Source organism: Taudactylus pleione, unplaced genomic scaffold (assembly GCF_031769625.1).
Source record: "Taudactylus pleione unplaced genomic scaffold, aTauple2 ptg000052l, whole genome shotgun sequence".
NCBI lineage: Eukaryota > Metazoa > Chordata > Amphibia > Anura > Myobatrachidae > Taudactylus > Taudactylus pleione.
Window position 1 is genome coordinate 44213 of NW_028284454.1, and position 288358 is coordinate 332570.

Sequence of the window (288358 nt, forward strand, 5' to 3'; positions counted from 1 at the left end):
TACTGAGGTTACACGTTGCTGGACGGCATCTAACTTCCACCTCAGGACAGAGGCCCTGATTCATAGGATGCTCTTTCAGAGCACTCGCTCTGAATCAGGGCGGCATTTTTTTTATTGAGTAGGCCCCTTGCTAAGCACCCACAGCTTTTGCGAATGGCCAGGTGATGGTCACAACCATCGCGACCATCGGGCTTGCAACGAGACCCTTTTGGTAGGGTCTTGTCCATCGCAAGCCCCAGTGGACTTCCTGCTCTAATAAACATCGACCCGCTTGTGAGTGCATAGCGCTTGCGAGCGGGTCAGAATCAGCCCCAGAGATCACATAGGGAGATTACTCTGCTCATACGCTATTACTCATCGTCCCTCTGGTACGCGTATATAATCTTATTATTACCAAATGGGGCTGTAGTAACTACTACATTATTAGGCACTTGCTTACCCCCCCCCCCAATCTGCTTATAATTTCCAGTCATTTAATTATTATATGTACAACACACACAGACACACACACATACATTATATATATATATATATATATATATATATATATATATATATATAATCTCACACATACATAGATATATGTAACACACACACACACACACACACACATACATTATATATATATATATATATATATAATCTCACACATACATAGATATATGTAACACACACACACACACACATATATAATCTCACACATACATAGATATATGTAACACACACACACACACACACACATACATTATATATATATATATATATATATATATATATATATATATATATATAATCTCACACATACATAGATATATGTAACACACACACACACACACACACATATATATATAATCTCACACATACATAGATATATGTAACACACACACACACACACACACACATATATAATCTCACACATACATAGATATATGTATCACACATACACACACATATCTCACACATACATAGATATATGTATCACACACACACACACACACATATATAATCTCACACATACATAGATATATGTATCACACACACACACACACACACACACATATATAATCTCACACATACATAGATATATGTATCACACACACACACACACACACATACATATATAGTCTCACATACATAGATATATGTATCACACACACACACACACACACACATGACACTGCTGCACTAGTAGTCACATAAAGCAGCACTTTAAGAAAAAAATATTTTTTATCTTTAAAAAAAAAACCCCTAAGAAGTAAAAGATGGGAGTAAGATGCTTATCTTTCAGGAGAGGTGCAGTCTCGGAAGTTCCAACGCATTTCGTCAGATAAACTTTATTAAGGGTGTGCATACACTTGATAAAGTCTATCTGACGAAACGCGTAGGACCTTCCCAGATTGCACCTCTCCTGAAAGATAAGCATCTTACTCCCATCTTTTACTACTTATTTTTTATCTTTAAGGAAACATTTTATTTATTTTTTTAAAGTGCTGCTTTATGTGACTACCAGCGCAGATGTGTCTGATTTTCCTGCTGTTTTATTATTACACCTATTTCTAGTCACTTTACATTGATAGTTTTTTTTATATATTTTATGCCTGATTTGCTTTTACTAAATAAAACTGATGTTATTTTTTTTAACACACTCCTCAGTCATTATTTTACGTGTTTGGGACACCAGAGGTCGCTGTCAAAAGAAATATATATACAGTCAGGTGCATAAATATTGGGACATTGACAGAATTTTCAGATTTTGGCCTCTATTCACCACCACAATGGTTTTGAATTGAAACAAACAAGATGTGCTTTACCTGCAGACTTTCAGATTTAATTTGAGGGTAATTACATCCAAATCAGGTGAATGGTGTAGGTATTACAACGGTTTCTATATGTGCCTCCCACTTTTTAAGGGGCCAAAAGTAATGGGACAAACTAAACAATCCTAAATCTAACTTTCACTTTTTAATACTTTGTTGCAAATCCTTTGCAGGCAATTACAGCCTGAAGTCTGGAACGCATAGACATCACCAGACGCTGGGTTTCATCCCTGGTGATGCTCTGCCAGGCCTCTACTGCAAATGTCTTCAGTTCCTGCTTGTTCTTGGGGCATTATCCCTTCAGTTTTGTCTTCATCAAGTGAAATGCATGCTCAATCTGATTCAGGTCAGGGGATTGACTTGGCCATTGCATAACATTCCACTTTTTAGCCTTAAAAACCTCTTTGGTTGCTTTTGCAGTATGCTTCGGGTCATTGTCCATCTGCACTGTGAAGCGCCGTCCAATGAGTTCTGAAGCATTTGACTGAATATGAGCATATAATATTGCCCGATACACTTCAGAATTCATTCTGCTGCTTTTGTCAGCAGTCACATCATCAATAAATACAAGGGAACCAGTTCCATTGGCAGCCATACATGCCCACGCCATGACACTACCACCACCATGCTTCACTGATGAGGTGGTATATTTTGGATCATGAACAGTTCCTTTCCTTCTCTTCTCTTCCCATCACTCTGGTACAAGTTGATCTTTGTCTCATCTGTCAATAGGATGTTGATCCAGAACTGTAATGGCTTTTTTAGATCTGGTCTTCCTGTTTTTGTGGCTCACCAATGGTTTGCATCTTGTGGTGAACCCTCTATATTAACTCTTGTGAAGTCTTCTCTTGATTGTTGACTTTGACACATATACATCTACCTCCTGGAGAGTGTTCTTGATTTGGCCAACTGTTGTGAAGGGGTTTTTCTTCACCAGGGAAATAATTCTTCTGTCATCCACCACAGTTGTTTTCAGTGGTCTTCGGGGTCTTTTGGTGTTGCTGAGCTCTCCGGTGCGTTCTTTCTTTTTAAGAATGTTCCAAACAGTTGATTTGGCCACACCTAATGTTTTTGTATCTCTCTGATGGGTTTGTTTTGATTTCTCAGCCTAATGATGGCTTCACTGATAGTGACAGCTCTTTGGATCTCATATTGAGAGTTGACAGCAACTGATTCCAAATGCAAATGTCACACCTAGAATCAACTCCAGACCTTTTACCTGCTTAATTGATAATGAAATAACGAGGGAATAGCCCACACCTGTCCATGAAATAGCTTTTGAGTTGATAGTCCACAGACGGTGTAATGGTTAGCGTTACTGCCTCACAGCACTGAGGTCATGGGTTCGATTCCCACCACGGCCCTACCTGTGCTTGCGTGGGTTTCCTCCGGGTACTCCGGTTTCCTCCCACACTCCAAAAATATACTGGTAGGTTAATTGGCCCCCAACACAAATTAACCCCAGTGTGTATGTGTGTGCGCATGTGATAGGGAATATAGATTGTAAGCTCCACTGGAGCAGGGACTGATGTAAATGGCCAGATATTCTCTGTAAAGCGCTGCGGAATATGTGTGCGCTATATAAATAACTGGTAATAAATAATTAAATAGTCCCATTACTTTTGGCCTCTTAAAAAGTGGGAAGCACATATAGAAACCGTTGTAATTCCTACACCGATCTCCTGATTTGGATGTAATTACCCTCAAATGAAATCTGAAAGTCTGCAGGTAAATCACATCTTGTTTGTTTCATTTCAAAGCCATTGTGGTGGTGACTAGAGGCCAAAATATGACAATTCTGTCAATGTCCCAATATTTATGGACCTGACTGTATATAATATTGTACTACATACAATTTAATGGAATGAAGTCATTGTCCAGACTTTGAGATTACAGCTAAAACATCACAGGATATTGATTCCAGGCAAAACATACCAGTTGTGTTGTACCAACATTTCAGTAACATCAGCAGAATAGAACAGCAAACAGGCAGCATAGGCTGGGGAACAGGAGTATGTGTGTATATATACATAGATATATTAAACCTTCTATCGGATGAGGTGTTGTCATGTGTGCAAACCACTTGTCATACTAACATAAAATAAAGACACTGAGACGTGGATTTGGCAGATAACTTGATGGCGATTTATTGGAGCAATAATAATTATTATTTATTTAAGGATGTATGGTGGCAAAGAAAGGACGGCCAGAAATCAGCCAGATCTGCTATGCCCACACACAAACAACAAAAGACATAGCAGGCGTAGATCGCCCAGAGTGCATACACATAACCATGTAAACCATGTCAAACACAAAAGGTAACGCTCACCCTCTAACTTGACTACCCACCCGTTTAGGTGATGATACTGCCCCCCGTTAGGTTGGTACAGCCAACTACCAGTCAACGAAGGGAACGCCCTTAACTCATAATTGCACCTGGACTGGTGAACTGCCGTTCTTTCCCGCCACAGCAAGGTTCTGCTTAGAAGAACCGCCGCACCGCCACCATACCAAGGACTACCCCAATAACGCCAACACCCTGAAAAGATCCACAAGAAATAATGACACCCCTTCTGTCAAATGAACTCCATCAGCCCTATATAAATGACTAAAACGAAATTGAATGCCCTTATGGTAAATGACACGGCCATCATTGGCCATCACAAATTTGGCTACTGCAAAGTTAAGCTTCTTCCTAGCCTCATCTATAGCGCGAAAACTCCTAACCCCACGCCAGACCTGTCGAGGCACAATGCAAGACCAAAGTAATGTACACGAGGGCCAGGCCGATAGCACCCTCGCCAAATCGTTAATTATATCAAGTCGCAATGCTAAAGAGGACTTCTGTCCTAAGTCGTTGCCTCCTAAATGGGTCACCAAAATACGTGGCCTGCCAAAATTTTTTGCGTACTCTAACAGTCTAGGACAAAAGGAATGCCATCTCATACCCCTGAAACCTATCCAACGGATCCTAGCAGAATGTTCACAAAGTGGAGCATGATCTGAACTCATAAACCTAGCGGCCCAGAAAATATAAGAATGGCCTATAACCCAAATGTCCTGCGTGTCAAAGAGCAATCCTAAAGGTGGAGGAAAGCAGTAAATACCAAATTAGTAGTTGTAATAAAACAATACAATTTTATGGTGTATTAGTGGGATCTGATAGAACAATAAGTGAGTATCTGCCAAAAGAAAAAGTTTCTATTGGTCGCCGACTTTACTATTTAAAGTGGCTAGGACAAACAAAAAGACACAAAGGGGAAGAATGGGTGGGGGGAAATTGGGAAAAAACATGTGAACTCGGCAAGAGGTAAAATAAAAACCTGCTGAGGGATGGACTATGGCCTAATTAAATGTTTTGAAATTAGCCGAATTGAATCCGTCAGATCAGGCAAAAATTGTAAAATCCCTCAAGACTCCCATTGCCAGCAATGGCGAGTAGCTAATCCCGAGTAGGACGGACAGGGGTAACAGACGAGACAAGACGAGACGGCACTTGAGACAAAAACAAGAAAACCAGGCAAGCAATAAAACATAACATTGAAAATATTACATTGCCCTATGGTTCCAAACAATCTTAATGAGTAGGTCGGATGTAACTTTTATAACTATCCGATTTCCAACGTCCCAGTGACTTAATTTCCGACGGTGAGAAACCCGCAGCAGCTGCCGAAGTTGCGGCGCCGATCCTAAATGAGTGCGTACCAAAATCCTGAGGTGAGAGGCCTAAACCCGATACACACCGCTTCAGAAACCAACCAAACTGGTATTTGGTAAGCGGAGTCCTGTTCAAGTGCATAAGCTATGAACCAGGTACATCCGGGCGTAACAATGCGTAACGCATCGCTAACGCCACAGGGCAGATCCGTTCGTCCTTAGACGGACTCAATGAGAACCACCTACCCCTACCAGTCTGGTCGGTCTTTGACCGCCGTATCCTACAAAGCAAAGCTCGATGAGTGACCGAGATATCCGAGCAGAGCATGGTGGCATCAACCCGTTTGGAAGATGCCACCAACTCCGATACGCGCAATGCGCCATGAAAAGCCACCGAAAACGCCAGTTGGATCAGGATCGACTCGTACTCGGTAAACGCCACTTCGGGGACTGCCCCCAGCACTGCCGGAAGCAAATGGGTGTCCACAGGTTTCCTACGGTCAGCAACTGGCCGAGAGACCCGCGCCCAACCCCTTAAAGCCTTCGCAATCAGAAAGCTTTTAGTAAAGTCAGGTTGTCCCTTTAATTTAACATAAAATGCAATGCCTGCCAAGGAGCGCGCCACAGAAGCCCTGGATCTACCCCCCAAACGGAGACTCCAAATAAAAGAAAGCATCGCACGATGCTGACCCTTACCTGCCTGCCTGCTGCTACGGGAATAGTCTTCCCATTCATGCCAAGCCTGACGATATGCTCGCAACGTGGAGGGGGCTAGAGACTGCTCTGCTAAGCCCTCCATGCCGGCTCGATCACCTGCCAAACATAAGAGGGGCAAAGCACAGCATCAACGTCAGCACCAGGGGCCAAAGATCGGAATCTAGCCCACTGAAAACGTGATAACGCATCAGCTATCCCATTCTCTACCCCCGGCACGTGTCTTGCTTTAAACATGATGTTAAAACGCAAACATGTCAGCACCAGCTGCGCAAGCAAACGCAAAACCAGCAGGGAAGACGCGCGTTGACGATTAATCGCGTGCACCACGCCCAGGTTGTCACACCTGATCACGATGCTGCGATTGCGCAAGCGTTCACTCCAGATTTCTAAGGAAACCATTATGGGAAAGAGTTCGAGAAGGAGCAAGTCCCTGGTCAAACCCCTTCCTTCCCATTCCTCTGGCCAATGACCAACGCACCAGGAACCATCAAGGTAGCAACCGAATCCCGTGGCGCCTGCCGCATCGGTGAACAGCTGCAGCTGCAAATTGTCCGCGGGTGGAGGCAACCACAGCCGGACACCATTAAAATCCTGCAGAAACGAGACCCAGACAGAGAGGTCCCGCTTAATCTCTGAGGACAAACGGAGTAAATGTCTCGGCTTAGTGACTCCAGCCGTGGCCCTTTCTAGCTTGCGCGAAAAAACTCTGCCCATAGGAATGACCCTACAGGCAAAGTTCAACAGGCCCAGGAGAGATTGCGCCTGCCGCAGGGTAATTTTATTGGAAGCCGTGCACTCCTCTATGGCATTACGCAATTTGTGAACCTTATCGAGGGGAAGGCGACAGGCGCCCGCCGAGGTATCGATCTCGATACCCAGGAATGACAAGCAAGAGGCAGGGTCCTCAGTTTTGTCCGCAGCAACTGGGACTCCAAAATGAAAAAACAGCGCTTGCAAAGAAAACAACAAATAACTACATCTATCTGAACCAGAAGGGCCGACACACAAGAAGTCATCGAGATAGTGGGCTATCCCATGACCTCAGCAAGAAAATTCCACGCACCAGTGCAAGAAGGTGCTAAATCGCTCAAAATATGCGCATGACACCGAACATCCCATAGGCAAGCACTTGTCTATGTAATATTCGCCGTCCAAGCGAAAGCCCATAAACCGGAATGACTCTGGGTGTAAGGGAAGCAGACGAAAAGCCGATTCAACATCTATCTTAGCCATCAGCGCGCCTGGACCATAAAACCTAACTACGTTCAAAGCATCGTCAAACGACTGGTACACCACCGAGGAAACCTCAACTGGTATGGCATCATTTACTGATGAGCCTGGCGGATAAGACAGATGTTGAATAAGCCTGTACTTTCCTGGAATCCTCTTGGGGACCACTCCCACCGGGGAAATCACAAGATCCCTTATGGGAGGTTCTGCAAAAGGCCCTGCCATGCGTCCTAAGGTAACCTCGCTAGCCACTTTCTCCCTAAGAATGTGAGGCAACTCGAACGCAGATTTCAAATTCCTAGGCGAACCTGTGTCAACCTCTCTGCAAATAGGTAACTGGAAACCAAAGCTGAAACCTTTTAACAAAAATTCCGCGTCCCGGAGAACAGGGTACCAACGCAACCATTTTGCCATTGCGGCGACGCAGACGGGGGATGAAGCTTTACTTAGAACCAGCGCCTTTTGGCGGCTGAGCAGGCTGTTGCTGAGCACCCGCCTTGAAGCACTTGGCAACTGGGTGGCTGCCACTACATCGCAAGCAGAGGTGACGAAAACGACATTTTCGACCCTGCGTACAAGTGGAATTATTAAAAGCGAAACATTTTCCACTGGTCGTCTGCTGCTGGCCCTGACGACCTGAACTAGCTGATTTATTCACGTTGAACGCTTCAAACGCAGGACGCAAAGGCTGCGTGACCTCGAGCCAAACCTCTACATCCTTCCAGCCTAGATCCATCACCCGTCTGCCATCCTGCTTGCGACGGAATTCTTCGTCGTACGCTCGCCAAGCCATGCCCCTGGAGGACAACTGCATGCTATGAACTAAATGGAGGTACCTAATGACGTTCAGGTGCTCCTCTGGGCGCGTCTCCAAATAACAAGCCGAAAAAATGCAAAAACCGGCCAACCAATTATTGTAAGATTTGAAAGCTTCCAAACCTATACCACCCTTTGCCCTAGCCGCCTTAAACGCCTTCTTAGCTTTTTCCGTAAGTGCAAAAATATCCACATAGTCACCTTTGCGGATCTTACTGCGGCAAGTCGTTCTTAAACCTCGCAATACAGCGGTGTTGTCACAATGTACCCCTGCAGAACCTTCTAAACCCTTCTCTATTGGCTTGCGCTTATGGGTGCTATGCTTACGCCTTGAGCGACGCTTTGCCTCCAATTTTGCATATTTAGCTGCTCTCTTGCGCGCTCTGCCCGCGCTGTCCGCGTTAGATATAGAGGAAGCAAAAGAAGACGTCAAGGAACTAGAGTCTGAGAGACCCAGCTGAACCCTCCGATGTCATGGTATCAGAGGAAAATCCAGACGGCCCCTCCCCGACATCCTCGTCAACCAGCTCTCCTTCTTCGACCACGTCATCTGAAAAAGGAAAAACACCGGCCGCCACCTCTGCGGCAGGCAACCTAGCATCCATATTGCCACGCCTCGAGTCTTGAGTGAACGGAACTGAGGGCGCACTAGTGCCCACGCTATGCTGGGCCAAGCTAGGGGCAATGGCTCTCAATGCTTGCGCCAGCTGCTCTACCTCTGACCCCCCCTGCGCCCCTACAGGATTGACGTTAGCAGGCGCGACGGTTTGAGTAGGCAACGAGCCTGCCGGCGGAGCTGCCAAAAATGGGGCAAGCACAGCCGCCAGGGTTGACAAAGCAGATGCGATGGCTGAGGGATCTGGCTGCGCAGCAAAAGGGGGAGGGGTGGCAACACTCACAGATGCAGGGGATTGCACCCTATTACTGGTACTAGAATTCTGAGCCCCAGCCCTGGGAACATGAGCAGGGGACAGACTGGATGTGGAATGGCTGTAATGGCTAAGCCCCGCCCCCCGCTCACTAACATGGCGGGCGCCCCGCCGTGAGCGGGGAACGGGAAGGACCATGGGGACACTAGCATGGCCTTGGCTGCTCCTAGATGGGGCTCTATGGCCCCGCCGGGACCTCCGCCTTTTAGCGGAGGCTGTGACCTGGCCGCCGGATGGGAGAGCGCGCCCGCGTGTAGGTGTCGCGGCGCGCTCCCGCCCGCTACCAGCCGCAGTGATCGCGGGAGCTCCGGCCGCGCCCGGAGTCAGCAGAGCCGAGCGCCGGCCTGAACCCCGCGCCTGCATAGCAGCGTCGCCGGAGGCACCACCCGCCGCACACACGGCAGGGGCCACCCCGCGACGCCCAGCATGATTGGCGCCGGAGACAGGATCCGCCGCATCCGCGACGGAGGCTGCTCCTCCACGCCTGCGCAGGCCCCGCTCCGTAGCGGCGCCTGGAGAAGAACCCGCCGCGTCCTCAGCAGGGGCCGCCCCACGCCGCTGGCGTGAGCCAGTATTCAGGTTAGTCTGGAGGAAGCGGGCAGGGGGGGGCGCAGAGCGGCGGGGACCGGGCATGGCTAATGACAAAAGCGAGGGTGGACAGGGCCAGGTAAAGAAACAATAATGTGCTGCAATTTATTTATCTAGAGCCAGGAAAGTGAGGGAAAGCAAAGTGTTAAATGTAGAAAATAGGGGCAGGGATAAGAAGGGAAGAGAATCTAGTGATGAAAATAAAAAAGAAAAGAATTAACAGACCAATGTAAGGTACAGACTATCACTGACCAACTCTGACACTGACCACAATCTGGAACAAAGAGGCTTTGGCCACACTTCTAGCCCCTTATATAATGTCTCTATTGAAAACCCGCCCCTGCTAACGATAGGCTAACTCTAAACAGTAATTTGCATACATGCCGGCCCCCATCCTAGAGGTTTAACACACCTCTTTTCTTATGCAATCTTTCGGTTTCACTTCCAGCTATTTTATACATTCCTCCAGTTATTATATATACTGTATACTTCTGGCTATTTTATTGTTATATACACTTCCTGTGTATGTATGTGTGTGTATGTATATATATATATATATATATATATATATATATATAACAGGGAGTGTATATAAAGTAGCCGGAAGTATATGTATGATAACTAGAAGCATATATAAAATAACTGAAAGTATATATTAAATTAAAATAGTGTCGAAATGATTTTATGTTGGGAGGGGGCAACATAAAATTGTTCTGGCGCCCGCCCCTCCCGGCTCCCTTTCCTCCCTCTTACCTGCGCACATGCCACATAGCCAGCCCGGGGACTCACTGTAGCGGCAGCTGCAGACGGTCAGGCGCTGTGCTTTACAATAGGCTGCACATCCCCTGCACCGCACGGTAGGGATGGCCATTGACCATCGATGATTCATAATCATCGATGGTTTATGGCTGATGTTGAATGTTTTTACCATTGATGAGGTAGAACCAGATGGTTTCCCTCCATGATGGCACAGCATAACTGAATGATTTTGTTTTTACAAGGTGCTGGGACACGAAGCATAACTCCGCCCACGGCGCCTACGAAGACCCTCCCCCAGGTTCTGATTGGCCCATCGGGATGACCATCGGTTGGTGAAACCATCAATGGTCATCCATTGCATAGTCTGTGACCATCGATGGCCACTTAAAACATCACCGTCGATGGTAACCATCAATGGTAACACCACCGATGACCATCCCTACCGCACGGAAGAGGAGGTGTAATGTGTGGCAGTGCTTTTACTTTATAACCGCACATTACACCTCCCCCACCGCCCGCGCCTTTTAAATCTTTGGGGGGCCGAGCCACCCCCTTGCCGATGACCATACTTGAAGTGTATATATAAAATACTGGAAGTGTGTATATATAATAACTTGAAATGTATATGTAAAATCTGGAAGTACAGTTTATATAAAATAACTAAACGTATACAATATATATATATATATATATATATATATATATATAACAGGAAGTCTATAAAATAACTCAATATAGATCTATATAAAACAACTTTAAATATATACGGAAATGGCAGGAAGCGTATACAAAATAAATGGAAGTATATATATATATATGTGTGTAATAACTGGAAATATGTATGTGCCTACAGATGAATGCCACCTTACAGTCTAGTTCCACCTCTCTGGTCATAGACATAAACGCGGTGTCTCTGGATCAGCGTGTTCCTGTGCGCCATAAGTTCCTATTCGTGCACAGTGCGAATATGTAACTCTCCATCAGCCCGTGTGCGTGTACTGGGATCGCTGCAGATATTATCGCTGGAGAGGTTATAGTCTGTACAATACTAAGATTATTGCGCTTAATTTCCCTTCCCTGTAATTATCACCTATATCAAGTCAGCAGCAGACTGTGAGCCTGATTCAGAACAGATCGCAATTACATCAGCGTACGCAGAACGGCCGATTGTTGTGTACTGAGCATGCGTATGTACCGCTCTGTGCGTGCGCAGCGATGATGGACAGATGCACTGTGGAATCCATTGCAGAGTGAGTGACAGGCTGTGAGCGTTAGGAAAGGTGACGCAGTGGTTGCAGAAACGCAGGCCTGCCTGTCCGTTTCAACGTCGTTGCATGTGCGTGCATAAATTAGCCACGGCGATTGCCTGCGCAGCCTGAGTGCTCAGTACGCGTGACGAGACTTGCAAATTCTGAGACAGGACAGAGCTGCTGTAATTGTGTCTGACGGGCCGATGTTCTCTGATGTCACCGATGTATAAACATCACTGCGAGGTGCTACAGGTGTATACACATCACTGCGAGGTGCTATAGATGTATACACATCACTGCGAGGTGCTACAGGTGTATACACATCACTGCGAGGTGCTACAGGTGTATACACATCACTGCGAGGTACTACAGATGTATACACATCACTGCAAGGTGCTACAGGTGTATACACATCACTGCGAGGTACTACAGATGTATACACATCACTGCAAGGTGCTACAGGTGTATAAACATCACTGCGAGGTACTACAGATGTATACACATCACTGCGAGGTACTACAGATGTATACACATCACTGCGAGGTGCTACAGGTGTATACACATCACTGCGAGGTGCTACAGGTGTATACACATCACTGCGAGGTGCTACAGGTGTATACACATCACTGCGAGGTGCTACAGGTGTATACACATCACTGCGAGGTGCTACAGGTGTATACACATCACTGCGAGGTGCTACAGGTGTATACACATCACTGCGAGGTGCTACAGGTGTATACACATCACTGCGAGGTGCTACAGGTGTATACACATCACTGCGAGGTGCTACAGGTGTATACACATCACTGCGAGGTGCCACAGGTGTATACACATCACTGCGAGGTGCCACAGGTGTATACACATCACTGCGAGGTGCCACAGGTGTATACACATCACTGCGAGGTACTACAGAGGTATACACATCACTGCGAGGTACTACTCATGTGAGAAGGCAGCAGTGGGTATCTCTATGCTGGCTGAGCTTTGCAATCATTAGCATATATTCGCCCATGCAACGACGTTCAAACGGACAGGCACGCCTGCGTTTCTGCAACCACCCCCAACCCGTCACGACCTGTCACTCATTATGCGATGGATTCCACAGTGCGTCCGTGTTAGCAGTGCAATCACCACGGACATGCAGTGAGGTGCATGCGCAGTATGCAACAATCGGCCAGTCTGCGTATTAGGTTGCGATCCATGCTGAATTAGGCCCTTTATAACACACCCTCCTGGTGTGAGGGATGTTTGGCCCATCCTGTCTCTGGAGCTGCAGGCTGTACAATATATTCTGAGTGTGAGCTGCAGGCTGTACAATATATTCTGAGTATGAGCTGCAGGCTGTGCAATATATTCTGAGTATGAGCTGCAGGCTGTACAATATATTCTGAGTGTGAGCTGCAGGCTGTGCAATATATTCTTGGTGTGAGCTGCGGGCTGTACAGTATAATCTGGGTGTGAGCCGCGGGCTGTACAGTATAATCTGGGTGTGAGCTGCGGGCTGTACAGTATAATCTGGGCGTGAGCCGCGGGCTGTACAGTATAATCTGGGCGTGAGCCGCGGGCTGTACAGTATAATCTGGGTGTGAGCCGCAGACTGTACAGTATAATTCGGGTCAGACAAGCCCCCCCTCTGTTACCTCCCAGAAAGGTGTCTGTATTCATTCTGTGACTTTTGGAGGTGACTATCAGGACACGTGCGCATCCACATAGTGGGCACCCCTGAATCAGGCCCCAATGGCTGGCACCATTGTCCCCTCCAATAACCCGTTCCTGGGGGGTTGTACAAATTCACCCTTTGTACCCGCTATAGAGCAAACATTTTGTATAGCGTAATATACGAGGAAACGCCCTGCACATGCTGAGATTACCATCCATATATATATATATATATATATATCTATACCACAGCAGGGCAGGGGGATATTACGCATGTATCTCTGCTTGTCATTGGTGTTACTGACTGTATCGGGTTCCCATGTTGTGTGTGTATGACACTGTGAGCCTGACTCAGAGGTACACGCTAAGCACACGCAATGCCGGTGTGCCCGCAGATTTAATTTACCGTTACAGTATAGGTGCCCAGTGCTCCCCGTAACCATATAGGTGCCCAGCGCTCCCCGTTACAGTTTAGGTTCCCAGTGCTCCCCGTTACAGTATAGGTGCCCAGCGCTCCCCATAACCATATAGGTGCCCAGTGCTCCCCATAACCATATAGGTTCCCAGCGCTTCCCATTACCATATAGGTGCCCAGTGCTCCCCATAACCATATAGGTTCCCAGCGCTTCCCATTACAGTATAGGTGCCCAGCGCTCCCCGTTACAGTATAGGTGCCCAGCGCTCCCCGTTACAGTATAGGTGCCCAGCGCTCCCCGTTACAGTATAGGTGCCCAGCGCTCCCCGTTACAGTATAGGTGCCCAGTGCTCCCCATAACCATATAGGTGCCCAGTGCTCCCCGTTACAGTATAGGTGCCCAGCGCTCCCCATAACCATATAGGTGCCCAGTGCTCCCCGTTACAGTATAGGTGCCCAGTGCTCCCCATAACCATATAGGTTCCCAGCGCTCCCCGTTACAGTATAGGTTCCCAGCGCTCCCCGTTACAGTATAGGTGCCCAGCGCTCCCCATAACCATATAGGTGCCCAGTGCTCCCCGTTACAGTATAGGTGCCCAGTGCTCCCCATAACCATATAGGTGCCCAGTGCTCCCCATAACCATATAGGTGCCCAGTGCTCCCCGTTACAGTATAGGTGCCCAGTGCTCCCCATAACCATATAGGTTCCCAGTGCTCCCCATAACCATATAGGTTCCTAGTGCTCCCCGTTACAGTATAGGTTCCCAGTGCTCCCCGTTACAGTATAGGTGCCCAGCGCTCCCCGTTACAGTATAGGTGCCCAGCGCTCCCCGTTACAGTATAGGTGCCCAGCGCTCCCCGTTACAGTATAGGTTCCCAGTGCTTCCTGGCCATGATGACGCAATTGCACCATCAGTCCCCCCCTTCGCCCACCTATGACATGTCAACCCCCCATCCCCCCCCCCCCCTGAAGACTCTGACTTTCTCGATGAGCGGCTACAGGTGAACATAGAGAGAATTCGGCTGATACCAATGAAAGCTGAACACAGCCGGAGACACTTTCTAGCAGATTGTGCGATTCCTGCCTGCTCTGCGCCATTCCCTGCGCACGTTATTATAAGGTGTATAATGATGAGCACTGTTCCAACGCCTCTGTGTGGAGTTAGAGAGGGGTGAGGACATTAATCGCATTAGCTGACAGAGGGGAATGTAATGGCGGCCTACATGCGACTACAGGCCAAGTCAGCAGAAACCTTCCGGAATCAATGTGGCCGTGACGGAAGTCGCTGTCCCGATTTCTTTCATGTTAAATAAAGACGCCGCCAGATGTAATAGCCATCGTGTTTTCTGCTCACCAGAAATGCGCCAGTAAAGCGCAGAATAAAATAAGCCCCTCCAGTCGGAGTGGGAGCTGCTGAAGCACCATATGTTATACTGTATAATGTAAGAAAAAAATTAAAACAAAAATTCTTGTCACAGTAAGTCGCCAAAAGTCTATTCCGTCCTTTGGGTGTGACTAAGGTGCGCGCAGTGCCGCTGCCGAATGCTTGCGGCTGATGTCATCAATCCGCGTATGCGTCCCTTAGGTAGGGCTGGCGAACTTTAATGCGGACAGTGGCGGATTAGCGGCGCAGCAGGTAGGCGCCCCTCTACGACTCCCATTGGCTGCGCAATTATCAGAAAGATGCATTTGCGCTACTACAAAAGACACACCTCCGTACCAAGCCCTGTATCTCTTCTATCTGTCCCGCGAGCTAGTCACCGCCGTCCACCATGACAGTGTTACGCTGTGTTAGCGGCTGCGATGTTTATTTCAGCCGTTATCCCTGTTTTCTCGCCATCTTCGGCCCTTGCGGAGACATCTGCAGATCAGGCCGACATCCCTCTTTGGAACAAACGGTCGGAATAAATCAGCTCCACTCACATCCACGTTACTTGGGACGTGTATTTCAAGCTGTCGTGCGTTGTAGTTATACACGCCATGTCCCCTCCGAGGCGGCACTGATATTCCCGTCTGTTTATGTCGCTCACTGCGAAACGGCCGCAATGAGGCAACTTTCTGCCTATAGAGCGTTTTCCTTCGTTTCGTGAGAGAGACGCCAGAGCTGTAGCGCTTGTTATAGTTACTTGTTATATCACTATCAGCCGCCCATGTTCTGCGCACCGCTCGGGTCTCTGGCCTTAGTGCGACCTCCAGGATTATTAGCAGGAAGGATTAGAAAGCATCGGCAGACACCTGGATTAGGAAGAAGCCCCCCCCCCCCCCCTGATATTCATTTACAATGACCAAAAAGATATTTTGCTGGCCGTAAGGCGGAGGCGCTGTTATCGCTTGGTGCGCTCGCACGTGGTGTCTCTGGGTAGTGAGGAGAGTAATAGTCTGCATTAGGGCCTGTGTTGAGCTAATATTGCTCCTGCCGGCTGAGAGCTCTGTTACCTGATCTCTCATTGATAATATTGGGCAGCTTCCCCTTGTGTCAATATGATCCGTAGGGAGCGGTAGCAGGAATGAAACGTCTGCAGAATTAATACCTAAATGTTTCCAGCTCCTGGCGCCAGAGTCTCCTCGCTGAGTGTTAGTGCAGGTGGCCGCTTTCTGCTGCCCCCGGGGGCTTCCGGAATAGGGGGTGGGGGGGGGTGTGACTTCATCACAGAGCCAAAAGCAGAACTTCTTCCATGCACTGGAGGGGCTAAACGTTACCTGTAATTTATATACAGCCAGTTTATGTGACATGTGACCCCCGACTATCATTACTGCACCATAGTCAGGAGAGAATATCCATCTGTTCCACACTCACTGCCATATTTCTCAGGAGAGTCTGTCTCCCATTTCACATCACTGGTGCGGATGCAGAAACAACAGTGTGATACTGTATATTACAGCACAGGTCTCTATCACTATTCCTAATAGACAGGGCTGCATGTGACAGGGGCAGTGACATGATGTGAGGAGGGGAATGGGGGCAGCAGGAAGTCACAGACTGAGAGTTATATAGTGGGAGGAGCAGGGTCCCCAGCAGCACAGAGTATATCAGGAGATGAGTGATGCGTTAGTGAGGACAGGGCTGCATGTGATAGGGGCAGTGACATGATGTGAGGAGGGGAATGGAGGCAGCAGGAAGCCACAGACTGAGAGTTATATAGTGGGAGGAGCAGGGTCCCCAGCAGCACAGAGTATATCAGGAGATGAGTGATGTGTTAGTGAGGACAGGGCTGCATGTGATGGGGGCAGTGACATGATGTGAGGAGGGGAATGGAGGCAGCAGGAAGCCACAGACTGAGAGTTATATAGTGGGAGGAGCAGGGTCCCCAGCAGCACAGAGTATATCAGGAGATGAGTGATGTGTTAGTGAGGACAGGGCTGCATGTGACAGGGGCAGTGACATGATGTGAGGAGGGGAATGGGGGCAGCAGGAAGCCACAGGCTGAGAGTTATATAGTGGGAGGAGCATGGTCCCCAGCAGCACAGAGTATATCAGGAGATGAGTGATGTGTAAGGACAGGGCTGCTTGTGACAGGGGCAATGGAGACAAAAGGGGAATTTTGTATAGAGATTGTTAAGACAAACATTGAAAAGGGGCAAATGCAGAACCAATGCATACGTCCCAACCATTTTGTTTTTGGCTGGACAGTCCCACCATCTCACGATCATTCTTCACGATTTGCGGAAGGTATTTCCCCTCATGCAGGCATGCCCCCACTGTGTGTGCCAATAACACTGGTGAATTTTTCTCTCAGAGCACCTACGGGGAGCATGGCCACACCAACTAGGGCGCAGCCACAACCCTTTCACGCAAATATACATATGTCAGTAAGCATTGAAATAGGCGGTGTTTGGTGTTAGTCTGTAGGAAGGTAAAGGCCACCTAACACTCATACTGTATAGATTACCCTGCACTGGAGGATGAGCCCCAAAAATGAAGTGGTTTTGCTTTCTGATCACTTAACCAGGTTCTCTCCAATGTGTTTCTGGTTCCACCCTGATACCCGCTGGGCGGTTTCCGTGCCTGGCCCAGGAGCCGATTGTCGTATTGTTCACCGTCGGCTGTTTATTGAACCCGTGGCAGCTGCATCCATGATCAACCGCAGCTTACAGGAGCCATCTTTACAGGCACTGCGTCCATAGTGCCAGCCGTGTTACCAGACATGGCAGCCAGAACATTCCTACATATGGTTTATGCCTCCGGAGAATGGCTGCTCCCAGAGGAGTCCGCTCAGGACATCTGACATTTTCTCTGCTCGATGGAAATTTCCATTCTCCGAAGGCTGAAACATGAGATTCTACATCAGGGATTTTCATTACTGTTTATGTTATTACTAATAATTAGATAAGTGGGTCTAATAAAATCTGTCATTTCCTGGTTCTTTAATACAAGATCTGCTAAACAGAAAGGAATGTACATAGTAAGCTAATGATACATAAAGAACAAAAATACTTATAATAGTGCCGATAATACAACAGAAGATGATGGCTATAGGTGGTTATGTGTAGTTTATAGGCCTGATGATACTTACCTTCTCTCCCGGAGTGGCCAAGAGGCATCCAAAAATCGTGTGTCACTCTCGGACGCCCGGAAGAGGGGGCAAGTCTCCTGATATCTCTGCGCGGTTACACCATTTACCATTGCACATCATTAATAATGAATTGTGAGCAGTCCTTGCACTTAGCCAGGGTCGTGGGTTCGGGAAGTTACTCCCGGTAGACACCGATAAGCAGGTCTCCGGCCTTAGACACCGGTGATAAAGGATATCCGAGTCAGGTCAGCCTACGGCCAGAGCTGTATACGTCTCCTAATTCCTGGATGTTCAGATTATTGTTATCCTTCTATGCGGTTATTTCAGTGTTTCTAAGCAGGGGAGGAAAAACATACATAAGACAAAGGGGTGGAGTTAGAACAGTTTCTAGCCAATCAGAGCAATACAGGGAGCTGTAAGAGGACCAAAGGATGAAGTTACCCATAGCAACCAATCACTTTATAGAATGTACAAGATAAAGGGTAATTTCTGCACTCATAGGGGGAGATGTACTAAGCTCTGGTAAGTGATAAATTGGAGAGTGATAAACTACCAGCCACTCAGCTCCCAACTATCATGTTACAAGCTGTGTTTGAAAAATGACAGTTAGGAGCTGATTGGTTGGTAGTTTATCACTCTCCAATGTATCACTTTCCAGAGCTTAGTACATCTCCCCCTAATAAGAATGTTATCAGTATGAAGCATAATTTCCACTCTGCCAACTACTGTGCTTTACCGCAAATGACTATAGCCAGTCCGGGGGGCAGGATGTCATCTCCCCCCTAGCCGGAACAATGTTAATGAATCAGGGCCGCGGCTGCCTGCTCCTTGGGCCCGCTCTGTGCTGTAACCCCCTGACTGCCAGCCAGGTGCAGCAGAGGCTAACAGAAGATGGCTGCCCTCATAGAAGGCTACCGAAAGATGGCCACGGCTGACAAATGGGGAGCCAGGTTTATTTTCCCAGGAGCCCAAGGGGAGAGGAAAAAAGGGGACGGGGCTTATCGGAGTAAAGAAAATGAATAGGTGAGTAAGGGACTCTATACTGTGGCTGGCATAATGTGAATATGGGACATTACTGTGTCATAATGTGGATGAGGCACTACTATGTGATAAAATGAATAAGGGGATCTTATGTATGGCATAATGTGAATATGGGACATTACTGTGCGGCATAATGTGTACAACGGGTACTCTGTGTGGCATAATGTGTATAAGGGGCCCTACTGTGTGGCATAATGTGTATAAGGGGCCCTACTGTGTGGCATAATGTGAATAAGGGGCACTACTGTGTGGCATAATGTGTACAACGGGTACTCTGTGTGGCATAATGTGTATAAGGGGCCCTACTGTGGGGCATAATGTGTATAAGGGGAATTACTGTGCGGCATAATGTGCAATAAGGATACTACTGTGAGGCATAATGTGAATAAGGGGCACTACTGTGAGGCATAATGTGAATAAGGGGCACTACTGTGTGGCATAATGTGAATAAGGGGCACTACTGTGTGGCATAATGTGTATAAAGGAAACTGTGTGGCATAATGTGAATAAGGGGGCTTACTGTGTGGCATAATGTGAATAAGGGGCACTACTGTGCGGCATAATGTTTACAACGGGTACTCTGTGTGGCATAATGTGTATAAGGGGCCCTACTGTGTGGCATAATGTGAATAAGGGGCACTACTATGTGGCATAATGTGTACAACGGGTACTCTGTGTGGCATAATGTGTATAAGGGGCCCTACTGTGGGGCATAATGTGTATAAGGGGCCCTACTGTGGGGCATAATGTGTATAAGGGGAATTACTGTGCGGCATAATGTGCAATAAGGATACTACTGTGTGGCATAATGTGAATAAGGGGCACTACTGTGTGGCATAATGTGAATAAGGGGCACTACTGTGTGGCATAATGTGTACAATGGGTACTCTGTGTGGCATAATGTGTATAAGGGGCCTTACTGTGTGGCATAATGTGTATAAGGGGCCCTACTGTGGGGCATAATGTGTATAAGGGGAATTACTGTGCGGCATAATGTGCAATAAGGATACTACTGTGAGGCATAATGTGAATAAGGGGCACTACTGTGAGGCATAATGTGAATAAGGGGCACTACTGTGTGGCATAATGTGAATAAGGGGCACTACTGTGAGGCATAATGTGAATAAGGGGCACTACTGTGTGGCATAATGTGAATAAGGGGCACTACTGTGTGGCATAATGTGTATAAAGGAAACTGTGTGTGGCATAATGTGAATAAGGGGGGTTACTGTGTGGCTAATGTGTACAACGGGTACTCTGTGTGGCATAATGTGTACAAGGGGCCCTACTGTGGGGCATAATGTGTATAAGGGGCACCACTGTGGGGCATAATGTGTATAAGGGGCACTACTGTGTGGCATAATGTGAATAAGGGGCACTACTGTGTGGCATAATATGTTTAAAGGAAACTGTGTGTGGCATAATGTGAATAAGGGGGTTACTGTGTGGCTAATGTGTACAACGGGTACTCTGTGTGGCATAATGTGTACAAGGGGCCCTACTGTGGGGCATAATGTGTATAAGGGGCACCACTGTGGGGCATAATGTGTATAAGGGGCACTACTGTGTGGCATAATGTGAATAAGGGGCACTACTGTGTGGCATAATATGTTTAAAGGAAACTGTGTGTGGCATAATGTGAATAAGGGGGGTTACTGTGTGGCTAATGTGTACAATGGGTACTGTGTGTGGCATAATGTGTACAAGGGGCCCTACTGTGGGGCATAATGTGTATAATGGGCACTACTGTGAGGCATAATGTGAATAAGGGGCACTACTGTGAGGCATAATGTGATTAAGGGGCAGTACTGTGGGGCATAATGTGTATAAGGGGCACTACTGTGTGTCATAATGTGTATAAAGGACACTGTGTGGCATAATGTGAATAAGGGGCACTACTGTGTGGTATAATGTGTATAAGGGGCACTACTGTGTGCCATAAAGTGAATAAAGGGCACTACTGTGTGGCATTATGTGTATAAATCTCATTCCTGTGTGCCATAAAGTGAATAAGGGGCTCTACTGTGTTGTGCAATGTGTATAAGGGACACTACTGTGTGACATAATGTGTATAAGGGACACTACTGTGTGGCATAATGTGTATAAGGGACACTACTGTGTGGTATAATGTGTATAAGGGACATTACTTTGTGGCATAATGTGCATAAGGGACCCTACTGTGTGCCATAAAGTGAATAAAGGGAACTACTGTGTGGCATAATGTGTATAATGGGCATTACTGTGTGGCATAATGTGTATACAGGGCATTACTGTGTGGCACAATGTGAATAAGGGGCATTACTGTGTGGTGTAATGGGAATAAGGGGCCCTACTGTGTGGCATAACCTGAAGTGTTGGCACTGCTGTGCGGAGTTACGTGAATAAGGGGCTCTACTGTTTGGCATAACGCATGCGCCCGGCATATATTCACCTGTGGTGACCGTTACACTGCAGTTTTCCCCACCCGCGGGACACTGTGACCTGCAAGTGGGGAGGGCACCCACAGGCTATTTTAGTGGGGTGCCGCGCCGGGTGATTTTTGCCTTTTAGAAATAAGGCAGGGCGTGGCGCCCTGCTAAAACAGCCTAGCGGTAACGCTAGCATATTATAAGTTGCGGACACTATTGTGCGGCATGTGAATTTTGGGCACTATTTGTGGCATAATCTGAATTGATGGCATTATATTACAGTACATATAATGTAACATTGATTAGATTGAACACTGTGGGCTAAACGTAATAGACTGTGAGCCGGCACCGCTGCTGGAATACATGAGAGTATGCCCGTATTTTTAAAGCCGCAAGCATGTAAAATGTTACACCAAACTGATAACAGGCGTGCTGCTTACAAAATCCAGACTTACTCTCATGTATTCCCGCAGCCGCGGTGCCGGCTGGCAGAGAGTAGTGTTGTTACCAATGGCAGAGTGACCTGATTTTCCTGTCACACAATAACTGAGCTGCCATGCACCTGTATATAAGGCCCAGCCCATACATTCATCTTCTTATACTTCGCAACTAGACTGTCACTTTTCTGTTAATTGTATTTGCCGCATTTATTGTTGCAGATGTAGTAATTTTATGTCTGATCTGATGTACCACAGTCTGGGGGCAGTAACCGGGGTACCTCTGATAGTATTTATGGCCGTGTCCCAATCTCAATGCTGGCTCTCCGACGTGGCCAAGATGGCAACCGCGGCACTGCGGGGGTTAATCCCCATGTTGTGTCTCTATTTTAAAATATAGCAATTGGTGTTAGGCGCCATATTAAAATGTGTTAGAAACGCCAGGCGCCGTATGTTACCTCTCTCTGCGTCCAAATTAGCTCAGTGTTTCCCAGCAGTAACCGCCAGGATCCGCAGTGCTGAAAACATCGGCCGCTAGAGTGCGGTATCGACACTGCGCCCATTATGTGGTCATAGCGGAGGCTCCAAGGAGACCATCTTCCATCTGCTATGCCGAGGAGCCTTTTCCTCATTACTTTAATTACATATAAAGCTCTCAAAAAATTCACTAATCTTGTATGTATCATTTACTAACACTAATCATTTATGAATCATTTACTGTACTCACACTAATCATTTATATATCATTTACTATACTCACACTAATCATTTATGTATCATTTACTGTACTCACACTAATCATTTATGTATCATTTACTATACTCACACTAATCATTTATGTATCATTTACTCACACTAATCATTTATGTATCATTTAGTCACACTAATCATTTATATATCATTTACTCACACTAATCATTTATGTATCATTTAGTCACACTAATCATTTATATATCATTTACTGTACTCACACTAATCATTTATGTATCATTTAGTCACACTAATCATTTATATATCATTTACTGTACTCACACTAATCATTTATGTATCATTTACTCACTAAACATTTATGTATAATTTACTCACACTAATCATTATGTATCATTACTTATACTAATCATTTATGTTTCATGTACTGTACTCACACTTCATTTATGTATCATTTACTCACTAATCATTTATGTATTATTTACTCACTAATCATTTATGTATAATTTACTCACACTAATAATGTATGTATCATTTACTCACACTAATCATTTATGTATCATTTACTCACACTAATCATTTATGTATAATTTACTCACACTAATTATTCATGTATTATTTACTCACTAATCATGTATGTATCATTTACTCACACCAATCATTTATGTATAATTTACTCACTAATCATTTATGTATAATTTACTCACACTAATCATTTATGTATAATTTACTCACACTAATCATTTATGTATAATTTACTCACACTAATTATTCATGTATAATTTACTCACTAATCATGTATGTATCATTTACTCACACCAATCATTTATGTATAATTTACTCACTAATCATTTATGTATAATTTACTCACTAATCATTTATGTATCATTTACTCACACTAATAATTTATGTATCATTTATTCACACCAATCATTTATGTATAATTTACTCACTAATCATTTATGTATAATTTACTCACTAATCATTTATGTATCATTTACTCACACTAATAATTTATGTATCATTTACTAACACCAATCATTTATGTATAATTTACTCACTAATCATTTATGTATCATTTACTCACACTAATAATTTATGTATCATTTATTCACACCAATCATTTATGTATAATTTACTCACTAATCATTTATGTATCATTTACTCACACTAATAATTTATGTATCATTTACTAACACCAATCATTTATGTATCATTTACTCACTAATTATTTATGTATCATTTACTCACACTAATCATTTATATATCAATTTCTCACTAATCATTTATGTATTATTTATACCCCTTTTACACCAGAGCAAAAACCTGGGTTTTTGCTGGGTCTACCCAGGTCGCAGCTCGGTGTAAAAGGGTCCCTGAAAAATAACCCAGGTCAAGTGACCCAGCAATCCAACCCAGGTAGCTACCAGGGTTGGACCCAGGTAATGGTGCAGTGTAAACAGTGCAACCCGGGTTATCTGACCTGGATCATGCCTAAAATGAGCGGATTGGTGGTTGTGGAGCATTCACCTCCCACTTTTTATGACCTCACAGGTTTAGCAGGGCAGATCTGAGTTCAGTGTGAACAGGGCTGACCTGGGAGTAACCCAGATCAAAGGTGCAGTGTAAATGGGTCTGACCTGGGTCTGACCAGGGTTGGAACCATGTCCAAAAACTCAGGTCGGACCTGGGTTTTTGGTGGAAAAGAGGAATTACTCACACTAATCATTTATGTATCATTTCCTCACACTAATTATTTATGTATCATTTACTCTCTAATCAGTTATGTATCATTACTTACTAATCATTTACATATCATTTACTCACACTAATCATTTATGTATTATTTACTCACTAATCATTTGTATCATTTACTCACACTAATCATTTATGTATCATTTACTCACACTAATCTTTTATGTATCATTTACTCACACTAATCATTTATGTATCCTTTACTCACTAATCATTTGTATCATTTACTCACACTAATCATTTATGTATCATTTACTTACACTAATCATTTATGTATCATTTACTCACACTAATTATTTATGTATCATTTACTTGCAGTAATTTATGTATCATTTACTCACTAATCATTTATGTATTATTTACTCACTAATCATTTATGAATAATTTACTCACTAATCATTTATGTATTATTTACTCACTAATCATTTATGTATCATTTACTCACTAATCATTTATGTATCATTTACTCACACTAATCATTTATGTATTATTTACTTACTAATCATTTATGTATCATTTACTCACTAATCATTTATGTATCATTTACTCACACTAATCATTTATGTATCATTTACTCACTAATCATTTATGTATCATTTACTCACACTAATCATTTATGTATCATTTACTCACTAATCATTTATGTATCATTTACTCACACTAATTATTTATGTACAATTTACTCGCAGTAATTTAGGTACCATTTACTCACTAATCATTTGTGTATCAGTTACTCAAACTATTAATTTATATATCATTTATTCACTAATCATTTGTGTATCATTTACTCACACTAATCATTTATGTATCATTTACTCACACTAATCATTTATGTATCATTTACTCACACTAATCTTTTATGTATCATTTACTCACACTAATCATTTATGTATCATTTACTCACTAATCATTTGTATCATTTACTCACGCTTATCATTTATGTATCATTTACTCACACTAATCTTTTATGTATCATTTACTCACACTAATCATTTATGTATCCTTTACTCACTAATCATTTGTATCATTTACTCACACTAATCATTTATGTATCATTTACTCACACTAATTATTTATGTATCATTTACTTGCAGTAATTTATGTATCATTTATGCACTAATCATTTATGTATCATTTACTCACTAATCATTTATGTATCATTTACTCACTAATCATTTATGTATTATTTACTCACTAATCATTTATGAATAATTTACTCACTAATCATTTATGTATTATTTACTCACTAATCATTTATGTATCATTTACTCACTAATCATTTATGTATCATTTACTCACACTAATCATTTATGTATTATTTACTTACTAATCATTTATGTATCATTTACTCACTAATCATTTATGTATCATTTACTCACACTAATCATTTATGTATCATTTACTCACTAATCATTTATGTATCATTTACTCACACTAATCATTTATGTATCATTTACTCACTAATCATTTATGTATCATTTACTCACACTAATTATTTATGTACAATTTACTCGCAGTAATTTAGGTACCATTTACTCACTAATCATTTGTGTATCAGTTACTCAAACTATTAATTTATATATCATTTATTCACTAATCATTTGTGTATCATTTACTCACACTAATCATTTATGTATCATTTACTCACACTAATCATTTATGTATCATTTAATCACTAATCAATTATATTTCATTTACTCACTAATCATTTATGTATCATTTACTCACTAATCATTTATGTATCATTTACTCACTAATCATTTATGAATCATTTACTCACTAATCATTTATATATTATTTACTCACTAATCATTTATGTATTATTTACTCACTAATCATTTATGTATCATTTACTCACACTAATCATTTATGTATCATTTACTCACACTAATTATTTATGTATCATTTACTCACACTAATCATTTACTCGCAGTAATTTATGTAACATTTACTCACTAATCATTTGTGTATCATTTACTCACACTAATCATTTATGTATCATTTACTCACACTAATCATTTATGTATCATTTACTCACACTAATCATTTATGTATCATTTACTCACACTAATCATTTATGTATCATTTACTCACACTAATCATTTATGTATCATTTACTCACACTAATCATTTATGTATCATTTACTCACACTAATCATTTATGTATCATTTACTCACACTAATCATTTATGTATCATTTACTCACACTAATCATTTATGTATCATTTACTCACACTAATCATTTATGTATCATTTACTCACACTAATCTTTTATGTATCATTTACTCACACTAATCATTTATGTATCCTTTACTCACTAATCATTTGTATCATTTACTCACACTAATCATTTATGTATTATTTACTCACACTAATCATTTATGTATCATTTACTCACACTAATTATTTATGTATCCTTTACTCACTAATCATTTGTATCATTTACTCACACTAATCATTTATGTATTATTTACTCACTAATCATTTATGTATCATTTACTCACTAATTATTTATGTATCATTTACTCACACTAATTATTTATGTATCATTTACTCACACTAATCATTTGTGTCATTTACTCACACTAATTATTTCTGTATCATTTACTGTACTCACAATGATCATTTATGTATCATTTACTCGCAGTAATTTATGAAGTATTTACTGACACTTATCTGTAACATTTACTCACTTTCACAATCCAGAATCTCAGTTTTGATAAACGAAAACAACTTTTTATTTCCGTGAAATGTTTTGTTGCTGAAGAAGCGATAGTTGGAAGCGCTGGAGTGATAAGTGTGACAATGAGGCCGCATTTCCTGCGGTCGGTACTGAGTACATGATATCTGGGTCTGTTTATATCTCGCAGCGGCGGTAAATGGCAGTTTTATAAACAAGCGAATCCTAAACAAACTTTGTAGAGTTTACTTTGGCCATCTTTAGTAAATTCTCTCTAATCTAAACATCAGCCACACTGCCCATAAATCAGTCCAGTGACGTCATATTCTCAATTAGCCGCTCAGTACGTGCAAGAATGGCTCTTCCAAAGATAGTGCTGAGTATTTTCTGTGGGGCACTTTAGTACATCAGGTAGTGAAGGCTGCGCTTATTATTAGCCATACTCCTTGTTTGTTTTACTAAAGCAAGAACGCTGCTTCTATTTATTTATTGTGTCACAGAGTTACACTATACTGATCTTCTGCAAGATATAATATCACAGCCATAGGGAAAGGTTGAATAATGCTTTGCAATGGTTTTCACAGCTCTTCCTCCAGTAAGATACATTTTTTGTATCCCAGGCAGCAATAATCTATTTTTTTTTATAAAAATATATATATATACATATTTATATATATATATATATATATATATATATATATATATTTTTTAATTAGTGTTCTGAACTTTACTTTAGCTTCCAAACCCAATATTAAGATCCAGTTATATGATCTCTGGTTCCAAATCCTAGGATCAGGTCGCATGTAGTGATCTCTGGCCTAAATTCTCAGGATCCGGTCACATCATACTTACCTACTCTCCCTGAACCTGCGGGGGGCACACAATTTTTTTGTTAGGCCCCCATCACCCCGTAAGAGTAGGCACTTCTCCCGCTTCCCGCCCACTTCCTAGTTCCTAGATGGGGAGAATCCTACCTGGAATCCACGGTGCACTAGGAGGGGACCGGGCCTAAATGACGCAATTTCATTATAAAAGCATCATTTGGCCCCTCCCCTATTCAAATGTTGGTTTTGCTGTGTAGTGCGGAGACGCTGACCCCGCCCCACCACCATTCACCTGCATCTTCTTTCTGAGGTTACAACAAAAGTAGGTAAGATATTTATAGCGATCCCCAGGCTAAATTACTAGGATCAGGTCACATATAGCGATCTCCAGGCTAAATTCCCTGTATCAGATCACATGTAGGGATCTCCAGGCTAAATTACCCGTATCAGGTCACATATAGCGATCTCCAGGCTAAATTCCCCGTATCAGGTTACATATAGCGATCTCCAGGCTAAATTACTAGGATCAGGTCACATACAGCGATCTCCAGACTAAATTCCCTGTATCAGGTCACATATAGGGATCTCCAGGCTAAATTCCCCGTATCAGGTCACATATAACGATCTCCAGGCTAAATTCCCCGCATCAGGTCATATATAGCGATTTCCAGGCTAAATTACCCGTATCAGGTCCCATATAGGGATCTCCAGGCTAAATTACTAGGATCAGGTCACATACAGCGATCTCCAGACTAAATTCCCTGTATCAGGTCACATATAGGGATCTCCAGGCTAAATTCCCCGTATCAGGTCCCACACAGCGATCTCCATTCTAAATTCCCCGTATCAGGTCACATATAGCGATCTCCAGGCTAAATTCCCCGTATCAGGTTACATATAGCGATCTCCAGGCTAAACTCCCCGTATCAGGTCACATATAGCGATCTCCAGGCTAAATTACCCGTATCAGGTCACATATAGGGATCTCCAGGCTAAATTACTAGGATCAGGTCACATACAGCGATCTCCAGACTAAATTCCCCGTATCAGGTCACACACAGCGATCTCCAGGCTAAACTCCCGTATCAGGTCACATATAGCGATCTCCAGACTAAATTCCCCGTATCAGGTCACACACAGCGATCTCCATTCTAAATTCCCCGTATCAGGTCACATATAGCGATCTCCAGGCTAAATTCCCCGTATCAGGTTACATATAGCGATCTCCAGGCTAAACTCCCCGTATCAGGTCACATATAGCGATCTCCAGGCTAAATTACCCGTATCAGGTCACATATAGGGATCTCCAGGCTAAATTACTAGGATCAGGTCACATACAGCGATCTCCAGACTAAATTCCCCGCATCAGGTCATATATAGCGATCTCCAGGCTAAATTACCCGTATCAGGTCACATATAGGGATCTCCAGGCTAAATTACTAGGATCAGGTCACATACAGCGATCTCCAGACTAAATTCCCTGTATCAGGTCACATATAGGGATCTCCAGGCTAAATTCCCCGTATCAGATCACACACAGCGATCTCCATTCTAAATTCCCCGTATCAGGTCACATATAGCGATCTCCAGGCTAGACTCCCGTATCAGGTCACATATAGCTTTCTCCAGGCTAAACTCCCCGTATCAGGTCACATATAGCGATCTCCAGACTAAATTCCCCGTATCAGGTCACACACAGCGATCTCCAGGCTAAATTCCCCGTATCAGGTCACATATAGCGATCTCCAGGCTAAATTACCCGTATCAGGTCACATATAGGGATCTCCAGGCTAAATTACTAGGATCAGGTCACATACAGCGATCTCCAGACTAAATTCCCCGCATCAGGTCATATATAGCGATCTCCAGGCTAAATTACCCGTATCAGGTCACATATAGGGATCTCCAGGCTAAATTACTAGGATCAGGTCACATACAGCGATCTCCAGACTAAATTCCCTGTATCAGGTCACATATAGGGATCTCCAGGCTAAATTCCCCGTATCAGATCACACACAGCGATCTCCATTCTAAATTCCCCGTATCAGGTCACATATAGCGATCTCCAGGCTAGACTCCCGTATCAGGTCACATATAGCGTTCTCCAGGCTAAACTCCCCGTATCAGGTCACATATAGCGATCTCCAGACTAAATTCCCCGTATCAGGTCACACACAGCGATCTCCAGGCTAAATTCCCCGTATCAGGTCACATATAGCGATCTCCAGGCTAAATTACCCGTATCAGGTCACATATAGGGATCTCCAGGCTAAATTACTAGGATCAGGTCACATACAGCGATCTCCAGACTAAATTCCCCGCATCAGGTCATATATAGCGATCTCCAGGCTAAATTACCCGTATCAGGTCACATATAGGGATCTCCAGGCTAAATTACTAGGATCAGGTCACATACAGCGATCTCCAGACTAAATTCCCTGTATCAGGTCACATATAGGGATCTCCAGGCTAAATTCCCCGTATCAGATCACACACAGCGATCTCCATTCTAAATTCCCCGTATCAGGTCACATATAGCGATCTCCAGGCTAGACTCCCGTATCAGGTCACATATAGCGATCTCCAGACTAAATTCCCCGTATCAGGTCACACACAGCGATCTCCAGGCTAAATTCCCCGTATCAGGTCACATATAGCGATCTCCAGGCTAAATTACCCGTATCAGGTCACATATAGGGATCTCCAGGCTAAATTACTAGGATCAGGTCACATACAGCGATCTCCAGACTAAATTCCCCGCATCAGGTCATATATAGCGATCTCCAGGCTAAATTACCCGTATCAGGTCACATATAGGGATCTCCAGGCTAAATTACTAGGATCAGGTCACATACAGCGATCTCCAGACTAAATTCCCTGTATCAGGTCACATATAGGGATCTCCAGGCTAAATTCCCCGTATCAGATCACACACAGCGATCTCCATTCTAAATTCCCCGTATCAGGTCACATATAGCGATCTCCAGGCTAGACTCCCGTATCAGGTCACATATAGCGTTCTCCAGGCTAAACTCCCCGTATCAGGTCACATATAGCGATCTCCAGACTAAATTCCCCGTATCAGGTCACACACAGCGATCTCCAGGCTAAATTCCCCGTATCAGGTCACATATAGCGATCTCCAGGCTAAATTACCCGTATCAGGTCACATATAGGGATCTCCAGGCTAAATTACTAGGATCAGGTCACATACAGCGATCTCCAGACTAAATTCCCCGCATCAGGTCATATATAGCGATCTCCAGGCTAAATTACCCGTATCAGGTCACATATAGGGATCTCCAGGCTAAATTACTAGGATCAGGTCACATACAGCGATCTCCAGACTAAATTCCCTGTATCAGGTCACATATAGGGATCTCCAGGCTAAATTCCCCGTATCAGATCACACACAGCGATCTCCATTCTAAATTCCCCGTATCAGGTCACATATAGCGATCTCCAGGCTAGACTCCCGTATCAGGTCACATATAGCGATCTCCAGACTAAATTCCCCGTATCAGGTCACACACAGCGATCTCCAGGCTAAATTCCCCGTATCAGGGTCACATATAGCGATCTCCAGGCTAAATTACTAAGATCAGTTCAGGGCCATTCCTTGTCAAATCAACACACTTTTTGTTAAAATTTTACCTCACCAGCTCAGATTTTGTTCAAATTTGGTATATGGAGAGTATATATGTAGTCTAAGAAAAATACAACATTTTATTTAAATATCTCATGCCGTTTCCAAAATATGGCTATATAAAGTTTTCAATAAACTGTCAATAACGCACAACAAGCATATATTCTAATTGCCATATCAGCTCTACTAAGTAAGCTAAAGAGGTGTCATGTGACTGTGGTTTTTTTATGCCCTTTCTTATGATATACAACGCAAAGTGAAATTTTTGATCATGATTATCTCAAAAAGTGCTTTGACAAAAAAATTCCAAAAAATTCTGGAAATAGTCTATACAAATGTTAAATGTTTTTCAAAATTTAAAAGTGGGAGGATAATGGGTTCATAGTTAAAAAAAATTTTTTAAACAGGAGTAGGCACTACGTTTGAAAAAAATCAGGGCCTAATTTTAAAGTCAACTATATGAGGTGACAACTAAAATTAGCCCAACGCTCAATATTTGAATTAAATGTGAATTCTCTTATTCACTTTTTGTCAAATATTGTAGGCCTAATTATAAAAGTTCCTATATGACTTTATTAACTAAAAACAATGAATAATGCTTGCAAAAAAATAAATAATGATCTTCAATAATGTTAATGCATTGTTTATGAAACATGTTGTTGTGTCAATGGTCAGGAATCATGTTCCGTATTGCAGGCCGCAGTGTATGGGAAAGGCCCCTATGATGGCGACTGGCAGCTAGAGCCAGCCTACATCGTCCCTGTGAGAACCAAATCCTCACTCCTGTCCAACTTTATGAATGGGCAGTAAAAATATATCTGGAATTAATTTGACGTTCACAACGCAGGAAGACTATATTGAGTCTGAAACATTTTTGAAAGATCGTTTCAGCCAGTCAGTAACTATTCAGGGAACACAACATTATCATGCTTTTATACCAGTTGATTCAAGTACATCAAAAACATCTATGAAAACCTTTTCTAAGGCTACAACATCATTTACAGTAATCGTTACAAAATCTCTAGACAAACTCCAGTTGACAGAAATAAATGGCTGTATATACTTTGTGTATAACAAGAAATGGTGGCTTGCTTATGTGATGGACAAGAAAGAAGATGAGGATGAATTAAAAGTGACCTTCCTTCATGCAGCTGGACCTTCACCATCATTCTTCTATCCAAGGAAGCCTGATGTACTATGGATACCTCTAATAGATGTCTTATGCAGAGTCCACCCTCTAACTCCAACTGGAAGTATTTGTCATGTCTCCTGATGACACTTTAAAAATCACTGAGGCATTGTCAAGCTATCTTCAGCTAACATTGGGCCTGATTCAGAGCCGGTCGCTATTTGCGCTCGCTCGTCCAGAAAATAGGGGTGGCTATTCAAATGAACCGTTCGCTGTTTGCGGTCTGTTCACGCCTCTAGGTCTGAACGAGCGAACAAAACTTGCGGTCGTTTTTTGGAAAAATACGCCCCCTGGCCGCTCGCATCCTACGTCATGTCCGCTATTTATTAGATTAATCGAGTACATCGACCAGGGTATGAACTGCTCGCTATTCTTGTGGTTGGTTTTTAGCTACCACAATTTTGCGAGCAGTTCTGGCTATAAAAGAACCCAGTGACGTGGTCAATGATGCTGCTGTTTTAAATATGCACACCCATAAAACGCCCATTTTGACCTTTAAGCACGCCTGCGATCGGATCTCCACTCCCCATTTTCAAGCACCTTCCCCTGTTACCACCCACATACGCCTCATCCTGTCACTCAAATTAGCAGGCATTCGCTATTTTGCAAGCACATGAATTTCGGCCGCACTGACTGGTTCGCGCATGCGTATAACGATCCGTACGCATGCGCAGTTGGGCAAACATCGCTCGGAGCGAACGAGCTGCCACTTACGAGTGGCTCTGAATCAGGCCCATTGTTGACTGACTAATACAATGTCAAGTATTTCTATTCAACTTGATTTATATAATTAAACTAATGAAGCCATCAAATCTATTACTGTACCTATTACTACTTGTAATACACCCGGCTTTTTTTAATAAACTACGTTGCTTTAAAATAAATTTTTAACTATGAACACATTATCGTCCCACTTTTACGTTTTGACAAACATTTAACATTAGTATAGACTATTTCCAGAAATGTTTTGAACTTTTTTGTCGATGCACTTTTTTGAGATAATCATGATCAAAAATGTCAGTTTGAAGTTGGAAAAAGTTTTTCCTCACAAAGCCTATTATGTTGTATATCATAGGAAAGGACAATAAAACACAGTAAAAGGACACCACTCCCACCTCCCTAGCTTAATTAGGAGACCTACTATGACGAGTTGAAAATATGCTGGTTGAGCTTTTTTTTTGCCAGATATTTGAAAACTTTATTTTGGAAATGGCATGATATATTTAAAGTGTTGTTTTTTTTCTTAGACTACATATATACTCTTCATATACCAAATTTTATCAAAATCTGAACTGGTGATGTAAAATCGGTTTGTTTATTTGACACGGAATGACCTGCCGTATGTAGTGATCTCCAGGCTAAATTTCTAAATCAGGTCACATATAGTGATCTCCAGGCTAAATGCCCAGGATAACTTCATATGACCATTTGCATGCCGACCATGTGTCGACATTTCACGACCATCTGCATGTCGAATGTGTCGGCCATTCACATGGCGACTGTGTTGACATGTGTCGACCATTTGCATTTTGACTGTCGACCATTCGCATGTCAACTATATGAGTGTCAACCATTTACATGGTGACTATATGTTTGTCGACCTAATGACCATGTCGACCTTCTGTCTGTTAACCTTCATACCTGTCGACCTTCTTACAAGTCGACCTTTAGTATGTCGACCTTCAGACCCTGTCGACCTATTGCCTGTCTATCTTCCATTGTCTACCTAAACACTGTCTGTCTAGACAATGTAGACCTAAAGACCGGATACCAGGAAAAAGGGAGCCAGTAATGAGATTGGCAGCAGTCTGAGGCAGAAGCAAAGCAGAGTGAAAGCAGGATCGGCCTAGCCGTTCTGTTAAGGAGTGATTGAAGAGGAGAAAGGCCAGAGAGAACGAAACTAGAAAGGAGATTGTTGCAATAGTCATGGTGGGAGATGATAAGAGAGTGGACATGTGCTTTGGTAGCATTGATGATGTGGAAGAGTCTAGTTTTATCAGTGCTCTGAGCATGGAAACATTAATGGGTGAGGGACTGGATGTGGGAGTGAATGAAAGAGGAGTCGAGGGTGACGCCTTGAGGAACTGATGAGAGGATGGTGACGTCAGAGTTATAAGCACACAGGAAGTGTAGAGCTATAAGCGTAGGGGGTGATAATGGAGCTCTGAGTGACCACACAGGAAGTGTAGAGTTATAAGCGTAGGGGGTGATAATGGAGCTCTGAGTGAAGCACACAGGAAGTGTAGATTTATAAGAGTAGGGGGTGATATTGGAGCTCTCAGTGGCCACACAGGAAGTGTAGAGATACAAGTGTAGGGGGTGATAATGGAGCTCTGAGTGACCACACAGGAAGTGTAGAGTTATAAGCGTAGGGGGTGATAATGGAGACCTGAGTGACCACACAGGAAGTGTAGAGTTATAAGCGTAGGGGGTGATAATGGAGCTCTGAGTGAAGCACACAGGAAGTGTAGAGTTATAAGCGTAGGGGTGATAATGGAGCTCTGAGCGACCACACAGGAAGTGTAGAGTTATAAGCGTAGGGGGTGATAATGGAGATCTGAGTGACCACACAGGTAGTGTAGATTTATAAGAGTAGGGGGTGATATTGGAGCTCTCAGTGGCCACACAGGAAGTGTAGAGATACAAGTGTAGGGGGTGATAATGGAGCTCTGAGTGACCACACAGGAAGTGTAGAGTTATAAGCGTAGGGGGTGATAATGGAGACCTGAGTGACCACACAGGAAGTGTAGAGTTATAAGCGTAGGGGTGATAATGGAGATCTGAGTGACCACACAGGAAGTGTAGAGTTATAAGCGTAGGGGGTGATAATGGAGATCTGAGTGACCACACAGGAAGTGTAGAGTTATAAGCGTAGGGGGTGATAATGGAGATCTGAGTGACCACACAGGAAGTGTAGAGTTATAAGCGTAGGGGGTGATAATGGAGCTCTGAGTGAAGCACACAGGAAGTGTAGAGTTATAAGCGTAGGGGGTGATAATGGAGATCTGAGTGACCACACAGGAAGTGTAGAGTTATAAGCGTAGGGGGTGATAATGGAGATCTGAGTGAAGCACACAGGAAGTGTAGAGTTAGAAGTGCGGGGAGGGTGATAATGGAGCTCTGAGCGACCACACAGGAAGTGGGAGAGGAGGAGATGGTGGAACTGGAGAAGGATAGTTGGAGAGATACTGGAGGAGTAGAACCAATGATTGTGGAGTGTTCTGAGTTATCAGTATCAGGTCACATTCAGTCAGCTCGGGGATAGTAATCTAGTAACACAAACAAATGAAGTGAACTCTAGGCATAACCACTAGTTGAAGGACACACATGGGAGTTTCCAGGAAGACCCCCAGGGGCCTCGGGTTGAATTCTTGGTAATGGACATGTTTAGCAACCACCAGACTGAATCCAATGTAAGAGATTGTAGGTTATATATTCTGCGCGTTTCCACCTATCTGACCAAGTGCACAACTTTATACTCCCACTTTACACAATTGTGGAAACTCTTTGCACCTCAATTTGTGGGGTTTTGGGAATGTGTTGTAATAAGTAGAAACTGCCCACAAAGTCCCAGTAACTCCCACCCCCTTATTACAGCTTTTATTATATATATTACTGCTCATTGGAGCCTCTCTCCTGCAGTATACTGATAGACGTTGGTGTTATTACAGGTATCAGGCATTGGCGTTTGTGCTCTTGTGCATATATTGCTCCTGGGTGGTGCAGAATTCCTCCCATTGGGAGTGTACCTAGGTCCACACACCTGAGTATTTCTAAGTTGTTTTGGGATGGACATGGTCTGTGACCGCGCTGAACTGAGACCGGCTCACAGCCACATCCTCACACATACAATAGGTAGATACAACTGTACACGGAAGTGCCAGAAGTCATGGGATGCCTAATATCGTGTAGGACAGAGAAGTGCCGCAACTCCTCGTGGCATTGATCCCACCAGTGGATGGAAGACCGTCTGGAAAGCTTCCTACAGCTCCATTCCAACTCTGATAATTCCTGTCGCCTTGTTATACGCAGCCTAGCCGGTGTCCAAACTGTGTCACGAGATGTCCGATTACAACTGATGCAGGTCTGGGCATTTGCAAGATGGCACCACACACTGCTAACCCATGGCTTTTGGCACTTCGATGTAAACAGATAGGTGTAGCAGAAATTAGCGCGGTATTTGCCCATAGCTTCGCAGCTTCGTAAATAATCTTTGGTTATTCCAGTTGAGGGAACATCATGAAATAATGATATTTGGGAGCCGCCCAAAGGAAAACTCAACCGGATGACAAAGGTTTTTTTTTTTTCAGTTGCCAGTCCAGCTAAATATAATAGTGGGTGCGGAACCCACCGCGCACAGGATGTACCGCGGATTTGGCGAGTCCATTGATGGAAATTTTTTAAAAATAAAATGTAATATTTATAAAAGTTTTGAGGGAAACAAGTTGTTAAGGGTTCAGTTACTAAATAATTGTTAATGTTTTTGTCCAAATGTTCTGTGGTTCAGCCCAGGAAACATCTCCCGCTGTGTAATTTAGCTTCCAAGTATCGCCAGCTGCGATCACGTTACCTCTCGTTAACTCTTCAAGGAAATCTCATCAAGGTATTGCAGTTCCGTATAATGTCACCCACAGCGGACATGGCTGAGCTCAAAGATGATTACTGGTGACCTCTTTGGAGGGTTGTGATATCACTAAGTGATTTTTGTAAGCACTACAGAATATTATTATCATTATTATTAATAATAATAATAATAAACTTAAATGTACATAGGGCCTGATTCATTATGGATCGCAGACGGCCGATTGTTACGTACTGCGCTTGTGTAAGCATCACAATGTGCGCGCGCGAAAGCACCACTACAATCATGGAGACCGCGCAGAGTGATTGACAGACAGTGAGTGTTTGAGGGTGATGGAGGGAGGGGGGGTGGTCGAAGAAACGCAGGCGTGCCTGACCGTTTCAACGCCGTTGCATAGTCGTGCATAAATTTGCCAGTGCGATTGCCTACGCAGCCTGAGTACTCACTGCGTGCGACGAGGTTAGCGATTTCTGAGTAAGGTCAGGGCTGCTGTCATTCTGCGTGTGGGGTCGATGTTACCGATGTTACCGATGTGTACGGAGGACTACATTATATTACAGGTGTGAGATAGCGGTAGTGGGAGGCAGTGGGCGTCTCTATATTGGCAGTGCGATGGCAATCATTAGCGTATTGTCACAGCCGGCCTGCGAGCGATTACAGAGCTGCGATTGAATAGCGATCCTTACTGAATCATGCCCATAGTTTTTCGGAGATGTCACTCCTTTTTAGGAGGACAGACTTATGGGGAAAACCATTTATATATAAACAATTGAGGCAGACTTGGAATTATTATATTATTATCAATATGTATTATATATTATATATTATTTATTATATATTCTGCTGCTCTTTACCACTGGGAACAACAGCTCGCAGGCTTACACTCTACCAGGGACGCGATGCAGAAGGATAGGTGCTACATATTGCACATAGGTCCTTCTATATTGCAGAGGCTCTTGGCGGGCTACAAGATCCAGTCACACAGCAATGCTGGCCTGGGGTTGGTGGGTGCATAGGTAGGTCTGTATAATCTGTGGTAGGTCTGTATAATCTGTGGTAGGTCTGTATAATCTGTGGTAGGTCTGTATAATCTGTGGTAGGTCTGTATAATCTGTGGTAGGTCTGTGTAATCTGTGGTAGGTCTGTATAATCTATGGTAGGTCTGTATAATCTGTGGTAGGTCTGTATAATCTGTGGTAGGTCTGTGTAATCTGTGGTAGGTCTGTATAATCTATGGTAGGTCTGTATAATCTATGGTAGGTCTGTATAATCTGTGGTAGGTCTGTATAATCTGTGGTAGGTCTGTGTAATCTGTGGTAGGTCTGTGTAATCTGTGGTAGGTCTGTGTAATCTGTGGTAGGTCTGTATAATCTGTGGTAGGTCTGTGTAATCTGTGGTAGGTCTGTGTAATCTGTGGTAGGTCTGTGTAATCTGTGGTAGGTCTGTGTAATCTGTGGTAGGTCTGTATAATCTGTGGTAGGTCTGTATAATCTGTGGTAGGTCTGTGGTAGGTCTGTATAATCTGTGGTAGGTCTGTATAATCTGTGGTAGGTCTGTATAATCTGTGGTAGGTCTGTATAATCTGTGGTAGGTTTGTGTAATCTGTGGTAGGTCTGTATAATCTATGGTAGGTCTGTATAATCTGTGGTAGGTCTGTGTAATCTGTGGTAGGTCTGTGTAATCTGTGGTAGGTCTGTATAATCTATGTAGAGGGGAGTAGATTTGGGAGGATAGTTTATGGAGGCTACATGGCTGGTTCTGCAGTATTATAAGATGCCTGATGAAGTGAGATCTCAGGGAACGCTGTAGGGTTTGGAAACTAGAGGAAAGTCTTGTTATGCGTGGGAGGACGTCCACAGAGTGGGTGCAGCCCGGATACAGTCCTGGGTCAGGGACTGATGTGAATGCGCTGTGGACAGAGGTGTATCTATAATGGGTGCATCCATATTTTTTTAAACTTACCTGTCTGTGGTCCCACGTCGGGTGTCAGCGCTGCTCAGAACACCGGAAAATGGCTGCCGTGGCCATTTTCCCGGCGTTCTGCGCATGCGCAGTAGACTCCGGGCACACTCTAGTGCCCGGAGTCTACTAATGCTCCGGTGGCTGGCCAGCCGCGTCAGTCGGCTGCCGGCCACCGGGGAGAGAGGAGGGGGCCCCGCACGGGGAGTGCACACAGGCCCCCTCCAATCTGAAGACGCCCCTGGCTGTGGAATATGTGTGCTATATAAATAGCTGATAATAATAGAATAATAACTGTGACGGGAAGTAAAGCGTATGAGTGAGAGACACAGGTCCTGCGTAGAGCGGAGGGGGTGAGCGGGGAGATATAGGAGATAAGTGAAAAGATACATGTGGCTTAAGCATACCTCCCAACTGTCCCGTTTTTTCTGGGACTGTCCCACCTGTGGGCCGCAGTGTCCCACGGTGGGGGGGAAGTTGGGGGAAGCATACACCACTGCTCTGCATAGCATCTATTCACAGAACGGGGGGAAGCCCGGGGGCAGCCCAGCATTTCAGCGTTGCTGGGCACGCCCCTTAGTGATGTAAACAGGGGCGTGCCATCAGACCTCGCCCCCTTTTCAGACGTACACGTCTGAGGCGCGTGGTAATCCCGAATCCTCCTCAAGAAATGTTGTGAGGTATGGTTTAAGTGATAGGGGCCTATTCATCATCACTTATTTTTCACAAAAGCATGTGATAACCATGTAATAATCATGTGATAAGCATGTAATAACCATGTAATAACCATGTGATAATTAACATTTTCACATACTTTTAAAAAAAATAAGGGTTAGGGCTATTTATCATGTTCTGAAAAAGCATTTTTTTCCTAACTTGATGATGTTACCTTCGCCACTCTGAGATGGCGTCGAGCCCCCGATAACCTTCACAGGCTGCTGTTTACATGGCAGCCTGTGAAGATTTACATGCCATCTATTCAGATCCCTCCCTGCTGTGTCTGCACGTTTTATTATCAACTCCTTCGGATCTGAGTGTTTCCGGATCGGCGGCACCTGTCGGGTAGTGTGTTCCTGACTAGACCCAGCCAACATGAATGATGAGAGATCTGGGGAGGATAGCTATATTTGGGTATCATTCACATACAGAGTACAAACTCCATCTTTATTTGTGGAAGAGAAGCTGTGAGAGGACGCAGGAAAGGAAGTGAGCAGGTCGCCATTTTGTGTGTGATCTCATCAATCTTGCCCATGAATTAGTTGGCAGGATCTGGGGCACTGATAGTAGCCCGTAGGTTGGGTGTGGAAGGATGAGGTGCCTGGTGCTAGAAGTCTGAGCAGAGATGAGAGACTGGAAGTATGTTGGCAGTGCCCAGAGCCGTGCGCACCTAGGCGCTGACGCACATGTTATTCGGAGCCTGAGATTCACGCCAATCACTTTGCACTTTGGGAGAAAGTTTTTGAAGACGTTGTGTTACGTTAGAATCCTGTGGTGATCATTGAATTCAGGACCTCATTCAGAACCGGACGCTATTTGTGGCCGTTCGTTCAGAAAATAGGGGTGGCTATTCAAATGAACCGTTCGCTCTTTGCGGTCTGTTCACGCCTCTAGGTCTGAACGAGCGAACAAAACTTGCGGTCGTTTTTTGGATAACTACGCCCCCTGGCCGCTCGCATCCTACGTCATGTCCGCTATTTATTAGATTAATCGAGTACAGCGTATGAACTGCTCGCTATTCTTGTGGTTGGTTTTTGCTACCACAATCTTGCGAGCAGTTCTGACTATAAAATTACCCAGTGACGTGGTCAATGACGCTGCTGTATTAATTATGCACACCCATAAAACGCCCGTTTTGACCTTTAAGCACGCCTGCGTTCTGATCTCCACTCCCCGTTTTCAAGCACCTTCCCCTGTTACCACCCACAAACGCCTCATCCTGTCACTCAAATTAGCAGGCATTCGCTATATAACGAACAAACGATTTTCGGCCGCACTGACTGGTTCGCGCATGCGTATTACGATCCGTACGCATGCGCAGTTGGGCAAACATCGCTCGGGACGAACGAACGGCCGCTTACGAGCGGCTCTGAATCAGGCCCTCAGCATGGAGTGAGAGGTATAGCTGGTGCCCCTACATCCAGGGCTGCCCCCAGGGTGCAGCCATCTCACTGAGACTGTATTACCCTTATTGAGGATCCTCAGTGTAGTATAGGGTTCTAATGCTTCATTTGTAAAGTGTCCCGTTGTCACTGAGGCCTGGTCCATGTGATTATTGCACTGTAAGGTGAGTATTATGTCGGCAGTGCGCAGCGATGTTCAGTTGATGTTTAGTTTTGTAGATCGATCCACGTTACGGTCATTATGGTGTTTAATTCGGATCTGCAAACGATGGTGAAACCGTCTGTTAAACGCGGCGAATGTGGAGATGTGGGATCACAGGGCTGTGTGATTTGTTGTTACATGTGTAGGAGTCGTTTCCTGCCGGGATCACAGGCCGCCGACTGACACATTAACGGTCTGCTCGTAAAACCAACATTCTAGTAAAAGCTAATCCGGCTCAGGCTGCAAAGGGGTTAAATTGCTATAAATATGAATTGTTTGATGAAGTTCAGTTCAGTTCCGTTAATTAACTTTCCTGGTTAATTCTCCCATTGGAGCATATTTACTAAAGATACTTTGTGGGAAATTCCTGGAAAACGTCCGTCTCTTCTGAATGTGACAAGGAAGGACCACGGCAGACCGTTCTCACCTACTGTAATGAAGCTAGCAGCTTCGGGGGTGGGTTCTCCACGTCAGTAGACCCCACCCTTTTAATGACAAAATGTCGCTATTCGCAGGTCCGCAAGTAGGGGGCCGTACTACATGACACGATTCGCATCAGTTTAACCCCACTCCTCCGTACTGACCCGCAAATTCCCCGTATAATCTCTGGGCGGGAAGTGGGAGAACCGCCTACTATTCCGGAAGGTGCGGGGGCTTCCCAAAAGATTGTGAGCCTCCCACAAATTCCAGGAGAGTAGTCAGGTACAGTATGTAACAGAGATCTGCACGTTCCTTCCGCAAAGCAGGGGCAGATACCACTGTGCTTCTAGCCCTTCATTGGGGCAGATACCACTGTGCTTCTAGCCCTTCATTGGGGCAGATACCACTGTGCTTCTAGCCCTTCATTGGGGCAGATACCACTGTGCTTCTAGCCTTCATTGGGGCAGATACCACTGTGCTTCTAGCCCTTCATTGGGGCAGATACCACTGTGCTTCTAGCCCTTCATTGGGGCAGATACCACCGTGCTTCTAGCCCTTCATTGGGGCAGATACCACCGTGCTTCTAGCCCTTCATTGGGGCAGATACCACCGTGCTTCTAGCCCTTCATTGGGGCAGATACCACCGTGCTTCTAGCCCTTCATTGGGGCAGATACCACCGTGCTTCTAGCCCTTCATTGGGGCAGATACCACCGTGCTTCTAGCCCTTCATTGGGGCAGATACCACCGTGCTTCTAGCCCTTCATTGGGGCAGATACCACCGTGCTTCTAGCCCTTCATTGGGGCAGATACCACTGTGCTTCTAGCCCTTCATTGGGGCAGATACCACTGTGCTTCTAGCCCTTCATTGGGGCAGATACCACTGTGCTTCTAGCCCTTCATTGGGGCAGATACCACTGTGCTTCTAGCCCTTCATTGGGGCAGATACCACTGTGCTTCTAGCCCTTCATTGGGGCAGATACCACTCTGCTTCTAGCCCTTCATTGGGGCAGATACCACTCTGCTTCTAGCCCTTCATTGGGGCAGATACCACTCTGCTTCTAGCCCTTCATTGGGGCAGATACCACTGTGCTTCTAGCCCTTCATTGGGGCAGATATCACCGTGCTTCTAGTCCTTCATTGGGGCAGAGATTTTTTGGATGCGCTCTCCTGGCACCCAACATTGCTAAATGCAAGTGGTAATTTTCATTTAATTTCATTGCAGACACAACAGAGTCATCGCTGCAATGGCCGCACTTTACGGCAGCCGGGATTAGCGGAACTTTGTTCGCAGCCCCATGGGGCTGTGCGCAAAATTCCACAAATTTAGGCTCAGAGCGGGCTGCAAAGGGTGCGAGATGACGGTCCGTTGCCAGCGTTTTAACACCGTTGCAACGGCAACTCGCACCCTTCGCGGGTAATTGGATTGACCCCACTGTGTGCAGAATGCCAGACCATCGCTGACAGTAGCACTGTAGAAATAGTGGACAGGTTGCATTCCGCCGGTCTTCGCATGCATGCCGGCGTTGGTAATGCCGGTATGCATGACGATCACCGTAAAGGACCACTCTCTCGGTAAGAGCGGCCCTTTGTGATGGCGGGACTTCCAGGTCTATGACCGAGAAACCCCTCTGGAGTCCTTCCGCGCATGCGCAGAAGGATGCACGTGCCGCGGAGGGGTCCTGGGAGGGATCTGATTGGATCCCTCTCACAGCACTCTCCCGATAGAAGCCCGTAGGCCTAAGTGGGCAACGCCATCAAAAAGATGGCATTACCCACCGCAACCAGGTCCTGGAGTGCGTGGCATTCTGGGGCTTTATGCATATGAAAAATGCGGTCAAACATTTTGGGGTTTAGGCGCCTTTCTCCCTTTCCTGCATCCCGCCCCGTGTATTTACCTCAGGTATAAATCCATACTTGCCTACTGCTAAAAACTAGTTTCAGGGAGATTATACTTGGTAATAGCATTGGCAGCGCGAAGCACCGTTGAGGGGGCGTGCCATGCTCCGCCCAAAGGGGCGTGTCTAGCTCCACCCATGGGCGTATCTGTGCTGAAATGCTTGTTGCGAGATATTTCTATATAACATTAGTAACAATATATTTTGGGAAATTACTGATACTAACGCTGCTGCCGGCAATACTGTATATTTCTCCTCTCTCAGCACAATACACAGGATAAATATGAGGTCCTACTGAGAAGATGTTACTTAGAGGAATTGTGTTTGGGATCCTGATTAGTATTTAAACAGGCTACTTACAGTCCACCACAATCACATCGAGGTAGCCATTATTTTGTTGTTCTAATTTAGATATATATTCAACTACTTTTGAACCAATATTTAGCCTAAATAACATTGGTTTACCACATTTTTATTATTATTTATTAATTAGTGGTTACTTATATAGCACAGCATATTCTGCTCACTTTACAATTGGGAACATGATAAGAAATTACAGACTTAATTGAATGATCATCTCCTGGTAAATAAAAAAAATGATATAAAAATCTTACTACCAGCCACAGCTCACACACACTAGCAATAGCAGCAGCCGTTGATCACAGGGGTCTGGAGAGCATATTCTCTACAGTCGGGGGTCCAACAAGGAGTTGCTGAGAGTCGGTAGCAGAGGCTGCAGAGTCTGGACAGCAGTCATAGTCACTGTGACAAATCACTGTCCTTGCCCGGAAACTCCTTGGTGGCCCCCCGGCTGCAATGAAGAATCGAAATTATCCAAGGGATTTGATTTACAATTTAAGGTAGCGGGAGATTAGATCTTGAAACTGGACTCTCCCGCAGGATGCTGGAGGTAAGGCAATTATGCATAAATCACAGGCATTTATACCCCACTTGCACCCATGTTTTAACTATTTCTTTTATTGACACAAATGTATTCGCTATAAAGCATCAATATAACTCTGGAAACCTCTGTATGCAGCAGAAGCAATTCCCTGTTATTTTGCTGAAACACACTTATAACTGCAAAATCTATGACCAAACGGCAAAGAACTCACTAATCGGCACCAGTGGAACACTCCCAAACAGCCAATTAAAAGTTGTTCTCTACTTGCGGTACCTGACCTTGACCAATCTTAAATAATATGGCTTCCTCAGGCGTGTATGCTTCTCTGTCCCAGACCTGCAAGTGTTTGCAACTGAGCGTGCATATCCTTAGCTTATATGAACGCCCCATCCATCCCCGCCACATCTCTCCCAGTACAGGCATAAGTGGTAGAATCACACCTCTGTCCTGAGCAGCTACAGCGCTCACATGGTATCAGCCCCAAAGTCTTTCCCTCTAAATACAACTGCACCAGAGATGCAGGAGGCTGTGGTGAGATGCAGGGGGCTGGAGTGAGTTGCTGGAGGCTGGGGTGAGATGCAGGAGGCTGGGGTGAGATGCAGGGGGCTGGGGTGGGATGCAGGGGGCTGGAGTGAGTTGCTAGAGGCTGGGGTGGGATGCAGGAGGCTGGGGTGAGATGCAGGGGGCTGGGGTGAGATGCAGGGGGCTGGGGTGAGATGCAGGGGGCTGGGGTGGGATGCAGGGGGCTGGAGTGAGTTGCTAGAGGCTGGGGTGGGATGCAGGAGGCTGGGGTGAGATGCAGGGGGCTGGGGTGAGATGCAGGAGGCTGGGGTGAGATGCAGGGGGCTGGGGTGGGATGCAGGAGGCTGGGGTGGGATGCAGGAGGCTGGGGTGGGATGCAGGAGGCTGGGGTGGGATGCAGGAGGCTTGGGGTGAGATGCAGGGGGCTGGGGTGAGATGCAGGGGGCTGGGGTGAGATGCAGGGGGCTGGGGTGGGATGCAGGGGGCTGGAGTGAGTTGCTAGAGGCTGGGGTGGGATGCAGGAGGCTGGGGTGGGATGCAGGAGGCTGGGGTGGGATGCAGGAGGCTGGGGTGGGATGCAGGGGGCTGGGGTGAGATGCAGGAGGCTGGGGTGGGATGCAGGAGGCTGGGGTGGGATGCAGGAGGCTGGGGTGAGATGCAGGAGGCTGGGGTGGGTCACTAGTAAATCTTTAATTTCATGTTTTCTCAGAAGCTTGGTGTTGCTGTCACTTATTAGCATATTAATGTATTTCCCCAGAGAGTAGATGAAAATGGGGATAACTATATGTTATTATATATAAATATTACCTGGATTAGTGGTTTTATTCTCTGAATAAGTAAGAAAAAGGGTCCTGGGTAAATGTTATCCCCCCATAAGGGACCAGGCAAATGAATATATAATTAGAGACGTGATCCGGAGTATTGAAGCTTTGAATAAAAGGATGTAAATAATGAATAAATAACAGAAAAGCGCCGCTAATATATCTATAATAGGAGCGTTGTGATGTCATTACGTGTAATCGCTCATCAGTACAGTGGGGCTGATTCCGTGTGCCTGCTAATCGCAGATTCCCGATAGCCCGGAATCTGCCCGTGCGCTGGACTCTTACTACACATGTAGCGCGGCAGCTGGGTGGTCGCACGTAGTTCGGCAGCAGACTGTCAGTGATTGCCGCGGTTTGGAGACGTGTCGCTGCTGTTGGAGGCGAAGGAAGAGGCCAGGATCTCTGTCGGCTGAGGACGATTTCTTGGCCTCTTTTCCTGAGCTGCGATGGCCGGCCTGCGTCATACCATGGTCACTCAGCCGGCCGAGGATCGCGCAGATAATCTCATGAATGCGTCCATGGACGAATTACGGATCATTAATGCATGCATGAAGCGTAACGCCTCCTGCTGTTTTACCGTATTAGCAAGGACGGAATTGCGGAGCTGCTTGCGTGCCGCTCTGTATTCTGTCTTGTGCTGAATCAGCCCCAGTGGTTATTAGGAGTCCTGGGTATTGCAATGCAGAACGCGCCTTACGCTGTACATTGCCCAGGATGTCGGAAGTCCCACGAAGAAGCGCGCCCACGAGAAGCGATATTTCCTATAGTTAATGAGGAATAACCCGGTGGATGTTGACATTGGCCTACGAGTGATAACGTGACGCGATCCGATAAGTCGATGGATTTGGCGGCATTAACTCTCTAAGCTGATTGCGGTGGATGTTTTATTGGCAGAAGCTGAAGCGGTTTTATTTCTGTCAGATCCCCGGCACAGGGGCGATATTGTTCTGGATTCCATTCAGACCGGAGCTTCGGGTTGTGAAAGGAGCCTCCAGAGATGTTTTCCTCATAATCCCGGGACCTCTCTGTTCATGTTACTGGTTCAGCCGGGCGGTCAGACGCGACTACGCTGTAAGAAATCAGGCTCATCCGTTAGCACTCCTGGGTGGCCTGACATTACCTCCACAGCTAGGAATGTATGGAAACCCTGTGTAATATATGTAGGATACACCAGCACCTTCCTACAACCTTCCTACAACACCCCAGGAGCATCCAGGTTCTTTATACAGTAAGTGAGGAGCAGAGTTGTTGTCTCATCTGGCTTAGGGCCTGATTCATGTTTGTACGCAAATTCCATCGCTGCTGCCATCTCTCACCGATCGCAGTTGCGAAAATATACTAATAACTCACTCGCCGCCCAGTGCTTAGAGACGCTCACTGACAGCATCTCACACCCGCCGCTCGCTCACTAAACCGGAAACATTGAACGCAGATCATGCGGCCATCAGCCTTGTGAGTAAAGCTGGGTACACACGGTACGATCTGCACAACCAACGATATCGCTGAACGCTTTCCCTTGAACTTTTCTGTAGTGCGGGACAAACGATATTGGGCGTACACACTGGGAGGTATTCAGTTGTTTTCGCGGTCCGAAACTCCCGTCTAAATTGACAGGAAATCGCGAGGCGCTATTCAATTGATGCTCATTTTCACGCTGATTGCGCCCATAGTGGTCGGGTTTAGCCTCGTAAAACGGCTATCTCAAACCAAAGTGCTTGGCGTGATCACGAAAAGTGCTGTTTGGGCGCCCAAACAGGCCACTTTTTGCCCATTTCAGCTCGCTCCCTCCTGGGGCTGCGAGCTGAAACAATGCGTCAGCAGCTGATCGCGCCCGACAGGAGCAACAATTGAATACCGCCCACTGATAGATCTCTATGATAGACATTGGTTGTACACACTGATAGATATATATGATAGACATTGGGTGTACACACTGATAGATATATATGATAGACATTGGGTGTACACACTGATAGATAGATAGATAGATAGATAGATAGATAGATAGATAGATAGATAGATATGATAGACATTGGGTGTACACACTGATAGATATGATAGACATTGGGTGTACACACTGATAGATAGATATGATAGACATTGGGTGTACACACTGATAGATAGATAGATATGATAGACATTGGGTGTACACACTGATAGATATATATGATAGACACTGGGTGTACACACTGATAGATATATATGATAGACACTGGGTGTACACACTGATAGATAGATAGGATAGACATTGGGTGTACACACTGATAGATATGATAGACATTGGGTGTACACACTGATAGATATATATGATAGACACTGGGTGTACACACTGATATATATGATAGACATTGGGTGTACACACTGATAGATATATATGATAGACATTGGGTGTACACACTGATAGATATGATAGACATTGGGTGTACACACTGATAGATATATATGATAGACATTGAGTGTACACACTGATAGATATATATGATAGACATTGGGTGTACACACTGATAGATATGATAGACATTGGGTGTACACACTGATAGATATATATGATAGACATTGGGTGTACACACTGATAGATAGATAGGATAGACATTGGGTGTACACACTGATAGATATATATGATAGACATTGGGTGTACACACTGATAGATATGATAGACATTGGGTGTACACACTGATAGATATGATAGACATTGGGTGTACACACTGATAGATATATATGATAGACACTGGGTGTACACACTGATAGATATATATGATAGACACTGGGTGTACACACTGATAGATAGATAGGATAGACATTGGGTGTACACACTGATATATATGATAGACATTGGGTGTACACACTGATAGATAGATAGATAGATAGATAGATAGATAGATAGATAGATAGATAGATATGATAGACATTGGGTGTACACACTGATAGATATGATAGACATTGGGTGTACACACTGATATATATGATAGACATTGGGTGTACACACTGATAGATATATATGATGGACATTGGGTGTACACACTGATAGATCTCTATGATAGACATTGGGTGTACACACTGATAGATATATATGATAGACATTGGGTGTACACACTGATAGATATATATGATAGACATTGGGTGTACACACTGATAGATAGATAGATATGATAGACATTGGGAGTACACACTGATAGATATATATAATAGACATTGGGCGTACACACTGATAGATATATATGATAGACATTGGGTGTACACACTGATAGATATATATGATAGACACTGGGTGTACACACTGATAGATATATATGATAGACACTGGGTGTACACACTGATAGATAGATAGGATAGACACTGGGTGTACACACTGATAGATATGATAGACATTGGGTGTACACACTGATAGATATATATGATAGACATTGGGTGTACACACTGATAGATAGATAGGATAGACATTGGGTGTACACACTGATAGATATATAGGATAGACATTGGGTGTACACACTGATAGATATGATAGACATTGGGTGTACACACTGATAGATATGATAGACATTGGGTGTACACACTGATAGATATATATGATAGACACTGGGTGTACACACTGATAGATAGATAGATAGGATAGACATTGGGTGTACACACTGATAGATATATAGGATAGACATTGGGTGTACACACTGATAGATAGATAGATATGATAGACATTGGGTGTACACACTGATAGATAGATAGATATATATGATAGACATTGGGTGTACACACAGATAGATAGGATAGACATTGGGTGTACACACTGATAGATAGATAGGATAGACATTGGGTGTACACACTGATAGATATATAGGATAGACATTGGGCGTACACACTGATAGATATATAGGATAGACACTGGGCGTACACACTGATAGATATATATGATAGACATTGGGTGTACACACTGATAGATCTCTATGTACACACTGACAGATATGTTTTGCCTTGTTCTTGGTATATACAGCAGTGTTTTCCCTGTTCTCGGTATATACAGCAGTGTTTTCCTTGTTCTCGGTATATACAGCAGTGTTTTGCCTTGTTCTTGGTACATACAGCACAGTGTATTGCCTTGATCTCGGTATATACAGCACAGACCTTGCTCTTGATATATACAGCACAGTGTTTTGCCTTGTTCTCGGTATATACAGCACAGTCCCTGCTCTCGGTATATACAGCAGTGTTTTCCTTGTTCTCGGTATATACAGCACAGACCCTGCTCTCGGTATATACAGCATTGTTTTCCTTGTTCTCGGTATATACTGCAGTGTTTTCCTTGTTCTCGGTATATACTGCAGTGTTTTGCCTTGTTCTTGGTACATACAGCACAGTGTATTGCCTTGATCTCGGTATATACAGCACAGACCTTGCTCTCGATATATACAGCCCAGTGTTTTGCCTTGTTCTTGGTACATACAGCACAGTGTATTGCCTTGATCTCGGTATATACAGCACAGACCTTGCTCTCGGTATATACTGCAGTGTTTTGCCTTGTTCTCGGTATATACAGCACAGTGTATTGCCTTGATCTCGGTATATACAGCACAGACCTTGCTCTCGATATATACAGCCCAGTGTTTTGCCTTGTTCTCTGTATATACAGCATAGACCTTGCTCTCTGTATATACAGCACAGACCTTGCTCTCGGTATATACAGCACAGTGTACTGCCATGTTCTCTGTATATACAGCACAGTGTATTGCCTTGTTCTCGGTATATACAGCTCAGTGTATTGCCTTGTTCTCGGTATATACAGCACAGTGTATTGCCTTGTTCTCGGTATATACAGCACAGTGTATTGCCTTGTTCTCGGTATATACAGCACAGTGTATTGCCTTGTTCTCGGTATATACAGCACAGTGTATTGCCTTGTTCTCGGTATATACAGCACAGTGTATTGCCTTGTTCTCGGTATATACAGCACAGTGTATTGCCTTGTTCTCTGTATATACAGCACAGTGTATTGCCTTGTTCTCTGTATATACAGCACAGTGTATTGCCTTGTTCTCTGTATATACAGCACAGTGTATTGCCTTGTTCTCTGGATATACAGCACAGTGTATTGCCTTGATCTCGGTATATACAGCACAGACCTTGCTCTCGATATATACAGCCCAGTGTTTTGCCTTGTTCTCTGTATATACAGCATAGACCTTGCTCTCTGTATATACAGCACAGACCTTGCTCTCGGTATATACAGCACAGTGTACTGCCATGTTCTCTGTATATACAGCACAGTGTATTGCCTTGTTCTCGGTATATACAGCTCAGTGTATTGCCTTGTTCTCGGTATATACAGCACAGTGTATTGCCTTGTTCTCGGTATATACAGCACAGTGTATTGCCTTGTTCTCGGTATATACAGCACAGTGTATTGCCTTGTTCTCGGTATATACAGCACAGTGTATTGCCTTGTTCTCGGTATATACAGCACAGTGTATTGCCTTGTTCTCGGTATATACAGCACAGTGTATTGCCTTGTTCTCTGTATATACAGCACAGTGTATTGCCTTGTTCTCTGTATATACAGCACAGTGTATTGCCTTGTTCTCTGTATATACAGCACAGTGTATTGCCTTGTTCTCTGGATATACAGCACAGTGTATTGCCTTGTTCTCTGTATATACAGCACAGTGTATTGCCTTGTTCTCTGTATATACAGCACTGTGTATTGCCTTGTTCTCTGTATACACAGCACAGTGTATTGCCTTGTTCTCGGTATACACAGCACAGTGTATTGCCTTGTTCTCGGTATATACAGCACAGTGTATTTCCTTGTTCTCGGTATATACAGCACAGTGTATTCCCTTGTTCTCGTTATATACAGCACAGTGTATTCCCTTGTTCTCTGTATATACAGCACAGTGTATTGCCTTGTTCTCGCTATATACAGCACAGTGTAATGCCTTGTTCTCGTTGTATACAGCACAGTGTATTCCCTTGTTCTCTGTATATACAGCACAGTGTATTGCCTTGTTCTCTGTATATACAGCACAGTGTATTGCCTTGTTCTCTGTATATACAGCACAGTGTATTGCCTTGTTCTCGGTATATACAGCACAGTGTATTGCCTTGTTCTCTGTATATACAGCACAGTGTATTGCCTTGTTCTCTGTATATACAGCACAGTGTATTGCCTTGTTCTCGGTGTATACAGCACAGTGTATTGCCTTGTTCTCTGTATATACAGCACAGTGTATTGCCTTGTTCTCGGTGTATACAGCACAGTGTATTGCCTTGTTCAATGTATATACAGCACAGTGTTTTGCCTTGTTCTCTGTATATACAGCACAGTGTATTGCCTTGTTCTCGGTATATACAGCACAGTGTATTGCCTTGTTCTCTGTATATACAGCACAGTGTATTGCCTTGTTCTCTGTATATACAGCACAGTGTATTGCCTTGTTCTCTGTATATACAGCACAGTGTATTGCCTTGTTCTCGGTATATACAGCACAGTGTATTGCCTTGTTCTCGGTATATACAGCACAGTGTATTGCCTTGTTCTCGGTATATACAGCACAGTGTATTGCCTTGTTCTCGGTATATACAGCACAGTGTATTGCCTTGTTCTCTGTATATACAGCACAGTGTACTGCCTTGTTCTCGGTATATACAGCACAGTGTACTGCATTGTTCTCGGTATATACAGCACAGTGTATTGCCTTGTTCTCTGTATATACAGCACAGTGTATTGCCTTGTTCTCTGTATATACAGCACAGTGTATTGCCTTGTTCTCGGTATATACAGCACAGTGTATTGCCTTGTTCTCGGTATACACAGCACAGTGTATTGCCTTGTTGTCTGTATACACAGCACAGTGTATTGCCTTGTTCTCGGTATATACGGCACAGTATTTTGCCTTGTTCTCTGTATATACAGCACGGTGTTTTGCCTTGTTCTTGGTACATACAGCACAGTGTATTGCCTTGATCTCGGTATATACAGCACAGACCTTGCTCTCGGTATATACTGCAGTGTTTTGCCTTGTTCTCGGTATATACAGCACAGTGTATTGCCTTGATCTCGGTATATACAGCACAGACCTTGCTCTCGATATATACAGCCCAGTGTTTTGCCTTGTTCTCTGTATATACAGCATAGACCTTGCTCTCTGTATATACAGCACAGACCTTGCTCTCGGTATATACAGCACAGTGTACTGCCTTGTTCTCTGTATATACAGCACAGTGTATTGCCTTGTTCTCGGTATATACAGCTCAGTGTATTGCCTTGTTCTCGGTATATACAGCACAGTGTATTGCCTTGTTCTCGGTATATTCAGCACAGTGTATTGCCTTGTTCTCTGTATATACAGCACAGTGTATTGCCTTGTTCTCTGTATATACAGCACAGTGTATTGCCTTGTTCTCTGTATATACCGCACAGTGTATTGCCTTGTTCTCGGTATATACAGCACAGTGTATTGCCTTGTTCTCTGTATATACAGCACAGTGTATTGCCTTGTTCTCGGTATATACAGCACAGTGTATTGCCTTGTTCTCGGTATATACAGCACAGTGTATTGCCTTGTTCTCGGTATATACAGCACAGTGTATTGCCTTGTTCTCGGTATATACAGCACAGTGTATTGCCTTGTTCTCGGTATATACAGCACAGTGTATTGCCTTGTTCTCGGTATATACAGCACAGTGTATTGCCTTGTTCTCGGTATATACAGCACAGTGTATTGCCTTGTTCTCTGTATATACAGCACAGTGTTTTGCCTTGTTCTCTGTATATACAGCACAGTGTATTGCCTTGTTCTCTGTATATACAGCACAGTGTATTGCCTTGTTCTCTGTATATACAGCACAGTGTATTGCCTTGTTCTCTGTATATACAGCACAGTGTATTGCCTTGTTCTCTGTATATACAGCACAGTGTATTGCCTTGTTCTCTGTATATACAGCACAGTGTAATGCCTTGTTCTCTGTATATACAGCACAGTGTATTGCCTTGTTCTCTGTATATACAGCACAGTGTATTGCCTTGTTTTCGGTATATACAGCACAGTGTATTGCCTTGTTCTCTGGATATACAGCACAGTGTATTGCCTTGTTCTCTGTATATACAGCACTGTGTATTGCCTTGTTCTCTGTATACACAGCACAGTGTATTGCCTTGTTCTCGGTATACACAGCACAGTGTATTGCCTTGTTCTCTGTATATACAGCACAGTGTAATGCCTTGTTCTCGGTATATACAGCACAGTGTATTTCCTTGTTCTCGGTATATACAGCACAGTGTATTGCCTTGTTCTCGTTGTATACAGCACAGTGTATTCCCTTGTTCTCTGTATATACAGCACAGTGTATTGCCTTGTTCTCTGTATATACAGCACAGTGTATTGCCTTGTTCTCTGTATATACAGCACAGTGTATTGCCTTGTTCTCGGTATATACAGCACAGTGTATTGCCTTGTTCTCTGTATATACAGCACAGTGTATTGCCTTGTTCTCTGTATATACAGCACAGTGTATTGCCTTGTTCTCGGTATATACAGCACAGTGTATTGCCTTGTTCAATGTATATACAGCATAGTGTTTTGCCTTGTTCTCTGTATATACAGCACAGTGTATTGCCTTGTTCTCGGTATATACAGCACAGTGTATTGCCTTGTTCTCGGTATACACAGCACAGTGTTTTGCCTTGTTCTCTGTATACACAGCACAGTGTATTGCCTTGTTCTCGGTATATACAGCACAGTGTATTGCCTTGTTCTCTGTATATACAGCACAGTGTATTGCCTTGTTCTCTGTATATACAGCACAGTGTATTGCCTTGTTCTCTGTATATACAGCACAGTGTATTGCCTTGTTCTCGGTATATACAGCACAGTGTATTGCCTTGTTCTCGGTATATACAGCACAGTGTATTGCCTTGTTCTCGGTATTTACAGCACAGTGTATTGCCTTGTTCTCTGTATATACAGCACAGTGTATTGCCTTGTTCTCTGTATATACAGCACAGTGTACTGCCTTGTTCTCGGTATATACAGCACAGTGTACTGCCTTGTTCTCGGTATATACAGCACAGTGTACTGCCTTGTTCTCGGTATATACAGCACAGTGTATTGCCTTGTTCTCTGTATATACAGCACAGTGTATTGCCTTGTTCTCTGTATATATAGCACAGTGTATTGCCTTGTTCTCGGTATATACAGCACAGTGTATTGCCTTGTTCTCGGTATACACAGCACAGTGTATTGCCTTGTTGTCTGTATACACAGCACAGTGTATTGCCTTGTTCTCGGTATATACAGCACAGTGTACTGCCTTGTTCTCTGTATATACAGCACAGTGTTTTGCCTTGTTCTCGGTATATACAGCACAGTGTACTGCCTTGTCCTCTGTATATACAGCACAGTGTATTGCCTTGTTCTCGGTATGTACAGCACAGTGTACTGCCTTGTTCTCTGTATGTACAGCACAGTGTATTGCCTTGTTCTCTGTATATACAGCACAGTGTATTGCCTTGTTTTCGGTATATACAGCACAGTGTATTGCCTTGTTCTCTGTATATACAGCACAGTGTATTGCCTTGTTCTCTGTATATATAGCACAGTGTATTGCCTTGTTCTCTGTATATACAGCACAGTGTATTGCCTTGTTCCCATTGTATACAGCACAGTGTATTGTTCTTGGTTTATACAGCACAGTGTATTGCCTTGTTCTCTGTATATACATCAGTGTATTGCCTTGTTCTCGGTATATACAGCACAGTGTATTGCCTTGTTCTCGGTATATACAGCACAGTGTATTGCCTTGTTCTCTGTATATACAGCACAGTGTATTGCCTTGTTCCCGTTGTATACAGCACAGTGTATTGTTCTCGGTATATACAGCACAGTGTATTGCCTTGTTCTCGGTATATACAGCACAGTGTACAGCCTTGTTCTCGGTATAAACAGCACAGTGTATTGCCTTGTTCTCGGTATATACAGCACAGTGTACAGCCTTGTTCTCTGTATAAACAGCACAGTGTATTGCCTTGTTCTCGGTATATACAGCACAGTGTATTGCCTTGTTCTCGGTATATACAGCACAGTGTATTGCCTTGTTCTCGGTGTATATACAGCACAGTGTATTGCCTTGTTCTCGTTATATACAGCACAGTGTATTCCCTTGTTCTCGGTATATACAGCACAGTGTATTGCCTTGTTTTCGGTATATACAGCACAGTGTACTGCCTTGTTCTCTGTATATACAGCACAGTGTATTGCCTTGTTCTCTGTATACACAGCACAGTGTATTGCCTTGTTCTCTGTATATACAGCACAGTGTTTTGCCTTGTTCTCGGTATACACAGCACAGTGTATTGCCTTGTTCTCTGTATATACAGCACAGTGTATTGCCTTGTTCTCTGTATATACAGCACAGTGTATTGCCTTGTTCTCTGTATATCCAGCTCAGTGTATTCCCTTGTTCTCGGTATATACAGCACAGTGTATTCCCTTGTTCTCGGTATATACAGCACAGTGTATTCCCTTGTTCTCGGTATATACAGCACAGTGTATTCCCTTGTTCTCTGTATATACAGCACAGTGTATTGCCTTGTTCTCGCTATATACAGCACAGTGTATTGCCTTGTTCTCGCTATATACAGCACAGTGTATTCCCTTGTTCTCGCTATATACAGCACAGTGTATTCCCTTGTTCTCGCTATATACAGCACAGTGTATTCCCTCGTTCTCGGTATATACAGCACAGTGTATTGCCTCGTTCTCGGTATACACAGCACAGTGTATTGCCTCGTTTTCGGTATACACAGCACAGTGTATTGCCTCGTTCTCTGTATACACAGCACAGTGTATTGCCTTGTTCTCTGTATATACAGCACAGTGTATTGCTTTGTTCTCTGTATATACAGCACAGTGTATTGCCTTGTTCTCTGTATATACAGCACAGTGTATTGCCTTGTTCTCTGTATATACAGCACAGTGTATTGCCTTGTTCTCGGTATATACAGCACAGTGTATTGCCTTGTTCTCGGTATATACAGCACAGTGTACTGCCTTGTTCTCTGTATATACAGCACAGTGTACTGCCTTGTTCTCTGTATATACAGCACAGTGTACTGCCTTGTTCTCGGTATATACAGCACAGTGTATTGCCTTGTTCTCGGTATATACAGCACAGTGTATTGCCTTGTTCTCGGTATATACAGCACAGTGTATTGCCTTGTTTTCGGTATATACAGCACAGTGTATTGCCTTGTTCTCGGTATATACAGCACAGTGTATTGCCTTGTTCTCGGTATATACAGCACAGTGTATTGCCTTGTTCTCTGTATATACAGCTCAGTGTATTGCCTTGTTCTCGGTATATACAGCACAGTGTATTGCCTTGTTCTCGGTATATACAGCACAGTGTACTGCCTTGTTCTCGGTATATACAGCACAGTGTACTGCCTTGTTCTCGGTATATACAGCACAGTGTACTGCCTTGTTCTCGGTATATACAGCTCAGTGTATTGCCTTGTTCTCTGTATATACAGCACAGTGTATTGCCTTGTTCTCTGTATATACAGCACAGTGTATTGCCTTGTTCTCTGTATATACAGCACAGTGTATTGCCTTGTTCTCGGTTTATACAGCACAGTGTATTGCCTTGTTCTCGGTATACACAGCACAGTGTATTGCCTTGTTCTCGGTATATAAAGCACAGTGTATTGCCATGTTCTCGGTATATACAGCACAGTGTATTGCCTTTGTATATACAGCACAGTGTATTCCCTTGTTCTCTGTATATACAGCACAGTGTATTCCCTTGTTCTCTGTATATACAGCACAGTGTATTCCCTTGTTCTCTGTATATACAGCACAGTGTATTCCCTTGTTCTCTGTATATACAGCACAGTGTATTGCCTTGTTCTCTGTATATACAGCACAGTGTATTGACTTGTTCTCTGTATATACAGCACAGTGTATTGACTTGTTCTCTGTATATACAGCACAGTGTATTGACTTGTTCTCTTTATATACAGCACAGTGTAATGCCTTGTTCTCGGTATATACAGCACAGTGTATTGCCTTGTTCTCGGTATACACAGCACAGTGTATTCCCTTGTTCTCTGTATATACAGCACAGTGTATTGCCTTGTTCTCTGTATATACAGCACAGTGTATTCCCTTGTTCTCTGTATATACAGCACAGTGTATTCCCTTGTTCTCTGTATATACAGCACAGTGTATTCCTTTGTTCTCTGTATATACAGCACAGTGTATTGACTTGTTCTCTGTATATACAGCACAGTGTATTGCCTTGTTCTCTGTATATACAGCACAGTGTATTGACTTGTTCTCTGTATATACAGCACAGTGTATTGAGTTGTTCTCTGTATATACAGCACAGTGTATTGACTTGTTCTCTGTATATACAGCACAGTGTATTGCCTTGTTCTCGGTATATACAGCACAGTGTATTGCCTTGTTCTCGCTATATACAGCACAGTGTAATGCCTTGTTCTCGGTATATACAGCACAGTGTATTCCCTTGTTCTCGCTGTATACAGCACAGTGTATTCCCTTGTTCTCGGTATATACAGCACAGTGTATTGCCTTGTTCTCTGTATACACAGCACAGTGTATTGCCTTGTTCTCGGTATATACAGCACAGTGTATTGCCTTGTTCTCTGTATATACAGCACAGTGTATTCCCTTGTTCTCTGTATATACAGCACAGTGTATTGCCTTGTTCTCGGTATATACAGCACAGTGTATTGCCTTGTTCTCGGTATATACAGCACAGTGTATTGCCTTGTTCTCGGTATATACAGCACAGTGTATTGCCTTGTTCTCTGTATATACAGCACAGTGTATTGCCTTGTTCTCGGTATATACAGCACAGTGTATTCCCTTGTTCTCTGTATATACAGCACAGTGTATTCCCTTGTTCTCTGTATATACAGCACAGTGTATTCCCTTGTTCTCTGTATATACAGCACAGTGTATTCCCTTGTTCTCTGTATATACAGCACAGTGTATTGCCTTGTTCTCTGTATATACAGCACAGTGTATTGACTTGTTCTCTGTATATACAGCACAGTGTATTGACTTGTTCTCTGTATATACAGCACAGTGTATTGACTTGTTCTCTTTATATACAGCACAGTGTATTGCCTTGTTCTCGGTATATACAGCACAGTGTATTGCCTTGTTCTCGGTATACACAGCACAGTGTATTCCCTTGTTCTCTGTATATACAGCACAGTGTATTGCCTTGTTCTCTGTATATACAGCACAGTGTATTCCCTTGTTCTCTGTATATACAGCACAGTGTATTCCCTTGTTCTCTGTATATACAGCACAGTGTATTCCTTTGTTCTCTGTATATACAGCACAGTGTATTGACTTGTTCTCTGTATATACAGCACAGTGTATTGCCTTGTTCTCTGTATATACAGCACAGTGTATTGACTTGTTCTCTGTATATACAGCACAGTGTATTGAGTTGTTCTCTGTATATACAGCACAGTGTATTGACTTGTTCTCTGTATATACAGCACAGTGTATTGCCTTGTTCTCGGTATATACAGCACAGTGTATTGCCTTGTTCTCGCTATATACAGCACAGTGTAATGCCTTGTTCTCGGTATATACAGCACAGTGTATTCCCTTGTTCTCGCTGTATACAGCACAGTGTATTCCCTTGTTCTCGGTATATACAGCACAGTGTATTGCCTTGTTCTCTGTATACACAGCACAGTGTATTGCCTTGTTCTCGGTATATACAGCACAGTGTATTGCCTTGTTCTCTGTATATACAGCACAGTGTATTCCCTTGTTCTCTGTATATACAGCACAGTGTATTGCCTTGTTCTCGGTATATACAGCACAGTGTATTGCCTTGTTCTCGGTATATACAGCACAGTGTATTGCCTTGTTCTCGGTATATACAGCACAGTGTATTGCCTTGTTCTCGGTATATACAGCACAGTGTATTGCCTTGTTCTCGGTATATACAGCACAGTGTATTCCCTTGTTCTCGGTATATACAGCACAGTGTATTGCCTTGTTCTCTGTATACACAGCACAGTGTATTGCCTTGTTCTCGGTATATACAGCACAGTGTATTGCCTTGTTCTCTGTATATACAGCACAGTGTATTCCCTTGTTCTCTGTATATACAGCACAGTGTATTGCCTTGTTCTCGGTATATACAGCACAGTGTATTGCCTTGTTCTCGGTATATACAGCACAGTGTATTGCCTTGTTCTCGGTATATACAGCACAGTGTATTGCCTTGTTCTCGGTATATACAGCACAGTGTATTGCCTTGTTCTCTGTATATACAGCACAGTGTATTCCCTTGTTCTCTGTATATACAGCACAGTGTATTGCCTTGTTCTCGGTATATACAGCACAGTGTATTGCCTTGTTCTCGGTATATACAGCACAGTGTATTGCCTTGTTCTCTGTATATACAGCACAGTGTATTGCCTTGTTCTCGGTATATACAGCACAGTGTATTGCCTTGTTCTCGGTATATACAGCACAGTGTATTGCCTTGTTCTCGGTATATACAGCACAGTGTATTGCCTTGTTCTCGGTATATACAGCACAGTGTATTGCCTTGTTCTCGGTATATACAGCACAGTGTAGAAGATGATTAGATGTGAGAATCATTTCCAGGCCTCTTGTAGTGACAGTTCTCCGGGAAAGGGGAACTAAAAGTTCAGTAAGGCAGCTGGTGTGCTTACATGTTTTATTACTTTGCTCTTGTATGTGACACGTTGGTGTGTGTGTGTGTGTGTGTGTGTGTGTGTGATAATCATTGACGTCACGGTTGCTAGACATGAGAGAAATGTGACGCCAGGGAGGCAGAAAAAACAGCATCTCTGGCCTCTCACTGTTCCTGACCATTAGTCCCACTAGTTACTCATTTATGGTCCTGACCCAGCAATGCTTACTAACATTTGTCTGGTTTACAGTTTGTTATTATTTGTGAGCTTCCACAGGCAGCTTTTACAGAAAGGGGCCTCCTAGTGTGGCTATGCAATGGAGGAGGCTGTCTTGTGAGGCTATGCAATGGAGGAGGCTGCCTAGTGTGGCTATGCAATGCAGGGGGCTGTCTTGTGAGGCTATGCAATGGAGGAGGCTGCCTAGTGTGGCTATGCAATGGAGGAGGCTGTCTTGTGAGGCTATGCAATGGAGGAGGCTGCCTAGTGTGGCTATGCAATGCAGGGGGCTGTCTTGTGAGGCTATGCAATGGAGGAGGCTGCCTAGTGTGGCTATGCAATGGAGGAGGCTGTCTTGTGAGGCTATGCAATGCAGGGGGCTGTCTTGTGAGGCTATGCAATGCAGGGGGCTGTCTTGTGAGGCTAGGCAATGAAGAAGGCTGTCTTGTGTAGCTAGGCATAAGAGGAGGCTGTCTTGTGAGGCTATGCAATAGAGGAGGCTGTGTTGTGAGGCTAGACAATGGAGAAGGTTGTCTTGTGAGGCTAGGCAATGGAGGAGGCTGTCTTGTGAGGCTAGACAATGGAGAAGGTTGTCTTGTGAGGCTAGGCAATGCAGGAGGCTGTCTTTTGAGGCTATGCAATGGAGAAGGCTGTCTTGTGTAGCTAGGTAGAAGAGGAGGCTGTGTTGTGAGGCTAGGCAGAAGAAGAGGCTTTGGTGTGTTTGTTTGTATGTTCGTTTATGCAATTCGGACACCCCTGCACCGATTGGATAAAACCAATGCGAGGTGGTCTAGTTGGAACCTTGCCATGATCTTGAACATTAGGTACCGGTCGGACCTCCCGTTGGTGTACGCTGGGCAGAACTTTGACACATGGAGCCTGTTCTGGGCCTCCACTGGATGGATTTGGAGTCTTTAAAGGTTGATGAGAAAATAAGCTGTGAGGGACCTTTGTGACTCAGGTCAGGAGGTAAAGCCGATGATAATAAGGAACATGCACTGAATGATGATAATATACACAGGACCAGGTCCCAGTCTGTGCACAAATGTGTAATAGCTACAGTATATAGTCAGGTCCATAAATATTGGGACATTGACAGAATTTTCATATTTTGGCCTCTATTCACCACCACAATGGCTTTGAAATGAAACAAACAAGATGTGCTTTACCTGCAGACTTTCAGATTTCATTTGAGGGTAATTACATCCAAATCAGGTGAACGGTGTAGGAATTACAACGGTTTCTATATGTGCCTCCCACTTTTTAAGGGGCCAAAAGTAATGGGACAAACTAAACAATCCTAAATCTAACTTTCACTTTTTAATACTTTGTTGCAAATCCTTTGCAGGCAATTACAGCCTGAAGTCTGGAACGCATAGACATCATCAGACGCTGGGTTTCATCCCTGGTGATGCTCTGCCAGGCCTCTACTGCAAATGTCTTCAGTTCCTGCTTGTTCTTGGGGCATTTTCCCTTCAGTTTTGTCTTCATCAAGTGAAATGCTGCTCAATCGGATTCAGGTCAGGGGATTGACTTGGCCATTGCATAACATTCCACTTTTTAGCCTTAAAAAACTCTTTGGTTGCTTTTGCAGTATGCTTCGGGTCATTGTCCATCTGCACTGTGAAGCGCCGTCCAATGAGTTCTGAAGCATTTGACTGAATATGAGCATATAATATTGCCCGAAACACTTCAGAATTCATTCTGCTGCTTTTGTCAACAGTCACATCATCAATAAATACAAGGGAACCAGTTCCATTGGCAGCCATACATGCCCACGCCATGACACTACCACCACCATACTTCACTGATGAGGTGGTATGTTTTGGATCATGAGCAGTTCCTTTCCTTCTCCATACTCTTCTCTTCCCATCACTCTGGTACAAGTTGATCTTTGTATCATCTGTCCATAGGATGTTGTTCCAGAACTGTAATGGCTTTTTTAGATGTTTTTTGGCAAACTCTAATCTGGTCTTCCTGTTTTTGAGGCTCACCAATGGTTTACATCTTGTGGTGAACCCTCTATATTCACTCTTGTGAAGTCTTCTCTTGATTGTTGACTTTGACACATATACACCTACCTCCTGGAGAGTGTTCTTGATTTGGCCAACTGTTGTGAAGGGGTTTTTCTTCACCAGGGAAATAATTATTTTGTCATCCACCACAGTTGTTTTCCGTGGTCTTCCGGGTCTTTTGGTGTTGCTGAGCTCTCCGATGCGTTCTTTCTTTTTAAGAATGTTCCAAACAGTTGATTTGGCCACACCTAATGTTTTTTCTATCTCTCTGATGAGTTTGTTTTGATTTCTCAGCCTAATGATGGCTTGATTCACTGATAGTGACAGCTCTTTGGATCTCATATTGAGAGTCGACAGCGACTGATTCCAAATGCAAATGTCACACCTAGAATCAACTCCAGACCTTTTACCTGCTTAATTGATAATGAAATAACGAGGGAATAGCCCACACCTGTCCATGAAATAGCTTTTGAGTTGATAGTCCCATTACTTTAGGCCCCTTAAAAAGTGGGAGGCACATATAGAAACCGTTGTAATTCCTACACCGTTCACCTGATTTGGATGTAATTACCCTCAAATTAAATCTGAAAGTCTGCAGGTAAATCACATCTTGTTTGTTTCATTTCAAAGCCATTGTGGTGGTGACTAGGGGCCAAAATATGAAAATTCTGTCAATGTCCCAATATTTATGCACCTGACTGTATTGTCTATGGTAGAGACATACAGCAGCTGTAACAGGGGAGGGTGGGAGCTCCTGGATATACTGTACATGTACAACAGTACAGACAGAATGTACAGCGCTGATACCGTCTAATTAATGTGCAATATAGTTTGTTAAAATAACCATTAAACCAAAATAAATCAAATGAACCAGTTCATATGGAACATATATCAATTCTTACTGATTAAACAATTTCTAAATAAAAACACTATATAAAATATATCAACTCAAAAATTATATATATATATATATATATATATATATATATAGTAAGTCAAACCATACACAATGTATACATTGTATGCTCATACTAAAAACGAATAATCTGTATTATCATAACTATATAATATCTGCTAAAATGATACACTTAGAAGGAGACATATAAGAGCCTATGTACTAACAATTGTGGCAATGCATTCTGCATGGGATGAAGCTGTGATTTGTTTGCTTCTTCTCTGCACCCCCCAGTCCTGGTGGCACAATGCACATTGGCTGTTCTTCTACGCCTCTTCTTAGTTCAAACAAAACTTACATGTGTTCTCTTTCTTTACTCAATCATCCCTCTCCCGGCAAACCTATATTGCTGTGTGACTGGTTCATACAGCCGACTAAGCACTTATTACGCCTCCAATCTATCTGGACCGATATCTAATACTCGTATTTATTACCCTCGTTTACCAAACTCCTACTACCCTATAGATTGTCAGCGTTCTTATCGTGATCAGACCACAATTAATGATAAATATGGCCCTTTGAGAGAGGAACAAATGGAGGGAGGAGAAATGAATATAAGAGGAAGATGGAGACGGACCTGTAATGTGTAGGAATGAGCATTAGCCGAGCACTGCTGATACCTGTATACACTGACATCATTTGTCTGTTCTGAGGAGCGAGGGAGACGGACCTGTAATATGTAGGAATGAGCATTAGCCAGGCACCGCTGATACCTGTATACACTGACATCATTTGTGTGTTCTGAGGAGCAAGGGAGACGGACCTGTAATGTGTAGGAATGAGCATTAGCCGAGCACCGTTGATACCTGTATACACTGACATAATTTGTCTGTTCTGAGGAGCGAGGGAGACGGACCTGTAATGTGTAGGAATGAGCATTAGCCAGGCACCGCTGATACCTGTATACACTGACATCATTTGTCTGTTCTGAGGAGCGAGGGAGATGGAAGTGACAGAGTTTTGGCTGCGCTAGTGATTGAGGAAATGACAGCAGATGGTGAGGAAGTTATTGCTTTAATGGATTAAAAAGTCAGGAGTGCAATTGGCTTTTTTCAGGTAGAAAACAAAAGGGTTATTATGTTTAAACAAAAAAATAAAAAAATTCTAGGTAATGGGTAACAAAAAGAATAGAGAGTGCTTACGGAAGCTCCCTCTAGTGATCAGGCCTAGGCGCAGTTTGCTTCCTATCCGTTACTATGAGAGCAGCTATTGTACAGTAGGACCAGTGGAGGGAGCTGCAGTAAGCTGGAGCAGATGTACAACATATCCCTCCAACCACAACTGTGAGAGCCAGCATCAACACAGCTTAGCCAGCGACCAGGAGGCCGCACTAGAAAAGTCAGAGCGAGCGCTCGCTTCTTGCGACACCTAGTTATAGCTGCAGACAGTGCACAGTAGTCACATCTGGGTTTTGCCAGCCCTGAGTGTGCAGCTGCCTCTGCCAGATGTTACTGACATAGGTTATAGGGGCCGATTCATTACGGATCACAACAGCATACGCAGATCAGCCGATAGTGCGTACTGCGCATGTACAGCATCATACCTCCCAACTGTCCTGCATCCAGCGGGACAGTCCCGGTTTTCTGGGACGTTCCCACTGTCCCGCGGTGGGGGGGGGGAGTTGGGGAGAGCACATACCGCTGCAGTGGGGGGGCAGGAGGAGAACAGATGCCGTGCGCACGGCATCTGTTCTCATGTGCACGGGCTGCCCAGCATCTCGGAGAGTGATGGGCACGCCCCCAAAGGGACGAAAACGGGGGAAGCCGTGAGGCTCCGCCCAGTTTTCTATAGGCTCCTTCTCCTTTAAGCCACACCCCTTTTCAGCCGCGCACGCGACCAGTCCGTCCTTGAGGTGATGAAATGTTGGTAGGTATGCAGTATATGCTCAGCTGTGCACGTGCGTGAGTTGGTATTGCGATCACACTGCGATCACCTACACAGAAACAAAGCCATCGCAGATCGAGGGATGGGACGTTAGCATTTTGGGGGTGGTATCGGGGGAGTGGTTGTATAACTGTAGGTGTGCCTGTCTGTTTTAACGCCGTTTCCTTGGCGTGCATTAATTAGCCACTGTGATGACATACGCAGCTTGAGTACTCACTACGTGCGACGAGCAGTGACGTCACAAGGGGGATGCAGGCCGCACCCAGGTGTCACCCACCGAAGGATGACCCCAAGGTGCCCACCACCCCCGAGTGATAAAAACGGCGTATGGGGGTTCGGGTTCAAAACCACGCCCCCTACTGGTGAGGCCACACCCCCTTTTTGTCAGCACACGGCTTCGCTGCTTGCCCTCCCCGCACCAGGTGTCAGTGCAGGGAGGGACGCCACTGGCGACGAGACTTGCAATTTCTGAGTAAGGTCAGACCAGTTGTAATTGTGCGTGACGGGCCGATGGTACTTGATGGTACCGATGTATACGCAGGTCTGCGTTACGGATGTGAGATAGCGGTAGTGGGTGTCTCTATGCTGGCTTTGATATTGCAAACATTAGCATATTTTCGCAGTAGATCTGCGTGCGTAATCGCAGCTGCCATCACAATAGCGATCCATAGTGAATCAGGCCCATATTGCGGCAATAACAGATTTTTCCGTTGTAGCCGCTTATTTATAAATAGGCCTCAGTGATCTAAAACCTTCTGCCAAACCTCTGACACTACAGCTCGCGAACAACCGCAGATTCTGTCCGGAATTATAACGCCACAAGGGCAGGATAATTGTGTCTCAGTTTATCACGGCGCGGATTGTACGGATCATCCGGCGGTAACTGTATGCGCCTTTCTCATGTCTGTCACCGGAGGCTTCTTTCTCTGTCATGGAAGGAATGTTTCCTCTGCGTATTACTGTTTACTTATCGCGCTTGTCATACGGTGAAGTCGGAGGCGCTCGCTGACTTTACTCACCTATAAATATTTTCCACTCGCGCTGAGGTTTCTCTCAATGGCAATGGGCTCCCGCTCGCTGCCACAAAGTGAGCCCTAACCTCTCCGGCGTTGGAAGCGCGCTTCGGTTTACATACCTCGCTGTGTTTACCTCAGCTTACATTAACTGTGCACTGACATTCGCTGGAACTTGGCGCTGTCAAACTTTTCACTAATTGAGCTATTAACCCTTCCTGTTACTGTACGTCCAGGATTTTCTTGCCTGTGTTATTTTTCCATAGTACATAGGGTGAGCTCAGTGCTCTCTGTAATCCCTAAATAAAGTTTATTTAAAAAAAAAAAAGAAGTAATTATTAATTAGGCCATTTAACAAAACAAAACAAAAACAAATGAGAATAATCAATACAACCGCCGACTTATTACTGCGCTGTCATCATCACGGAAGAGGTTAGGTATCGCTGACATTCGCTAGAGGGGCGTATTTATCACGTATTGATTGATACACCCCCCCCCCCCCATTCCCTTCTCGCAGATAGAAAAACGGGTCCAAGACAGATATTCTCAGTCGGTGTTTTTTCATTAAGTGTCTGAATCTTAGACAGAGACTGGGGCAGATATTGAACCTCTTGTTTTCTTTGGGTAATTCCCAAATTACTCTGTCTGCAAGATAAGAATAAGACATTGTGGATGTGGTAAGTACCCCCCACCCCTAATATTGTGCAATGCCTCCTTCCCGCCATCCCCCACTACCATAGATAGTGACAGCACCACAGCACACAAGAGGTTAAGTGTTGGTGCAGTCAGACGGATCATTGCTGAGCATTACAGAGGTAATTCAGTTCCCTTTAACTCATGTTTACAAAGTCATTTGTGCAGCTGTTACAGTAACCAGAGAGTGACGGAGGCCATGCCCGCTAAGCAGCGTACAGTAACCAGAGAGTGACGGAGGCCATGCCCGCTAAGCAGCGTACAGTAACCAGAGAGTGACGGAGGCCATGCCCGCTAAGCAGCGTACAGTAACCAGAGAGTGACGGAGGCCATGCCCGCTAAGCAGCGTACAGTAACCAGAGAGTGACGGAGGCCATGCCCGCTAAGCAGCGTACAGTAACCAGAGAGTGACGGAGGCCATGCCCGCTAAGCAGCGTACAGTAACCAGAGAGTGACGGAGGCCATGCCCGCTAAGCAGCGTACAGTAACCAGAGAGTGACGGAGGCCATGCCCGCTAAGCAGCGTACAGTAACCAGAGAGTGACGGAGGCCATGCCCGCTAAGCAGCGTACAGTAACCAGAGAGTGACGGAGGCCATGCCCGCTAAGCAGCGTACAGTAACCAGAGTGACGGAGGCCATGCCCGCTAAGGAGCGTACAGTAACCAGAGTGACGGAGGCCATGCCCGCTGAGCAGCGTACAGTAACCAGAGTGACGGAGGCCATGCCCGCTAAGGAGCGTACAGTAACCAGAGTGACGGAGGCCATGCCCGCTGAGCAGCGTACAGTAACCAGAGTGACGGAGGCCATGCCCGCTGAGCAGCGTACAGTAACCAGAGTGACGGAGGCCATGCCCGCTGAGCAGCGTACAGTAACCAGAGTGACGGAGGCCATGCCCGCTAAGGAGCGTACAGTAACCAGAGTGACGGAGGCCATGCCCGCTGAGCAGCGTACAGTAACCAGAGTGACGGAGGCCATGCCCGCTGAGCAGCGTACAGTAACCAGAGTGACGGAGGCCATGCCCGCTGAGCAGCGTACAGTAACCAGAGTGACGGAGGCCATGCCCGCTAAGCAGCGTACAGTAACCAGAGAGTGACGGAGGCCATGCACGCTAAGGAGCGTACAGTAACCAGAGTGATGGAGGCCATGCCCGCTGAGCAGCGTACAGTAACCAGAGTGACGGAGGCCATGCCCGCTAAGGAGCGTACAGTAACCAGAGTGACGGAGGCCATGCCCGCTAAGCAGCGTACAATAACCAGAGTGACGGAGGCCATGCCCGCTAAGCAGCGTACAGTAACCAGAGAGTGACGGAGGCCATGCCCGCTAAGCAGCGTACAGTAACCAGAGAGTGACGGAGGCCATGCCCGCTAAGCAGTGTACAGTAACCAGAGAGTGACGGAGGCCATGCCCGCTAAGCAGCGTACAGTAACCAGAGTGACGGAGGCCAAGCCCGCTAGGGAGCGTACAGTAACCAGAGTGACGGAGGCCATGCCCGCTGAGCAGCGTACAGTAACCAGAGTGACGGAGGCCATGCCCGCTAAGCAGCGTACAGTAACCAGAGTGACGGAGGCCATGCCCGCTAAGCAGCGTACAGTAACCAGAGAGTGACGGAGGCCATGCACGCTAAGGAGCGTACAGTAACCAGAGTGATGGAGGCCATGCCCGCTGAGCAGCGTACAGTAACCAGAGTGACGGAGGCCATGCCCGCTAAGGAGCGTACAGTAACCAGAGTGACGGAGGCCATGCCCGCTGAGCAGCGTACAATAACCAGAGTGACGGAGGCCATGCCCGCTAAGCAGCGTACAGTAACCAGAGAGTGACGGAGGCCATGCCCGCTAAGCAGCGTACAGTAACCAGAGAGTGACGGAGGCCATGCCCGCTAAGCAGCGTACAGTAACCAGAGAGTGACGGAGGCCATGCCCGCTAAGCAGCGTACAGTAACCAGAGAGTGACGGAGGCCATGCCCGCTAAGCAGCGTACAGTAACCAGAGAGTGACGGAGGCCATGCCCGCTAAGCAGCGTACAGTAACCAGAGAGTGACGGAGGCCATGCCCGCTAAGCAGCGTACAGTAACCAGAGAGTGACGGAGGCCATGCCCGCTAAGCAGCGTACAGTAACCAGAGAGTGACGGAGGCCATGCCCGCTAAGCAGCATACAGTAACCAGAGAGTGACGGAGGCCATGCCCGCTAAGCAGCATACAGTAACCAGAGAGTGACGGAGGCCATGCCCGCTAAGCAGCGTACAGTAACCAGAGAGTGACGGAGGCCATGCCCGCTAAGCAGCGTACAGTAACCAGAGAGTGACGGAGGCCATGCCCGCTAAGCAGCGTACAGTAACCAGAGAGTGACGGAGGCCATGCCCGCTAAGCAGCGTACAGTAACCAGAGTGACGGAGGCCATGCCCGCTAAGGAGCGTACAGTAACCAGAGTGAGGGAGGCCATGCCCGCTGAGCAGCGTACATTAACCAGAGTGAGGGAGGCCATGCCCGCTGAGCAGCGTACAGTAACCAGAGTGAGGGAGGCCATGCCCGCTGAGCAGCGTACAGTAACCAGAGTGAGGGAGGCCATGCCCGCTGAGCAGCGTACAGTAACCAGAGTGACTGAGGCCATGCCCGCTAAGCAGCGTACAGTAACCAGAGTGACGGAGGCCATGCCCGCTAAGCAGCGTACAGTAACCAGAGAGTGACGGAGGCCATGCCCGCTAAGCAGCGTACAGTAACCAGAGTGACGGAGGCCATGCCCGCTAAGCAGCGTACAGTAACCAGAGTGACGGAGGCCATGCCGCTAAGCAGCGTACAGTAACCAGAGTGACGGAGGCCATGCCCGCTAAGCAGCGTACAATAACCAGAGTGACGGAGGCCATGCCCGCTAAGCAGCGTACAATAACCAGAGTGACGGAGGCCATGCCCGCTGAGCAGCGTACAGTAACCAGAGTGACGGAGGCCATGCCCGCTGAGCAGCGTACAGTAACCAGAGTGACGGAGGCCATGCCCGCTGAGCAGCGTACAGTAACCAGAGTGACGGAGGCCATGCCCGCTGAGCAGCGTACAGTAACCAGAGTGACGGAGGCCATGCCCGCTGAGCAGCGTACAGTAACCAGAGTGACGGAGGCCATGCCCGCTGAGCAGCGTACAGTAACCAGAGTGACGGAGGCCATGCCCGCTGAGCAGCGTACAGTAACCAGAGTGACGGAGGCCATGCCCGCTGAGCAGCGTACAGTAACCAGAGTGACGGAGGCCATGCCCGCTAAGCAGCGTACAGTAACCAGAGTGACGGAGGCCATGCCCGCTGAGCAGCGTACAGTAACCAGAGTGACGGAGGCCATGCCCGCTGAGCAGCGTACAGTAACCAGAGTGACGGAGGCCATGCCCGCTAAGCCATTGGACGCACTTTCGAAACTATGTCAGGGGCAGTTTCTCCATCTGACTGCGGTGTCCTGACTGAGTGGTTGTGAGTCTTCTGATGCAGCCTCTGTCAGCGACATGCCCGCGTCTTCCTAGCTACCCCCCTGCTACCTCCCAGTTACACCCACTCAAAATCACACTCTCTGCCTTCAAATCTACCCTGCGTCTTGGTATAGTAACTATCAGGACGCATGCTCAGTGCGATAACAACTGGACGCCTGCGCAGTACTTAAATCATCGGCCAAATATGTACATAGCGTCTGACTCAGGATCATAAACCCTTATTGTTACAGCCCCAATATTAGTAATAGGAGCTTTCTACGCCCATCGCCCCAAACTTATATTATGCCATCCAGAATCGCATAATTACTTCTGACATCACATCATTACTTATGACAATATACCATTACTCCTGACCAGGGTCGGATTAAGGCTTGTAAGGGCCCTGGGGCAACTAAGTTGTGGGGGCGCCCTTCAATAAAATTAGCAACCTGTCCCACAGTCCCCCCCAATATGCCACACAGTGCCCCCCAATATGCCTCATAGTGCCCCCCAATATGCCACATGGTGACCCCCAACATGGTGCCGCTGACATCACCTTGTCACTCCTGACATCACCTCATCACTTCTGACATCACATCCTGACATCACCTCATCACTTCTGACATCATATTGTTACTCCTGACATCACCTCATCACTTCTGACATCATATTGTTACTCCTGACATCACCTCATCACTTCTGACATCATATTGTTACTCCTGACATCACCTCATCACTTCTGACATCATATTGTTACTCCTGACATCACCTCATCACTTCTGACATCATATTGTTACTCCTGACATCACCTCATCACTTCTGACATCATATTGTTACTCCTGACATCACCTCATCACTTCTGACATCACATTGTTACTCCTGACATCACTTCTGACATCACATTGTTACTCCTGACATCACTTCTGACATCACATTGTTACTCCTGACATCACTTCTGACATCACATTGTTACTCCTGACATCACCTCATCACTTCTTACATCATATTGTTACTCCTGACATCACCTCATCATCACTTCTGACATCACATTGTTACTCCTAACATCACTTCTTACATCACATTCTGACTCCTGACATCACCTCATCACTTCTGATATCACATTGTTACACCTGACATCACCTCATCACTTCTGACATCACATTGTTACTCCTGACATCACTTCTGACATCACATTGTTACTCCTGACATCACTTCTGACATCACATTGTTACTCCTGACATCACCTCATCACTTCTGACATCACATTGTTACTCCTGACATCACTTCTGACATCACATTGTTACTCCTGACATCACTTCTGACATCACATTGTTACTCCTGACATCACCTCATCACTTCTTACATCATATTGTTACTCCTGACATCACCTCATCATCACTTCTGACATCACATTGTTACTCCTAACATCACTTCTGACATCACATTGTTACTCCTGACATCACTTCTGACATCACATTGTTACTCCTGACATCACCTCATCACTTCTTACATCATATTGTTACTCCTGACATCACCTCATCATCACTTCTGACATCACATTGTTACTCCTAACACCACTTCTTACATCACATTCTGACTCCTGACATCACCTCATCACTTCTGACATCACATTGTTACTCCTAACATCACTTCTTACATCACATTCTGACTCCTGACATCACCTCATCCCTTCTGACATCATATTGTTACTCCTGACATCACCTCATCACTCCTGACATCACATAAAAACCTGACTCAGAGGTGAGCGCAGTTAATGCATGGCTGCGATTTCTCACGGAGTAACAAGTGTGAAAATACGCCAATGCTGGTGTAAGCGTTCCCTGATGTGTTTCCATGCACGCACTGAGCAAACACTGCGATGTCCACTGTGCATATGTGGGCAATTCCCAAGTTTGCCGGTGGATCCGATCTTTCTGCTATGAACGCAGCTTCCGTTGCAACATCCGGTCTCCGAGCAGCCCCTGCCTGGCGCACAGCCTCCCTTGTAATTGTCTTATGGCCACTGATAGAAAACACAGCCGGCATGCAGAAACACGGTACTCGCATAATGAGGCCCCGATTCCCCGCTCTGACCATGCCGGGGGGATCCAATCCTCTACTCACCCATCCCAACCAGACAATTATGGGGATCAGTGGGTCGGGATATTGAATATGTTCTTTTCCCTGATCTGCTAACGGATGGCCGATCCTCGATGTCCGCCAATAGCATTTTCAAGCGAAACGCCCACGATCGCAGATCACGTAATAACGATATCATACGCAATTGAGTCGCTACAGCAATTTACGCCCTCAGTTTTTACACAAGACGGCGCGCCGATTCTCGTAATAGCTCCAACATGTCTGACCTTGTTCATGCCACAATGACCGCACTGTACAGCGTGAACTCCGACCTGGAACACGTTATCGTTTGCTGTACAAACCAAATAACATGAATATATACTTTAGACTATAGATTATGGAAAGCCGCCTCCATATAAGCTCAAACCGGCAACATCATTTATTTTAACTAACTGGAATTTGGAAGCGCCAGTCACACCGAATCGCGTCAGCGCAGGAACCACGACCCTACTACGAGCCTATCCGTCTCTCAGCACTGTATCTGGCTGATAAGTTCAGCACCAGTTCAGTTTGGTAGAAGTGAAAATACTCATGTCGTTTAGTTAATTATTTCCTTAGGATATGTAATAGCGGTTCTTGGCTCCTGTCTCTTTCTAGGAAGTTAATTACATGGCAATTGATTAAATGTGTACTGAGCTGTGCTGCACGTTAACCGCCCGCTTGCTGGAGCGCACACAGGACCCGATTCAGACCTGCTCGCTAGCAAGATCGCTTGTTGCTGGCGATGTTTGCAAATGTGAGCATGCGTACAGTTGTATAGTTCGCAGTGCACATGCGCAAACTAGTACGAGCAATCGGGAAGCGCTCGCTCGCCCAGCAAAGACAGCCCGGTGAAATGAGTGACAGGAGAGGCCGTTTGTGGGTGGTAACAGGGGCAGGGCAGTAGTAACGGGGGAGTGGAGTTGCGGACGCATGCGTGCCAGAGTGTTTAAACGCCATTTCAGTGGCGTGCATAATTAACAAGCAGCGTCATAGTACGCGTCACCTGGTTGAATTATACACTGAAGGAATCGCAGTACTTTCGGCCAGGTATAGTCAACCTCAAGCGCTGCGATCGCATCCGATGGTGCTCGATGTACCAGTGTTTTCATGCACTTCCAGGAGATGACGTACAAAATTGGGCGTCTTATGAATGGCTGGTGGGCGTCTGCATACACTAAGTGATCGCACGCCAAGACCTAGTGGGCATGCTAATGCCTTGCTGAGCGATCGCCTGCCTTGCTGGGCGTGCGCTGGATTTGCATACGCTGGGAGCGAGCGATCTCATCTAGCGAGCGGCTTTGAATCAGGTCCACAAGGCGATGAGGTCACCAAGGGGTCATTTTTTTTTTTTTAAATAGTGTGAAAAACACCCAAATTTGCTATTGTTGTATTATACACCACAGATACACTGACACCGCTTTGTATCCGCAGAATAACGCCTATAGCGCCAGCTTCCAGCTACTGCGTATTGCAGGATTTATAATACATAGTACGCGCCGTCTGCTCTCCCTGCTGCTCCTCTACGCCAGCACTCAGGGAAATCCTTATGACATTAAACGTTGTTAATAACAGTCATTACTGATAAATGAATCAATAGTTCCAGGTAATGGTCTGATGTTTAGCCTCACAGAGCGCCAGATAGACGTTACTCTTATTTATTTATTACCAGTTACTTGTATAGCGCAGGCATATTCCTCAGCGCACCACGGCGAATACATCATCAGTCCCTGCACCATTGGAGCTTACACTCTATGGGGCCCATTTATCCATAAATATTTACGGCCCCTGCTTTCAGTGCTCCTGCCCCTGCGGGTGCTAAGTGATACATTCGCCAGATATGATCGCATCCTGAAATGCGTTCATGGGCGCTAATATCGTGCACGGATCGCATTGCATATACGATCTTTATTAAATGGGCCCCTATATTCCTCACCACATGGACACACGGTATACGTTCAGGAAGCCAGCGGACACAATGCCGACCGCCGGCTTCCAGACTACTTAATCCCGGCGAGGGTTAAATGACAGGCATCCCAATCTTGACGCCTGTCATTTTACCGACTGCCGGGATTTGAAATGTCGGCCATGCGGCCGGCGGTAAATCATACTGAATGCGGACACACACTAGGGAGCCAATTAGCCTACCAATATGTTTTTGTAATGTTATGTATATTATATAGCCTTTGTTTTGTGTATTGGTTATTGTGATTATAAGTTCCTGCGATAGTCACCTTATGTATGAGTCCTGTGCTGGGAACAGCTGGACAGGCGGATCATCTACTCTCTCTCTCTCAGGGTACCCCCTTCATTTCTCCCAAACCCCCCAAGTTCCTGTCCGTCTTGCTCTAGAAATTGTGATTAGTTCCTGTTACTATGGTAGCGGCGTACTCTTCCGGGCGGCGGACAGGTGGGACATGAGTTATGGAGCGACTTAGGGGCGTCTGTGAGTAGATTGTCAGCGAGGGGCAGCTGGGTGTAGATCAGTCTTCCAGCGATATCCATGATCAGACAGAAGGAGGTGGCAATAGCTAAGGCAGGAATTGATTACAGCGCAGGTCTTGGTGGCTTCTTATGCAAGGACAGGACTTACAGATGTGTCCTATTTCACCTAGTGCCATATTGCGCAGGACGCTTGGTGCGATTTAGACGCTCCATCACAGGTAGCGGTTCCCGTACTTTTGCGTCCTATTTGCATTTCGGCCGCATACGAAGTCGCTAGCAGTGTACCGTCCCGGCATACGAGACTAGTACTTTTATCACTAAGAAACTGATCTAAAGTCACAGATTGAGCAAAACAATACGTGGCGCAAGGTACGGCGCAGGGCGCTCAAACTGGACCACTGCCCTTCGCCTTTTTACCCAGATTGGTGACTGAGTCGCACACAGAAGTACTGTAATGCCCGCGCCAGTGTCCAGGGCACCCGTGCATTTTACTTTGCCGCATTAGTGATGCGAATAAGATGCATATTTTGGGAAGTGTCTCTGGCGGGACGGGTGGCGCCCAGGTATTAATCAGCAGTGATAGCAGGAGCGCAATGATCATCATAGACACCTGAGACCGCACACAACGACACGCCGAGCCCATCTAGGACACGGGCATCAGGGATTATGTGCAGACACGAATTCCTGAGGATCCAGGGGGAAGTCACATGGACGCCCCCCAGGCAGGCGCACAGTCTCGGGGATGGGCAGCTCGCAGGGGACATTTGCGGTTGGGGTGAAATAACACTCTCAGCTATATTCCGGATACTACAGGTAACGGACTACCAGAGGCCCAGGACCCGAGGCCTACTCTCCCTCCCAGCGGTCCTGATTTCAGGGCTCCGTCTCGCTGTCCCAACCGCAGTTACTTTTATCTCGTAGATGGGGATGATGGGCGGCGTGTTCCATTCAGCGCAGCAGAGCAATGGATGGGGGGCGCCGGCAGGTGAGCCGGAGGCCATGATGGGTGTGGTGCTCTCTGTGGCCATGGCATTGTGGTATAGTATACACGACAAGTATCACACCATAGTATACACGACAAGTATCACACCATAGTATACACCACAAGTATCACACCATAGTATACATCACAAGTATCACACCATAGTATACACCACAAGTATCACACCATAGTATACATCACAAGTATCACACCACAAGTATCACCCCATAGTATACACCATACGCCCACAAGTATCACACCATAGTATACACCACAAGTATCACACCATAGTATACACAAGTATCACACCATAGTGTACACCACAAGTATCACCATAGTGTACACCACAAGTATCCACTATAGTATACATCACAAGTATCACACCATAGTATACATCACAAGTATCACACTATAGTATACATCACAAGTATCACACTATAGTATACATCACAAGTATCACACCATAGTATACATCACAAGTATCACACCATAGTATACATCACAAGTATCACACCATAGTATACATCACAAGTATCACACCATAGTATACACCACAAGTATCACACCATAGTATACATCACAAGTATCACACCACAAGTATCACCCCATAGTATACACCACAAGTATCACACCATAGTATACACCACAAGTATCACACCATAGTATACATCACAAGTATCACGCTATAGTATAAATCACAAGTATCACACCATAGTATACATCACAAGTATCACACCATAGTATACATCACAAGTATCACACCATAGTATACACCACAAGTATCACACCATAGTATACACCACAAGTATCCACCATAGTGTACACCACAAGTATCACGCTATAGTATAAATCACAAGTATCACGCTATAGTATAAATCACAAGTATCCCGCTATAGTATAAATCACAAGTATCCCGCTATAGTATACATCACAAGTATCACACCATAATATACACCACAATTATCACACCATAGTGTACACCACAAGTATCACACCATAGTATACACCACAAGTATCCACCATAGTGTACACCACAAGTATCACACCATAGTGTACACCACAAGTATCACGCCATAGTGTACACCACAAGTATCACGCCATAGTGTACACAAGTATCCACCATAGTATACACCACAAGTATCACGCCATAGTATACACAAGTATCCACCATAGTATACACCACAAGTATCACGCCATAGTATACATCACAAGTATCACACCATAGTATACATCACAAGTATCACACTATAGAATACATCACAAGTATCACACTATAGTATACACCACAGGTATCACGCCATAGTATACATCACAAGTATCACACTATAGTATACACCACAGGTATCACGCCATAGTATACATCACAAGTATCACTCTATAGTATACACCACAGGTATCACGCCATAGTATACATCACAAGTATCACTCTATAGTATACACCACAAGTATCCACCATAGTATACACCACAAGTATGACACTATAGTATACATCACAAGTATCACACTATAGTATACATCACAGGTATCACACCATAGTATACATCACAGGTATCACACCATAGTATACATCACAAGTATCACACTATAGTATACATCACAAGTATCACATTTCATATTCTATATGGTTGCGTCATGTCTGACAAAGACGCCTGTAATTAGTATTCATTAACTTACAAGTTTCATCGTAACGCCATGATTACCTGTAACATTGCCTGAGAATTGCTTGGTTAGCGGCAGGGCCGGCCCTGACCAGTTAGGTGGGCTAGGCACAGTATTATCTGGTGCACTAATCCTTCCGTGCTGGCCCGTTCCCCACAGGGGTCAGTACCGTTCCTCAGTTTGCCCAGTGACGGATCCGCTCTTGCCTCTCTCGCCGGCTACTTCACTCTCACCAGACTTCACCTGAACGGCAAGGGCGCCAGTATAAGCTCTTTGCCGCCAGGACTCAGGCGTCTTGGAGTCTTGTGTCTTCATTTAGCCGCTAGCGGGACACATCGCTACACCGTGGGCAGAGGCCACTCCGCTAGTATTCGGACCTCTGGCCAGCCCGATCCCGGTCAACCCCTATGGAGCTAGGTCATTCTAGGTAAGCACCTAGGGTATCTATGGCCCGGGCCGGCCCAGGTTAGCGGATGTGATCAGTGAGAGGGTGTACGAATAGACTGTGGGTAATAACTTCACTATGATATGACGCAGATAAGGAGGCTGATCAGAGCTGTTATTACTGTCATTGGGGATATGCAGAATACAGTATTTGGTTTTAGAGTCAGCAAAATCTTATATATACCAATGAGATGGTAAATGGGATCAGCTGTGGTTGGCAGGGTGAGAAGCATCACTATAGTCCCTAGAAGGGGTGAGATTATATAGTATATACCCTGGCAGGGGTGAGAGGTTATATTATTGGCCCCATCAGGCAGAACGGCCAAGACATCTTGCAGGGCCTGGTGCCTAGATAGGGGGGTAATGACCATATGTAGAGGTGTGCCCCCCCCCCTGCTCGGAATACAAGGCTCTGCGAAGATTGGGCTTGAATCCGCTTTGCAGCAATGGTGGAGGGGTGGTGTCATCGTTACGCCTCCCTTGCTGAACCCGCCTTTCCCCAAAACACATTTGGGCCCGGGTAATTTGTACCCTTACCTATACTTGCCTACTTTTGAAAAAGCATGTCAGGGAGATTGTGAAAGCAACACCTATGAGCGCGGCGGTACAGTGGGCTGTACTGCTACATCTGAGGGGCATGTTATACATGTGATAGGTGTGTACTGCTACATCTGAGGGGCATGTTATACATGTGATAGGCGTGTACTGCTACATCTGAGAGGTGTGTCATACATGTGATAGGCGTGTACTGCTACATCTGAGAGGTGTGTCATACATGAGATAGGTGTGTACTGCGACATCTGAGAGGCGTGTCATACGTGTGAAAGGCGTGTACTGCTACATCTGTGAGGCGTGTCATACATGTGATAGGCGTGTACTGCTACATCTGAGAGGTGTGTCATACATGAGATAGGTGTGTACTGCTACATCTGAGAGGCGTGTCATACATGTGATAGGCATGTACTGCTACATCTGAGAGGTGTGTCATACATGTGATAGGCGTCTACTGCTACATCTGAGAGGCGTGTCATACATTTGATAGGTGTGTACTGCTACATCTGAGAGGCGTGTCATACATGTGATAGGCGTGTACTGCAACATCTGAGAGGCGTGTCATACATGTGATAGGTGTGTATTGCTACATCTGAGAGGCGTGTCATACATGTGATAGGTGTGTACTGCTACATCTGAGAGGCGTGTCATACATGTGATAGGTGTGTATTGCTATATCTGAGAGGCATGTCATACATGTGATAGGTGTGTACTGCTACATCTGAGAGGCGTGTCATACATGTGATAGGCGTCTACTGCTACATCTGAGAGGCGTGTCATACATTTGATAGGTGTGTACTGCTACATCTGAGAGGCGTGTCATACATGTGATAGGCGTGTACTGCAACATCTGAGAGGCGTGTCATACATGTGATAGGTGTGTATTGCTACATCTGAGAGGCGTGTCATACATGTGATAGGCGTGTACTGCAACATCTGAGAGGCGTGTCATACATGTGATAGGTGTGTATTGCTACATCTGAGAGGCGTGTCATACATGTGATAGGTGTGTACTGCTACATCTGAGAGGCGTGTCATACATGTGATAGGCGTGTACTGCAACATCTGAGAGGCGTGTCATACATGTGATAGGTGTGTATTGCTATATCTGAGAGGCATGTCATACATGTGATAGGTGTGTACTGCTACATCTGAGAGGCGTGTCATACATGTGATAGGCGTCTACTGCTACATCTGAGAGGCGTGTCATACATTTGATAGGTGTGTACTGCTACATCTGAGAGGCGTGTCATACATGTGATAGGCGTGTACTGCAACATCTGAGAGGCGTGTCATACATGTGATAGGTGTGTACTGCTACATCTGAGAGGCGTGTCATACATGTGATAGGCGTGTACTGCAACATCTGAGAGGCGTGTCATACATGTGATAGGTGTGTATTGCTACATCTGAGAGGCGTGTCATACATGTGATAGGTGTGTACTGCTACATCTGAGAGGCGTGTCATACATGTGATAGGCGTGTACTGCAACATCTGAGAGGCGTGTCATACATGTGATAGGTGTGTATTGCTACATCTGAGAGGCGTGTCATACATGTGATAGGTGTGTACTGCTACATCTGAGAGGCGTGTCATACATGTGATAGGTGTGTATTGCTATATCTGAGAGGCGTGTCATACATGTGATAGGTGTGTATTGCTATATCTGAGAAGCGTGTCATACATGTGATAGCCGTGTACTGCTACATCTGAGAGGCGTGTCATAATACTGACTTACATCCAAATGTAAATGAGCCCCAAAGCAGTTAGTAAGATCTTTGTTGATGAAAACACACTGATACTTCTCAGATAATAGATGTAACCACAGGGATCATTGTGCCTTATACCCAATGCAAGGAAATTATACTATTGATCCCATTTTTATATATATATATATATATATATATATATATATATATATATATATACAGTATATCTGTTTTTTTTTTTTTTTTTTTAAATATAACAGCTACATAATGGGTGTAATGTGTAATCAGGGAGACGGGGAGATTGCTGCTGTGTCAGGGAGACGGGGAGATTGCTGCTGTGTCAGGGAGACGGGGAGATTGCTGCTGTGTCAGGGAGACGGGGAGATTGCTGCTGTGTCAGGGAGACGGGGAGATTGCTGCTGTGTCAGGGAGACGGGGAGATTGCTGCTGTGTCAGGGAGACGGGGAGATTGCTGCTATGTCAATGTCAGGGAGACGGGGAGATTGCTGCTATGTCAGGGAGACGGGGAGATTGCTGCTATGTCAGGGAGATGGGGAGATTGCTGCTATGTCAGGGAGACGGGGAGATTGCTGCTATGTCAGGGAGACGGGGAGATTGCTGCTATGTCAGGGAGATGGGGAGATTTCTGCTATGTCAGGGAGACTGGGAGATATCTGCTATGTCAGGGAGTGTCCCTGACAATGAAGGAAAGTTGGCATGTATGGTATAATATGCATGTATGATGTCAGTCTGTGCCTGTAACACGTGCTTGTTTACCTAATAAAATGGTTTACTGTACATTCCCGTCTCTCTCTCTCCTGCAGTTAATGGGCCATCCGGAATGGGATCACAAGCGCGGCTCCAGGGGCTCACAGGTGAGTTATATATTTATTTCTTACTATATAAAGTCAGTGCATATTGTTGTACAATCTCTGCTCAGGGGCTATGATATGAAATAAATGAATACATGATATGAGATGCCATTGACATTGTGGTGGGAGGGGTGGTCTCTAACCTGAATTACCCACATGCTGGTGGAATCAGCTCCGTCCAAGGGCGGCCGGAGTGAAACCTGTGTGTTCTGCATTAGCGGTGGAGATGTGGAATCCCAGGTTGTCATATTACACAGACCCAGCTGGAATAATCACTGGAGCACAGGACGGGTTTAATACTCTCACACACCTGATGCTCGTGGCCCTGATGCTGAGTAGCAGCCAGGAAGTAGGGACACAGTGTTGTAGTGCCAGGGTCCATGGGCTGTGCGGGGAAAGCAGGCCCAAATTGTGGGTGCAAGACACTGCTGACTGATTAGCACAAGGAGTGCGGAGACTTTATGTTATGTTATGTTATGTGCCTGTATGTGTCCAGGCCTCACCTCACGTGTGCTAAGGTGCAGTGTCAGGTGCCAATAAAAGACACTGCTTTACCGAGTACCTGCCTGTCTGGGGTCCTCATTGTTACAATATACAGTATAGAGTATTATAATAGACTGCTGTATGTTGTCTACAGAGCGAGGAGAGAACCTTGAAATGCGTCGATAGTAATATCTAAGCGCAAAGTGAAGGCATTTCTGGCCAACACGCCCACTGCTTAGCAAACAAGGTCCCCAGTATTCACAGCGGTACCCCCAGATTTCCATATATGATGTAATGTGCGTCACAGGACATGAAGGCACATGACCGCCTAGCGGTTATAATCTAATCCTCGTACACCGAGCCACAATACACCATACAGCGCGAGACGCCCGGCACCCCTGAGCCTCTCCGAGCAGTGTAGCGCATCAAAATTTTCTTTACATTTTGTGTGTTATTCGCATCGCAGTAAGTTACAAACCACCAATAGTGGCCGCAACAAAAACCGCATTATATACTATACATCATAAAAACGCATTGCAGGGAGACGCCTGAGAAACGTCTATACGCCATTTGGCACAAGATACCCGGTGTGGCTGCGCCGCTCAGAGAGGTGTAGTGCACCATCGTTTTCCTACAATTTTGCGTTGTCTTTGCATGGCAAATGCAGCGTAACACCACTCGCAGCGCACTACAGGCGCCGGGCAGCAGCTTTAACCGCACAGGAATCAGTTTTACAAAAGTACAAAGTCGCAGGTGAAGCGGAAACTTGGCGTGAGAAAAAGCTGCGGCCCTTCGCGTGCAGATTCGGACTCAGTCGCACAGGGTCGTAGAAGTGTTGCACGTCAGATTGATCAGCGCAGGCTAGCAGAGCAGATTTGGCGCTTCCCGGTGTTTTATTCATGCCAAGATAAAATTTGCTGGCGAGTCGCACGGGACCTGGCGCTGAGAGGGGCTGATTGGCATGACTGGACCCACAGTGTATGAGGAGGACACATTTGAATGTACATGTAAAATCAATGATACCATTAATTAGTTTATAGCAAGGTGTATGAAGCTTTGTGGGTGTCTGGGGTCTGCGCTGGTGCCCGGTGAGGGTGCTGGGGTACAGCACCCCAACAGTAACGATACATCATCCTGATAGTATCTATTAAATCATTATTGTTCTGCCAGACACATTGTGTAATATAGTAACCGGCCAGTCCATGAAGTGCTGTTCTGTCTTACTATGGATTTACTGTATGAGACCCGGTCTCCGCATGATAGAAAATCTCTTTATTCGGAGCCCCCCGCTCCCCAGTTTCCTGATAAGGGACCCCGGCGTGTAGATAGGTGTGTCTGCCTGTGTACTGTATACATTTATGTTTATGTGCTATAGAATATTGGGCTGTGGACCCTCATTTTGCCGTCCCTCCATGACGTAACCTCTTGTACAGTATGACATTCCCAGACGCTGTGATCATGTTGTCCAGTTCCCCAGATGACATCATCACCCTGGTACTCGTCGCAGGCCGCACTTTCTCATGACATGCTCTGTACAAAGGGTCGCTCACAGGGGCAATAGGGCAAATCTCGCTCAGCTTTGGCCATTTTAGCATTTTTGCATAATATGCAGCTAATCTGAGTTTGTGGTGCCCGATCTGACAGCCATTTATCTGCATTTAGCGGGGGAAAAAGAAAACGACTAATTTGCAGGGAAGAGGGCGCAGTATTGGTGCAATAATACAGAGTTTATTATTATAAAAAATACATGCAATAGAACAGTGCGCTCCACTGATGGAAAAATAGATATAGTTATAGTCCTCTATGTCAATATTTCTCTTTTTCAATACTGAGATTCTTCTTTATATGATGTTTCAAACACTCTCTCCATATATATGAAGGGAAAACAGGAGAAACACAATAGCTGATAGTGTAGTATGTATAAAACTCTATTGTCCATATATTTTCATATAAGATCACAAAATGGTCCAAACCACGAGATAATGGGCATCTGTGACAAGAGAAAGGTAAGCAGGAGATATCTGTGATACTAGTGTATGGGGACAGCGGCCATTCCGGGAGAGGAAGGTAAGCAGGAGATATCTGTGATACCAGTGTATGGGGACAGCGGCCATTCCGGGAGAGGAAGGTAAGCAGGAGATATCTGTGATACTAGTGTATGGGGACAGCGGCCATTCCGGGAGAGGTAGGTAAGCAGGAGATATCTGTGATACTAGTGTATGGGGACAGCGGGCCATTCCGGGAGAGGAAGGTAAGCAGGAGATATCTGTGATACTAGTGTATGGGGACAGCGGCCATTCCGGGAGAGGAAGGTAAGCAGGAGATATCTGTGATACCAGTGTATGGGGACAGCGGCCATTCCGGGAGAGGAAGGTAAGCAGGAGATATCTGTGATACTAGTGTATGGGGACAGCGGCCATTCCGGGAGAGGTAGGTAAGCAGGAGATATCTGTGATACTAGTGTATGGGGACAGCGGGCCATTCCGGGAGAGGAAGGTAAGCAGGAGATATCTGTGATGCTAGTGTATGGGGACAGCGGCCATTCCGGGAGAGGAAGGTAAGCAGGAGATATCTGTGATACTAGTGTATGGGGACAGCGGCCATTCCGGGAGAGGAAGGTAAGCAGGAGATATCTGTGATACTAGTGTATGGGGACAGCGGCCATTCCGGGAGAGAAAGGTAAGCAGGAGATATCTGTGATACTAGTGTATGAGGACAGCTGCCATTCCGGGAGAGGAAGGTAAGCAGGAGATATCTGTGATACTAGTGTATGAGGACAGCAGGCCATTCCGGGAGAGGAAGGTAAGCAGGAGATATCTGTGATGCTAGTGTATGGGGACAGCGGCCATTCCGGGAGAGGAAGGTAAGCAGGAGATATCTGTGATGCTAGTGTATGGGGACAGCGGCCATTCCGGGAGAGGAAGGTAAGCAGGAGATATCTGTGATACTAGTGTATGGGGACAGCGGCCATTCCGGGAGAGAAAGGTAAGCAGGAGATATCTGTGATACTAGTGTATGGGGACAGCGGCCATTCCAGGAGAGAAAGGTAAGCAGGAGATATCTGTGATGCTAGTGTATGGGGACAGCGGCCATTCCGGGAGAGGAAGGTAAGCAGGAGATATCTGTGATACTAGTGTATGGGGATAGCAGGCATTCCGGGAGAGGAAGGTAAGCAGGAGATATCTGTGATACTAGTGTATGGGGACAACGGGCCATTCCGGGAGAGGAAGGTAAGCAGGAGATATATGTGATACTGGTGTATGGGGACAGCGGCCATTCCGGGAGAGGAAGGTAAGCAGGAGATATCTGTGATACTAGTGTATGAGGATGGCGGGCCATTCCAGGAGAGGAAGGTAAGCAGGAGATATCTGTGATACTAGTGTATGGGGACAGCGGCCATTCCGGGAGAGAAAGGTAAGCAGGAGATATCTGTGATACTAGTGTATGGGGACAGCGGGCCATTCGGGAGAGGAAGGTAAGCAGGAGATATCTGTGGTAGTAGTGTATGGGGACAGCGGCCATTCCGGGAGAGAAAGGTAAGCAGGAGATATCTGTGATACTAGTGTATGGGGACAGCGGGCCATTCGGGAGAGGAAGGTAAGCAGGACATATCTGTGGTAGTAGTGTATGGGGACAGCGGCCATTCCGGGAGAGAAAGGTAAGCAGGAGATATCTGTGATACTAGTGTATGGGGACAGCGGACATTCTGGGAGAGGAAGGTAAGCAGGAGATAGCTGTGACACTAGTGTATGGGGACAGCGGCCATTCCGGGAGAGAAAGGTAAGCAGGAGATACCTGTGATGCTAGTGTATGGGGACAGTGGCCATTCCGGGAGAGGGAGGTAAGCAGGAGATATCTGTGATACTAGTGTATGGGGACAGCGGCCATTCCGGGAGAGGAAGGTAAGCAGGATATATATGTGATACTAGTGTATGGGGACAGCGGCCATTCCGGGAGAGGAAGGTAAGCAGGAGATATCTGTGATACTAGTGTATGGGGACAGCGGCCATTCCGGGAGAGGAAGGTAAGCAGGAGATATCTGTGATACTAGTGTATGGGGACAGCGGCCATTCCGGGAGAGGAAGGTAAGCAGGAGATATCTGTGACACTAGTGTATGGGGACAGCGGCCATTCCGGGAGAGGAAGGTAAGCAGGTGATATCTGTGATACTAGTGTATGGGGACAGCGGCCATTCCGGGAGAGGAAGGTAAGCAGGAGATATCTGTGATACTAGTGGATCAGGACAGCGGGACATTCCGGGAGAAGAAGGTAAGCAGGAGATATCTGTGATGCTAGTGTATGGGGACAGCGGCCATTCCGGGAGAGGAAGGTAAGCAGGTGATATCTGTGATACTAGTGTATGGGGACAGCGGCCATTCCGGGAGAGGAAGGTAAGCAGGAGATATCTGTGATGCTAGTGTATGGGGACAGCGGCCATTCCGGGAGAGGAAGGTAAGCAGGAGATATCTGTGATGCTAGTGTATGAGGACAGCGGCCATTCCGGGAGAGGAAGGTAAGCAGGAGATATCTGTGATACTAGTGTATGGGGACAGCGGCCATTCTGGGAGAGGAAGGTAAGCAGGAGATATCTGTGATACTAGTGTATGGGGACAGCGGCCATTCCGGGAGAGAAAGGTAAGCAGGAGATATCTGTGATACTAGTGTATGGGGACAGCGGCCATTCCGGGAGAGAAAGGTAAGCAGGAGATATCTGTGATGCTAGTGTATGGGGACAGCGGCCATTCCGGGAGAGGAAGGTAAGCAGGAGATATCTGTGATACTAGTGTATGGGGACAGCGGCCATTCCGGGAGAGGAAGGTAAGCAGGAGATATCTGTGATACTAGTGTATGGGGACAGCGGCCATTCCGGGAGAGAAAGGTAAGCAGGAGATATCTGTGATACTAGTGTATGAGGACAGCTGCCATTCCGGGAGAGGAAGGTAAGCAGGAGATATCTGTGATTCTAGTGTATGAGGACAGCAGGCCATTCCGGGAGAGGAAGGTAAGCAGGAGATATCTGTGATGCTAGTGTATGGGGACAGCGGCCATTCCGGGAGAGGAAGGTAAGCAGGAGATATCTGTGATGCTAGTGTATGGGGACAGCGGCCATTCCGGGAGAGGAAGGTAAGCAGGAGATATCTGTGATACTAGTGTATGGGGACAACGGGCCATTCCGGGAGAGGAAGGTTAGCAGGAGATATCTGTGATACTAGTGTATGAGGACAGCGGCCATTCCGGGAGAGGAAGGTAAGCAGGAGATATCTGTGATACTAGTGTATGAGGTCATCGGCCATTCCGGGAGAGAAAGGTAAGCAGGAGATATCTGTGATACTAGTGTATGGGGACAACGGGCCATTCCGGGAGAGGAAGGTAAGCAGGAGATATATGTGATACTAGTGTATGAGGACAGCGACCATTCCGGGAGAGAAAGGTAAGCAGGAGATATCTGTGATGCTAGTGTATGGGGACAGCGGCCATTCCGGGAGAGGAAGGTAAGCAGGAGATATCTGTGATACTAGTGTATGGGGACAGCGGCCATTCCGGGAGAGGAAGGTAAGCAGGAGATATCTGTGATACTAGTGTATGGGGACAACGGGCCATTCCGGGAGAGGAAGGTAAGCAGGAGATATATGTGATACTGGTGTATGGGGACAGCGGCCATTCCGGGAGAGGAAGGTAAGCAGGAGATATCTGTGATACTAGTGTATGAGGATGGCGGGCCATTCCAGGAGAGGAAGGTAAGCAGGAGATATCTGTGATGCTAGTGTATGGGGACAGCGGCCATTCCTGGAGAGAAAGGTAAGCAGGAGATATCTGTGATACTAGTGTATGGGGACAGCGGCCATTCCGGGAGAGAAAGGTAAGCAGGAGATATCTGTGATACTAGTGTATGGGGACAGCGGGCCATTCGGGAGAGGAAGGTAAGCAGGACATATCTGTGGTAGTAGTGTATGGGGACAGCGGCCATTCCGGGAGAGAAAGGTAAGCAGGAGATATCTGTGATACTAGTGTATGGGGACAGCGGACATTCTGGGAGAGGAAGGTAAGCAGGAGATAGCTGTGACACTAGTGTATGGAGACAGCGGCCATTCCGGGAGAGAAAGGTAAGCAGGAGATACCTGTGATGCTAGTGTATGGGGACAGTGGCCATTCCGGGAGAGGGAGGTAAGCAGGAGATATCTGTGATACTAGTGTATGGGGACAGCGGCCATTCCGGGAGAGGAAGGTAAGCAGGATATATATGTGATACTAGTGTATGGGGACAGCGGCCATTCCGGGAGAGGAAGGTAAGCAGGAGATATCTGTGATACTAGTGTATGGGGACAGCGGCCATTCCGGGAGAGGAAGGTAAGCAGGAGATATCTGTGATACTAGTGTATGGGGACAGCGGCCATTCCGGGAGAGGAAGGTAAGCAGGAGATATCTGTGACACTAGTGTATGGGGACAGCGGCCATTCCGGGAGAGGAAGGTAAGCAGGTGATATCTGTGATACTAGTGTATGGGGACAGCGGCCATTCCGGGAGAGGAAGGTAAGCAGGAGATATCTGTGATACTAGTGGATCAGGACAGCGGGACATTCCGGGAGAAGAAGGTAAGCAGGAGATATCTGTGATGCTAGTGTATGGGGACAGCGGCCATTCCGGGAGAGGAAGGTAAGCAGGTGATATCTGTGATACTAGTGTATGGGGACAGCGGCCATTCCGGGAGAGGAAGGTAAGCAGGAGATATCTGTGATACTAGTGTATGGGGACAGCGGCCATTCCGGGAGAGGAAGGTAAGCAGGAGATATCTGTGATACTAGTGTATGGGGACAGCGGCCATTCCGGGAGAGAAAGGTAAGCAGGAGATATCTGTGATGCTAGTGTATGGGGACAGCGGCCATTCCGGGAGAGGAAGGTAAGCAGGAGATATCTGTGATGCTAGTGTATGGGGACAGCGGCCATTCCGGGAGAGGAAGGTAAGCAGGAGATATCTGTGATACTAGTGTATGGGGACAGCGGCCATTCCGGGAGAGGAAGGTAAGCAGGAGATATCTGTGATACTAGTGTATGGGGACAACGGACCATTCCGGGAGAGGAAGGTAAGCAGGAGATATCTGTGATGCTAGTGTATGGGGACAGCGGGACATTCCGGGAGAGGAAGGTTAGCAGGAGATATCTGTGATACTAGTGTATGAGGACAGCGGCCATTCTGGGAGAGAAAGGTAAGCAGGAGATATCTGTGATACTAGTTTATGGGGACAACGGGCCATTCCGGGAGAGGAAGGTAAGCAGGAGATATATGTGATACTAGTGTATGAGGACAGCGACCATTCCGGGAGAGAAAGGTAAGCAGGAGATATCTGTGATGCTAGTGTATGGGGACAGCGGCCATTCCGGGAGAGGAAGGTAAGCAGGAGATATCTGTGATACTAGTGTATGGGGACAGCGGCCATTCCGGGAGAGGAAGGTAAGCAGGAGATATCTGTGATACTAGTGTATGGGGATAGCAGGCATTCCGGAGAGGAAGGTAAGCAGGAGATATCTGTGATACTAGTGTATGGGGACAACGGGCCATTCTGGGAGAGGAAGGTAAGCAGGAGATATATGTGATACTGGTGTATGGGGACAGCGGCCATTCCGGGAGAGGAAGGTAAGCAGGAGATATCTGTGATACTAGTGTATGAGGATGGCGGGCCATTCCAGGAGAGGAAGGTAAGCAGGAGATATCTGTGATGCTAGTGTATGGGGACAGCGGCCATTCCGGGAGAGAAAGGTAAGCAGGAGATATCTGTGATACTAGTGTATGGGGACAGCGGCCATTCCGGGAGAGGAAGGTAAGCAGGATATATATGTGATACTAGTGTATGGGGACAGCGGCCATTCCGGGAGAGGAAGGTAAGCAGGAGATATCTGTGATACTAGTGTATGGGGACAGCGGCCATTCCGGGAGAGGAAGGTAAGCAGGAGATATCTGTGATACTAGTGTATGGGGACAGCGGCCATTCCGGGAGAGGAAGGTAAGCAGGAGATATCTGTGACGCTAGTGTATGGGGACAGCGGCCATTCCGGGAGAGGAAGGTAAGCAGGAGATATCTGTGATGCTAGTGTATGGGGACAGCGGCCATTCCGGGAGAGAAAGGTAAGCAGGAGATACCTGTGATGCTAGTGTATGGGGACAGCGGCCATTCCGGGAGAGGAAGGTAAGCAGGAGATATCTGTGATGCTAGTGTATGGGGACAGCGGCCATTCCGGGAGAGGAAGGTAAGCAGGAGATATCTGTGATACTAGTGTATGGGGACAGCGGGCCATTCCGGGAGAGGAAGGTAAGCAGGAGATATCTGTGATACTAGAGTATGGGGACAGCGGCCATTCCGGGAGAGGAAGGTAAGCAGGAGATATCTGTGATACTAGTGTATGGGGACAGCGGCCATTCCGGGAGAGGAAGGTAAGCAGGAGATATCTGTGACACTAGTGTATGGGGACAGCGGCCATTCCGGGAGAGGAAGGTAAGCAGGTGATATCTGTGATACTAGTGTATGGGGACAGCGGCCATTCCGGGAGAGGAAGGTAAGCAGGAGATATCTGTGATACTAGTGGATCAGGACAGCGGGACATTCCGGGAGAAGAAGGTAAGCAGGAGATATCTGTGATACTAGTGTATGGGGACAGCGGCCATTCCGGGAGAGGAAGGTAAGCAGGTGATATCTGTGATACTAGTGTATGGGGACAGCGGCCATTCCGGGAGAGGAAGGTAAGCAGGAGATATCTGTGATGCTAGTGTATGGGGACAGCGGCCATTCCGGGAGAGGAAGGTAAGCAGGAGATATCTGTGATGCTAGTGTTTGAGGACAGCGGCCATTCCGGGAGAGGAAGGTAAGCAGGAGATATCTGTGATACTAGTGTATGAGTACAGCGGGACATTCCGGGAGAGGAAGGTAAGCAGGAGATATCTGTGATACTGGTGTATGGGGACAGCGGCCATTCTGGGAGAGGAAGGTAAGCAGGAGATATCTGTGATACTAGTGTATGGGGACAGCGGCCATTCCGGGAGAGAAAGGTAAGCAGGAGATATCTTTGATACTAGTGTATGGGGACAGCGGCCATTCCGGGAGAGAAAGGTAAGCAGGAGATATCTGTGATGCTAGTGTATGGGGACAGCGGCCATTCCGGGAGAGGAAGGTAAGCAGGAGATATCTGTGATACTAGTGTATGGGGACAGCGGCCATTCCGGGAGAGGAAGGTAAGCAGGAGATATCTGTGATACTAGTGTATGGGGACAGCGGCCATTCCGGGAGAGAAAGGTAAGCAGGAGATATCTGTGATACTAGTGTATGAGGACAGCTGCCATTCCGGGAGAGGAAGGTAAGCAGGAGATATCTGTGATACTAGTGTATGAGGACAGCAGGCCATTCCGGGAGAGGAAGGTAAGCAGGAGATATCTGTGATGCTAGTGTATGGGGACAGCGGCCATTCCGGGAGAGGAAGGTAAGCAGGAGATATCTGTGATGCTAGTGTATGAGGACAGCGGCCATTCCGGGAGAGGAAGGTAAGCAGGAGATATCTGTGATACTAGTGTATGGGGACAACGGGCCATTCCGGGAGAGGAAGGTTAGCAGGAGATATCTGTGATACTAGTGTATGAGGACAGCGGCCATTCCGGGAGAGGAAGGTAAGCAGGAGATATCTGTGATACTAGTGTATGAGGTCATCGGCCATTCCGGGAGAGAAAGGTAAGCAGGAGATATCTGTGATACTAGTGTATGGGGACAACGGGCCATTCCGGGAGAGGAAGGTAAGCAGGAGATATATGTGATACTAGTGTATGAGGACAGCGACCATTCCGGGAGAGAAAGGTAAGCAGGAGATATCTGTGATGCTAGTGTATGGGGACAGCGGCCATTCCGGGAGAGGAAGGTAAGCAGGAGATATCTGTGATACTAGTGTATGGGGACAGCGGCCATTCCGGGAGAGGAAGGTAAGCAGGAGATATCTGTGATACTAGTGTATGGGGACAACGGGCCATTCCGGGAGAGGAAGGTAAGCAGGAGATATATGTGATACTGGTGTATGGGGACAGCGGCCATTCCGGGAGAGGAAGGTAAGCAGGAGATATCTGTGATACTAGTGTATGAGGATGGCGGGCCATTCCAGGAGAGGAAGGTAAGCAGGAGATATCTGTGATGCTAGTGTATGGGGACAGCGGCCATTCCGGGAGAGAAAGGTAAGCAGGAGATATCTGTGATACTAGTGTATGGGGACAGCGGCCATTCCGGGAGAGAAAGGTAAGCAGGAGATATCTGTGATACTAGTGTATGGGGACAGCGGGCCATTCGGGAGAGGAAGGTAAGCAGGACATATCTGTGGTAGTAGTGTATGGGGACAGCGGCCATTCCGGGAGAGAAAGGTAAGCAGGAGATATCTGTGATACTAGTGTATTGGGACAGCGGACATTCTGGGAGAGGAAGGTAAGCAGGAGATAGCTGTGACACTAGTGTATGGGGACAGCGGCCATTCCGGGAGAGAAAGGTAAGCAGGAGATACCTGTGATGCTAGTGTATGGGGACAGTGGCCATTCCGGGAGAGGGAGGTAAGCAGGAGATATCTGTGATACTAGTGTATGGGGACAGCGGCCATTCCGGGAGAGGAAGGTAAGCAGGATATATATGTGATACTAGTGTATGGGGACAGCGGCCATTCCGGGAGAGGAAGGTAAGCAGGAGATATCTGTGATACTAGTGTATGGGGACAGCGGCCATTCCGGGAGAGGAAGGTAAGCAGGAGATATCTGTGATACTAGTGTATGGGGACAGCGGCCATTCCGGGAGAGGAAGGTAAGCAGGAGATATCTGTGACACTAGTGTATGGGGACAGCGGCCATTCCGGGAGAGGAAAGTAAGCAGGTGATATCTGTGATACTAGTGTATGGGGACAGCGGCCATTCCGGGAGAGGAAGGTAAGCAGGAGATATCTGTGATACTAGTGGATCAGGACAGCGGGACATTCCGGGAGAAGAAGGTAAGCAGGAGATATCTGTGATGCTAGTGTATGGGGACAGCGGCCATTCCGGGAGAGGAAGGTAAGCAGGTGATATCTGTGATACTAGTGTATGGGGACAGCGGCCATTCCGGGAGAGGAAGGTAAGCAGGAGATATCTGTGATGCTAGTGTATGGGGACAGCGGCCATTCCGGGAGAGGAAGGTAAGCAGGAGATATCTGTGATACTAGTGTATGGGGACAGCGGCCATTCCGGGAGAGGAAGGTAAGCAGGAGATATCTGTGATACTAGTGTATGGGGACAGCGGCCATTCCGGGAGAGAAAGGTAAGCAGGAGATATCTGTGATGCTAGTGTATGGGGACAGCGGCCATTCCGGGAGAGGAAGGTAAGCAGGAGATATCTGTGATGCTAGTGTATGGGGACAGCGGCCATTCCGGGAGAGGAAGGTAAGCAGGAGATATCTGTGATACTAGTGTATGGGGACAACGGGCCATTCCGGGAGAGGAAGGTAAGCAGGAGATATCTGTGATGCTAGTGTATGGGGACAGCGGGACATTCCGGGAGAGGAAGGTTAGCAGGAGATATCTGTGATACTAGTGTATGAGGACAGCGGCCATTCCGGGAGAGAAAGGTAAGCAGGAGATATCTGTGATACTAGTGTATGGGGACAAAGGGCCATTCCGGGAGAGGAAGGTAAGCAGGAGATATATGTGATACTAGTGTATGAGGACAGCGACCATTCCGGGAGAGAAAGGTAAGCAGGAGATATCTGTGATGCTAGTGTATGGGGACAGCGGCCATTCCGGGAGAGGAAGGTAAGCAGGAGATATCTGTGATACTAGTGTATGGGGACAGCGGCCATTCCGGGAGAGGAAGGTAAGCAGGAGATATCTGTGATACTAGTGTATGGGGATAGCAGGCATTCCGGGAGAGGAAGGTAAGCAGGAGATATCTGTGATACTAGTGTATGGGGACAACGGGCCATTCCGGGAGAGGAAGGTAAGCAGGAGATATATGTGATACTGGTGTATGGGGACAGCGGCCATTCCGGGAGAGGAAGGTAAGCAGGAGATATCTGTGATACTAGTGTATGAGGATGGCGGGCCATTCCAGGAGAGGAAGGTAAGCAGGAGATATCTGTGATGCTAGTGTATGGGGACAGCGGCCATTCCGGGAGAGAAAGGTAAGCAGGAGATATCTGTGATACTAGTGTATGGGGACAGCAGCCATTCCGGGAGAGAAAGGTAAGCAGGAGATATCTGTGATACTAGTGTATGGGGACAGCGGGCCATTCGGGAGAGGAAGGTAAGCAGGACATATCTGTGGTAGTAGTGTATGGGGACAGCGGCCATTCCGGGAGAGAAAGGTAAGCAGGAGATATCTGTGATACTAGTGTATGGGGACAGCGGACATTCTGGGAGAGGAAGGTAAGCAGGAGATAGCTGTGACACTAGTGTATGGGGACAGCGGCCATTCCGGGAGAGAAAGGTAAGCAGGAGATACCTGTGATGCTAGTGTATGGGGACAGTGGCCATTCCGGGAGAGGGAGGTAAGCAGGAGATATCTGTGATACTAGTGTATGGGGACAGCGGCCATTCCGGGAGAGGAAGGTAAGCAGGATATATATGTGATACTAGTGTATGGGGACAGCGGCCATTCCGGGAGAGGAAGGTAAGCAGGAGATATCTGTGATACTAGTGTATGGGGACAGCGGCCATTCCGGGAGAGGAAGGTAAGCAGGAGATATCTGTGATACTAGTGTATGGGGACAGCGGCCATTCCGGGAGAGGAAGGTAAGCAGGAGATATCTGTGACACTAGTGTATGGGGACAGCGGCCATTCCGGGAGAGGAAGGTAAGCAGGAGATATCTGTGATGCTAGTGTATGGGGACAGCGGCCATTCCGGGAGAGAAAGGTAAGCAGGAGATACCTGTGATGCTAGTGTATGGGGACAGCGGCCATTCCGGGAGAGGAAGGTAAGCAGGAGATATCTGTGATACTAGTGTATGGGGACAGCGGCCATTCCGGGAGAGGAAGGTAAGCAGGAGATATCTGTGATGCTAGTGTATGGGGACAGCGGCCATTCCGGGAGAGGAAGGTAAGCAGGAGATATCTGTGATACTAGTGTATGGGGACAGCGGGCCATTCCGGGAGAGGAAGGTAAGCAGGAGATATCTGTGATACTAGAGTATGAGGACAGCGGGACATTACGGGAGAGGAAGTTAAGCAGGAGATATCTGTGATACTAGTGTATGGGGACAGCGGGCCATTCCGGGAGAGGAAGGTAAGCAGGAGATATCTGTGATACTAATGTATGAGGACAGCGGCCATTCCGGGAGAGGAAGGTAAGCAGGAGATATCTGTGATACTAGTGTATGGGGACAGCGGCCATTCCGGGAGAGAAAGGTAAGCAGGAGATATCTGTGATACTAGTGTATGGGGACAACGGGCCATTCCGGGAGAGGAAGGTAAGCAGGAGATATCTGTGATACTAGTGTATGGGGACAGCGGCCATTCCGGGAGAGGAAGGTAAGCAGGAGATATCTGTGATACTAGTGTATGAGGAAAGCAGGCCATTCCGGGAATGGAAGGTAAGCAGGAGATATCTGTGATACTAGTGTATGGGGACAACGGGCCATTCCGGGAGAGATAGGTAAGCAGGAGATATCTGTGATACTAGTGTATGAGGAAAGCAGCCATTCCGGGAGAGGAAGGTAAGCAGGAGATATCTGTGATGCTAGTGTATGGGGACAGCGGCCATTCCGGGAGAGGAAGGTAAGCAGGAGATATCTGTGATACTAGTGTATGGGGACAGCGGCCATTCCGGGAGAGGAAGGTAAGCAGGAGATATCTGTGATGCTAGTGTATGGGGACAGCGCCCATTCCGGGAGAGGAAGGTAAGCAGGAGATATCTGTGATACTAGTGTATGGGGACAGCGGCCATTCCTGGAGAGGAAGGTAAGTAGGAGATATCTGTGATAGATATACACCCCATACACTACTATCACAGATATACACCCCATACACTAGTATCACAGATATACACCCCATACACTACTGTGATACTAGTGTATGGGGTGTATATCTGTGATAGTAGTGTATGGGTTGTATATCTGTGATAGTAGTGCATGGGGTGTATATCTGTGATAGTAGTGTATGGGGTGTATATCTGTGATAGTAGTGTATGGGGTGTATATCTGTGATAGTAGTGTATGGGGTGTATATCTGTGATAGTAGTGTATGGGGTGTATATCTGTGATACTAGTGTATGGGGTGTATATCTGTGATAGTAGTGTATGGGGTGTATATATGTGATAATAGTGTATGGGGTGTATATCTGTGATAGTAGTGTATGGGGTGTATATCTGTGATAGTAGTGTATGGGGTGTATATCTGTGATGTCTCCTGCTTTACCTTCTTAATGAATGCCCCCGAATACTTGTTTGTCACAATTGCAGGTGAGAATGTGCTTTTGTGACAATTAAGTGATGATGAATAGGCCCCTGAGGGAGGAATGATGCAGAGATAACAGTTGCAGCTTCCTCCATGCTGCTATAAAGTGAGTGTTCTGTGCTGCAATTTATCCTCACAATCCGGATAATAAATCTGCCTCCTGAACGCTACAATATAAAACCAGTGCGTCTGGGTCTTGTTAATGAGCTCTGAGCGTATTTATCCTGGTGAATGGAATAACCACAAACGTAACATCTAAATGAAATTATAAAATCATTTTAACGGAACAGTTTCTAATTGTGAACGTCTCCTCCAAAGCTGTCTGACGTCACGTAATGAAGTTACGCTCCGCTCAGCCGGCGCAGGGCTGATTTGTGTCCGCACAATGTGCTTCTTGCGCTCTTTGTATTGCTACGCCGCAATCTGCTCCGAAATGAGCCACAGACACAAAATAACGGAGGGAAAATGAACGTTACAAATGACAGTAAGAAAACGACATTTCACCTTGTGCAGATTACCGGAAGCAAAACGCTGATTAAAGAGACAGAAAATGACATGAACACATTTCAGTGACATAAATGGACGTATCCTGGGCTGTTAGCGCCGCAGGACGCGTCTTCATCGTATGGCGGCTCTGACAGGAGCAGAAATATTGTATTGGAAGATCAGTTGTTACGTTATTAGTGTGCGACCACATGTCAGAGCTTCTCTGTAGCCCAAATTTCCTTTATACAATAATGGGCCTCATTCAGAGCCGCATGGAATCCGCACGCAATGCCGAAGTTTGGGTAGCTTAGCGATTTTTGCAACTGCGCATGCAGCAAAATTTCCGAAGAACCTTCGGCGCATGCGTTACACAGACTGTGCGCACAATGGTGCTGTTGCGATTGGGACAGACGGTATCAGGAGTTTTCAGGAGCCCGCAGACGGGCGACCAATAGACACTGCTGCCTTCGCCCGCTCCCATCTCTGAAGCAGGCCCAAGTACAGTAACACAGCGAGACCTGAGAGTAACAGAGGGCGCAGCGTACACTCTATGTATAAGGAGGTGTATCTGTATATCACTGTCTGTACTATACTACTCTGTGTATAAGGAGGTGTATCTGTATATCACTGTCTGTACTATACTACTCTGTGTATAAGGAGGTGTATCTGTATATCACTGTCTATACTGTACTATACTTCTCTATGTATAAGGAGGTGTATCTGTATATCACTGTCTATACTGTACTATACTACTCTATGTATAAGGAGGTGTATCTGTATATCACTGTCTATACTGTACTATACTACTCTATGTATAAGGAGGTGTATCTGTATATCACCGTCTATACTGTACTATACTACTCTATGTATAAGGAGGTGTATCTGTATATCACCGTCTATACTGTACTATACTACTCTGTGTATAAGGAGGTGTATCTGTATTTCACCGTCTATACTGTACTATACTACTCTGTGTATAAGGAGGTGTATCTGTATATCACCGTCTATACTGTACTATACTACTCTATGTATAAGGAGGTGAATCTGTATTTCACCGTCTATACTGTACTATACTACTCTATGTATAAGGAGGTGTATCTGTATATCACCGTCTATACTGTACTATACTACTCTATGTATAAGGAGGTGTATCTGTATATCACCGTCTATACTGTACTATACTACTCTATGTATAAGGAGGTGTATCTGTATATCACTGTCTATACTGTACTATACTACTCTGTGTATAAGGAGGTGTATCTGTATATCACCGTCTATACTGTACTATACTACTCTGTGTATAAGGAGGCGTATCTGTATATCACTGTCTATACTGTACTATACTACTCTGTGTATAAGGAGGCGTATCTGTATATCACTGTCTATACTGTACTATACTTCTCTATGTATAAGGAGGTGTATCTGTATATCACCGTCTATACTGTACTATACTACTCTGTGTATAAGGAGGTGTATCTGTATATCACCGTCTATACTGTACTATACTACTCTGTGTATAAGGAGGTGTATCTGTATATCACTGTCTATACTGTACTATACTACTCTATGTATAAGGAGGTGTATCTGTATATCACTGTCTATACTGTACTATACTACTGTATGTATAAGGAGGCGTATCTGTATATCACTGTCTGTACTATACTACTCTATGAATAAGGAGGTGTATCTGTATATCACCGTCTATACTGTACTATACTACTCTATGTATAAGGAGGTGTATCTGTATATCACCGTCTATACTGTACTATACTACTCTATGTATAAGGAGGTGTATCTGTATATCACCGTCTATACTGTACTATACTACTCTATGTATAAGGAGTCGTATCTGTATATCACCGTCTATACTGTACTATACTACTCTGTGTATAAGGAGGTGTATCTGTATATCACCGTCTATACTGTACTATACTACTCTATGTATAAGGAGGTGTATCTGTATATCACCGTCTGTACTGTACTATACTACTCTATGTATAAGGAGGCGTATCTGTATATCACTGTCTATACTGTACTATACTACTCTATGTATAAGGAGGCGTATCTGTATATCACCGTCTATACTGTACTATACTACTCTGTGTATAAGGAGGTGTATCTGTATATCACCGTCTATACTGTACTATACTACTCTATGTATAAGGAGGTGTATCTGTATATCACTGTCTATACTATGTTTATGTGACATTTATGCTGCGCGAAGCCTGCTGAGCGCTATGGAACCGTCTTCGGTGTTGACCTGAGCGCGAGTCCTAGATTCTCAGAACGCTTTCTAATTCCGTCTTACGAGCAGAATGAAGTTATATCTCCGCCTTCCTGACGCGCTGTGTGATCTGAGGGACAGACGCCAATCACGCGGTTCTATGTACAGTAACGTCTGCTCTCTGTACACGGGATTGGGATGGATATAATGCTGGATAATCAGTGCAGAATCCGCTTATATGTCATTTTGTCTGTAGAGCTGACATTCTACCCGTCTGCTTCCTGCCCGTCCCAGAATAGACACACGATAATCTTCATATTAGCGTATTGAATCAGTGGCCACATATTTATAACGTGGACGAATCTACCTGAAGCGACGCCTATAGAGTGCGTAACATGGAGGGCGAGCGCAGCCTGTGAGACTCACTCACTGCTCGGGGAACAATCGCTCATTGTCTTACTCAATTCATTTCATACAATTGAAAGAGAGAAAATCCGTCTGCTCCTCCGAGGTTTTGCCCTTTACCCTCCCGTTCCCAAGCAACCATTATTTTAAGATTAAATACTTCCTGTGCTGTCCACCTTCTCTGTGCGCCGGGTTACTCACTGGTGATCGGCTGCTTCTTACCCTGCCTGGTGTTGTGCGGATCAGGTCCTGGTAAGAACTAGCAGCGACAGGCACAGGTTCATGCGTCCGGAGGGATAAACGCAGCGCACGCCTCACTCAACTCTTCACCAAGCGACAGGATGAGCTGTAGAGCGATGCGTCGCCTGAAGAGGAGGAGAGAGACCTTCCCATTGGTGGATCAGGTACAGTACTTGTCTGTCTGTCACCAAAAAACAGCATCATTGGTCATAGTCGGTCGCATTGCGTGCTAGTAGCGCCAAGGCTGTCTGCGTCGAGTTGGAACTACGCTCTTGTGTCGCCTCCAGGACCTGATCTTCAGCCTGTCGGACAATCTCCCGCTCTCTGCTACATTATTGCTGCCACGGAAGGGTATGTGCTGCTCAGAGGTCCGTCGCGCGCCAGAAATCTGACGGCATGAAGGGATTGGTCACAAGACTCCAGCATTTGTAATGTCTAAAAAAAAAAAAAAATAGACTATGGAAAAGTTTTCTTTTCTGAGTATGGTAAAAGTTCACCTACGCGGACATTATACCACAGAGGCTTCGCGCATGGGACGGAAGGTTCCAGCTAACATACCGCCTGATTTTCGAGGTGGTCGCAGCACCCATGCTAGAAAAGTTGTCAGAATTTTTTGCACTGTGCTTGCGTACGAGTCGCTGTGTGCATGTGTTTCCATGGTTACTGTCGCAGAGAGAGACCATTCCGGCGGGCATTCCTGGGAGGTAGTAGGGGGGTAGCTAGTTAGACGCGGGCGTATTGCGGTTAGCGACTGTGTTTTTTCTCTGGGTTGCATTGACACCGGCCATGTTCCGACGGACATTTATAGGGCTGCTGTAATATCCAATGATATGACCGTGGTGCATCCGGTGATGCAACTTTTTACACAAACCGTGGAATTAGAGCCACAGCTGGTGGGCGTCTTTGTACAAATTATTATTATTATCATTTATTTATATGGCGTCACAAGTGTTCCGCAGCGCCTTACACAGTACAATACAGGACCAGGATATGGATAATATACATTGTTACATAAGTGACCATAACACCCAGATAAGCAACAGAGCGTTAGCATCCAAGTGTTAGGTGCCCTGGTGGGGAGTAAGAAGTAGATTAAAGTAATGTAAGGAGAAGCACAAGAGGGTAGAGGACCCTGCTCGCAAGAGCTTACATTCTAAAGGGGAGGGGCAGACAGACAGGGGTGACACAGATGGGGTAGACAGGGAGGAAGCATGGAGCAGCGAGTTAGGATGGGAGCTTGAAGGCTATGATGAAGTAGTGGGGTCTTGGGAGCCCGTTTGAAGGATTGTAGAGGGGTGGAGAGTCTGATGGGGAGAGGGAGAGAGATCCTTGGTGGCGGGGGTGACAGGAAGTAATCAGTTGGCATGAGAGGCGGCATTTGTTGAACGAAGAGGGTAGACAGGAGAGTGAAGGGAATCCCATGGTCTGCGGCATTAGCATAAAGGCGCAGTTGCGCTGCGTAAACCGATGCAGTCACCAACGCCCACCACTGACTGAGGCCCATAGGTTGTACAGTTAGGACACTTTTGGCCAGTAATGACACCATAAATCATAATTATATCATAAACTGTATTTAATTAATTAGGAACAGTGGAGCTTGTGTTGGGCATATGAATCCTGTAAACTGCATGTTTGTACCACGCCAGGGAATTGCGCAGACCTGCGACGCGCGTATACGGCCGCATAAGCCTCGGTACATTTCTCTGTGTCAGTGATCTAGGCCCGTTTAGTGCATAAGGAACGTTTTAAAAAGAAACATGGAAAAGGGCTGAAATCCATTAAAGCAGAGAGTTCATTGAAATGTTAGGTCCTGATTTATGTGTGCGCGTCCCGTGGGAGTCGTTCCTGCTCTGTCCTTATACATAATTCTCCACATGAAGGCAGAAGGGGTGACCTAGGTCCTCGCTGTGCTGGAAATTTACCATATTGCCTTTGATGGCAGCGTAATGCAATTTATATAAGTTCCTTTGTTATATCCCTTAGGACCACAGCACTACGGAAAGGCATCGACGTTCACCCGTACTCCCGATATTTATCAATATTTATCCCTGATCCGCACGAGTCCAAACCCGGCCCACGCACTCACTTTCCCACCGGATAAGGCCACTTATGGTACAATACTACCACTTCCGTGCACGCGCCGTCCCTTCCGAGGATCACCAATCAGGACTGTCCTGCAGAAATTGGGACAGGTGTCAGATATGACAGGGGCTCAGAAGGAGGGGGGGTGGGGGACAGAGTATAATGATATTAGGGGATTCTCTGAGGGCTATTGCAGGAGACATTTAATGAACGCCACCAAATGCCTAGGTTTGTGCTGCTCCTGGGTGCTCTCCATGGCGCATTTCACTGTGGCACCGATGCATTTCAAGGTGCACGTTTACTCTCCGGAGTCTGAAAGGCAGAAGTGTTACCTCCACATGAGTCCACCTTCCGAGCACTTTACAGCCTCTCCTTTCATCCAACGAGAGATGCTTTACCATTGGTCTGATTGAATGTGCTAGCGGGAACGAGCCTGATCTCTGGATAATAAGCCCCTATGTGACTATAGGCCACCACCCACGGAGCGATATAACGGCCGATCCTACGGTTTTGAACGTTATCGCGGCTGTATCGTTCCGTGTGTGGGCATGATATCGTGCGCTGCGCGCTCCCGTGGGGTTGTCCGTCGCCTCTCCAGATCTTTCCGCATGTTCATTTGACCTGGTGGATCGACGAATGATCCCAAGCAGCACTTGTGGGTGGGGGAGGGGGGTGCTGCCCGATATGTCAGCTGTCGGATCTGCCGTCACATCGCAAGGTGCATATTGCTCCGTGTATGGGGCCCTTAACAATTGTTCAGCAATAGTTTGACCACTGTGGGGGGGGGGGGGGGGCGGTATTTTATTAGCGCGTGTCCCTGATACTTTGTATTTGTGCAGAATATTTCCGTGTGTTTGTTACGTTACCAGCCGCACTGACACTTTCTCTGCGTAACTCAGGAGCGCGGTGGTTATCCCCCTCTCACATCAGAGTTTGTAGAGCGAATATACTGGAGCGTGACAGAAGCGCGATGATTTCTGTGTGTCGGTATAAGCGGGAAGAGCAGATAATAATAATAATAATGGCAGGTTCCAGCGCTTGATACACGCCAAGCGCAGAATGCGTCAGTGCGTCGCTGCTGTACTGTACCTTAGTAATATGGAATAGGATCTTGTAGTTGTTACATTTTACAGTACAGTTGTCATCTAGCATTTTATAATTTTCTAACTTGTACAGTGAACAGGCCGGGTCCCACGCAGGGAATTTGGCGGTCGCAGTTCTCCATCAAACATTGCAATACTGTTAATAATAGATAATACATATAGTTATAGAGCGCTTTTATAGGACTCCATGCACCTTAAATGGATGAATGTACATACGGCCTCATGCGAACGAGCTCGTCTATCGTTGCTCAAACTAAACTCGATTATTTTTATAGAAATTTTTTTGAGAAATTCTGGGTAATTTTTTTTTCACTTTTTTTTATTTAAGCATCAAATCAAATTCCAAATATTAAGCAAAAAATATCAGAATATATAAAAACAAATAGGAAAAACCATAACATGTTCGTAGTCGTTACAGAAATATACAATAATGTATATAATTATGACCATACATATGGCTGATACACCCAAAATCATCAATTCATAAATGTCAAGTACAATAACATCTTTCAAGTCAATATTCCATTAGGGCTGTTACTGGAGACGGGAGGAGCGAAGAGCCCAAATCGAACAATAAGGTATCAAGCAATTAATTTTGCCTTATTTTATTCCGATTTGACAACTCTGTTAAAGCTCCTCCAATCATCACCGCCGAGTCCATGATCTGCATCTGCCCAGGTGCCCAGCAGGGGGCGCCAGTCACCGATTTACGTCCTGCTGAGTCCGCAGGAGTTTGCTAATTACAGATTTCATTGTATTCTCTTCTTCTGCACAGATGCGAATGATGGCCCTGATTCAGAGCCGGACGCTGTGACCAGAGCGCTCGCTTTGAATCAGGGCCCTCCTCCATTAATATGGAGCGTCCTCCTGGACGCTCGTATAGCTGTGGGTCACCACCCACAGCATATATGAGCGTGCAACAAGATGGTCGCGATGGTCTTGACCATCGTGACCATCGACCTTGCGAGCGAAACCCTGTGGTCTGGTTTCTCAACCGCAAGGCTAGGAGTGATTTTGGCTCTATCAGAGCCAAAATCACTCCCACTGACATCACTAGTGATGTCAGTGGGGCCGGCTTCAGACGGTAGGCATTCCCATGGGCGTGCTGTCAATCAACATCGACAGCATGCCCCCTTTGGTGCGAGACCCGGAGCGATAGAAAGTCCTTCGCTCGCCGGGTCTCGCGCATGCGCACGACGGAGCTTCCTCCGTCATGCGCATGCGCAGTGGGGACCATCGACCCACTTGCGAGCGTACTGCCGCTCGCGAGTGGGTCTGAATGACCCCCGATGTTCTGCCGCTGCCAGCGTTGAATATTCAGCTGTGATTAGAATAACTCGTACGCTTTTCCCAGTACGCGCGCTCACCAGTAATCAGTGGCTTAAATCGCAAATGCAGGTTTTATATGAGGGATTTCCCCAAAATGTAAATTTCGTATAAAGATTAAGGGGCGTATGTATCAAAACTTGATGTGAGATACAATTGTGACATATATATCACCAACCAATCAGCTTCTAACTTACATTTTGCAGGCTGTGTTTAAGAAATGATAGTTAGGAGCTGATTGGTTGGTGACATATATCTCACAATTGTATCTCACATCAAGCTTTGATACATACGCCCCATAATGTGAGCCATATTGCGGATCTCCCCGCTGTGACGTCGGGTGAATTTAATTATTGATGTGTCCTAGTGAGACCCCAGATTAGAGGAGATTGAGGCTCATCTTCTAATCATCTACTCGCAGATCAGACGGATCAATCGCTCAGCAGCCGCCGACGTTCCCTGCACTTTAATCATGACTGAAATGTTCATATACTATTTATCTCATTTGTTCACGGCGACCGTTAAATGGCGAGTAAAGGGGCACTGTCCTGAATTGCAAAATATACATGTCTGAAGGGATAAAGGGGTGTGGCTTGTGGGTGGGGCGGGGCTTAGGGCGCCAATGGTCACATGCTCTCGTCTCACGCTCCCCCAGTTAACTTTGATGTTTTTCCACTGGATGTTAAATGTAATTGTGCAAAAAGTTTCTAATTTAAGATTTTACAACTTTTTTTTTTTTCCCCCACACTCAAAAATTTACACTTCTGAACGTGTCAGCTCTTTGGTCTCCTTGGCTCGGTGATGGTTTCCGGGCCGTGAGTGAGCATCAGACATGGGATGGAGATCTGGAGATATTGAGCTAATTAGAAGAGGAAATAAACAACAAGACAGGTCGTTATTCGGGGCATTTCCTTGTAGATTGTGGTGTAAGGGATTGATGAAGAGCGGAGGTTCGGGATAATAATTACACTTAGTCGTTGGGGAGAAGGGGGGTAGCGCCAGGGATGCGCACATTATCGCAATAGGAAGTAATTTCGCAGGTGGGATGGAACGTCTTAGTTGTGGGATTAAACCCTCACAGTGACGGGAAGTTAGCGCTAAGAATCTCCTGATGCAGCAGTTGTTGGGTGAATATAATGACGATGAAGACGCAAACCGCTCGCAGTTAGTAGCAGAACGCCATTTTGCAAACTGGACAGCGGCTGATAGCGTTTACTTTGGAGTTAACTCTTCCAGTAGTTACTAAAGTGTCCATAATGTGCGCCTTTTAGGTGTATATCTGCTTGCGTTTCCAAGGCCTGGGGGCATCTACATTATATGTGGTAAGATTTCCGATTTCTTTATGGCTGCATTCTAACCATCAACTTTTTATAGGCGATTTGGCCGATCTGGCCAAAGAGACTCACGTCTAAAACATGTCTAAAACACGCGTGACTTTTTGCGCAGTTTTATAAACCGCTGTTACTTTGCACAGTTTTTACAGATACAAAGTCACAAAAAGCAGCATTACCGTTTGCAATATGGTGGATAAAAAAGAATAATTAGCACGGCGTAAAACAATAATATATGACAAAGTATTAATAGGACTCACACAGTGACTTTCAGCGATCCCACCATTTATTCTAAGTAGGGCTGAGGATAGGGATTGACGTCACGCGCACTCTTGTCTCTGCTTACTGGGATTAGAGAGAATGCATTTTAAAGTGTCAGCTCCTGAGGTTGGCGAATCACTCTCAGCCTATCATGTTGTAAATCACTAACAACAGGATATGTGCGATATTCTTGTTGTTGGGAAATTCTGCGTTTAATGGGGAATTTTTTTGATAACATGTCCGTTGTGTGTAACATGTCCGTTGTGTGTTGATAACATGTGCGTTGTGCGATAACGTGTGTTGTGTGTTGATAACGTGTGTTGTGCGTTGATAACATGTCCGTTGTGTGTTGATAGCATGTGTGTTGTGCATTGATAACGTGTGTTGATAACATTGCATTGTGCATTGATAACGTGTGTTGATAACGTGTGTTGATAACATGTGCGTTGATGACGTGGGTTGAGCGTTGATAGCGTGTGATGATCAAATGGGCGAGCGTGTGATGATCAAATGGGCGTTGAGCGTTGATAGCATGTGATAACATGTGCTTTGTGTGTTGATAACATGTGCGTTGATAATGTGTGTTGTGTGTTGATAACGTGTGTTGTGCGTTGATAACGTGTGTTGATAAATTGCATTGTGAGTTGATAACGTGTGTTGTGCGTTGATAACATGTCCGTTGTGTGTTGATAACATGTGCGTCGATAACGTGCGTTGATAACATGTCCGTTGTGTGTTGATAACATGTGCGTTGATAACATGTGCATTGTGCCTTGATAATGATATGTGCGTTGTGTATTGATAACGTGTGTTGATAACATGTGCTTTGTGTGTTGATAACGTGTGTTGATAACATGTGCGATGTGTGTTGATAACATGTGTGTTGTGTGTTGATAACCAATACATTAATATTATTTGTAACATGTTATCTGAGTGTACTAAGGTACCTAATACACTTGAGCCTTGCGCCCACGCCATGACAGCAGCCCTCCTGCCCAATGTCAGAATACACAGGACTGTGCCAGGCTGGGTCCCCTCACTACACGGCTAATCGGGGGGATTATCAACTCAGGATCAAATGGACAAGTTTAGGAGAGAGACGTAGGAATAGAGGAACAGGAGGATTTGGGTGTAATGAAGGTATTCACAGACATGGGTGCAGAAGTGCGGCGACCAACCTGCAACCAGCTTTTATCATTTACTGCAAGTTATAATTGTGACAGCAAATGTCTGATTGGCTTCCTGCCTGCAGGGGCTCATACACAGCAATCATCTGGGGTAATTCCTTGTTTTGCAGATGATTGCATACAAAAATTGGCAATGTGTGAAGTTCACCAATCGGTGTTTCTGACCAAAAGTGATCGGAATTGGTGAAGCAAGTTGTCCAACATGATATATTTGGCAACCAATCAGGGGCTGCAGACTGCTAGTGTATGGTAACGATCAGCTGTTTTGCAGACCAATGATGGAGCCTTTCACCATTGGCAGATCCGATGATGGAGCCTTTCCCATTGGCAGATCCGATGATGAGCCTTTCACCATTGGCAGATCCGATGATGGAGCCTTTCACCATTGGCAGATCCGATGATGGAGCCTTTCGTCATTGGCAGATCCGATCATGGAGCCTTTTGTCATTGGCAGATCCGATCATGGAGCCTTTCGTCATTGGCAGATCCGATGATGGAGCCTTTCTCTATTGGCAGATCCAATGATGAAGCCTTTCTCCATTGACAGATCTGATGATGGAGCCTTTCACCATTGGCAGACCCGATGATGGAGCCTTTCACCATTGGCAGATCCGATGATGGAGCCTTTCACCATTGGCAGATCTGATGATGGAGCCTTTCACCATTGGCAGATCTGATGATGGAGCCTTTCACCATTGGCAGATCTGATGATGGAGCCTTTCACCATTGGCAGATCCGATGATGGAGCCTTTCACTATTGGCAGATCTGTTTTTTGTTGGTGAAAACGCAGAATTGGTGAATTGTTTTTTTGGGATTGCCCCATAAGTCATTCCCAGGACATAAGATGGGAGATGGGAAAAGAGGAGGAGGACGGGGCTTTGTGACGCATTTGTAAGGGAAAAATGAGGAATTGGGCTAGAAGACATCTGGCCTAGCAATCCGCTCTGAGTTGTGTCACAGATAATGTAAGACATGTGGAGGCTATAATGTCATTTATTTACTTATTTTAGTGATTTTTAATCCAGGATACTTGCAGCATCTTTTAGATTGTAAGCTCTTGTGAACAGGTTGCTCTCCCCCACATGGGCCAACAGTTAGTAAATGTCTATTATGTAAATTGCTATCTCTAATCTGCAGAATATATATATATATATATAATATTTGTCTCTATAAATAAATGTAATATCACAAATTACCTCATTGGGTAAATCAAGGGAATTTATTACAAGCTGCAGCAGATTTACTAACTGCGTTATAAGTTCTTCGCTGCTGGTGCGCAGAGTTTGCATTGTCTCACTACAAAACAGCGCAACAAAAAGAATCACATTTTCCATGATACTATAAAGACATGACTGAAAGCAGACAGGAAAGCCTGAAAGAAAAGCTTTTCATTTAGTTAAAGTTATCAGCGGGCTGCTGAGTGGCTAGTATGCCAGGCTGTGTGGCTAGTATGTCAGGCTGTGTGGCTAGTGTGCCAGGCTTTGTGGCTAGTATATCAGGCTTTGTGGCTAGTGTGCCAAGCTTTGTGGCTAGTATGCCAGCCTTTGTGGCTAGTATGCCAGGCTTTGTGGCTAGTGTGCCAGGCTTTGTGGCTAATATGCCATGCTGAGTGGCTAGTATGCCAGCCTTTGTGGCTAGTATGCCAGGCTTTGTGGCTAGTATGCCATGCTGAGTGTCTAGTATGCCAGGCTTTGTGGCTAGTATGTCATGCTGAGTGGCTAGTATGTCATGCTGAGTGGCTAGTATGCCATGCTGAGTGTCTAGTATGCCAGGCTTTGTGGCTAGTATGCCATGCTGAGTGGCTAGTATGCCATGCTGAGTGGCTAGTATGCCATACTGAGTAGCAAGTGTGCCAGGCTTTGTGGATAGTGTGCCAGGCTTTGTGGCTAGTATGTCAGGCTTTGTGGCTAGTATGCCATGCTGAGTGGCTAGTATGCCATGCTGAGTGGCTAGTATGCTAGGCTTTGTGGCTAGTATGTAATGCTGAGTGGCTAGTATGCCATGCTGAGTGGCTAGTATGTCAGGCTTTGTGGCTAGTATGCCATGCTGAGTGGCTAGTATGTCATGCTGAGTGGCTAGTATGCTAGGCTTTGTGGCTAGTATGCTAGGCTTTGTGGCTAGTATGCCATGCTGAGTGGCTAGTATGTCATGCTGAGTGGCTAGTATGTCATGCTGAGTGGCTAGTATGCTAGGCTTTGTGGCTAGTATGCCATGCTGAGTGGCTAGTATGCCATGCTGAGTGGCTAGTATGCCATGCTGAGTGGCTAGTATGTCAGGCTTTGTGGCTAGCATGTCAGGCTTTGTGGCTAGTATGTCATGCTGAGTGGCTAGTATGCTAGGCTTTGTGGCTAGTATGTAATGCTGAGTGGCTAGTATGTCAAGCTTTGTGGCTAGTATGCCATGCTGAGTGGCTAGTATGCCATGCTGAGTGGCTAGTATGTCATGCTGAGTGGCTAGTATGCTAGGCTTTGTGGCTAGTATGTAATGCTGAGTGGCTAGTATGCCATGCTGAGTGGCTAGTATGCCATGCTGAGTGGCTAGTATGTCAGGCTTTGTGGCTAGTATGTCAGGCTTTGTGGCTAGTATGTCAGGCTGAGTGGCTAGTATGTCATGCTGAGTGGCTAGTATGCCATGCTGAGTGGCTAGTATGCCAGGCTTTGTGGCTAGTATGTCATGCTTTGTGGCTAGTATGTCATGCTGAGTGGCTAGTATGTCATGCTGAGTGGCTAGTATGTCAGGCCGAGTGGCTAGTATGTCAGGCCGAGTGGCTAGTATGTCAGGCCGAGTGGCTAGTATGCCAGGCCGAGTGGCTAGTATGCCAGGCCGAGTGGCTAGTATGCCATGCTGAGTGGCTAGTATGCCAGGCTTTGTGGCTAGTATGCCAGGCCTTGTGGCTAGTATGCCAGGCTTTGTGGCTAGTATGCCAGGCTTTGTGGCTAGTATGCCAGGCTTTGTGGCTAGTATGCCATACTGAGTGGCTAGTGTGCCAGGCTTTGTGGCTAGTGTGCCAGGCTTTGTGGCTAGTATGCCATGCTGAGTGGCTAGTATGCCAGGCCTTGTGGCTAGTATGCCAGGCCTTGTGGCTAGTATGCCAGGCTTTGTGGCTAGTATGCCAGGCTTTGTGGCTAGTATGTCAGGCTTTGTGGCTAGTATGCCATACTGAGTGGCTAGTGTGCCAGGCTTTGTGGCTAGTGTGCCAGGCTTTGTGGCTAGTATGCCATGCTGAGTGGCTAGTATGTCAGGCTTTGTGGCTAGTATGTCAGGCTTTGTGGCTAGTATGCCCATGTTGAGTGGCTAGTATGCCCATGCTGAGTGGCTAGTATGCCCATGCTGAGTGGCTAGTATGTCATGCTGAGTGGCTAGTATGTCATGCTGAGTGGCTAGTATGTCATGCTGAGTGGCTAGTATGCTAGGCTTTGTGGCTAGTATGCCATGCTGAGTGGCTAGTATGTCAGGCTTTGTGGCTAGTATGCCATGCTGAGTGGCTAGTATGCCATGCTGAGTGGCTAGTATGTAATGCTGAGTGGCTAGTATGTCAGGCTTTGTGGCTAGTATGCCAGGCTTTGTGGCTAGTATGTCAGGCTTTGTGGCTAGTATGTCAGGCTTTGTGGCTAGTATGCCAGGCCTTGTGGCTAGTATGCCATGCTGAGTGGCTAGTATGCCAGGCTTTGTGGCTAGTATGTCATGCTGAGTGGCTAGTATGCCAGGCTTTGTGGCTAGTATGCCAGGCTTTGTGGCTAGTATGCCAGGCCGAGTGGCTAGTATGCCATGCTGAGTGGCTAGTATGCCAGGCTTTGTGGCTAGTATGTCATGCTGAGTGGCTACTATGCCAGGCTTTGTGGCTAGTATGTTAGGCTTTGTGGCTAGTATGCCAGGCTTTGTGTCTGGATCCACTGGCTGTCCAGAGCATCACAGTTAAGTGCACTTTACTTACATTATACACTTAAACACTTTAAATACATTCACCGTTTGTGCCTGTGCAGAGCATCAGCCCAGGACCTCCTGTTCTGGCTCAGTGCTGCACATACTTTTTATATACATTTTGTGTCATAACCACATGTACATCTGTGCTATTTATACTGTGCCCAGCGCTCAGTGCTGGGCTCCCTTATTCTTGCAGTCCTGGACTGCTGGGGCTCCACCAGGGGTTAATCCTCCTGAGCGCCGCAGCAAAGAACTCTGGCTGCGAGCGCTCCGTACTGCCCTCTCTCAGCACTGCGCACCAGGGGTTAAACCTGCCATCGTCGCTTGGCCGGAGCTCAACTCTGGCAGCATGCAGTGCTTCAGACAGTCCCCCCACACACCCGGCGCCTAGCGCCGGTAATACATTTTATCATGGCGCCTAGCGCCCCTTTGTCCATTTAAAAATGGCGCCGCAGCACTGGGGTTAACCCCTTCGGTGTTGCAGCAGCCATTACCCCTGTGTGGCTGGCCTCCGGCCACAGTAGTCTACAAATTTCTTTAGCTCAGGTGTCTCACTGCAACTTTTAACTCTCCCGGAACAGGTTTGCAATTGACAGGTCTACGTTATCTGCCTCGACTCCGCCTTGTCTCTCCTCTGGTTGGTTGACCTTCTTACAGTAAGTGGAATGGACCCAGGTATCTCTCTCCGCCACTTTCAAGGAAGGTGTACTCGTCAGCAACACCTGATACGGACCTTCCCACCGATCTGTCAAACAACCTGAACGCAAGAAATTTCTGATCATAACATATTCTCCAGGTTCAACATCATGACAGTTAGTTTCAGGCATATCATGGGACAACAATTTCAGTTTCTGCTGTTGCTGCTTCAACTGTTTACTCATTGTTATAAGATACCTTACAGTTACCTCGTTGTTTCTTTTCAAATCCTCCTGTGGGCTTATAATCAAATGAGGTTGTCTACCAAACAGCATTTCAAAGGGGGACAGATTGAGAGGGGGTCTAGGAGTAGTCCTGATGCTATGAAGGACTAGCGGTAAGGCTTCTGGCCATCCCAGTCCAGTTTCTGCCATGATCTTACTCAGTTTATTTTTAATAGTACCGTGCATCCTCTCCACCTTGGCGCTGGCTTGCGGTCGGTAAGGGGTGTGAAGTCTACTATTAATACCCATCAACTTACACATGTTCTGGAAGACATCACCTGTGAAATGAGTACCCCTGTCACTTTCAATAATTCTAGGGATACCGTATCTGCATACAAACTCCTGAACAATCTTTTTAGCAGTAAACACAGCAGTGTTAGTGGCAGCTGGGTATGCCTCAACCCAATTAGAAAATACATCGGTACAAGCCAATACATACTTGAGATTCCTGCAGGGTGATAATTGGATGAAATCAATTTGTATTACCTGAAAAGGTCCTTATGTTGGAGGAACGTGAGATGACTCGGTTGCTATTATTTTTCCAACGTTCTTCCTCAAACATGTCAAGCAGGACATTGCCATCTTTTCGGCTTGGGAAGAGAAACCTGGTGCACACCAATGCGCCCTGACCAACTTGCACATACCTTGCTTTCCCAAGTGAGTCAGACCATGCGCTGCCTCAGCCAAGCTTGGGTAGTACGCCTTGGGTGCCACTGGCTTACCTTGTCCATCTCTCCAGAGTCCAGAGGACTCTTGCCACATCCCTTGGATCTCCAGACTGCCTTTTCCTGAATAGAACACAAATTTTGCATCTCAATTAATTTCTGCATATCAATCGTTTGGAAAACCATCATCATGTGATTAATTGGCACATTTACTCTTAAACCTGCTGCCCATTTGGCAGCTTCGTCTGCCCTGTTGTTGCCCAGTGACACCGGATCATCCTCACATGTATGGGCTTTACACTTAGTTACCGCTACTGCCTTAGGCAATTGGATTGCTGTCAGTAGTCTTTTTATATGTCTGGAATGTGTAATTGGTGTGCCTGCTGCTGTCATAAACTTTCTTAGACGCCATAGAGCGCCGAAATCGTGTACTACCCTGAAGGCGTACCTAGAGTCAGTGTAGATATTAGCAGATTTGCCTTTTGCTAATTCACACGCTCTTCTTAGTGCCACCAGCTCCACCACTTGGGTCGAGTGAGGTGGACCAAGGGGTTCGTTATCTGTGATGTGTTTGTCATTTACAACAGCATAACCTGTACATAACTCTCCAGTGTCAGTTTGTCTATGACAACTCCCATCTGTGTAAAATGTCACATCTACGTTTTCTAAAGGTGTGTCATGTATGTCAGGTCTTGCAGTAAAGGTTTGATTCAGATATTCAATACAATCATGTGCATCAATATACCTGCAGAACTCACCTTCCGCCAGCGACTCACCTCTCTCCACCCTTTGTACATCATGTTGCACATATGGTAAATACGTTGCTGGATTTAACGTACTGCACCGCTTAATGGCGATGTTTGCAGGTGCTATTAGGGCTAGTTCCCATTTTTGTGAACCTAGCTGAGGAGACATGTCTGGTTTGGGCAGAATTCAGCAAAGCAGATACAGCATGTGGTGTATAAACAATCATATCATGGCCTAATACCACATCATCACTCTTACTGACCAATAGAGGAGTTGATACTACACTTCTTAAACACTTTGGGAGTGATCTTGCCACAGTGTCCAATTGTGCACTGTAGTATGCTACGGGCCTACTGGCATCACCATGTTTTTGTGTGAGGACACCTGCTGCACAACCATCAGCTTCCGTACAGTACAAATCAAAAGGTTTTCCATAATCCGGTATTCCCAATGCAGGTGCTCTTGTCAGACTATCCTTAAGATTAAGGAAAGCCTGCTCTGTTTCCTCTGTGTGTATGACACAATCGGGCTTTGAGGAAGAGACTAAGGACCTCATTCAGAGGCGGTCGTTAGATGCAAGCGGTCGCACTGGATCAGGGTGGCCGCTTGCATCCTGAACGGCCACCCACAGCTTAACGACTGACCAGGTTGATGGTCACGATGGTGATCACCATCACGACCATCGGGGCTTACGACCAGACCCTAGGGTAGGGTTCTGGGCACTCGTAAGCCCCAGGGAGCTTTCTGCTCTGATGGAGCAGGAAGCTTCCCACTGACATCACTGATGATGTCAGTGCGGCCGCCCACAAAACGGTAGGCGTTTGTAAAGGAACACCTCCGTTTTGGAAACCACCCCCCCCCCCGGCCCGCCTACCAAAACGGGGCAGCTGTTGATCAACATCGACAGCCACCCCTTTGGTAACGAGCTCCGGAGCAACAGAGTTTCTCTGTCGCTCCGGGGCTTGCGCACGCGCAGTGCGTGCGCAGGCCAAACCATCAAGTCGGTTACGAGCGCATCGGCGCTCGCGACCAACTCAGAATGAGGTCCTAAGTCCTATAATGGTAAAGCCAAAATAGAAAAACCTGGGATCCACATTCTGCAGTATCCACACATTCCCAAGAAGGTACGGATTTGCTGTTGGTTCTGCGGCAGTGTCATGGTCTGTATGGCCAGGATTCTGTCAGTAGTTAGATGTCGTAGTCCCTGGGTTAGACAGTGTCCTAAGTATTTAACCCTGGACTGGCATGGCTGTAATTTGTCCTTAGCAACCTTGTGTCCTGTTTGCAAGAGATGAAGCAATAAAAGTTTAGTATCATTTAAACATTATATAAACGAATCAGAACACAACAATAAATCGTCCACATATTGTATTGGAACAGATCCATTGGCAGGTTGAAAAGATTGTAAACAGTCATGTAAGGCCTGGGAGAAGATACTGGTGCTGTCTATGAAGTCCTGGGGCAATTGTGTCGATGTGTATTGTACCCCCCTGTATGTAAATGCAAATAGGTACTGACAGTCAGATTGAAGAGGGACAGAGAAGAAGGCAGAACAGAGGTCAATGACAGTAAAATGGGTTGCAGTTATTGGGATTTGCATGAGAATGACAGCTGGATTTGGCACTACGGGAAATTGACTCTCAACCTTATTAACCCCTCTAAGGTCCTGTACTAATCTATAGCCCCTCTCCCCAGCCTTCTTCACTGGAAAAATGGGACTATTGGCTACACTTGCTATATGGACTAAAATTCCCTGTTGCAATAACCGCTCAATTATGGGATAAACTCCTAACTCTACTTCTGGTTTTAACAGATACTGGGAAATTTTTGGAGCTTGCCTACCACTTTTTATATTTATCATTACAGGAGCTACATTTGCCATCAATCCAGTGTCCTGTCCATCTTTTGGTCCAACCTGGTATTTGAGATAACATCTGCTCTACCAGAGATGGATTCTTATCTGAAACAGTAGAGTGAAACATTAACCTTTGGGGACTGTCCAATATATCCCTCACCTCGTGCGCAACTCTCTCTGGGATATCTAAAAATATACCATCAGGGGTACAATAAATGACACATCCCATTTTACATAACAAATCCCTTCCCAGTAGGTTAGTAGGGGCCGCTGCTGCCAGGAGAAAAGAATGCCTGGTATGCAATGGACCGATAGTGACCTCTGCAGATTTGGTTAAAAAATAATGTTGCACTTTACCTGTTACACCCATTGGTTTTACTGTCTCGTTGGTTACCTGTAAGTTAGATGGAGATTTTATCACTAATCTGGTCGCCTCTGTGTCTACAAGAAAAGAATGTTTAGTACCAGCTACATCAACCGTCATTACAGGTTCTTCCCTAGTACTCCCAGTTAACCTGACTGACTGTAGACTACAGGTGTGACCTGACCCCTAGAGCTGACTATCTTCTTCCAGCAAAGCATTCATTGCTGCAACATGAGCAGGTGATGGCTGGAATTGTCCCTTCTGTGCTTATCTCGGTGTTCCCTGGTTTGGCGTTTCCCACTATCTGGCCTTAAAGAACTTACTTATGTGGCCCTCCTGGTTACATCTATAACACCTTCGTAGTTGACGTGTTATGAAAGGTTGTTGTTGTGTGGGTTGGGGAATGAGGAAAGATTGTGGTTGTGTATAGGGATAAGGGTTTGGAAGTTGTATGGGATGAGTGTATTGTGGCTGTGTGATAAGAGTGCTGTGGTGTTATTTGCATTTCTTCCAGAGCTTGGGTACTAACAGCCATTAGTTTCTCGCACTGCATTTCTCTCTTCCTAAAGATGTTTTTGTCATGTTTAATTGCAGATTCCCTGAGTATGTCCACTGTAACTCCCCTCCAACCAGGAAGTGAGGTCTGAACCCTGGCTTTTAGAGGATCTTTAAGACCATCCATAAGCACCGTTATGGTCATTTCCCTGTGACGGGTGTTGTCTTTTATATCCTCTATACCTGTTTATTGGGTAATAGTCTGCAGCGCTCTGGTAAAATAATCTGCTGCAGACTCACTCTCTTTCTGCTTAATTGTGAAGATTTTAATCCAGTTAACAATTAATGGGAAAAATACAGCCAATTGGGTGACAATGCGGGCTATGTTGTCCTGATTGCCTTCATCAGTTATGGGACTATCTCCATCCAATACACAGGCCGTGATAAACTTTCTCACGTCGGTATTGTGTGGAAGACATGCCCGTAATACCACTCGCCAATCTTTATTGGTTGGCTCATGAGCATTACCTAAATCCTCTGGCACTTAGCTAGTTCTTTCCTAGGGTCGGGGAAATCTGTCATTATGGAACGTAGTTCTGCTCTTGTCCATGGACAATGCATCGACACATTCCTTACGGCCACTACACCATGGGTGTCCGGATTCCCATTGGGAACAGTTATTGTCTGGACGGGATGGATGCCTGCCACACTGCTACCTTTGGCCTTATTACCTGGTGGAAGGTTCAGCCTATTGCTACTACATATGGTATTAGCAATCTCCACTACTGTTACAGCGGGTGTTAATACTTCCTGCACTGGTGGGGCTACCTCCATTTCTGGTACTAGCGGGGCAGCTACCTGTGCCTGCTGTGGTGGTACATTTAACATTTGTGCAACATGGGAAAGAGCGGACATCACAACAGGTTCATCATCTGCATCATAAACATGTTCCTTATAGTTACTTAGGAGAGGGTACAAGTTACTTGTTACATTTTTATAATTTTTTAGATCGACTGTACCTTCACCCCCATCCGCATAGGGCGGTGGTGGTGCCCGTGCGCTACTAACATTACCTTCTGCAATGCTACCTTGCTGTGTGTGCGCGCTACTTTGCGGCACGCACACAACGCTATTTGCGTGCGCGCTCCCTTGCGTCGTGCACGCAACGCTAGTTTGCATCGCGTGCACAGCACTAAGCCACATGTTCTCCTCGTGCTGCCACAACTTCAAGCAATCATTAAACTTTACCCTTTTCTTCAGAGACTTCACCAAATATATATATATACTGTCTCTGAGATTGTTCAGAACCTCCGAATCAAAGCTACCAATCTTAGGAAAAGGTGTTCTACATTTCTTGGTCATTTTGACCCATATGCTACAGTACGGCCCTTCCATCAGCAGCACATCATCGACCATTACTAGAGATTGCCTCACACCAATCTGAGTAAACGCTAGAGAAATTCTAGATGATTTCGATTGGTGAACGATTTTCAGTGAGCTACGTTCACGCACTCCCTCCCGTTATGCACAGCCGGCCCGCCTGGCGTTACAGTCAGCTTGCACAACGAGGAGCAGAATAACCACCTATTGAAAATGATTCTACCTGCGACGATATTAAACCCGAGCTTCCGCCGCTCGCTCCTTCTCGCTATGCACCACTTCCCCCGCTAGACGATATGGTCCGTGTGCATAAACGAGGAGTAAAATAACCGCCTAGCGAATTATTTTACTTGTGATGAATTTAACTCCAAGCTTCACCACTCGCTTCCTACTTTGAGTTTACTCCCAGCTGGTAGCATCTAGGAGTTCCAATACCTCCTAACCTTGCCAGCAGTTTCACTCCCACAACAACCAACTTCACAATCACAGTTTATATAACCATGTGGTTCAATTGCATTGCCCAAAGAACCTAACTGACCAATGGACTTTGCGATTAATGGGTGCCGGACCATGTAACCCCTTCGTTTCTTGATAACCACCATATACCTGCTTTGTACACTGGCCCAGTAGTTTGTACGGCCCCATCGGGCACCTACCGAGTTTCAATTAGGCTTAACCAGACAGTAGCCTCCACTTTGCAATCACACGTTTCAATTACATACACCTTTCCTGCGCAGAAAATGAAAACCTTTTTCCCTTAATATAGCAGTATAATTCAGAGGTTTCACAAGCAATCATGCTATGAATACAATGACCGTTTGAACATGTGGCAGCAATACAGGAAATATGCGTACGCTTACGCTATTGTGCGACTTACCCTCTAACACAAAATTTTAACAATGAAAGAAGACAACTATTCCTTCCTTGTCCCTAGATCCTAGTCAGCGCTCCTTTAACTCACAATAATGGATAGCGGTCTCTCAGCATCAAGGGGTAGCAGGTTTTCGAAGGCAATGCGTTCTTTCCTGCGTATGGCGCCTCCACCCTTTGGTGAGAGACCGATAAACGTGTGTTACCGTGTGAATTGTGGTAGCTTGACTTCACTCGATGAGCCCCCAACTATGAATGCCTATTAATCTTTATACCCTAATGTCGCTATTTAGCGTTGCGTACGCACAAGAAATAATTGCTTTCCAGACTTTGATTGTGGTTTCAAAGCACAAAAAGATATTATTCACATATAAGCATTCAGTTACACGCCTTGATCTATAGCACAATTAGCGCAAAGGTTATACAAAATACAAGGTACAGTCGATACATACGCATGCGCTCTGGATCCAGATTTCCCGGCATCAACTATGAAACCTCCGCCAACAGAAAGAAAGATGACTAACTACCAGATCTAGAGTGCTTGCATATGTACCCTTACAGAGATAGGCAATACAATAGAACGAGTTGGCATAATCCCATTGGTTCTTCCTCCTGGTTCTCCTGTTACGATACAGTCCATAGGTCAGTTTGTATTGTAATAGTCAGCCTCCAACAGCTCTTTGTATGCGTTTTCCCGCTGAAGAACAAGTCTAAACTAGCTAATAAACATTACATTACAGAGTACATTACAATGCCTATCTCTCTATGATCCATAACTTGGAAAACGCATGTTGCGATTTCCTTGCCGATGGAACCGGAAGTCTGCAAATAAACAGTGGTTTAGAATAGCACCAAACACGGTCTGCTTATCATGCACTAAACCTTAGATACCAAATATATGTATTTCACAATAGACTTGATCACGTATAAAACCTCTAATATTAACCTTAATGCTTAGGGAACCTTTTTATAAGTTTTGGTATGTGTAAGTGTAAGGATATTGCGTGTAGTCACTAATATGCGTGGTGCGTTTTATGTGCAGAGTGTTTTAATAAACAGTGCAACTGTGCGCTGCGCTTCTTGTATATTATATGTATGATTAATGTGCGTATGGGGTGTGGTAGGACTTTTAACAATATGCGGTAGCAATGCAGTCGCACAACGCTAATAATAGTATATTAGCATCGCACGCAATGGTTTCATGCTGACGACGCAAGATGGCGTCGTCAGGGGCAACATAAGATGTTGTCGCCTGATATTAGCTTGAGATCTGGTCTCAGCCAATTATCCGGCTTCGACATCCTATACTCTGTTTATTAGATGTACTGTGCTCTGTCCATTGCTCTGTGTGTTAGATCAGATGTACTGTGCATCATCCTATACTCTGTTTATTAGATGTACTGTGCTCTGTCCATTGCTCTGTGTGTTAGATCAGATGTACTGTGCATCATCCTATACTCTGTTTATTAGATGTACTGTGCTCCGTCCATTGCTCTGTGTGTTAGATCAGATGTACTGTGCATCATCCTATACTCTGTTTATTAGATGTACTGTGCTCTGTCCATTGCTCTGTGTGTTAGATCAGATGTACTGTGCATCATCCTATACTCTGTTTATTAGATGTACTGTGCATCATCCTATACTCTGTTTATTAGATGTACTGTGCTCCGTCCATTGCTCTGTGTGTTAGATTATGTACTGTGCTTCTTCTAAGACATACCCTGCCTCATCCAATTCATCTAATTCAATGTTCCTAAAGCTGGGTACACACTGAGCGATGTGTACCCAGCCGGCCGACCTATTGAATCCTGTGTACACATCAGAACGAGGTCATGGACGAGGGAGCGATATCTCATTCCGTCCTTCATTACCTGTAATGGGGCCACTTGCAATATCGCTTGCAGCACGACCAACCGGGCGAAGTCACAAGCGGCCACGGGAGAGCGCATATTGGCCACATCGTCTCAGTGTGTACCCAGCCTTAGAACTATATAATGTGCCTTATTTGTGGTTCTGTTATTAGATTCACTGTGCCTCATCTAATGATGAGTTTATTAGATGTACTGTGCCTGATTCCATTATGTGTTTTTATTTACTGTGCCTCATTACTGTGCTGTTTTTATTAGCTTTAATGTGCCTCAGTATGTGCCCTGCGTATTCCATGTACTGTGCCTCACCCTTTGCATTAGTTATTAGATGTACTATGCCTCACCCCATGCTTTGTTCTTTGGATATAATATGCATCGTCCAAAACGACATGTTGTTTGTCTGTTTAGGTGCCTCATTTTTTTATATGTACTATGCCTTATTCTATGCTATGTTTACCACACATACTGTGTCTCATTTAATGGTGTTTAATATATGTATTGTGCCTCATCCAATTATCTGTTTATTAGAAGTACTGTGCAATACTGTTTTCACTGTATATACTGTACCTCATTTACTACTGTTTATTAGATGTTCTGTGCCTCATCCAGTGCTCTGTTTATTAGATGTTCTGTGCCTCACCCAGTGTTCTGTTTATTGGATGTACTGTACCTCACCCTGTGCTGTGTATTAGGTGTACTGTACCTCACCCTGTGCTGTGTATTAGGTGTACTGTACCTCACCCTGTGCTGTGTATTAGGTGTACTGTACCTCACCCTGTGCTGTGTATTAGGTGTACTGTACCTCACCCTGTGCTGTGTATTAGGTGTACTGTACCTCACCCTGTGCTGTGTATTAGGTGTACTGTACCTCACCCTGTGCTGTGTATTAGGTGTACTGTACCTCACCCTGTGCTGTGTATTAGGTGTACTGTACCTCACCCTGTGCTGTGTATTAGGTGTACTGTACCTCACCCTGTGCTGTGTATTAGGTGTACTGTACCTCACCCTGTGCTGTGTATTAGGTGTACTGTACCTCACCCTGTGCTGTGTATTAGGTGTACTGTACCTCACCCTGTGCTGTGTATTAGGTGTACTGTACCTCACCCTGTGCTGTGTATTGGGTGTACTGTACCTCACCCTGTGCTGTGTATTAGGTGTACTGTAGCTCACCCTGTGCTGTGTATTAGGTGTACTGTACCCCACCCTGTGCTGTGTATTGGGTGTACTGTACCTCATCCTGTGCTGTGTATTAGGTGTACTGTACCTCACCCTGTGCTGTGTATTAGGTGTACTGTACCACACCCTGTGCTGTGTATTGGGTGTACTGTACCACACCCTGTGCTGTGTATTAGGTGTACTGTACCTCATCCTGTGCTGTGTATTAGATGAATTATGCCTCCTCCTGTGCTGTGTATTACATGTACTGTACCTCATCCTGTGCTGTGTACTAGGTGTACCGTACCTCATCCTGTGCTGTGTATTAGATGTACTATGCCTCCTCCTGCGCTGTGTATTACATGTACTGTGCCTCATCCTGTGCTGTGTATTAGATGTACTATGCTTCCTCCTGTGCTGTGTATTAGGTGTACTGTGCCTCATCCTGTGCTGTGTATTAGGTGTACTATGCCTCATCCTGTGCTGTGTATTAGGTGTACTATGCCTCATCCTGTGCTGTGTATTAGGTGTACCATGCCTCATCCTGCGCTGTGTATTACATGTACCGTACCTCATCCTGTGCTGTGTATTACATGTACTGTGCCTCCCCCTGCGCTGTGTATTAGATGTACTGTGCCTCATCCTGTGCTGTGTATTAGATGTACTATGCCTCCTCCTGCGCTGTGTATTACATGTACTGTGCCTCCCCCTGCGCTGTGTATTACATGTACTGTGCCTCATCCTGTGCTGTGTATTAGATGTACCGTACCTCATCCTGCGCTGTGTATTAGATGTACTATGCCTCCTCCTGCGCTGTGTATTACATGTACTGTGCCTCATCCTGTGCTGTGTAACGGCGTTCCTTCGACCACCCCCCTTTTCATCCCCAAACGGTTCTTCCTGTCAATCATCTATTTGTGCCGCTGCGCGTTCGCATACCGGATTGCAGTGGCCATCTTGCGCACACGCACTGTGATGCATGCGCAGAACGCAAACATCGACCGGTTGCGTGCGTCCGCAGCCGTGCGATCCAACCTGAATCAGGCCTTAAGTGCACTGTGCGTCATCCATTGCTCTGCGTTCAGGAAACACACGGCGCCGCGTCACATGCTGCCGCTGGTGATGGGTGATCGGTAATCTTATGTTTGGATAAATAAATGATAAAGATTTATTTATTTATGGCGTCTTATCTTTCACTTCTCCAGCACAAATCACCGTGCTGCCGGTCAGAGTACCGTTACATCGCTCCGACACACCTATATCTCTGCCTCTGCGTCCTGAACTCGCTGCACCCAGATATCACAGGGCGGGAATTATGGGAGGCATAGGGCCTCATCCACAGGTGCACGCAATCCTTCATGCAGTGTTTTTGTGCAGCCGCAGTGTATACTCCGTGTAGTACAGTGCGCCGGAATGTGTAAGCACTGAGACGTCCACTTTCAGTGCCTGTGCGCGCTACAACGCTGCCGGTGGTTCTGAACACTCCACTATCAGTGCTCCACCGCGTCCAGCGTCCACCACTCAGACTGCGGCTCTGCCTCTGATAACGCTGTCACTAACACGTCCTCGCGACATATTTTATTACGTACACTTCAGACCACCTCCCAGTCACCCAATAACGCTTTGCCATCTCTGACACCAGCGTACACACAGGGAAACTAATCGCTTAGCTGCATGAACATCCGCAGTGCCGCACCTCTGAATGAGGCCCATAGTGTCCTCCGAGCACACAGCGCCTTGTCCGTGTATCAGCCCCACGCTACGTACGGTAACTGCACAGCGGGGGAAATGTATGATCCTGCAATATGGCGTTTAGTGGTAGCGTACATTGTGTGTGCTGACACCGCTTCTCCTCCATGTATAAATGTGCGGTTGGGTGGTAAGTGGTCGCTATGTCATTATCTGCGCTGCACAGTCATACAAGACGAATTTTGAGGCTCATGTAGAGTTGGACATAATTGCAATTGGCCCTTTTTTCCTGTAAATTGTGCCTCATTCAGATGGACGTAATGCCGATGTTTGTGCGGTTGAGCTATTATGGTCTGTGTCACGTGTCATTACCGATGTAGCAGACGTGATAAAGTCTCTGGCTTCCCCACACAGCGCCTGACAGCTAGGGAGGTATTGCATACTGCCATGAGCTGCAATTATAAGGAGTGATAGAGAGAAAGGAAGTCCCTATAAGTCACAGGGTCCTCTGGATAAGCCCATTAAGCGAAGTGCCCCCCTGGAAAGCAACTTATAGCATATGGGCAGTGGGGAGTGCTGCCCAGTGCAGCTTGTGGGGGAGAAGAGGTGGGCAGTGGAGAGAGCTCCGGCACAATGAGACCCCGGGGGAAGGCTAGTGAGAGCACATGTGAGTGTTAGCGCCTCCATGTTATGTATGTAGGTTCCTTGCCGCCTTTAAAGTGCCCCCTTAGTGGGGGGGGCTGCATGTTGGCAGCGTGGCTAGAAGAGAGTCCTAAAGAAGTGAACTGAGTACCTGTGTCAATGGGGGAGCTATACGGAGGCTTGGAGAGTGATAAATTGGACAGAGATAAAGTACCAACTACTCGGCTCCTGTCACTTCTTAAACACAGCCTGTAAAATGACAATTAGGAGCTGGTTGGCTGGTACTTTATCCGTCTCCATTTTATCTCTCTCCAAGGCATACTTGGCGACATTCCGGCTGTCCCTCCGGCACAGCGTTCGTGGCTTCAGGGGGCATGGCGTCGACTTCACATTGGAGGCATGGCGAGGGCGTAGCCATGTGATTGCATAATCGTGACCCTGCCCCCGCCACACAATACCAAGACTACCGGCATTGTGAAGCAGGTGGCAGGGCCACAATTACGCAATTCAGCACGAATCGCATCATGGCCCCCCCACTGTGGGGGTATGTGTTCACATGTGCGAGAGTGTGGGGCACGGTGCTGGTATGTGTGAGAGGGGTCCAGTGGCTGGCAGCCAGCCGGGAGACTTGCCTACTATTATGGGCGACTGGGTGTGCCGCCCAATTCTCGGGAGTAGGCATGTCTGCTTCAAGGCTTAGTACATCTCCCCCATATGAGAGGGAACCAAACCGTGACAGTATTCCTGGGAAGGTGTCCCTGAAAGTGACCCTGTTTTGGAAGGAGAGGCTGCAAAGCTTTAGGGGAATCCAGGTGAGAACTTTGCATTCACTGCTGTGTCATTAAGACTGTGCTGGAGATGTTTGTTTGATTTGGAAATTGTAAATTACTTCCTATTGCAACCATAAAAAGTATTGTGCAGGTGGAGTAAGGAGACAAGCTATAATAATCATTTATTGAAGTATTGTGCAGGTGGAGTAAGGAGACAAGCTATAATAATCATTTATTGAAGTATTGTGCAGGTGGAGTAAGGAGACAAGCTGTAATAACCATCTATTGAAGATTTGTGCAGGTGGAGTAAGGAGACAAGCTATAATAACCATCTGTTGATCTACTGAATTATTGTGCAGGTGGAGTAAGGAGACAAGTCATAATAACCATTAATTTAAGTAATGTACAGGAGGAGTAAGGAGACAAGCTATAATAACCATTTATTGAAGATATGTGCAGGTGGAGTAAGGAGACAAGCTGTAATAACCATCTGTTGATCTACTGAATTATTGTGCAGGTGGAGTAAGGAGACAAGTCATAATTACCATTAATTTAAGTAATGTACAGGAGGAAGCTGGTGAAGCTGAAGCTATGCTTTCTGTGCTGGAGCAAGAGGTGTAAATAAAGTTATTGTGTGCAGCACCAGACGGTCCGGCACCTGGCATTATTTGACTTGCAGTGCACCTGCTTTCCGCACCTGTCCACCAGGTACTATGTGTTAAACTCTGGATTATGCAAAGCTCCTTCCTGCACGGACGCCATACACACGCCACAGCTAAAGCGGAGGGGATGTGCCTCATTACATCCAGGTCCGCATAGTTAGCGAGTCCCAGTACCACCAGAGTTCAAGTATGTAGAGTGTAAGCTCTGTGGACACTGCCTGGCAGCTGATGGTTGTACATGTATGTAGAGTGTAAGCTCTGTGGACACTGCCTGGCAGCTGATGGGTATACATGTATGTAGAGTGTAAGCTCTGTGGACACTGCCTGGCAGCTGATGGGTGTACATGTATGTAGAGCGTAAGTTCTGTGGACACTGCCTGGCAGCTGATGGGTATACATGTGTGTAGAGTGTAAGCTCTGTGGACACTGCCTGGCAGCTGATGGGTATACATGTATGTAGAGTGTAAGCTCTGTGGACACTGTCTTGCAGCTGATGGTTATACATGTATGTAGAGTGTAAGCTCTGTGGACACTGCCTGGCAGCTGATGGTTGTACATGTATGTAGAGTGTAAGCTCTGTGGACACTGCCTGGCACCTGATGGTTGTACAGGTATGTAGAGGGTAAGCTGGACACTGTTGGTAGGAACTGGCATCCCCCAATGTTATGTACAGCATCTCAGGGAACGGGATAAGGTGTCAGACGTTTACCTATCTGCTGAGATTTACTGTCTGCTCTGATACCTCACTTCCTTCTCTCTGGCATCGAATAAATGAGACCATTAAACAAGAGTATGATAAAAGTGTCAGAGCTCTGGCAGAAAAGAGGAAGCCAGTGTTATATCCCTTAGTAACTGGCACAATTCTCGCCCATTGCCGGAAAGCTGTGTGATTGTTGTTTTCCCACAACTGTCACTTATATCACAGACGAGCGATGGGGACACTGCTGCTCCGGAACCCAGAACCCCAGCACCTGGTAATAAGGTGAATTATTATACAATTATTTTCTGAGCTTTTCTGAAGATCAGCCTCAAGTGCTATTGTCACTGAGAGCTGTGTGTACTGTATTATAGTCACTGAGAGCTGTGTGTGCTGTATTATAGTCACTGAGAGCTGTGTGTGCTGTATTATAGTCACTGAGAGCTGTGTGTGCTGTATTATATTCACTGAGAGCTGTGTGTGCTGTATTATAGTCACTGAAAGCTGTGTGTGCTGTATTATAGTCACTGAGCGCTGTGTGTGCTGTATTATAGTCACTGAGAGCTGTGTGTGCCGTATTATAGTCACTGAGAACTGTGTGTGCCGTATTATAGTCACTGAGAGCTGTGTGTGCCGTATTATAGTCACTGAGAACTGTGTGTGCGGTATTATAGTCACTGAGCTCTGTGTGTGCCGTATTATAGTCACTGAGAACTGTGTGTGCGGTATTATAGTCACTGAGAACTGTGTGTGCGGTATTATAGTCACTGAGAGCTGTGTGTGCCGTATTATAGTCACTGAGAACTGTGTGTGCGGTATTATAGTCACTGAGCTCTGTGTGTGCGGTATTATAGTCACTGAGAGCTGTGTGTGCCGTATTATAGTCACTGAGAGCTGTGTGTGCTGTATTATAGTCACTGAGCGCTGTGTGTGCTGTATTATAGTCACTGAGAGCTGTGTGTGTGGTATTATAGTCACTGAGAGCTGTGTGTGTGGTATTATAGTCACTGAGCGCCGTGTGTGCCGTATTATAGTCACTGAGCGCCGTGTGTGCCGTATTAGTCACTGAGAGCCGTGTGTGCCGTATTATAGTCACTGAGAGCTGTGTGTGCTGTATTATAGTCACTGAGAGCTGTGTGTGCCGTATTATAGTCACTGAGCTCTGTGTGTGCGGTATTATAGTCACTGAGCGCTGTGTGTGCCGTATTATAGTCACTGAGCGCTGTGTGTGCCGTATTATAGTCACTGAGAGCTGTGTGTGCCGTATTATAGTCACTGAGCGCTGTGTGTGTGGTATTATAGTCACTGAGAGCCGTGTGTGTGGTATTATAGTCACTGAGCGCTGTGTGTGCTGTATTATAGTCACTGAGCGCTGTGTGTGCTGTATTATAGTCACTGAGAGCTGTGTGTGTGGTATTATAGTCACTGAGAGCCGTGTGTGTGGTATTATAGTCACTGAGCGCCGTGTGTGCCGTATTATAGTCACTGAGCGCCGTGTGTGCCGTATTAGTCACTGAGAGCTGTGTGTGCTGTATTATAGTCACTGAGAGCTGTGTGTGCGGTATTATAGTCACTGAGCTCTGTGTGTGCCGTATTATAGTCACTGAGAGCTGTGTGTGCGGTATTATAGTCACTGAGCTCTGTGTGTGCCGTATTATAGTCACTGAGAGCTGTGTGTGCTGTATTATAGTCACTGAGAGCTGTGTGTGCGGTATTATAGTCACTGAGCTCTGTGTGTGCGGTATTATAGTCACTGAGCGCTGTGTGTGCCGTATTATAGTCACTGAGCGCTGTGTGTGCGGTATTATAGTCACTGAGAGCTGTGTGTGCCGTATTATAGTCACTGAGCGCTGTGTGTGCGGTATTATAGTCACTGAGCGCTGTGTGTGCCGTATTATAGTCACTGAGAGCTGTGTGTGCCGTATTATAGTCACTGAGCGCTGTGTGTGCTGTATTATAGTCACTGAGAGCTGTGTGTGCCGTATTATAGTCACTGAGAGCTGTGTGTGCGGTATTATAGTCACTGAGCGCTGTGTGTGCTGTATTATAGTCACTGAGAGCTGTGTGTGCTGTATTATAGTCACTGAGCGCTGTGTGTGCCGTATTATAGTCACTGAGGAATTGCTAACTTCTGCACACGAAATGAGTACTCAGGAAGCGTCTGGTATTGCAGTGGATAGTTTATGCATGCCCCTTCAACGTCGTTGAAACGCACTGGCACGCCTGCGTTTGAACGGCTACACTCCATCACCACCCACAAATGGCACTTCCTGTTAATCACTCTGTCGTTCGTCTGCGTAGCGTCTGGTTCGCACACTGCGTTCCTTGCTGAATCAGGCCCTGAGCGCTGTGTGTGCAGTATTATAGTCACTGTGCTCTGTTTGTGCAGTATAATAGTATCTGAGTGCCGGGTGTACTGTATTATAGTAACTGAGCATCATGTGTGCAATATTATAGTCACTGAGCGCCGGGTGTACTGTAATATAATAACTGAGCATCGTGTGGGCAGTTATATAGTATCTGAGCGCCGGGTGTACTGAATTATAGTCATTGAGCATCGTGTGTGCAGTTTTATAGCATCTGAGCGCTGGGTATACTGTATTATAGTAACTGAGCATCGTGTATGGCAGTATTATAGTATCTGAGCGCGGGTATACTGTATTATAGTAACTGAGCATCGTGTATGGCAGTATTATAGTATCTGAGCGCGGGTATACTGTATTATAGTAACTGAGCATCGTGTATGGCAGTATTATAGTATCTGAGCGCGGGTATACTGTATTATAGTAACTGAGCATCGTGTATGGCAGTATTATAGTATCTGAGCGCTGGGTGTACTGTATTATAGTAACTGAGCATCGTGTATGGCAGTATTATAGTATCTGAGCGCCGGGTATACTGTATTAGAGTCACTGAGCATCGTGTGTGCAGTTTTATAGCATCTGAGCGCCGGGTGTACTGTATTATAGTCACTGAGCATCGTGTGTGCAGTTTTATAGCATCTGAGTGCCGGGTGTACTGTACTATAGTAACTGAGCATCATGTGTGCACTTATATAGTATCTGAGCGCCGGGTATACTGTATTATAGTCACAGAGCATCGTGTGTGCAGTTTTATAGCATCTGAGCGCCGGGTGTACTGTATTATACTAATCGAGCATCGTGTGTGCACTTATATAGTATCTGAGCGCCGGGTGTACTGATTTATAGTGATTGAGCATTGTGTGTGCAGTATTATAGTATCTGAGCGCCGGGTATACTGTATTATAGTCACTGAGCATCATGTGTGCAGTATTATAGTCACTGAGCATCATGTGTGCAGTATTATAGTCACTGAGCGCCGAGTGTACTGTATTATAGTCACTGAGCATCATGTGTACAGTATTATAGTATCTGAGCGCCGGGTGTACTGTATTATAGTAACTGAGCATCATGTGTACTGTATTATAGTCACTGAGCTCCGGGTGTACTGTATTATAGTCACTGAGCGCCGGGTGTACTGTATTATAGTCACTGAGCGCCGGGTGTACTGTATTATAGTCACTGAGCGCCGGGTGTACTGTATTATAGTCACTGAGCGCCGGGTGTACTGTATTATAGTCACTGAGCATCGGGTGTACAGTATTATAGTCACTGAGCATCATGTGTGCAGTATTTTAGTCACTGAGCGCTGGGTGTACTGTATTATAGTCACTGAGCATCATGTGTGCAGTAATATAGTATCTTAGCGCCGGGTATACTGTATTATAGTATCTGAGTGCCAGGTGTACTGTTTTATAGTAATTGAGCATCGTGTTCTCAGTAATATAGTGTCTGAGCGCCGATTGTACTGTATTGTAGTAACTGAGCTCTGTGTGTGCAGTAGTAAAGTATCTGAGCGCCGGGTGTACTGTATTATAGCATCTGAGCACCTTGTGTACTATATTATAGTAACTAAGCATCATGTGTGCAGTAATATTGTATCTGAGCGCCAGGTGTACTGTATTATAATAACTGAGCATCGTATGTGCACTATTATAGTATCTGAGCGCCGGGTGTACTGTATTATAGTCACTGAGCATCATGTGTGCAGTATTATAGTATCTGAGCGCCGGGTGTACTGTATTATAGTAACTGAGCATCATGTGTGCAGTATTATAGTCACTGAGCGCCGGGTGTACTGTATTATAGTCACTGAGCGCCGGGTGTACTGTATTATAGTCACTGAGCATCATGTGTACAGTATTATAGTATCTGAGCGCTGGGTGTACTGTATTATAGTCACTGAGCGCTGGGTGTACTGTATTATAGTCACTGAGCATCGTGTGTACAGTATTATAGTATCTGAGCGCTGTGTGTGCAGTAATATAGTATCTGAGCGCCGAGTGTACTGTATTATACTAACTGAGCATCCTTTGCTTTTGTGTATTAAATACATGTTTCAGAAATTTTTGCAATAAGTGTTTTTTTGTTATCTCAGTGACCCCTGAGTTGAATAAAAGAAGCCGTTATATGACTGGGGGATAATACTGACAATAATGCACTTGCCGCCTTTGTTACAATCCTTTGTGTAAATCATACTTGCCAACCTTTTCTGATTGTTGGGGAGACTCCCTGACATAGCAGCAATCTCCCCGTCTCCCTGACGTAGCAGCAATCTCCCCGTCTCCCTGACACTGCAGCAATCTCCCCGTCTCCCTGACGTAGCAGCACTCTCCCCGTCTCCCTGACGTAGCAGCACTCTCCCCGTCTCCCTGACGTAGCAGCAATCTCCCCGTCTCACTGACGTAGCAGCAATCTCCCCGTCTCACTGACACTGCAGCAATCTCCCCGTCTCACTGACACTGCAGCAATCTCCCCGTCTCACTGACACTGCAGCAATCTCCCCGTCTCACTGACGTAGCAGCAATCTCCCCGTCTCCCTGACGTAGCAGCAATCTCCCCGTCTCCCTGACGTAGCAGCAATCTCCCCGTCTCACTGACGTAGCAGAAATCTCCTGTAGTGCACCTGAGAGAGGGCCATGGCCTCATGGGGAAGGGCCAGGGAAGAGATAGGGGAGGCCAGGAGATGCTGGGGATAAATAGGGACATAATATAGTGCACCTGAGAGAGGGCCATGGCCTCATGGGGAAGGGCCAGGGAAGAGATAGGAGAGGCCAGGAGATGCTGGGGATAAATAGGGACATGATATAGTGCACCTGAGAGAGGGCCATGGCCTCATGGGGAAGGGCCAGGGAAGAGATAGGGGAGGCCAGGAGATGCTGGGGATAAATAGGGACATGATATAGTGCACCTGAGAGAGGGCCATGGCCTCATGGGGAAGGGCCAGGGAAGAGATAGGGGAGGCCAGGAGATGCTGGGGATAAATAGGGACATGATATAGTGCACTTGAGAGAGGGCCATGGCCTCATGGGGAAGGGCCAGGGAAGAGATAGGGGAGGCCAGGAGATGCTGGGGATAAATGGGGACATAATATAGTGCACCTGAGAGAGGGCCATGGCTTCATGGGGAAGGGCCGGGGAAGAGATAGGGGAAGCCAGGAGATGCTGGGGATAAATAGGGACATAATATAGTGCACCTGAGAGAGGGCCATGGCCTCATGGGGAAGGGCCAGGGAAGAGATAGGGGAGGCCAGGAGATGCTGGGGATAAATAGGGACATAATATAGTGCACCTGAGAGAGGGCCATGGCCTCATAGGGAAGGGCCAGGGAAGAGATAGGGGAGGCCTGGAGATGCTGGGGATAAATAGGGACATGATATAGTGCACTTGAGAGAGGGCCATGGCCTCATGGGGAAGGGCCAGGGAAGAGATAGGGGAGGCCAGGAGATGCTGGGGATAAATGGGGACATAATATAGTGCACCTGAGAGAGGGCCATGGCTTCATGGGGAAGGGCCGGGGAAGAGATAGGGGAGGCCAGGAGATGCTGGGGATAAATAGGGACATAATATAGTGCACCTGAGAGAGGGCCATGGCCTCATGGGGAAGGGCCAGGGAAGAGATAAGGGAGGCCAGGAGATGCTGGGGATAAATAGGGACATAATATAGTGCACCTGAGAGAGGGCCATGGCCTCATAGGGAAGGGCCAGGGAAGAGATAGGGGAGGCCAGGAGATGCTGGGGATAAATAGGGACATAATATAGTGCACCTGAGAGAGGGCCATGGCCTCATGGGGAAGGGCCAGGGAAGAGATAGGGGAGGCCAGGAGATGCTGGGGATAAATAGGGACATAATATAGTGCACCTGAGAGAGGGCCATGGCCTCATGGGGAAGGGCCAGGGAAGAGATAGGGGAGGCCAGGAGATGCTGGGGATAAATAGGGGCATAATATAGTGCACCTGAGAGAGGGCCATGGCCTCATGGGGAAGGGCCAGGGAAGAGATAGGGGAGGCCAGGAGATGCTGGGGATAAATAGGGGCATAATATAGTGCACCTGAGAGAGAGCCATGGCCTCATGGGGAAGGGCCAGGGAAGTGATAGCGGAGGCCAGGAGATGCTGGGGATAAATAGGGACATAATATAGTGCACCTGAGAGAGGGCCATGGCCTCATGGGGAAGGGCCAGGGAAGACATAGGAGAGGCCAGGAGATGCTGGGGATAAATAGGGACATAATACAGTGCACCTGAGAGAGAGCCATGGCCTCATGGGGAAGGGCCAGGGAAGAGATAGGGGAGGCCAGGAGATGCTGGGGATAAATAGGGACATAATACAGTGCACCTGAGAGAGAGCCATGGCCTCATGGGGAAGGGCCAGGGAAGAGATAGGGGAGGCCAGGAGATGCTGGGGATAAATAGGGACATAATATAGTGCACCTGAGAGAGGGCCATGGCCTCATGGGGAAGGGCCAGGGAAGATATAGGAGAGGCCAGGAGATGCTGGGGATAAATAGGTACATAATATAGTGGACCTGAGAGAGGGCCATGGCCTCATGGGGAAGGGCCAGGGAAGAGATAGGGAAGGCCAGGAGATGCTGGGGATAAATAGGGACATAATATAGTGCACCTGAGAGAGGGCCATGGCCTCATGGGGAAGGGCCAGGGAAGAGATAGGGGAGGCCAGGAGATGCTGGGGATAAATAGGGACATAATATAGTGCACCTGAGAGAGGGCCATGGCCTCATGGGGAAGGGCCAGGGAAGAGATAGGGGAGGCCAGGAGATGCTGGGGATGAAATAAGAGGAAGCTACAAGTGAGAATGATAATAAACAGAAAACTGACAGCCCCAAACAGCGCCCCCTGTGCCATGGCACCGGCCGCACTACCCTAGCTACGGCCCTGATTGGTACATGTGACTTATTCCATCGGCTCAGGAACATGTGTGAAGTCTGTCAGCAGGTACCTTACTGCCATCTAGTGGCGGAGTAGTCACACACACATTCTGAGGTTTGCACTTCAGCTGTGCAATTCCGTCCATCTCCGATGCGGGAGGAGGTGTCAGACACCGCATTGCTGAATCTGCATGATCCCAGCGCTGTGACCAAGGCATCACCATCGGCACCATCGACCGCGATTGTTGTCCCTTCCGCCAGGCTGCGGCAGCTGAAGCTTACCGCAGCCGGACCGGGTCCTGACGGCTTCTGAGGCCGGGAAGTCTGTGTCTACCACCGGGAACGGCCCGGTATCAGATGTTACTATGGTATACTGAGATAACATTACAGCATTACATAAGTGTCAGATGTTACTATGGTATACCGAGGTAACATTACAGCATTATATAAGTGTCAGATGTTACTATGGTATACTGATGTAACTTTACAGCATTACATAAGTGTCAGATGTTACTATGGTATACTGAGGTAACATTACAGCATTACATAAGTGACAAAGGCTTTTATTGACAATTACATTAAGTTTATGCAGAGAGTGAATATTTGCAGTGTTGACCCTTCTTTTTCAAGACCTCTGCAATTCGCCCTGGCAGCTGTCACTCACCTTCTGGGCCACATACTGACTGATGGCCGCCCATTCTTACCTAATCAATGCTTGAGTTTGTCAGAATTTGTGGGTTGTTGTTTGTACACCCGCCTCTTGAGGATTGACCACAAGTTCTCAATGGAATTAAGGTCTGGGGAGTTTCCTGGCCATTGACCCAAAATGTCGATGTTTTGTTCCCCGAACCACTTAGTTGATAAAGTGATATTTTTGCCTTATGGCAAGGTGCTCCTTCATGCTGGAAAAGGCATTGTGTTCCTCACCAAACTGTTCTTGGATGGTTGGGAGAAGTTGCTCTTGGAGGATGTTTTGGTACCATTCTTTATTCATGGCTGTGTTCTTAGGCAGAATTGTGAGTGAGCCCACTCCCTTGGCTGAGAAGTGACCCCACACATGATTGGTCTCAGGATGCTCTCTGTTCCCAATGTCTTGGTTTCATTCTTGACCCTTTCAGCATCCCCCCATATACAGTTCCTCTCCCATTCCTGCATTTTCCAACTCTGCAATATAAACGTGTTCTCGTACACCTGGTCTCATTACGCCATGCATAGTCACACTCACACTCCCTCCTGTCCTCTAGGTTTTGCTAATGATTGCGACCTCACCTCCTCCCTTTCTCCTGGGCTGCTCCTGACCTCTGGAATGCCCCCCCCCGCCACATTACACTTTCTTCCAGTCTCCCGACCGCCAAGCGTGCCCATAAAATTCACTTTTCATTCTAGCTTACCAACCCTCCTCCTAACTCTCTGCCCTTCTCTCCCATTGTGTCCTCCAATGTCCTCTATAGATTGTAAGCTCATATGAGCAGGGCCATCTTCTTTATCTTTTCTACATAGTTATGCTAACTGCTCAGTGTAATCATGTATCCATGTGACTGTCTGTACATAGGTATCCTCATGTGCGGCTCACTCCCTTGTACAGTGTTCAGGAACCCTCGTAGCGCCTTATAACTACTAGATAATAATGGTCGTCATTTAGATCTAAAGATATATTGACATTTTTCTCATGACAATAGACCGTATTAACTTTTTATAATGTGTTTGACAGATTTTATTTTCTATACAGTTCTTAGATTGATGTTTTCATGCAGCAGTGACTGAAGTTTTGTTCCTGGGACATGAGTCTCCCACACGTGTTCCGGTCTTTGGTCAGTGTCTGCCCATAAAACAAAGTGAGGTCATGTGAATTGCGTCCTGCGTCAGATGTTACCTGAGGAGCGATGACTTGTCCGGCACGATGGAATCTCAGTATTATTCAACCCTGACCACGAGTAACGAGATGCCAGATGCGGAACTGACAATACGGAGATTGACTCCAACTTTGGAAGCGATCATTGGATTTTCAGAAGGGAATATTTCCATCATCTGACGGCGGTTTCCTGGGACATCTATTCCAAGAAGATGTTGTTTCATTGCTGAATGTTTTATGCCCTTGGAACGAAACCGACTCTCTGCGACCAGATATTTTGTGTGTGCGGCTGCTTGCGCTCATCATCCAGATTCCCATCCAGATTTTCCAGATATCTGTCCAAAAAAAAATCTCAATATCCTTCACTGCTGCCTCATTTCATATTGCTCTTGAAAAGTTAATTAACTTGATGTATTTCTTTCCAAAGAGGACTTTCGCTCTCTGCCGTATCCCAGCTGCCAGTCCTGCTGGAATTTATATTTGCTTTACCCAGCGACAATTTACCTTGGCGCTAAATAAAAAGTTCATCTGAGAGTTTTGAAAAGTTAACTTCCCGACAGGAACGTTTTTTTGGATGGTTTGAATTAAATTTATTTACATCTAAAAAAATATTTTGTGTTCTGGATTAGAGGCCAAACTTGTTGCTTAAAAATGTAACGAAAACAATGAGAAATTGCCGAGGAGGGTGGTGGGGACGAGGACCCAACGCGTTTTATTGTCTTTCTAGCAGTTACTGATGAAAGGAAAATGGTGTCTTGTTGATTCATGATCTGAATGAGTCCATATTGGACGGATAGTAAAATAATAACTGCATTGTAACATGTAAAGCTGGTAAAATCAACCATAAAAAAAGATGTTTTATAAGTGATATTGTGTTATAAGTGTTATAGGGTTGATGCAAGTGTGCAGTGATGAGAAATATAAGGGCGTCACGTAGCGGAGACGTGTACACGTATGCCTTTATATGTGTACTCGCTATGAGGAAGCAATATCCGCCACCTCACATTCACATCTGCGACCTCTCCAACATGTTCTACTGATAGTTTGGGCAGAACAAAATCCAAATCACGGGCAAAGCGGGTTCAGATTACCCCATAAATACCTCTAAAATCAGAGCAAAACATTAGAACAAGTTTCCTGGAAGGTGGAAATGACGCGGTGCGCACAATCTCTGGGAAAACTGACAATGTGATCACTTGTTAGCCCCAAAATGTCTATTATAGCACTTGTTGCTTTTAGGTGATGATATTTACTTGTTTCTGTAATGGATCTTATCCAACTTTCTATTCTCTTATCCAGCTTTGTATTCTCTTATCCAGCTTTGTATTCTCTTATCCAGCTTTGTATTCTCTTATCCAGCTTTGTATTCTCTTATCCAGTTTTGTATTCTCTTATCCAGCTTTGTATTCTCTTATCCAGCTTTGTATTCTCTTATCCAGCTTTGTATTCTTTTATCCAGCTCTGTATTCTCTTATCCAGCTTTGTATTCTCTTATCCAGCTTTGTAGTCTCTTATCCAGCTTTGTATTCTCTTATCCAACTTTCTATTCTCTTATCCAGCTTTGTAGTCTCTTATCCAGCTCTGTATTCTCTTATCCAGCATTGTATTCTCTTGTCCAGTTTTGTATTCTCTTATCCAGCTTTGTATTCTCTTATCCAGCTTTGTAGTCTCTTATCCAGCTTTGTATTCTCTTATCCAACTTTCTATTCTCTTATCCAGCTTTGTATTCTTTTATCCAGCTCTGTATTCTCTTATCCAGCTTTGTATTCTCTTATCCAGCTTTGTAGTCTCTTATCCAGCTTTGTATTCTCTTATCCAACTTTCTATTCTCTTATCCAGCTTTGTAGTCTCTTATCCAGCTCTGTATTCTCTTATCCAGCATTGTATTCTCTTGTCCAGTTTTGTATTCTCTTATCCAGCTTTGTATTCTCTTATCCAGCTTTGTATTCTCTTATCCAACTTTCTATTCTCTTATCCAGCTTTGTATTCTCTTATCCAGCTTTGTATTCTCTTATCCAGCTTTTTATTCTCTTATCCAGCTTTCTATTCTCTTATCCAGCTTTGTATTCTCTTATCCAGCTTTGTATTCTCTTATCCAGCTTTGTATTCTCTTATCCAGCTTTGTATTCTCTTATCCAACTTTCTATTCTCTTATCCAGCTTTGTAGTCTCTTATCCAGCTCTGTATTCTCTTATCCAGCATTGTATTCTCTTGTCCAGTTTTGTATTCTCTTATCCAGCTTTGTATTCTCTTATCCAGCTTTGTATTCTCTTATCCAACTTTCTATTCTCTTATCCAGCTTTGTATTCTCTTATCCAGCTTTGTATTCTCTTATCCAGCTTTGTATTCTCTTATCCAGCTTTGTATTCTCTTATCCAACTTTGTATTCTCTTATCCAGCTTTGTATTCTCTTATCCAGCTTTTTATTCTCTTATCCAGCTCTCTATTCTCTTATCCAGCTTTCTATTCTCTTATCCAGCTTTGTATTCTCTTATCCAGATTTGTATTCTCTTATCCAGCTTTGTATTCTCTTATCCAGCTTTGTATTCTCTTATCCAACTTTGTATTCTCTTATCCAGCTTTGTATTCTCTTATCCAACTTTGTATTCTCTTATCCAGCTTTGTATTCTCTTATCCAGCTTTGTATTCTCTTATCCAACTTTCTATTCTCTTATCCAGCTTTGTATTCTCTTATCCAGCTTTGTATTCTCTTATCCAGCTTTGTATTCTCTTATCCAGCTTTTTATTCTCTTATCCAGCTTTGTATTCTCTTATCCAGCTTTGTATTCTCTTGTCCAGTTTTGTATTCTCTTATCCAGCTTTGTATTCTCTTATCCAGCTTTGTATTCTCTTATCCAACTTTCTATTCTCTTATCCAGCTCTCTATTCTCTTATCCAGCTTTCTATTCTCTTATCCAGCTTTCTATTCTCTTATCCAACTTTGTATTCTCTTATCCAGCTTTGTATTCTCTTATCCAGCTTTCTATTCTCTTATCCAGCTTTCTATTCTCTTATCCAGCTTTGTATTCTCTTATCCAGCTTTCTATTCTCTTATCCAACTTTGTATTCTCTTATCCAGCTTTGTATTCTCTTATCCAGCTTTGTATTCTCTTATCCAACTTTGTATTCTCTTGTCCAGCTTTGTATTCTCTTATCCAGCTTTCTATTCTCTTATCCATCTTTCTATTCTCTTATCCATCTTTTTATTCGCTTTTTCCTAACAGTAATATATATATAATTTTTTGCAATGTTTTGCAATCTGTCAGATAATTGTAACTCTGTAGCTGACTATGGGGCAGACGGAAGTGATGTGAGGTGGAAGTGAAAGAAGTGTGAAAAATAAACTTTGCTTATCGACTTCTTTCGCTATTAAGAAAGAAGCCTGTCTGGTGCCACGCTCGTCATGTGACCCACTGAGAACGTGACACTATGGGATAAGAAAGCTGCATTGTGTTACTGATAATAATACAGGATTACCCCCCCTCCCCATCTTGTATCTAGACCCCATCAGTATCAGGCACCTTCTATTGTCCCAGTCATTGGTGTATGTTGTGGTCAGTTATCCCAGTTACCAGGGCCAGGGGGCGCCATATCTCTGCTCAGGGTACGCATAGGCTGAAGGCGCAGGGTACCGTCTTATGGGTGTCTTATGGGCATCTTATGGGCGTGTTTTGGGCGTCTCCTTGAAGTGGTTGCGTAATCAGACGCTCCGGCCGTACACAGTAAATCTGTCCCTGCTATAGGGATTGGTGCATGTAAGGATGCTGCGACTGATGATGGCGTCTGCAGACGCACCAGGTGGTATTACTACGTCTACTGACGCTGACATTGGGCGTCTCAGTCCTGGCACAGTCATACACACGGATGTATACCAGGGACGGGCTCTGTAGAGGCATTTGCATAGAGTCGCAGCTGGGTGACCGCCATTAGACGCAGCCGCGTCTCCGTCCACCTCTGAATCAGGCCCACAATCTCTAATCTAGTTAAGCTGAAGGCTGCTATGATAAATGATATATTACATGTTATGGTATGATACAGATGGGCCAGGATAGTGTGTTGCTCATAGCGCACCATTCAGGCCTCTGTGTCGCGCCATGGAACGTTACGTGATGGCTGGACTTTGGCGTACCGTGGTATTCTTCAATGAAAGATACGGTACGGCATGTTATACAGCGCTTAACCGCTGGGTGGCGAGTGCTCCACTGATGTCATTTGTACTGAATACCAGACTGTTACATTGTATAGATATCACAATCACACAGTATATCTGCATATTGCATGTTCACACAACCAATATTTTTAATATCACATAAGCTCTTAGAACGGGACGCAAATCAGTACACATACATAACTGTACAGTAGTGTAATTGTCGTGTTCTTATGACGGTATAACCGATACTGTGCAATAATGAGAGCTTACAATGAGACGGTATGAATTATTCTCTAATGGTGGGGTACTGTGTATATACTGTATGTACTAGTATAATAATTTGTAACGAAGGCACATTTTGTTATTATTAAAACAGCAGCGGGTGGGTGGAGTGCACACGGATGAGCTCGCTATTGACCTTGTACACATTGCCTGCTGTAATTCGCAGACATCACATCACATACATGACAGGTGCGGCTCTTGATATGGCTGGCGTGTGGGCTAGAGGTTAGGTGATCACCTTACTACAGTGCTTGTTCTGGGGTTCGAGACTTGGAAATTATTATTATTATTTTTTTTTTTTTAAATCTTCACTACAGGATTAAAAAGAAATCACTTGGAGGTGTGTGAGTGCTGTCATTTATACAGATATCTGTGTTGACCAAAAAGACGCACTCCCAGCATTGCAAAAAGACCGAGCAATTGAAGTTCAGTATTGTTATCCAACCCTACTGAACTCAATACATTGTCCCAAGCTTCCCACCACCTGGCATTACTATGCTTCTTTATGCCACTGTACTGCTGATGTACTGTGTGCTCAAGAAAGTGGTGTGCGGCGCTCCATACAGTACGCCACATAGTGCCCTGCTAGTTGCGCTATGGCGTTTAGAGTCTCATAGTACTGCGCATGCCCAGTGCATCCCAGACTATAGTGATTTCATGACGTTAGAAACTAGTAGTCGGCTCTGTTTAAAAGTGGGGTCTCTGTATTACAAACTGACTGTGCGGTTACATGTGACCCGTGTTCTCAGTACACAGGCGCCGGTAGGAAAAGCGCAGTGATGACTTCTGTGGCTGATTCTACCTCCTTTACAAGGTTTGGCATACATACTCTGGGTATACTATGGGCATACATACTCTGGGCATACCTACTATGGGCATACATACTCTGGTAATACATACTCTGGGCTTACTATGGGCATACATGCTCTGGGTATACTCTGGGCATACATACTCTGGGCATAAATACTCTGGTAATACAAACTCTGGGCATACATACTATGGGCATACATACTATGGGCATACTATGGGCATAAATACTCTGGTAATACATACTCTGGGCATACTATGGGCATACATACTCTGGGCATGCATACTCTGGGCATACATGCTCTGGGTATACTCTGGGCATACATACTCTGGGCATAAGATCCGGGGGGTACGTGTAGATGGAGGTCTAGGTGGGGACGGGAAACCAGGGATCGCGTTGTATTGCCGCCATTCCCTGAATCATGTTGCTGGGGGCTGAGCTAATGGTAGTTGGATACATTGCTCAGACTTGTAGCACCAGGCTATGGGGGCGCGACGCTGTGTGACAGGACAGGGATTTCTCTGCTGTAACCTGACGCAGTACAGAGGCAAAGGCCTGGAAAGGGGGCTGTCATTGTTCTGTACATAGGCCCCTTCATGTGTGGATTATACCCCCTGACCCCAGTCACCTCCGTCGCCTGTAACTGTGCAGGTCTCCATGCCTGGGCCTCAGCTGCTCTTACTGTACTGATTAAAGTGATTCAGTTAATTGAACATCTATTTATAAATCCGTCCATAATAATTACAGTTTTATTTCTAGTTATCCGGAGAATCCGGCAACGTCCTTAGTAATTGCAGCTTCCCACCTGCTTCCCATCAGTCTCCTATTGGACATTAAACTGTATCAACTGCTGCTGCCTTATTCAGAAATAATTACATGTAACAAACTAAACTTGCCCATTGTACTCCACGAGCGTATATAGGGGTCCCCTCCTCTGAGACCACCCCTGTCACACTCCATCTGCTGAAAGATGACAGGGTTATTATTGTGCACAGGGGACGGAGCCTTCTCTGTATACTAACTTGCAGTCTCCTAAGTAACAGCCAGATTTACAGATGTGGGTATGAGAAGGACGTGACTAGTGATCCATGTGTGATAGAGAGAAATGAGCAGAAACGTCACCTTTTACCTTTTCCACAATACACATAATATTACATTTAAATCTATATCTAGCCCTAATGTATTAACTATCATTTTCTGTGTATGAAAATCTCACTTTTTTAAGATTAATTGTAACACAGGATAATCACATAATTGAACGCGAGACGCATAGATGTATTGAGACATTAGATTGATGGTCACATTTATTACATGTTATATTCTGAATGTAAATCGTCACAAGGGCCGATATTATGCTCCCTAGATGGTGCCTGCAGAATACTTATATGACCGTTATTTGGTAGTAATATTGGCATGTTATATGACCCTTATTTGGTAGTAATATTGGCATGTTATATGACCCTTATTTGGTAGTAATATTGGCATGTTATATGACCCTTATTTGGTAGTAATATTGGCATGTTATATGACCCTTATTTGGTAGTAATATTGGCATGTTATATGACCCTTATTTGGTAGTAATATTGGCATGTTATATGACCCTTATTTGGTAGTAATATTGGCATGTTATATCTATGACCCTTATTTGGTAGTAATATTGACATGTTATATGACAGTTATTTGCTAGTAATATTGGCATGTTATATGACCGTTATTTGATGGTAATATTGGCATGTTATATGACCGTTATTTGATGGTAATATTGGCATGTTATATGACCGTTATTTGATGGTAATATTGGCATGTTATAGGACCGTTATTTGATGGTAATATTGGCATGTTATAGGACCGTTATTTGATGGTAATATTGGCATGTTATATGACCGTTATTTGATGGTAATATTGGGATGTTATAGGACCGTTATTTGATGGTAATATTGGCATGTTATAGGACCGTTATTTGATGGTAATATTGGCATGTTATATGACCGTTATTTGGTAGTAATATTGGCATGTTATATGACCGTTATTTGTTAGTAATATTGGCTTGTTATATGACCGTTATTTGATAGTAATATTGGCATGTTATATGACCGTTATTTGTTAGTAATATTGGCATGTTATATGACCGTTATTTGATAGTAATATTGGCATGTTATATGACCGTTATTTGTTAGTAATATTGGCTTGTTATATGACCGTTATTTGATAGTAATATTGGCATGTTATATGACCGTTATTTGATAGTAATACTGGCATGTTATATGACCGTTATTTGATAGTAATATTGACATGTTATTTGATAGTAATACTGGCATGTTATATGACCGTTATTTGATAGTAATATTGGCATGTTATATGACCTGTTCTCTGTAGTTTAACAAATCTAATTTTCTTTCCAGGGTCAGATAAACCCCAGATTGTATTGATTCTGACGCTGTGCTTATTCTCATTTTAGTCGTCAGGTACCAGCATCACTGTAGACATCGCTGTAATGGGGGAAGCCCATGGTCTTATCACAGATTTACTAGCTGACGCCTCCTTACCCCCCCACGTCTGCTCGTCCTTACGTGCCGTCAGCAATCTGCTAAGCACCCAGCTGAGCTTCCAGCCCATCCATAGGCCGAGAGTCAACCCTCTGGTCACCTTCAACGAGAACTACGCCTGTTCAGATTCAGAGGAAGGGCCCGAAAAAGGCGACAAGATGACAATACCAAAGGTAACCCGTGAAACCAAGTGTTCGGCAGCAAACTCCGGTAACTTTCTTTTCTTATCTCCCATCAGGGCCTGAGCAAGGTTTGTGGTCGCCCCTGCCTATAACATTCTCTATAATATAAGTTATGCTGGCATTGCTGCTAATGTGTAATAACGCCCAGCATCACATATGTGTTATACACACTGTAGCGCCCCAGGTCACATTATGCCACATAGAAACCCCAGTTCTCATACGCCACAGTGCCCCCCCACGCTGGTGATGCACCTAAGTGTGGCCCTGGGCGACCGCCCTGGGTGCCATGTTGTTATTCCTGCTCCGTCTCCCATCATCCCTCAGCTTCTGCCATAATATATAAGAGCGTTCCAGATTCCTTCCATGTATATATGGATGTGCGCAGCTGACGTATCCATGCTATAGACACTACGGGCAGGTGACACTGTATCATTGGCTTCCTGCACAATAACACCTGCACATACCATGCATCAGGTTATATGTCTGTGTGACACCAGTCCGGGCTGAGTGTTAGATGCCAGTTATAGCAATTCAGTCATTTATTAATAAATTCAGTTATTGGGTTCTTGCACAGAAACTATACAGTACATCATGTCCTATGTGGCGTATCTCATCATGTCCTATGGGGTGTATATCATCATGTCCTATGGGTGTATCTCATCATGTCCTATGGGGTGTATCTCATCATGTCCTATGGGGTGTATATCATCATGTCCTATGGGGTGTATATCATCATGTCCTATGGGGTGTATATCATCATGTCCTATGGGGTGTATATCATCATGTCCTATGGGGTGTATCTCATCATGTCCTATGGGGTGTATATCATCATGTCCTGTAGGGTCCTATAGGGTGTATCTCATCATGTCCTGTAGGGTCCTATAGGATATATCTCATCATGTCCTGTAGGGTCCTATAGAGTGTATCTTATCATGTCCTATGGGGTGTATATCATCATGTCCTGTAGGGTCCTATAGGGTGTATCTCATCATGTCCTATAGGGTCCAATAGGGTGTATCTTATCATGTCCTATAGGGTGTATCTCATCATGTCCTGTAGGGTCCTATGGGGTGTATATCATCATGTCCTGTAGGGTCCTATGGGGTGTATATCATCATGTCCTGTAGGGTCCTATAGGATGTATCTCATCATGTCCTGTAGGGTCCTATAGGGTGTATCTCATCATGTCCTGTAGGGTCCTATAGGGTGTATCTTATCATGTCCTATAGGGTCCAATAGGGTGTATCTCATCATGTCCTGTAGGGTCATATAGGGTGTATCTAATCATGTCCTGTAGGGTCCTATAGGGTGTATCTAATCATGTCCTGTAGGGTCCTATAGGGTGTATCTCATCATGTCCTGTAGGGTCCTATAGAGTGTATCTTATCATGTCCTGTAGGGTCCTATAGGGTGTATCTTATCATGTCCTATGGGGTGTATATCATCATGTCCTGTAGGGTCCTATAGGGTGTATCTCATCATGTCCTGTAGGGTCCTATAGGATATATCTCATCATGTCCTGTAGGGTCCTATAGAGTGTATCTTATCATGTCCTGTAGGGTCCTATAGGGTGTATCTTATCATGTCCTATGGGGTGTATATCATCATGTCCTGTAGGGTCCTATAGAGTGTATCTCACCATGTCCTATAGGGTCCAATAGGGTGTATCTTATCATGTCCTATAGGGTGTATCTCATCATGTCCTGTAGGGTCCTATGGGGTGTATATCATCATGTCCTGTAGGGTCCTATGGGGTGTATATCATCATGTCCTGTAGGGTCCTATAGGATGTATCTCATCATGTCCTGTAGGGTCCTATAGGGTGTATCTCATCATGTCCTGTAGGGTCCTATAGGGTGTATCTTATCATGTCCTATAGGGTCCAATAGGGTGTATCTCATCATGTCCTGTAGGGTCCTATAGGGTGTATCTAATCATGTCCTGTAGGGTCCTATAGGGTGTATCTAATCATGTCCTGTAGGGTCCTATAGGGTGTATCTCATCATGTCCTGTAGGGTCCTATAGGGTGTATCTCATCATGTCCTATAGGGTCCAGTAGGGTGTATCTTATCATGTCCTATAGGGTCCTATGGGGTGTATCTCATCATGTCCTGTAGGGTCCTATGGGGTGTATCTCATCATGTCCTGTAGGGTCCTATGGGGTGTATCTCATCATGTCCTGTAGGGTCCTATAGGGTGTATCTCATCATGTCCTGTAGGGTCCTATAGGGTGTATCTTATCATGTCCTATAGGGTCCAATAGGGTGTATCTCATCATCTCCTGTAGGGTCCTATAGGGTGTATCTCGTCATGTCCTATAGGGTCCTATGGGGTGTATCTCATCATGTCCTGTAGGGTCCTATAGGGTGTATCTCATCATGTCCTGTAGGGTCCTATAGAGTGTATCTCATCATGTCCTGTAGGGTCCTATAGGGTGTATCTCGTCATGTCCTGTAGGTTGTGTCTCTTATCAGTTTGTTTGTCTCTAGCGATTACGGAGGAGTCTGCCATCAGGACTATTGCGCAGAGTCTCCTCCACGTGGACCACAACCACATCTGCCACCGGATTACCGACTCTAGAACCAGCACCGGTGAGAAGAGACCGCAGTGGCAGTATTAAACCCACTGACACAACCTCCTCCAGGTACCAGGGTAGTGTCCTTCTCTCTCTTTTTCACTATTTTATTATAGCATCAGGAAGATTATATTGCTCTCTAAGCCATCACATTTAAACCTGTGCCAAGTTCCTCTACAATAGCCTGTCACATATAGACCTGTGTTCTCATACAGTGCTGGGTTCCTCAATAATGTCCTGTCACCTATAGATCAATGTTCCTATACAGCTCTCCTCCCTCTAATATCCTGTAATGTGCCATATTATCAATATTATTATTATTTTTTATTTATATGGCACCACAAGTGTTCCGCAGCGCCTTACACAGTACATAGACAAATAGGTGACCAGTGACTTACAGAACAATACAGGACAAGGACATGGATAATATACATTGCTACATTAGCGACCATAACACCCAGATAAGCAACAGAACAAAGCAACCAAGTGTTAGGTGCCCTAGTGGGGAGTAAGAAGTAGATGAAGGTAAAGTAAGGAGAAGCACAAGAGGGTAGAGGGCCCTGCTCGTAAGAGCTTACATTCTAAAGAGGAGGGGCAGACAAGCAGGTGTGACACAGATGAGATAAACAGGGAGGAAAGAGCATGTAGCAGCAGGTTCGGATGAGAGCTTGTATATGTGATAGTGCTGGGCTCCTCTATAATGTATGTGATAGTGCTGAGTTCCTCTATAATGTATGTGATGGTGCTGAGTTCCTCTATAATGTATGTGATAGTGCTGGGCTCCTCTATAATGTATGTGATAGTGCTGGGTTCCTCTATAATGTATGTGATAGTGCTGGGCTCCTCTATAATGTATGTGATAGTGCTGGGCTCCTCTATAATGTATGTGATAGTGCTGGGCTCCTCTATAATGTATGTGATAGTACTGGGTTCCTCTATAATGTATGTGATAGTGCTGGGCTCCTCTATAATGTATGTGATAGTGCTGGGCTCCTCTATAATGTATGTGATAGTGCTGGGTTCCTCTATAATGTATGTGATAGTGCTGGGTTCCTCTATAATGTATGTGATAGTGCTGGGCTCCTCTTTAATGTATGTGATAGAGCTGGGTTCCTCTATAATGTATGTGATAGTGCTGGGTTCCTCTATAATGTATGTGATAGTGCTGGGTTCCTCTATAATGTATGTGATAGTGCTGGCTCCTCTGTAATGTATGTGATAGTGCTGGGTTCCTCTATAATGTATGTGATAGTGCTGGGCTCCTCTGTAATGTATGTGATAGTGCTGGGTTCCTCTATAATGTATGTGATAGTGCTGGGTTCCTCTATAATGTATGTGATAGTGCTGGGCTCCTCTATAATGTATGTGATAGTGCTGGACTCCTCTATAATGTATGTGATAGTGCTGGTTCCTCTATAATGTATGTGATAGTGCTTGTTCCTCTATAATTTATGTGACAGTGGTGGGATCCTCTATAATGTATGTGATAGTGCTGGGCTCCTCTATAATGTATGTGCTGGTGCTGGGCTCCTCTATAATGTATGTGATAGTGCTGGTTCCTCTATAATGTATGTGTTAGTGCTGGGCTCCTCTATAATGTATGTGATAGTGCTGGGCTCCTCTATAATGTATGTGATAGTGCTGGGCTCCTCTATAATGTATGTGATAGTGCTGGGTTCCTCTATAATGTGTGATAGTGCTGGGCTCCTCTATAATGTATGTGATAGTGTTGGACTCCTCTATAATGTATGTGATAGTGCTGGTTCCTCTATAATGTATGTGATAGTGCTGGGCTCCTGTATAATGTATGTGACAGTGCTGGTTCCTCTATAATGTATGTGATAGTGCTGGGCTCCTCTATAATGTGTGTGATAGTGCTGGGCTCCTCTGTAATGTATGTGATAGTGCTGGGTTCCTCTATAATGTATGTGATAGTGCTGGGTTCCTCTATAATGTATGTGATAGTGCTGGGCTCCTCTGTAATGTATGTGATAGTGCTGGGTTCCTCTATAATGTATGTGATAGTGCTGGGTTCCTCTATAATGTATGTGATAGTGCTGGGCTCCTCTATAATGTATGTGATAGTGCTGGACTCCTCTATAATGTATGTGATAGTGCTGGTTCCTCTATAATGTAAGTGATAGTGCTTGTTCCTCTATAATTTATGTGACAGTGGTGGGATCCTCTATAATGTATGTGATAGTGCTGGGCTCCTCTATAATGTATGTGCTGGTGCTGGGCTCCTCTATAATGTATGTGATAGTGCTGGTTCCTCTATAATGTATGTGTTAGTGCTGGGCTCCTCTATAATGTATGTGATAGTGCTGGGCTCCTCTATAATGTATGTGATAGTGCTGGGCTCCTCTATAATGTATGTGATAGTGCTGGGTTCCTCTATAATGTGTGATAGTGCTGGGCTCCTCTATAATGTATGTGATAGTGTTGGACTCCTCTATAATGTATGTGATAGTGCTGGTTCCTCTATAATGTATGTGATAGTGCTGGGCTCCTGTATAATGTATGTGACAGTGCTGGTTCCTCTATAATGTATGTGATAGTGCTGGGCTCCTCTATAATGTGTGTGATAGTGCTGGGCTCCTCTGTAATGTATGTGATAGTGCTGGGCTCCTCTATAATGTATGCAATAGTGCTGGGCTCCTCTATAATGTATGCGATAGTGCTGGGCTCCTCTATAATGTATGTGATAGTGCTGGGCTCCTCTATAATGTATGTGATAGTGCTGGGCTCCTCTATAATGTATGTGATAGTGCTGGGCTCCTCTATAATGTGTGCGATAGTGCTGAGCTCCTCTATAATGTATGTGATAGTGCTGGGCTCCTCTATAATGTATGCGATAGTGCTGAGCTCCTCTATAATGTATGCGATAGTGCTGGGCTCCTCTATAATGTATGTGATAGTGCTGGGCTCCTCTATAATGTATGCGATAGTGCTGGGCTCCTCTATAATGTGTGCGATAGTGCTGGGCTCCTCTATAATGTATGCGATAGTGCTGAGCTCCTCTATAATGTATGTGATAGTGCTGGGCTCCTGTATAATGTATGTGATAGTGCTGGGCTCCTGTATAATGTATGTGATAGTGCTGGGCTCCTGTATAATGTATGTGATAGTGATGGGCTCCTCTATAATGTATGTGATAGTGCTGGGCTCCTGTATAATGTCCTGCCACCATACTATCTACCAGCTTCCCGGATCCATACCAGTTGCCCAGTGAAGTGTATGTTCTGGGTCTCTATGAATCACATTATCATGGCCCCCACACCCGCGGCACATTGCCCCCACATTGGGGGGCAGGACCATGGTGATTTGGTTGTAAGCACTAAGCTCCTCTGCGCACCACCTGCACCTATGCCCCAGACAAACACTGGACAGTATGTGGGTGACACATAGACTCCATAGTATTACACATTAGCTTACACTGATGGAGGGGAGTTTAGTGTAACAATACCGTCTGGGATCAGTAATCACACAATTGCTTCTGTACAAGCTTTTCTCACATTTATAGATTTATGTTCTTACATTGCTGATTTCATTCTTCTATCCATTCATTTCCCAGCAGTAGCAGCTCCGACACCTGGAATAACGCTCTTCTGGGGAGCATTAGTAAGAGTCGCTCCTTTTCTACGCCATTTGTCGTAGCCAATGTTAATCACCTTAATTCAAAGAGAAGGCAAGGTAAGAGTAACACTACCTGTATGCTTTACTTGTGATAGTTATACAGGGCAACTACAGTACTATGAGATGACAATGAATATTATAACAGTGTCCTCACCTTACCTGAGATCAGGCCTCTAACTATAACCGCGTCCTCACCTTACCTGAGATCAGACCTCTATCTATAACCGTGTCCTCACCTTACCTGAGATCAGACCTCTATCTATAACCGTGTCCTCACCTTACCTGAGATCAGACCTCTAACTATAACCGTGTCCTCACCTTACCTGAGATCAGACCTCTATCTATAACCGTGTCCTCACCTTACCTGAGATCAGACCTCTAACTATAACCGTGTCCTCTCCTTACCTGAGATCAGGCCTCTAAGTATAACAGTCTCCTCTCCTTACCTGAGATCAGGCCTCTAAGTATAACAGTCTCCTCACCTTACCTGAGATCAGACCTCTAACTATAACCGTGTCCTCACCTTACCTGAGATCAGACCTCTAACTATAACCGTGTCCTCTCCTTACCTGAGATTAGACCTCTAACTATAACCGTGTCCTCACCTTACCTGAGATCAGACCTCTAACTATAACCGTGTCCTCTCCTTACCTGAGATCAGACCTCTAACTATAACAGTGTCCTCATCTTACCTGAGATCAGGCCTCTAACTATAACCGTGTCCTCACCTTACCTGAGATCAGGCCTCTAACGATTACCGTGTCCTCACCTTACCTGAGATCAGGCCTCTAACTACACCAGTGTCCTCACCTTACCTGAGATCAGGCCTCTAACTACACCAGTGTCCTCACCTTACCTGAGATCAGGCCTCTAACTATAACCGTGTCCTCACCTTACCTGAGATCAGACCTCTAACTATAACTGTGTCCTCACCTTACCTGAGATCAGGCCTCTAACTATAACCGTGTCCTCACCTTACCTGAGATCAGGCCTCTGACCAGCCTCTAACTATAACAGTGTCCTCACCTTACCTGAGATCAGGCCTTTAACTATGACAGTGTCCTCACCTTACCTGAGATCAGGCCTTTAAATATAACCGTGTCCTCACCTTACCTGAGATCAGGCCTCTAACTATAACCGTGTCCTCACCTTACCTGAGATCAGACCTCTATCTATAACCGTGTCCTCACCTTACCTGAGATCAGACCTCTAACTATAACCGTGTCCTCACCTTACCTGAGATCAGACCTCTAACTATAACCGTGTCCTCTCCTTACCTGAGATCAGGCCTCTAAGTATAACAGTCTCCTCACCTTACCTGAGATCAGACCTCTAACTATAACCGTCTCCTCACCTTACCTGAGATCAGACCTCTAACTATAACCGTGTCCTCTCCTTACCTGAGATTAGACCTCTAACTATAACCGTGTCCTCACCTTACCTGAGATCAGACCTCTAACTATAACCGTGTCCTCTCCTTACCTGAGATCAGACCTCTAACTATAACAGTGTCCTCACCTTACCTGAGATCAGGCCTCTAACTATAACCGTGTCCTCACCTTACCTGAGATCAGGCCTCTAACGATTACCGTGTCCTCACCTTACCTGAGATCAGGCCTCTAACTACACCAGTGTCCTCACCTTACCTGAGATCAGGCCTCTAACTACACCAGTGTCCTCACCTTACCTGAGATCAGGCCTCTAACTATAACCGTGTCCTCACCTTACCTGAGATCAGGCCTCTAACTATAACTGTGTCCTCACCTTACCTGAGATCAGGCCTCTAACTATAACCGTGTCCTCACCTTACCTGAGATCAGGCCTCTGACCAGCCTCTAACTATAACAGTGTCCTCACCTTACCTGAGATCAGGCCTTTAACTATGACAGTGTCCTCACCTTACCTGAGATCAGGCCTTTAAATATAACCGTGTCCTCACCTTACCTGAGATCAGGCCTCTAACTATAACCGTGTCCTCACCTTACCTGAGATCAGGCCTCTAACTATAACTGTGTCCTCACCTTACCTGAGATCAGGCCTCTAACTATAACCGTGTCCTCACCTTACCTGAGATCAGGCCTCTGACCAGCCTCTAACTATAACAGTGTCCTCACCTTACCTGAGATCAGGCCTTTAACTATGACAGTGTCCTCACCTTACCTGAGATCAGACCTCTAACTATAACTGTGTCCTCACCTTACCTGAGATCAGGCCTTTAACTATAACCGTGTCCTCACCTTACCTGAGATCAGGCCTCACAACTATTATAATATATATAGACATGAGCTATGAATTTTCAGTATTACAAAGTGATTATTATTATTAATACAGCCTTGTAAGTGATAATAACATATAATACAGCCATGTAAGTGGGAATAACATATAATACAGCCATGTAAGTGGGAATAACATATAATACAGACATGTAAGTGGGAATAACATATAATACAGACATGTAAGTGGGAATAACATATCATACAGACATGTAAGTGGGAATAACATATAATACAGACATGTAAGTGGGAATAACATATAATACAGCCATGTAAGTGGGAATAACATACAGTCAGGTCCATAAATATTGGGACATTGACAGAATTTTCATATTTTGTCCTCTAGTCACCACCACGATGGCTTTGAAATGAAACAAACAAGATGTGATTTAACTGCAGACTTTCAGATTTAATTTGAGGGTAATTACATACAAATCAGGTGAACGGTGTAGGAATTACAACGGTTTCTATATGTGCTTCCCACTTTTTAAGGGGCCAAAAGTAATGGGACAAACTAAACAATCCTAAATCTAACTTTCACTTTTTAATACTTTGTTGCAAATCCTTTGCAGGCAATTACAGCCTGAAGTCTGGAACGCATAGACATCACCAGACGCTGGGTTTCATCCCTGGTGATGCTCTGCCAGGCCTCTACTGCAAATGTCTTCAGTTCCTGCTTGTTCTTGGGGCATTTTCCCTTCAGTTTTGTCTTCATCAAGTGAAATGCATGCTCAATCGGATTCAGGTCAGGGGATTGACTTGGCCATTGCATAACATTCCACTTTTTAGCCTTAAAAAACTCTTTGGTTGCTTTTGCAGTATGCTTCGGGTCATTGTCCATCTGCACTGTGAAGCGCCGTCCAATGAGTTCTGAAGCATTTGACTGAATATGAGAATATAATATTGCCTGAAACACTTCAGAATTCATTCTGCTGCTTTTGTCAGCAGTCACATCATCAATAAATACAAGGGAACCAGTTCCATTGGCAGCCATACATGCCCACGCCATGACACTACCACCACCATGCTTCACTGATGAGGTGGTATGTTTCGGATCATGAGCACTTCCTTTCCTTCTCCATACTCTTCTCTTCCCATCACTCTGGTACAAGTTGATCTTTGTCTCATCTGTCCATAGGATGTTGTTCCAGAACTGTAATGGCTTTTTTAGATATTGTTTGGCAAACTCTAATCTGGTCTTCCTGTTTTTGTGGCTCACCAATGGTTTGCATCTTGTGGTGAACCCTCTATATTCACTCTTGTGAAGTCTTCTCTTGATCGTTGACTTTGACACATATACATCTACCTCCTGGAGAGTGTTCTTGATTTGGCCAACTGTTGTGTAGGGGTTTTTCTTCACCAGGGAAATAATTCTTCTGTCATCCACCACAGTTGTTTTCCGTGGTCTTCCGGGTCTTTTGGTGTTGCTGAGCTCTCCGGTGCATTCTTTCTTTTTAAGAATGTTCCAAACAGTTGATTTGGCCACACCTAATGTTTTTGTATCTCTCTGATGGGTTTGATTTGATTTTTCAGCCTAATGATGGCTTCACTGATAGTGACAGCTCTTTGGATCTCATATTGAGAGTCGACAGCAACTGATTCCAAATGCAAATGTCACACCTAGAATCAACTCCAGACCTTTTACCTGCTTAATTGATAATGAAATAACGAGGGAATAGCCCACACCTGTCCATGAAATAGCTTTTGAGTTGATAGTCCCATTACTTTTGGCCCCTTAAAAAGTGGGAGGCACATATTGAAACTGTTGTAATTCCTACACCGTTCACCTGATTTGTATGTAATTACCCTAAAATTAAATCTGAACGTCTGCAGGTAAATCACATCTTGTTTGTTTCATTTCAAAACCATTGTGGTGGTGAATAGAGGCCAAAATATGAGAATTCTGTCAATGTCCCAATATTTATGGACCTGACTGTATAATACAGCCATGTAAGTGGGAATAACATATAATACAGACATGTAAGTGGGAATAACATATAATATCTCCATGTATGTGGGAGTAAAATATAATACGACCATGTAAGTGGGAATAACAAATAATACAGCCATGTATGTGGGAATAACATATAATGCAGCCATGTAAGTAGGAATAACATATAATGCAGCCATGTAAGTGGGAATAACATATAAATAGGCCATGTATGTGGAAATAACATATAATACAGACATGTAAGTGGGAATAATATATAATACAGACATGTAAGTGGGAGTAACATATAATACGACCATGTAAGTGGGAATAACAAATAATACAGCCATGTATGTGGGAATAACATATAATACAGACATGTAAGTGGGAATAACATATAATACAGCCATGTATGTGAGAATAACATATAATACAGACATGTAAGTGGGAATAACATATAATACAGCCTTGTAAGTGGGAATAACATATAATACAGCCATGTAAGTAGGAATAACATATAATGCAGCCATGTAAGTAGGAATAACATATAATGCAGCCATGTAAGTAGGAATAACATATAATGCAGCCATGTAAGTGGGAATAACATATAAATAGGCCATGTATGTGGAAATAACATATAATACAGACATGTAAGTGGGAATAATATATAATACAGACATGTAAGTGGGAATAACATATAATATGGCCATGTAAGTGGGAATAACATATAATATGGCCATGTAAGTGGGAATAACATATAATGCAGCCATGTAAGTGGGAATAACATATAATACAGCCATGTAAGTGGGAATAACATATAATACAGCCATGTAAGTGGGAGTAACATATAATACAGACATGTAAGTGGGAATAACATATAATATGGCCATGTATGTGGGAATAACATATAATACAGACATGTAAGTGGGAATAACATATAATGCAGCCATGTAAGTGGGAATAACATATAATACAGCCATGTAAGTTGGAATAACATTTAATACAGCCATGTAAGTGGGAATAACATATTATGCAGCCTTGTAAATGGGAATTACATATATAATAGACATGTAAGTGGGAATAACATATAATGCACCCATGTAAGTGGGAATAACATATAATACAGACATGTAAGTGAGAATAACATATAATGCAGCCATGTAAGTGGGAATAACATATAATATGGCCATGTATGTGGGAATAACATATAATACAGACATGTAAGTGGGAATAACATATAATATGGCCATGTATGTGGGAATAACATATAATGCAGCCATGTAATTGGGAATAACATATAATACAGACATGTAAGTGGGAATAACATATAATATGGCCATGTATGTGGGAATAACATACTGTTTTCCCATTTTGAAGATAAAACTCGTCCAATGTCAGAGGTTACGGCTGAACTTTCCCCCTATTACATACTGCATACTGTAAGTGCCTGATGTCGGCGTGTTCTGACTCTGTGGTAGAACGGACCAGCGATGCTGAGTAGACCTATCCCAGCGCACTGGGGGAACATTAGTGACGTCCACAGAGGTCCCTGCCCGGTACTGAGTCAGCCAATAGTGTCAGGGTGATGTATATTCCAATATAAAGATCGGACGCGAGCGCACTCCGCACCGTGCCCTAGATACTGTGATATTGAGCAGATTAGAATCCTCTACGGCACAATCGATAAACACAGAGGAACATTTTCATTGTAATCTGGAGACGGAGTTACTTTTCCTGCCGGAATTACTGCAATTCTTTTCTTCTCTCTCTGTTTATTTTAGAATAATTACTAAAATTAGCTGTTTCCTATATTACACAACACAGGGGGTGATGATAATTATATATTTGTGGCTGAGCGTCTGATGAAATCCTGACTGTTTTAGTAACATATGTCGTCAGTAAATGTGTTTTTGTTTAATCTAATTTTGCAGTTTTGTGTTTTTATTGTGAAGCGTTCTGATATTATGGCGCTGATATAACGGTGCTGATATAACGGCACTGATATAACGCCGCCGATATAACGGCGCTGGCATAACGGCGCTGGTACAGGTTGAGTCTCCCATATCCAAATATTCCGAAATCCGGAATTTTTTGAGCATGACTGAAATAGTAAAAACTTTGTTTGGTGATGGCTCAATGTGCACAAACTTTGTTTAAAGTACAACATTGTTAATAGTATTGTATACAATTACCTTCAGGCTGTGTCTATAAGGTGTATATGTCACATAAATACATTTCATGTATGTACACAAATTTTGTTTGAGCCACAAAATTATTGACATATTGTATAAAATGACCTGCAGGCTATGTGTATAAGGGTATATAGAACATAAATGCATTCTGTGTGTATATTTGGATCCCATTCCCAAGATATTTCATTATTTTATGCAAATATTCCAAAATGCGGAATATTCCGATTTCCAAAATGCCCCTGGTCCCAAGCATTTTGGATATGGGAGACTCAACCTGTATAACGGCTCTGATGTAACGGTGCTGGTATAACTGCTGGTATCACGGCGCTGGTATAACGGCACTGGTATAACGGCTCTGATATAACGGCTCTGATATAACGGTGCTGGTATGACGGCGCTGGTATAACGCTGTTGATATAATGGTGCTGGTATAACGGCACAGAAGTGAATGCGCAATATCTGCGAATTTGTACTGCACAAGCCACAAACATATGCGCGTGCGCAGAGCTGGGATCTGCCGTGGTAACTGGGGAGGTGGGATCGCGTCAGGAAGGGGGCGGCCTCTATATTATATCATTATGTTTGTGGATTTTAAAAGTAAATTTTTTGCTTATTTCATTCACACGAGACGGAATATTTTATTCTCTGCATTATATCAGTCCTTAGCGTGAACACATTTATTGCTATTAAATCAGAAGTTGCTATATCATGCACTATACTATGCTCTATATTGTGTACTATATCATGTACTATATTATGTACTATATCATGCACTATATTATGTACTATATCATGCACTATATTATGTACTATATCATGCACTATATTATGTACTATATCATGCACTATATTATGTATTGTTTATGCCTCATTTATACACTACATATGTGGTATCTGGTGTAATAATTCCTGTGTGTGATGTTTCTCTCCCTTCCTCAGGTATTCCTCCCAGCATTTCTCCACTTAGCTCACCGTGCCATTCTCCCCTTCACGGGACACCAGCCCCCAGCCCCACAATAAAATCCCTCCCTGTACAGTTCACAGACTCTACTGAGGGGAGCAGACTGAACCCACATAAAGCCTTAACATGTACGAAGAGTGCGCCTGAGACTATCGAGCCTCTCCATGAACCCCCCGTCGTCTGTAGCAGGTAAGTGGTTGTACTCCGCTATAGTCACACAGTATTAGCCGGTGTCCGTAGTACCACGTGGCCATCTGCTGCTCAGTACAATTCTTCTGTAGCTACAGTATATGGCCTGGGCTATTAGCCATCGGGTCTGGTCTATGACTTCGGTTTGGCCTAGGAACCTTCAGGACCTGGTCTGCGAGCCTTCAGGGCCTGGTCTGCGAGCCTTCAGGGCCTGGTCTGCGAGCCTTCAGGGCCTGGTCTGCGAGCCTTCAGGGCCTGGTCTGCGAGCCTTCAGGGCCTGGTCTGCGAGCCTTCAGGTCTGGTCTAGGAGCTTTCAGGTCTGGTCTAGGAGCTTTCAGGGCCTGGTCTAGGAGCTTTCAGGGCCTGGTCTAGGAGCTTTCAGGGCCTGGTCTAGGAGCTTTCAGGGCCTGGTCTAGGAGCTTTCAGGTCTGGTCTAGGAGCTTTCAGGGCCTGGTCTAGGAGCTTTCAGGGCCTGGTCTACGAGCCTTTGAGGCCTGGTCTAGGAGCCTTTGAGACCTGGTCTAGAAGCTTTCAGGGCCTGGTCTAGGAGCCTTTGAGACCTGGTCTAGAAGCCTTTGAGGCATGGTCTAGAAGCTTTCAGGGCCTGGTCTAGGAGCTTTCAGGGCCTGGTCTAGGAGCTTTCAGGGCCTGGTCTAGGAGCCTTTAAAGCCTGGACTTGCTGGAAAGGGGTGTGGTCTTCCTCCAGTAGTGCGGGGTTTGGTTCATAAGGGGACATGGTCTAATTATCCAGATTTCCCAAAGTGTGTTTATGTTCACAGTTATTCAATCCATCCAACAGGAAAATACATTTTGCAGCAATGTCTAATACATGGTGTCTTCACATAACATGTTACGGGATGGGTACAGGATGCCGGTGCTCTGTATCCCGACGGTCAAAATTCTGGGTTAGGATACCAACACCTTTTCGGTCAATATCCTAACCCTACCCCTAACTCTCCCTCCGCGGTGTCTAAACATAACCTCCTCCTCCCTGGTTCCTAAACCTAACCTCCTCCTCCCTGGTGCCTAAACCTAACCTCCTCCCCGATGCCTAAACCTAGCCTCCTCCCCCCTAGTGCCTAAACCTAACCTCCTCCTCCCTGGTGCCTAAACCCAGAGCCGTAACTAGACTTTTTGGTGCCCTGTGCCAGAAAAAGCATTTGCGCCCCCTCATTTTTCAAAGGGACATAATGCACCCAAAAAAGGGTCATGGCTTCATGGGGAAGGGCCAGGGAAGAGATAGGAGAGGCCAGGAGATGCCTGGGATGAAATAAGAGGAAGCTACAAGCAAGAATGATAATAAACAGAAATTTGACAGGCCTAAACAGCGCCCCCTGACCTGTGGTGCCCTGTGCGATGGCACCGGCCGCACTACCCTAGCTACGGCCCTGCCTAAACCTAACCTGCTCCCCGGTGCCTAAATCTAACCTCCTCCTCCCTGGTACCTAAACCTAAACTTCACCCCAGTGCCTAAACCTAACCTCCTCCTCCCTGGTGCCTAAACCGAACCTTCTCCCCGGTGCCTCAACCTAACCTCCTTCTCCCTGGTGCCTAAACCTAACCTCCTCCTCCCTGGTGCCTAAACCTAACCTCCCCCCTAGTGCCTAACCCTAACCTCCTCCTCCCCGGTGCCTAAACCTAACCTCCTCCTCCCCGGTATCTAAACCTAACCACCTCCTCCCCGGTGCCTAAACCTAACCTCCTCCTCCCCGGTATCTAAACCTAACCTCCTCCTCCCCGGTATCTAAACCTAACCACCTCCTCCCCTGTGCCTAAACCTAACCTCCTCCTCCCCGGTGCCTAAACCTAACATCCTCCTCCCCGGTATCTAAACCTAACCTCCTCCTCCCTGGTGCCTAAACCTAACCTCCTCCTCCCTGGTGCCTAAACCTAACCTTCTCCTCCCCGGTACCTAAATCTAACCTTCTCCTCCCCGGTGCCTAAACCTAACCTCCTCCTCCCCGGTGCCTAAACCCAACCTCCTCCTCCCCAGTGCCTAAACCTAGCCTCCTCCTCCCCGGTGCCTAAACCTAACCTCCTCCTCCCCGGTGCCTAAACCTAACCTCCTCCTCCCTGGTGCCTAAACCTAACCTCCTCCTCCCTGGTGCCTACACCTAACCTCCTCCTCCCTGGTGCCTAAACCTAACCTCCTCCCCCCTAGTGCCTAACCCTAACCTCCTCCTCCCCCTAGTGCCTAACCCTAACCTCCGCCTCCCCCCTAGTGCCTAACCCTAACCTCCGCCTCCCCCCTAGTGCCTAACCCTAACCTCCTCCTCCCCCCTAGTGCCTAACCCTAACCTCCTCCTCCCCGGTGCCTACACCTAACCTCCTCCTCCCTGGTGCCTAAACCTAACCTCCTCCCCCCTAGTGCCTAACCCTAACCTCCTCCTCCCCTCTAGTTCCTAACCCTAACCTCCTCCTCACCCCTAGTGCCTAACCCTAACCTCCTCCTCCCCGGTGCCTAAACCTAACCTCCTCCTCCCTGGTGCCTAAACCTAACCTCCTCCCCCTCCCCCTAGTGCCTAACCCTAACCCCGCTACTTACCTTCGGGATGCCTACGCCAGGATTCTGACAGGTGTCGGGATTCAGCATCAGTATTCTAGGCGCTGGCATCCCGACTGTTGGGATACTGAACGTACCCCCATGTTACATATTACACGTTACATATTACATGGTGACTTGTCCATGGTCAGATTTCGAACTTACATTGTACTGAATTACCCACAGTACCCCCTCCCTCGTGTGTATATGATGAGTGAGGGGAGCCTAAGTGCCGCATTGCCCCTTATGACCATCGCCTCCATCTCAGCCTCGCTGCGTCAGTATATGAAATGTTTCTTCTATGAGTAAATTCCAGCGATGCTGTGATAAGATATCAGGAATCCTGGGGCAAAAGTCAATTTAGCGACCCCCAAAACATTTTGTAAATCAAAATGGTGGCAGATTCCTTCGGAACCTCCCTCTGCGCACAATGTGGGTAATTACAGGAGGGGAAATGTAACTTTATGGGCCCCTATCCAGGTACCTCGCGTTACGGTAGTGCAGGCGGTGACGCAGAAGCTCGGCGCTTATTGAATCTGCCCCAGTGAGTGACTGTATCAAGTGACCGTTTCCTACTGCGCTTCTGCCCCTAGGGCCGCACCTGGGAGTCGCGGTAAAGCCTTACGGTACATTTCCCTGTTTATTTGCTTATCTTAGCATCTCATAAGACGAGACCCCCCTCTATGAGTAATGGGGTCACTTGTGTTCCTAGAGCTTCGGGGGCTGATACAAGTGTTGTTATAGGGTCTCACCTGTCCTAGTATGTCTGATGTTGGCGTTCTCTCCGGGGGTACCTTGGGTAATTACAGCGGCATAGAGGTGTAATAAGGAGTCTCCCTGTATAAGATGTGTATAATGATGCAGTCAGCTGTAATCACAATAAATGGTAATAAACCCTGTATTACAGCTGCGGGAGGCCGTACAGCCAAAATAATCCCCCCGTCAGGACGCCGGACCCTAGTGACGAGGTGACGCACTCCCAGAACAGAGCAGGTATTAGTGATGTGCCGGTGCGATATCTGTGTATGTGCATTGTATCTGGGTGTTGTAATGCGGGCGTCTGTCGGGTGTGTATTGGGGCGTTGTGGGGGGTCATTATGTTGGGGTATATGTGTCTCAGTATTCATGGTGCTGAATCAATGTCTTTATGAATAAAACAAAAATGACGCATATGAGGAGGGGGGCAGAGGCCGCAGGAAACGATATGGAAACATCCGCACGCGTAATACAGCTCCAGCAGACATTGGGGGGCGATTACTACACCAGACCCCCCCCCCAGTAACCGAACCCTAATTTCCTCTGTCACTTGCAGCAAAGCTAAGTCCATTGTGGTCTCACAGGTTTTTACTGCAGCATCTAATTGCGCCAATGTGAAATAGTTCATTTATATGAGAAACGCGGAGAGAATGTCGCACACGATCGCTGACAAGTCTCCAACGGGCTCCACGCGAGACGCTCTGCAGTCGGCCTCCATTCCCCTTCAGCAGATCCTGCAGCCGCGTCAGCGCTCAGTAAGACCTGCGATAACGGTGTGATACCCGCCAAGACGGGATAACGATATAACTGCGTTACGCTCATATCTTGCGCTGTAGACTGCGGCCTAGCAGTAGGGGTACGCAGCAAGAGCGCAGGGGTCCCAGAAATTGGGTGGTAGGTTGTTACCTATGACCCTGGGAGCACTAACATGGCTGCCATCAGGGACTTTGGAAGGGACTGTAGCCAGACATGGAAGATAAGGGGGGCAGGAGTGGGGTACAAAAGAGGAAATGGTGGTGGGGCAACAGCAGGGTCCCAGAACTGACATACACGTGAGAGGAAAAAAAAGTGACGTTCCGCAGGCCGCATAAATGGGATTTTAAAGGAAAGTTCCCATAAAGATCTATAAACATTTTGTATTTCAAGACCGCCAGGTACGGACATGACTAGTAGGGACCGCCTCATGCGCCCCTCTCCTGGCATAGCCGGGAATCAGAAACACCATTTTTAAAGGTAAACAGAAACGTCCATCTGGACATATTCTTGCCGAGGAGACATTCCGGCGGTTATTATTGCGTTTGCCGCGTTTCTCCGCGGAGATGGGGAGTTTTCCTGCCAGTCTGGCATTTTGTGGTTGTGTCTCTGTTGCAGATGATCCGGCTCACACCACGTCAGACTATGACAGTATGCACGAGACCAACAACAGCGACAGCAGCGACATCGTACAGAACGACGAGGACGCAGAGGGCGGGAGGACGCAGTCCAGGAAAGGATCGGACTGCAGGACCTACCGGCCGGACAACATTGATCTCCATACGTTAATAACGACAGCCGAGGTCAGTAGTGTAATGACGCAAGGCAGTCATTCGCCGTGCGCCACATCAGCCGGATAATCGCGGTCATTAGGCTGACGGCACAATACGTCTGATTGACATGTCGGGATTTTCTAGTGACAATATTTATTATATCACAGTCCTGATAGTCCCATAGTAACAGGATCGTGTGAATAGGCCCCATATGGATTCAGCTATATGGGTGATAAATCACTTATCAATAACTAGATAAATATACCCCTAGTTTCCTATAACTGCTTTTACCCAATGAGCAAGTCCTGGGATCATGTACGCAGAGATACGGCCGCTATCAGTCTGATCTTTTGCGCCAAGAATAACTCTGCGGCTCATACGCGCTGACTATAGTGACCGCTACTCTCACCAGTAGGGGGATGGGGGCATCGCGGTCTATTTTCCAATGTGTAAATGGGACACAATTGCGTGCGATTTCCGCACCTCTGCATTAGAGCCTGAATGTGCAAAAGAAAAGTTGCGCGCAAAAATAGCGCGATTATGTGTATACCTGTATTGTGATGTGAATGGATTAAGATGCCTGTAGCGCACACATATTAGTATTTGCACTAGGCGCACGTCAGGCGCTGTAAGCGCGTATATTTACACGCAATAAAACATCTGTAATGAATTTAATTACAGCTGAATGCTACAAAAATGCCGTAATGTCTAACAATGGCGTATTACTGTAACAACCACTGTAAGAATAAATAAAATTATACTTAATTCTAGGCGGCGCGGAGCCACACAATAGAAAGGGTGCGCCGCAGATAGTCACAGCATAGTAACGTATAGCGCGGGGTCGGTGCGCCTGTGCTCCCCGGCACGTACAGTACACATGCCTATAGATACAGACGGAAGTGTCTCTTCTACAGATGTGGAAATACTATAAATGAGCCCAGAGTCGGCATTAAAGCGCTATTTACGAAGATTGTTCAGAGGTGCAAATCTACACTAACACCCAATTAGCCAACCAGGAATGACCTGTTATCTGTGTACAGTAGTTAGACAATGAAAGCAATTCTCTGATTGGCTGTTATAGTGTTGGTGCAGACTCACTAACACAGGAATTGTCACGTTATAATTATAATAGTTACCCCATACTATACATGCACCGTGAGAGTTATAACACCCCATGTACAGCTCCTTCATGTGCGATTACAACATACAGTGACCTAATTGTTCCTTTTATTCCCACATTCAGGAGAAACCGATTCTGGCTCCAGAGCCGCTAATAATGGAAAATCTAGAAAACCTCATGGGAGAGATTAACAATTGGAACTTCCCCATATTTGACGTTGTAGAGAAAACGGGGCAGTCGTGTGGCAGAATCCTCAGCCAGGTAAGGGGCAGACATGGGGCAGATACAGCAATGCCCGGCCTCCTGTAGGGGTAATACTGTATAGTGTAGAGGATACGGCACTGCCCGGCCTCCTGTGGGGGTAATACTGTATAGTGTAGAGGATACGGCACTGCCCGGCCTCCTGTGGGGTAATACTGTATAGTGTAGAGGATACGGCACTGCCCGGCCTCCTGTGGGGTAATACTGTATAGTGTAGAGGATACGGCAGTGCCCGGCCTCCTGTGGGGTAATACTGTATAGTGTAGAGGATACGGCAGTGCCCGGCCTCCTGTGGGGTAATACTGTATAGTGTAGAGGATACGGCAGTGCCCGGCCTCCTGTGGGGTAATACTGTATAGTGTAGAGGATCCGGCACTGCCCTGCCTCCTGTGGGGTAATACTGTATAGTGTAGAGGATACGGCAGTGCCCGGCCTCCTGTGGGGTAATACTGTATAGTGTAGAGGATACGGCAGTGCCCGGCCTCCTGTAGGGGTAATACTGTATAGTGTAGAGGATACGGCAGTGCCCGGCCTCCTGTGGGGTAATACTGTATAGTGTAGAGGATACGGCAGTGCCCGGCCTCCTGTAGGGGTAATACTGTATAGTGTGTAGAGGAATACGGCACTGCCCGACCTCCTGTGGGGTAATACTGTATAGTGTAGAGGATACGGCACTGCCCGGCCTCCTGTGGGGTAATACTGTATAGTGTAGAGGATACGGCACTGCCCGGCCTCCTGTGGGGTAATACTGTATAGTGTAGAGGATATGGCAGTGCCCGGCCTCCTGTGGGGTAATACTGTATAGTGTAGAGGATACGGCAGTGCCCGGCCTCCTGTGGGGTAATACTGTATAGTGTAGAGGATACGGCAGTGCCCGGCCTCCTGTGGGGTAATACTGTATAGTGTAGAGGATCCGGCACTGCCCTGCCTCCTGTGGGGTAATACTGTATAGTGTAGAGGATACGGCAGTGCCCGGCCTCCTGTGGGGTAATACTGTATAGTGTAGAGGATACGGCAGTGCCCGGCCTCCTGTAGGGGTAATACTGTATAGTGTAGAGGATACGGCAGTGCCCGGCCTCCTGTGGGGTAATACTGTATAGTGTAGAGGATACGGCAGTGCCCGGCCTCCTGTGGGGTAATACTGTATAGTGTGTAGAGGAATACGGCACTGCCCGACCTCCTGTGGGGTAATACTGTATAGTGTAGAGGATACGGCACTGCCCGGCCTCCTGTGGGGTAATACTGTATAGCGTAGAGGATACGGCACTGCCCGGCCTCCTGTGGGGTAATACTGTATAGTGTAGAGGATACGGCAGTGCCCGGCCTCCTGTGGGGTAATACTGTATAGTGTAGAGGATACGGCAGTGCCTGGCCTCCTGTGGGGTAATACTGTATAGTGTAGAGGATCCGGCACCCCCCTGCCTCCTGTGGGGTAATACTGTATAGTGTAGAGGATACGGCAGTGCCCGGCCTCCTGTGGGGTAATACTGTATAGTGTAGAGGATACAGCAGTGCCCGGCCTCCTGTGGGGTAATACTGTATAGTGTAGAGGATACGGCAGTGCCCGGCCTCCTGTGGGGTAATACTGTATAGTGTGTAGAGGATACGGCACTGCCCGACCTCCTGTGGGGTAATACTGTATAGTGTAGAGGATACGGCACTGCCCGGCCTCCTGTGGGGTAATACTGTATAGTGTAGAGGATACGGCACTGCCCGGCCTCCTGTGGGGTAATACTGTATAGTGTAGAGGAGACGGCACTGCCCGGCCTCCTGTGGGGTAATACTGTATAGTGTAGAGGATCCGGCACTGCCCGGCCACCTGTGGGGTAATACTGTATAGTGTAGAGGATCCGGCACTGCCCGGCCTCCTGTGGGGTAATACTGTATAGTGTAGAGGATACGGCACTGCCCGGCCTCCTGTGGGGTAATAGTGTAGAGGATCCGGCACTGCCCGGCCTCCTGTGGGGTAATACTGTATAGTGTAGAGGATCCGGCACTGCCCGGCCTCCTGTGGGGTAATACTGTATAGTGTAGAGGATACGGCACTGCCCGGCCTCCTGTGGGGTAATACTGTATAGTGTAGAGGATACGGCACTGCCCAGGCTCCTGTGGGGTAATACTGTATAGTGTAGAGGATCCGGCACTGCCCGGCCTCCTGTGGGGTAATACTGTATAGTGTAGAGGATACGGCACTGCCCGGCCTCCTGTGGGGTAATACTGTATAGTGTAGAGGATACGGCACTGCCCGGCCTCCTGTGGGGTAATACTGTATAGTGTAGAGGATCCGGCACTGCCCGGCCTCCTGTGGGGTAATACTGTATAGTGTAGAGGATCCGGCACTGCCCGGCCTCCTGTGGGGTAATACTGTATAGTGTAGAGGATCCGGCACTGCCCGGCCTCCTGTGGGGTAATACTGTATAGTGTAGAGGATACGGCACTGCCCGGCCTCCTGTGGGGTAATACTGTATAGTGTAGAGGATCCGGCACTGCCCAGGCTCCTGTGGGGTAATACTGTATAGTGTAGAGGATCCGGCACTGCCCGGCCTCCTGTGGGGTAATACTGTATAGTGTAGAGGATCCGGCACTGCCCGGCCTCCTGTGGGGTAATACTGTATAGTGTAGAGGATCAGGCACTGCCCCACCTCCTGTGGGGTAATACTGTATAGTGTAGAGGATACGGCACTGCCCGGCCTCCTGTGGGGTAATACTGTATAGTGTAGAGGATACGGCACTGCCCGGCCTCCTGTGGGGTAATACTGTATAGTGTAGAGGATACGGCACTGCCTGGCCTCCTGTGGGGTAATACTGTATAGTGTAGAGGATACGGCACTGCCCGGCCTCCTGTGGGGTAATACTGTATAGTGTAGAGGATACGGCACTGCCCGGCCTCCTGTGGGGTAATACTGTATAGTGTAGAGGATCCGGCACTGCCCGGCCTCCTGTGGGGTAATACTGTATAATGTAGAGGATCCGGCACTGCCCGGCCTCCTGTGGGGTAATACTGTATAGTGTAGAGGATACGGCACTGCCCGGCCTCCTGTGGGGTAATACTGTATCCCTTTCATTGGGAATTGCCCTCTTGTACTTACCGTGTGTCTCTTATTGGCAGATGACGTACAGACTCTTTGACGATATGAATCTCCTGCAGACGTATAAGATCCCATTGAAGGAGTTTGTGAATTACTTTCATGCACTGGAGAATGGATACAGAGATATTCCCTGTGAGTCCTCCCCTCCTACTAACTGGATATAGGATGTCCCAGGAGAGTTAGATGTGGGAGGGGCGTTTCCTAGCTCGGATATATATTTCAGTGCCAGGATGTGTAGGCTACATGCAGAAGCAGCCAGTATTTACCCTACATGCACACGTAATACATGTATGTGCCCCCCCTTTGCATTGCAGCGTGGTTTGTTCCGGGAACAAAGTTGCCGCTTATTTTGCTTTGCGCCAATTGCAGAATCAGCCCCTGAATGAGGAACTTTCTGTCTATCATCCAGTGTTTTAGTCGCCCCTAACCATTGGCAAACCGGGTGACTGACAATGGGAACACGCAGGCGTGTACAGTCTACAGGGAAATCAGAGAGGAACACTTGTAACTAAGGCCCTGATTCAGAGCCGGACGCTCTGACCAGAGCGCTCGCTCTGAATCAGGGCCCACCTCCATTAATATGGAGCGTCCTCCTGGACGCTCGTATAGCTGTGGGTCACCACCCACAGCATATACGAGCGTGCAGGATGATGGTCGCGATGGTCTTGACCATCGCGACCATCGCCACTGCGAGCAGAAGCCTGCGGTTGAGTTTCTCAACCGCAAGGCCAGGAGTGATTTTGGCTCTATCAGAGCCAAAATCACTCCCACTGACGTCACTAGTGATGTCAGTGGGGCCGGCTTCTGATGGTAGGCGTTCCCTTGGGAACGCCTCCGTCTGGCAGGCACGCCCCCGGCACGCCCACCAAAGGGGGCGTGCTGTCAATCAACATCGACAGCACGCCCCCTTTGATCAGACACTACGAGCGAAGGAAAGTCCTTCGCTCGTCGCGTCTCGCGCATGCGCACGACGGAGCTCCCTCCGTCGTGCGCATGTACAGTGCAGACCATCGACCCACTTGCGAGCGGACAGCTGCTCGCGAGTGGGTCTGAATGAGGGCCTAAGCCCTAAATACGATATTCCAATTTGATCCTGTGAGATTGCAAGCATAATATGTGGTCTAAATCATATATGATCCTGTAACACAGCGATATTTGCTTGGATGTTGTTTAATTTTACAAAGAGAACACATGTAAGTTTTATGTGAACTGTGTAGAATGGGAATGGTGATCAGGTACAATAGAATAGAAGGGGGTAATTAGGTAGAATAGAGAGAGGAGAATGGATAGAATAGACTGGGGGGGTTCAGGAAGAATAGAATAGAGGGGGAATTGAGTAAACATTAAAGGTGGATAAGTGGGTAGAATAGAGGGGGAGGGGTAATTGGGTAGAAAAGAATAGAGGGGGTAATCAGGTACAATAGATGGAGATAATAGGTCGATTAGGATAGATTGATACTAATTTAGTAAAGTACAATGGGGTGTGTGTACTTCTATACTATAGAATAGGGGGAGGTAATGGGGCAGAATAGAGGGGTGGCGGGTAATTGGGTAGATAGAATGGAGGGGGTAATTGTGTAGTATAGAACACAGGGGGTAATTGGGGAGAATATAATAGAGGGGGAGGTTATATGGGTGGTTCTTGGATTTGATAAGATGCCTAAGAGGTAAGTTCTTGGGGAATATAGGTTTGAAGGTTTGGAAGCTAGAGGAAAGTCTTGTTGTACATGGGGGGACATTTCACAGAGCGGGTGTAGACCTGTAACCGGGACTGGGAGCAAGTACTACATATCTCCCACCATTTTTTTCTGGTGACTTGCCCCTTCATGCATTATTATTGGGGCATGGTCACATGTAGCGACCTCTGCCCCACGTTGTGGTCTGCCCCCAGCCTCACTCTGTACGTGGCATCCATTCACCGCTGCTCATAACAGATCGGCGTAGAGAGAAATCTTGCGGGACTGTCCTCCCAAACCAGGAATGCTTGGGTGCTGTGGTAATGAGTGTGTATGAGAGACGCAGATCTTGTGCTGAGTGGGGGGGCGAGCTGGGAGAGAGTAGTAATATATAACAATTTTATATGTATCCTGTAATATACAGGCAGCCGACATAGGGGAGCAGCAGCAGGACATCTAGCATTTGCTACATACAGTGTACACACACACACACATATATATATACACACATACACACACACATACACGTATAGACACAAATATACACATACATATACATACATACATATACACACATACAGTACACACACACACACACATACACGTATAGACACAAATATACATATACACATATACATACACACACACACACAGACTATATACATATACACACATACAGTACACACACATACACACACACACATATAAACACACATACATACACACTATACACACACATATACATACACACACACACACTATACACACACACACTATACACACATACATATACACACACTATACACACACAGTACACACACATATATACACAAATACAGTACACATATATATGCACATACAGTACACACACATACACACGTATAAACACACACACATACACACACATATACATACACACACTATACACACACACACACAGGGTTCCCCCTGCCGTTAATGCTGGCGTGGAGCAGTGTTAGAATAGAGGAAATGCCCCTGTACCCCCCTCTCCACAGATAAAAAGAAACATTTGCTAAATCTCCCCGTTTTCATTAATGGTTAATAAGCGTCTGGAGAGCGAGGTGTCACCGTGCCGCATCCCCTGCCACTGACTGATAGCAGTAATATGTGCAGGTTAGGGCAGTGGTATGTATTGCCAGCATCTATCCTGGCACTGGAAGTGATAAAATAACTCTTCACTCTATTTATAGTCTCTTTTATATTTCCGCTCGGCTGGAAATTATCACAGTTATATGCACAAAGTAATTACATACAAGCGGCCAGTAACCGGGGCTGAGGCCATTCCTGTGCTGATTCTGTCACCTTCTACAGTCTGCTGTGCGTGTATTCACTGGCCGAGGAGACCGAGCCGCAGCACAGATCGCCTCAGTGAGATAGAGCACTGTACTGACACTCCCATCCTCAGAGACAGCACAGGAGGAGATCACCTCAGTGACAGATAGCACCGTAGTGACACTCCCATCCTCAGAGACAGCACAGGAGGAGATCGCCTCAGTGACAGAGAGCACCGTAGTGAGACTCCCATCCTCAGAGACAGCACAGGAGGAGATTACCTCAGTGACAGAGAGCGCTATAGTGACACTCCCATCCTCAGAGACAGCACAGGAGGAGATCGCCTCAGTGACAGAGAGCACCGTAGTGAGACTCCCATCCTCAGAGACAGCACAGGAGGAGATTACCTCAGTGACAGAGAGCGCTATAGTGACACTCCCATCCTCAGAGACAGCACAGAAGGAGATCGCCTCAGTGAGATAGAGCACTGTACTGACACTCCCATCCTCAGAGACAGCACAGGAGGAGATCGCCTCAGTGACAGAGAGCACCGTAGTGAGACTCCCATCCTCAGAGACAGCACAGGAGGAGATTACCTCAGTGACAGAGAGCGCTATAGTGACACTCCCATCCTCAGAGACAGCACAGGAGGAGATCACCTCAGTGACAGAGAGCGCTATAGTGACACTCCCATCCTCAGAGACAGCACAGGAGGAGATCACCTCAGTGACAGAGAGTGCTATAGTGACACTCCCATCCTCAGAGACAGCACAGGAGGAGATTACCTCAGTGACAGAGAGCGCTATAGTGACACTCCCATCCTCAGAGACAGCACAGAAGGAGATCACCTCAGTGACAGAGAGCGCTATAGTGACACTCCCATCCTCAGAGACAGCACAGGAGGAGATTGCCTCAGTGACAGAGAGCGCCGTAGTGACACTCATCCTCAGAGACAGCACAGGAGGAGATCACCTCAGTGACAGAGAGCACCGTAGTGACACTCCCATCCTGAGACAGCACAGGAGGATATCGCCTTAGTGACAGAGAGCACCATAGTGACACTCCCATCCTCAGAGACAGCACAGGAGGAGATCACCTCAGTGACAGAGAGTGCTATAGTGACACTCCCATCCTCTGAGACAGCACAGGAGGAGATCGCCTTAGTGACAGAGAGCACCGTAGTGACACTCCCATCCTCAGAGACAGCACAGGAGGAGATCGCCTCAGTGACAGAGAGCACCGTAGTGACACTCCCATCCTCAGAGACAGCACAGGAGGAGATCGCCTCAGTGAGATAGAGCACTGTACTGACACTCCCATCCTCAGAGACAGCACAGGAGGAGATCGCCTCAGTGACAGATAGCGCTATAGTGACACTCCCATCCTCAGAGACAGCACAGGAGGAGATCACCTCAGTGACAGAGAGCACCGTAGTGACACTCCCATCCTCAGAGACAGCACAGGAGGAGATCGCCTCAGTGACAGAGAGCACCGTAGTGAGACTCCCATCCTCAGAGACAGCACAGGAGGAGATTACCTCAGTGACAGAGAGCGCTATAGTGACACTCCCATCCTCAGAGACAGCACAGAAGGAGATCGCCTCAGTGAGATAGAGCACTGTACTGACACTCCCATCCTCAGAGACAGCACAGGAGGAGATCGCCTCAGTGACAGAGAGCACCGTAGTGAGACTCCCATCCTCAGAGACAGCACAGGAGGAGATTACCTCAGTGACAGAGAGCGCTATAGTGACACTCCCATCCTCAGAGACAGCACAGGAGGAGATCACCTCAGTGACAGATAGCACCGTAGTGACACTCCCATCCTCAGAGACAGCACAGGAGGAGATCGCCTCAGTGACAGAGAGCACCGTAGTGAGACTCCCATCCTCAGAGACAGCACAGGAGGAGATTACCTCAGTGACAGAGAGCGCTATAGTGACACTCCCATCCTCAGAGACAGCACAGGAGGAGATCGCCTCAGTGACAGAGAGCACCGTAGTGAGACTCCCATCCTCAGAGACAGCACAGGAGGAGATTACCTCAGTGACAGAGAGCGCTATAGTGACACTCCCATCCTCAGAGACAGCACAGAAGGAGATCGCCTCAGTGAGATAGAGCACTGTACTGACACTCCCATCCTCAGAGACAGCACAGGAGGAGATCACCTCAGTGACAGAGAGTGCTATAGTGACACTCCCATCCTCAGAGACAGCACAGGAGGAGATTACCTCAGTGACAGAGAGCGCTATAGTGACACTCCCATCCTCAGAGACAGCACAGAAGGAGATCACCTCAGTGACAGAGAGCGCTATAGTGACACTCCCATCCTCAGAGACAGCACAGGAGGAGATTGCCTCAGTGACAGAGAGCGCCGTAGTGACACTCATCCTCAGAGACAGCACAGGAGGAGATCACCTCAGTGACAGAGAGCACCGTAGTGACACTCCCATCCTCAGAGACAGCACAGGAGGATATCACCTCAGTGACAGAGAGCGCTATAGTGACACTCCCATCCTGAGACAGCACAGGAGGATATCGCCTTAGTGACAGAGAGCACCATAGTGACACTCCCATCCTCAGAGACAGCACAGGAGGAGATCACCTCAGTGACAGAGAGTGCTATAGTGACACTCCCATCCTCTGAGACAGCACAGGAGGAGATCGCCTTAGTGACAGAGAGCACCGTAGTGACACTCCCATCCTCAGAGACAGCACAGGAGGAGATCGCCTCAGTGACAGAGAGCACCATAGTGACACTCCCATCCTCAGAGACAGCACAGGAGGAGATCGCCTCAGTGAGATAGAGCACTGTACTGACACTCCCATCCTCAGAGACAGCACAGGAGGAGATCGCCTCAGTGACAGATAGCGCTATAGTGACACTCCCATCCTCAGAGACAGCACAGGAGGAGATCACCTCAGTGACAGAGAGCACCGTAGTGACACTCCCATCCTCAGAGACAGCACAGGAGGAGATCGCCTCAGTGACAGAGAGCACCGTAGTGAGACTCCCATCCTCAGAGACAGCACAGGAGGAGATTACCTCAGTGACAGAGAGCGCTATAGTGACACTCCCATCCTCAGAGACAGCACAGGAGGAGATCGCCTCAGTGACAGAGAGCACCGTAGTGAGACTCCCATCCTCAGAGACAGCACAGGAGGAGATTACCTCAGTGACAGAGAGCGCTATAGTGACACTCCCATCCTCAGAGACAGCACAGAAGGAGATCGCCTCAGTGAGATAGAGCACTGTACTGACACTCCCATCCTCAGAGACAGCACAGGAGGAGATCGCCTCAGTGACAGAGAGCACCGTAGTGAGACTCCCATCCTCAGAGACAGCACAGGAGGAGATTACCTCAGTGACAGAGAGCGCTATAGTGACACTCCCATCCTCAGAGACAGCACAGGAGGAGATCACCTCAGTGACAGAGAGCGCTATAGTGACACTCCCATCCTCAGAGACAGCACAGGAGGAGATCACCTCAGTGACAGAGAGTGCTATAGTGACACTCCCATCCTCAGAGACAGCACAGGAGGAGATTACCTCAGTGACAGAGAGCGCTATAGTGACACTCCCATCCTCAGAGACAGCACAGAAGGAGATCACCTCAGTGACAGAGAGCGCTATAGTGACACTCCCATCCTCAGAGACAGCACAGGAGGAGATTGCCTCAGTGACAGAGAGCGCCGTAGTGACACTCATCCTCAGAGACAGCACAGGAGGAGATCACCTCAGTGACAGAGAGCACCGTAGTGACACTCCCATCCTCAGAGACAGCACAGGAGGATATCACCTCAGTGACAGAGAGCGCTATAGTGACACTCCCATCCTGAGACAGCACAGGAGGATATCGCCTTAGTGACAGAGAGCACCGTAGTGACACTCCCATCCTCAGAGACAGCACAGGAGGAGATCACCTCAGTGACAGAGAGTGCTATAGTGACACTCCCATCCTCTGAGACAGCACAGGAGGAGATCGCCTTAGTGACAGAGAGCACCGTAGTGACACTCCCATCCTCAGAGACAGCACAGGAGGAGATCGCCTCAGTGACAGAGAGCACCGTAGTGACACTCCCATCCTCAGAGACAGCACAGGAGGAGATCGCCTCAGTGAGATAGAGCACTGTACTGACACTCCCATCCTCAGAGACAGCACAGGAGGAGATCGCCTCAGTGACAGATAGCGCTATAGTGACACTCCCATCCTCAGAGACAGCACAGGAGGAGATCACCTCAGTGACAGAGAGCACCGTAGTGACACTCCCATCCTCAGAGACAGCACAGGAGGAGATCGCCTCAGTGACAGAGAGCACCGTAGTGAGACTCCCATCCTCAGAGACAGCACAGGAGGAGATTACCTCAGTGACAGAGAGCGCTATAGTGACACTCCCATCCTCAGAGACAGCACAGGAGGAGATCGCCTCAGTGACAGAGAGCACCGTAGTGAGACTCCCATCCTCAGAGACAGCACAGGAGGAGATTACCTCAGTGACAGAGAGCGCTATAGTGACACTCCCATCCTCAGAGACAGCACAGAAGGAGATCGCCTCAGTGAGATAGAGCACTGTACTGACACTCCCATCCTCAGAGACAGCACAGGAGGAGATCGCCTCAGTGACAGAGAGCACCGTAGTGAGACTCCCATCCTCAGAGACAGCACAGGAGGAGATTACCTCAGTGACAGAGAGCGCTATAGTGACACTCCCATCCTCAGAGACAGCACAGGAGGAGATCACCTCAGTGACAGAGAGCGCTATAGTGACACTCCCATCCTCAGAGACAGCACAGGAGGAGATCACCTCAGTGACAGAGAGTGCTATAGTGACACTCCCATCCTCAGAGACAGCACAGGAGGAGATTACCTCAGTGACAGAGAGCGCTATAGTGACACTCCCATCCTCAGAGACAGCACAGAAGGAGATCACCTCAGTGACAGAGAGCGCTATAGTGACACTCCCATCCTCAGAGACAGCACAGGAGGAGATTGCCTCAGTGACAGAGAGCGCCGTAGTGACACTCATCCTCAGAGACAGCACAGGAGGAGATCACCTCAGTGACAGAGAGCACCGTAGTGACACTCCCATCCTCAGAGACAGCACAGGAGGATATCACCTCAGTGACAGAGAGCGCTATAGTGACACTCCCATCCTGAGACAGCACAGGAGGATATCGCCTTAGTGACAGAGAGCACCGTAGTGACACTCCCATCCTCAGAGACAGCACAGGAGGAGATCACCTCAGTGACAGAGAGTGCTATAGTGACACTCCCATCCTCTGAGACAGCACAGGAGGAGATCGCCTTAGTGACAGAGAGCACCGTAGTGACACTCCCATCCTCAGAGACAGCACAGGAGGAGATCGCCTCAGTGACAGAGAGCACCGTAGTGACACTCCCATCCTCAGAGACTGCACAGGAGGAGATCGCCTCAGTGAGATAGAGCACTGTACTGACACTCCCATCCTGAGACAGCACAGGAGGATATCGCCTTAGTGACAGAGAGCACCGTAGTGACACTCCCATCCTCAGAGACAGCACAGGAGGAGATCACCTCAGTGACAGAGAGTGCTATAGTGACACTCCCATCCTCTGAGACAGCACAGGAGGAGATCGCCTCAGTGACAGAGAGCACCGTAGTGACACTCCCATCCTCAGAGACAGCACAGGAGGAGATCGCCTCAGTGACAGATAGCGCTATAGTGACACTCCCATCCTCAGAGACAGCACAGAAGGAGATCACCTCAGTGACAGAGAGCACCGTAGTGACACTCATCCTCAGAGACAGCACAGGAGGAGATCGCCTTAGTGACAGAGAGCGCTATAGTGACACTCCCATCCTCAGAGACAGCACAGGAGGAGATCGCCTTAGTGACAGAGAGCGCTATAGTGACACTCCCATCCTCAGAGACAGCACAGGAGGAGATCACCTCAGTGACAGAGAGCACCGTAGTGACACTCCCATCCTCAGAGACAGCACAGGAGGAGATCGCCTCAGTGACAGAGAGCACCGTAGTGAGACTCCCATCCTCAGAGACAGCACAGGAGGAGATTACCTCAGTGACAGAGAGCGCTATAGTGACACTCCCATCCTCAGAGACAGCACAGGAGGAGATCGCCTCAGTGACAGAGAGCACCGTAGTGAGACTCCCATCCTCAGAGACAGCACAGGAGGAGATTACCTCAGTGACAGAGAGCGCTATAGTGACACTCCCATCCTCAGAGACAGCACAGAAGGAGATCGCCTCAGTGAGATAGAGCACTGTACTGACACTCCCATCCTCAGAGACAGCACAGGAGGAGATCGCCTCAGTGACAGAGAGCACCGTAGTGAGACTCCCATCCTCAGAGACAGCACAGGAGGAGATTACCTCAGTGACAGAGAGCGCTATAGTGACACTCCCATCCTCAGAGACAGCACAGGAGGAGATCACCTCAGTGACAGAGAGCTCTATAGTGACACTCCCATCCTCAGAGACAGCACAGGAGGAGATCACCTCAGTGACAGAGAGTGCTATAGTGACACTCCCATCCTCAGAGACAGCACAGGAGGAGATTACCTCAGTGACAGAGAGCGCTATAGTGACACTCCCATCCTCAGAGACAGCACAGGAGGAGATCGCCTTAGTGACAGAGAGCGCTATAGTGACACTCCCATCCTCAGAGACAGCACAGGAGGAGATCACCTCAGTGACAGAGAGCACCGTAGTGACACTCCCATCCTCAGAGACAGCACAGGAGGAGATCGCCTCAGTGACAGAGAGCACCGTAGTGAGACTCCCATCCTCAGAGACAGCACAGGAGGAGATTACCTCAGTGACAGAGAGCGCTATAGTGACACTCCCATCCTCAGAGACAGCACAGGAGGAGATCGCCTCAGTGACAGAGAGCACCGTAGTGAGACTCCCATCCTCAGAGACAGCACAGGAGGAGATTACCTCAGTGACAGAGAGCGCTATAGTGACACTCCCATCCTCAGAGACAGCACAGAAGGAGATCGCCTCAGTGAGATAGAGCACTGTACTGACACTCCCATCCTCAGAGACAGCACAGGAGGAGATCGCCTCAGTGACAGAGAGCACCGTAGTGAGACTCCCATCCTCAGAGACAGCACAGGAGGAGATTACCTCAGTGACAGAGAGCGCTATAGTGACACTCCCATCCTCAGAGACAGCACAGGAGGAGATCACCTCAGTGACAGAGAGCTCTATAGTGACACTCCCATCCTCAGAGACAGCACAGGAGGAGATCACCTCAGTGACAGAGAGTGCTATAGTGACACTCCCATCCTCAGAGACAGCACAGGAGGAGATTACCTCAGTGACAGAGAGCGCTATAGTGACACTCCCATCCTCAGAGACAGCACAGGAGGAGATTGCCTCAGTGACAGAGAGCGCCGTAGTGACACTCATCCTCAGAGACAGCACAGGAGGAGATCACCTCAGTGACAGAGAGCGCCGTAGTGACACTCCCATCCTCAGAGACAGCACAGGAGGAGATCACCTCAGTGACAGAGAGTGCTATAGTGACACTCCCATCCTCTGAGACAGCACAGGAGGAGATCGCCTTAGTGACAGAGAGCACCGTAGTGACACTCCCATCCTCAGAGACAGCACAGGAGGAGATCGCCTCAGTGACAGAGAGCACCGTAGTGACACTCCCATCCTCAGAGACAGCACAGGAGGAGATCACCTCAGTGACAGAGAGCACCGTAGTGAGACTCCCATCCTCAGAGACAGCACAGGAGGAGATCACCTCAGTGACAGAGAGCGCTATAGTGACACTCCCATCCTCAGAGACAGCACAGGAGGAGATCACCTCAGTGACAGAGAGCGCTATAGTGACACTCATCCTCAGAGACAGCGCAGGAGGAGATCGCCTCAGTGACAGAGAGCACCGTAGTGAGACTCCCATCCTCAGAGACAGCACAGGAGGAGATTACCTCAGTGACAGAGAGCGCCGTAGTGACACTCATCCTCAGAGACAGCACAGGAGGAGATCACCTCAGTGACAGAGAGTGCTATAGTGACACTCCCATCCTCAGAGACAGCGCAGGAGGAGATTACCTCAGTGACAGAGAGCGCCGTAGTGACACTCATCCTCAGAGACAGCACAGGAGGAGATCACCTCAGTGACAGAGAGTGCTATAGTGACACTCCCATCCTCAGAGACAGCACAGGAGGAGATCACCTCAGTGACAGAGAGCACCGTAGTGACACTCCCATCCTCAGAGACAGCACAGGAGGAGATCACCTCAGTGACAGAGAGCGCTATAGTGACACTCCCATCCTCAGAGACAGCACAGGAGGAGATCACCTCAGTGACAGAGAGCACCGTAGTGACACTCCCATCCTCAGAGACAGCACAGGAGGAGATCACCTCAGTGACAGAGAGCACCGTAGTGACACTCCCATCCTCAGAGACAGCACAGGAGGAGATCACCTCAGTGACAGAGAGCGCTATAGTGACACTCCCATCCTCTGAGACAGCACAGGAGGAGATCGCCTCAGTGACAGAGAGCACCGTAGTGACACTCCCATCCTCAGAGACAGCACAGGAGGAGATCACCTCAGTGACAGAGAGCGCTATAGTGACACTCCCATCCTCAGAGACAGCACAGGAGGAGATTACCTCAGTGACAGAGAGCGCTATAGTGACACTCCCATCCTCAGAGACAGCACAGGAGGAGATTGCCTCAGTGACAGAGAGCGCCGTAGTGACACTCCCATCCTCAGAGACAGCGCAGGAGGAGATTACCTCAGTGACAGAGAGCGCTATAGTGACACTCCCATCCTCAGAGACAGCGCAGGAGGAGATTACCTCAGTGACAGAGAGCGCTATAGTGACACTCCCATCCTCAGAGACAGCACAGGAGGAGATTACCTCAGTGACAGAGAGCGCCGTAGTGACACTCCCATCCTGAGACAGCACAGGAGGAGATCACCTCAGTGACAGAGAGCGCCGTAGTGACACTCCCATCCTCAGAGACAGCACAGGAGGAGATTGCCTCAGTGACACAGAGCACCGTAGTGACACTCCCATCCTCATAGACAGCGCAGGAGGAGATTACCTCAGTGACAGAGAGCGCTATAGTGACACTCCCATCCTCAGAGACAGCACAGGAGGAGATTGCCTCAGTGACAGAGAGCGCCGTAGTGACACTCCCATCCTCAGAGACAGCGCAGGAGGAGATTACCTCAGTGACAGAGAGCGCTATAGTGACACTCCCATCCTCAGAGACAGCGCAGGAGGAGATTACCTCAGTGACAGAGAGCGCTATAGTGACACTCCCATCCTCAGAGACAGCACAGGAGGAGATTACCTCAGTGACAGAGAGCGCCGTAGTGACACTCCCATCCTGAGACAGCACAGGAGGAGATCACCTCAGTGACAGAGAGCGCCGTAGTGACACTCCCATCCTCAGAGACAGCACAGGAGGAGATCGCCTCAGTGACACAGAGCACCGTAGTGACACTCCCATCCTCATAGACAGCACAGGAGGAGATCACCTCAGTGACAGAGAGCGCTATAGTGACACTCCCATCCTCAGAGACAGCACAGGAGGATATCGCCTCAGTGACACAGAGCACCGTAGTGACACTCCCATCCTCAGAGACAGCACAGGAGGAGATCGCCTCAGTGACAGAGAGCGCTATAGTGACACTCCCATCCTGAGACAGCACAGGAGGAGATCACCTCAGTGACAGAGAGCACCGTAGTGACACTCCCATCCTCAGAGACAGCACAGGAGGAGATTACCTCAGTGACAGAGAGCGCTATAGTGACACTCCCATCCTCAGAGACAGCACAGGAGGAGATTGCCTCAGTGACAGAGAGCGCCGTAGTGACACTCCCATCCTCAGAGACAGCGCAGGAGGAGATTACCTCAGTGACAGAGAGCGCTATAGTGACACTCCCATCCTCAGAGACAGCGCAGGAGGAGATTACCTCAGTGACAGAGAGCGCTATAGTGACACTCCCATCCTCAGAGACAGCACAGGAGGAGATTACCTCAGTGACAGAGAGCGCCGTAGTGACACTCCCATCCTGAGACAGCACAGGAGGAGATCACCTCAGTGACAGAGAGCGCCGTAGTGACACTCCCATCCTCAGAGACAGCACAGGAGGAGATTGCCTCAGTGACACAGAGCACCGTAGTGACACTCCCATCCTCATAGACAGCGCAGGAGGAGATTACCTCAGTGACAGAGAGCGCTATAGTGACACTCCCATCCTCAGAGACAGCACAGGAGGAGATTGCCTCAGTGACAGAGAGCGCCGTAGTGACACTCCCATCCTCAGAGACAGCGCAGGAGGAGATTACCTCAGTGACAGAGAGCGCTATAGTGACACTCCCATCCTCAGAGACAGCGCAGGAGGAGATTACCTCAGTGACAGAGAGCGCTATAGTGACACTCCCATCCTCAGAGACAGCACAGGAGGAGATTACCTCAGTGACAGAGAGCGCCGTAGTGACACTCCCATCCTGAGACAGCACAGGAGGAGATCACCTCAGTGACAGAGAGCGCCGTAGTGACACTCCCATCCTCAGAGACAGCACAGGAGGAGATCGCCTCAGTGACACAGAGCACCGTAGTGACACTCCCATCCTCAGAGACAGCACAGGAGGAGATCACCTCAGTGACAGAGAGCACCGTAGTGACACTCCCATCCTCATAGACAGCACAGGAGGAGATCACCTCAGTGACAGAGAGCGCTATAGTGACACTCCCATCCTCAGAGACAGCACAGGAGGATATCGCCTCAGTGACACAGAGCACCGTAGTGACACTCCCATCCTCAGAGACAGCACAGGAGGAGATCGCCTCAGTGACAGAGAGCGCTATAGTGACACTCCCATCCTGAGACAGCACAGGAGGAGATCACCTCAGTGACAGAGAGCACCGTAGTGACACTCCCATCCTCAGAGACAGCACAGGAGGAGATTACCTCAGTGACAGAGAGCGCTATAGTGACACTCCCATCCTCAGAGACAGCACAGGAGGAGATTGCCTCAGTGACAGAGAGCGCCGTAGTGACACTCCCATCCTCAGAGACAGCGCAGGAGGAGATTACCTCAGTGACAGAGAGCGCTATAGTGACACTCCCATCCTCAGAGACAGCGCAGGAGGAGATTACCTCAGTGACAGAGAGCGCTATAGTGACACTCCCATCCTCAGAGACAGCACAGGAGGAGATTACCTCAGTGACAGAGAGCGCCGTAGTGACACTCCCATCCTGAGACAGCACAGGAGGAGATCACCTCAGTGACAGAGAGCGCCGTAGTGACACTCCCATCCTCAGAGACAGCACAGGAGGAGATTGCCTCAGTGACACAGAGCACCGTAGTGACACTCCCATCCTCATAGACAGCGCAGGAGGAGATTACCTCAGTGACAGAGAGCGCTATAGTGACACTCCCATCCTCAGAGACAGCACAGGAGGAGATTGCCTCAGTGACAGAGAGCGCCGTAGTGACACTCCCATCCTCAGAGACAGCGCAGGAGGAGATTACCTCAGTGACAGAGAGCGCTATAGTGACACTCCCATCCTCAGAGACAGCGCAGGAGGAGATTACCTCAGTGACAGAGAGCGCTATAGTGACACTCCCATCCTCAGAGACAGCACAGGAGGAGATTACCTCAGTGACAGAGAGCGCCGTAGTGACACTCCCATCCTGAGACAGCACAGGAGGAGATCACCTCAGTGACAGAGAGCGCCGTAGTGACACTCCCATCCTCAGAGACAGCACAGGAGGAGATCGCCTCAGTGACACAGAGCACCGTAGTGACACTCCCATCCTCAGAGACAGCACAGGAGGAGATCACCTCAGTGACAGAGAGCACCGTAGTGACACTCCCATCCTCATAGACAGCACAGGAGGAGATCACCTCAGTGACAGAGAGCGCTATAGTGACACTCCCATCCTCAGAGACAGCACAGGAGGATATCGCCTCAGTGACACAGAGCACCGTAGTGACACTCCCATCCTCAGAGACAGCACAGGAGGAGATCGCCTCAGTGACAGAGAGCGCTATAGTGACACTCCCATCCTGAGACAGCACAGGAGGAGATCACCTCAGTGACAGAGAGCACCGTAGTGATACTCCCATCCTCAGAGACAGCACATTAGGCGATGGGCTTGATAAATACATAGTGGATGACTCTGAGGTCTCCATTTAACAACGAACCTAAACACCAGCGACATATTTTAGTATCGCAGTGATACAAGCTAATATGTCACTGGTCCTCTCTCCGGTGAGATCCAGCGTCTTTCCCCTCCTCATCTAGGTCCCTCACATAGCTGCTGACAGGTTATCGCTGCAAGCAACGGGCTCATCTGTCTTGCGCAGCAGTCAGCTTATCACGGCAGGGACCCAGCGGTCCTTGGAAGGCTGCTCTGAAGCTGGAAAGGCTGTAGCTGGGTCCCTATTGCCGGTAAGATAGCGATGCATTGACAATCTTAGATTACCGCTGTTTGTTGAATTACTGAAAAGTTTACGCTTGCGTGTAAGCCGTCGTCTGTGCTCCATCATAGTGTGAGGACCGAAGATGGACGCCGGTATCAGCCGTGCAGTGTGTGCAGTAATGTACAATATACCGTGCAGTGTGTGCAGTAAAGTAGAATATACCGTGCAGTGTGTGCAGTAATGTACAATATACCGTGCAGTGTGTGCAGTAATGTACAATATACCGTGCAGTGTGTGCAGTAATGTACAATATACCGTGCAGTGTGTGCAGTAATATACAATATACCGTGCAGTGCGTGCAGTAATATACAATATGCCGTGCAGTGTGTGCAGTAATGTACAATATACCGTGCAGTGTGTGCAGTAATGTACAATATACCGTGCAGTGTGTGCAGTAATGTACAATATACCGTGCAGTGTGTGCAGTAATATACAATATACCGTGCAGTGTGTGCAGTAATGTACAATATACCGTGCAGTGTGTGCAGTAATGTACAATATACCGTGCAGTGTGTGCGGTAATGTACAATATACCGTGCAGTGTGTGCGGTATTGTACAATATACCGTGCAGTGTGTGCAGTAATGTAGAATATACCGTGCATTGTGTGCAGTAATGTACAATATACCGTGCAGTGTGTGCAGTAATGTACAATATACCGTGCAGTGTGTGCAGTAATGTACAATATACCGTGCAGTGTGTGCAGTAAAGTACAATATACCGTGCAGTGTGTGCAGTAATGTACAATATACCGTGCAGTGTGTGCAGTAATGTACAATATACCGTGCAGTGTGTGCAGTAATGTACAATATACCCTGCAGTGTGTGCAGTAATGTACAATATACCCTGCAGTGTGTGCAGTATTGTACAATATACCCTGCAGTGTGTGCAGTATTGTACAATATATCGGGCAGTGTGTGCAGTAATGTACAATATACCGTGCAGTGTGTGCAGTAATGTACAATATACCGTGCAGTGTGTGCAGTAAAGTACAATATACCGTGCAGTGTGTGCAGTAATGTACAATATACCGTGCAGTGTGTGCAGTAATGTACAATATACCGTGCAGTGTGTGCAGTAATGTACAATATACCGTGCAGTGTGTGCAGTAATGTACAATATACCGTGCAGTGTGTGCAGTAATGTACAATATACCGTGCAGTAATGTACAATATACCATGCAGTGTGTGCAGTAATGTACAATATACCGTGCAGTAATGTACAATATACCGTGCAGTGTGTGCAGTAATGTACAATATACTGTGCAGTAATGTACAATATACCGTGCAGTGTGTGCAGTAATGTACAATATACCGTTCAGTGTGTGCAGTAATGTACAATATACCGTGCAGTGTGTGCAGTAATGTACAATATACCGTGCAGTGTGTGCAGTAAAGTACAATATACCCTGCAGTGTGTGCAGTAATGAACAATATACCGTGCAGTGTGTGCAGTAAAGTAGAAAATACCCTGCAGTGTGTGCAGTAAAGTAGAATATACCCTGCAGTGTGTGCAGTAATGTACAATATACCCTGCAGTGTGTGCAGTAATGTACAATATACCCTGCAGTGTGTGCAGTAATGTACAATATACCCTGCAGTGTGTGCAGTAATGTACAATATACCCTGCAGTGTGTGCAGTAATGTACAATATACCCTGCAGTGTGTGCAGTAATGTACAATATACCCTGCAGTAATGTACAATATACCGTGCAGTAATGTACAATATACCCTGCAGTGTGTGCAGTAATGTACAATATACCCTGCAGTGTGTGCAGTAAAGTACGATATACCGTGCAGTGTGTGCAGTAATGTACGATATACCGTGCAGTGTGTGCAGTAATGTACGATATACCGTGCAGTGTGTGCAGTAATGTACAATATACCGTGCAGTGTGTGCAGTAATGTACAATATACCGTGCAGTGTGTGCAGTAAAGTACAATATACCGTGCAGTGTGTGCAGTAAAGTACAATATACCGTGCAGTGTGTGCAGTAATGTACAATATACCGTGCAGTGTGTGCATTAATGTACAATATACCCTGCAGTGTGTGCAGTAATGTACAATATACCCTGCAGTGTGTGCAGTAATGTACAATATACCGTGCAGTAATGTACAATATACCGTTCAGTGTGTGCAGTAATGTACAATATACCGTGCAGTGTGTGCAGTAATGTACAATATACCGTGCAGTGTGTGCAGTAATGTACAATATACCGTTCAGTGTGTGCAGTAATGTACAATATACCGTGCAGTGTGTGCAGTAATGTACAATATACCGTGCAGTGTGTGCAGTAAAGTACAATATACCCTGCAGTGTGTGCAGTAATGAACAATATACTGTGCAGTGTGTGCAGTAAAATAGAATATACCCTGCAGTGTGTGCAGTAAAGTAGAATATACCCTGCAGTGTGTGCAGTAATGTACAATATACCCTGCAGTGTGTGCAGTAATGTACAATATACCCTGCAGTGTGTGCAGTAATGTACAATATACCCTGCAGTGTGTGCAGTAATGTACAATATACCCTGCAGTGTGTGCAGTAATGTACAATATACCCTGCAGTAATGTACAATATACCGTGCAGTAATGTACAATATACCGTGCAGTGTGTGCAGTAATGTACAATATACCCTGCAGTGTGTGCAGTAATGTACAATATACCGTGCAGTGTGTGCAGTAAAGTACAATATACCGTGCAGTGTGTGCATTAATGTACAATATACCGTGCAGTGTGTGCAGTAATGTACAATATACCGTGCAGTGTGTGCAGTAATGTACAATATACCGTGCAGTGTGTGCAGTAAAGTACAATATACCGTGCAGTGTGTGCAGTAATGTACAATATACCGTGCAGTGTGTGCAGTAATGTACAATATACCGTGCAGTGTGTGCAGTAATGTACAATATACCGTGCAGTAATGTACAATATACCGTGCAGTGTGTGCAGTAAAGTACAATATACCGTGCAGTGTGTGCAGTAAAGTACAATATACCGTGCAGTGTGTGCAGTAATGTACAATATACCGTGCAGTGTGTGCAGTAATGTACAATATACCGTGCAGTGTGTGCAGTAATGTACAATATACCGTGCAGTAATGTACAATATACCGTGCAGTGTGTGCAGTAATGTACAATATACCATTCAGTGTGTGCAGTAATGTACAATATACCGTGCAGTGTGTGCAGTAATGTACAATATACCGTGCAGTGTGTGCAGTAAAGTACAATATACCCTGCAGTGTGTGCAGTAATGTACAATATACCGTGCAGTGTGTGCAGTAATGTACAATATACCGTGCAGTGTGTGCAGTAATATACAATATACCGTGCAGTGTGTGCAGTAACGTACAATATACCGTGCAGTGTGTGCAGTAATGTACAATATACCGTGCAGTGTGTGCAGTAATATACAATATACCGTGCAGTGTGTGCAGTAATGTACAATATACCGTGCAGTGTGTGCAGTAATGTACAATATACCGTGCAGTGTGTGCAGTAATATACAATATACCGTGCAGTGTGTGCAGTAATGTACAATATACCGTGCAGTGTGTGCAGTAATATACAATATACCGTGCAGTGTGTGCAGTAAAGTACAATATACCGTGCAGTGTGTGCAGTAATGTACAATATACTACCCTGCAGTGTGTGCAGTAATGTACAATATACTACCCTGCAGTGTGTGCAGTAATGTACAATATACTACCCTGCAGTGTGTGCAGTAATGTACAATATACCCTGCAGTGTGTGCAGTACAGTACAATATACCGTGCAGTGTGTGCAGTAATGTACAATATACCGTGCAGTGTGTGCAGTAATGTACAATATACCCTGCAGTGTGTGCAGTAATGTACAATATACCCTGCAGTGTGTGCAGTAATGTACAATATACCCTGCAGTGTGTGCAGTAATGTACAATATACCGTGCAGTGTGTGCAGTAATGTACAATATACCGTGCAGTGTGTGCAGTAATGTACAATATACCGTGCAGTGTGTGCAGTAATGTACAATATACCCTGCAGTGTGTGCAGTAATGTACAATATACCCTGCAGTGTGTGCAGTAATATACAATATACCCTGCAGTGTGTGCAGTAATGTACAATATACCTTGCAGTGTGTGCAGTAATATACAATATACCGTGCAATGTGTGTGCAGTAATGTACAATATACCGTGCAGTGTGTGCAGTAATGTACAATATACCGTGCAGTGTGTGCAGTAATGTACAATATACCGTGCAGTGTGTGCAGTAATGTACAATATACCGTGCAGTGTGTGCAGTAAAGTACAATATACCGTGCAGTGTGTGCAGTAATGTACAATATTCTACCCTGCAGTGTGTGCAGTAATGTACAATATACTACCCTGCAGTGTGTGCAGTAATGTACAATATACCCTGCAGTGTGTGCAGTACAGTACAATATACCGTGCTGTGTGTGCAGTAATGTACAATATACCGTGCAGTAATGTACAATATACCGTGCAGTGTGTGCAGTAATGTACAATATACCGTGCAGTAATGTACAATATACCCTGCAGTGTGTGCAGTAATGTACAATATACCCTGCAGTGTGTGCAGTAACGTACAATATACCGTGCAGTGTGTGCAGTAATGTACAATATACCGTGCAGTAACGTATAATATACCCTGCAGTGTGTGCAGTAACGTACAAAATACCCTGCAGTGTGTGCAGTAACGTACAATATACCGTGCAGTGTGTGCAGTAATGTACAATATACCGTGCAGTGTGTGCAGTAATGTACAATATACCGTGCAGTGTGTGCAGTAATGTACAATATACCGTGCAGTGTGTGCAGTAATGTACAATATACCGTGCAGTGTGTGCAGTAATGTACAATATACCCTGCAGTGTGTGCAGTAATGTAGAATATACCCTGCAGTGTGTGCAGTAATGTACAATATACCCTGCAGTGTGTGCAGTAATGTACAATATTCCCTGCAGTGTGTGCAGTAATGTACAATATACCCTGCAGTGTGTGCAGTAATGTACAATATACCCTGCAGTGTGTGCAGTAATGTACAATATACCGTGCAGTGTGTGCAGTAATGTACAATATACCGTGCAGTGTGTGCAGTAATGTACAATATACCGTGCAGTGTGTGCAGTAATGTACAATATACCGTGCAGTGTGTGCAGTAAAGTACAATATACCGTGCAGTGTGTGCAGTAAAGTACAATATACCGTGCAGTGTGTGCAGTAATGTACAATATACCGTGCAGTGTGTGCAGTAAAGTACAATATACCCTGCAGTGTGTGCAGTAAAGTACAATATACCGTGCAGTGTGTGCAGTAATGTACAATATACCCTGCAGTGTGTGCAGTAATGTACAATATACCGTGCAGTAATGTACAATATACCGTGCAGTGTGTGCAGTAATGTACAATATACCGTGCAGTGTGTGCAGTTATGTACAATATACCCTGCAGTGTGTGCAGTACAGTACAATATACCGTGCAGTGTGTCCAGTAATGTACAATATACCGTGCAGTGTGTGCAGTAATGTACAATATACCCTGCAGTGTGTGCAGTAATGTACAATATACCCTGCAGTGTGTGCAGTAATGTACAATATACCCTGCAGTGTGTGCAGTAATGTACAATATACCGTGCAGTGTGTGCAGTAATGTACAATATACCCTGCAGTGTGTGCAGTAATGTACAATATACCGTGCAGTTTGTGCAGTAATATACAATATACCGTGCAGTGTGTGCAGTAATGTACAATATACCCTGCAGTGTGTGCAGTAATGTACAATATACCGTGCAGTGTGTGCAGTAATATACAATATACCGTGCAGTGTGTGCAGTAATGTACAATATACCATGCAGTGTGTGCAGTAATGTACAATATACCGTGCAGTGAGCCTGATTCAGGACCGTCCTAGCTGAAATTGGAGCGGCCTCCTGGCCGCTCGAATAGCTGCGGGTGACCACCCACAGCTTATGCGAGCATCCAAAAAGATGGTCTCGATGGTCAAGACCATCACGACCATCGGGCTTGCGACGAGACCCTTGTGGTAGGGTTTCGTCTTCCGCAAGCCCGGAGTGCTTTTGGCTCTATCAGAGCCAAAAACACTCCCACTGACATCACTAGTGATGCCAGTGGGGCCGGACCCAGACGGTAGGCGTTCCCATGGGCATTTGACCAGCCACGCCCCCGGCACGCCCACCAAACGGGTCGTGCTGTAACTCACCATCGACAGCACGCCCCCTTTGGTGCGAGACCTGGAGCGACGGCTTCCCCGTAGCTATCCGGGTCTCGCGCATGCGCACGACGGAGCAGCCTCCGTTGTGCGCATGCGCACTTGGGCAACATCGACCCGCTTGCGAGCGCTCAGCGCTCGCGAGCAGGTCTGAATTAGGCCCAGTGTGTGCAGTAAAGTACAATATACCAAGCAGTGTGTGCAGTTGTTGTGAACGGCCACCAGGTGGCACCATTACTCCTCAGGAAGAAGCTTACAGTAACGCTTATGTTTCCTAGATCACAATCGGATTCACGCCACGGACGTGCTGCACGCAGTGTGGTTCCTCAGTACCCAGCCCATCCCGGGGCTCAGCAATGTGGTGAATGATCTCGGTTCCGCCAGTGACTCAGGTACGGTGCTATGATCAGGGCTGCGGTCACTATGTAAAGCTGGGTACACGCTGTAAGATATATCGTACAGATCAAATAATGTGTGCGCCCGATGGCGCGTGCTGGAGGAACGCTCCGCAGATGGGACGATGCAATGAACGATGTCATGCTATAACACGCCTCATGGAACGATACGTCATGCGGACGTACACCGGATCGCGCAGTGTGAGTATCCGGCTTAATGTATCGTTACATGGCGCCATTCCTTCGGCTGGGTACACATCGTATAGTGGCGTGATTCAGGGACGGACCCGATGGCGATATTTACAGAGTTGAGGGATTATTGCCTGGCTGTGTATGCGTTACGTTCGCACTGCGCACGTGCCTTAGCCACGCCGCTCACAGTGAGGGTGTCTCAGCAACCGCTAGGATGCGGTTACAGGGAGTGGCGGTAAAAACACAGCCGTGTCAGCACACTACTGCGATCCCGTGTGCAGATAACATGGCGTCAGCATCTCAGTTACTCAGATGGTGGATTACGGCCAGCGCTGCGTGTTTGTGCGCACTCGCGCGGATCTGCGAAGCCGCCGGTGTGCGTCTCAGTACTTTCCGGGCGGAAGCAGCATAAACGGGTTTTCGTGCAGTGTATGGGATCAAAACTGAGATTACATTACGGCTCACATGGGAATCAGGCGCTGCGTGTACCCGGCTTACATTGTAGGTTATTGGCGGAACAGACAATGGCGCTAAATATCTACGCCAGCGACACGTGTAACATATCTGATACACGGACGTGTGATGCTTTATACAGGATACATAACATTTACTGCTCTCCATTATTATTACAGAGGTATACTACACATAGGGCCTCATTCAGAGCCGGTCGTTAGATGCAAGCGGTCGCTCTGAATCATGACGGCCGCTTGCATTCTGAACGGCCGCCTCCATGTCGGTCATTAGAGCTGTGAGTGTTAACCCACAGCCTAACGACCGACATGGGTGATGGTCGCGATGGTCAAGACCATCGCGACCATCGGGGCTTACGACGAGACCCTAAGGTAGGCGCTAAATATCTACGCCAGCGTATTATATTACATAGGTATACTACACATAGTGCTCTGTATTATTATTACACAGGTATACTACACATAGTGCTCTGTATTATATTACACAGGTATACTACACATAGTGCTCTGTATTATATTACATAGGTATACTACACATAGCGCTCTGTATTATATTACATAGGTATACTACACATAGTGCTCTGTATTATATTACATAGGTATACTACTCATAGTGCTCTGTATTATTATTACACAGGTATACTACACATAGTGCTCTGCATTATTATTACATAGGTATACTACACATAGTGCTCTGTATTATATTACACAGGTATACTACACATAGTGCTCTGTATTATATTACATAGGTATACTACACATAGTGCTCTGTATTATATTACATAGGTATACTACACATAGTGCTCTGTATTATATTACACAGGTATACTACACATAGCGCTCTGTATTATATTACACAGGTATACTACACATAGCGCTCTGTATTATATTACATAGGTATACTACACATAGTGCTCTGTATTATTATTACATATGTATACTACACATAGTGCTCTGTATTATATTACACAGGTATACTACACATAGTGCTCTGCATTATTATTACACAGGTATACTACACATAGTGCTCTGCATTATATTACACAGGTATACTACACATAGTGCTCTGCATTATATTACATAGGTATACTACACATAGTGCTCTGCATTATTATTACACAGGTACACTACACATAGTGCTCTGCATTATTATTACACAGGTATACTACACATAGCATTCTGTATTATTATTACACCGGTATACTACACATAGTGCTCTGCATTATTATTACACAGGTATACTGCACATAGTGCTCTGCATTTTATTACATAGGTATACTACACATAGCGCTCTGCATTATATTACACAGGTATACTACACATAGTGCTCTGCATTATATTACACAGGTATACTACACATAGTGCGCTGCATTATATTACATAGGTACACTACACATAGTGCTCTGCATTATTATTACACAGGTATACTACACATAGTGCTCTGTATTATTATTACACAGGTACACTACACATAGTGCTCTGCATTATATTACATAGGTATACTACACATAGTGCTCTGCATTATTATTACACAGGTATACTACACATAGTGCTCTGCATTATATTACATAGGTATACTACACATAGTGCTCTGCATTATTATTACACAGGTACACTACACATAGTGCTCTGCATTATATTACATAGGTATACTACACATAGTGCTCTGCATTATTATTACACAGGTATACTACACATAGCATTCTGTATTATTATTACACAGGTATACTACACATAGTGCTCTGCATTATTATTACACAGGTACACTACACATAGTGCTCTGCATTATATTACATAGGTATACTACACATAGTGCTCTGCATTATTATTACACAGGTATACTGCACATAGCGCTCTGCATTTTATTACATAGGTATACTACACATAGCGCTCTGCATTATATTACACAGGTATACTACACATAGTGCTCTGCATTATATTACACAGGTATACTACACATAGTGCGCTGCATTATATTACATAGGTATAGTACACATAGCGCTCTGCATTATATTACATGGGGTTACTTGTAGTCAGTAAGCATAGTGAAGTAGCAGCAGGTAATATCTCATTAGTGAGCAGAGCTGGTTGTGACCCCATGGGGCTCCAGGCAGGATACTGATTTGGGGTCCCAATCCCTCTCCATTTGTAAAGAACCCCTCCCCCCCATACACATAGACCAGGTTACAGTAGTCTGACCCCATCGTGCCCTAGGCGGTAACCTAGGCTGCTGTATGTATGGGGCAGCTCTGTCTATGGGTCATGCTAATTAGTGTGTGATTTGCTCCTGTGGGGGTGGTATCCCCATCACAGGCAATAAGCTCAGCCCCATCTCACCCCGGATTCGCAGATTCTGAGAGCACAGGGCTACCACATGTACCACATATACAACATGTACCACATATACAACATGTACCACATATACAACATATACAACATGTACAACATATACAACGTACCACATGTACCACATATACAACATGTACCACATATACCACATGTACAACATGTACCACATATACCACATGTACAACATGTACAACATATACAACGTACCACATGTACCACATATACAACAAGTACCACATATACAACATGTACCACATATACAACATATACAACATGTACAACATATACAACGTACCACATGTACCACATATACAACATGTACCACATATACAACGTACCACATGTACCACATATACAACATATACCACATATACAACATATACAACATGTACAACATATACAACGTACCACATGTACCACATATACAACATGTACCACATATACCACATATACCACATATACCACATATACAACATGTACCACATATACAACGTACCACATGTACCACATATACAACATGTACCACATATACAACATATACAACATATACAACGTACCACATGTACCACATATACAACATGTACCACATATACAACATATACAACATGTACAACATATACAACGTACCACATGTACCACATGTACCACATGTACCACATATACCACATATACCACATATACAACATGTACCACATATACCACATATACAACATATACCACATATACAACATGTTTCACATATACAACATGTACCAAATATACAACATGTACCACATATACAACATGTACCACATATACATGTACCACATATACAACATGTACCACATATACAACATATACCACATGTACAACATATACCACATGTACCACATATACCACATATACAACATATACCACATGTACAACATACCACATGTACCACATATACAACATACCACATGTACAACATGTACCACATATACAACATGTACCACATGTACAACATACCACATATACAACATATACAACATATACAACATGTACAACATATACAACATATACAACGTACCACATGTACCACATATACAACATGTACCACATATACAACATACCACATATACAACATGTACCACATATACAACATACCACATATACAACATGTACCACATATACCACATGTACAACATACCACATGTACCACATATACAACATACCACATGTACAACATGTACCACATATACAACATGTATCACATGTACAACATACCACATATACAACATATACAACATGTACAACATATACAACGTACCACATGTACCACATATACAACATGTACCACATATACAACATACCACATATACCACATATACAACATATACCACATATACAACATACCACATGTACAACATGTACCACATGTACAACATGTACCACATATACTACATGTACCACATATACTACATGTACCACATATACTACATGTACCACATATACAACATGTATCACATATACAACATGTACCAAATATACAACATGTACCAAATATACAACATGTACCACATATACAACATGTACCACATATACAACATACAACATGTACAACATGTACCACATGTACAACATATACCACATGTACAACATATACAACATATACCACATGTACAACATATACCACATGTACAACATATACAACATACCACATATACAACATATACCACATGAACAACATACCACATGTACCACATATACAACATACCACATGTACAACATGTACCACATATACAACATGTACCACATATACCACATGTACAACATATACAACATGTACCACATGTACCACATATACAACATGTACCACATATACCACATGTACCACATATACCACATGTACAACATGTACAACATGTACCACATATACAACATGTACCACATATACAACATATACCACATGTACAACATACCACATGTACCACATATACAACATACCACATGTACCACATGTACAACATACCACATATACAACATATACAACATGTACAACATATACAACGTACAACATGTACCACATATACAACATACCACATATACAACATGTACCACATATACAACATACCACATATACAACATGTACCACATATACCACATATACCACATGTACAACATACCACATGTACCACATATACAACATACCACATGTACAACATGTACCACATATACAACATGTATCACATATACAACATGTATCACATATACCACATATACCACATATACAACATACCACATGTACCACATATACAACATACCACATGTACAACATGTACCACATATACAACATGTATCACATATACCACATATACCACATATACAACATATACAACATGTACAACATATACAACGTACCACATGTACCACATATACAACATACCACATATACCACATATACCACATATACAACATATACCACATATACCACATATACAACATACCACATGTACCACATATACCACATATACAACATATACCACATATACAACATACCACATGTACAACATGTACCACATGTACAACATGTACCACATATACTACATGTACCACATATACAACATGTACAACATGTACCACATATACAACATGTATCACATATACAACATGTACCAAATATACAACATGTACCACATATACAACATGTACCACATATACAACATACAACATGTACAACATGTACCACATGTACAACATATACCACATGTACAACATATACAACATGTACAACATATACAACATATACCACATGTACAACATATACCACATGTACAACATATACAACATACCACATGTACAACATGTACCACATGTACAACATATACCACATGTACAACATATACAACATATACCACATGTACAACATATACCACATGTACAACATATACAACATACCACATATACAACATATACCACATGTACAACATACCACATGTACCACATATACAACATACCACATGTACAACATGTACCACATATACAACATGTACCACATATACAACATGTACCACATATACAACATGTACCACATATACCACATGTACCACATATACCACATGTACCACATATACCACATGTACAACATGTACAACATGTACCACATATACAACATATACCACATATACAACATATACCACATATACAACATATACCACATGTACAACATACCACATGTACCACATATACAACATACCACATGTACAACATGTACCACATATACAACATGTATCACATGTACAACATACCACATATACAACATATACAACATGTACAACATATACAACGTACCACATGTACCACATATTCAACATGTACCACATATACAACATACCACATATACCACATATACCACATATACAACATATACCACATATACAACATACCACATGTACAACATGTACCACATGTACAACATGTACCACATATACTACATGTACCACATATACAACATGTACAACATGTACCACATATACTACATGTACCACATATACAACATGTATCACATATACAACATGTACCAAATATACAACATGTACCACATATACAACATGTACCACATATACAACATACAACATGTACAACATGTACCACATGTACAACATATACCACATGTACAACATTTACAACATATACCACATGTACAACATATACAACGTACCACATGTACCACATATACAACATGTACCACATATACAACATGTACCACATATACAACATATACAACATGTACAACATATACAACGTACCACATGTACCACAAGTACCACATATAAAACATGTACCACATATACAACATATACAACATGTACAACATATACAACGTACCACATGTACCACATATACAACATGTACCACATATACAACATATACAACGTACCACATGTACCACATATACAACATATACCACATATACAAAATATACAACATGTACAACATATACAACGTACCACATGTACCACATATACAACATGTACCACATATACCACATATACCACATATACAACATGTACCACATATACAACGTACCACATGTACCACATATACAACATGTACCACATATACAACATATACAACATATACAACGTACCACATGTACCACATATACAACATGTACCACATATACAACATATACAACATGTACAACATATACAACGTACCACATGTACCACATATACAACATGTACCACATATACCACATATACAACATGTACCACATATACCACATATACAACATATACCACATATACAACATGTATCACATATACAACATGTACCACATATACAACATGTACCACATATACAACATGTACCACATATACATGTACCACATATACAACATGTACCACATATACAACATATACCACATGTACAACATATACCACATGTACCACATATACCACATATACAACATATCACATGTACCACATATACAACATACCACATGTACAACATGTACCACATATACAACATGTACCACATGTACAACATACCACATATACAACATATACAACATGTACAACATATACAATGTACCACATGTACCACATATACAACATGTACCACATATACAACATACCACATATACAACATGTACCACATATACAACATACCACATATACAACATGTACCACATATACCACATATACCACATGTACAACATACCACATGTACCACATATACAACATACCACATGTACAACATGTACCACATATACAACATGTATCACATGTACAACATACCACATATACAACATATACAACATGTACAACATATACAACGTACCACATGTACCACATATACAACATGTACCACATATACAACATACCACATATACCACATATACCACATATACAACATATACCACATATACAACATACCACATGTACAACATGTACCACATGTACAACATGTACCACATATACTACATGTACCACATATACTACATGTACCACATATACAACATGTACCACATATACTACATGTACCACATATACAACATGTATCACATATACAACATGTACCAAATATACAACATGTACCACATATACAACATACAACATGTACAACATGTACCACATGTACAACATATACCACATGTACAACATATACAACATATACCACATGTACAACATATACCACATGTACAACATATACAACATACCACATATACAACATATACCACATGTACAACATACCACATGTACCACATATACAACATACCACATGTACAACATGTACCACATATACCACATGTACCACATATACCACATGTACCACATATACCACATGTACCACATATACCACATGTACAACATGTGCAACATGTACCACATATACAACATGTACCACATATACAACATGTACCACATATACAACATATACCACATGTACAACATACCACATGTACCACATATACAACATACCACATGTACAACATGTACCACATGTACAACATACCACATATACAACATGTACAACATATACAACGTACAACATGTACCACATATACAACATACCACATATACAACATGTACCACATATACAACATACCACATATACAACATGTACCACATATACCACATATACCACATGTACAACATACCACATGTACCACATATACAACATACCACATGTACAACATGTACCACATATACAACATGTATCACATATACCACATATACCACATATACAACATACCACATGTACCACATATACAACATACCACATGTACAACATGTACCACATATACAACATGTATCACATATAGCACATATACCACATATACAACATATACAACATGTACAACATATACAACGTACCACATGTACCACATATACAACATACCACATATACCACATATACCACATATACAACATATACCACATATACAACATACCACATGTACCACATATACCACATATACAACATATACCACATATACAACATACCACATGTACAACATGTACCACATGTACAACATGTACCACATATACTACATGTACCACATATACAACATGTACCACATATACAACATGTACCACATATACAACATGTATCACATATACAACATGTACCAAATATACAACATGTACCACATATACAACATGTACCACATATACAACATACAACATGTACAACATGTACAACATATACCACATGTACAACATATACAACATATACCACATGTACAACATATACCACATGTACAACATATACAACATACCACATATACAACATATACCACATGTACAACATACCACATGTACCACATATACAACATACCACATGTACAACATGTACCACATATACAACATGTACCACATATACAACATATACCACATGTACAACATACCACATGTACCACATATACAACATACCACATGTACAACATGTACCACATATACAACATGTATCACATGTACAACATACCACATATACAACATATACAACATGTACAACATATACAACGTACCACTTGTACCACATATACAACATGTACCACATATACAACATACCACATATACCACATATACAACATATACCACATATACAACATACCACATGTACAACATGTACCACATGTACAACATGTACCACATATACTACATGTACCACATATACCACATGTACAACATGTACCACATATACTACATGTACCACATATACAACATGTATCACATATACAACATGTACCAAATATACAACATGTACCACATATACAACATGTACCACATATACAACATACAACATGTACAACATGTACCACATGTACAACATATACCACATGTACAACATATACAACATATACCACATGTACAACATATACAACATACCACATATACAACATATACCACATGTACAACATACCACATGTACCACATATACAACATACCACATGTACAACATGTACCACATATACAACATGTACCACATATACAACATACCACATGTACAACATGTACCACATATACAACATGTACCACATATACAACATGTACAACATGTACCACATATACTACATGTACCACATATACAACATGTATCACATATACAACATGTACCAAATATACAACATGTACCACATATACAACATGTACCACATATACAACATACAACATGTACAACATGTACCACATGTACAACATATACCACATGTACAACATATACAACATATACCACATGTACAACATATACCACATGTACAACATATACAACATACCACATATACAACATATACCACATGTACAACATACCACATGTACCACATATACAACATACCACATGTACAACATGTACCACATATACAACATGTACCACATATACAACATGTACCACATATACAACATGTACCACATATACCACATGTACCACATATACCACATGTACAACATGTACAACATGTACCACATATACAACATGTACCACATATACAACATGTACCACATGTACAACATATACCACATGTACAACATATACAACATACCACATATACAACATATACCACATGTACAACATACCACATGTACCACATATACAACATACCACATGTACAACATGTACCACATGTACAACATGTACCACATATACAACATGTACCACATGTACCACATATACCACATGTACAACATGTACCACATATACAACATGTACCACATATACAACATATACCACATGTCCAACATATACAACGTTCCACATATACAACATGTACCACATGTACAACATATACATGTACAAGATGTAGCACATATACAACATGTACCACATGTACAACATATACAACGTTCCACATATACAACATATACAACATGTACAACATATACATGTACAAGATGTAGCACATATACAACATGTACCACATGTACCACATATACAACATGTACAACATATACAACGTACCACATATACAACATGTACCACATGTACAACATATACATGTACAACATGTAGCACATATACAACATGTACCACATGTACAACATGTACCACATGTACAACATGTACCACATGTACAACATATACATGTACAACATATACCACATGTACAACATGTACCACATGTACCTCATATACCACATGTACCTCATATACCACATGTACCACATGTACCACATGTACCTCATATACCACATGTACCTCATATACCACATGTACCACATATACCACAAGTACCACATATACCACAAGTGCCACATATACATGCACTTACTCACGGCTAATTGAATTGAGCTACTCTTGGGTGGGACTGACAACCACACAGATGTATGACTTTCAGTACTGGGAGACGTTATCCTTCAGCCAGATACGGGGATACGGGTCGTGAAGGGAGACGGGGTGTGCGGGGAGATGGGGCGTGCAGGGATACGTGGAGATGGGGCGTGCAGGGATACGGGGGGGATGGGGCACAGAGGGATACAGGGATATGGGGCACAGAGGGATACAGGGATATGGGGCACAGAGGGATACAGGGATATGGGGCACAGAGGGATACGGGGATATGGAGCACAGAGGGATACGGGGATTTGGGGCATAGACGGATACAGGGATATGGGGCACAGAGGGATACAGGGATATGGGGTACAGAGGGATACAGGGATATGGGGCACAGAGTGATACAGGGATATGGGGCACAGAGGGATACAGGGCATAGAGGGGCACAGAGGGATACAGGGATATGGGGCACAGAGGGATACAGGGATATGGGGCACAGAGGGATACAGGGATATGGGGCACAGAGGGATACGGGGAGATGGGGCACAGAGGGATATGGGGGGGATGGGGCACAGAGGGATACGGGGATATGGGGCACAGAGATATACGGGGATATGGGGCATAGAGGGATACAGGGATATGGGGCACAGAGGGATACAGGGATATGGGGCACAGAGGGATACAGGTATATGGGGGGGGTCACCCTTATCGTCTGCAATGTCGGAACCATAACTTGTATGTCCCTGTCTTTCTGTCCTCACAGACTCTGATAGCGGAATCACACACGGACACACGGGTTATGTATTTTCCAAGACTTACACTCCCTCAGAAGACACATATGGATGTTTGTCCGGCAATATACCATCATTAGAACTCATGGCTCTATATGTAGCGGCTGCCATGCATGACTACGACCATCCGGGACGAACGAACGCGTTTCTGGTCGCTACAAGTGCTCCTCAGGTAACAAATAGGACGGGGGGGGCCATAATAATATACAAAGGGAGATGTATAGGATGGGGGGGGCATAATAATATACAGAGGGAGATGTATAGGATGGGGGGGCCATAATAATATACAGAGGGAGATGTATAGGATGGGGGGCTATAATGATATACAGAGGGAGATGTATAGGATGGGAGGGCTATAATGATATACAGAGGGAGATGTATAGGACGGGGGGGCTATAATGATATACAGAGGGAGATGTATAGGACGGGGGGCTATAATAATATACAGAGGGAGATGTATAGGATGGGGGGGCTATAATGAAATACAGAGGGAGATGTATAGGATGGGGGGCTATAATGATATACAGAGGGAGATGTATAGGATGGGGGGCTATAATGATATACATAGGGAGATGTATAGGACGGGGGGCTATAATAATATACAGAGGGAGATGTATAGGATGGGGGGGCTATAATGAAATGCAGAGGGAGATGTATAGGATGGGGGACTATAATGATATACAGAGGGAGATGTATAGGATGGGGGGCCATAATAATATACAGAGGGGGATGTATAGGATGGGGGGGCTATAATGAAATACAGAGGGAGATGTATAGGATGGGGGGCTATAATGATATACAGAGGGAGATGTATAGGATGGAGGGGCTATAATGATATACAGAGGGAGATGTATAGGACGGAGGGGCTATAATGATATACAGAGGGAGATGTATAGGACGGAGGGGCTATAATGATATACAGAGGGAGATGTATAGGATGGGGGGGCTATAATGATATACAGAGGGAGATGTATAGGACGGAGGGGCTATAATGATATACAGAGGGAGATGTATAGGATGGGGGGCTATAATGATATACATAGGGAGATGTATAGGACGGGGGGCTATAATAATATACAGAGGGAGATGTATAGGATGGGGGGGCTATAATGAAATGCAGAGGGAGATGTATAGGATGGGGGACTATAATGATATACAGAGGGAGATGTATAGGATGGGGGGCCATAATAATATACAGAGGGGGATGTATAGGATGGGGGGGCTATAATGAAATACAGAGGGAGATGTATAGGATGGGGGGCTATAATGATATACAGAGGGAGATGTATAGGATGGAGGGGCTATAATGATATACAGAGGGAGATGTATAGGACGGAGGGGCTATAATGATATACAGAGGGAGATGTATAGGACGGAGGGGCTATAATGATATACAGAGGGAGATGTATAGGATGGGGGGGCTATAATGATATACAGAGGGAGATGTATAGGACGGAGGGGCTATAATGATATACAGAGGGAGATGTATAGGATGGGGGGCTATATTAATATACAACAATATATAGGAGGGGCTATAGGCTCGATTCAGACCCTCTCGTTATGAATCATTCGCTTGTAGCTGCCGATGGTTTGCATTGTGCGTATGTATCGCAATCCGCGTGCGCGAACCACTGCGAAAGATCGGGAACCGTTCACTCGCCCAGCATAGACAGCCCAGCTGAATGAGTGACAGGAGAGGCCGTTGTGTGGGTAGTGACAGGGGCAGGGCACTAATAACGGGGGAGTGGAGGTGTGAACGCAGGCGTACCTGAGCGTCTTAACACCATTTCAGAGGCGTGCATAATTAAGAGGCAGCGTCATAGTACACGTCACCTGGCTGGTTTTTACATTGAAGTGCTCGCATTGCTTGCGGTAGGGTATAGTCAACCTCTAGCGCTGCAAATGCTCCCGATGGTACCAGATGTAACGATGGTTACATATACTTCCTGGAGATGACGTGCGCAAGTGGGCGTCTAAAGACAGGCTGGTGGGCGTCTGCATACACAAAGCGATTGCTCGCCAAGACATAGTGGGCGTACTGATGCCTTGCCGTGCGATCGCCTGCCATGCCGTCACTTAGCTGAATTTGCATACGCGGGGAGCGAGCGTACACATCTAGCGAGCGGGTATGAATCGAGCCCTATAATCAGTGATGTAAGAATGTAATGGGGGCTATAATTATTATCAGTAGGATGCAGGAGGGCATATAATGAGTGACAAATGTATGTGGGAGTGGATATAATGAGTGACAGCTGTATGTAGCATTGGCTATAGTGAGTGACAGCTGGATGTGTGAGGGACTATAATGAGTAGCAGTTGGATGTGTAAGGGGCTGTAATAAGTGACAGCTGGAGGTGGAAAGAGCTATACTGAGTGACAGCTGAATGTGGGAGGGTTTCTAATGAGTGACAACTGAATGTGGTAGGGGCTATAATGAGTCGCAGCTGGATGTGCGAATTGCTATACTCAGTGACAGCTGTATGTGGTTGGGGATATAATGAGTGACACCTGGATGTGTGATGGGCTGTAATAGGTTCCAGCTGTAAGTGGGAGGGGCTATAATGAGTGACATTTGGATATGTGAGGGGCTATAATGAGTGACAGCTAAATGTGTGAGGGGCCTAAATGAGTGACAGCTGGATGTGAGAGGGGCTATGAGGATGTGTGAGGGGCTGTAATGAGTGACATCTGGATGTGGAAGGGGCTATACTCAGTGACAGCTGGATGTGGGAGGGTTTCTAATGAGTGACAACTGAATGGGGGGGCTATAATGAGTAACAGGTGGATGTGTAAGGGGCTGTAATAGGTGACAGCTGTATATGTGAGGGGCTATAATGAGTGACAGCTGGATGTGGGAGGGGCTATAATGACCAACAGCTGGATGTATAAGGGGCTGTAATGAGTAACAGCTGTATGTGTGAGAGGCTATAATGAGTGACAGCTGGATGTATATGGGGCTGTAATGAGTAACAGCTGGATGTGGGAGGGGCTATAATGAGTGACAGTTGTATGTGGGAGGGGCTATAATGAGTGACAGCTGTATGTGGGAGGGGCTATGTGTAATATAAGTTGTCTTTTTCTAGGCAGTGCTGTACAATGACCGCTCAGTCCTGGAGAACCATCACGCTGCAGCTGCCTGGAACCTCCTACTTTCAAGGCCGGAATACAATTTCTTAGTAAACTTAGATCACATGGAGTTCAAAAGGTTTCGCTTCCTTGTGATTGAAGCCATTCTGGCCACCGACCTTAAGAAGCACTTTGATTTCCTGGCAGAATTCAATGCAAAGGTGATTAGTATACATGTATAATACCACATACATATGCATTTTATACATACTACTAGTAAGAGTCAGTTCTAAGCCCCCCCCTGCTGTTCTGTGTGTGTGTCCCCTGCTGTTCTGTGTGTGTGTCCCCCCTGCTGTTCTGTGTGTGTGTGTCCCCTGCTGTTCTGTGTGTGTGTGCCCCCTGCTGTTCTGTGTGTGTGTCCCCCCTGCTGGTCTGTGTGTGTGTGTGTCCTGCTGGTCTGTGTGTGTGTGTCCCCTGCTGGTCTGTGTGTGTGTGTCCCCTGCTGGTCTGTGTGTGTGTGTCCCCTGCTGGTCTGTGTGTGTGTGTGTCCCCTGCTGGTCTGTGTGTGTGTGTCCCCTGCTGGTCTGTGTGTGTGTGTCCCCTGCTGGTCTGTGTGTGTGTGTCCCCTGCTGTTCTGTGTGTGTGTGTCCTGCTGTTCTGTGTGTGTGTGTCCCCTGCTGTTCTGTGTGTGTGTGTGTGTGTCCCCTGCTGTTCTGTGTGTGTGTGTGTGTCCCCTGCTGGTCTGTGTGTGTGTGTCCCCTGCTGGTCTGTGTGTGTGTGTCCCCTGCTGGTCTGTGTGTGTGTGTGTCCCCTGCTGGTCTGTGTGTGTGTGTCCCCTGCTGGTCTGTGTGTGTGTGTCCCCTGCTGGTCTGTGTGTGTGTCCCCTGCTGGTCTGTGTGTGTGTGTCCTGCTGTTCTGTGTGTGTGTGTCCTGCTGTTCTGTGTGTGTGTGTCCTGCTGTTCTGTGTGTGTGTGTCCTGCTGTTCTGTGTGTGTGTCCCCTGCTGTTCTGTGTGTGTGTGTGTCCTGCTGTTCTGTGTGTGTGTGTGTGTGTGTGTGTGTCCTGCTGGTCTGTGTGTGTGTGTCCCCTGCTGGTCTGTGTGTGTGTGTGTCCCCTGCTGGTCTGTGTGTGTGTGTGTCCTGCTGTTCTGTGTGTGTGTGTGTCCTGCTGTTCTGTGTGTGTGTGTGTCCTGCTGTTCTGTGTGTGTGTGTCCCCTGCTGGTCTGTGTGTGTGTGTCCCCTGCTGGTCTGTGTGTGTGTGTACCCTGCTGGTCTGTGTGTGTGTGTCCCCTGCTGGTCTGTGTGTGTGTGTCCCCTGCTGGTCTGTGTGTGTGTCCCCTGCTGGTCTGTGTGTGTGTCCCCTGCTGTTCTGTGTGTGTGTGTCCTGCTGTTCTGTGTGTGTGTGTCCTGCTGTTCTGTGTGTGTGTCCCCTGCTGTTCTGTGTGTGTGTGTGTCCTGCTGTTCTGTGTGTGTGTGTCCTGCTGGTCTGTGTGTGTGTGTCCCCTGCTGTTCTGTGTGTGTGTGTCCCCTGCTGTTCTGTGTGTGTGTGTGTCCTGCTGTTCTGTGTGTGTGTGTGTGTGTCCTGCTGTTCTGTGTGTGTGTGTGTGTGTGTGTCCTGCTGGTCTGTGTGTGTGTGTCCCCTGCTGTTCTGTGTGTGTGTGTGTGTCCCCTGCTGTTCTGTGTGTGTGTGTGTCCCCTGCTGTTCTGTGTGTGTGTGTGTCCCCTGCTGTTCTGTGTGTGTGTGTGTCCCCTGCTGGTCTGTGTGTGTGTGTCCCCTGCTGGTCTGTGTGTGTGTGTCCCCTGCTGGTCTGTGTGTGTGTGTGTGTGTACCCTGCTGTTCTGTGTGTGTGTGTGTGTGTGTCCCCTGCTGTTCTGTGTGTGTGTGTGTGTGTCCCCTGCTGTTCTGTGTGTGTGTGTCCCCTGCTGGTCTGTGTGTGTGTGTCCCCTGCTGGTCTGTGTGTGTGTGTCCCCTGCTGGTTTGTGTGTGTGTGTCCCCTGCTGGTCTGTGTGTGTGTGTCCCCTGCTGGTCTGTGTGTGTGTGTCCCCTGCTGTTCTGTGTGTGTGTGTCCTGCTGTTCTGTGTGTGTGTGTGTCCTGCTGTTCTGTGTGTGTGTGTGTGTGTCCCCTGCTGTTCTGTGTGTGTGTGTCCCCTGCTGTTCTGTGTGTGTGTGTCCCCTGCTGTTCTGTGTGTGTGTGTCCTGCTGGTGTGTGTGTGTCCCCTGCTGTTCTGTGTGTGTGTGTCCCCTGCTGTTCTGTGTGTGTGTGTCCTGCTGTTCTGTGTGTGTGTGTGTGTGTCCTGCTGTTCTGTGTGTGTGTCTGTCCTGCTGTTCTGTGTGTGTGTGTGTGTCCTGCTGGTCTGTGTGTGTGTGTCCCCTGCTGTTCTGTGTGTGTGTGTGTCCCCTGCTGTTCTGTGTGTGTGTGTGTGTCCCCTGCTGTTCTGTGTGTGTGTGTGTCCCCTGCTGTTCTGTGTGTGTGTGTGTGTGTGTCCCCTGCTGTTCTGTGTGTGTGTGTCCCCTGCTGTTCTGTGTGTGTGTGTGTGTGTCCCGCTGTTCTGTGTGTGTGTGTGTGTGTGTCCTGCTGTTCTGTGTGTGTGTGTGTCCCTCGCTGTTCTGTGTGTGTGTGTCCTGCTGTTCTGTGTGTGTGTGTGTCCTGCTGTTCTGTGTGTGTGTGTGTGTCCTGCTGTTCTGTGTGTGTGTGTGTGTGTCCTGCTGTTCTGTGTGTCCTGCTGTTCTGTGTGTGTGTGTGTCCCCTGCTGGTCTGTGTGTGTGTGTACCCTGCTGTTCTGTGTGTGTGTGTGTGTGTCCCCTGCTGTTCTGTGTGTGTGTGTCCTGCTGTTCTGTGTGTGTGTGTGTCCCCTGCTGTTCTGTGTGTGTGTGTGTGTGTCCTGCTGGTCTGTGTGTGTGTCCCCTGCTGTTCTGTGTGTATGTGTGAGTGTCCTGCTGTTCTGTGTGTGTGTGTCCCCTGCTGTTCTGTGTGTGTGTGTCACCTGCTGTTCTGTTCTGTGTGTGTGTGTCCTGCTGTTCTGTGTGTGTGTGTGTCCTGCTGTTCTGTGTGTGTGTGTGTCCTGCTGTTCTGTGTGTGTGTGTGTGTGTGTCCTGCTGTTCTGTGTGTGTGTGTGTGTCCTGCTGTTCTGTGTGTGTGTGTGTCCTGCTGTTCTGTGTGTGTGTGTGTCCCCTGCTGTTCTGTGTGTGTGTGTGTCCCCTGCTGGTCTGTGTGTGTGTGTGTGTGTGTCCTGCTGGTCTGTGTGTGTGTGTACCCTGCTGTTCTGTGTGTGTGTGTGTGTCCCCTGCTGTTCTGTGTGTATGTGTGAGTGTCCTGCTGTTCTGTGTGTATGTGTGAGTGTCCTGCTGTTCTGTGTGTGTGTGTGTGTATGTGTGTCCTGCTGGTCTGTGTGTGTCCCCTGCTGTTCCGTGTGTGTGTGTCCCCTGCTGGTGTGTGTGTGTCCCCTGCTGTTCTGTGTGTGAGTGTGCCCTGCTATTCTGTGTGTGTGTGTGTGTGTCCTGCTGTTCTGTGTGTGTGTGTCCTGCTGTTCTGTGTGTGTGTGTGTCCCTCGCTGTTCTGTGTGTGTGTGTGTCCTGCTGTTCTGTGTGTGTGTCCCCTGCTATTCTGTGTGTGTGTGTGTCCCGCTGTTCTGTGTGTGTGTGTCCCCTGCTGTTCTGTGTGTGTGTGTCCCCTGCTGTTCTGTGTGTGTGTGTCCCCTGCTGTTCTGTGTGTGTGTGTCCCCTGCTGTTCTGTGTGTGTGTGTCCCGCTGTTCTGTGTGTGTGTGTTCCCTGCTGTTCTGTGTGTGTGTGTCCCCTGCTGTTCTGTGTGTGTGTGTTCCCTGCTGTTCTGTGTGTGTGTGTGTCCCTCGCTGGTCTGTGTGTGTGTGTGTGTCCTGCTGTTCTGTGTGTGTGTGTGTCCCTCGCTGGTCTGTGTGTGTGTTTGTGTCCTGCTGTTCTGTGTGTGTGTGTGTGTGTCCTGCTATTCTGTGTGTGTGTGTGTCCCGCTGTTCTGTGTGTGTGTGTCCTGCTGTTCTGTGTGTGCGTGTCCCCTGCTGTTCTGTGTGTGTCACCTGCTGTTCTGTTCTGTGTGTGTCACCTGCTGTTCTGTTCTGTGTGTGTGTGTCCTGCTGTTCTGTGTGTGTGTGTGTCCTGCTGTTCTGTGTGTGTGTGTGTCCTGCTGTTCTGTGTGTGTCACCTGCTGTTCTGTTCTGTGTGTGTGTGTCCTGCTGTTCTGTGTGTGTGTGTGTGTCCTGCTGTTCTGTGTGTGTGTGTGTCCTGCTGTTCTGTGTGTGTGTGTGTGTGTCCTGCTGTTCTGTGTGTGTGTGTGTCCCCTGCTGTTCTGTGTGTGTGTGTCCCCTGCTGGTCTGTGTGTGTGTGTCCCCTGCTGTTCTGTGTGTGTGTGTCCTGCTGGTCTGTGTGTGTGTGTACCCTGCTGTTCTCTGTGTGTGTGTCCCCTGCTGTTCTGTGTGTATGTGTGAGTGTCCTGCTGTTCTGTGTGTATGTGTGAGTGTCCTGCTGTTCTGTGTGTGTGTGTGTGTATGTGTGTCCTGCTGGTCTGTGTGTGTCCCCTGCTGTTCTGTGTGTGTGTGTCCCCTGCTGGTGTGTGTGTGTCCCCTGCTGTTCTGTGTGTGTGTGTCCCCTGCTGTTCTGTGTGTGTGTGTGTGTCCTGCTGTTCTGTGTGTGTGTGTCCTGCTGTTATGTGTGTGTGTGTGTCCCTCGCTGTTCTGTGTGTGTGTGTCCTGCTGTTCTGTGTGTGTGTGTGTGTGTCCTCTGCTATTCTGTGTGTGTGTGTCCCGCTGTTCTGTGTGTGTGTGTCCTGCTGTTCTGTGTGTGTGTGTGTGTGTGTGTGTCCTGCTGGTCTGTGTGTGTGTCCCCTGCTGTTCTGTGTGTGTGTGTGTGTCCCCTGCTGGTCTGTGTGTGTGTGTGTGTCCTGCTGTTCTGTGTGTGTGTGTGTGTGTGTGTGTCCTGCTGGTCTGTGTGTGTGTCCCCTGCTGTTCTGTGTGTGTGTGTGTCCTGCTGTTCTGTGTGTATGTGTGAGTGTCCTGCTGTTCTGTGTGTATGTGTGAGTGTCCTGCTGTTCTGTGTGTGTGTGTGTGTGTATGTGTGTCCTGCTGGTCTGTGTGTGTCCCCTGCTGTTCTGTGTGTGTGTGTCCCCTGCTGGTGTGTGTGTGTCCCCTGCTGTTCTGTGTGTGTGTGTCCCCTGCTGTTCTGTGTGTGTGTGTGTGTGTCCTGCTGTTCTGTGTGTGTGTGTCCTGCTGTTCTGTGTGTGTGTGTCCTGCTGTTCTGTGTGTGTGTGTGTCACCTGCTGTTCTGTCTGTGTGTGTGTGTCCCCTGCTGTTCTGTGTGTATGTGTGAGTGTCCTGCTGTTCTGTGTGTATGTGTGAGTGTCCTGCTGTTCTGTGTGTGTGTGTGTGTATGTGTGTCCTGCTGGTCTGTGTGTGTCCCCTGCTGTTCTGTGTGTGTGTGTCCCCTGCTGGTGTGTGTGTGTCCCCTGCTGTTCTGTGTGTGTGTGTCCCCTGCTGTTCTGTGTGTGTGTGTGTGTGTCCTGCTGTTCTGTGTGTGTGTGTCCTGCTGTTATGTGTGTGTGTGTGTCCCTCGCTGTTCTGTGTGTGTGTGTCCTGCTGGTCTGTGTGTGTGTGTGTGTCCTCTGCTATTCTGTGTGTGTGCGTGTCCCGCTGTTCTGTGTGTGTGTGTGTTCCCTGCTGTTCTGTGTGTGTGTGTCCTGCTGTTCTGTGTGTGTGTGTGTGTCCCTCGCTGTTCTGTGTGTGTGTGTGTTCCCTGCTGTTCTGTGTGTGTGTGTCCTGCTGTTCTGTGTGTGTGTGTGTGTCCCTCGCTGTTCTGTGTGTGTGTGTCCTGCTGTTCTGTGTGTGTGTGTGTGTCCCCTGCTATTCTGTGTGTGTGTGTGTCCTGCTGTTCTGTGTGTGCGTGTCCCCTGCTGTTCTGTGTGTGTCCCCTGCTGTTCTGTTCTGTGTGTGTGTGTGTCCTGCTGGTGTGTGTGTGTGTGTGTGTCCTGCTGTTCTGTGTGTGTGTGTCCTGCTGGTGTGTGTGTGTCCCCTGCTGTTCTGTGTGTGTGTGTGTCCCCTGCTGTTCTGTGTGTGTGTGTCCCCTGCTGTTCTGTGTGTGTGTGTCCCCTGCTGTTCTGTGTGTGTGTGTGTCCCTCGCTGTTCTGTGTGTGTGTGTCCTGCTGTTCTGTGTGTGTGTGTGTCCCCTGCTGTTCTGTGTGTGTCCCCTGCTGTTCTGTTCTGTGTGTGTGTGTCCTGCTGTTCTGTGTGTGTGTGTGTCCTGCTGGTGTGTGTGTGTGTGTCCTGCTGTTCTGTGTGTGTGTGTCCCCTGCCGTTCTGTGTGTGTGTGTCCCCTGCTGTTCTCTGTGTGTGTGTCCTGCTGTTCTGTGTGTGTGTGTCCTGCTGTTATGTGTGTGTGTGTGTCCCTCGCTGTTCTGTGTGTGTGTGTCCTGCTGTTCTGTGTGCGTGTGTGTGTCCTCTGCTATTCTGTGTGTGTGTGTGTCCCGCTGTTCTGTGTGTGTGTGTCCCCTGCTGTTCTGTGTGTGTGTGTTCCCTGCTGTTCTGTGTGTGTGTGTCCTGCTGTTCTGTGTGTGTGTGTGTCCCTCGCTGTTCTGTGTGTGTGTGTGTGTCCCCTGCTATTCTGTGTGTGTGTGTCCTGCTGTTCTGTGTGCGTGTCCCCTGCTGTTCTGTGTGTGTCCCCTGCTGTTCTGTTCTGTGTGTGTGTGTCCTGCTGTTCTGTGTGTGTGTGTGTCCTGCTGGTGTGTGTGTGTGTGTCCTGCTGTTCTGTGTGTGTGTGTGTCCTGCTGGTGTGTGTGTGTCCCCTGCTGTTCTGTGTGTGTGTGTCCTGCTGTTCTGTGTGTGTGTGTGTGTCTCCTGCTGTTCTGTGTGTGTGTACCCTGCTGTTCTGTGTGTGTGTGTGTCTCCTGCTGGTCTGTGTGTGTGTGTCCCCTGCTGTTCTGTGTGTGTGTGTGTGTACCCTGCTGTTCTGTGTGTGTGTGTGTCCCCTGCTGTTCTGTGTGTGTGTGTCCCCTGCTGTTCTGTGTGTGTGTGTGTGTGTCCCCTGCTAGTGTGTGTGTGTGTGTGTGTGTGTCCTGCTGGTGTGTGTGTGTGTGTCCGTATTGTCCTGTATTGGAAACTAGTGCGTGACTCCAGGAAACAAACATGACGGAAACAGTATAAACTGTAACCGATATGTCCCAGTAACAGAAGCCCCTCAGTACAGCGCAGAACCACTGGACACGCCCCCTCGCGCTCCACAGCACGCTCCCTACCGTTGTGCGCATGCGTCCTGCCACCAACAAGTGGCGCATACTAAATGAATGAGTGCAGCCTCGTGATGCGTCCCGGTCACATCGCTTTGCCACTAAGACGCATTTTTAAAAATGATGCTTGGCGCAAGCAGATTCGTACAGGAGCTGGTGCGCAGAGAAAGGGCTGTGTGGTGCGCAGAGAAGGGGCTGTGTGGTGCGCAGAGAAGGGGCTGTGTGGTGCGCAGAGAAGGGGCTGTGTGGTGCGCAGAGAAGGGGCTGTGTGGTGCGCAGAGAAAGGGCTGTGTGGTGCGCAGAGAAAGGGCTGTCTGGTGCGCAGAGAAGGGCTGTGTGGTGCGCAGAAAAGGGCTGTGTGGTGCGCAGAGAAGGGCTGTGGTGCGCAGAGAAGGGCTGTGTGGTGCGCAGAGAAGGGCTGTGTGGTGCGCAGAGAAAGGGCTGTGTGGTGCGCAGAGAAGGGGCTGTGTGGTGCGCAGAGAAGGGGCTGTGTGGTGCGCAGAGAAGGGGCTGTGTGGTGCGCAGAGAAGGGCTGTGTGGTGCGCAGAGAAGGGGCTGTGTGGTGTGCAGAGAAGGGGCTGTGTGGTGCGCAGAGAAGGGGCTGAGTGGTGCGCAGAGAAGGGGCTGTGTTGTGCGCAGAGAAGGGGCTGTGTGGTGCTCAGAGAAGGGGCTGTGGTGCGCAGAGAAGGGGCTGTGTGGTGCGCAGAGAAGGGGCTGTGTGGTGCGCAGAGAAGGGGCTGTGTGGTGCGCAGAGAAGGGGCTGTGTGGTGCGCAGAGAAGGGGCTGTGTGGTGCGCTGAGAAGGGGCTGTGTGGTGCGCAGAGAAGGGGCTGTGTGGTGCGCAGAGAAGGGGCTGTGTGGTGCGCAGAGAAGGGGCTGTGTGGTGCGCAGAGAAGGGGCTGTGTGGTGCGCAGAGAAGGGGCTGTGGTGCGCAGAGAAGGGGCTGTGTGGTGCGCAGAGAAGGGGCTGTGTGGTGCGCAGAGAAGGGGCTGTGGTGCGCAGAGAAGGGGCTGTGGTGCGCAGAGAAGGGGCTGTGTGGTGCGCAGAGAAGGGGCTGTGTGGTGCGCAGAGAAGGGGCTGTGGTGCGCAGAGAAGGGGCTGTGGTTCGCAGAGAAGGGGCTGTGTGGTGCGCAGAGAAGGGGCTGTGTGGTGCGCAGAGAAGGGGCTGTGTGGTGCGCAGAGAAGGGGCTGTGTGGTGCGCAGAGAAGGGGCTGTGTGGTGCGCAGAGAAGGGGCTGTGGTGCGCAGAGAAGGGGCTGTGTGGTGCGCAGAGAAGGGGCTGTGTGGTGCGCAGAGAAGGGGCTGTGTGGTGCGCAGAGAAGGGGCTGTGGTGCGCAGAGAAGGGGCTGTGTGGTGCGCAGTAATAATGTGCGGTATGAGGACACATCTGTAATCATCGCTGGAATCTCATACACTATAGATGAGGGAACGTGTGTCATAGGGAGATATATATAGCGCAATAATCATTGTTTTATGACTTTTAAGCCTCTTTTTCCTGTAAGACGCCATTTTCCAGGACATTGCCGCTAGATCAGTAAGTCACCATGACGGCACTGAATATAACCCCTCTCTCCATCAGGTGAATGAGGACGTGGGTCCTGGAATCGATTGGTCCAACGAGAATGACCGATTGCTGGTCTGTCAGATGTGCATTAAACTGGCCGACATCAACGGCCCCGCCAAATGTAAGGACCTGCACCTGAAGTGGACGGAAGGAATCGTCAATGAGTTCTATGAACAGGTAACCGCTAAATCCTCCCCTCGTTACACAGAATTATCTCTAATTACCGCAGCGATCCACAGTCTACATCTCCGGCTGTACCGCGTACTATGAGGCGCTATACATGGACGCCAGACTGATTGGATGACGAGTAAACACCAAATCTAAATCCCCCTGCTCCCTAAAATGACCCCCTGACAGTCTCCATTGCCAGGAGGGGAAAACCCCCGTAATGCTTTTATATAGGTGCTAATATATTACTGCAGGGGACATGAGAGAAGACACGGATATCCCCCCATTTATCACCCCCCACCACTACCCACCCACTAACCCGAACAGGGGGGCTGTGTCTCTATTGTGAATGATCCTATAGGGACAGGGTTTGGGGGAATTTTTAACAAGGGGCAATTTACCTAAAATGTTTACGTGCCGGCTAAGCTGACTCAGAAGACCCTGTGGAATAAGCAGTGCGGTCCCCGTACTTATAGCTCATAGGACTGGGAGATCCCTGTGTTATGGGCTGACACGCTGGGACCTGCAGCTTATAGGACTGGGAGGTCCCTGTGTTATGGGCTCACACGCTGGGACCTGCAGCTTATAGGACTGGGAGGTCCCTGTGTTATGGGCTCACACGCTGGGACCTGCAGCTTATAGGACTGGGAGGTCCCTGTGTTATGGGCTGACACGCTGGGACCTGCAGCTTATAGGACTGGGAGCTCCCTGTGTTATGGGCTGACACGCTGGGACCTGCAGCTTATAGGACTGGGAGCTCCCTGTGTTATGGGCTCACACGCTGGGACCTGCAGCTTATAGGACTGGGAGCTCCCTGTGTTATGGGCTCACACGCTGGGACCTGCAGCTTATAGGACTGGGAGCTCCCTGTGTTATGGGCTCACACGCTGGGACCTGCAGCTTATAGGACTGGGAGCTCCCTGTGCTATGGGCTCACACGCTGGGACCTGCAGCTTATAGGACTGGGAGGTCCCTGTGCTATGGGCTCACACGCTGGGACCTGCAGCTTATAGGCCTGGGAGGTCCCTGTGTTATGGGCTCACACGCTGGGACCTGCAGCTTATAGGACTGGGAGGTCCCTGTGTTATGGGCTCACACGCTGGGACCTGCAGCTTATAGGACTGGGAGGTCCCTGTGTTATGGGCTCACACGCTGGGACATGCAGCTTATAGGACTGGGAGGTCCCTGTGTTATGGGCTCACACGCTGGGACCTGCATCTTATAGGACTGGGAGCTCCCTGTGTTATGGGCTCACACGCTGGGACCTGCAGCTTATAGGACTGGGAGCTGCCTGTGTTATGGGCTGACACGCTGGGACCTGCAGCTTATAGGACTGGGAGGTCCCTGTGTTATGGGCCCACACGCTGGGACCTGCAGCTTATAGGACTGGGAGGTCCCTGTGTTATGGGCTGACACGCTGGGACCTGCAGCTTATAGGACTGGGAGGTCCCTGTGTTATGGGCTGACACGCTGGGACCTGCAGCTTATAGGATTGGGAGCTCCCTGTGTTATGGGCTCACACGCTGGGACCTGCAGCTTATAGGACTGGGAGGTCCCTGTGTTATGGGCTGACACGCTGGGACCTGCAGCTTATTGGACTGGGAGGTCCCTGTGTTATGGGCTCACACGCTGGGACCTGTAGCTTATAGGACTGGGAGGTCCCTGTGTTATGGGCTCACACGCTGGGACCTGTAGCTTAGCCTGGAATGATTCTCTCTGGGCGATTATCTCCGCATTCTGGTGTATGAGGGATAATGAGTAATTTCACCCCAAGCTAAAGACCTGATATTGGGTGGTAACTAAGGGAGATTGCTAAACACGGAGCTGTACCTTATACATAAAGGCTGATCAGAATAAATAAAATGCAGATGTTACCTTCCTGCCTGGGATCTCTCATGTGCTTTATCGGTCTGATTATTGGATCCTCTCTCCTGATTGGATGCTTGGTTTTGTCAGCCCCCCTGTGATCTGTTCTTGAAAAGTTTCATAGGGGCGGGGCTTTGACAACCCCAAACAAAGGCGCCCTGAGCAGGAGGTAGGACCGATGGCCGCATCGGACAATCAGAGGGAGGACATAACCAATGGTATTTTATATTATCTCACTTCATTCCACCCAGGACAGTATTTGCCGTTCGGCGGGATGAGCCTCAATCAGGATTTGTGCCAGCTGGTTATTATCGGTTGTTTTACTTAAGAGACCAAATGAAGCAATTAGAGGCTTCTAGACCTAAAGGTGCCTACACACTTAGCGATGTGCTCACGATGCGATATCGTGTCCGATTTCCCCCTGAACTCTCCCCAGCAGCTCCTCGCCAGTCGTGGGCACGATTTGGTGTTAAAAACGGTCCAATGTGACAAACGATCTATTGCGCCTCCTAAAGGTGCCTACACACTTAGCGATGTTTTACACGTTTTGCCCGATTCTGACGCATGGTGACGACAGACAAATCGTGTAAAATATGCCCAAATCGTGAATAGTTAGGAGGCATGATACACTGGAATAGTTGGGAGGCACGATACACTGGAATAGTTAGGAGGCACGATACACTGGAATAGTTAGGAGGCACAATGCACTGGAATAGTTGGGAGGCACGATACACTGGGATAGTTGGGAGGCACGATACACTGGAATATTTAGGAGGCACGATACACTGGAATAGTTAGGAGGCACAATACACTGGAATAGTTGGGAGGCACGATACACTGGAATAGTTGGGAGGCACGATACACTGGGATAGTTAGGAGGCACGATACACTGGGATAGTTAGGAGGCACGATACACTGGAATAGTTGGGAGGCACGATACACTGGGATAGTTGGGAGGCACGATACACTGGGATAGTTGGGAGGCACGATACACTGGGATAGTTGGGAGGCACGATACACTGGGATAGTTAGGAGGCACGATACACTGGAATAGTTGGGAGGCACGATACACTGGAATAGTTGGGAGGCACGATACACTGGGATAGTTGGGAGGCACGATACACTGGGATAGTTGGGAGGCACGATACACTGGGATAGTTGGGAGGCATGATACACTGGGATAGTTGGGAGGCACGATACACTGAGATAGTTAGGAGGCACGATACACTGGGATAGTTGGGAGGCACTATACACTGGGATAATAGGAGGCACGATACACTGGGATAGTTGGGAGGCACGATACACTGGGATAGTTGGGAGGCACGATACACTGGGATAGTTGGGAGGCACGATACACTGAGATAGTTAGGAGGCACGATACACTGGGATAGTTGGGAGGCACTATACACTGGGATAATAGGAGGCACGATACACTGGAATAGTTGGGAGGCACTATACACTGGGATAATAGGAGGCACGATACACTGGAATAGTTGGGAGGCACGATACACTGGGATAATAGGAGGCACTATACACTGGAATAGTTGGGAGGCACGATACACTGGGATAATAGGAGGCACGATACACTGGAATAGTAGGAGGCACGATAGATCGTTTGTCACATTGGACAGTTTTTAACACCAAATCGTGCCCACGACTGCTGGGGAGAGTTCAAGGGGAAATCGGACACGATGTCGGATCGTGAGCACATCGCCAAGTCTGTAGGCGCCTTATATTCCAGTGCATCGTGACTGAGCTTGTCTGAAGATGCGATGTACGACCTGCGGGAACGCGAATCGGCATTGTGATCGTGACCACAATTTGGGCATAGCTTCGGAATCGGGCAAATTGTGTAAAATATCGCTTAGTGTGTTGGCACCTTAAGAGATGACCCTATGTTCTGTTTAAAAAAAGTAATAACCCAGCATAAAAGTTACTTTGCGGCAGTTTGTGCGCCTCCGCGGCTGACGCCATATGTTCTCTCTCCAGGGCGATGAAGAAGCCAGCCTCGGCCTCCCGATAAGCCCCTTCATGGACCGATCAGCCCCCCAATTAGCAAAACTTCAAGAATCTTTTATAACTCACATTGTGGGACCACTATGTAATTCCTACGACTCAGCGGGACTGATGCCCGGGAAATGGATAGATGGCGGCAGTGATTCCGGCGATACGGACGAACAGGACGAGGACAACGACACCACAGAGGAGGAAACGTCCGAGCCCTCCGAAATCTTAACAAGTATGTCCTGTCAGATCTTCTGTTGTTTCAGAGATGCCATGTGGGGGAATTATTCGGGGAAGGGTAAGCATCACTGTACCCATTTACTGTACTTACTGTAACCTTCTCACTTTCATGCCCGCAGCACAGGACTGACGCCATTAACGGGAAACTCCCTCATTCCCAACCCAGAATCATGTACACACTGTGCTGGTGCCAGAAATTCTATTCATCCTTTTTATTTTATTTAATTTTTGTGTCGATCGACGGTATCTTGCTGGGTCCGGCGCTGCGATATGGAGACAGCGCTATCAGGCAGGTTCATTACAAGGTGTCAGCGGAAAAGCAGTCATTTCCCAGCATCCTCTCTCTCACCCGCGCCGGCATGATACGAGTTCCCAGGCGCGGTTTAGGAGCGATGATATATTCAGGAGTTATGTAACGTTCCATAATATTCTGAAAACATTCCCCAAATTACAAGTAAACAATGTTATCACCTCGTGTCCAACGTTACTGTCCCCATCCCACTGGCTGCGTGTCCCCAGTATTGTTGTCAGTGCTCAGTGTGTACATGGCTGTGAGTGGGGGGTTACACGTGTGAGATGGCGCTGTCCCCATCCCACTGGCTGCGTGTCCCCAGTATTATTGTCAGTGCTCAGCGTGTACATGGCTGTGAGTGGGGGGTTACACGTGTGAGATGTCCCTGTCCCCATCCCACTGGCTGCGTATCCCCAGTATTGTTGTCAGTGCTCAGCGTGTACATGGCTGTGAGTGGGGGGTTACACGTGTGAGATGGCGCTGTCCCCATCCCACTGGCTGCGTGTCCCCAGTATTGTTGTCAGTGCTCAGCGTGTACATGGCTGTGAGTGGGGGGTTACACGTGTGAGATGGCGCTGTCCCCATCCCACTGGCTGCGTGTCCCCAGTATTATTGTCAGTGCTCAGCGTGTACATGGCTGTGAGTGGGGGGTTACACGTGTGAGATGTCCCTGTCCCCATCCCACTGGCTGCGTGTCCCCAGTATTATTGTCAGTGCTCAGCGTGTACTTGGCTGTGAGTGGGGGGTTACACGTGTGAGATGTCGCTGTCCCCATCCCACTGGCTGCGTGTCCCCAGTATTATTGTCAGTGCTCAGCGTGTACATGGCTGTGAGTGGGGGGTTACACGTGTGAGATGTCGCTGTCCCCATCCCACTGGCTGCGTGTCCCCAGTATTATTGTCAGTGCTCAGCGTGTACATGGCTGTGAGTGGGGGGTTACACGTGTGAGATGTCGCTGTCCCCATCCCACTGGCTGCGTGTCCCCAGTATTATTGTCAGTGCTCAGCGTGTACATGGCTGTGAGTGGGGGGTTACACGTGTGAGATGTCGCTGTCCCCATCCCACTGGCTGCGTGTCCCCAGTATTATTGTCAGTGCTCAGCGTGTACATGGCTGTGAGTGGGGGGTTACACGTGTGAGATGTCGCTGTCCCCATCCCACTGGCTGCGTGTCCCCAGTATTATTGTCAGTGCTCAGCGTGTACATGGCTGTGAGTGGGGGGTTACACGTGTGAGATGTCGCTGTCCCCATCCCACTGGCTGCGTGTCCCCAGTATTATTGTCAGTGCTCAGCGTGTACATGGCTGTGAGTGGGGGGTTACACGTGTGAGATGTCGCTGTCCCCATCCCACTGGCTGCGTGTCCCCAGTATTATTGTCAGTGCTCAGCGTGTACATGGCTGTGAGTGGGGGGTTACACGTGTGAGATGTCGCTGTCCCCATCCCACTGGCTGCGTGTCCCCAGTATTATTGTCAGTGCTCAGCGTGTACATGGCTGTGAGTGGGGGGGTTACACGTGTGACATGTCGATGTCGCAGGTTTCGGGCTCTTTCTCAGACAGAAGCATTTGCTAATTGGGACGGCTCGGGGGGGAACTTGCTTTCTTGTTTGTGGGATTTAATATCCCCTGAAGAAAACCTGATTACCTCACGGTGGGCACAAGGGGCTGGCCTGGAAGAATAGCACTTTCCCGGGACGGAATGTCCGAAATACGTCACCCAGAATAAAGCATCTCAGGGGCTGCGCTAGAATCCTGCAAATTGTTCTCAAAGTTTGTTGTTCAGCGACTGAGTTTGGTTTATAAATCATGACGGGGGGACATGACGGGGGCAGAGGTTGGGGGCAGCAGACTCTCAATTTAAGTGTAAAGTTTCCCTGTTTGGAGAATAACATGTTCCCTTGCGTAGTACAATTATTAATGCTATTACTTATGTTTGTACCCATTATTACGCTTGTGGCACTTTATGGAGACTGACACATCACTCACATCAGTCCCTGTCCCAGAGGGTCTATGGGCCGTCATGTTGTGCGCTACGTTTTGCGAGCAGAAAGGCGCTGTGTGTGATATCGCCGTATGGCGTGTAATACAGTTCTCCCCACAATGGTGGTCACATTAATTAGCCCCCTGATTATTCCCCAAGTCCTCATCGGGAAAACATATAAACTCCCCACAGATAGGGTCCTGGTTTATTTTCTAACCATATCTCTTATACGTGTTACGTCAGTAGCAGCAATATCCTTACAGCAATGGTGGCTCTCGTCTGGTCAGGCTCCATGACATGTGCGGCATATAAAATCCTGCGTAGTATAATCTCCTCTGACCATAGACACAATGTGATAAGCCACCAGCATCCCGGCAGGAGGGGCAAATATTGGGCAGGATTCTTAGATGGGAACTAATAAAAATAAGTAGCTCTGCACCCGGGCAATCCACGCTCAGTGCAGGGGGCACATACATGTATTATGTCAGCATGTGGGGTAATTACTGTCTGCTTCTGCCCACACATGCCGGACAGCTCTATTATTACCCCTCTGCCAGGCAGCAGGGCAGCACAGTGTTACCCAGGGGCACAGTTACTGGCCCTTATTGCTCCCAATTCCCCATTGTACTATTATTCTCTATATTACACTGTATGTCTGTTCTATATATACATATTGTAGAAATATTGCACAATAATCTGTATATTACACTGTAAACTTTATATTATACTGTATAATTGAAAATAACCTGTATATTACGCTGCATGCTATATATGTCATATACTGTATGTTATTAGATAGGGCAGAAGAGTACGCCGCGCCGGGGCCCTTAGCTGCGCTATTCTGTTATCCCTGTGTTGTTAATGGATCACAGGCTGTAGAGGAATTAGCGCCATTGCAGGGTGTGTGCCGAATATGCCCCGCGGTAACTGCACCTCCCTGCTGACTCGCTGGCGCATGTGGTGCGGCCTGGCCATGGCAGCGGGTGCAGGAAAGGTGGTGGGAGCAGCCAGGCAGATTGGCGCTGCGTGCTCCCTGTGGGCTGTAGAACGCGCAGTTACAAGGTAAAATGAGCATGAAAGGGAGGAGATTGCGCCCTGGGGGGCTGTCCTATGTACATGTGACTTTTCCCAGCGCAAAGTGACCCAACCTTTACACAACCTCGGAGGTGATGGCGATTGGATGTACTTATGCACTAACCTAAAATACCTCTGCGTAGAAGCGTGAGAACTGGACTGGTTCCAACCAAACCAATATACGCACCTGTCTGACAGGCTGCGGCAGGTGCCATTCAGGTTGTGTCCGCCAGGAACCCATGCGATGGAATCCGATTGAGGGGTCTATGTACTAAGCAGTGTTAGGAGACAGGGTGAAAGTGATAAGGTGCCAGCCAATCAGCTCCTAACTGTCATCTCACAGGCTGTGTTTGAAAAATGACAGTTGGGAGCTGATTGGCTGGTACCTTATCACTTTTCACTCTGTCTCCTAACACTGCTTAGTAACTAGACCCCAAAGTGTTAACACATGTTCCAAATTCCAAATGTTCCTCCGATCACTGGTTATTACCTAATCTTACTTTACATATAAACATTACGTTTTCATCTTTTACCAGCGGCGGCTCTATGGATGAGGCACAAGTGTCGCAGTGACATCATCAGACGGTTGAGTTTATTGGTTTATTTAAACTGTGCGGAATGGTTTCGCGGTTATTTATCCCCTGTATCAGTCTCTCACCTGTATTATATCACTGCAGAGGAAATTGTGATCTTATCTTTGGTAGTTTCAGCAAAAGTGAGCGGAATAGATATTAGGGAAAACTATGCCGTGATTTATATCTATCCAGCGCAGTCCCAGCGAGCGTTTCCATGGGGCACCATACGTGGGGAGATGCCCCTTGTTATGCCCTCGGAGGTCAGATAGGTGCGTTTATAAGTGGTTGGGCAGCCACAGATAAAGCTACACAAAGCTTAGTACTATTTCTGTGTATTGCTGGATTGTGTGGGAAGGGTCCCTAGGCTGCCCACCCTGAGTATATATATATAATGGGGAGCTGCTACCTGTGGGGACTATTGTTGCAGACATACAAAAAAGAATTACAGATGCACAACTCCAACATTACTCATTATATATAATAATATATAATGCAATAGAATTTAGCAAATAATAAAAGAGGTTTTAGCATAATCATGACCATAGTTATGGGCCTACCCACCACACCCAGGTAACCTCTGAGGGTAGGTCCCTAACATACTGGGGCTGAAATCCAGAGCGCAGGACACCCCCAAACCAGCCCATCTGAGCCACCCCAGGGCATCACCCCAATAAGGAAAGGTGAAGTGTAATAAGGTGTAAGATAGATAAGAGCTGCTGCTACATATATAAGAAGGTGACAAATAGAGGTTTAAAAATAATACATATATATTACACAATGAAAGTACTAAAAGTGCAAAAAAAAGGAAAATATGTATATATAATGTGATGCCCTGAAGTAGCCCAACCAAAGCAATCCAGGGGACCCACGCCCCAAAAATCAACCCTAAGCTGCACTACAGAATAAACATTTTTAGGACTTACCTAGATTGTGCCTCTTGTTAATGTGCAGTCAAAATGCCAGATCCCTCCTGAAACCCAATTAGGGACAGGTGGGAAGGGGGGCTAGCCTAGGGGTCAGGTGGGAAGGGGGGCTAGCCTAGGGGACAGGTGGGAAGGGGGGCTAGCCTAGGGGACAGGTGGGAAGGGGGGCTAGCCTAGGGGTCAGGTGGGAAGGGGGGCTAGCCTAGGGGACAGGTGGGAAGGGGGGCTAGCCTAGGGGACAGGTGGGAAGGGGGGCTAGCCTAGGGGTCAGGTGGGAAGGGGGGCTAGCCTAGGGGACAGGTGGGAAGGGGGGCTAGCCTAGGGGACAGGTGGGAAGGGGGGCTAGCCTAGGGGACAGGTGGGAAGGGGGGCTAGCCTAGGGGTCAGGTGGGAAGGGGGGCTAGCCTAGGGGACAGGTGGGAAGGGGGGCTAGCCTAGGGGACAGGTGGGAAGGGGGGCTAGCTTAGGGGTCAGGTGGGAAGGGGGGCTAGCCTAGGGGACAGGTGGGAAGGGGGGCTAGCCTAGGGGACAGGTGGGAAGGGGGGCTAGCCTAGGGGACAGGTGGGAAGGGGGGCTAGCCTAGGGGTCAGGTGGGAAGGGGGGCTAGCCTAGGGGACAGGTGGGAAGGGGGGCTAGCCTAGGGGACAGGTGGGAAGGGGGGCTAGCCTAGGGGTCAGGTGGGAAGGGGGGCTAGCCTAGGGGACAGGTGGGAAGGGGGGCTAGCCTAGGGGACAGGTGGGAAGGGGGGCTAGCCTAGATTGAAGGCGTCTCATACCTTCAGGGATCTATGGGACAGAGCAATGTTCTGCAAGTCACTAGAGAGATCAGTAATGTAATACTCTGCAGTATATATCGCTGTACATGTGTCAGGGATCTATGGGACAGAGCAATGTTCTGCAAGTCACTAGAGAGATCAGTAATGTAATACTCTGCAGTATATATCGCTGTACATCTGTCAGGGATCTATGGGACAGAGCAATGTTCTGCAAGTCACTAGAGAGATCAGTAATGTAATACTCTGCAGTATATATCGCTGTACATCTGTCAGGGATCTATGGGACAGAGCAATGTTCTGCAAGTCACTAGAGAGATCAGTAATGTAATACTCTGCAGTATATATCGCTGTACATCTGTCAGGGATCTATGGGACAGAGCAATGTTCTGCAAGTCACTAGAGAGATCAGTAATGTAATACTCTGCAGTATATATCGCTGTACATGTGTCAGGGATCTATGGGACAGAGCAATGTTCTGCAAGTCACTAGAGAGATCAGTAATGTAATACTCTGCAGTATATATCGCTGTACATCTGTCAGGGATCTATGGGACAGAGCAATGTTCTGCAAGTCACTAGAGAGATCAGTAATGTAATACTCTGCAGTATATATCGCTGTACATGTGTCAGGGATCTATGGGACAGAGCAATGTTCTGCAAGTCACTAGAGAGATCAGTAATGTAATACTCTGCAGTATATATCGCTGTACATGTGTCAGGGATCTATGGGACAGAGCAATGTTCTGCAAGTCACTAGAGAGATCAGTAATGTAATACTCTGCAGTATATATCGCTGTACATCTGTCAGGGATCTATGGGACAGAGCAATGTTCTGCAAGTCACTAGAGAGATCAGTAATGTAATACTCTGCAGTATATATCGCTGTGCATGTGCCAGGGATCTATGGGACAGAGCAATGTTCTACAGATCACCAGAGGAATCAGTAATGTAATAAATAATCTGCAGAATAGTATATCACTATGCATTAGGGGGTAGATGAAACAGGGCAATGTTCTGCATAGCTCTAGAGAGACCAGTAATGCAATAATCTGCAGAATAAATTACTATGTATCTGGCAGGGGGTAGATTCAACAGAGCAATGTTCTGCAGATGTCTAGGGAGGTCAGTAATGTAATAATCTGCAGATTATATCACTATGTATCTGTCGGGATATATCATGGGACAGAGTAATGTTCTGCAGATCACTAGAGAGGTTAATAATGTAATAACCTGCAGTATATATAACTGTATATGTCGGGATAGATTGAACAGAGCAATGTTCTGCAGATTCATAGAGTAATGTCTGCATAATGTCTGTAATAATCTGCAAATACTACAGTTGCTATAAAAAGTAAATAGTATATTATATTCTGAGTGTATCTGTATCTGTACCTGTGCCTGGGGTGTACACTATACATGGAGGGTGTGTGTGATGTGTGTACAGTCTGAGTGTATCTTTGCCTGGGGTGTGTACTGTACATGGCGGGTGTGTGATGTGTGTACAGTCTGAGTGTATCTTTGCCTGGGGTGTGCACTGTACATGGCGGGTGTGTGATGTGTGTACAGTCTGAGTGTATCTGTGCCTGGGGTGTGCACTGTACATGGCGGGTGTGTGATGTGTGTACAGTCTGAGTGTATCTTTGCCTGGGGTGTGCACTGTACATGGCGGGTGTGTGATGTGTGTACAGTCTGAGTGTATCTGTGCCTGGGGTGTGCACTGCACATGGTGGGTGTGTTATGTGTGTACAGTCTGAGTGTATCTGTGCCTGGGGTGTACACTGTACATGACGGGTTGTGATGTGTGTACAGTCTGAATGTTTCTGTACCTGTGCCTGGAGTGTGCACTGTACATGGCGGGTGTGTGATGTGTGTACAGTCTGTATCGGTGCCTGGGGTGTGTACTGTACATGACGGGTGTGTAATGTGTGTACAGTCTGAGTGTATCTGTGCCTGGGGTGTGCACTGTACATGGCGGGTATGTGATGTGTGTACAGTCTGAGTGTATCTGTGCCTGGGGTGTCCACTGTACATGGCGGGTATGTGATGTGTGTACAGTCTGAGTGTATCTGTGCCTGGGGTGTGCACTGTACATGGCGGGTATGTGATGTGTGTACAGTCTGTATCGGTGCCTGGGGTGTGTACTGTACATGACGGGTGTGTGATGTGTGTACAGTCTGAGTGTATCTATGCCTGGGGTGTGCACTGTACATGGCGGGTATGTGATGTGTGTACAGTCTGTATCGGTGCCTGGGGTGTGTACTGTACATGACGGGTGTGTGATGTGTGTACAGTCTGAGTGTATCTATGCCTGGGGTGTCCACTGTACATGGCGGGTATGTGATGTGTGTACAGTCTGAGTGTATCGGTGCCTGTGCCTGGGGTGTACACTGGGCCTGATTCAGAGCTGAACGCCCTGACCAGAGCGCTCGCTCTGAATCAGGGCCCTCCTACCTTTTTTAGGAGCGTCCTCATGGACGCTCACATAGCTGTGGGTTACCACCCACAGCTTATGCGAGCGTCCATGATGATGACCATCGGGCTTGCGACGGAGACCCTGGAGTGATTTTGGCTCTATCAGAGCCAAAATCACTCCCACTGGCATCACTAGTGATGTCAGTGGGCCCGGCTTCAGACGGCAGGCGTTCCCATGGGAACGCCTCCGTCTGGTAGCCACGCCTCCGGCACGCCCACCAAAGGGGGCGTGCTGTCAATCAACATCGACAGCACACCCCCTTTGGTGCGAGACCCGGAGCAACGGAAAACCCGTCGCTCTCCGGGTCTCGCGCATGCGCACGACGGAGCTCCCTCCGTCGTGCGCATGCGTAGTGGGGCAACATCGACCCGTTTGCGAGCATCCTTTGCTCGCGAACGGGTCTGAATGACCCCCACTGTACATGGCGGGTGTGTGTACAGTCTGAGTATATCTATGCCTGGAGTGTGCAATGTACATGGCGGGTGTGTGATGTGTGTACAGTCTGAGTATATCTGTGCCTGGAGTGTGCACTGTATATGGCGGGTGTGTGATGTGTTTAAAGTCTGAGTGTATAGGTGCCTGTGCCTGGGGTGTGCACTGTACATGGCGGGTGTGTGATGTGTGTAAAGTCTGAGTGTATCTGTGCCTTGGGTGTGTACTGTACATGCCGGGTGTGTGATGTGTGTACAGTCTGAGTGTATCGGTGCCTGGGGTGTGCACTGCACATGACAGTGTGTGATGTGTGTACAATCTGAGTGTATCGGTGCCTGTGCCTGGGGTGTGCACTGTACATGGTGGGTGTGTTATGTGTGTACAGTCTGAGTTTATCTGTGCCTGGGGTGTGTACTGTACATGGCAGGTGTGTGTATACAGCCTGAGTGTATATGTGCCTTGGGTGTGTACTGTACATGGCGGGTGTGTGATGTGTGTACAGTCTGTGTGTATCGGTGCCTGGGGTGTGTACTGTACATGGCGGGTGTGTGATGTGTGTACAGTCTGTGTGTATCGGTGCCTGGGGTGTGTACTGTACATGGCGGGTGTGTGATGTGTGTACAGTCTGTGTGTATCTGTTCCTGGGGTGTGTACTGTACATGGCGGGTGTGTGATGTGTGTACAGTCTGAGTGTATCTGTGCCTTGGGTGTGTACTGTACATGGTGGGTGTGTGAAGTGTGTACAGTCTGACTGTAGCGGTGCCTGGGGTGTGCACTGTACATGGAGGGTGTGTGTGATGTGTGAACAGTCTGAGTGTATCGGTGCCTGGGGTGTGTACTGTACATGGCGGGTGTGTGATGTGTGTACAGTCTGAGTGTATCGGTGCCTGGGGTGTGTACTGTACATGGCGGGTGTGATGTATGTACAGTCTGAGTGTATCGGTGCCTGGGGTGTACACTGTACACACATCACACACACCCTCCATGTATAGTGTACACCCCAGGCACCGATACACTCAGACTGTACATACATCACACCCGCCATGTACAGTACACACCCCAGGCACCGATACACTCAGACTGTACACACATCACACACACCCTCCATGTATAGTCTCAGTGTATCGGTGCCTGGGGTGTACACTATACATGGCGGGTATGTGATGTGTGTACAGTCTGAGTGTATCTGTGCCTGGGGTGTGCACTGTACATGGCAGGTGTGTGATGTGTGTACAGTCTGAATATCTCCTTTATATTTGCAGAAAAGAAAAAGTGTAAAAGAAAAATCTACTGTCAGATCACCCATCACCTGCTGGAGAACCACAAGATGTGGAAGAAAGTTATGGACGATGAGCAGCGGTCGGAGGTGGTGGATAAGGAGCCGTCTGCCCTACACCCAACCTCAGAACAAATCCAGGCCATCAGGGAAGAGGAGGAGGTGACTCCCAAACAGGAAAACTCAGACGGCGAGAAGGACGAGTGAGCCGATGGCGGAGGAGGTTCCGCTCACACCTGTCGCCGGCCAGCACAATGCTTAGACACAACACTGTAGAATTTGCGGCAAGAAGGACGATATTGCGCCTCCGTCTGTTTATTGTGTTTTTCTATATACAGCGACCTCTAACGCTCACGGAGACATCGGCCCCATCCCCCGCTTCTAGAGACTTGGCGAATGGGGCTGGAGAACAATGGGCACAGCCACACATTGAGGAAATATATTATATATTTAATAGCTATATACCTTTATGTATCATGGTAACACACACCTGTCTGCGGATGTGTGGTTTTATATATATATATATTGTCACTGTGAACAAAATGACACACGCACACATTTTGTTAAAGGGAAACTGTCACTTATTAGATTGTCCTGATTTGATTGGTTTATGTGGAGCAGGTGACGCCCTGTTGGCGGAGTTGGACACCATTTTGCTTAAATATTCTGACTTGGTGAGCGTCTGTTCCTCATTGCGGCAGAAAAGAGACCTGCGAGGAGTCAGCGTTTGAACCATTGTGCCGCGATAAGTAACGCGTCGTGATGATCACAAGAGGAATGAAAACCAACTGCCCAAAATGACAGGAAAAGAAAATATAACGTCCAATTAGTAATCACCGTTATCTCCTGTCATATCTCTGTCTTTCCTGCCACTGTGATGAACGCTTCCCAAACACACGCCACGAGGCCGGCCGTTCCCGGCAGGTGCGGGGCTCAGTATAATGCACCATACTCAGGGCGGCCCATTGTACAAATAGACATTTTCAGGCGGCCTCTGTCTGACTTACAGGCGTCTCCTATGTAATAAATGTAGGTCTGGATAGACTGACAATATTTGTCTTTTGTAGCCTATAATGCACTAAATAGAAATCATTATATTGATTTGGGTAAGGAATGAAACGCGCCATGGTGGTTCTCCTTAATGCGAGCTCGCGGTGGGAAGAGGGTGAAATAGGTGATAGTTCCCCTTTATGTGAAAGGTACTGATTGGCCGGTGAATGCTGCCGCCATTTGTCTGTGTAGTACCGGAGAGGGTGGAGGAGGCTGTAGCATTGGATCAAGTAACAAGTTACTATGTTAACGATTAATATTAAAGGGAGGATTTTATTATATATGTTGTTCATGCTGTGAGCCAAACTTCTATTTAAAAAAAGTTGATATAAACTTCAATATTTTATTTCACAATATTATATTTGTTAATGATCGCTATCTTGTTGTAAATATGGAGACATTTTTATTGGTTCCTATAGATAGGATAATCGTCTTGTTTAAAAGAAAGAAGCTTTTTTTGTAAAAAAAAAAAAATAATATTTTTTTTTTAAATCACAGATTTTTATAAGAGCCATTATAATGCCCATGAAATATTGTCTGCGTGTTGTCCATCTGCCAAATCAAATACATTGTACAGTCCTGCCCTGTGACATGGGACTGTACAATGCTGCCCTGTGACATGGGACTGTACAGTGCTGCCCTGTGACATGGGACTGTACAATGCTGCCCTGTGACATGGGACTGTACAATGCTGCCCTGTGACATGGGACTGTACAATGCTGCCCTGTGACATGGGACTGTACAGTGCTGCCCTGTGACATGGGACTGTACAGTGCTGTCCTGTGACATGGGACTGTACAATGCTGTCCTGTGACATGGGACTGTACAGTGCTGCCCTGTGACATGGAACTGTACAGTGCTGTCCTGTGACATGGGACTGTACAATGCTGCCCTGTGACATGGGACTGTACAATGCTGCCCTGTGACATGGGACTGTACAGTGCTGCCCTGTGACATGGGACTGTACAATGCTGCCCTGTGACATGGGACTGTACAATGCTGCCCTGTGACATGGGACTGTACAATGCTGCCCTGTGACATGGGACTGTACAGTGCTGCCCTGTGACATGGGACTGTACAATGCTGCCCTGTGACATGGGACTGTACAATGCTGCCCTGTGACATGGGACTGTACAATGCTGTCCTGTGACATGGGACTGTACAGTGCTGCCCTGTGACATGGGACTGTACAGTGCTGCCCTGTGACATGGGACTGTACAGTGCTGTCCTGTGACATGGGACTGTACAATGCTGCCCTGTGACATGGGACTGTACAATGCTGCCCTGTGACATGGGACTGTACAGTGCTGCCCTGTGACATGGGACTGTACAATGCTGCCCTGTGACATGGGACTGTACAATGCTGCCCTGTGACATGGGACTGTACAATGCTGCCCTGTGACATGGGACTGTACAGTGCTGCCCTGTGACATGGGACTGTACAATGCTGCCCTGTGACATGGGACTGTACAATGCTGCCCTGTGACATGGGACTGTACAGTGCTGCCCTGTGACATGGGACTGTACAATGCTGCCCTGTGACATGGGACTGTACAATGCTGCCCTGTGACATGGGACTGTACAATGCTGCCCTGTGACATGGGACTGTACAATGCTGTCCTGTGACATGGGACTGTACAGTGCTGCCCTGTGACATGGGACTGTACAGTGCTGTCCTGTGACATGGGACTGTACAATGCTGCCCTGTGACATGGGACTGTACAATGCTGTCCTGTGACATGGGACTGTACAATGCTGTCCTGTGACATGGGACTGTACAGTGCTGTCCTGTGACATGGGACTGTACAGTGCTGCCCTGTGACATGGGACTGTACAATGCTGTCCTGTGACATGGGACTGTACAGTGCTGTCCTGTGACATGGGACTGTACAATGCTGCCCTGTGACATGGGACTGTACAATGCTGCCCTGTGACATGGGACTGTACAATGCTGCCCTGTGACATGGGACTGTACAATGCTGTCCTGTGACATGGGACTGTACAGTGCTGCCCTGTGACATGGGACTGTACAGTGCTGTCCTGTGACATGGGACTGTACAATGCTGCCCTGTGACATGGGACTGTACAATGCTGCCCTGTGACATGGGACTGTACAATGCTGTCCTGTGACATGGGACTGTACAATGCTGTCCTGTGACATGGGACTGTACAATGCTGCCCTGTGACATGGGACTGTACAGTGCTGCCCTGTGACATGGGACTGTACAATTCTGTCCTGTGACATGGGACTGTACAATGCTGTCCTGTGACATGGGACTGTACAGTGCTGCCCTGTGACATGGGACTGTACAATGCTGTCCTGTGACATGGGACTGTACAGTGCTGTCCTGTGACATGGGAATGTACAGTGCTGTCCTGTGACATGGGACTGTACAATGCTGCCCTGTGACATGGGACTGTACAGTGCTGCCCTGTGACATGGGACTGTACAATTCTGTCCTGTGACATGGGACTGTACAATGCTGTCCTGTGACATGGGACTGTACAGTGCTGCCCTGTGACATGGGAATGTACAGTGCTGTCCTGTGACATGGGACTGTACAATGCTGTCCTGTGACATGGGACTGTACAATGCTGCCCTGTGACATGGGACTGTACAGTGCTGCCCTGTGACATGGGACTGTACAGTGCTGTCCTGTGACATGGGACTGTACAGTGCTGCCCTGTGACATGGGACTGTACAATGCTGCCCTGTGACATGGGACTGTACAGTGCTGCCCTAAGACACGGGTGCAGAAACGGTCTCTTGTCTGAGTACAAAGTATCAGAACATGATTTCCACATAACACTCACTGGCCGTGCACAGCGGCGGCGGCCATTTTATGTAGGAGACTAATCTGTGACAAGTGCCTCCATGACGTACCTGGTAACTAGTGTATTCATAGGCTGTAATCTCATCTTTGGTTTAGCCTACAAGATGGTCATGTCTGCTGAGCTGTGGGTAAGGGGTACACTATAAACACCGTACAGACAGGTCATGGTAAATTGTAGATTATTGGGGTATGTGCCATATTGCTATGAAAGTAATAACAAAATACATTTTGCAAGGGACGTTGTGTATATATGGTGTTTGTGTGTGTATATATATATCTAATATATATATATTATATATATATATACATTGTATATGGAGATTTATGTATCAACACAACAATCATTTGGATGTAGATATCGTTTGTCACCCAACCAAACTACAAAGTGTAGACACTCAGCTTCTCCTTAAACACCTTATATTGACCAACGCAATACTATATTCCTAGGGCATGGGGTGGGGCACAGGTGGCGTACAGACGGGCAGGAAGTGAGGATGAGCCAATACCGCTGAGGGAGACATGACGCATGTCACAGGTAGACTTCTGTCTGGTTTAGTGTTTCCTACTGATTATTATCTGCATTTGAATCACCATCTGGAAATGCCTTAGAGAGGACCCGAGGGACGTTACCAGCCTCTGTAGCCGTAGGGGGCTCAGGGCACAAATCGCAGTTGTGAGACTATTATGTCACCTTAATATGGAGCCATGACACCTCCGCTGCGTCAGTGACTGTAGCGTCTTCTGGTCGACTGTTAAACCATGTGAAGGACGGATCCAGTCTCCGTTCATTAGTCCAATCAGAAGGTTATAGTGAAATAAGTGAACGGTCGCAGTGCGCAGCACTTCCGGTAACCGCCAGGAGTGCGATGACAGTGCCTCAAATGTGTTACCCTTACTTATAAGTTACCCTTTTGTTTAGATAATATAAATGCGTAACCCGGCGTCAGTACGGTAGAAAATTGTTACACCGGCAGTCAGGTGGGTCACAATTACCCCGAAATATTTACCCCCACATTTCTAATATTTTTTGCAAAGATTTGTAAACCCATCGGGATATTTTAGTTAAAAGACTCATAAAAAAGTTATTTATGTGAAATAAAAGACCTTCGACGTCATCTCAGGAACTTTATTTTACTATTATGAAAAACTAAGAAATTAATTAACACAAATAGACGTCCTCAGTCTCAGTGTTATTAAACGAGATAAAAGTTACCTTTAGGTGTAAGTGAATACGTGATCTTTAGGAAATAAATGCAAAGTCTTATACTAATCATGTTCTCCTGCTCTGCGTCACCCTGCGCTGCGTATACTAACGTGATCTTCATTTACCGCACTTTCTGTCCAATGGTCACTTTGTTCTGAATCAGATTCCTCTATAGAAGATAAAACACGGCGCCGTTCACGTTCCTCGCCATCCAGAAAAACCTATAAATAACATAAACAATAAACACCACTAATTTGGCACAAAATTGTAACATGGACTGTAAGGTTGGGTCATATTTACCTTTATGACGTTTGCACGCGTCTATCACCCTGCGCAGTCACACGTCTATCACCCTGCGCAGTCACGCGTCGACTAAGCTGTGGCGAAAAACAAGAAGTGAGGGGTCTCATCTCCAGCTACTGAGAAGTTTGGTAACATGGCATTATATTACAGAGATACACACACAAGTGATAACGGCCCTCGTCATAATGACCCAACCTGACTGACGCTGGGTTACATGTCTCTGAACTTGAAATACAAATTCATTTGATATGGATAGGCATCTTAAAACACGCACACAGACACAGACAGACACACACGCAGACAGACACATACACACATACACACACAGGCACACACACACTGAGAGAGACACGCAGACAGACACACACGCAGACAGACACACACGCAGACAGACACACACGCAGACAGACACATACACACATACACACACGCAGACAGACACATACACACACAGGCACACACACACTGAGAGAGACACGCAGACAGACACACACGCAGACAGACACACACACAGACAGACATACACACATACACACACGCAGACAGACACACATGCAGACAGACACATACACTGACAGATACACAGACAGATACACATACAGACACACACGCACACAGACAGACACACGCATACACTGACAGATATACACACACACACACAGACAGACAGACAAATACTCATACAGACACACACACACACACAGAGGCTTAAAAGTATTCAACCCGCTAAAAAGGCAGCAGATTTGTCTCTATTACAAATGACACAGATTGCTCAGACAGTTACTTTCATCGTGAACCAGGAGGGTATTAAAGTAAATTTTCAAACTCATAAATCATCATTTGTCTACACATATTTTTTTTTAAATAATAAAAACTGAAGCCTGCTGCTTCCTGTCTTATGCCGTAGGCTGCTGGGGTAAGTGTCTACCAGGGAATCGGTATGATATGCCGCAGGCTGCTGGGGTAAGTGTCTACCAGGGAATCGGTATGATATGCCGCAGGCTATTGGGGTAAGTGTCTACCAGGGAATCGGTATGATATGCCGCAGGCTGCTGGGGTAAGTGTCTACCAGGGAATCGGTGGCTGAAATCCCGACACTGGAAGCCCGCATGGTGCAGAATCCCGACAGCGGTAGGTAAGTACCCTAGCCTCCCCCTAACCCTCTCTTGTTTGTGCCTAACCTCCTCAGGGGGTGCCTAACCCTAACCTCCCCCTTCCCGCATCCTAAACCTAACCCCACGGGGGCTTAACCCCCCCTTCTCTAACCTAACCCTCCCGGGGGAGGTGCCTAACCCTAATCTCCCCCCAGGGGTGGCTAATCCTAACCCCCCCTTCCCCGGGGACAGAGCAGTTACTTACCCGTCTGGACAATCGGGATTCCAGCGGTTCGAGATGCCGACGTCAGTACCCTGTTCTCCTTCAGGATATTGGCATCGGCATATTGCCGGGTGGTGAGATTTGGGTGTCAGTATATTGACGCCTGGCATCCTGTCCGCCGGCAGTATGACTGCATCCCGTCTACCAGGTTTGTGCACTGTCTGGGAGTTACTAATGCGCATTCTTCCCTGCAGCTTTGCGCCAGGTTGCTCAGGTCGGTCGGATGACACTTGTGGGCTGTAATGTGTAAATAGAGCCACAGAGTCCCAATTTTTTTAAGATCTGGACTTTGACATTGTAGAACATTCATCATTTTGTTGTACAACCGCCCCAGTGTTGCTTCGTCCTTGCGCCTGGGATTATTATCCTGTTGAAAGGGGAACGTTCTCCCAAGCCTTAGTGTTCTAGTAGGCTGACACAGATTGTCTTTCATTATATCACTGTATTTTGCATCATCCATCAGTCCTTCAATTTATACAAGATGTCCAGTCCCCGCTGAGGAAAAGCATTCCCACAGCATCATCCCACATTGTAGCTGATGATTTCTGGCAAACTCCAGATGTGCGGGCCGCAGTGACAGGAGCCGGGTGCTGCAGTGTGACATTCTCCTGCACTGTGACATTCTCCTGCAGTGTGACATTCTCCTGCAGTGTCACATTCTCCTGCAGTGTGACATTCTCCTGCACTGTGACATTCTCCTGCAGTGTGACATTCTCCTGTACTGACATTCTCCTGCAGTGTGACATTTTCCTGCACTGTGACATTCTCCTGCAGTGTGACATTCTCCTGCAGTGTGACATTCTCCTGCCCTGTGACATTATCCTGCACTGTGACATTCTCCTGCACTGTGACATTCTCTTGCATTGTGACATTCTCCTGCACTGTGACATTCTCCTGCAGTGTGACTTTCTCCTGCACTGTGACATTCTCCTGCACTGACATTCTCTTGCAGTGTGACATTCTCCTTTACTGATATTCTCCTGTACTGACATTCTCCTGCACTGTGACATTCTCCTGCACTGTGACATTCTCCTGCAGTGTGACATTCTCCTGCCGTGTGACATGCTCTTGCACTGTGACATTCTCCTGCACTGTGACTTTCTCCTGCAGTGTGACATTCTCCTGCAGTGTGACATTCTCCTGCCCTGTGACATTCTCCTGCCCTGTGACATTCTCCTGCACTGTGACTTTCTCCTGCACTGTGACATTCTCCTGCACTGTGACATTCTCCTGCAATGTGACATTCTCCTGCCGTGTGACATTCTCCTGCCCTGTGACATTCTCCTGCCCTGTGACATTCTCCTGCACTGTGACTTTCTCCTGCACTGTGACATTCTCCTGCACTGTGACATTCTCCTGCACTGTGACATTCTCCTGCAGTGTGACATTCTCCTGCCGTGTGACATGCTCTTGCACTGTGACATTCTCCTGCACTGTGACTTTCTCCTGCAGTGTGACATTCTCCTGCAGTGTGACATTCTCCTGCCCTGTGACATTCTCCTGCACTGTGACTTTCTCCTGCACTGTGACATTCTCCTGCACTGTGACATTCTCTTGCACTGTGACATTCTCTTGCACTGTGACATTCTCCTGCACTGTGACATTCTGCAGTGTGACATTCTCCTGCCCTGTGACATTCTCCTGCAGTGTGACATTCTCCTGCACTGTGACATTCTCCTGCACTGTGACATTCTCCTGCACTGTGACATTCTCCTGCAGTGTGACATTCTTTTATTTTATTTTATTTATTTTTTAAAATAATCTGTAGACAAATAATGATTTATGAGTTTATACATTTATATGAAGAGCCTATGGATTTACAAGAAAATGACAGTCTGGAACAATCTGTGTACAGTTTCATTTGTAATACAGGCAAAACTGTTGACATTTTAGAAAGTCTAACATTCTGTTTACATTTACTATGCAGCTGCAAGCTATTGTTCTCTGTTAGCAGAAGAGGCTGTCCGCAGGACCTCTCCATAGGAAGCAATCATCCCTCTTGTTCACAGTTTAATATCAGCTGAGTTCCGTTCTGAAACCTAAAAAAACGACTTGTAGTTCAGGACAATAAAAAGTCTCTGCTCCTGCACGCAATTAGTGGCTGAACAGGGATAAGGCTCCCATACACCTACCGATAGATAGCCGGATCCTGCTATGGGATCAGAAACCCAATCCGCCAGTGGGAAATGCCGACCAGCGGCCATCGATGTTCTCCGATCCATCGGAGAATCTGTGATATTATACATGTTATATTTCACAGATTTCCATCACAATAATATTTTGATCGTGATCCGGAAATCTGTGAAATACTGTACAACATGTTCACCGATCCGCCAATGCCGGGTTGCAGGAGCACGGCGATCCGTCGGTAGTGTATGGGCCCTTTTAGTCATGTGAGGTGTATTTCAGAACGTAGTGTTAGTAATATTAATGGTTCCCATCTGGAGAGTTGCAGGTACAAAGAGGTGACTGACTCCCAAATATCGTATTGTTCATGGGCTTGTCGTCTGCCCCACTAAGTTATTTCTCGGGCTTGTTCTGGTCACTGTCTGTCCTGCCTGCAGATAGGTCATGGTAGCTTTCCTCGTGGCGGCAGTATTGCCAAGATGACGGTGAGATATTGCGCTGCTCTCGGCCTCAGTCTACAGCCCCGATGTCGCTGGATCGTCACCTTGTCACTGTTGTCACTTAGAGTTCTGAGGTGGAAGTAGACGCATCTGTGTCTTTTGCCGCAGTCGTATCTGCGTCTCTATGCTAATGCCGCATCCGATTTTCAAGCAACTGAAACGCCCACTTGCAGCGTCTTAGGATAATGGATTTGTCGCTGCGTATTTAGCGGCACCATCGTCGTATCGTGGACACTTGTGCCAGTCCTGCGCTGGCGCGGTTTCTCCATCCTGTTATAAAGGCGGCAGTTTCCCAGCAGCATTATTGGTTATAATTGTAACTCTGGGTTTGGAGTCGTCTTCTCCGCGGTCTGCCCTGGCGAATGACACTTTGCAGCGGCTGTGCCGCACACTTGCACTAATTGGGTTCCCGATGGGCACTTTGGTGCCGCCATTTGCACTCATTCTCCCATGTGTAATAAAGCGCGTTGCAACGCCTGCGTCAGTAAACTGATTGTTAGCTCTGTGTGCCGATCTCCGATGCTGTTGTGTAATAGATTATGTTATAATCTTGTACAAGTTTTGTCAAACCAGATTTTCGTATACGGTGAAGTATAAAAATTTTTTTAAAAAGCAGCCGCAGACCCCTAGGACGCTGGTTTCTTAGTGGGTTATCTGGAGAACATCTAATGAACTATACGGAGATGGTGCATATAGGACAGATACAATGTATAGTTTGTTCCCTTATATATTACATAGACAGAGAGCAATATTACTGTAAGTAACCAGTCACTGAGCGTATTTCTTGTACCCACGTTGCACAGTATTTTCTGTAGACGCCTAAACTCAGGTTATTTTGTACATGTAGGAGAAGATTGCTGCGCTAACGAGGACTTATCTATATAAATACCATGTAAGTAATAGCAGAACCCCAGTATTGATACAAAGTGGCCCGGTGTGGCCCTTGTTAGTGGCACCTCGCACACGCCAGTTATACCAGTCTTCATGTATTAGATTCACCATGATTTAAGCAGGGAATTGTCTGAAGGTTTTTATGTATTTTTTTTTTTTTAAGCAGATGAAACTTTTTGGAATACGATGACTGCATAAATATTCCTCTTATTGCGATGTTTGTGCCAGCGGAGCAGGGTTATGCCAGTGTTGAGACATAAATAAAGACATGAAATTCTATGTCACCGAATGGCTGTTGCTCATTTATTTACGTTTGTCCTTATTAAGTTACTGAGTTGGGACGTATTTAGCGCCGCCTGGTATAACGCAGATTCGGGGGCGGAGTCTGCCATACGGAGAAGCTGAGACGTGGCCTGAGGGGAGGAGCCGGGTTATGAATGCGCCAGGAAGGCCTCTTCCACGTAGCAGTGACCTGAGGGGCTCATAGAGAGAGAAGCCACAGCCACGGGGAGAACAGACGGGGGGTACAGGAAGGAGGGGGAGATGGGGGAACAGTATGAGGAGAGTGGGAATGAAGGTGGAAAGGAATACAGATTAATGTGAGAGAGAATAGTTCCGAGGCTCTCAGAGCGAGACAGCGAGGACATAAACCCAGGCAGCCATTAATGATTCATTAGTTTATTAGTGTAAGAATTAGAACTGTGAGTGAGATAATTAATATTGTGCACAATTGTCAGTCAACAAATTCATATCACATAACCGGTGGGTTACTGAAACCCTGTGAGCGGGATGTACTAAAGGGGAAAATGCAGTAAAACTGCATTTTCGGGGGTTTTACCCCATACCCCATATGTACTAAGTACCGGATGCATTCCGGTACTTCGTCCCGATGGGTAACGCAATCTTTAGGGGGCGTTACCCAATAGAAACCTATGGGGTTCTTTTCTGGATGCCTCTCCTGAGAGGGATCCAATTGGATCCCTCCAATCACCTGACACGGCCCGCGTCTTTCTGCGCATGTGCAGAAGGACGCCAGATGGACTTCTCTGGGTGTTACACCCGGAAGTCCTGCTCTCCGGCAGCATCGTAAAGGACGGCGTTTATCGGGAGCACTGTCCTTTGCAATATTCTAAGTACATACCGCGGTAACCAACCACAATATTCAACCAAATACAGGCGAGATATTGATGCTATGATTAGTACATCCCACCCTGTGAGTTTGTCAGTGATTGGTCAGTGGGTTAGTCAGATGTCAGTGATTGGTCAGAATGTCAGATGTCACTGATTGGTCATTGGTTTAGTTATATGTGAGTGATTGGTCAGTGGATTAGTCAGATGTCAGTGGGTTAGTCATATGTCAGTGATTGGTCAGTGAGTTAGTCAGATGTCAGTGATTGGTCAGTGGGTTAGTCAGATGTCAGTTATTGGTCAGTGGGTTAGTCAGATGTCAGTGATTGGTCAGTGGGTTAGTCAGATGTCAGTGAGTTAGTCAGAAGATAGTGGTTGATCAGTTTGTTAGTCAGATGTCATTGGGTTAGTCATATGTTATGCGGGTCAGACATCTGCCAGGTTGGAATGAGAATCTACTAGTGTATGGGACAATCAACTATTTACTCACAGATACTGGAAGCAGACGAAAATGGTCGTTCAGACAAATGTGTTATTTCTTTTATTCATCAGAGCAATAATACATTACACATCATATATCAAAAAACAAAATCGATAACAAATAGAACAAAGACCTATAAAGGGTATAGATATAAAAGTAATACATTGTATGAAACAGAAATATATTTCCATCCAGGCAAATTTGATAAGTCAAACAAATGTAACCAATTTGAACAATCATTTTTGTTTATTTTTTACAGTGATTGGGACCAAATGGTAGATTGTCATCTGCTCCCATACTGTACATTACCAGGTTTTCATTCCAAGCAGCCAGATCATATGTCTGACAGACAATAACTGTCTATAGTGTAAGGACAGCATTAGTGATTGGTCAGTGAGTTAGAGGTTAGGTGTCACAGCCCGCACAAGAGACCCCAGAACCAGACCCCGCTACTTACCTTTACGGGTGCTGTCCCGCTACACTCTCTGGCTCCCGTGCTGTGCTGCGGAGGCTCTCCCCTCTCTGGCGGGTCCCGCTGGTCTCAAATCTCCACGCTGGCGCCTGCGGTCTTTCAGCTGTAGCAGGGCCAGCGTTCCACCTGATTAGGCTGCCGCTCTCTAGTTCATGGGCACAGCTAAGTTGGATTTGATCACGTGACTCCGCCTCCACCAATGGATCAGCTCCTTCACAGTCCTCCACCAATCAGCCTAATGCAGCCTCTATAAAGGGATACCTGCGGCAGTAACAAGTTGCCAGAGCAACAGGACTCATAGCTTTTGTCAGTGAGCATCCTTACTGTGCTTCTCAAGAGTGTATTTGCTACCCGTCTGTAGCTGTTTCTATTGGTATCCAGCCGTCCTCCATATACCTTGGAGTCCAGTTACCCTCCGGTCCTGCCCAGAGTTCCAGCCGTCCTCCATATACCTTGGAGTCCAGTTACCCTCCGGTCCTGCCCGGAGATAAAGCCGTCCTCCATATACCTTGGAGTCCAGTTACCCTCCGGTCCTGCCCGGAGTTCCAGCCATCCTCAATATACCTTGGAGTCCAGTTACCCTCTGGTCCTGCCCGGAGATAAAGCCGTCCTCTATATACCTTGGAGTCCAGTTACCCTCCGGTCCTGCCCGGAGTTCCAGCCATCCTCCATATACCTTGGAGTCCAGTTACCCTCCGGTCCTGCCCGGAGTTCCAGCCATCCTTCATATATCTTGGAGTCCAGTTACCCTCCGGTCCTAAACGGTATCCAGCCATTCCTCAACGTCCACTCATAGGCTCCTTCTGCCTGTTTGTTTTCTCCTGCACAGGAACTTCATCAAACCCAGTCTTCTCCAGAGAGCATCCGAGTCTAACAAAACTGATCCAAGACCCAGCCCGGGAACACAGCCTCAAATCTCTTCATCTGTGACAGTTTGCACTCTCCCGATGGACTCGGCAGGTCATCAGGGATCTGCAGTAGATTCTTCTCAGGATGTTCTATCACGTCTGGAAAGACAAGAAACTTCTGAAATACAATTCATTCAGGATATCTCATCTCGCTTTTATAGCATTCAGGCTTTATTATCAAACCCTGCTCCAGTTAACGCTCATGCTGCAGCTTCCTCCTCTTTGTCGCCTCCTCTCTTGGCACCACCCGCTGCTAGACTCCAACTCGCATCTCCAAGCAAGTTCGATGGCAATCCCAAACTATGCAGGGGTTTCCTAAACCAGTGCGAGATTCATTTCGAGCGTCAGCCGGCCAACTTTCCAACAGCCAGAACCCGAGTAGCCTACACAATCTCTCTGCTTTCTGGGCAAGCACTTGATTGGGCCTTGCCTCTCTGGGAAAAATTGGATCCTCTACTTTCTAACTACCCCGAATTCATCTCCATGTTTCGCAGGATCTTCGATGAACCTGGAAGAACCACTTCTGCCTCGGCAGATATTCTACGTCTCCGGCAAGGCAGTAAAACTGTCGGACAGTATGTCGTACAATTCTGAACCTTGGATGTCATACAATTCTGAACCTTGGCTTCAGAACTCAACTGGAATGAGGACGCCCTCATAGCAGCCTTTTGGAGTGGGCTTTCTGAGAGACTCAAAGACGATCTGGCTTCCCTTGACCTTCCACCCAAATTGGATGACTTAATTTATCTCTGCAACAAGGTGGATCTACGACATGGAGAGCATGTCTTGAAGAGGGGCAGATTCGACCGTGAAAGACCATGACCAGCTCCTCGACTACCTTCTCCTCTTGTGGGCGAAGAACCCATGCAGGTCAACAGCTCCCGTTTGTCAGCTGATGAACTACAGAAAAGACAGAGACAGAATCTCTGTATACTGTGGATCGTCCCAACATTTAGTTAAATCCTGTCCCATCTGTCCGGGAAACACCTCCTCCTAACTTATGACAGAGAAGTTAAGTTAGGAGTTGCCATTGTCTCACCTAGGAAGTCAGAATCCATCATCCAGGCTCAGTTGAAGCTCCCAACGAGGTCCTAAAGCTGCATTAGCTCTTGGATTTAGAAGCTGCAGGAAACTTTTTGACTACAGATTTTGTCCATAAACATCGGATTTCCGTTGAAGCATTGCCTCAAGTCATCACTCTAATCGCAATCGATGGTAGTCACATTAGTAGTGGAACCATCACTCATCTTACTATGCCACTTAAACTTACCATCGGGGTGCTCCATTCCGAGGAATTGTCCTTCTTGGTGATTCCCAAAGCCTATCACTCTCTAGTTCTTGGTTTACTCTGGCTACAGAGACATTCTCCACAAATCGATTGGTCAACCATGCAGATAACTTCCTGGAGTTCTGATTATTTCAAGGGTAGTACCGGTGCGATCCTCTACTCTGCAGGGTCCTGTAGGCCTGCTCGAGTCTTACTGAGTTCCTAGATGTTTTTAGTAAACAGAATGCAGATTTATTAACTCCCCATCATGATTGGGATTGTCCCATAGACCTGGTCCGCGGGAAGAATACTCCCAGAGGACGAACATATCCTCTATCCCTTCCCGAGACTCAAGCCATGATGGAGTATATCAAGGAAAACTTAAAGGCTTCATTCGGCCATCCACGTCTCCAACTGGGGCAGGATTTTTCTTCGTAAAAAAAAAAATATGGTGGTTTACGCCCATGTATCGACTACCGAGGTCTTACCGACATAACTATCAAGAATCGCTACCCTCTTCCCCTCATAACCGAATTGTTTGACAGGGTCAAAGGGGCCACAGTTTTCACCAAGCTTGATTTAAGAGGAGCCTATAATTTAATCCGTATACGCCCTGGAGACGACTGGAAAACAGTCTTCAATACCAGAGATGGGCATTATGAGTATCTCGTTATGCCCTTTGGCCTCTGCAATGCCCCAGCTGTTTTCCAATTCTTTGTCAACAAAATTTTCCGACATCTTCTGTACAAGAGTGTGGTCGTCTACTTGGACGACATCTTGATTTTTTCTCAGGATTTAAAGAGTCATCGGAATCGGGTACAAGAGGTCCTTTTGAGATTATGCTCCAACCAACTCTTCTGCAAACTGGAGAAATGTCTATTTGAAGTGTCAAGTGTACCATCCCTGGGTTACATCATCTCTGGAATAGGTCTTCAAATGGATCCCTCAAAACTACAAGCCATTCTTGATTGGTCTCTCCCGACATCTCTGAAATCCATACAGTGGTTCTTAGGCTTTGCCAACTATTACCGCAAGTTCATGAAGGGTTTTTCAACGTTGGTGGCACCTATCACAGCCCTCACCTGCAAAGGTGTAAATCCAATCAAATGGTCTGTCGAAGCTACTTCTGCACTTCATCTCCTCAAACAAGCATTCATCTCTGCTCCAGTTTTGAAACAACCGGATTTAACTCGACCGTTTATCCTGGAGGTGGATGCCTCCTCTGAAGGTGTTGGAGCAGTCCTCTCCCAACGTTTTGAAGATGAAAAGCTTCATCCTTGTGGATTCTTTTCCCGAAAATTCTTGCCAGCAGAAAGGAATTATTCGATCCGTGACCAAGAGCTACTTGCCAAAAAATTGGCACTCAAAGAATGGCGCTATCTTTTAGAGGGTGCTCAATATCCTATCACCATTTATACTGACCACAAGAATCTGCTATATCTTAAATTTGCAAATTGTTTGAATCCTCGACAAACCAGATGGGCAATGTTCTTTTCTCGATTCAATTTCAAACTCTCCTATCGCCCTGGATCCCAGAATTGCAAAGCAGACGCTCTCTCTCGTTCCATGGAGAGTGGTACCGAGTTACCCTCGGAACAGTTTCATCCGATCTTGAACCCAACTACTTTTGCTACTACTAATGTGTCCACGATGCCTTCTGTTGCGAAAATGTTCATTGCCCCTGATCTCCGCAAGAAGCTACTACAGTGGGCACATGCTTCTCATTTCTCTGGTCACTTAGGAATGGACAAAACTCTTGAGTTCATCCGGCGATCCTATTGGTGGCCTTCAATGAAAGTGGACATAAGGTCCTACATCTCGTCATGTGTCAAGTGTGCTCAGCTCAAAGTGCCCCGGCAGACACCACCCGGGCAACTCCAACCACTAGTCATGCCATTACAGCCATGGACACACTTGTCAATGGACTTCATCTCTGATCTCCCTCCATCTCAGGGTCATAATACAATTTGTGTTATCGTGGACAGGTTCTCTAAAATGGCCCATTTTGTACCCCTCTCTGCAATATTACTTTCTCAAATATTCATAAAGGAGATCTTCAGATTACATGGTCTACCCCAAGAAATCATTTCTGACAGAGGAGTGCAGTTTGTGGCAAAGTTTTGGAGGTCGCTCTGCGGGTGAAGCTAAAGTACCTCACCGCATACCAGCCTCAAACCAACGGGCAAGCTGAAAGGGTCAACCAAGACCGGGAGCAGTTCTTTTTCACCTTCATCTCTACCTCTCAGGATGACTGGATTGAAATTCGCTCATAACAATCACTACCATACTTCTACTAAGTCAACCCCTTTTCTCACGGTGTTTGGTCATCATCCCCAAGTTCTAGACTTCCCTCTACTCCCAGTCTTGGACGTGGCCGCTGCCAAGATATATCTCCAACAATTCCCTGACATTTGGAAAAAGGTTCATTCCGCTATTACCAAAACCTTGGTCCGATACCAGATATTTGCTGATGGCAAAAGATGAGCTGTTCCTAGTTTTCAATCTGGAGATATGGTCTGGCTCTCCACCCATAATCTCAGATGCCGAGTTTCCTCAATGAAGCTGGCTCCACTTTACATTGGTCCATTTCCGATCATCAAAGTTCTAAACCCAGTTGCCTACAAGTTGAAATTGCCACCATTTCTTCGTATTCCCAATTCCTTTCATATTTCTCTTCTGAAACCACTGATCCTAAACAGATTTCAAAAGGTTCTTCCCAAAGCTTCTAGTGTACAAACTCAACGGGGAGAAGAATTCGAGGTTGAAAGAATACTAGACTCATCGTTATAATCATCTCCAATACCTCATTGATTGGAAAGGATATGGTCCTGAGGAAAGAATTTGGATAAACTTCCGAGGTTTATGCTCCTCATCTAGTCAAGGCATTTCACATGAGGTTTCCTCATAAACCAAGAAAGTGTCCAGTGGCCACTCATGGAAAAGGGGGTACTGTCACAGCCCGCCTAAGGGACCCCAGAACCAGACCCCGCCACTTACCTTTACGGGTGCTGTCCCGCTGCACTCTCTGGCTTCCGTGCTGTGCTGCGGCGGCTCTCCCCTCTCTGGCGGGTTCCGCTGGTCTCACCTCTCCACGCTGGCGCCTGCAGTCTTTCAGCTGTAGCAGGGCCAGCGTTCCACTTGATTAGGCTGCCGCTCTCCGGTTCATGGGCACAGCCATGTTGGATTTGATCACGTGACTCCGCCTCCACCAATGGATCAGCTCCTTCACAGTCCTCCACCAATCAGCCTCCTGCAGCCTCTATAAAGGGATACCTGCGGCAGTAACAAGTTGCCAGAGCAACAGGACTCATAGCTTTTGTCAGTGAGCATCCTTACTGTGCTTCTCAAGAGTGTATTTGCTACCCGTCTGTAGCTGTTTCTATTGGTATCCAGCCGTCCTCCATATACCTTGGAGTCCAGTTACCCTCCGGTCCTGCCCAGAGTTCCAGCCATCCTCCATATACCTTGGAGTCCAGTTACTCTCCGGTTCTGCCCGGAGTTAAAGCCGTCCTCCATATACCTTGGAGTCCAGTTACCCTCCGGTCCTGCCCGGAGTTCCAGCCATCCTTCATATATCTTGGAGTCCAGTTACCCTCCGGTCCTAAACGGTATCCAGCCATTCCTCAACGTCCACTCATAGGCTCCTTCTGCCTGTTTGTTTTCTCCTGCACAGGAACTTCATCAAACCCAGTCTTCTCCAGAGAGCATCCGAGTCTTACAAAACTGATCCAAGACCCAGCCCGGGAACACAGCCTCAAATCTCTTCATCTGTGACAGTTTGCACTCAGTGAGTCAGATGTTAGTGATTGGTCAGTGTGATAGTCAGATGTTAGTGATTGGTCAGTGTGATAGTCAGATGTCAGTGATTGGTCAGTGGGTTAAGGTGCATATCCACTACACGAGTGTAGAATGACTGTACAATTACAACATCGTTATCGTTGATCCTGTGATATATATATATATATGTCACACATACTTCCAACGGCGGCACTCCGGAAGATAAACAGACAATAATTCCTTTTGCTAAAGATGCAGCGTTTTAGTACTGTATTAGCTGCCAATGGAAGTATACAGTATATATATATATATATATATATATATATGTTTACATATAGTCAATCCAAGCGACTGGCGTGTTGAAATAACAAACCATAGGTAATATATATCAACTTGTTTAGGAAAATAAAGTGCAAAAATGTGCATTATATATACGTGCTATATTAATCAATAAATATATAGTGAAATAAAGTACATCAAATAATTAGCTTTAGCTTTAAAACTATTTAGTCACATACATATATCAACAACATGAAAATCAGTAAATCCGCACAGATTACTTCTAGCAGCAGCTAATTACTCTACAATGGTGCAAACAGTGCTGGAAAGTGCTTTGTGCTGTGCAATATATACACAGTCCTGTTGTTATTTCATACAGCCTTCAGATAATTAATGTACTTAATAAATACCATAAAAAGCTTACACAGAACTACAGGTCAGTCATAAATACACAGAGGAAAAGAAATGACATATTAAAAGTAATAAGAATTATTTAAAAAAAAATGCTCATCTGATAAAACGGTTCCTAAGGCAGAAGGTCAGAGTATTCCCAGTACACAGCAGAAGTATTCCCAGTACACATCAGAAGTATTCCCAGTACACAGCAGAAGTATTCCCAGTACACAGCAGAAGTATTCCCAGTACACAGCAGAAGTATTCCCAGTACACATCAGAAGTATTCCCAGTACACATCAGAAGTATTCCCAGTACACAGCAGAAGTATTCCCAGTACACAGCAGAAGTATTCCCAGTACACAGCAGAAGTATTCCCAGTACACATCAGAAGTATTCCCAGTACACATCAGAAGTATTCCCAGTACACATCAGAAGTATTCCCAGTACACAGAGGGGGAGATAGAGATCATTGCATCAGTAACCTCAGTGATTGGCTACAGAAGCGGTGTATGAGGGGGGATTTGGACCGACAGTCCATAGCCACGCCATCTGGTAAGACAGAAGGTTATACACACATGATCCCTGCACCCATCTTCAAAAGGAAAAACAATACTGAGTGACCAGTTTGAAGGCTTCACTAAGAACTATTTAAACTAGAAGAGGGGGACAGTGATCCAAACAGGAAAAAAGAAATCTGCTCTCCCCCAATAACGAGGTATTATTCCTGCTGGCAAATGGAAGAGGAACATATCCACAGCAACAGGAGATAATTCAGAACAAAACCAAATACACATCGGCAGAGAGATGAACATACCTGGGAACAGGAGAAATAAGCAAACTAATAAAACTATAAGAGCAATGTGAGCAAATGCCAGGAGCTTAGGAAATAAAATCCCTGAACTGATTACAATAATGACCAGGGATGATCTGGATATTGTGGCTATTACAGAGTCATAGTGCAATGAAAATCATGACTGGGACTTAGCTATACCGGGATATACTTTATATAGGAAGGACAGAATGGGAAGAATAGGCGGAGGAGTAGCAATGTATGTCAAGGAAAGAATAAATACTACGTTAATATATAGTATTGAAGAAAAAAAGAAATCCCTTTGGGTGACTATAGAAACAGGGGAGAAAGTGATTCTTTGTATTGGGGTGATCTACAGACCACCAGGTCAGGAAGAGGAACTGGACAATAAACTACTGCAGGACATCACTAAAATGCCATTAATAGGAGAGGTTATAATAATGGGAGATTTTATTCTACCCGATATAACTGGGAGGTGTCTGTGGCAAGTTCCACTAGAAGTAGGGACATCCTGAATTCATTACAGGGAGCCTCCCTCCAGCAATGGGTGAGGGAGCCCACTCGGAAAGACGCAATATTAGACTTATTACTTACAAATGGAGACAGAATATCTGATGTAAAAGTGGGTGAAAACCTGGGATCCAGTGATCACCAAGCAGTACGGTTCAGAATAAAGACAGATACTGACTCCCCCCATACAAAGACAAAGGTGTTAGATTTTAGGATGGCTGATTTTGCAGGGATGGGAAGATGTGTAAGTGACTCTTTGGCAGAGTGGAGGAACGTGAAAGGAGAGCAGGAGAGGCGGGGAACATGTAAAAAGTGCAATATTATAGGTTACTAGGGGTGTGCACCGGCCACTTTTCGTGTTTTTGTTTTGGATCTGGATCTTTCTTCGTGTTTTGGATCTGGATTGGTTTTGCCAAAACCACCCTGTCGTGTTTTGGGTTCTGGGTTTTGGATCTGTATTTTTTTGAAAAAAGCATAAAAACAGCTAAAATCACAGAATTTGTAGGTTTTTCTGCTCCTATGCTATTATTAACCTCAATAACCTTAATTTCCACTCATTTCCAGTCTATTCTGAACGCCCCACACCTCACAATAGTGTTTTTATGTCCAAAAGGTTGCACCGAGGTAGCTGGATGACTATGCTAAGCGACACGAGTGGGCGGCACAAACACGTGACCCATCTAGGAGTGACACTGCAGTGGCAGTTTGAAAAACTAGGCCCCAAACTGTACATAATGCAAAGAAAAAAAAGAGGTGCAAGATGGAATTGTCCTTGGGCCCTCCCACCCACCCTTATGTTGTATAAACAGGACATGCACACTTTAACAAACCAATCATTTCAGCGCCAGGGTCTGCCACACGACTGTGGCTGAAATGATTGGTTCGTTTGGGCCCCCACAAAACAAGCTGGCAACTAATCTGTCCCTGCACAAACTGGCTCTACGGAGGCAAGATGTCATCCTCATCCACCGATTCCTCACCCTCTTCAGTGTGTACATCCTCATCCTCACAGAGTATTAATTCATCCCCGCTGGAACCACAGGTCCCTCTGTACGTTCTGGAGGCTGGTCTCCCTGGAAGAGTTGATAATTCATTTTATGAACATCATCTTCTCCACATTTTGTGGAAGCAACCTCCTACGCCTTTCGCTGACAAGGTTCCCGGCTGCACTAAACACTCTTTCGGAGTACACACTGGAGGGGGGGCAACTCAGGTAAAATAGAGCCAGTTTGTACAGGGACCTCCAAATTGCTTCTTTTTCCTGCCAGTACAGGTACGGACTGTCTGACATGCCTACTTGGATGCTGTCATCGATGTAATCCTTTAACAGACAGACGCACGCTTGTTGCTGCTGCTTTGAGGACAGTATCATATGCAGTGACAGTAGACTTGTCAGAAATTGTTGGCACGTCCTTCAGTCCGGACCAGATGTCCAAACCAGCCCTTGACTTATGACACAGGCGCACGCTTGGCGCTGCTACTATGTTGATGCACGTGCGGCTACATCGCACACAAGTCACAAACACATAAAAAAAATAGTTTTTTATTTTTTGGAGCACTTTGAGGGTTACACCACCCTTTAACAGACAGACGCACGCTTGTCGCTGCTGCTTTGAGGATGCAGGTGGAATCTAGACGGGATTTGGAACCGGGGACACACTACCTCCATCAATTGTCTAAATCCCACTGCACTAATGGTGGATACCGGACGCACGTCTAACACCAACATAGCAGTCAAGGCCTCAGTTATACGTTTTGCTTCAGGATGACTGCTGTCGTACTTCATCCTCATCGCAAGGGACTGTTGGAGGGTCAATTGTTTAGTAAAAGTAGTGATGTTCCTACTTCCTCTCTGGGATGATGAACAACTCCCAGCAGCAGCAACAGCACTAGGAGGAAGTGGTTCTTGATCTTTCCCTATTTTATTTTTATCGGAGAAAGTTTGGTCCTCCATTTATGTTATATTGATATATACGTGCGGCTAAAGCGCACACAAACACAGAAAATATTTTTTTATTTTTGCTGGAGAGTAGTGCACTTTGTGGGTTACAGCACCCTTTAAGAAATGAGCCAGCCGGCTCTTTACTTATGGGACACAGGCGCACGCTTCGCGCTGCTCCTTTGTTGATGCACGTGCAGCCACAGTGCACACAAGTCACAAACACAGAAAATATATATTTTTTGGGTTTGGACTGGAGTGTACTTTGGGGGTTACAGCACCCTTTAACGGTCAAGCCAGCCGGCCCTTTACTTATGACACAGGCGCGCGCTTGGCACTACTTTGTTGATGCACATGCGGCTACTGCGCACACAATTCACAAACACAGAAAATAATTTTTTTTTTGGTTTGGACTGGAGTGTACTTTCGGGGGTTACAGCACCCTTTAACGGTCAAGCCAGCCGGCCCTTTACTTATGACACAGGCGCACGCTTGGCACTACTTTGTTGATGCACGTGCGGCTACTGCGCACACAATTCACAAACACAGAAAATAATTTTTTTATTAGTTTGGACTGGAGTGTACTTTGGGGGTTACAGCACCCTTTAACGGTCAAGCCAGCCGGCCCTTTACTTATGACACAGGCGCACGCTTGGCACTACTTTGTTGATGCACGTGCGGCTACTGCGCACACAATTTACAAACACAGAAAATATATTATTTTTTTAGCACTTGGGGGGAGCACCCCTGATGGATAGAGCACCCCCTGGACAACACTACAGCACCCCTTTAGGACTGGGACACTGCACAGGACTTTGGAGTGGACACAGCCCCTATGGAGAACTGACTGCACAACACAGTCCAGCCAGCCCCTATGGACTTTGAAGTAGTGGACACAGCCCCTATTAACAACAGCAGCACAGCACAACACAGCCAGCCCCTATGGACTTTGAAGTAGTGGACAACAGCAGCACTACACTACACTACACTACACTACACAGCCCTAACTCCCACCCTCCCTCTTCACTGTCCACAGCCGAGTGAGAAAATGGCGCAGACGCGGGTACCTTATATAGGATCCAAAACCCGCGAGACTCGGAAGGCGGGATGATGACGTTTTGCCTCGATTTCAGATCCGAGTCAGGCGGGAAAAGTCGAGCCTGACTCGGATCGGACTCGGATCGGGGGGGGTTCGGATTTCAGAAATCCGAACCCGCTCATCCCTATAGGTTACAGACCTTTGTGTCAAAAGGGTTAGGAAAGCCACAAGGAAAAGGAGCCAGTGTGGTCTGGGAAAGAGGTAGAGAGTATTGTGAGAGCAAAAAAGATGGCCTTTAGGAAATACAAGCGGACGCAAAATAATGAGGACAAAGAGGAGTATCTTGTAATACAGAAGGAGGCTAAGAAAGTAATCAGATGGGCAAAGGCAAAAGCTGAGGAGAAGATGGCACAGTCAGTGGGTAAAGGGGGCAAAACTTTTTTTAAGTATATAAGCGATAGGAGAAAAACAAAAGGTGGAATAAAAAGACTAAAGACAGAAAGAGGGAGAGAATGTAATAACTGATCACCTTAATCATTATTTTTGTTCAGTATTCACTACTGAGAGAGAGGGAAAGGGGCCACAGTTACTGAGACTGAGAGAGAGGGAAAGGGGCCACAGTTACTGAGACTGAGAGAGAGGGAAAGGGGCCACAGTTACTGAGACTGAGAGAGAGGGAAAGGGGCCACAGTTACTGAGACTGAGAGAGAGGGAAAGGGGCCACAGTTACTGAGACTGAGAGAGAGGGAAAGGGGCCACAGTTACTGAGACTGAGAGAGAGGGAAAGGGGCCACAGTTACTGAGAGAGAGGGAAAGGGGCCACAGTTACTGAGAGAGAGGGAAATGGGCCACAGTTACTGAGAGAGAGGGAAAGGGGCCACAGTTACTGAGAGAGAGGGAAAGGGGCCACAGTTACTGAGAGAGAGGGAAAGGGGTCACAGTTACTGAGAGAGAGGGAAAGGGGCCACAGTTACTGAGAGAGAGGGAAAGGGGCCACAGTTACTGAGAGAGAGGGAAAGGGGCCACAGTTACTGAGACTGAGAGAGAGGGAAAGGGGCCACAGTTACTGAGACTGAGAGAGAGGGAAAGGGGCCACAGTTACTGAGACTGAGAGAGAGGGAAAGGGGCCACAGTTACTGAGACTGAGAGAGAGGGAAAGGGGCCACAGTTACTGAGACTGAGAGAGGGAAAGGGGCCACAGTTACTGAGAGAGAGGGAAAGGGGCCACAGTTACTGAGAGAGAGGGAAAGGGGTCACAGTTACTGAGAGAGAGGGAAAGGGGCCACAGTTACTGAGAGAGAGGGAAAGGGGCCACAGTTACTGAGAGAGAGGGAAAGGGGCCACAGTTACTGAGAGAGAGGGAAAGGGGCCACAGTAACTGAGAGAGAGGGAAAGGGGCCACAGTAACTGAGAGAGAGGGAAAGGGGCCACAGTTACTGAGAGAGAGAGAAAGGGGTCACAGTTACTGAGAGAGAGGGAAAGGGGCCACAGTTACTGAGAGAGAGGGAAAGGGGCCACAGTTACTGAGAGAGAGGGAAAGGGGCCACAGTTACTGAGAGAGAGGGAAAGGGGCCACAGTTACTGAGAGAGAGGGAAAGGGGTCACAGTTACTGAGAGAGAGGGAAAGGGGTCACAGTTACTGAGAGAGAGGGAAAGGGGCCACAGTTACTGAGAGAGAGGGAAAGGGGCCACAGTTACTGAGAGAGAGGGAAAGGGGCCACAGTTACTGAGAGAGAGGGAAAGGGGCCACACTTACGTTACAGGTGTAATCAGGAGAATAAGGTAGGAACAAGCACATTTACAGAGGAGAAGATCCTATCAGAACTCTGAAAGTGGATAAATCAATGGGGCCAGATGTGATACATCCAAGGATACTAAAAGAGCTTAAAGGGGTGCTGGTTACACCATTAACAGAATTATTCAACCAGTCACTAGCTACTGGAGTCATTCCAGAGGACTGGAAAAGAGCAAATGTTGTCCCACTGCACAAAAGTGGAAGCAAGGAAGAGGCAAGCAACTACCGACCAGTGACTACCGACCAGTGACTACCGACCAGTGACCTGACATCAGTAGTAGGGAAATTAATGGAAACACTCTTATAAGAAAGAGTCGTAGAGTATCTCAAATCCAGCAATTTGCAGGATCCCAAACATGGATTTACTGGGGGGAGATCACGTCACACAAATCTTATTGACTTTTTTGACTGGGTGACTAAGGAAACAGATAAAGGGGGCCATAGATATAGCTTATCTAGACTTTACTAAGTCTTTTGACACTGTTCCACATCGCAGACCAGGGGCTGGCTGGCAACTTTTAAGCCTGGGGGGCAAATGCAGGCATGCGGCCCTGGCAGAGGAGTAGCGTGTAGCCAGGGTGCCCGAAAGAACATGCGTGCTACGGCGCCCCCCCCTCAAGTGTTCTAGGGGGGAGGCAGGTTCATATGGGATTAATGTAAGGTAAAAATAAAGATATGGGGCAGCCCCCTGTCGTAGTGCTCATATGCAGTGCCTCCCTGTGCCACAGGAGGACACCCTTATGCAGGTCTCAAGTAGTGCCCCCAGTAGTGATCCCCCCTATGCAGTGCCCCTTGTGCCCCCAGTAGTAAGCCCCTTATATAGTGCCCCCAGTAGTGGTAACCCTTATGCAGTGCCCCCAGTTGTAGTCTTCCCCCTATGCAGTACCCCCACTATTGCCCTTTATATAGAGCCCCCAGCAGTGGTCCCTCGATGCAGTGCCCCCAGTGGTAGTCCCCTCCCCCTATGTAGTGCCCCCAGTAATAGTCCCCTCCTCCCTATGCAATGCCCCTAGCAGTAGTCCCCTCCCCTTGTAGTGCCTCTAGTAGTAGTCCCCCCCAGTAGTAGTACCCCCCTTGTAGTGCCCCCAGTAGTAGTCCCCCCCTTGTAGTGCCCCCAGTAGTAGTAGTCCCCCCCTTGTAGTGCTCCCAGTAGTATTCCCCCCCTGTAGTGCTCCGAGGAGTCCCCCCCCTTGTAGAACCCCAGTAGTATTCCCCCCTTGTAGTGCTCCCAGTAGTCCCCCCCCTTGTAGTGCTCCCAGGAGTCCCCCCCTTGTAGTGCTCCCAGTAGTCCCCCCCCCTTGTAGTGCTCCCAGGAGTCCCCCCCTTGTAGTGCTCCCAGGAGTCCCCCCCTTGTAGTGCTCCCAGGAGTCCCCCCCCTTGTAGTGCTCCCAGGAGTCCCCCCCTTGTAGTGCTCCCAGGAGTCCCCCCCCTTGTAGTGCTCCCAGGAGTCCCCCCCTTGTAGTGCTCCCAGGAGTCCCCACCTTGTAGTGTTCCCAGTAGTCCCCACCTTGTAGTGCTCCCAGTAGTCCCCCCCCCCACAGTAGAGACATAATAAAAAAAATAAAAAAACACACTTACCTGACACCCGCTCCTGCTCCTGGTCCCGCCGCCGAGATCAGCTCCTCCATCCGGCGCTTTGCATTATGGGAGTGACGCATCACTCCCATTACCCACTGCGGGAGCTGGAAGATGTCCGGCTCTGGCAGTGGGAGCAGCAGCCGATGAGAGTCTGTCTGACTCTCATCAGCTGCTAAAGCAAACACACAGCTGCCAGCTCCGGCGGCTGTGTGTTTGTGCTGTGTAGCGCTGACCGAACTCCGTCCGGTCAGCGCTACACATGCGGTGCAGTCTGTGTCACAGTGACACAGACTGCCCGCGGCCCACATGATGCTGCGGCCCGGGGGGCACATGGCACCCTGCCCCCCAGCCCAGCCCGCCACTGTCGCAGACTGTTAAATAAACTGGAAAGCTGGGATTAGATACAAAGATAGTTGAATGGATAAGATCATGGCTGCAGGATAGGAAACAGAGAGTTGTAGTAAATGGAGAGCAGTCTCAGGAGGGAAATGTTACCAGTGGAGAACCTCAGGGATCTGTACTTGGATCAGTGCTTTTTAATATCTTTATTTGTGACTTTGCAAATGGTACTGAAGGGAAACTATGGCTTTCTGCAGATGACACAAAGGTCTGCAACAGGGTAGACACACCAGGAGGGGTAACACAAATGATTGATGATCTAGGTAGACTAGAGGAATGGGCAAGAACGTGGCAACTACAGTTTAATGACAAAAACTGCAAGATCATGCACTTGGGTCTCAAAATTCCAAAGGCTAAATATTCTATTAATGGCTCTATACTGGTAATTACTGAAGAGGAAAGGGATCTAGGAGTCACTATTTCAGGTGACATAAAGGCTAAATATAGTATTAATGGCACTATACTGGAAAGTACTGAAGAGGAAAGGGATCTAGGAGTCACTATTTCAGGTAATATAAAGACAAGCAAACATTGTAACAAAGCAATGAGGAAGGCAAGTCAGATGCTTGGTACATAGAGAGAGGAATCAGTAGCAGAAAGAGAGAAGTGATAATACCACTGTATAGGTCATTGGTACATCCTCATCTCCAATACGGTGTTCAGTTCTGGAGGCCATATCTCCAGAAGGATATTAATACATTAGAGACTGTACAAAGAAGGGCAACTAAAATGGTGCAAGGTCTACACCACAAAACGTACCAGGAAAGACTAAAATATCTTATATGTATAGTTTGGAGAAGAGAAGGGAAAGGGGAGGACATGATAGAAATGTTCAAATATATAAAGGGTTTTATCAAGGTAAAGAAAGGAGACATTCTTCAAAGAAAGAGAAATATTAGAACAAGGGGACATGTTCTGAAACTTCATTGTGGTAGGTTCAGGGGAAATTTGAGGAAAAATGACATCAGAGAAAGGGTAGTGGAGAAGTGGAATAGCCCCCATCAGATGTGGTAGAGGCTAAGACAGTAGAGCAATGTAAACACGCATGGGATAGACATAAGGATATCCTTCAGAAGAAGTAAGGATCAATAAGGGTTGAGGTAACAATATGTTTAAAAATGGGGCAAACTAGATGGGCCAAGTGGTTCTTATCTGCTGTCATATTCTGTTCCTATTTAGTCTGCCTTGTGATTGCCTAAAAACTGAATGACAGACACATAGCTCAGCCATGCTTCAGATTTCGGTTTCAGTCATAGGTGTGGTAACATTTGGATTCTTCAGCAGTTTCCATATCTTTTGGCCATCAAAAATTCCTGCCTTTCATTTTTCAATACTAAGAGATGGAAATGTTCAGCAAATATACATGAAACAATCGCCTGACGTGTCCAATGCTTTTACAGATTGTTTCAGTAATCCCAGTGTGATATGGAGGCGGCAGTATGATTTATTTTCCTGTCAATTAAGGGCTCATGAATGATGTTGGCTTCTCCTACAGGTATAACTTCTCTTGGAGGCCATACGGTTTGCAGCCAGTGCTTTTGTTTTGCACGACTATCCCATAAGCATATGTGACAAGGATACTTAGTATATCCACTTTGCTGCCCAAGAAGAACGTTTACCATTTTTAAATCGACACAAACAGACACTGATGCTGAGAATAAGATATATTTTGTAAGACTAACTTGATATTTTCATACTGTAATTTAAGTTTTGTTGAATAGGAATCAACGCAAATGTATTCCCACTGTGCAGTAATTCGCATTTTAAGCTCCTTTTAGAACTATACAAAAAGATCCGCTCGATATTCTGGTAAGCCCATCATCTGGAGAATTTCCGGAATATTGTTGCAATACACAAGATTGTTATCTTGGCTAAAGAATGGCAGTATAGCTTACTCTCTATTTCGATATGACGTTATAGTAACATCCGGCTCAAGACGGCGCTTTTCTTGAAGTCTGGATGCTAAAAGCTCAGCTCCTTTTTTCGATAAATTCAAGTCACGAATTAAATCGTTTCGTTCCTTTTGAGAAAATTTGTTTGGAGCAGAGGAACTTTCTTCAAACTCACTTTCATTTGTGTTGTCACTTGCACTGGATGACATTAACATTTCCACATCATCACATTCAACTTCGCACAAAGAACTGAATGACGGTACAGGTAAATCCTCGCTATGTGGTATCGGTTGTTTTGCAGAATTCATACTTGGGTATTCCCATTTGCGTTTCTTAAATCAATTCATACCCTTCACATTTACATCACAAAAATAGCAGTCACTCAAGTGATCTTTTGTCTCACACCACATCATAGGTATCCGAAATTAAGACCTTTTCAGTCACCTTTAGTCCAATTGCGGAGTGATTCCATGCAGGTTTTACAAACACTGTGAGGCACCCAAATCCTGTCTTGCTGGCTCATGTGACGTCCAAAATAATCCTGTTATTGTTTTACCAATACAGTTATATTTTTCTTTCTTTTGCAACACAATATTTGCCACAAAAATAACAAAAAACATCAGGGTTGTTAGTACACCGTCTCCAAGAAGAACTAATTTTTTACGGCGAAAACGTTTTGTTTCACACACTCAGCGCTAACTCCCAACAAAAGCCAAGGACGTACTGAACAAAACAAACCCAAACGACGGGAAATTGGTTGTAGTGGGACAGAGAGAGGGCGGAACAAAGGAACAGGAGGTGCGCTAACTGCGTCACTCAGTCCTCTCTCTGTATGCTGGGAGGAGGCGTGGCTGTGGTGTGAGGATGTCCCAGCAGGCTCAGCAGTGCATTGCTCCACTCTGTATGCTGGGAGGAGGTGTGGCTGTGGCATGGATTTCCCAGCAGGCTCAGCAGTGCATTGCTCCTCTCTGTATGCTGGGAGGTGTGGCTGTGGTCTTAGGATGTCCCAGCAGGCTCAGCAGTGCATTGCTCCTCTCTGTATGCTGGAAGGAGGTGTGGCTGTGGTGTGAGGATGTCCCAGCAGGCTCAGCAGTGCATTGCTCCTCTCTGTATGCTGGGAGGAGGCGTGGCTGTGGTGTGAGGATGTCCCAGCAGGCTCAGCAGTGCATTGCTCCTCTATGTATGCTGGGAGGAGGCGTGGCTGTGCTGCTCTCTGTATGCTGGGAGGAGGTGTGGCTGTGGTGTGAGTATGTCCCAGCAGGCTCAGCAGTGCACTGCTCCTCTATGTATGCTGGAAGGAGGCGTGGCTGTGGTCTGAGAATGTCCCAGCAGGCTCAGCAGTGCACTGCTCCTCTCTGTATGCAGGGAGGAGGTGTGGCTGTGGTCTGAGGATGTCCCAGCAGGCTCAGCAGTGCATTGCTCCTCTCTGAATGCAGGGAGGAGGCGTGGCTGTGGTCTTAGGATGTCCCAGCAGGCTCAGCAGTGCATTGCTCCTCTCTGTATGCCGGAAGGAGGAGTGGCTGTGGTCTGCGGATATCTCGGCATGCTCAGCAGTGCATTGCTCTTTGTATGCCGGGAGGAGGCGTGGCTGTTTTCTGAGGATGTCCCAGCAGGCTTAGCATTGCATTGCTCCTCTCTGTATGCTGGGAGGAGGCGTGGCTGTGGTGTGTGGAGGTCCCAGCAGGCTCAGCAGTGCGTTGCTCCTCTCTGTATGCTGGGAGGAGGCGTGGCTATGGTCTGAGGACTTTGTGTGAGACTGATAATGACTCTGCAGGAAACTCCATGTCTCGCTTTTTCCTCCTACCCCTTTGGAGGGCCCTAGGCTGGGCTAAGTGGGACAGCTCCATCCCTTACAACTGGAACACTCCCTGGTTCTACCTGGATGTGTCCAAGTTTGTGAGGGAGCACCAACTGGAGGGAGTTAAACCTGACTTGTGGAAACCTAAGACTATCCACAAGCTCATCAGAGCCAAAGACATTATGGAGTCTATTCCAGGGCTCCCCTCAGCAACTGCCAAGCAGGTATGGGACAATGTGGCCTCCAAAAGGCTCACAAATAGACACAAGGACATGTCATGGATGGCAATCCAAGGGGGTCTGCCCCTAAGGACATTCATGCACTCCCGTAACCTGAGCAGGTACAGACATTGCCCCTGGTGTATCTCATGAGGAAACATCAATGCACCTGTTTTGGGACTGTACTTATGCACAGTTGTTGTTAGATGCCCTGGAAAATGAACTCAAAGACTGTGTGCCAAGGAGCAACCTTTCGTACCACTCAGTACTTTATGGACTGTTTCCTGGCACCCACACCTATGGGGCAATCCAGGAGGCCTGGCGCCTTATGAACTGTGTTAAGGACGCTTTGTGGCTTGCCAGGAATCGCCTCATTCTGCGGAGGGAGAGGATGTCTATCCAGGACTGTCGCAGGCTGATTCACAGCCTGCTAAGAGACTATTCCATCATGGACAGCCCTGAGGAAGAAAAGGACTAAACCCCCCTTCTTCTGCCCCCTCCCCCCATGCTTGATTGTCCAACAAGGACTGGGACAGTGGCCCCTTCCCCCATTTTTCACAGAGACTGATGTTTTGTTGATATGTCTTTCTATTTATTCACCCTTCCCATATATGTGTCTGTCTTTCAATAAAAACTTCAGTTCTGTGATTCCCCCCTCCCTTCCCCTCTACCCTCCACACCCATAGACCTTGTTGATTGTTGTTTTTGTTTAAGTACTGAATGAATAATGCAAAGTATCATGTATAGTATAGGATGTCTTGTGCTATATGTTTTGCAATGCATTATATTGTATGTTTGATTATGTTTGATAGTGTATTGGGTTTAGGCTGTGCTGCGACACAGTACACTTGTATGTGTGATTTATGTATGTTTTTTGCCATCTTTATGTTAATAAAGAATGCTTGTTTCAATCAAAAATATGGTCTGCGGAGGTCCTAGCAGGCTCAGCAGTGCACTGCTCCTCTATGTATGCTGGAAGGATGTGTGGCTGTGGTCTGAGGATGTCCCAGCAGTGCACTGCTCCTCTCTGATGCTGGGAGGAGGCGTGGCTGTGGTGTGAGGATGTCCCAGCAGTGCATTGCTCCACTCTGTATGCTGGGAGGAGGCGTGGCTGTGGTGTGAGTATGTCCCAGCATGCTCAGCAGTGTATTGCTCCTCTCTGTATGCTGGGAGGAGGTGTGGCTGTGGTCTGAGGATATCCCAGCATGCTCAGCAATACATTGCTCCTCTCTGTATGCTGGGAGGAGGCGTGGCTGTGGTCTGAGGATGTCCCAGCAGGCTCAGCAGCGCATTACTCCTCTCTGTATGCTGGGAGGAGGTGTGGCTGTGGTGTGAGGATGTCCCAGCAGTGCATTGCTCCTCTCTGTTTGCTTGGAGGAGGTGTGGCTGTGGTGTGAGTATGTCCCAGCATGCTCAGCCATGCATTGCTCTTCTCTGTATGCTGGGAGGAGGCGTGGCTGTGTGCTGAGGATGTCATAGCAGGCTCAGCAGTGCACTGCTCCTCTCTGTATGCTGGGAGGAGGCGTGGCTGTGGTGTGAGGATGTCCCAGCAGGCTCAGCAGTGCATTGCTCTTCTCTGTATCCTGGGAGGAGGTGTGGCTGTGGTCTGAGGATGTCCCAGCAGGCTCAGCAGTGCATTACTCTCTGTATGCTGGGAGGAGGTGTGGCTGTGGTGTGAGGATGTCCCAGCAGTGCATTGCTCCTCTCTGTTTGCTTGGAGGAGGCGTGGCTGTGGTGTGAGTATGTCCCAGCATGCTCAGCCGTGCATTGCTCTTCTCTGTATGCTGGGAGGAGACGTGGCTGTGGTGTGAGGATATCCCAGCAGGCTCAGCAGCGCATTACTCCTCTCTGTATGCTGGGAGGAGGTGTGGCTGTGGTGTGAGGATGTCCCAGCAGTGCATTGCTCCTCTCTGTTTGCTTGGAGGAGGCGTGGCTGTGGTGTGAGTATGTCCCAGCATGCTCAGCCGTGCATTGCTCTTCTCTGTATGCTGGGAGGAGACGTGGCTGTTGTCTGTGGATGTCCCAGCAGGCTTAGCAGTGCATTGCTCCTCTCTGTATGCTGGGAGGAGGTGTGGCTGTGTGCTGAGGATGTCATAGCAGGCTCAGCAGTGCATTGCTCCTCTCTGTATGCTGGGAGCAGGCGTGGCTGTGGTCTGAGGATGTCCCAGCATGCTCAGCCGTGCATTGCTCCTCTCTGTATGCTGGGAGGAGGCGTGGCTGTGGTGTGAGAATGTCCCTGCAGGCTCAGCAGTGCACTGCTCCTCTCTGTATGCTGGGAGGAGGCGTGGCCATGGTGTGAGGATGTCCCAGCAGGCTCAGCAGTGCATTGCTCCTCTGTATGCTGGGAGGAGGCATGGCTGTGGTCTGAGGATGTCCCAGCAGGCTCAGCAGTGCACTGCTCCTCTCTGTATGCTGGGAGGAGGCGTGGCTGTGGTGTGAGGATGTCCCAGCAGGCTCAGCAGTGCATTGCTCTTCTCTGTATGCTGGGAGGAGGCGTGGCTGTGGTCTGAGGATGTCCCAGCAGGCTTAGCAGTGCACTGCTCCTCTCTGTATGCTAGGAGGAGGCGTGGCTGTGGTGTGAGGATGTCCCAGCAGGCTCAGCAGTGCATTGCTCCTCTCTGTATGCTGGGAGGAGGCGTGGCTGTGGTCTGAGGATGTCCCAGCAGGCTCAGCAGTGCATTGCTCCTCTCTGTATGCTGTGAGGAGGCGTGGCTGTGGTCTGAGGATGTCCCAGCAGGCTCAGCAGTGCACTGCTCCTCTATGTATGCTGGAAGGATGTGTGGCTGTGGTCTGAGGATGTCCCAGCAGTGCACTGCTCCTCTCTGATGCTGGGAGGAGGCGTGGCTGTGGTGTGAGGATGTCCCAGCAGTGCATTGCTCCTCTCTGTATGCTGGAGGAGGCGTGGCTGTGGAGTGAGTATGTCCCAGCATGCTCAGCAGTGCATTGCTCCTCTCTGTATGCTGGGAGGAGGCGTGGCTGTGGTCTGAGGATGTCCCAGCAGTGCACTGCTCCTCCGTATGCGGGGAGGAGGCGGGCTGTGGACTGAGGATATCCCAGCATGCTCAGCAGTACATTGCTCCTCTCTGTATGCTGGGAGGAGGCGTGGCTATGGTCTGAGGAGGTCCCAGCAGGCTCAGCAGTGCACTGCTTCTCTCTGTATGCTGGGAGGAGGAGTGGCTGTGGTCTGAGGATGTCCCAGCATGCTCAGCAGTGCACTGCTCCTCTCTGTATGCTGGGAGGAGGCGTGGCTGTGGTCTGAGGATGTCCCAGCAGGCTCAGCAGTGCACTGCTACTCTCTGTATGCTGGGAGGAGGCGTGGCTGTGGTCTGAGGATGTCCCAGCAGGCTCAGCAGCACATTACTCCTCTCAGTATGCTGCGAGGAGGCGTGGCTGTGGTCTGAGGATGTCCCAGCAGGCTCAGCAGAGCACTGCTCCTCTATGTATGCTGGAAGGATGTGTGGCTGTGGTCTGAGGATGTCCCAGCAGTGCATTGCTCCTCTCTGTATGCTGGGAGGAGGCGTGGCTGTGGTGTGAGTATGTCCCAGCATGCTCAGCAGTGCATTGCTCCTCTCTGTATGCTGGGAGGAGGCGTGGCTGTGGTGTGAGGATGTTCCAGCAGGCTCAGCAGTGCATTGCTCCTCTCTGTATGCAGGGAGGAGGTGTGGCTGTGGTCTGAGGATGTCCCAGCCGGCTCAGCAGTGCAATGCTCCTCTCTGTATGCTGGGAGGAGGCGTGGCTGTGGTTTGAGGATGTCCCAGCAGGCTCAGCAGTGCACTGCTCCTCTCTGTATGCTGGGAGGACATGTGGCTGTGGTCTGAGGATGTCCCAGCAGGCTCAGCAGTGCATTGTTCCTCTCTGTATGCTGGGAAGAGGCGTGGCTGTGGTGTGAGGAGGTCCCAGCAGGCTCAGCAGTGTGTTGCTCCTCTCTGTATGCTGGGAGGAGGCATGGCTGTGGTCTGGGGATGTCCCAGCAGTGCATTGCTCCTCTCTGTATGCTGGGAGGAGGTGTGGCCGTGGTGTGTGGATGTCCCTGCAGGCTCAGCAGTGCATTGCTCCTCTCTGTATGCTGGGAGGAGGCGTGGCTATGGTCTGAGGAGGTCCCAGCAGGCTCAGCAGTGCACTGCTCCTCTCTGTATGCTGGGAGGAGGAGTGGCTGTGGTCTGAGGATGTCCCAGCAGGCTCAGCAGTGCACTGCTACTCTCTGTATGCTGGGAGGAGGCGTGGCTGTGGTCTGAGGTTGTCCCAGCAGGCTCAGCAGCACATTACTCCTCTCAGTATGCTGCGAGGAGGCGTGGCTGTGGTCTGAGGATGTCCCAGCAGGCTCAGCAGTGCACTGCTCCTCTATGTATGGTGGAAGATGTGTGGCTGTGGTCTGAGGATGTCCCAGCAGTGCACTGCTCCTCTCTGTATGCTTGGAGGAGGCGTGGCTGTGGTGTGAGGATGTCCCAGAAGTGCATTGCTCCTCTCTGTATGCTGGGAGGAGGCGTGGCTGTGGTGTGTGTATGTCCCAGCATGCTCAGCAGTGCATTGCTCCTCTCTGTATGCTGGGATGAGGCATGGCTGTGGACTGAGGATGTCCCAGCAGTGCACTGCTCCTCTCTGTATGCGGGGAGGAGGCGTGGCTGTGGTCTGAGGATATCCCAGCTTGCTCAGCAGTACATTGCTCTTCTCTGTATGCTGGGAGGAGGCGTGGCTGTGGTCTGAGAATGTCCCAGCAGGCTTAGCAGCGCATTGCTCCTTTCTGTATGCTGGGAGGAGGCGTGGCTGTGGTCTGAGGATGTCCCAGCAGGCTCAGCAGTGCACTGCTCCTCTCTGTATGCTGGGAGGAGGCGTGGCTGTGGTCTGAGGATGTCCCAGCAGGCTCAGCAGTGCATTGCTCCTCTCTGTATGCTGCGAGGAGGCGTGGCTGTGGTGTGAGGATGTGCCAGCAGGCTCAGCAGCGCATTACTCCTCTCTGTATGCTGGGAGGAGGTGTGGCTGTGGTGTGAGGATGTCCCAGAAGTGCATTGCTCCTCTCTGTATGCTGGGAGGAGGCGTGGCTGTGGTGTGAGGATGTCTCAGCATGCTCAGCAGTGCATTGCTCCTCTCTGTATGTTGGGAGGAGGTGTGGCTGTGGTGTGAGGATGTTCCAGCAGGCTCAGCAGTGCATTGCTCCTCTCTTTATGCAGGGAGGAGGCGTGGCTGTGGTCTGAGGATGTCCCAGCCGGCTCAGCAGTGCATTGCTCCTCTCTGTATGTGGGAAGGAGGCGTGGCTGTGGTCTAAGGATATCCCAGCATGCTCAGCAGTACATTGTTCCTCTCTGTATGCTAGGAGGAGGCATGGCTGTGGTCTGAGGATCTCCCAGCAGGCTTAGCAGCGCATTGCTCCTCTCTGTATGCTGGGAGGAAGTGTGGCTGTGGTCTGAGGATGTCCCAGCAGGCTCAGCAGTGCACTGCTCCTCTCTGTATGCTGGGAGGAGGCGTGGCTGTGGTCTGAGGATGTCCCAGCAGGCTCAGCTGTGCATTGCTCCTCTCTGTATGCTGCGAGGAGGCATGGCTGTGGTGTGAGGATGTCCCAGCAGGCTCAGCAGCGCATTACTCCTCTCTGTATGCTGGGAGGAGGTGTGGCTGTGGTGTGAGGATGTCCCAGAAGTGCATTGCTCCTCTCTGTATGCTGGGAGGAGGTGTGGCTGTGTGAGGATGTCTCAGCATGCTCAGCAGTGCATTGCTCCTCTCTGTATGCAGGGAGGAGGTGTGGCTGTGGTCTGAGGATGTCCCAGCCGGCTCAGCAGTGCATTGCTCCTCTCTGTATGCTGGGAGGAGGCGTGGCTGTGGTCTGAGGATGTCCCAGCAGGCTCAGCAGTGCACTGCTCCTCTCTTTATGCTGGGAGGACATGTGGCTGTGGTCTGAGGATGTCCCAGCAGGCTCAGCAGTGCATTGTTCCTCTCTGTATGCTGGGAAGAGGCGTGGCTGTGGTGTGAGGAGGTCCCAGCAGGCTCAGCAGTGTGTTGCTCCTCTCTGTATGCTGGGAGGAGGCGTGGCTGTGGTCTGGGGATGTCCCAGCAGTGCATTGCTCCTCTCTGTATGCTGGGAGGAGGTGTGGCCGTGGTGTGTGGATGTCCCTGCAGGCTCAGCAGTGCATTGCTCCTCTCTGTATGCTGGGAGGAGGCGTGGCTATGGTCTGAGGAGGTCCCAGCAGGCTCAGCAGTGCACTGCTTCTCTCTGTATGCTGGGAGGAGGAGTGGCTGTGGTCTGAGGATGTCCCAGCATGCTCAGCAGTGCACTGCTCCTCTCTGTATGCTGGGAGGAGGCGTGGCTGTGGTCTGAGGATGTCCCAGCAGGCTCAGCAGTGCACTGCTACTCTCTGTATGCTGGGAGGAGGCGTGGCTGTGGTCTGAGGATGTCCCAGCAGGCTCAGCAGCACATTACTCCTCTCAGTATGCTGCGAGGAGGCGTGGCTGTGGTCTGAGGATGTCCCAGCAGGCTCAGCAGAGCACTGCTCCTCTATGTATGCTGGAAGGATGTGTGGCTGTGGTCTGAGGATGTCCCAGCAGTGCATTGCTCCTCTCTGTATGCTGGGAGGAGGCGTGGCTGTGGTGTGAGTATGTCCCAGCATGCTCAGCAGTGCATTGCTCCTCTCTGTATGCTGGGAGGAGGCGTGGCTGTGGTGTGAGGATGTTCCAGCAGGCTCAGCAGTGCATTGCTCCTCTCTGTATGCAGGGAGGAGGTGTGGCTGTGGTCTGAGGATGTCCCAGCCGGCTCAGCAGTGCAATGCTCCTCTCTGTATGCTGGGAGGAGGCGTGGCTGTGGTTTGAGGATGTCCCAGCAGGCTCAGCAGTGCACTGCTCCTCTCTGTATGCTGGGAGGACATGTGGCTGTGGTCTGAGGATGTCCCAGCAGGCTCAGCAGTGCATTGTTCCTCTCTGTATGCTGGGAAGAGGCGTGGCTGTGGTGTGAGGAGGTCCCAGCAGGCTCAGCAGTGTGTTGCTCCTCTCTGTATGCTGGGAGGAGGCATGGCTGTGGTCTGGGGATGTCCCAGCAGTGCATTGCTCCTCTCTGTATGCTGGGAGGAGGTGTGGCCGTGGTGTGTGGATGTCCCTGCAGGCTCAGCAGTGCATTGCTCCTCTCTGTATGCTGGGAGGAGGCGTGGCTATGGTCTGAGGAGGTCCCAGCAGGCTCAGCAGTGCACTGCTCCTCTCTGTATGCTGGGAGGAGGAGTGGCTGTGGTCTGAGGATGTCCCAGCAGGCTCAGCAGCACATTACTCCTCTCAGTATGCTGCGAGGAGGCGTGGCTGTGGTCTGAGGATGTCCCAGCAGGCTCAGCAGTGCACTGCTCCTCTATGTATGGTGGAAGATGTGTGGCTGTGGTCTGAGGATGTCCCAGCAGTGCACTGCTCCTCTCTGTATGCTTGGAGGAGGCGTGGCTGTGGTGTGAGGATGTCCCAGAAGTGCATTGCTCCTCTCTGTATGCTGGGAGGAGGCGTGGCTGTGGTGTGTGTATGTCCCAGCATGCTCAGCAGTGCATTGCTCCTCTCTGTATGCTGGGATGAGGCATGGCTGTGGACTGAGGATGTCCCAGCAGTGCACTGCTCCTCTCTGTATGCGGGGAGGAGGCGTGGCTGTGGTCTGAGGATATCCCAGCTTGCTCAGCAGTACATTGCTCTTCTCTGTATGCTGGGAGGAGGCGTGGCTGTGGTCTGAGAATGTCCCAGCAGGCTTAGCAGCGCATTGCTCCTTTCTGTATGCTGGGAGGAGGCGTGGCTGTGGTCTGAGGATGTCCCAGCAGGCTCAGCAGCACATTACTCCTCTCAGTATGCTGCGAGGAGGCGTGGCTGTGGTCTGAGGATGTCCCAGCAGGCTCAGCAGAGCACTGCTCCTCTATGTATGCTGGAAGGATGTGTGGCTGTGGTCTGAGGATGTCCCAGCAGTGCATTGCTCCTCTCTGTATGCTGGGAGGAGGCGTGGCTGTGGTGTGAGTATGTCCCAGCATGCTCAGCAGTGCATTGCTCCTCTCTGTATGCTGGGAGGAGGCGTGGCTGTGGTGTGAGGATGTTCCAGCAGGCTCAGCAGTGCATTGCTCCTCTCTGTATGCAGGGAGGAGGTGTGGCTGTGGTCTGAGGATGTCCCAGCCGGCTCAGCAGTGCAATGCTCCTCTCTGTATGCTGGGAGGAGGCGTGGCTGTGGTTTGAGGATGTCCCAGCAGGCTCAGCAGTGCACTGCTCCTCTCTGTATGCTGGGAGGACATGTGGCTGTGGTCTGAGGATGTCCCAGCAGGCTCAGCAGTGCATTGTTCCTCTCTGTATGCTGGGAAGAGGCGTGGCTGTGGTGTGAGGAGGTCCCAGCAGGCTCAGCAGTGTGTTGCTCCTCTCTGTATGCTGGGAGGAGGCATGGCTGTGGTCTGGGGATGTCCCAGCAGTGCATTGCTCCTCTCTGTATGCTGGGAGGAGGTGTGGCCGTGGTGTGTGGATGTCCCTGCAGGCTCAGCAGTGCATTGCTCCTCTCTGTATGCTGGGAGGAGGCGTGGCTATGGTCTGAGGAGGTCCCAGCAGGCTCAGCAGTGCACTGCTCCTCTCTGTATGCTGGGAGGAGGAGTGGCTGTGGTCTGAGGATGTCCCAGCAGGCTCAGCAGCACATTACTCCTCTCAGTATGCTGCGAGGAGGCGTGGCTGTGGTCTGAGGATGTCCCAGCAGGCTCAGCAGTGCACTGCTCCTCTATGTATGGTGGAAGATGTGTGGCTGTGGTCTGAGGATGTCCCAGCAGTGCACTGCTCCTCTCTGTATGCTTGGAGGAGGCGTGGCTGTGGTGTGAGGATGTCCCAGAAGTGCATTGCTCCTCTCTGTATGCTGGGAGGAGGCGTGGCTGTGGTGTGTGTATGTCCCAGCATGCTCAGCAGTGCATTGCTCCTCTCTGTATGCTGGGATGAGGCATGGCTGTGGACTGAGGATGTCCCAGCAGTGCACTGCTCCTCTCTGTATGCGGGGAGGAGGCGTGGCTGTGGTCTGAGGATATCCCAGCTTGCTCAGCAGTACATTGCTCTTCTCTGTATGCTGGGAGGAGGCGTGGCTGTGGTCTGAGAATGTCCCAGCAGGCTTAGCAGCGCATTGCTCCTTTCTGTATGCTGGGAGGAGGCGTGGCTGTGGTCTGAGGATGTCCCAGCAGGCTCAGCAGTGCACTGCTCCTCTCTGTATGCTGGGAGGAGGCGTGGCTGTGGTCTGAGGATGTCCCAGCAGGCTCAGCAGTGCATTGCTCCTCTCTGTATGCTGCGAGGAGGCGTGGCTGTGGTGTGAGGATGTGCCAGCAGGCTCAGCAGCGCATTACTCCTCTCTGTATGCTGGGAGGAGGTGTGGCTGTGGTGTGAGGATGTCCCAGAAGTGCATTGCTCCTCTCTGTATGCTGGGAGGAGGCGTGGCTGTGGTGTGAGGATGTCTCAGCATGCTCAGCAGTGCATTGCTCCTCTCTGTATGTTGGGAGGAGGTGTGGCTGTGGTGTGAGGATGTTCCAGCAGGCTCAGCAGTGCATTGCTCCTCTCTTTATGCAGGGAGGAGGCGTGGCTGTGGTCTGAGGATGTCCCAGCAGGCTCAGCAGTGCACTGCTCCTCTCTGTATGCTGGGAGGACACGTGGCTGTGGTCTGAGGATGTCCCAGCAGGCTCAGCAGTGCATTGCTCTTCTCTGTATGCTGGGAGAAGGCGTGGCTGTGGTGTGAGGATGTCCCAGCAGGCTCAGCAGTGCATTACTCCTCTCTGTATGCTGGGAGGAGGCGTGGCTGTGGTCTGAGAATGTCCCAGCAGGCTCAGCAGTGCACTGATCCTCTCTATATGCCGGGAGAAGGTGTGGCCATGGTCTGAGGTTGTCCCAGCAGGCTCAGCAGTGCACTGTTCCTCTATGTATGCTAGAAGGAGGTGTGGCTGTGGTCTGAGGATGTCCCAGCAGTGCACTGCTCCTCACTGTTTGCAGGGAGGAGGCGTGGCTGTGTTCTGAGGATGTCCCAGCAGGCTCAGCAGTGCATTGCTCCTCTCTATATGCTGGATGGAGGCGTGGCTGTGGTCTTAGGATGTCCCAGCAGGCTCAACAGTGCATTGCTCCTCTCTGTATGCCGGGAGGAGGCGTGGCTGTGTTCTGAGGATGTCCCAGCAGGCTCAGCAGTGCATTGCTCCTCTCTGTATGCAGGGAGGAGGCGTGGCTGTGGTCTGAGGATGTCCCAGCAGGCTCAGCAGTGCACTGCTCCTCTCTGAATGCTGGGAGGAGACGTGGCTGTTGTCTGAGGAAGTCCCAGCAGGCTTAGCAGCGCATTGCTCCTCTCTGTATGCTGGGAGGAGGCGTTGCTGTGGTCTGAGGATGTCCTACCCGGCTCAGCAGCGCACTGCTCCTCTCTGTATGCTGGGAGGAGGCGTGGCTGTGTTCTGAGGATGTCCTAGCAGGCTCAGCAGTGCATTGCTCCTCTCTGTATGCTGGGAGGAGGTGTGGCTGTGGTCTGAGGATGTCCCAGCAGGCTCAGCAGTGCATTGCTCCTCTCTGTATGCTGGGAGGAGGCGTGGCTGTGGTCTGAGGATGTCCCAGAAGGCTCAGCAGTGTGTTGCTCCTCTCTGTATGCTGGGAGGAGGCGTGACTGTGGTGTGAGAATGTCCCAGCAGGCTCAGCAGTGCACTGCTCCTCTCTGTATGCTGGGAGGAGGCGTGGCTGTGGTCTGAGGATGTCCCAGCAGGTCCAGCAGTGCATTGCTCCTCTCTTTATGCTGGGAGGAGGCTTGGCCATGGTGTGAGGATGTCCCAGCAGGCTCAGCAATGCATTGCTCCTCTCTGTATGCTGGGAGGGGGCGTGGTTGTGGTGTGAGGATGTCCCTGCAGGCTCAGCAGTGCATTGCTCCTCTCTGTATGCTGGGAGGAGGCGTGGCTGTGGAGTGAGGATGTCCCAGCAGGCTCAGCAGTGCATTGCTCCTCTCTGTATGCTGGTAGGAGGCGTGGCTGTGGTCTGAGGATGTCCCAGCAGGCTCAGCAGTGCATTGCTCCTCTCTATATGCTGCGAGGAGGTGTGGCTGTGGTCTGAGGATGTCCCAGCAGGCTCAGCAGTGCATTGCTCCTCTCTATATGCTGCGAGGAGGTGTGGCTGTGTTCTGAGGATGTCCCAGCAGGCTCAGCAGTGCATTGCTCCTCTATGTCTGCTGGAAGGAGGTGTGGCTGTGGTCTGAGGATGTCCCAGCAGTGCACTGCTCCTCTCTGTTTGCAGGGAGGAGGCATGGCTGTGGTCTGAGGATGTCCCTGCAGGCTCAGCAGTGCATTTCTCCTCTCTGTATGCTGGGAGGAGGCGTGGCTGTGTTCTGAGGATGTCCCAGCAGGCTCAGCAGTGCATTGCTCCTCTCTATATGCTGGGAGGAGACGTGGCTGTGTTCTGAGGATGTCCCAGCAGGCTCAGCAGTGCATTGCTCCTCTCTGTATTCTGGGAGGAGGCGTGGCTGTGGTGTGAGAATGTCCCAGCAGGCTCAGCAGTGCACTGCTCCTCTCTGTATGCTGGGAGGAGGCGTGGCCGTGGTGTGAGGATGTCCCAGCAGGATCAGCAGTGCATTGCTCCTCTGTATGCTGGGAGGAGGCGTGGCTGTGGTCTGAGGATGTCCCAGCAGGCTCAGCAGTGCAATGCTCCTCTCTGTATGCTGGGAGGAGGCGTGGCTGTGGTGTGAGGATGTCCCAGCAGGCTCAGCAGTGCATTGCTCTTCTCTGTATGCCGGGAGGAGGCGTGGCTGTGGTCTGAGAATGTCCCAGCAGGCTCAGCAGTGCACTGCTCCTCTCTGTATGCTGGGAGGAGGCGTGGCTGTGGTGTGAGGATGTCCCAGCAGGCTCAGCAGTGCATTGCTCCTCTCTGTATGCTGGGAGGAGGCGTGGCTGTGGTGTGAGAATGTCCCAGCAGGCTCAGCAGTGCACTGCTCCTCTCTGTATGCTGGGAGGAGGCGTGGCTGTGGTCTGAGGATGTCCCAGCAGGTCCAGCAGTGCATTGCTCCACTCTTTATGCTGGGAGGAGGCTTGGCCATGGTGTGAGGATGTCCCAGCAGGCTCAGCAGTGCATTGCTCCTCTCTGTATGCTGGGAGGGGGCGTGGTTGTGGTGTGAGGATGTCCCTGCAGGCTCAGCAGTGCATTGCTCCTCTCTGTATGCTGGGAGGAGGCGTGGCTGTGGAGTGAGGATGTCCCAGCAGGCTCAGCAGTGCATTGCTCCTCTCTGTATGCTGGGAGGAGGCATGGCTGTGGTGTGAGGATGTCCCAGCAGGCTCAACAGTGCATTGCTCCTCTCTGTATGATGGGAGGAGGCGTGGCTGTGGTGTGAGAATGTCCCAGCAGGCTCAGCAGTGCATTGCTCCTCTATGTATGCTGGAAGGAGGTGTGGCTGTGGTCTGAGGATGTCCCAGCAGTGCACTGCTCCTCTCTGTTTGCAGGGAGGAGGCATGGCTGTGGTCTGAGGATGGCCCTGCAGGCTCAGCAGTGCATTGCTCCTCTCTGTATGCCGGGAGGAGGCGTGGCTGTGGTCTGAGGATGTCCCAGCAGGCTCAGCAGCACATTACTCCTCTCAGTATGCTGCGAGGAGGCGTGGCTGTGGTCTGAGGATGTCCCAGCAGGCTCAGCAGAGCACTGCTCCTCTATGTATGCTGGAAGGATGTGTGGCTGTGGTCTGAGGATGTCCCAGCAGTGCATTGCTCCTCTCTGTATGCTGGGAGGAGGCGTGGCTGTGGTGTGAGTATGTCCCAGCATGCTCAGCAGTGCATTGCTCCTCTCTGTATGCTGGGAGGAGGCGTGGCTGTGGTGTGAGGATGTTCCAGCAGGCTCAGCAGTGCATTGCTCCTCTCTGTATGCAGGGAGGAGGTGTGGCTGTGGTCTGAGGATGTCCCAGCCGGCTCAGCAGTGCAATGCTCCTCTCTGTATGCTGGGAGGAGGCGTGGCTGTGGTTTGAGGATGTCCCAGCAGGCTCAGCAGTGCACTGCTCCTCTCTGTATGCTGGGAGGACATGTGGCTGTGGTCTGAGGATGTCCCAGCAGGCTCAGCAGTGCATTGTTCCTCTCTGTATGCTGGGAAGAGGCGTGGCTGTGGTGTGAGGAGGTCCCAGCAGGCTCAGCAGTGTGTTGCTCCTCTCTGTATGCTGGGAGGAGGCATGGCTGTGGTCTGGGGATGTCCCAGCAGTGCATTGCTCCTCTCTGTATGCTGGGAGGAGGTGTGGCCGTGGTGTGTGGATGTCCCTGCAGGCTCAGCAGTGCATTGCTCCTCTCTGTATGCTGGGAGGAGGCGTGGCTATGGTCTGAGGAGGTCCCAGCAGGCTCAGCAGTGCACTGCTCCTCTCTGTATGCTGGGAGGAGGAGTGGCTGTGGTCTGAGGATGTCCCAGCAGGCTCAGCAGCACATTACTCCTCTCAGTATGCTGCGAGGAGGCGTGGCTGTGGTCTGAGGATGTCCCAGCAGGCTCAGCAGTGCACTGCTCCTCTATGTATGGTGGAAGATGTGTGGCTGTGGTCTGAGGATGTCCCAGCAGTGCACTGCTCCTCTCTGTATGCTTGGAGGAGGCGTGGCTGTGGTGTGAGGATGTCCCAGAAGTGCATTGCTCCTCTCTGTATGCTGGGAGGAGGCGTGGCTGTGGTGTGTGTATGTCCCAGCATGCTCAGCAGTGCATTGCTCCTCTCTGTATGCTGGGATGAGGCATGGCTGTGGACTGAGGATGTCCCAGCAGTGCACTGCTCCTCTCTGTATGCGGGGAGGAGGCGTGGCTGTGGTCTGAGGATATCCCAGCTTGCTCAGCAGTACATTGCTCTTCTCTGTATGCTGGGAGGAGGCGTGGCTGTGGTCTGAGAATGTCCCAGCAGGCTTAGCAGCGCATTGCTCCTTTCTGTATGCTGGGAGGAGGCGTGGCTGTGGTCTGAGGATGTCCCAGCAGGCTCAGCAGCACATTACTCCTCTCAGTATGCTGCGAGGAGGCGTGGCTGTGGTCTGAGGATGTCCCAGCAGGCTCAGCAGAGCACTGCTCCTCTATGTATGCTGGAAGGATGTGTGGCTGTGGTCTGAGGATGTCCCAGCAGTGCATTGCTCCTCTCTGTATGCTGGGAGGAGGCGTGGCTGTGGTGTGAGTATGTCCCAGCATGCTCAGCAGTGCATTGCTCCTCTCTGTATGCTGGGAGGAGGCGTGGCTGTGGTGTGAGGATGTTCCAGCAGGCTCAGCAGTGCATTGCTCCTCTCTGTATGCAGGGAGGAGGTGTGGCTGTGGTCTGAGGATGTCCCAGCCGGCTCAGCAGTGCAATGCTCCTCTCTGTATGCTGGGAGGAGGCGTGGCTGTGGTTTGAGGATGTCCCAGCAGGCTCAGCAGTGCACTGCTCCTCTCTGTATGCTGGGAGGACATGTGGCTGTGGTCTGAGGATGTCCCAGCAGGCTCAGCAGTGCATTGTTCCTCTCTGTATGCTGGGAAGAGGCGTGGCTGTGGTGTGAGGAGGTCCCAGCAGGCTCAGCAGTGTGTTGCTCCTCTCTGTATGCTGGGAGGAGGCATGGCTGTGGTCTGGGGATGTCCCAGCAGTGCATTGCTCCTCTCTGTATGCTGGGAGGAGGTGTGGCCGTGGTGTGTGGATGTCCCTGCAGGCTCAGCAGTGCATTGCTCCTCTCTGTATGCTGGGAGGAGGCGTGGCTATGGTCTGAGGAGGTCCCAGCAGGCTCAGCAGTGCACTGCTCCTCTCTGTATGCTGGGAGGAGGAGTGGCTGTGGTCTGAGGATGTCCCAGCAGGCTCAGCAGCACATTACTCCTCTCAGTATGCTGCGAGGAGGCGTGGCTGTGGTCTGAGGATGTCCCAGCAGGCTCAGCAGTGCACTGCTCCTCTATGTATGGTGGAAGATGTGTGGCTGTGGTCTGAGGATGTCCCAGCAGTGCACTGCTCCTCTCTGTATGCTTGGAGGAGGCGTGGCTGTGGTGTGAGGATGTCCCAGAAGTGCATTGCTCCTCTCTGTATGCTGGGAGGAGGCGTGGCTGTGGTGTGTGTATGTCCCAGCATGCTCAGCAGTGCATTGCTCCTCTCTGTATGCTGGGATGAGGCATGGCTGTGGACTGAGGATGTCCCAGCAGTGCACTGCTCCTCTCTGTATGCGGGGAGGAGGCGTGGCTGTGGTCTGAGGATATCCCAGCTTGCTCAGCAGTACATTGCTCTTCTCTGTATGCTGGGAGGAGGCGTGGCTGTGGTCTGAGAATGTCCCAGCAGGCTTAGCAGCGCATTGCTCCTTTCTGTATGCTGGGAGGAGGCGTGGCTGTGGTCTGAGGATGTCCCAGCAGGCTCAGCAGTGCACTGCTCCTCTCTGTATGCTGGGAGGAGGCGTGGCTGTGGTCTGAGGATGTCCCAGCAGGCTCAGCAGTGCATTGCTCCTCTCTGTATGCTGCGAGGAGGCGTGGCTGTGGTGTGAGGATGTGCCAGCAGGCTCAGCAGCGCATTACTCCTCTCTGTATGCTGGGAGGAGGTGTGGCTGTGGTGTGAGGATGTCCCAGAAGTGCATTGCTCCTCTCTGTATGCTGGGAGGAGGCGTGGCTGTGGTGTGAGGATGTCTCAGCATGCTCAGCAGTGCATTGCTCCTCTCTGTATGTTGGGAGGAGGTGTGGCTGTGGTGTGAGGATGTTCCAGCAGGCTCAGCAGTGCATTGCTCCTCTCTTTATGCAGGGAGGAGGCGTGGCTGTGGTCTGAGGATGTCCCAGCAGGCTCAGCAGTGCACTGCTCCTCTCTGTATGCTGGGAGGACACGTGGCTGTGGTCTGAGGATGTCCCAGCAGGCTCAGCAGTGCATTGCTCTTCTCTGTATGCTGGGAGAAGGCGTGGCTGTGGTGTGAGGATGTCCCAGCAGGCTCAGCAGTGCATTACTCCTCTCTGTATGCTGGGAGGAGGCGTGGCTGTGGTCTGAGAATGTCCCAGCAGGCTCAGCAGTGCACTGATCCTCTCTATATGCCGGGAGAAGGCGTGGCCATGGTCTGAGGTTGTCCCAGCAGGCTCAGCAGTGCACTGTTCCTCTATGTATGCTAGAAGGAGGTGTGGCTGTGGTCTGAGGATGTCCCAGCAGTGCACTGCTCCTCACTGTTTGCAGGGAGGAGGCGTGGCTGTGTTCTGAGGATGTCCCAGCAGGCTCAGCAGTGCATTGCTCCTCTCTATATGCTGGATGGAGGCGTGGCTGTGGTCTTAGGATGTCCCAGCAGGCTCAACAGTGCATTGCTCCTCTCTGTATGCCGGGAGGAGGCGTGGCTGTGTTCTGAGGATGTCCCAGCAGGCTCAGCAGTGCATTGCTCCTCTCTGTATGCAGGGAGGAGGCGTGGCTGTGGTCTGAGGATGTCCCAGCAGGCTCAGCAGTGCACTGCTCCTCTCTGAATGCTGGGAGGAGACGTGGCTGTTGTCTGAGGAAGTCCCAGCAGGCTTAGCAGCGCATTGCTCCTCTCTGTATGCTGGGAGGAGGCGTTGCTGTGGTCTGAGGATGTCCTACCCGGCTCAGCAGCGCACTGCTCCTCTCTGTATGCTGGGAGGAGGCGTGGCTGTGTTCTGAGGATGTCCTAGCAGGCTCAGCAGTGCATTGCTCCTCTCTGTATGCTGGGAGGAGGTGTGGCTGTGGTCTGAGGATGTCCCAGCAGGCTCAGCAGTGCATTGCTCCTCTCTGTATGCTGGGAGGAGGCGTGGCTGTTTTCTGAGGATGTCCCAGAAGGCTCAGCAGTGTGTTGCTCCTCTCTGTATGCTGGGAGGAGGCGTGACTGTGGTGTGAGAATGTCCCAGCAGGCTCAGCAGTGCACTGCTCCTCTCTGTATGCTGGGAGGAGGCGTGGCTGTGGTCTGAGGATGTCCCAGCAGGTCCAGCAGTGCATTGCTCCTCTCTTTATGCTGGGAGGAGGCTTGGCCATGGTGTGAGGATGTCCCAGCAGGCTCAGCAATGCATTGCTCCTCTCTGTATGCTGGGAGGGGGCGTGGTTGTGGTGTGAGGATGTCCCTGCAGGCTCAGCAGTGCATTGCTCCTCTCTGTATGCTGGGAGGAGGCGTGGCTGTGGAGTGAGGATGTCCCAGCAGGCTCAGCAGTGCATTGCTCCTCTCTGTATGCTGGTAGGAGGCGTGGCTGTGGTCTGAGGATGTCCCAGCAGGCTCAGCAGTGCATTGCTCCTCTCTATATGCTGCGAGGAGGTGTGGCTGTGGTCTGAGGATGTCCCAGCAGGCTCAGCAGTGCATTGCTCCTCTCTATATGCTGCGAGGAGGTGTGGCTGTGTTCTGAGGATGTCCCAGCAGGCTCAGCAGTGCATTGCTCCTCTATGTCTGCTGGAAGGAGGTGTGGCTGTGGTCTGAGGATGTCCCAGCAGTGCACTGCTCCTCTCTGTTTGCAGGGAGGAGGCATGGCTGTGGTCTGAGGATGTCCCTGCAGGCTCAGCAGTGCATTTCTCCTCTCTGTATGCTGGGAGGAGGCGTGGCTGTGTTCTGAGGATGTCCCAGCAGGCTCAGCAGTGCATTGCTCCTCTCTATATGCTGGGAGGAGACGTGGCTGTGTTCTGAGGATGTCCCAGCAGGCTCAGCAGTGCATTGCTCCTCTCTGTATTCTGGGAGGAGGCGTGGCTGTGGTGTGAGAATGTCCCAGCAGGCTCAGCAGTGCACTGCTCCTCTCTGTATGCTGGGAGGAGGCGTGGCCGTGGTGTGAGGATGTCCCAGCAGGATCAGCAGTGCATTGCTCCTCTGTATGCTGGGAGGAGGCGTGGCTGTGGTCTGAGGATGTCCCAGCAGGCTCAGCAGTGCAATGCTCCTCTCTGTATGCTGGGAGGAGGCGTGGCTGTGGTGTGAGGATGTCCCAGCAGGCTCAGCAGTGCATTGCTCTTCTCTGTATGCCGGGAGGAGGCGTGGCTGTGGTCTGAGAATGTCCCAGCAGGCTCAGCAGTGCACTGCTCCTCTCTGTATGCTGGGAGGAGGCGTGGCTGTGGTGTGAGGATGTCCCAGCAGGCTCAGCAGTGCATTGCTCCTCTCTGTATGCTGGGAGGAGGCGTGGCTGTGGTGTGAGAATGTCCCAGCAGGCTCAGCAGTGCACTGCTCCTCTCTGTATGCTGGGAGGAGGCGTGGCTGTGGTCTGAGGATGTCCCAGCAGGTCCAGCAGTGCATTGCTCCACTCTTTATGCTGGGAGGAGGCTTGGCCATGGTGTGAGGATGTCCCAGCAGGCTCAGCAGTGCATTGCTCCTCTCTGTATGCTGGGAGGGGGCGTGGTTGTGGTGTGAGGATGTCCCTGCAGGCTCAGCAGTGCATTGCTCCTCTCTGTATGCTGGGAGGAGGCGTGGCTGTGGAGTGAGGATGTCCCAGCAGGCTCAGCAGTGCATTGCTCCTCTCTGTATGCTGGGAGGAGGCATGGCTGTGGTGTGAGGATGTCCCAGCAGGCTCAACAGTGCATTGCTCCTCTCTGTATGATGGGAGGAGGCGTGGCTGTGGTGTGAGAATGTCCCAGCAGGCTCAGCAGTGCATTGCTCCTCTATGTATGCTGGAAGGAGGTGTGGCTGTGGTCTGAGGATGTCCCAGCAGTGCACTGCTCCTCTCTGTTTGCAGGGAGGAGGCATGGCTGTGGTCTGAGGATGTCCCTGCAGGCTCAGCAGTGCATTGCTCCTCTCTGTATGCCGGGAGGAGGCGTGGCTGTGTTCTGAGGATGTCCCAGCAGGCTCAGCAGTGCATTGCTCCTCTCTATATGCTGGGAGGAGGCGTGGCTGTGTTCTGAGGATGTCCCAGCAGGCTCAGCAGTGCATTGCTCCTCACTGTATTCTGGGAGGAGGCATGGCTGTGGTCTGAGAATGTCCCAGCAGGCTCAGCAGTGCATTGCTCCTCTCTGTATGCTGGGAGGAGGCGTGGCTGTGGTGTGAGGATGTCCCAGCAGGCTCAGCAGTGCATTGCTCTTCTCTGTATGCTGGGAGGAGGCGTGGCTGTGGTGTGAGGATGTCCCAGCAGGCTCAGCAGTGTACTGCTCCTCTCTGTATGCTGGGAGGAGGCGTGGCTGTGGTGTGAGGATGTCCCAGCAGTTTCAGCAGTGCATTGCTCCTCTCTGTATGCTGGGAGGAGGCGTGGCTGTGTTGTGAGAATGTCCCAGTAGGCTCAGCAGTGCACTGCTCCTCTCTGTTTGCTGGGAGGAGGCGTGGCTGTGGTCTGAGGATGTCCCAGCAGGTCCAGCAGTGCGTTGCTCCTCTCTTTATGCTGGGAGGAGGCGTGGCCGTGGTGTGAGGATGTCCCAGCAGGCTCAGCAGTGCATTGCTCCTCTCTGTATGCTGGGAGGGGGAGCGGTTGTGGTGTGAGGATGTCCCTGTAGGCTCAGCAGTGCATTGCTCCTCTCTGTATGATGGGAGGAGGCGTGGCTGTGGAGTGAGGATGTCCCAGCAGGCTCAGCAGTGCATTGCTCCTCTCTGTATGCTGGGAGGAGGCATGGCTGTGGTCTGAGGATGTCCCAGCAGGCTCAGCAGTGCATTGCTCCTCTCTATATGCTGCGAGGAGGCGTGGCTGTGGTGTGAGGATGTCCCAGCAGGCTCAGCAGTGCATTGCTGCTCTCTGTATGCTGGGAGGAGGCGTGGCTGTGGTGTGAGGATATCCCAGCAGGCTCTGCAGTGCGTTGCTCCTCTCTTTATGCTGGGAGGTGGCGTGGCCGTGGTGTGAGGATGTCCCAGCAGGCTCAGCAGTGCATTGCTCCTCTCTGTATGCTGGGAGGAGGCGTGGCTGTGGTGTGAGAATGTCCCTGCAGGCTCAGCAGTGCACTGCTCCTCTCTGTATGCTGGGAGGAGGCGTGGCCATGGTGTGAGGATGTCCCAGCAGGCTCAGCAGTGCATTGCTCCTCTGTATGCTGGGAGGAGGTGTGGCTGTGGTCTGAGGATGTCCCAACAGGCTCAGCAGTGCACTCCTCCTCTCTGTATGCTGGGAGGAAGCGTGGCTGTGGTGTGAGGATGTCCCAGCAGGCTCAGCAGTGCATTGCTCCTCTCTGTATGCTGGGAGGTGGCGTGGCTGTGGTGTGAGGATGTCCCAGCAGGCTCAGCAGTGCATTGCTCCTCTCTGTATGCTGGGAGGAGGCGTGGCTGTGGTGTGAGGATGTCCCAGCAGGCTCAGCAGTGCATTGCTCCTCTCTGTATGCTGGGAGGAGGCGTGGCTGTGGTGTGAGGATGTCCCTGCAGGCTCAGCAGTGCATTGCTCCTCTCTGTATGCTGGGAGGAGGCGTGGCTGTGGTCTGAGGATGTCCCAGCAGGTCCAGCAGTGCGTTGCTCCTCTCTGTATGCTGGGAGGAGGCGTGGCTGTGGTCTGAGGATGTCCCAGAAGGCTCAGCAGTGTGTTGCTCCTCTCTGTATGCTGGGAGGAGGCGTGACTGTGGTGTGAGAATGTCCCAGCAGGCTCAGCAGTGCACTGCTCCTCTCTGTATGCTGGGAGGAGGCGTGGCTGTGGTCTGAGGATGTCCCAGCAGGTCCAGCAGTGCATTGCTCCTCTCTTTATGCTGGGAGGAGGCTTGGCCATGGTGTGAGGATGTCCCAGCAGGCTCAGCAATGCATTGCTCCTCTCTGTATGCTGGGAGGGGGCGTGGTTGTGGTGTGAGGATGTCCCAGCAGGCTCAGCAGTGCATTGCTCCTCTCTGTATGCTGGGAGGAGGCGTGGCTGTGGAGTGAGGATGTCCCAGCAGGCTCAGCAGTGCATTGCTCCTCTCTGTATGCTGGTAGGAGGCGTGGCTGTGGTCTGAGGATGTCCCAGCAGGCTCAGCAGTGCATTGCTCCTCTCTATATGCTGCGAGGAGGTGTGGCTGTGGTCTGAGGATGTCCCAGCAGGCTCAGCAGTGCATTGCTCCTCTCTATATGCTGCGAGGAGGTGTGGCTGTGTTCTGAGGATGTCCCAGCAGGCTCAGCAGTGCATTGCTCCTCTATGTCTGCTGGAAGGAGGTGTGGCTGTGGTCTGAGGATGTCCCAGCAGTGCACTGCTCCTCTCTGTTTGCAGGGAGGAGGCATGGCTGTGGTCTGAGGATGTCCCTGCAGGCTCAGCAGTGCATTTCTCCTCTCTGTATGCTGGGAGGAGGCGTGGCTGTGTTCTGAGGATGTCCCAGCAGGCTCAGCAGTGCATTGCTCCTCTCTATATGCTGGGAGGAGGCGTGGCTGTGTTCTGAGGATGTCCCAGCAGGCTCAGCAGTGCATTGCTCCTCTCTGTATTCTGGGAGGAGGCGTGGCTGTGGTGTGAGAATGTCCCAGCAGGCTCAGCAGTGCACTGCTCCTCTCTGTATGCTGGGAGGAGGCGTGGCCGTGGTGTGAGGATGTCCCAGCAGGATCAGCAGTGCATTGCTCCTCTGTATGCTGGGAGGAGGCGTGGCTGTGGTCTGAGGATGTCCCAGCAGGCTCAGCAGTGCAATGCTCCTCTCTGTATGCTGGGAGGAGGCGTGGCTGTGGTGTGAGGATGTCCCAGCAGGCTCAGCAGTGCATTGCTCTTCTCTGTATGCCGGGAGGAGGCGTGGCTGTGGTCTGAGAATGTCCCAGCAGGCTCAGCAGTGTACTGCTCCTCTCTGTATGCTGGGAGGAGGCGTGGCTGTGGTGTGAGGATGTCCCAGCAGGCTCAGCAGTGCATTGCTCCTCTCTGTATGCTGGGAGGAGGCGTGGCTGTGGTGTGAGAATGACCCAGCAGGCTCAGCAGTGCACTGCTCCTCTCTGTATGCTGGGAGGAGGCGTGGCTGTGGTCTGAGGATGTCCCAGCAGGTCCAGCAGTGCATTGCTCCACTCTTTATGCTGGGAGGAGGCTTGGCCATGGTGTGAGGATGTCCCAGCAGGCTCAGCAGTGCATTGCTCCTCTCTGTATGCTGGGAGGGGGCGTGGTTGTGGTGTGAGGATGTCCCTGCAGGCTCAGCAGTGCATTGCTCCTCTCTGTATGCTGGGAGGAGGCGTGGCTGTGGAGTGAGGATGTCCCAGCAGGCTCAGCAGTGCATTGCTCCTCTCTGTATGCTGGGAGGAGGCATGGCTGTGGTGTGAGGATGTCCCAGCAGGCTCAACAGTGCATTGCTCCTCTCTGTATGATGGGAGGAGGCGTGGCTGTGGTGTGAGAATGTCCCAGCAGGCTCAGCAGTGCATTGCTCCTCTATGTATGCTGGAAGGAGGTGTGGCTGTGGTCTGAGGATGTCCCAGCAGTGCACTGCTCCTCTCTGTTTGCAGGGAGGAGGCATGTCTGTGGTCTGAGGATGTCCCTGCAGGCTCAGCAGTGCATTGCTCCTCTCTGTATGCCGGGAGGAGGCGTGGCTGTGTTCTGAGGATGTCCCAGCAGGCTCAGCAGTGCATTGCTCCTCTCTATATGCTGGGAGGAGGCGTGGCTGTGTTCTGAGGATGTCCCAGCAGGCTCAGCAGTGCATTGCTCCTCACTGTATTCTGGGAGGAGGCATGGCTGTGGTCTGAGAATGTCCCAGCAGGCTCAGCAGTGCATTGCTCCTCTCTGTATGCTGGGAGGAGGCGTGGCTGTGGTGTGAGGATGTCCCAGCAGGCTCAGCAGTGCATTGCTCTTCTCTGTATGCTGGGAGGAGGCGTGGCTGTGGTGTGAGGATGTCCCAGCAGGCTCAGCAGTGTACTGCTCCTCTCTGTATGCTGGGAGGAGGCGTGGCTGTGGTGTGAGGATGTCCCAGCAGTTTCAGCAGTGCATTGCTCCTCTCTGTATGCTGGGAGGAGGCGTGGCTGTGTTGTGAGAATGTCCCAGTAGGCTCAGCAGTGCACTGCTCCTCTCTGTTTGCTGGGAGGAGGTGTGGCTGTGGTCTGAGGATGTCCCAGCAGGTCCAGCAGTGCGTTGCTCCTCTCTTTATGCTGGGAGGAGGCGTGGCCGTGGTGTGAGGATGTCCCAGCAGGCTCAGCAGTGCATTGCTCCTCTCTGTATGCTGGGAGGGGGAGCGGTTGTGGTGTGAGGATGTCCCTGTAGGCTCAGCAGTGCATTGCTCCTCTCTGTATGATGGGAGGAGGCGTGGCTGTGGAGTGAGGATGTCCCAGCAGGCTCAGCAGTGCATTGCTCCTCTCTGTATGCTGGGAGGAGGCATGGCTGTGGTCTGAGGATGTCCCAGCAGGCTCAGCAGTGCATTGCTCCTCTCTATATGCTGCGAGGAGGCGTGGCTGTGGTGTGAGGATGTCCCAGCAGGCTCAGCAGTGCATTGCTGCTCTCTGTATGCTGGGAGGAGGCGTGGCTGTGGTGTGAGGATATCCCAGCAGGCTCTGCAGTGCGTTGCTCCTCTCTTTATGCTGGGAGGTGGCGTGGCCGTGGTGTGAGGATGTCCCAGCAGGCTCAGCAGTGCATTGCTCCTCTCTGTATGCTGGGAGGAGGCGTGGCTGTGGTGTGAGAATGTCCCTGCAGGCTCAGCAGTGCACTGCTCCTCTCTGTATGCTGGGAGGAGGCGTGGCCATGGTGTGAGGATGTCCCAGCAGGCTCAGCAGTGCATTGCTCCTCTGTATGCTGGGAGGAGGTGTGGCTGTGGTCTGAGGATGTCCCAACAGGCTCAGCAGTGCACTCCTCCTCTCTGTATGCTGGGAGGAAGCGTGGCTGTGGTGTGAGGATGTCCCAGCAGGCTCAGCAGTGCATTGCTCCTCTCTGTATGCTGGGAGGTGGCGTGGCTGTGGTGTGAGGATGTCCCAGCAGGCTCAGCAGTGCATTGCTCCTCTCTGTATGCTGGGAGGAGGCGTGGCTGTGGTGTGAGGATGTCCCAGCAGGCTCAGCAGTGCATTGCTCCTCTCTGTATGCTGGGAGGAGGCGTGGCTGTGGTGTGAGGATGTCCCTGCAGGCTCAGCAGTGCATTGCTCCTCTCTGTATGCTGGGAGGAGGCGTGGCTGTGGTCTAAGGATGTCCCAGCAGGTCCAGCAGTGCGTTGCTCCTCTCTTTATGCTGGGAGGAGGCGTGGCCATGGTGTGAGGATGTCCCAGCAGGCTCAGCAGTGCTTTGCTCCTCTCTGTATGCTGGGAGGGGGCGTGGTTGTGGTGTGAGGATGTCCCTGCAGGCTCAGCAGTGCATTGCTCCTCTCTGAATGCTGGGAGGAGGCGTGGCTGTGGAGTGAGGATGTCCCAGCAGGCTCAGCAGTGCATTGCTCCTCTCTGTATGCTGGGAGGAGGCGTGGCTGTGGTCTGAGGATGTCCCAGCAGGCTCAGCAGTGCATTGCTCCTCTCTATATGCTGCGAGGAGGTGTGGCTGTGGTGTGAGGATGTCCCAGCAGGCTCAGCAGTGCATTGCTCCTCTCTGTATGCTGGGAGGAGGCGTGGCTGTGGTCTGAGGTTGTCCCAGCAGGTCCAGCAGTGCGTTGCTCCTCTCTTTATGCTGGGAGGAGGCGTGGCCGTGGTGTGAGGATGTCCCAGCACGCTCAGCAGTGCATTGCTCCTCTCTCTATGCTGGGAGGAGGCGTAGCTGTGGTGTGAGGATGTCCCAGCAGGCTCAGCAGTGCATTGCTCCTCTCTATATGCTGGGAGGGGGTGTGGCTGTGGTGTGAGGATGTCCCTGCAGGCTCAGCAATACATTGCTTCTCTCTATATGCTGCGAGGAGGTGTGGCTGTGGTGTGAGGATGTTCCAGCAGGCTCGGCAGTGCATTATTCCTCTGTATGCTGGGAGGAAGCATTGCTGTGGTGTGAGGATGTCCCAGCAGGCTCAGCAGTGCATTGCTCCTCTCTGTATGCTGGGAGGAGGCGTGGCTGTGGTGTGAGGATGTCCCTGCAGGCTCAGCAGTGCATTGCTTCTCTCTGTATGCTGGAAGGAGGCGTGGCTGTGGTCTGAGGATGTCCCAGCAGGTCCAGCAGTGCGTTGCTCCTCTCTTTATGCTGGGAGGAGGCGTGGCCATGGTGTGAGGATGTCCCAGCAGGCTCAGCAGTGCATTGCTCCTCTCTGTATGCTGGGAGGGGGCGTGGTTGTGGTGTGAGGATGTCCCTGCAGGCTCAGCAGTGCATTGCTCCTCTCTGTATGCTGGGAGGCGTGGCTGTGGAGTGAGGATGTCCCAGCAGGCTCAGCAGTGCATTGCTCCTCTCTGTATGCTGGGAGGAGGCGTGGCTGTGGTCTGAGGATGTTCCAGCAGGCTCAGCAGTGCATTGCTCCTCTCTATATGCTGCGAGGAGGTGTGGCTGTGGTGTGAGGATGTCCCAGCAGGCTCGGCAGTGCATTGCTCCTCTCTGTATGCTGGAGGAGGCGTGGCTGTGGTGTGAGGATGTCCCAGCAGGCTCAGCAGTGCATTGCTCCTCTCTGTATGCTGGGAGGAGGCGTGGCTGTGGTGTGAGGATGTCCCAGCAGGCTCAGCAGTGCATTGCTCCACTCTGTATGCTGAGAGGAGGCATGGCTGTGGTGTGAGAATGTCCCAGCAGGCTCAGCAGTGCATTGCTCCTCTATGTATGCTGGAAGGAGGTGTGGCTGTGGTCTGAGGATGTCCCAGCAGTGCACTGCTCCTCTCTGTATGCAGGGAGGAGGTGTGGCTGTGGTCTGAGGATGTCCAAGCAGGCTCAGCAGTGCATTCCTCCTCTCTGTATGCTGGGAGGAGGCGTGGCTGTGTTCTGAGGATGTCCCAGCAGGCTCAGCAGTGCATTGCTCCTCTCTATATGCTGGGAGGAGGCGTGGCTGTGGGCTTAGGATGTCCCACCAGGCTCAGCAGTGCATTGCTCCTCTCTGTATGCCGGGAGGAGGTGTGGCTGTGTTCTGAGGATGTCCCAGCAGGCTCAGCAGTGCATTGCTCCTCTCTATATGCCGGGAGGAGGCGTGGCTGTGTTCTGAGGATGTCCCAGCAGGCTCAGCAGTGCATTGCTCCTCTCTGTATGCTGGGAGGAGGAGTGGCTGTGGTCTGAGAATGTCCCTGCAGGCTCAGCAGTGCATTGCTCCTCTCTGTATGCTGGGAGGAGGCGTGGCTGTGGTGTGAGGATGTCCCAGCAGGCTCAGCAGTGGATTGCTTCTCTCTGTATGCTGGGAGGAGGCGTGGCTGTGGTCTGAGGATGTCCCAGCAGGCTCAGCAGTGCATTGCTCCTCTCTATATGCTGCGAGGAGGTGTGGCTGTGGTGTGAGGATCTCCCAGCAGGCTCGGCAGTGCATTGCTCCTCTCTGTATGCTGGGAGGAGGCGTGGCTGTCATGTGAGGATGTCCCAGCAGGCTCAGCAGTGCATTGCTCCTCTCTGTATGCTGGGAGGAGGCGTGGCTGTGGTGTGAGAATGTCCCAGCAGGCTCAGCAGTGCATTGCTCCTCTATGTATGGTGGAAGGAGGTGTGGTTGTGGTCTGAGGATGTCCCAGCAGTGCACTGCTCCTCTATGTATGCAGGGAGGAGGTGTGGCTGTGGTCTGAGGATGTCCAAGCAGGCTTAGCAGTGCATTGCTCCTCTCTATATGCTGGGAGGAGGCGTGGCTGTGGTCTTAGGATGTCCCACCAGGCTCAGCAGTTCATTGCTCCTCTCTGTATGCCGGGAGGAGGCGTGGCTGTGTTCTGAGGATGTCCCAGCAGGCTCAACAGTGCATTGCTCCTCTCTATATGCTGGGAGGAGGCGTGGCTGTGCTCTGAGGATGTCCCAGCAGGCTCAGCAGTGCATTGCTCCTCTCTGTATGCTGGGAGGTGGCGTGGCTGTGGTCTGAGAATGTCCCAGCAGGCTCAGCAGTGCATAGCTCCTCTCTGTATGCTGGGAGGAGGCGTGGCTGTGGTGTGAGGATGTCCCAGCAGGCTCAGCAGTGCATTGCTCCTCTCTGTATGCTGGGAGGAGGCGTGGCTGTGGTGTGAGAATGTCCCAGCAGGCTCAGCAGTGCACTGCTCCTCTCTGTATGCTGGGAGGAGGCGTGGCCATGGTGTGTGGATGTCCCAGCAGGCTCAGCAGTGCATTGCTCTTCTCTGTATGCTGGGAGGAGGCGTGGCTGTGGTCTGAGGATGTCCCAGCAGGCTCAGCAGTGCACTGCTCCTCTCTGTATGCTGGGAGGAGGCGTGGCTGTGGTGTGAGGATGTCCCTGCAGGCTCAGCAGTGCATTGCTCCTCTCTGTATGCTGGGAGGAGGCGTGGCTGTGGTGTGAGAATGTCCCAGCAGGCTCAGCAGTGCACTGCTCCTCTCTGTTTGCTGGGAGGAGGCGTGGCTGTGGTTCTGAGGATGTCCCAGCAGGTCCAGCAGTGCGTTGCTCCTCTCTTTATGCTGGGAGGAGGCATGGCCGTGGTGTGACGATGTCCCAGCTGGCTCAGCAGTGCATTGCTCCTCTCTGTATGCCGGGAGGAGGCATGGCTGTGTTCTGAGGATGTCCCAGCAGGCTCAGCAGTGCATTGCTCCTCTCTATATGCTGGGAGGAGGCGTGGCTGTGGTCTTAGGATGTCCCACCAGGCTCAGCAGTTCATTGCTCCTCTCTGTATGCCGGGAGGAGGCGTGGCTGTGTTCTGAGGATGTCCCAGCAGGCTCAACAGTGCATTGCTCCTCTCTATATGCTGGGAGGAGGCGTGGCTGTGCTCTGAGGATGTCCCAGCAGGCTCAGCAGTGCATTGCTCCTCTCTGTATGCTGGGAGGTGGCGTGGCTGTGGTCTGAGAATGTCCCAGCAGGCTCAGCAGTGCATAGCTCCTCTCTGTATGCTGGGAGGAGGTGTGGCTGTGGTGTGAGGATGTCCCAGCAGGCTCAGCAGTGCATTGCTCCTCTCTGTATGCTGGGAGGAGGCGTGGCTGTGGTGTGAGAATGTCCCAGCAGGCTCAGCAGTGCATTCCTCCTCTCTGTATGCTGGGAGGAGGCGTGGCCATGGTGTGTGGATGTCCCAGCAGGCTCAGCACTGCATTGCTCCTCTGTATGCTGGGAGGAGGCGTGGCTGTGGTCTGATGATGTCCCAGCAGGCTCAGCAGTGCACTGCTCCTCTCTATATGCTGGGAGGAGGCGTGGCTGTGGTCTTAGGATGTCCCACCAGGCTCAGCAGTTCATTGCTCCTCTCTGTATGCCGGGAGGAGGTGTGGCTGTGTTCTGAGGATGTCCCAGCAGGCTCAACAGTGCATTGCTCCTCTCTATATGCTGGGAGGAGGTGTGGCTGTGCTCTGAGGATGTCCCAGCAGGCTCAGCAGTGCATTGCTCCTCTCTGTATGCTGGGAGGTGGCGTGGCTGTGGTCTGAGAATGTCCCAGCAGGCTCAGCAGTGCATAGCTCCTCTCTTTATGCTGGGAGGAGGCGTGGCCATGGTGTGAGGATGTCCCAGCAGGCTCAGCAGTGCATTGCTCCTCTCTGTATGCTGGGAGGGGGCGTGGTTGTGGTGTGAGGATGTCCCTGCAGGCTCAGCAGTGCATTGCTCCTCTCTGAATGCTGGGAGGAGGCGTGGCTGTGGAGTGAGGATGTCACAGCAGGCTCAGCAGTGCATTGCTCCTCTCTGTATGCTGGGAGGAGGCGTGGCTGTGGTCTGAGGATGTTCCAGCTGGCTCAGCAGTGCATTGCTCCTCTCTATATGCTGGGAGGAGGCGTGGCTATGGTGCGAGGATGTCCCAGCAGGCTCAGCAGTGCATTGCTCCTCTCTGTATGCTGGGAGGAGGCGTGGCTGTGGTCTGAGGATGTCCCAGCAGGTCCAGCAGTGCGTTGCTCCTCTCTTTATGCTGGGAGGAGGCGTGGCCATGGTGTGAGGATGTCCCAGCAGGCTCAGCAGTGCATTGCTCCTCTCTGTATGCTGGGAGGGGGCGTGGTTGTGGTGTGAGGATGTTCCTGCAGGCTCAGCAGTGCATTGCTCCTCTCTGTATGCTGGGAGGAGGCGTGGCTGTGGAGTGAGGATGTCCCAGCAGGCTCAGCAGTGCATTGCTCCTCTCTGTATGCTGGGAGGAGGCGTGGCTGTGGTCTGAGGATGTCCCAGCAGGCTCAGCAGTGCATTGCTCCTCTCTATATGCTGCGAGGAGGTGTGGCTGTGGTGTGAGGATGTCCCAGCAGGCTCAGCAGTGCATTGCTCCTCTCTGTATGCTGGGAGGAGGCGTGGCTGTGGTCTGAGGTTGTCCCAGCAGGTCCAGCAGTGCGTTGCTCCTCTCTTTATGCTGAGAGGAGGCGTGGCCGTGGTGTGAGGATGTCCCAGCAGACTCAGCAGTGCATTGCTCCTCTCTGTATGCTGGGAGGGGGAGCGGTTGTGGTGTGAGGATGTCCCAGCAGGCTCAGCAGTGCATTGCTCCTCTCTGTATGCTGGGAGGAGGCGTGGCTGTGGTGTGAGGATGTCCCAGCAGGCTCAGCAGTGCATTGCTCCTCTCTATATGCTGGGAGGGGGTGTGGCTGTGGTGTGAGGATGTCCCTGCAGGCTCAGCAATACATTGCTTCTCTCTATATGCTGCGAGGAGGTGTGGCTGTGGTGTGAGGATGTTCCAGCAGGCTCGGCAGTGCATTATTCCTCTGTATGCTGGGAGGAAGCATTGCTGTGGTGTGAGGATGTCCCAGCAGGCTCAGCAGTGCATTGCTCCTCTCTGTATGCTGGGAGGAGGCGTGGCTGTGGTGTGAGGATGTCCCTGCAGGCTCAGCAGTGCATTGCTTCTCTCTGTATGCTGGGAGGAGGCGTGGCTGTGGTCTGAGGATGTCCCAGCAGGTCCAGCAGTGCGTTGCTCCTCTCTTTATGCTGGGAGGAGGCGTGGCCATGGTGTGAGGATGTCCCAGCAGGCTCAGCAGTGCATTGCTCCTCTCTGTATGCTGGGAGGGGGCATGGTTGTGGTGTGAGGATGTCCCTGCAGGCTCAGCAGTGCATTGCTCCTCTCTGTATGCTGGGAGGAGGCGTGGCTGTGGAGTGAGGATGTCCCAGCAGGCTCAGCAGTGCATTGCTCCTCTCTGTATGCTGGGAGGAGGCGTGGCTGTGGTCTGAGGATGTTCCAGCAGGCTCAGCAGTGCATTGCTCCTCTCTATATGCTGCGAGGAGGTGTGGCTGTGGTGTGAGGATGTCCCAGCAGGCTCGGCAGTGCAGTGCTCCTCTCTGTATGCTGGAGGAGGCGTGGCTGTGGTGTGAGGATGTCCCAGCAGGCTCAGCAGTGCATTGCTCCTCTCTGTATGCTGGGAGGAGGCGTGGCTGTGGTGTGAGGATGTCCCAGCAGGCTCAGCAGTGCATTGCTCCACTCTGTATGCTGAGAGGAGGCATGGCTGTGGTGTGAGAATGTCCCAGCAGGCTCAGCAGTGCATTGCTCCTCTATGTATGCTGGAAGGAGGTGTGGCTGTGGTCTGAGGATGTCCCAGCAGTGCACTGCTCCTCTCTGTATGTAGGGAGGAGGTGTGGCTGTGGTCTGAGGATGTCCAAGCAGGCTCAGCAGTGCATTGCTCCTCTCTGTATGCTGGGAGGAGGCGTGGCTGTGTTCTGAGGATGTCCCAGCAGGCTCAGCAGTGCATTGCTCCTCTCTATATGCTGGGAGGAGGCGTGGCTGTGGGCTTAGGATGTCCCACCAGGCTCAGCAGTGCATTGCTCCTCTCTGTATGCCGGGAGGAGGTGTGGCTGTGTTCTGAGGATGTCCCAGCAGGCTCAGCAGTGCATTGCTCCTCTCTATATGCCGGGAGGAGGCGTGGCTGTGTTCTGAGGATGTCCCAGCAGGCTCAGCAGTGCATTGCTCCTCTCTGTATGCTGGGAGGAGGAGTGGCTGTGGTCTGAGAATGTCCCTGCAGGCTCAGCAGTGCATTGCTCCTCTCTGTATGCTGGGAGGAGGCGTGGCTGTGGTGTGAGGATGTCCCAGCAGGCTCAGCAGTGGATTGCTCCTCTCTGTATGCTGGGAGGAGGCGTGGCTGTGGTCTGAGGATGTCCCAGCAGGCTCAGCAGTGCATTGCTCCTCTCTATATGCTGCGAGGAGGTGTGGCTGTGGTGTGAGGATGTCCCAGCAGGCTCGGCAGTGCATTGCTCCTCTCTGTATGCTGGGAGGAGGCGTGGCTGTCGTGTGAGGATGTCCCAGCAGGCTCA

At 47.8% G+C, this 288358-nt stretch overlaps 1 protein-coding gene across 1 annotated transcript; it reads left to right on the forward strand.

The window, feature by feature from the left end:
- Nucleotides 1–82128: 82128 nt before the first annotated feature.
- On the forward strand, nucleotides 82129–227877 carry PDE3A (phosphodiesterase 3A). The gene is made up of 15 exons (XM_088462662.1): nucleotides 82129–82177; nucleotides 143235–143495; nucleotides 145994–146148; nucleotides 149654–149772; nucleotides 157050–157260; nucleotides 160710–160795; nucleotides 161930–162114; nucleotides 163328–163465; nucleotides 166575–166686; nucleotides 188504–188617; nucleotides 200627–200826; nucleotides 203738–203941; nucleotides 212541–212702; nucleotides 216549–216798; nucleotides 226588–227877. Exons 1-15 carry the CDS (start codon nucleotides 82130–82132, stop codon nucleotides 226806–226808), a joined length of 2466 nt encoding a protein of 821 aa, XP_088318788.1. The 5' UTR covers nucleotide 82129; the 3' UTR covers nucleotides 226809–227877.
- Nucleotides 227878–288358: the final 60481 nt, after the last annotated feature.

Coding starts and splice junctions, on each gene's coding strand:
- PDE3A (XM_088462662.1), top strand. CDS start 82,130: ATGGGCCATCCGGAATGGGATCACAAGCGCGGCTCCAGGGGCTCACAG. Junction 143,496..145,993: donor ACAAGATGACAATACCAAAG/GTAACCCGTGAA, acceptor GTTTGTCTCTAG/CGATTACGGAGGAGTCTGCC. Junction 216,799..226,587: donor GCCCTCCGAAATCTTAACAA/GTATGTCCTGTC, acceptor TTATATTTGCAG/AAAAGAAAAAGTGTAAAAGA.